Source organism: Manis javanica, chromosome 11 (assembly GCF_040802235.1).
Source record: "Manis javanica isolate MJ-LG chromosome 11, MJ_LKY, whole genome shotgun sequence".
In the NCBI taxonomy this organism is placed as follows: domain Eukaryota; kingdom Metazoa; phylum Chordata; class Mammalia; order Pholidota; family Manidae; genus Manis; species Manis javanica.
Window position 1 is genome coordinate 99,150,857 of NC_133166.1, and position 288,358 is coordinate 99,439,214.

The 288,358-nt window shown below is 43.0% G+C and overlaps 2 long non-coding RNA genes across 9 annotated transcripts; one reads left to right on the forward strand and one right to left on the reverse strand.

Annotated features, from left to right (window-relative positions):
• Positions 1-49,416: 49,416 nt before the first annotated feature.
• LOC108384494 (uncharacterized) lies at positions 49,417-54,570 on the reverse strand. Of its 6 annotated transcripts, XR_005060501.2 has the most exons (4): positions 53,581-53,879; positions 52,450-52,563; positions 51,208-51,321; positions 50,583-50,881 (listed from the first exon to the last, which is right to left on the reverse strand). It is a non-coding gene; the product is annotated as an uncharacterized lncRNA (long non-coding RNA). The 6 variants fall into 6 exon arrangements; XR_012122881.1 differs by having other exon boundaries at positions 49,417-50,881; positions 51,208-53,412; positions 53,581-54,570; XR_012122883.1 differs by having other exon boundaries at positions 49,417-50,881; positions 51,208-52,563; positions 53,581-53,910.
• Positions 54,571-59,358: 4,788 nt separating this feature from the next.
• LOC140844485 (uncharacterized) lies at positions 59,359-240,217 on the forward strand. Of its 3 annotated transcripts, XR_012122886.1 has the most exons (8): positions 59,359-59,436; positions 94,194-94,367; positions 103,641-103,768; positions 223,321-223,465; positions 233,207-233,295; positions 234,441-234,521; positions 235,920-236,042; positions 239,766-240,217. It is a non-coding gene; the product is annotated as an uncharacterized lncRNA (long non-coding RNA). The 3 variants fall into 3 exon arrangements; XR_012122884.1 differs by lacking the exons at positions 223,321-223,465; positions 233,207-233,295; positions 234,441-234,521; positions 235,920-236,042; positions 239,766-240,217 and adding an exon at positions 105,455-127,285; XR_012122885.1 differs by lacking the exons at positions 223,321-223,465; positions 233,207-233,295; positions 234,441-234,521; positions 235,920-236,042; positions 239,766-240,217 and adding an exon at positions 105,455-127,285 and having other exon boundaries at positions 94,194-94,318.
• The last annotated feature ends 48,141 nt before the right edge of the window (positions 240,218-288,358 follow it).

Consider the following 288,358-nt stretch of genomic DNA (forward strand, 5'->3'; position numbering starts at 1 on the left):
GAGCCCTGGGAGGCTGCAGGGCCCTGATGTGTTTCCTTCTCTCTCTTTTTTAACTGCATGTGGGTGGCTTCATGAATGATACAGTCCAAATCCTGAAAATGCCAGGTTATAGATATTTGACTCAAAGTGAAAAATCATGCTGATGAACACTAATTAATTAATTAGCTTACTTGCCAGACATTGCATGAGCAACTCCTTCATGCCAGGCTTTTCCTGGGCATTAGTGTTACAAAGACGAGCAAGGTGTGGGCTCTGCTGTGAAGGAAATTGTTCTCAAGCAGAGGAGGTTGAAAATAAAACCAATGAATGTGTTATTTTCTGAAAAGTGCTACAGTGGGCATACTTGGTGAATAGAGAAATGTAAGGACATCAGTCACGTTGGATTAGGACCCACCCTAGTCCTGGATGACTTTATCTTAAGTAATTACATCTGCAAAGACCCTACTTCTGAATAAGATCATGTGCTGAGGTGCTGGGGTTAGGACTTCAATATATCTTCTGTCAGGGCACAATTCAACCCGTAAGAGCAACAAGTGGGGAAAGGATGGATGAGGACCACTTCCTCTAAAGGGTGGCTGTGTTTGCAGCAGCACTAGGGCTCCATGCAGTCTCCCTTTGGCCACTTAGTTGGCATGCATTTCAGGGGGCTCTTTTTCTGCCCTTGTCTCTCTCTCTTTTTTTTTGACTTCTTTTATCTGTTCCTCTTCTTTTCCCTTTTTCCACTTCCCAACCACCCCAAGCCAGTGCTCCATATACCTACTTCTAGGGAAGCTCCTTGCTTGCATAGTTCCAGGACTTGTTGCAACCTTCATCCCAGCTTCAACCCCCTCCTAGGAGTTACTCCTTTTCACAATTCTGGGGGTCCATGGAAGGGCTGGAGGGGGTTGGTGACACAGACAAGGAGACTCCACATAAAAACGTACCACTGAATAAGGGAGCTGTAATCTGCCCAGACATCTTAGTCCTTTGACTTCTTCTTCATGTTGTGTCTTTCCTATATGATTTTATTTAGGACAGGAGTTTTTAAAAAAATACAAATATTAGGTCTCTAGTGAGAGGTCTCTGGCCATAGGCTGACTGAGCTGGGTGGTGACATGGAGAGTTGTTGCTGAAGAATGATCGGCGCTCGGTGTTATTTCTAGCCTGAAACCTCAGGGGTGGCCCCCTTCAGTAGTCTTCACACTTTTTAATCCCTCAAGCTAAGTAGAAGCGAAGTAGAAGCCTGTGATAGGAAACACATACACCTGGCAGATGTTCTGAGGGCCAACCAGATTCCTGCGTCTTCTCTCTTCCCTCTGGATGCTGCTGAAGTTTGAAGGAACTCTTTACACTCTGAAAACTGCCAAATCATAATCCTACGCACAGGTTTCAGGTGATGATGGGGCCCGGATAGGAGCAGGGTTTGCCCAAGGCCCTGCAGTGATTGTTGGCAGAGCACCAAGTGGGGGAGAACGTTCCCAGGGTGAGAGCAGAGCTTGGGCGTCCAGCCAAGGGCAGAACAGGCTTCCTCTTGCCTTGACATCCATCATCCCTGCTCCTTGGCCGGGAATTTTATCCTCTCATTGCTCCACCCATCCAGCTCTTACTCATCCTTCAGTGTTAAGTCCAAGCATTGCTTCCTCTGTGGCGTCTTTCCCAGCCGCCGGTGCCAGCGTAACTCTCCCCATATTCCCACAGCCCTTTGTCATCCGTATCAGAGCAGTTCTCACATTCTGCCATGTCAGTGTATCTGTGGGTTAGTCACTGCCACTTCTGAGTAGGCTATAACCTGCCTCATTCCAAAAGTGATTTCAAACAGATGTTTCCCTGCTCTTTGGGGTATTCAACAGTGCAACTCCAGCACCTAGCACAGTGCCAGCGCACAGTAGGTGCACAGTCATTATTTTAGAATGAAAGACTTATGCAGCTGCGTAAAAATCAACTTGTGTTCTAAGCCGATGTGCCCTAAACTTGAATGCACATTGTGCATTGTGCTGAAATTGGGTTAAAATTTTGATTGTCATTCAGGGTAGGGCCCGTGATTCTGCCTTTAACAAGCACCCAGTAGACACTGATGCTGCTGGTACTCAGACCATACTTTTGAGTAATGAAGGAAAATAGGTGCAGGACAAGGATTGCCAAGGAGTTGACAGCACACCCGGAAGGGGTGAAGCGGAGACTCAGAATGAGCCTTGGCGAAGTGCCTCTGGCTAGCAATTCTCGTCTGCCTGGGGCTCAGCCACAACGGACTTTTGCACTGTTGGCTTTGCTAAAACTCATCAGGAAGTTCGCTCACCATTCAGCATGATCGGGGCCTTCAGAAGAGAAGATAGACTGGGAATCTCTTAGCAATACTTTCTCACATTTGGGCAAGAATATACATTTTTCAAAATGCTACACATATACTATATCAATAGAGTTTTAAGGGAGAGGGATGATATTCCCTTGTACAGATCACAAAACTGAGACCCACACACATACAGAAGGCTTATCTGAGGTAAGTAAGGCCACAGGGCATTGATGAAAGTGATACTGCAATTCCATCTTTATCACATCGATTCCTAAAGCAACCCCCTATCCTAGCGTCCTTAGTGCTTGACTGCTGTAGGGTATTTTAACATGTATCTTTAGCAAATTGGGACATTATCTGAGTTGTTTGTTATCCATCCCTTAGTACCTAACAGTGGTGACTCCCACCTAGAAGTTACTCCATGAATATGGATTAGATAAGTGAATACAGAGTTTCCCCGAGAGAGGGCTCCATTTGTACATTCCGTCAAGATTACGGGGTTGTGTCATTTGATTACCATATAGCATTAATGGGATCAAGCTGTAGGTTTGGTTGCCCTGAATAAGTGGCACAACTTTGCCTTGTACCCCACCCATGTGTCTCAATGCATAATAATCTTTATTAAAATGGGACCACTCAGTGATTCAGGACCTTGGTGAGAACATGTTGCTGCCAGATAAAACCAAGTCTGTGCTGGGAATGGCCATGGCATCTTCTATGAAGACGATAATGCATATCACAGGCATTTTGCTGTACCACCCCTTGTCAGTGACACTCTAGGTCAATCCCATCCTATACCACCTAGGAAAGAAGAGCCATCACTCAACTGTGCAATGATCTGCTGACACAGAGCCTTGCCCACAGGAAAGGCGAAGGAGGGAAGGAAGGCTACTTAACCAATTCAAAGGAAAGAACTGGATGGATCCTCTATTTGCATTTTCTCAACCCTAAAACCTCCCTTTGATTGCTTTCTTGTGCCTGATATATGTTCCTCAGAAAACATTAAAAAGTACTTCAAAGAAAAATCTTAATTCATCTAAGATCCAAGCTAACTTCAAAGGAAACTGAAAAATATTGTCTTCGTGTGCACCCAGGCAGAAGAGAGGGGATGGATGAGCATCTATCTAGTCTCTGTGAAATCACTTCTTCTCACTCCCAAACCTTTTCTAGACTATTCCATCCAAGCACTGATCTTTAAAATGAATGTTCGTAGTAACAGCTGACATTTATTGCAACTTTGTATGTTCCAGACACGGTGCTAATTGCCCAACATACATTATTTCTGAAATCCTTACAAGCAATTTATACCTTAGGCACTGCTTGTATCTCCATTGCACAGATAAGGCCAATGAGACAAAGGAAGATGAAAATAATTTGCCCAGACAATCCAGCTAGAAATTGGCAGAGCCAGGCTAGAACCCAGGTCTGTCTGATTCCTAAACATATACCTGATACTGTGTTAACTGACACTTGGCTTCCTCCCCATAGGGCCACCTCCTTTGCAGCCCTCCACTTGGAAGTTACTCATTTTCCTCATTTCTCTTTCTATCACTACCCCTCCTGCAGCTCCAGCATGGAAAGTAGGTTGACATCCTCTAGGTGTTTACTTCTGCTGTTAACCATTATTGCTCAAATTTATTCCTTCACCAGGTCCTCCTCCATTGATACCCACAGCTTGCTGTCACCTGCTGAGCTGGTGGCCATGGCCATCTCTTCAGTGAAGCATTCAATACAGGCTTGTGGTCTTCCTCGGCAAGGCATTTCCTATCATTGTCTAGGCAGCTTCAACAGCCACGTGGATGATATGTACAACTCAAAAACCTTTGACTCTCTGCTTCCTACAAACAAATTCATGTTAGCCCCTCTCAGTGGATCCCTCTGTCCCAGGAACGGTGCGGCTTCTCCTTCTCACGTCAATCTCATCATTGACCTTGCCGAGCATTTCCCCACCTGTCTAGGCTACTGCTCTCTCCTGGCCTCATTTCACTCCCTGTGTAGCCTGCAGTCCATGGCAACTATTTCACAAAGACACTGAAGGAGCAAGGTTGCATAGTCATAGGGTAGAAGAGAAAATGGAAGGGGAAGTCAGAAGCAGAGAAAAGGAATTCTCCTTGTCCTGTTCCCGAGGAGCAGCTGCTCTCTGAGAACATAACAGCAAATCATAGGAATTGCCAGGCTCCTACTTGAAATGAGCTTTCTCTGCTCTACCACTTTCTCTAGGTAAGTGTTACTAGGGACCAGTGGGAATCCCAGTCCTGGATCTGGCCTAGGCAGTCAAGGTTTTCTCCACGTGTGATCTGTGGACCACCTTACCAGAATGATCAAATTCCACGCATCCTCCCAGGCCTCCTGCATCCGCTTATGTGGGGACAGGTGAGGAATCTACATTTTAAGATCCAATTGATCCTTATCTACTTTAGCATTTGAAGATCTTTGATTTAGGCTGGTCAGACACATCTCCCCTAGAAGGAGTTAAAAAGCTCTGTCACCTCCTACTTCCAGCCCTGTGACTCAGTCCAACCTGGACAGGATTCAGACTTGCCCGTCAGTCATGTTTTTCTTTGAAGCCCCTTAGAACTAACTCCACTGCTTTCCCTGCAGGGCTTAGAGTGGGACAAGCATATCTGGCTTGGGAACAAACAGAAATTCCACCCCAAATCCCTATCTTACACCTCTTGCCTCCTCCCCACGTGAAGAAACAGCTTCGGCCCCTCTCTTCTGTGTGCTGGTGGAGGGGAGAGCCCTGATCAGGAAACGATCAGGCTGCTGGGGTGGGTGCCAAGAGATAAAAATCTAGTCTTTCATGACTTGTTAAAACCTGCATCAGGGACAGGACAATAGACAAGGACTCCCTGTACTCTGAAGACCTTGGCAGTTCCTTATCTGCATGGAGCTAATCAGATCACTGAAGTTCCCCTCCGAACACAGTGTTGCTTTTTCTACTCCACACAACTACTCTGCCGCTAGGGTCTCTGCAGCCTCCTCCCAGTGCTGCAAAGATGGGGTGTCGCTCCTCAGTTCTGGGACAGGTGATTTTGTAATTTGAAATATTACAGGGTTTGAACTTAGAGTGAGATAGAGCAGGAAATAGGACAAGGCTCATGCAATTGTAAAACGTAGCCTGTGGAAAGAGGCCCAGCTTATTCTTTACCTATTCTTCTTCTTCCAGCCCTTTAATCAATTAAAAAACTTTGTAATCAGGAGGAAAGATAGACCTCAGAAGTGTAAATGAACCTATGTGGATAAAGGATGCTGAGATTCAGGTCAGCACTGTCACCTAAATTATCCTATTCTTAAGACAAAACTTCAAAGGAATTATGAATCACCTGAATACATCATGCCTTATGCTGACCCCTACCCAAAAGGCTCTATGAAGCCCCAAACACTAAACCCTTAGGTGCGCCTCCTCTCTGAGGTTGCCCGTAATCCCCTTTCTTCAAGTGTGTACTTTTGTCTTAAATAAAGACTTGTCACTGATCAACTTACTGCATTTTGTCTCTGAGCTCTTCCAGTGATAAGTGTCTTTGTTACTTTGCTAGTTCGTTCAATTTTCTAGGCTTAAGCACAAACCTTCACTCTCTCTGTCCTCCTTCAGACAAGTAGGGAGGGGCTACTGAGATCTCTGATTTGGGCTTGCAAGTTCCTGTTGCCTGGGTGACCTGCACAGGACTGTAGCTGTAGATAATGCTCTTTAGTAGCCTGCCTGAAAATCTCCTTTCTTTGTCTCTGGGAAGTTCTCAGAACATAATCTCACTCCATCCAGTGCTCTGTGACTCCCCCAAATCCTGGGGTGGTAGGGGCTTAATTCTTATTCAGTGCAGATTCAAGTAGACAACAGACACCAGGTGACCCTGCTTTAGCAGTTGACAAGGGGTTTGCCCTATGCTGACCAGGACTTCCATGAGCTTCCCTTTCTTACCTCTGATCCTTCCTTTCTTCCTTTCTACTCTCTGCACTGCTGTTGCCAGTCACTGACTACTCTCGCTTTCATGAATTCCTTCCTTACCTACACAGCCAAACTAGACAAGAATTCTTTCCCAGTCAGAGTCATGAACCCTCCTCTGTCTGGGTTAAGGTTTCACCTAGTGCGCAAGGAGAGACCTCCCAGATGCAGCTACCAGACAATAAGAGGACCTGATTCAAATCCAACTCTACCCCTTACCTGCTACATGGCCTTGGGCAAGTCGCTAAACCTCTGTCTCTATTTCCTTCTTTCTAGAAAGTAAACAATTCTGTTCTTCCTTATTTCTCATAGGGTTTTGAGGACACATGAGATGATTCTTGTTTTGAGAAAGGTAGAGCTATGAACTCTTATGAGCAGGAATCAACATAAGCAATGTCCTGAAGCACCCTCCACCAGGGTTGCCTCCTGCAGTTGACAGGCAGTGACCTGCTGGGCTTCTGGCAGCCCATAAATATCGGTGAACATCAGAATGCTGTGTGCTTGCATAGTCACATCCCCTGGCTCTGCCGAGAATCAGTGTCGTCCACATTGTTCTAGTGCCGATGAACCAGTGGTCCAGCATCGCCTCCAAGCAGCCCCACGAGGAGGTGAAGAAGGCTAGCTGCCTCATGAGGTAGGAGGACTCGGCCTTCCATCACTTTCCGGGGAATGAGACTTTACAGCTGCCAGCTTGTATCAAGAGATGGGAAGTGACTTATTCAACTTCCCAAGAGTTTTCAAACATGCTGGATTGAGGTTTGTGGGAGTTAGGCAGGCTGGCTGTTCAGCTGGATTTGAGGGACTCCTGGCTAGCCCAAATCTGTGCCCTCTCTCATCAGCACATTGCCATCCTGGGTCCTGCTCTATGAGCTGGGCATGACATCTGGTCAGCTGCTTCTGCGGTACCAGAACCGACACATGTTTAGTGGGATCTGACCCCTCCATGTTTTTATTTTCAAGAGGTTCATTATTTTCTTTGCCTGACAATGAGTCTTTGCTGGCAAGAATTTCAGGAGCCACAGCTATTCCCTCAGATAACACCATAGAGGAGCTGGCTCACTTAGCTTTTTGAGAAATTCTGAAACAAGAAAACAGTTACATCTCATCATTCGTACCCAAACTATAGGGGCCAAGGGTTCTTTTGATATTGTAAAGGTGATGTCAGTCTCCCACTTAAAATCTTCCAGTGGTTTCTCATTATCCTCAGAATAAAATCTAAACTCCTTAGCCTGGCCTTTGTCTGTAGCCCCGGCCTCTCTTCATACATGCTTTCACTCTCTCCCACATGGGCCTTCCTGATTGTCAGACATCAACCAGCCATGATCATTCCCACCTTGCGCCTTTGCAGTGACCATGACCTCTGCCTAGATTCCCCCGTCCTCTCCCTTTGCGCGAGCTGGCTTTTTCTTGCCCTGAGATCCCTCCTTAAGCGTCACCTCCTCAGAGGGGGCTTCTGTGACCATGCAGTCTGCTATTGCTTTTCCTTTTACATGGTCCAATGTCCACTGTCTGCAGAGACTCATCACTCCGAAATTTTCTTAAATTTCTGTCTCTTTCCACCAAAACAGAAGACACAGATCTCGTGTTCATGTCTGTATTCCCTGTGCCTAGTAGACTGCCTGGCACAGAGCAAGCCCCTAGGAAGTATTTAATGGCTCTGAAGGAATTGCCTTTAAAGCTGGAGACTTTAATCCTAGGCCTACTCCTTATCAGCTGGTTAGAGCCTCCATTTTTTCCTTTGTTAAATGGAGATAGGAATACTGACTTTGCAGAGCTGTTAAGTATTTCACAGGAAAGAATATGTGCAAAGTGCCTTGAACATAGGAGATGGTCGCTAAATTAATTAATCAATGATAGTAAATCCCTTCCCTCTCTTCTTTTCTCTGGACCTGGCTCTGCCACATAGGAATCCCATTGCCTAGGCAAGTCATTTTTGTTCTCTGAGCTTGATGAGGGAAAGGGAACGTCACTGAGTCACCAGCACAGACAGTTGAGGTGCACTTTTTATGTGGTAGAAGGCAACTAAGTCTTTTTCCCCCAGACCCACAAGCAAAAGGGCTTCCCTAAGTTATAGCAGAGGTGTTCCTCCCCTAAGTGGGCATGGTGGCGACTTTCATAGAGGAAGCTAGGGTAAAGGACCACTCTTTGAATACTAAGCAGGATATTAATTTCTACTTGAATTGGCAAGCTTTATATTATGGGTTGGCTGTAGACAGATAGGGGGAAGACCTTGATGGTGGCTGAGTTAAATATGGCTGGGATTTACAGTGGAATAAAAAGTGCCAGATTAATAGGGTTTCTTTTCTCCAAACTGTAAATTGGAAGCTTTGGTGCCTGATGGACTACTAAATCTCTAGTCCCGAGGGCTTCTAGATGGAGCGCTCTAGAAGCACTCAGATGGCAGCTGAAGGTTGGAGCAAATAATGATCTCACTTTGCCCTGCAGAGCGAGCTGGGTTGAAGGGCAAAGGGACCTTATTTGCATGGTGACAGTGAGGTCTGATCCAACCCCTGCATACTGGTTAAGAGCACATCGGCCTTTCCCCAGTCATTTCAGGGTGTGGCCTGAGTAGAGGGCAGAAGATGAAGGGACGGAAAGAGCGCCACAGGTGGCTTAGCCACCTGGAATTGTGGTTCAGCCTCCTGGAATTATTTGAACAAGTCTGGTAAGCATTTCCTCTTCCTCCCCATCGTAGATGAATGCTTCACAGAGATGAAAAATATTCCAGGGCCCGTGAGCCCCAAGGGATATTTTCTTTGGGAAAATACCCTCCAGGATTTTAAGAAGCAGGGTGTGGGTATAATGCAACGACTGAGTCCTCACTTGCTTGAAGATGGGTGGGGGAGGGACAGAGGGCAGGCTGGAGGTTGAGCTGACTATCTCTGAAGGCTCTCTGCGGCACACTTTCCTAAGAACTCCAAGGACTAAATTGAAAGGCAGGGAATGCGTTTTATTTCATTGTCACAGTAAACTTCAAAGTGGGTAGGACTGTGGTTGATTTCATTTTAAGAATGAAGGGATCCAGATCCAAGGAGAGGAGGTGGTTTGCTCGTAGTCACACAGTTGGGGCGGCAGCAGCCGAACAGGGAACAAATCCTTTGGATTCCTCCATCCCCATGCATTCTCACTTGAAGGCTGCCTTTAATTCCACATGATCAGGAGTTGTTGAGCCATTCAGTGCCTTTATAGGACTTAGCAGAGATGCCCACTCTGGGTAGAAGTAGCCCTGTCCCCAACCTGGATTTTAGCCTCCATTTGCCCTGTGGGTTGCATCTGCTTTTGCAGGAAATAATGTGCGCATATGTACACAGCTGCCTCGCTGATGGGAATTCAGAAATTCTCAGCTTCAGAAGGTGGCTCTCAATCACAAAGCCCTGCTGTTTACTTCTCTCCTCTTTCCTCTGCTCTTTTAAGCAGCCCCTTCAAGGGAGTATCTGCTAAAAAACTCAGGTAGCTTGCCAGCTGCCTATAGAGGACTTTTGATAGAATCTCACCAGGCCATTCAGTCCTGGCAGAAACAGACACAAATAGTCTGGGGGTAATGTGTTCAGTGGAGTTGACCCCAGGTACCACCTCTGCTGGTGTATTCTACCATCTTCCTGGTGCCACCTGCTGCCTTCCCAGACAACCTGGGAGCATTCCCAGCAGTTTTCTGGGAATAGTAGTTCATTAAGCTACTTTGGCTAGGTGTTCCATGAACATGTAGTAGGATATTTATGACCAACTTGCCTTTTCTTCTTCTTCTTTTTTTTAATGTCAACAACTTAACTTACTTCTTGGCTTTTTCTTTGCTGTATTAGAAGAAGTCAGTTTCTCTTATGGACAGGAAGGTGACCTGCCCTTGAATAGCGTACAAATATTTTTCCTGTTAGCAACTGTACTTCTGAAGACCAAGCCTTCTCTGCCCTAAAACAAAAGGAAAAGCCCCTACTGTGTACGTGTGTCCACGTGTGTGAACTTACATGTACATGTGCTTGCATGCTAATTATTTAGGATGACATTAAAATTGTACTCAGGGGTCTTATGAAAAGAGAAGACTAAAAAAAACTTTTGGGTGAAGGACAAAGCAGGTATATTCTACATGAGAGACTGGGAAAAAAGGGAAAAGGAGGGGCATCTGGCACAAGTAGTATGGTTTGACTGCACCAGCCAGCTGGGATGCAGGCAGTTGGGCACAGAGAACCACAATGGGGGTACCGTTGGATTTTCTAGGAGATAGGCTGCATCAGGATCTGTGCAGAAGACAAAGTACTTGATATTTAATTCACATGAGTGGGTTACCTTATCTGTCCCTAAAGTCCTTGTCAGCCAATGTCCAGTGAGTTTCCCAGGCTACAGGTTTTTCCTCTACCAACCATCTAGATGCCCCATGAGGCCATCTCTGCAGAGGTCCCAGGTCAACTGAAATGGTGGCAAGGGATCTTGAGCAGGCAGTATGGAGATGGTGAGGAACTGTTGTACCTGTGTGAAGGGATTAAGCTGAGCAAGTGAAGATCTAGGGAGCCTAGACATGTGAGCCTGATTTTTGAAAAAGACAACCTCCTCTAAGGTGATAGGATTATTTTTTGGTGAGATCAAATGCAATTGTAAAGTCATGAGGGGAGCGTGCAATTTTGGAAAACCCAACTGCAGATTGTTAGATGAGGACAGAATCCTTCCGTCATGAGCCAGATTTGCTCCATGACTTAACTTTAACAAAATCCTCTAAAATCCAAACCTCTTGGAAATGGATTTTCCTAAACCTGGCTAGAAATGTAACCACTCTTTATTTCCTCCCACAGAGAAGAAACAATAGGCCCTCTTGGACAAGAAGGATAGCAATGTGTCACAAAGAACCCTCATGGGTAATGCTGGCTCATGTTTGTGCTTTTGCTCTGCCACCAGAAATAACTAAAGTAATTGCCCAAGGCTTCAGGACGTGTGTGCTAGAACCAGTCTTCTTCAAGTCTAATCGCGGTTCCACTACCTATTAGCTATGTCCTCTTGACCTCTCTGTACCTCAGTTTCCTCACCTGTAAAATGATAATAATAGTAATACATGTCTTATTGGGTTCTTGGTAAAATTAAGTTAATTAGCATATGCATACATCGTCGAGCCATGCCTGGTGCTTAGGAAGTAACACGTGTTACTATTATTAGGTATTTCTTATCTTCTGGAGCATACCAGAATATGCCACTCCAAAATATGTTTTTTTTTGACATATGGATTATTTTGGACCGAAAGACCATTGACAACCAGCAGATGCAAGAAAAGCACTAAAAAGAAGGTACAAATTTTCCTTTAAAAAGGAAAACTTTCATTTCTAAAGGACATTTCCATTTGCAGAGATGTCTGTCTTGCCCATAGCAGGGTTAGGAGGACTCAACCCTTATCAGTGGAGAATGCACTAATTTAAATCTGCATAATAAACCTTATTAAATAACACTTGCATACCAGACTTTTCCTAGCCACCTTCTTATAGATTGCCTCCCCACCTTCCCCACTTCTGCCCAGGACCCTCAACTCCTTTTCCTTTGTTTAGCCAAAGATGATACAGAAACCCAAATTCAGACCACCCTCTTTGGGTGGCTCACTGATGGATACTCCATGTGTCCATGAGCGTTGCACATGTTAATAAACTTCTGTTGATTTTTCTCTTTTAGTCTGGTCCCTGGCCAGTCATATTTACAGGGCCCTTGCTGGAGAACCTAAGGTGGATTAGGGACAGGACAATTTTCCTTCTAAGTTCTTTGACTGGTCTAACAATTAAATAGAAAAATAGAAAACATACAGATTAACAGGAGGAAAACGAACAAATTTTGTATATATGAAAGCCCCATAAAAATATGAGACCGAAAGGGCAGCCAGGCAATTAACGTTTATATACATTCCTGAGCCGAGCAAAGGGGTTGGGTTCTGAGGATTCCAGAGAAGGAAGACCGTTTATAGGAGGATGGAGGAGATGTTAAGAAAACAAAGGTTGCCCTGTTATGCAGGTAAATTTCTTGGAGGTAAAAAGGTATCTCTGCTAACAGCTCTCTTTCGGCTACAGACTCCCGTTTCTAATGTAAATTTAGGCAACTGAGGAGGAAATGAAGAGCTTTTCCCTGAGTCTGCTGGGTTTTGATTGCCTTTAGTGCCAAACAATTCTTATGCCAAAGAGACGTGTTTGGGGTGGCAAAATCTGCTCCCCGGTGGGTGAAGGAAAAAAAATTCCCCTTCACTTCTCATCAGCGTTCTCCCTACGCTGAAAGGAATTTGGACACAGAAGCAGCATGCCTCCATCACTGATTGTATGACTTGGGCAGTTTAACCTCTACCAGCCCTAGTTTTCCTGTGGGAGATGCTAATGACCATAATTCCCACCTTACAAGGTCCTGTGGGGATCAAATGAAATAATGGATGCAAAAACACTTTATAAATTATAAATTGTCAAATACCAGCCACTAGCTTAATATTCTCTCACGAGTCCTCCCTTAAAAGGGGCAGGGATGGGTCTCCTTATTTAACTGACGAACTGAGGGCCAAAGGGGTTCAATAATTAACCACAGTTCTCCTGCAGGTCTGGGTCAGGTCAGGCCTGGGACGTGCCTCTACTCTCTGCCATTTCCCTGTACTGTCTGGTCAGGTCTGCTCTGCTGGCCACATCCAGACCTGGAATCCATACATACAAAAGAAAATCCTGGGCCAGCCTCCTCCTGCACTTCACTGGGTTCTAATTGCCTCTCACTTCAGAAATAGAAATAATTAAACAGGACCTATTTTAATAGGCTTCAGGTCAGGCTCAGCTTTCTATGTCCTTGGTCAATTTCCCCATGTTTCTTAGCTAATCTGGGGGAGAGGAAACTGTCCTGAAGTGGCTCATTTGCATTGAAACCACTGTAATTTGTAAGTAAATGGCATTGCTTTTAAATGCAAAAGAGCGTCAGTGAGTTGACAGAAAAGACACTCTTTGATTCTTCAAATAACTGCAACCCCTAATGTTCTGGAAATAATCTTTCCTCCTCTCCAATTACACCCATCCCAGGAAGCCACCCTTAACCCTCTTCAAAATACAGCCGTTACATTTTCTCCAATCGAGGGCTGCTCTCCTTGCCCACAGGGGGACTTTTCTGAGGAACAATTCTCAACCAGGCAGACATATTGAGGTGCTATTAAGCACCAAGCCTTGGGAAACAAAGATGAATAAGACACCTTCACAGCCCTTAGGAAGTTTATAATCTCCAAAGGGAGGTAAGATTTCAACAGATGTGACAGAAGGCAGAATATGACATCTTAAGGTTGCAAAGTGCTTCATGAAGTGAGTCTGAACCTGTTTGGCTGATTAGCAAAGATGTGGAGAGAAGGTGGTTACTCAGTTGAACTTTCAAAGGCTGATATGATTTCTCCACCAAGACAATTCTCATTGCCATCCACGCCCTGTGCTGCCCTCACAGCCTCAGTCTAGCTGCTCTGCTCAATGCTCACCTTCCACATTTGACAGGCTGTCTTCAGTGTTCCAGGAGTCCATTGGGAAGTAACGGTGCCATCCAAAATGAATTGGTGTGTCCTAGGAACTAGCTCCCTGCCTCTTCTCTTGACTTTGCTCTGTGCCTGAGTTCTGCCACACTTTGGGGGGACCCCTGAATGCTGAAATAGATGGTGCAACGGAGGTTTGGAACTCGGAGAGGATTGAAATCCAGGGTCTGACCCTAGTCATCTGTGTATCTTGGGAAGGTTATTAAACCCCTGACCGCATACTCCCCATCTGTAAAATGACAGTAATGGCTAACATTTTACTGAGTTGTTGGGGAGGGATGGTTAATGGATATAAAGCAATCAGAAACTGCTCCATAAAGATGTTTGTCTTCTCTTATGGCTGTAAATCATAATTGTGTTGAGCATATTAAGTCATTTCCCAGGTTTGTAGAAAGACCTTTTTCCAGTACTTGGTATTTAGTAAATAATTAAGTGCCGACTGAGTGAACTGATTCTCTGGCTCATCTCTGCACATTTGTACATGTTCCTGCTTCCATGTGGAGCATCAGCCCCTTAATTCCTCTCTCCCCCACAAATAACTTGGCTACATACCATTGATTGTTTGAAAAGCAGCCCTGTACCTGACTCCCAGGCCAGACAGCTCCAGTTATTTGAGCAGGATGAGAAGACTTGTTTTTCTGGAATGGCATGTCATTGACTCTGTTGCTCAAAACTAATTGCTGCCTCTCCCTGGGAGAGGTTGTACAACCCCATCCTACGGATGACAGGCTTGACCGTCCGTCATTCTTTGCCCAGTGAAATGTAAGCAACGGGGCCACATGTCATTTCCAAGGAGTTTCAAGAGCCAGTATGTGAATTCCCATGATGCCCTCCCTCTGCGACCCTCACCAGCTCTACTCTTCCGCTTGCATGGGTTCTGGTTGGAGAACGTAGGGCAGGACCGTAACTGGCACATGGTACACATGCATGGATGAGGAATAAATGTTACTGCAGTTCATCCCAACTGATACAGCAGCTAAGAAACAAAATTCAACAAAGTACATTTGAAGATCTAATTGGCTTTATTAAGTGATTCATGAATCAGGTAGCATTCCTCTAGCAAGTAGGGAGCTTCTCCGAGATGGTGTAGAAATGCAAGGTTTTTATAGGAAGGAGGGTTGGGCAAGAAGTTATCAGCAAGAGGAAGGAAGGATTGTTTCAGGCAAGGCCGAATTCCCTTAGGGCAAAGCACAGGGGTCTGTATCACACAGATTACCTCATCTTCTGTTCTGGGGGATGGAGAAGGCTCATGCAACAGATTACCTTGTTGACGTTGACTGGAAAATTCCTGACTGACTACATCTCTGGGAGAGGTTGAAACTATAATTAAGTCAGGCATGAAGCCCCAGTTTGGTGACTAGCATCAGTGACTCCATTTTGGGTCTGTGGTTTTCTCTTTAACAGCATATTTGCTGTTTCTTCTTCCCCTGAGCTGCTGTACGGATCTGTGCTTGCACTCTTGATTGTATCAACTCCATGCCTTATAATTCATCCAATCTATATAATTCAGGCCACAGTCCTCATCATGCAGAGAGCCTGCTGGCACCTCATACTCAGCATGCATGGAACCCAAATCACCATATCCTTCTTTTTAAATCTGCTGCTTTTCCAGTCATCCCTTTCTATGTCCACAGAACTTGCTAGAGAAGTCTGAGACATCACTGAGGCCGTTTTGAAATCCCTCATCCCACTGGGGTCTGAGGCTGATCACTTCACCTGCTGAAATGTCTCTTGTTTCTGTTTTCTCTTTTGAAACTTCCTGACCAGTAACCTGACTTCCCACTTGTCACTTGAATGCCTGCAGGAGCTCTGCACCTGGTGTCCCTGCCTTTTTCTTCTTCTTCTTTCTTCTTCTTCTTCTTTCTGTCAATCCTAACATTTGCAAGGCCTGGGTTAAGAATATGAAGAGAGACCCAAACACTAAATGTCTATTTCAACTTATAAATCAAGATAAAAATCATACTAACCAGAATATATTCTGGCCTTCAGAGTTAGATGATGGAATATTATACAACAGGGAGAACTGGATCCTGGACCCAGTTGTCATCCACACCCTCTTCCCTTCCCATCCCTGGTTCCACCCCTAACAGAAGAGGCCTTGCACACACATGGGAGAATTCTGAGCTTGCATGTGTAAGATTCATCCACACGCCAGGCAAGCAGCCAGCTTGGCCACCCCTCAGCCTAGGGGAATATGACAAAGGCAGAGTCTGCCCTAAAGATGAAGGAAAAAGGGAGATAAGCATTTGTGTCACAGAATTGGGCCTGTAGCCATGTGGACAGGGAAGTCCAGGATCCTGGACACCCGGATTGCACCCCCTAGAGAGAAGGACACAGGCTTGGATGCTCATGCCTCTTGAGTCCATATGTTTTACCCTAAGGGAAAGGGCATGACTGGATATGGGTCCAAGCAGATCTTGCTAAAATGGGAGGCCCAAGGCAGGGACCCCTTTTCCCAAGGCTGTGAGCAATTCTATAATCCATAATCCTTAGGAACATTTCCTGAGCATGTCTGGTGTGCCAGGCATTGCTCTGAATTCTTTACTGATGAAGAAACCCAGATACTTCTCCTAATTTTCTCAAGTCATACAGCGGATAGCAGGCAGAGCCAGGAACGGAACTGGACAATTTGATCCAGCACCACTGCACATATCATGCTACACGGCTGCTAGAATGACCTTGTAAATCACAGACCTAATGGAGCCTGTCTCCTGTTCACCAAATGTAGTGTGACCCAGTAAAGGTGATATGGTGGAAAGAAAACAAGATTTGGAGCCAGAAGATTTTCATTTCACTGCTAGTTCTACCATCTGCTGGCTCTGTCTCTTAATCAAGGAACTTAACCTTCCTATAAAATTAGGAGAGTAATAATATGTCCCCTACTGGGGATTAAATGAGTAGTGAATATGAAAAGTTGCAAAGCCCTTTTATTATTAAGCCTGTTACTATCAAGATGATTTTTCTGTTACTATGGATACAAAATAAAATACCCTAAAACTTAGCAATATAAAAGAACCATTCGTCATGCCCCTAGAGTCCATGGGTCAGGATTTTCAGCAGGTCACATCCTCTGCTCCACAGTATCTGGGGTCTCAGCAGGAAGGCTGGGAGCTGGAATCCTCTGAAGTATCCATTGTTGATGCTGGCTGTCAGCAAAGATCTCTTCTGGGGCTGAGGGCTAGAAGACACATGTGAGGCCCCTACATGTACCTGGGTCTCCTCAACTCACGGGCATTGGATTGTGTCGGTGAGGGGAGGGGAGGAGAGGAGACGGACAGATAGAGGGCGAGAGAGAGAAACTGTATGGTTTTTATGGCCTACTGTCAGAAGTCATACAGCTTCACTTCTGCTGTTCTCACTGGTTAGATGAAGGGCAGCCTGCCCAGATTGAAGAACGGAAGTAGATTCTCTCTCTTAATAGTGAGTGGTAAGGTTCTGGAAAAACATGTGGGATTGGAAAATACTGTTGAAGTAGGTTTGGAAAATACAATCTGCTACAGCTGAGCGTGAGCTTTATCATCATCAATATGGAGACTAGCTCCAAATGCCTTAAAACAGCAACGAAGGCAACCTGTGATGCAGCCTCCTGTTAACCATTTCCAGTTCTTTGTTCATATCCTGTGGCCCGCTTTGCTGGGCCATCGGGTCTCAGCCAGGAATTTCCATGCCTTCTTTTGGATGCACATATTGTTCTCTCTGCTGAAATGCTCCTTCCCTCTACTTAGGGGGACTGGGCATTCTACGGATCCTTTGGTGAAATCTTTCTCTCTAGACTTAGAGCACTGTAGGCTGTAGAGCAACCTGGGGACAGACCAGATTTCAAATATTTGATTCCACTATCGGTTTAAAAAGTAAAAACATTATCACTGCAGTTTTTACTTACATGCCTGCAGATGGCCAGTTGTGCCAATAATTGTGTCCTTTCAATACACAGTGAGCTTTCTGAGTCTGTTTCTCCTCATTCCACTCCACCCTCACTTATATCCCTTCCCCTTCCCATTTCCAGCTTGAAACAGCATCTCACACTAGCAGGAACTCAATAAATACTTCATTATTCAAACTTCTCTGTACTCATCCATTCACAGGACTTTGCTCTTATTGAACAGATTTTCCAGGATCAGGCAGAGCCAAAATTAAGCCTGGCAGTTCCAAATCCAAATATTTCAAAGGTTTAAGTATTCTAGTTCCTGCTCATGTGAAGGTGTTTTTTGCACATGGCTACTGAATGGACCTGGCTCACCATTTAAAAAGTATATATCTCTCTTCTTCAAGCAGCTGGTTGTTTGAATGAAATGTCTTAAGTTCGCTGGTTCTATTTATCTCATGAGGATGTGGTCTTATAGTTTCTGTAAGTTTTGCATTATGACAGACTCTTATAATATCTAGAGCCCATGAAACTTAAGTACTTGTAGAATCCATTGATTTATTTGCAAAATATTTGTGTTTTGGACTTGTTTTGCATATCATTTATGGAAATTGAGAATCAAATCTACTGTGGTGTTCAGGACATTTTTAAGTAAAATTTGTTTCTTGCCCTTCAGAATACAGTCTTCCATTGAATTTTTCTCACTCCTGCTCTTTCTCAATCCTTTAACTCTTTGTTTTTCTGGTTTCTTTCATTACCATCACTAATCACATCCCTGTGGTGTAGAGAAGAAAGCTGTTGGCGACCAGAGCTCAAAGTGGTAAGTCGTCAAAGTGCTTGATGATTGCTGGATGGGAGTTTCACTGGATTTTATGGTGCTGAGAAGTATGACTAGATTAATTGTGCAAGTAGGTGTGTCTAGGAGGTGTGAATAAGAAATTCTCTCTAGAGAAACATCTCATGAAGAAGACAGTAACTTTTCTCCTGGGTGGGGACAGAGACTGAGCACTCAAGCAAAAGATATCCATCAAATCTATGCACCTCCTGGGTGGCATCTTTCTGGAGTGACATTGCCTCTCCGCCACTCTTCACACTAGCTGGGCGACAGATTGCAGGGTCTCCTTGCCACGGCATAAACAGTCCAGATTGGATTGGATCCCTACCTGCTTGCCTAAAATGATACCTCATCTCACTGGTTCCTATTGGATGTAAATTTGATTAAAAGCAGGTAACTGACTGTGAATCTTTGTTTTTGAATGGAGGCATTTATGGTGTACTGAGCAGCAAACATACCCTCCAACATCATATTATGTTAATTCCTTTCCACCATGTGGAGGTATCTGGCGTAGGATGTGACTATAGAACAGCAAAGGAATACACTGCAGGGGCTGGGAATCACTGCCCGGGGTCCCGCTTCTGGAAGGGCAGGTGGATTCAGGGAAGTCCGATGGATTGCCCTGACAGCCTGAGAGCCCAAGCCCCCTTTGCTGTTGCCTAAGTGCCTTTGTGCCCAACATCTCATTGACTCTTCACGTCATATCCTGTGGGATAAGCATGACTATCACTTACATGTTACTCACAAGACAGTGAGGACTCAAAGAGTCTGTTACTTTCCTAAAATCACATGGCTGTTAGGATGTAGAGCTAGAAGTCTGGAGAAACAAGTGAGGTTGTCCCATAAATGAATCTGTAAGCCTGGCTTGCCTAATACTGAACTAGCTGGGATCAAGGGCTTCCCCTTCCACAGGGAGAGGAGCTCTGTCAGAACTTTGCTTCCCACACGTCCTGAGGGTCCCAGGTTCTCCAGGCAACTGTGTTTGTTAGTATCCCCTTAAGAACTGATGCTTAAGCTTAGACTGCTAGAAGCTTGAGCCCCACATGTGTATCCCCTTGAAACAAAGCTGTTTCCATTCTCATCCCACCAAAACAAAGAACAAATAGAGGTGTGGGTGCACCTGCTGGGGCCCAGCCCCATGGTGCATCCAGCTGCATTTTGGCCACTTATCTACATGAGAAGTCAGGTGTGTGCGCCTACTGAACCCCTGCCCAAGGGTGCTTGACCCTAGTGAGGTTTGTGGCTGTTGCTGGAACCCTTTGTTTAACAAATCCAAATCTTCTGCTTGAAATCCTCAGCTTCTTGTATTATTTGAGGCCATTGAATTTCATGTAGACACATTTATCCAACTTCAATTTATATTTGCTAACGATCTACACAATCTCATTGAATTTGAATGGATCTTGTGATACGGCATAAATATTATTATACATCACAGGTAAATTTGTTCTGACAGATCTACATCCTAAGGAAGTGTCTGGAGATAAATAGAAATGAAATCAACTTTATTTTTTTTAACAAAGCTGTTCTCTATTGGAAACTGTTCTTTATAAATCTAGGTAAATTACGCTCATCATCAGGCTAGATCTTCTTTGAATTTGGAGAATCTGCTTGGAGTGATGTTTGAATCAATATGTCCAAAATATTTAGTCTCTGTAGATAACCCCCAGTTGAAAAGCTCCTCTATGACAGAGCCTGAACAGGGAAGAGTAGCCCACTTGGTTACCTGGGAATGATGTTGCTGTACCTATAAATTTGGGCAAAATGAATCAAATAACAGAGACAAACTGACATAGGATAGATCTAGAGGTTGACATCAGGAGACACGGCACTGCTTGAAAATTGAATGGGCTGCTTCGGAAGGAAGTAAATTCCCTTTCTCAGAGGAATTCAGATGGACAACCATTTGGTAAGATTATATTAGAATGACCAGAAGAATTAAATGGTGCATTACTACTACTGATAGTAATTTTTATGTTTTGAGACTTAGTGTGGATGTACGAAGGTGCTAAATACTTTACACACACTGTAGTAATCTTCATAACAATGTCATGGAGCAGTTACTACTGTGTTGTGAGGATGAAAACAGAGGTACAGAGGTTAAATGGTGTGTTCAAGCTTATACATCACAGCAGTAGATTTAAATCCAGGTCTTTTTGATTCTGAAAGCACTTGTTCTTAAGTTAGTCTCATCTAGTCCTGGGAGCTGATGACATTCTTCTAAAGCCATGCTCTGACCCTTGTTAAACTTGACTTCTTGATTCAGTATGCATGAAATAGGGCACCCTTCTGAGGAGTTCAGAGCCCTCACATGCGGTGTGTGTGGTTAACGTGGAGGTTATTTTCCCACAATATTTTTCTCTGACTCGTCTCCACCTCACTACCAGCAGAGAGAGATAAGAAAAGGCAGGCATCCTCACGGGCAGTGAGCCTGGCTACCTGCTGAGAGTAATGGCCTGCTGTATTGTGAAGGGGAGGATTGAAGGACTGGGTTCCTCCAGGCGACTGGGTGTATAAGACGTTCCTTTGAAGTAGAGAGTGGAGCTCTATTGCAGAAGAATTTCCCTACAGGTGTCCGTGGAACCAGTGGGCTAAAGGGGTGCCAAGATATTGATTCCCTCAGTCAGCAAGGCAGCAAAGTAGGCCCTGGGATGGCCGGAGCCTGGATCCAGAAACCGGAATGGTCTTTGGCCACAAAGTCCCTTCTGATTATCTCAGTGTCATATAAAAACATCATTTTCTACACGTGTTTCAATGTGAAAAAGTAGGGATACCATATTTAGAGCATCTTGCAGGGTGTTACCTTAGTAAGGAAGAAATATTAGGTTTTATGGGTGGGGAAACTGAGGCTCAAAGGACTTATTCTGAAAGCTCTCTCACAAGTTCTTCTCAGGTTCAATCTGAGCAACTGTAAGAAGAAGGATGAAAACAACATAAAAGCAAAAACAGCAAAAGGAAATGAACGTCTCCGCTACCAAAGGGGAGGTAGCCTCGGTGAATATAGCGGGGCCTTCGGACCCCTTACAACCAAGCAGGACCTGAGCATGTGGCTTCACGGCGAGGAGAGATGAATTATTAAAACAGTGGAACCTAATGTGCTAGTCTTATGAATAAGCTTTCTTAGCTACGGCCCCAAATGTCAAGAGAAGATTCATAATGATGCTTAAGTTTGCAAAGCCTCCCATTTTGGAACTGCAGCCATAACACATTATCCATGTCGCGCTGAGCTCATATTTAATTCTGACAAAGAACAAATAAAAGGCGGTGAGAACCTGAAGGTTTTCCCTCCGCCACTGGAGAGAAGTGTTGGGCCATATTGTTTTTGACACGGCGCCTCAATTAGGCCTTAAAGAATAGGTGGTACATGCTTGATGAAATAGGAGATGCTACACTGATCCGGGGAGAATTCAGAGGCTTGGTTTGAGGTTTAAGTTTGATGTTCCCCCACCAGGGATCCACCAGTCACAATAATTACATTGCTGTCTTCTCATAATATGATTTATTTAGATGTTGCTTTATGAATTAATTCCCTCTAATTGCTGCTCCTCTCACTGTAAATCAAGGTTTCTTGCTTTCTGTACTACGATGAGCGTGATCCTACAGTGCAGTAATTAGCCCAATTAGGAAGCAAGGCAGATGTGGAAAACTAATTAGTTTCAGGAATATGTCTGTGGCTATGTATCCCAAGCACTCTTCAATTGAAATTTAATAGCAACTTAATAAAACATTATTTTATTCATAAACCATCTCCTCCTTCCAAGCTCCCATTTGTTTGTTTATCTGTTCATTTCTAAAGGAGCCAGTGCCAGCTTCCTTCGTGCTCCGTGAATCTCTTTCCACATGGAGAAGAAACGATTCTTTTCTTTCTGTGACTGAAGTGAAGGAATCCTCATTTGGGGAGGGAGGCAGCGGCCAGTGGTTTGGGGAGGGGGTGAGGTTTTGTCGTATTCACCTTCTTTACTGTAAATGTAATCATCATTTGATCTAGGACTTAAAGCAGGAGGCATCAATCCTGCATTTTACATACACACAAGCACACATACACACATGCATACATACACACACCAAAACATACACATACTCACAGATGCACACACATACACATATATGCTGATAAACATGTATACATGTATACACATGCAGAAACATACCCATATATACACACATACACATACACATATACACACCATGGCATATGTATACACAAACACATACGAGCACACATACTCCTAGTCACTGCCCCTGTGCCCAGGCTTCTCTCTGAATCTAACAGTCTTGCTGGCGCTTCTGCTCCCTCAATCTGGCTGTAACTCCAGGGATATCTCCACTTCCTGAGGTTTATTCCATTGGGAAATCGGAATAAGATGAATGATTAATCTCATGGGTCCAAGAGATAATCTATCCCTGGAAGTTTCTAAGCATTAACTTGCAAATCACCAAGAAAACAAAATGGTTTAACAATGCAAACAGTTTGTGCTCTAACCCGAGGGAAATTACCTTGGATGACACCACCCAGATACCTGTGTAGACCAACCATACCGCCAAGTGTAAAAGAAGAGGGCTGCACCTCCCTCAGTCCAGTGGAGGGTCTGGGGAGCAAAGAGGTGGACACAAAATGAGGAAAGACTCAAGTTTCTCTAGTTGGTGAAAGGCTGGTTGATTTTTATAAAACTGCTGCTCAATTATCTTTGTAGAGTAGAAGGCGGGAGGAGCCACTTTGCACATCTGAGGGAGTAGCAGAAACGTAGAATCACAGAAAGTGACCCTGAAAAAATGCAAGGACCCTGCTATTTGATAGAGGAATCTGAAACCCAGAGAAGGGAGCCGCCTTCCTTCCCCAAGGAGGCAGAGCCGCATTAGCTCAAGGGTCTTCTGACTTGTTATGCTATGTTCTTGCAGAGCATTCTGCTGCCTCCCTTTCAGAAACAAATCTTTAGTTTCCAGAACATTTATGTACAAGAGTTATTTTAAAAAAGCTATTACGAAACAATCACAGTAACTGGAAATCCCTCTTCACTGCTCAATCTGATAGGTAAATTACAGAACTTTTGATTTATGTAACTCATTATCATTGCACAGTCACTGCAGTGATATGCTCCATTTGTCTCCTGGATTGTTATGTGGTTGGTTTTCCGTGTCCTGAAACCAAGACCTTAATAATAACCAGCAAGGGTAATGCAATTAGCAAGATGTGGCATTGCGGTGTGCAGTTAGTCATGCGTGTGCATGCGTGTGTGTGTGCATGCATGAGGGTGTGTGTGCATAGGGCATGTGTGAGGGTTGAGAATGGCCAGTGCAAGAAGGCATTAAGTTCATCTTTTGGGACCAGCGACCTTCCGTTCCTCCTGACCCAGGAGAGGGATGGGGCTGTGTAAGTTCTGTTTGGATCCTCAGATAGTCCAATCAGGGCCCCAGGGGTACAAGCTTCAGGGTGTGGGGCAAGGGAAGAGGGAATAGCATCGCCGTGGAAAGGAAGAGAAAGGGTTGTGACGAATCTGTGGTGGATCTTGGAAGATGGTTGCCCTAGTGACGGGGAGATGAGGTCATTCATCCCAGCTCACAGAAAGTCATTATTGCTCTTCTGATTGCATCTCTCCCTCCGGGGACATTGTGACAGTGCTCGGGTTACAAATGCCTGACCGCTGTGGAGTGGCTGGTGCACGGAGCTATGCGGATTGAGGGACATTAAAATTGGAGCTGCAGGTGCAGAAATGCTTTCCTTGCCCTTCCCAGCCCTTCATCTGTGGGAGCACTGTTTTGGGGGAGTGGGGTGGGGTAAAAGAGGCAGCGATCAATCAAACCAATGTGACTTTTTATAAATCAGACTCAATATCTGAAAACTGAGTGAAATTTAATTTGACAAATACTTGTTGAAGGATGCTTGACAGTTGTAATTATTATTGATAATATAAGTGAGCATATACTGTACTGGAGTTTGTGGATTAAAGAAGAGTAATAACATGATTCCTGGCCTCCGAGGAGTTTACAAACTAATCAGACTTGATGACATAGTCCAACTGCCTGTAGAGTAAAGCAATGGGTAGTAGGTGAGAGGAAGCATCCAAATGTGGTGAGCGGTCAGAGAGAATAGCCAGGGGGGTCAGAGGAAGCTTCATGAAGTGCGTGATAGGTGAGCTGTGTCTTAAGGAAGGGCAAGATATGGGCAGGCAGACAAGGAGGGCATTGCAAGCAGGAGAAACACCGTTCTGCCGAATGGTAGCGAGGCGGAGCAGTCACTTTCAGGGGGAGGGGGTGTCCGGTTCATCTAGAACCAGGACAGCAGTTGGCTGTGAAGGCAGAATCTGCCCTGAATTTGGTGGGCACTGGGCAGCCACGGAAGCCACATCCAGGGTGTCGATCATATTCTTGGGATGTTTTCTAACAGAAACCAGTTTAATGATCCATCCCATCTGCTCGCCGGCTAAATGGTTGTTTTGGGAAATAAAATGCATCAACCTTTGCAAAAGACATATTAATTCTGTGCCCCTCACAGCTCTTATTAGATAAGTCTTGAAGCACACACTCCTTGCAGGCTTCTCTAGTGACAATACTGTATTACTCATGAGTCCAAAATGTGTAAACTATTGTTGTAAGGCAAGTGTTGTAATAACAGCATAATTTTTCTCTGATACTAAGGTGGGGGTTGGAGGTGGATAATAAAAGTAGCAGTTATTTAAGTTTTTCCAGAGACCCCTAGGGGCCACACTTCCCTACAAGTCTGTTACTGGAGGGAACTGGGAGCCAGGACAAAGGCTCAAAGAGCATCTCAGCCTTCCCTGGGACCCTCATTGAGTGTGCAAAGTACTGCCTTCGGGGCATCTGCTTTCCCAAGCAATCAATGCAACAACAGGAGTGAGAAATGAGTAACAGCAACTGCTTAGCATCCATTCTTCCTTGTAATTAATATCACGTGGCTGCATGAACAGCCTGGAGGCTGTCTGGTGGAGAAATGCTCATTCAGGGAAACCAAGCAACAAACAAACAAACACAGAGAGGCGTGCTGGCACATAATTCTTGCAAAATGCAAAAGGGAAAGGTCTTACTTCAAAGCTGTCTCTAACTGAATTACCACTGGGGGTTTATGTTTGGTCTTTTTTCTTTTCCTTTGAAAAGTCAGCTCATATATTTTCTTGCAACCAAGACAAGCACTCTCTCTTAATTGTTCCATTAAAAAGAGGTGTTGAAATGTTTCTAATTGTCAAATGCAATTAAGTGTAGCAACATGTCACAGGTAAATTAACGAAAAGTCAGGTGCTTGGAAGATGGTGGTGCACAGCTTTCATACTGATGGGAATAATCTTTATCCTTCTTGAAGGTGACTCCTGCTTGCCTACCCACAGAACTGCGTGCATGGCACTCGCCTCTGATTACAGCTTTTAAGGGTTTCTGACTCATCACTGGTCATTTGCTGTGAGCAGTTTTTAGCTGTTCTGTCTCTAAAAGCTTGATAGTGATGTTCTGAGCAGAGACTGTTGGCAACGTAAAAACGAAAAGTCAACTGTTACCCTTGAATGACCCAGAAAAGGGGAACAATATCTGCAAAGAATCCCGATATCCACGACGAAATTCCAGAGAGCAGGACTGACAGGGAGGGTGTCGCCTTGTGGACGTGGCTCTGTTGTCTCAGTAGGCTGGCATTCCTCTGTTTGATTTCACATTTATTCATTTATTCCTTTTATAAGCATTTCCACTCTATTGCGTGCAGTGGTGCATACAGAAGTATAAAGTGGGATCCTGTGACCCCAGCTTTCATCTTCTACTATTTCCTATAGGTAAAGTACACACATTTTCAACTAGAATGTAAGTTCTTTGATGGTTAGGGGCCTGGTGCTATTCTGTTGTACCTCCAACATCTAGCATAGTGCCTGACACATATTAAGAACAGTAAATATTTAAGGAATAAACAAAAATAAGCAAATAAGTGGCTTTGGGGGAAGAGGAACATTTGGTTGGGAATTTGTGTTCGTGGTGGCGGCAGGACTGTTTGGAGGCTCGCCACACACTTTGGAGACCACATTGCGCATGAGGTCAGAGCTAGGGGTTCAAAACTGAACATCATCTATGAAGAAGGGAGAGTTGGATTGTGGACTCCTGTTGCTGATGAAGAAAAATCAGGAGGGACCCTGGTATTAGACCACAGGCCTATTTTAAAGGTGTGCACATGGGGAGGTCACTTCATATGGGACTGGAACCTATGGGCTGGGTATTTCCTCCCCTCCTGGTATCACTCTGTCTCCTACTTTTCACACCTTTGAGGCAAACAGTGTAGAGATGTCACTGCTCACGTGGTCCCTGACATTTTATTAAAGTCACCTTCTAGGACTTTACACTCCAGCTCTGCTTTGTGTGGAGTTAGCCTGAAGTCAGTAGCCACAAAACAACTAAAAGCAGGTAGTGTGCAAAGTTACTTCCAAATGGTGGTACCATGAGTTTTTGTTTGTTTGTTTTCAGTTAAAAACAGTAGTTTTGTTAGAGGTAGATATGAAACTGAGTGGTTACCTTGTCCAGTCATTCAAAAGTAGTGACCTCTCAAGTTCACCTGAAGAACTAGAAAATAAAGATGCTGAGGCTCCACTCCATGATTTACAGAATCAACATTTTTGAAGGGTGGGGGAGGGAGGGCAAGAATCGTATGTAGTAAGACCCTGTGATCTCTACTGCCACTGCACCAGAGCCCTTCTCCTCAGCTCACGACTATGGCTACACATGGGATCCCGTATGACCTGCTGGTATAGGAGAAAAGAAGTCCTGATTTTGGTTCAGGGCTGCACTGGCTTGGTATGTGGGTGTGTTTTATTGTTGAACTACAGTTCTGCTCAGGGGTGGACTTGAAAGACAGTGATGAGGGTAAATCTTTCTGGTGGGAAGAGCTGAATCCACTACTCATCCATTCTGTGTGAAAAGCAAGTGGCCCAAGGTTAGAATAGTTACAGACTCACGGGCTGTGGGAAATGGGTTTGCTGGCTAATGAAGAGCCTGGATAGAGAAAGATTAGAAGACTGGGGACGAGGAGATATGAGTTAGAGGCATGAAGATGGACAAATGGAAGTGAGCCTAAAGTGCAAAGATCTTCATATCATATATTTATGTCTGTCAGAGAGACTTCTACCCTGGAGTCGCTGCTATAGAACCAGGAGCAGAGAAAGAGTAGGCCAGCACCTGTCATCGACCACTCCTGTGTTGGCACAACAGACCAGTGAATATAAAAGCTCTGAAGGCAAGGCTACAGGTTATACATGGGCATGGACAGCATGAAGTTCAAGGCTGATTTATGTATTGTCACTGTTGAATAACCAACCTGCCAGCAACGGAAAATAATGCTGGGCTCACACTCAACCATACCCTCAAGGAGACCAACTGACCATGTTGTGGCAAGTTGACTGCATTTGGGCAGGAAGAGACTTATATTCCAGTGACCTCTTAGGGAATATGTGCTTCTCATTCCCACGGCTGGGTTCTGCGTGTGTAGAGGTGCTATTTTTCAAAGGGGAAATCCCTGCTGAAATCCCATTGAGCTATGAACCCTTATTACCTCGGCACTTCAGGATCCTCATACCAAGAGACCTGCAGGCAAAAAAGAAGCACTATTTTGGCTGGGGTAATGTAGCTCCGTCAGCAGGAGGCAGCAGAGCTGCTGTCGCTCGCTGGAGGCAGAGGGAGATGTTTGACGTGCAGGTGACCCACTGTGGCGTCTCTTGGTACTTTCTTGACCAGTTTTAGAAGGTGTTATGACTTTGTTAAACTAATATTTGTTCAGTGGAGCACAGGGTGTCAGATGGTAAATCATGATTCAGTAACAGCCCACAAGAGAGACTGAGATAGAGAAGTTTATGACTCATAGATCCTGGGAGAAGTACACAGCATGCCTTGTGAGGCCACATGAGGAAGCCAAGTCACGGAGCAGATGGAAGGAGAGGCAGGATATAGGGTTCGTGCTTTTATAATAAAGGTTCATGGGTGGGGTGCTTTGGTGTTGCCAGGCTAGAGCCATGTTGGCCAACTGAAACCAAGGGAGTGGGGTTTTGGTTAGCCTAGTGGAGTCTTATCCAAGGAGTGCATAAGGCACACAGGTGCTGGAAGGCTGGGAATACTGTTAATTTCATGGGCTTTTACGGAAGTAATATTGACATAACAATATCAGAAACTTACATTTCCTTGTGATTCTGCGGGCTACTATCTAGGGCATGCACTTATGCATAAACTAGGTCTAGCTGAAGCACCATTATCATGGAGTAGTTGGAGAGTTGGAAATGGGCAAGTATAGCAATCCTTGAATGAGGAGGGCATGGTGATCAAGAGCTCAGACCCCAAAGAATAAGGGTGAGGCTCATAGCACCACATAGGCCATGAGGGGCAGCAGAGCTGAAGTTGAGGAGATCCCTAGCGGATAGCAGAGGGGGAGAGAGTTAATGGTATCAGTTGTAGTTTCAAAGCCTGCTGCAGTAATGTGAATTGTGCAGTTCATCTCACTAGTCTTCCAGGTTTCCCCCAAGGGAGGGACTCACTGGAATCCTGGAGGAACTTCTCCTAGAACTTATGTGAAGGTGGATCCTAGTGCATAAGAGGTAGACTGGGTAACATGCTATGACATAGTGCCCAGATCCCCTTTCAGGATTAGGGAATTTATTCCCCCAGGTGCTAAAGGCAGCCTTCAGCTCTCAGTTGTTTTGGGGGGTTGTTTCACTTGAGAAAATTGCTTCATCCAAGATCATGCCTTCTTCTGGGGGCAACTTACATGTAGTGACTTATCATCATAAGTGAATAAGGCTCAGTGCATTCACCTGCAGTCAGGATAACTGAAGAGCCATTCCAGCTTCAGAACTTTCTACCAAGTCCCTGAGACTTTCACTGGGCTTACAGACATCTTAACTTCTCCCTCTGTCTGCCCGATCTTGTTTTTGTCCTCTCTCTTCTGCAGGTACTGATTCCATGAGCATCCTTAAGTGACATCTGTATTTCGTAGTCTGCTTGTTGGGAAACCCTACTGAAATACCTATCTTGCAAACACCTGCATGTGTAGAGGTGCTTTTTTACAAAGGGGAAATCCCTGCTGAAATCCCATTGAACTCTGAACCTTTAGTGCATTGGCACTTCAGGATCCTCATACCTAGAGACCTGCAGGCAAGAAGAAGAGTCACTATTTTGGCTCTTACCATGATCTCCACTATTATCATAAATGGAATGCCCCTGTCTCTTCTCCACCACTCCACATTCTTTGCTGCCTGTACAGCTGATGGGCAAATACTTTGCTTCAGTGTTATAATTTCTTGTGTGGCGAACCCTGTGTTTTCAGGTCTTGTTCATCACACCCTCACCCTAGAAGTTTCCCTGATTAATTTTTCTCCATTCTGATCTGTGAGCTTTAAGCCACCTTCTTTTATTTCTCTGTGGCCTCTATTATTACCTTTGTTGTGTTGTAATCCAGCGGTTTGCTTATGAGTCTGAATTTGCCCCTCTGGGGTGATTTTCCAGCCCTGTACCTAACACGATGCCTGGCTCATCACAGGCTCTCAATTCGTGTTTGTTGCAGAATGAAATGCATTTGGTTTTTACTGCTGAGAAAACAAGGACAGGTACAGGCATACCTAGGAGGTATTATAGGTTTGGTTCCAGACCACTACAATGAAGTGAACATCAAAATAAAGGGAATCAAATGAATTTTTTGGTTTCCTGGTACATATAGAATTTATGTTTACACAATACTATCATCTATTACATGGGCAATAGCATTATGTCTAAAAAAACAATGTACATGCTGTAATTTAAAAATACTTAGTTGCTAAAAATGCTAGCCATCATCTGAGCTTTCAGCAAATTGTAATCATTTGACTTGTGGAGGGTCTTGCTTTGATGTTGATGGCTGCTGACCAGGTTGCTGAAGGCTGGAGTGGCTGTGGCAATTTCTTAAAATAAGACAACAATGAAGTTTGCTGCATTGATTAACTGTTCCTTTCGTAACAATTTCTCTGTTGCATATGGTGTTGCTTGATGCCATTTTATCCACAGTAGAACTTCTTTCAAAATTGGAGTCAATCCTCTCAAACTCTACTGTTGATTTATCAACAAAGTTTCTATAATATTCTAAACACTTTTTTTGTCATGCAGCATCTTCCCCAGAAGTAGATTCCTTCTCAAGAAACCAGTTTCTTTGCTCATCCAGCTCCTTATGAGATTTCAGTAATTTAGTAACATACTCAGGCTCCACCTCTTAAAATAGTTCTCTTGCTATTTCCACCATATCTGCAGTTACTTCCTCCACTGAAGTTTCGAACCCCTCAAGTCATCCATGAGGGTTGGAATCAATTCATTCAAAATTCTGTTAATGTTGATTTTTTGACCTCTTCCTATGAATCACAAATGTTCTTAATGGCATCTAGAATGGTGAATCCTTTCCACACGGTTTTCAATTTACTTTGCCCAGATCCAGCAGGGGAATCGCTATCTACAGCAGTTATAGCCTTACAAAGTGTGTTTCTTAAATAATGTGTTCAAAGTCAGAATGGCTCCTTGATCCATGGGCTGCAGAATGGATGCTGTGTTAGCAGGTATGAAAACAATAATCTCATTGTATATCTCCATCAGAGCTCTTGGGTGACCGGGCACATGGCCAATGAGCAGTAATAATTTGAAAGGAATCTTTCTTTCTGAGCAGTAGGACTCAATGTTGGGCTTAAAATATTCAGGAAACCATGTTGTAAAAAGGTGTACTGTCATCCAGGCTTTGATGTTTCATTTCTAGGTCACAGGTAGAGTAGATTTAGCATAATTCTTAAGGGCCCTAGGCTTTGTGGAACGGTAAATGAGCATTGGCTTCAATTTAAATTCACCAGCTGCACCCTAACAAAGTCAGCCTATCTTTTGAAGGTTTGAAACCAGATATTGACTTCTCCTCTCTAGCTATGAAAATCTCAGATGGTATCCTTTTCTAATGGAAAGTTACTCATCTACACTGAAAACATGTTGTTTGGTGCAGCCACATTTATCAGTGATTTTAACTAGATCTTCTGGATAGTTTGCTGCAGCTTCTCCATCAGCACCTGCTGCTTCACCTGCACCTTCACATTTTGGGGATGGTTTATATCCTTAAACCTCATGAACCCACCTCTGCTAGCTTCCAAATTTTCTTCTGCAGCTTTCTTACCTCTCTCAGCCTTTGTAGAATTGAAGAGAGTTAGAGCCTTGCTCTGGGTTAGGCTTTGGCTTAAGGGGATTCTGTGGCTGATTTGATTTACCCAGGCCACTCAAAATTTCTCTCTATCAATAATAAGGCTGTTTCATTTTCTTATTCATGTGTTCACTGGAGTAGCACTTTTAATTTCCTTCAAGAACTTTTCCTTCGCGTTCACAACTAGATTAACTGGTGCAAGAAACAGAGCTTTCAGCCTATTTCAGCTTTTGACATGCCTTCCTCACTAAGCCTAATCATTTGTAGTTTTTGATTTAAAGTGAGAGGTCCAGGACTCTTCCTCCCACTTGATCATGTGGAGGCCATTGTAGGATTATTGATTGGCCTGATTTCAGTATTGTTGTGTCTCAGGGAATAGGGATATCTGAGGAGATGGAGAAACACAGGGGACTGAGCAGGTGGAGTAGTCAGAATACATGCAACATTTATCTAATTAAGTTCACTGTCTTATATGGGTGCAGTTTGTGACACCCCAAAGCAGTTACAATAATAACAACAAAGATCAGTGATCACAGATCATCATAAAAAATATAAAAATAATGAAAAAAATTTGAAAAGCAAGAAATGCCAAAATGGGACACAAAGACATGAAGTGAACAAATGCTTTGGGAGAAATGGCATCAGTAGACAAACTCCAACCAGGGTTGTCACAAAATTTCAATTTGTAAAAAAATGCAACATCTGTGAACACAATGAAGCAAAGTATAATTAAACGAGGTCATCATTGCCTAATTATTCTTATCTGCTTATCCAATTTAAGAAAAAGTTTCCCAGTACCACAGAGAAGGGACTTTATCCACTTAAAAGTTACTTTTATCTCTTTCTGTAGATCCTGGTCTTCTAAAGTTCTCTTTTTTTTCTCAGTAGGAACCTGGTAAATGCTAACAGACTCCCTGAAACACAGTGTCGGAAAACAGCCCAGCTTGGCCTCAGGCAAAATCGCAAAAGTGGCCAACATTTGTCTTTGGTTCTCTAGCATCTCTTTCCTGTGTTCTTTCCCCAGTCCCGGCACGATGTTACCTCTCCTATTTCATTCTCTTCATAAAACTTAGCTCTAGGAAAAGGATTGATTTAATCATTCATAGCTTGGTGTGGCTTTAATGCAGTGTGCTGTCTCTTCCTCAAGTATTTGCATTTATTTTTACCTCATTTTTGCTTGGGGAACAAAAGGCTGTATAGAAAGTCTAAGGAATTCTGTTCTTTCCCTTCAGAGCATCTATGTTTATTTTAAATTTGGTAAAGTATATAACCAAATAAAGTATATTTGATTTATATATTGGGATTCACTCCGTGGAGGCTGTGCTGGTGTCCAGGCCCAGGTCACAAACGTCGACTTGAGTCAGCCTTCACTTAAGGAAACACCTCTCTGTCAAGGAAATCGCACACCAGCACAACCCACTCAGCTTCAGCCAGCTTCTCTTACCCTAGAAAACAGGACCTGCTAGCCTTACTCGGTGATCTCCCACCTCCTCACCAGCCATGCCCTGTGGCCCTGTGGCCTCTTCTAATGCTTTACAGAGCTCATTCTTGTCCCAAATCTCTCCGAGCATCCCACTGCTCACGGGGCACCGCGCTCCTCCAGGCCAGGGATTGTTTCTCTTGAATAGAGGACATCAAACTCCTTCTAAAATTGTTACAATTTTGTCATTTGACAGATGACAATATAAAAGTACAAATTTATATTCAATAAATTATGTAATTATTTGATTAATATTCTTTTTCCCTTCTACCATGTATTCAATAAGAGTAGGGACCTGTTTTCATACTTAGCATTATTTCTTAGCACCCAGCATAATTTCTAGTAGGCTGTAATTTATATGTGATGTTTAATATAAATTCATAAATACTTGTTGAATAGTTGAGAAAGTGTCTTAGGGGTAAAAGAATGGTAGGGTTCAGGGCAGGCTGGCCCAGAAAATACTACTTTGGGAATGCACATTACTTCAAGTTGAAGATAATCAAGGCCCAACAGACTTAAGACCTTAACTGCCTAAAAGAATTTAGAAAGGGTGTCTCTACTGATGAGAGTTACCACCAAAGATAATGCTTTTTTTTTTTACATAAGAAAGATTTCTTCAAAAGACATGACAAACATTTGTTTACCAAACATCTGCTCTTCCCATCTTCCTGTAAACTGTCTTCTTTTTGAAGTCCCAGATCCTCACCCACATTTTCTTAGCTCAGGATGGCATAGAAACCTCAATTGCCTGACTGTTGAGGTGCATCTCATGCCTTTGGGGGGCTCCTGCATGTGCAAAATTAAATGTGTTTTTATCCTGTCAATCTCTCTTATGTCAATTTAATTATTAGACAAGCCAAGGAACTTAAAAGGAAAAATGGGAAAATTTTTCTTACCCTACTGTTTTGAGGCCCAGTATGGGGCTCTTCACTGGCTGGACATTACTTACTCTTGAGCTGCTACAGCTGAGAGATCTTGGGATGTCTGACAGGTGCCAGCAAAGGTGACAATTCTTATCATTACCAGTCTTACGGACCTCTACCTCCAGAGTTTATTGGAAGAAAGCATGGAGAGAGTAATTTTCTTTTTCTAAATTTAGATTAGCAGGAAAAAATGATTTGTGTGAACTAGAAGCTTGGGTATAGTGACTCTGGTACAGATTTGTTATGAGTACTCTCGATTTCTATCGATCTGGTTCCTCCCAGAGATGCTCATTGTTTTCTTTTGTCTTTATCTATTTTGTAGCTTGCTTTGGAAAGCTGTAGGTCTGATGTTTTCCTTTTGTCTTGTTCTGTCCTGAGAACTTGGCTTTGTGTCCAGTGAGATGTTCTCTCTGGTCTCTGTCCACTGGAAGGTGCATGTACTAGCATTCATCTGGTAGCCCGTTAAATAGACCGGGATTCTGGGACACCAACTCACACCCAGCAACTTCTTTCTTCCTTCTAGTCCAACTGTGCCAGCATTTAGGGGAGTTTGTCATTAGGGGTTCCAGCCCATAACGTGCCTTTCTTGTCTCAACCTTTGTTGCTTTGTTAGAGTTAGAGAAGTCCCATTGCAGTACCACCCACCCAGAGTCACAGATGATCAGGAAATGCCTGGAGGCATCTCGTATTTACATTGAGAGACTGGACACACTGTTCTCACTACATGATTATTATTGCATATGACAGGGAAGGTCTTTATTTTCTGAAGCTAACTCTGGGAGTGAACTTTCTGGATTTTTTTTTTTTTGCATTTTATTTTATTTATTTATTTATTTATTTATTTATTTTTTGAGAGGGCATCTCTCTCATATTTATTGATCAAATGGTTGTTAACAACAATAAAATTCTGTATAGGGGACTCAATGCACAATCCTTAATCCACCCCAAGTCTAATTCTCAACAGTCTCCAATCTTCAGAAGCATAACGAACAAGTTCTTACATGGTCAACAAGTTCTTACATAGTGAATAAGTTACATGGTGAATAGTACAAGGGCAGTCATCACAGAAACTTTCGGTTTTGATCATGCATTATGAACTATAAACAGGTCAAATATGAATATTCGTTTGATTTTTAGACTTGATTTATATGTGAATCCCACATTTCTCCCTTATTATTATTATTATTATTTTTAATAAAATGCTGAAGTGGTAGGTAGATGCAAGATAAAGGTAGAAAACATAGTTTAGTGCTGTAAGAGGGCAAATGTAGATGATCAGGTGTCTGCCTGTAGACTATGTGTTAATCCCAGCTAGACAAGGGCAGCAAAACATCCACGGATGCAACTTTCTGGATCTTTTGGGGGCTCCATGTTTTGCACTCTCTTGTGGGACACTTCTTGCTCCCCTTGTTAAGCCATAGGAAGGCTTATTGGTTTGAGCCACTACTGAATAGGTCCTACTTGTCAATGGTCACACAGTGGAACTTTTCAATTGGAAAAATGTCTACATTTGAAAAAAAATTTTAGCTTTCATCCTAAACAATAGTCTTATTGGTACTCATGGAAAGACCAAATTGAAAGGTATATACAAAGAAGTATAATGGCTAGCCTTAGGGACTCCCTTAATAACGTGAAAGAACAGAAATTTGAGAACAAAAATTCCAATCTCCATCCAACATAAATTCTCCTTCTTAAAATCTGGTCCCAGCTCCTCAGCAAAATTTCTCAGGTACTAAAACTCCTCCTCCCCATCCCCCACCACCAAAATCCCCTAAACACACCCAATTGCTTATTTTAGCTTTGCTTTTTCCAGAAGATTTATAGAGCCCTCTGGCTTGACCTCTAAGCACAGGATATACAGGTTACTCAAGTACATTCTAAAATCCAGAATGCACCTGGGTGGACAAGTCTTGGACATGCAGCTCATTTTCCTGGGCTCTATAATCAGGCTCTGAGAGCTTCAAGACTTCCTATGCAGTATCCTCTGCAGATATATTCTAGACCCCACCTGAAGAATTCATGTTAACTGGAGAATAGCAGATCTTTTAGGTCATAAAGCCCTTTTACCTCCCCTTTCAGAAGATCCTACCAGACTTAAAGAAAAATTTTGAAAAATAATGACCATTCACAAGCCTCCTCAGAGAGAAAACAGATGGCCAGAATTTTTCCCAGGGCCTCCTACAAATGACCAGGAAATAGCCAGAGGCTGATAGTCAAGGCTTGATAGGAACAATATTGAAGGCTTTCCCCACAAAAGTGAATTGGTCTTAGGTTAAATCAAACATTCAGAAAGGAGAGCATCCGAAGGCATTTGTTGAGGTTTTTTTTTTTTTTTTGCAGACTTTTCAAAAGTCTTCACTAAACTCAGAAGATTCAAAACATAGCAATCCTTTGATTTCCATCTTAATTGGAAATTTTCTTCCTGTTATAAAAAGGCAAATTCAAAATAGTGTGGTTGAGTGGGCAAATTCAACCTCTGAACATTATAATGAAAATGGCTGCCAAGTTCCTTGGAGATAACTTGCAAGAATGCAGACAAAGAAAACCATCAACTCTTGATTTACAACTTAAACTTCTAGAGAACCAAAAAGTGTAACTCTAAGATCATCTCAAAGTTCCTTCAGAACCTTTCCTATTTGACTCTAGACATTTACAGATGTTGTAAAAAAAATCAGGCTATTCGAGGTAAGTGTCCTGCCCTTAATAAAAAGAAGAAAACATTTAAATAATAATTACTCCAGACTTCTGATAATAGAGAAATATACCCAAATTCCTAGGAGAAATCTTGCATTCTTTCTCTGTCCCTTTTTAAGATTAAAGATGTGACTCTTACCTTGTCTTTGAAATGTGAACTCCCCAGGAGATAACAAAAACAATGGCCTGAGACTATTTTTTAAAAATCAGGGAAAGAGGGGGGGGGCGTGGGGAAAAAAAAAATCAGGGAAAGAGACCTTTTAAACTTACATACAAGCTGCTAAGAAGTCTCTCTTGCCCAAATTCTAGGCCACAGAATCCTTAAGATTACTTGTCAAGGACATATACAAATTTTAAAAGTGTTTTCCAAAAATATTAGCAAGAAGCTTTTAAGCATGTAACCTTTACTGTTCCATCTGCTGGAGACATAAATTATTTGTAAACTAGGGAGTTTTGTATTGTACCTGATTCATGGCCAACATTTTGGGATGGAAACTGTTTATGTAGGTTTGTATGTTTATATATGTCTATACACATACAATTTTCTACCTCCAGATTGTTTTGCCAAAATTAATCCATAAAATTAAAGTTTTATTTAAGTCTTTTAAAAATCACTTATGAATAAAGTATTTCTAAATCTCAGAAATATAATAAAAACTAGCTCAAATGTTTTTCAAGTTCACATGATCTAGGGTAAACATAGCTAGTTCAAGTTTGTCGGTTTAATTAATAGACATCTTTAGAGTTATCAGCATTAAGTATAATACTTTTACATAGGTTTACTGAAAGTCAAATAAGCTTGTATCTGTCACAAAATTTTGTCAGCAAGAAAAATAACTTGATGATAACTAACTACTTTAATGTCTCATGACATTTTCATGATTAGTCTAAGTATGGCTGTTAAAAACAAGTGAGTTAAATAGATGTAAGTGGGATAAAAATTTTTAGGTGAACTTTTCACTAATGATTGTTTTATAATGTGTCTAATTAAAAATCGTTTCCCAAATCTCTTTGAAAAACTCTACCCTTAGAATTTTGCTAAGTTAAATTATGGGAAGGCGTTAAATATCTACACCATTTCCAAATAAGATAAAATATTAAAACATTAATTACTAAACATAGGCTTCGTTTTATAATGGAACTTAAGATATTTGGGTTCATCAGTAAACATATACTGTACCATACTGAAAAATTTGCCATGAGGAAATATATGTATCTGAAATTATAAAAATGTTTATAAATTTGCCAAGCCACAGAATGCTAATATAAAAGACTCCATAATTGCTTACTTCTAAAGATTTTCACTAAAAATTAAGATTTTTCAGGGTTAAAAATTCCAATATATGTAATTAAAGCCACCAAAAGTAATCAGGGAAACATTTGCAAATAAGGAAAATAAGATGCATGTTTTCAGTTACAGAAAGTGTAAGAAATGGAAAGCATTTTTATTGAGGGAAAAGAAAATGTTCTCCTAAAAGACGAGCTAATTATTTCAAAATGGGAAAGAGGAAGATCATAGGATAAAATATGAATGTAAAAAAGAAAGTTAGATAAGGGACATACACAAAAGGAATGGAAAGGAATTTTAATGTGCAGTCAATCTGGCTAAGGGTAAAATAAATTTATAAAAGTTAATGAATTTTAATATAAAAAATAAGCTGGTGTAAAATTTGAATTTGATTTTCTTTCTGTTAAAAGGACATAGTTTTCTTGAACTATTGGTCTGCTCTTGATAAACTGTCAAAGGTTTTTCTTTAACCTTTAATGCAATCTACCCAGAAAAGAGATTTTGTGTCTTGTCAAAATAATTTCCTGTGTCTTTATTAGGTCTTTGATTACCTAAGAAAGCTGAGTCCTCCCTTTTAAAGCTAAGCTTTTTCTTCCTTTTTTAACAATTGTTTACCTTTCCATATTGGCCAGCAAAGCCTTTAATTGTCCCTATGGTTAAATGGACAACTAAGTATTGTTTCACAGTGATTTATGATCCTATTTGACCACATATTTTAAAGCCTCTTTGATATTTTTGACAAACTTCTCTTCTCAAAAATCAAATTCTGAATAAAGGCTTTTTGACCTCTAACTAAAACTGAAATTTCCTAAGGGTCTCTCATCTCAAAATATTTGTTCATCTCAAAAGGAACATCTCAAAATATTTATTCTCTCTTCTTACACAAAGGAAGATGTTAAACTAAGCAGAAATGACATGTGACGCATTGCCAAATAAGAATACTAAGCCTTTTTCATATTTTATGGCATATGTATGTGTTGTGATTGTTCTGTAAGTTGTATGACATTCCTAGAAATCTAATATGTCCTGGCATATTATCAGTCATAATGGCAGTTATCTAATGTTATATGTCACAAAAATAAGCTAATTTCTTTTTTAATTTCATTGCAAACAACTCTCATCAGATCTTTAATGATGATCATTTTTAGGTCTTTTTTGATTTATTGTTATTGTTTCACTCTGATGTTTTTGCAAAAGTGCTTCATCTTCAAGAAGACTCATATAAAGCACTCTAGAATACAGATTTCTGATAAATTTAAGATAAAAAAAGTGAACTGGATGAGAATTTCTAGAGCTAATGAAAAAACTAGATTCAAATAGAACAAATATTAATTACATAGGACTGAATGAACTGAGAAAGATGATTATGATTTTATGACCTTTATTTGGAACACTGATGATTTTAAAAAATATTTTGTTTCTAGATTTAAGGAAATCTTTTTCTCTTTTAAGCTACCTATGACTTAGAACAAATTGGTAATGCATTTGTAAATGAAGATAAGCCACTTATCTTTTTCTACCTAATTGATCCTTCCAGAATTCAGAAGCTCTCAGTGAGTATTTTTATTTTCATGGCAAAGTAGTTATTTGTCTAACTTCACTAAGAATCTGTTCTCCTAACAGGACATAGTTGGAAACATTGATTATATCACCAAGGGTTTGACTGGAATGTCATATTTAAGATATACATACAAAAAGACTCAGATATGACCAGACAGTTTTAAGGAACTAAGGTTGACTTTAAGGAACAATAAGTCCCTTTGGAAAATCAGCCTGTTACCATACTTACAGGGATCCCAGCAGCCCTGTCAGATAACTAACAAAGGTCACTTCTTGGTGGGCGCAGAAACTTAAGGATTTTTTAGGGACCTCAAAAAGAGAGAAATTTACCTAATTGTGTGGGTTGTGTAGATAAAGTCTGATAGCAGATCCTCAGTGTGGCTTCTTGGCCTTGAGAGGCTTTTAAAAGTCCCACCTGAAATTCCTTATAATTAAATTTTCAGTAAAGCAGATTAAAAGATTCTACATGGTCAGTTGCTATTCTTGTTGTACTTAAATACACAATCAAGCTAAGTTTATTGAACTAGACTTAATTTGTAAACAAATTAGTCTTATTATAGTTATCTTTGATAGAAATAGGGGAGATTATAAACAAGCAGTTTTAGGAGAAACAATAATACATACTTGTGGAGATTATGTTCTAGTTCTGTTAATTGTCTTTGAGGTTTTGTTTTCTACCTGTAACCTGGACTGGTTCCTGAATTCTTCTAGCTTCCTCCAACATTTGGCTACAGCTCTCCAAATTAATATTTCTAGTTTTTTCCCCTACCATTCTGATTTATAATCATGGAGAACTAAAACTGCTCTTTTTCCAATGCCATGCAAGCTAAAGTTGGAAAACTTGATATAAACTTCAGAGAAAGCACCACAACAGCTGATATATAAGCAATCTCCATGCTTGTTGCTGTGTGGACCACTCAGAAAGATCACCAGAGATGTTCAAACTGCAAACCAGGAAAATCCATCAGATTGCCACTGCCTGCCCTCACTCTATTTAAAGGTGCTTTGAGCCTGACATCTAGAAATCTTCTTGACTGGCTCCCTCAGACCTCAGAAACTTGTTCATAGTTGGCTCAAATCATTAACCATTGTTTTTCTTTTGTTTCCATAAAAATGCCTTTTTAAATACCTGGTTTCTCAAACAATACAGGCCTAATGTTGGGTACCCAGCTGCATCGCCACTTCCTGAAAATGAAACATGGCTTTTTAACTGGAACTGACCTATTTTTAATACTAGAGATTAATGCAATGGAATAATGGAGTGACCTACCAGCTCAATTCATAATAGGTGAAGCTTCCAGGGAGGCAGGCCACCACAGAAATTGCTACTTCGGAATACAGATTATTTAGAGTTGCAAACAGCCAAAGCCCAACATACTTAGGAAGAACATTTAAATACCCTCTTATAACTACCTGCAAGAATTTAGACAGGGAGTGTGGACCAGGAGGAGAGTGACCACCAAAGATAACTTTGTTTTACATGAAAATTTCTTTTGCGTGGCATGGAAAACATTTGTTTACGAAACATTTGCTCTTCCCATCTTCCTGCGAATTGTCTTCCTCCCCTTTCCAAGTCCTAGGCCCCAGCCCCAGCCCCTCAGTGTCTGGCTGTTTTGGGGAGCCTGTGATGTCATTATGTGGCTCCCATATGGAATTAAACTTATTTCTTTCTTGTTAATCTGTCTTCTGTCAATTTAGTTATTAGATCAGCTAAGGAACCCAGAAGGGAAAAAGGGAAAAGTTTTCCTCCCCTAAAGGACAGGCGCCCTCAAGGGGAAGCCTCCCACTGAGCTTATGTCTCTGGTTTTCACTCCCCCATCTGTTTCAGGGCCACTTCACATTACCTATGATCTGGGATTTTCACTTTGCCAAGTAGCTCAAGGAAAGGAAAAAGAAAGGGCAGGTAGAGTGAGAGAGGCTGAAGAATGGGGAGCATTGTTTGCCCTTGAGGCTGTGGGAAGGAAGCACCTGCTGCAATTGCCCAGTGGGGTGAAGAATGGCAGAGGCTGCGTACCCGCCACACTCTGGAAGTGTAGGAGGTGTCTTCTAACTCAAGAAATGGACACATTTAGAAGTTAGGAATCTAAACAGGACACTATATGAGCTTCCTACGGGTTCCATAGCAAAGCACTACGCACTGAGTGGCTGAAACAACAGAAATTAATTTTTCCACAGTCCTGGAAGCTGCAAGTCCACGATCAAGGTGCTGGCAGGGCTGGTTTCTCCTGAGGCCTCTCTCCTTGGCTGGTGGATGGCTGCGTTCCCTCTGTGTCTTCACATGATTTTCTCTCTGTGCCCGTGCCTCAGTCTCCTCTTATAGTCACGTTGGATTGGGGCCCATCCATAATAACCTCATTTTACATTAATTACCTCCACAGAGGCACTGTCTCCAAATAATAGTCACAGTCTGAGGTACTTCAAAAGATAAATTTTTGGGGTATGCAATTCAGCCCATAACAGTCACCCAGCCAAACAGAGGCAGGGTAACTCACAGGTTAAACGTACTCTATTTAGGAATACTAGGATTGGAATTCTAACTTTACACTTAAAACCTCTTGGACAAGTTGTTCAATCTCTTGAAATCTTAATTTCTTCTTCTGTTAAGTGGAAATAAAAATAATTATGGCACTAGACCTATTACATCAGACGCTATGTGCACAATAGAATGAGAGGACATAGTAAGTACTCAGTTACTACAAGTAGTAGTAGCTCTTGTTTTTGTTGCTATAACTTATTTTTAATGGTTTCCTTTTCTGTAAAATGGGACAAATAAAATGCTCACCTACTGTAACTCTGGGGGTAAAATATATTCCCAGTCTGGGGCAAATAAACCTTTGAAGCCAAAATCAGTCAGAGGGAAAAATTAAATGGGAGAAACCTGTTTATTGCTTACAAGCAGTCATCTACTCCTGCTCGCCCGGGTCTCTCCCAGTCCTGGCTGGGAAGAAGCCAAAAAAAAAATCTCTCCAGTCCCAACAGAGGCTCGCTTCTTTCCCTGCCCCTCGTATTGATATGAAGATGCCTAGTTCTCTCCACCCCTTGTAAACACCCATTGATATGGGGATGGACTAAGGCCAAGTGAGCGATTTTGGAAATATTGCAATTTTACCCATACCTACTTAGAGTTGTTCTGAGGATTGCATAAGATGATGCATAGCCGAAAGCTAATACATTGCCTGCCACAGGACAAGACCTCAAAAGTTAATTGTGGCCATCATCTTTATGGGACAACAGCCCAGTTTTCCCAAGCACTGTATCTTCCTTTTATCCTGTGGAAGAAGATCTGATGTAGCAAAGTTGTGCCTATATTTAATGAAATGCAAATTTTCCTGTCGGGACAGTTTTAACCAGAAAAGCCACCTGTTTTATGCAGGAGTTCATATTTTAGTTATTAAACCTGAAATGAAGCAACATAGGAGAATGGACAACTTTTAAAATTATTCAGCTAAAGGGGGATGGGATCTGTGTTCTGAATTACGTAATAAGGAAATGCTCAGGTTCAATGTGGGGGATTAACCGTTTAATACTTTGTCAGACTTTGACAAGTTCTCCTATTTTCTTTTTACACCTCTCACTGTGTCTTGTATAATTAAGAAATGGTGCTGAGTTCTTGTCATCCACCATTAAGAACTAGTCTCAGATAGTTTCATAACATCTGCTTCTTGCAACCTTCTAATTATCCATAAAAATCTGGCAGAGGGACCTGAAGGTTTATCCAGAACACAGAATTAGAAAACAAACTAGGGCGCTTTGCTTCTAGATACAGAGTGATGGTATAAAGCAGGTACTTTCTAGCTTCTTATTTTGCATGCAACTATGTTTCCTGTTCAAATCAGAGTTCGGTGCATGTCTTCTCAGTAAAGACTCAATTTTGAAAAGCATCTTTTGACAAAATAAATGTGGGTCAGGAATGTTAATGGTGCTGTGTCAGACTCTGATGTCAGTAGCTGCTCTGTTATTCTTTGCACAATCCAGTCAGACACTGTTACTTCCCTGTCCATGTCTGTGAACTTTGAGCTGTCCATACCCTGAGAAGAAAAACTGGGGAACTTTTGACTGGGACCGACCCTTGTCTCTAGCAAGGTCACCTACTAACCTCCTGTTGCTTGTTTCTTGTAGCAGGTGCCTTCCTTGCCCATCTACCAGCCTGGCTTTTCACCTCATTGCTGCACCCTGATTCTGGGAATGCATCTTCCTGGATTCCTACACTGTATGCACCTGCTCTGCCGAACCACTACTTTATTCTTATTACTGGTCATAAAAATGTGTCTTCCCTTTGCCCACGTATACCTCCAACATCTATTTGGACCCATGGCTGATTTGCTCATTCTGCTCTTCGGTTCTGAATCCATAGATGCCTGTCTGTCCGTTTGGTTTCGGAACCTACTTTGTTGAGTCTTCTGATCCTAGTGTGTCTTGAAACCTCACAGTTTTGCCTCACTTCTCCTGGTCCCACTGTCTCTCATTTTCTCTGCATCCTACCACCACTGAGATACATAAAAACACTCATTTTCCTATTTATCATTATCATTCACAAAGTATGTTTTGTACCTACAATCACCTTGAGAGGCAGGGGCTGTGATTTCCTTTGTAACTTTTTGTAAAGTGAAGGGCAAATCGATCTACTGTTTTACCTACGGCTGTAGACTTGACTTGGACTGAAGTCTGACCTGCCTCAGCTTGAGTTTTCTCTACCCGGCCACTGATGTTGTGAGCAGTATCTTACTGCTCAGGATAATTTGTCTGTGGTACTCATTTCTTCAGCAAATCCTGAAAAAGTAACTGAGCATTATGAGTATCCTTTTAGAAATATCTATTTGTGCTCAATATTTAATTTTTGAATTTATCAGCTCTACAGTTCCTTTTACAAAAACTCAAATGGAGGCATTGGGTTTTCGGCACCGCCAAGCGCACATGGTGAGTCAGCAAGACAGCAAACAGTAGCTTGTTGAAAATAACACTAGACGAAGAGGCAGAAGACCTACGTCTGGCCCGGAGACTTGATTTTTGATAAATTACTTGACTTTTCCTTCATCTTGAACGTTGCTCACTAAGGTTAGCTCTGAGTTTCCTAGCAACTCAAACACACTCACGGTTCTTTGTTCCAAATGGGTGTCACTGGCCAAGACACTTAGAGTTGCTACATCTTCTTTCCTGGATTGCAAAGATTTCACTTCTAAATAATCTATCTCATATCTTAGGCATTTGGGGTGCCATTACTATTTGAAACTGCTATGGATTTTCTGAGTCGGGATCACCTGGGCCATCTGCATGTGCAGAAAAGACCCTAACTTCTTCATCACACTCAGAGCCTGGGTGGCCATAACTAGCCCAAACCGCCCTCTTCCCCAAGCTTCTGCCTCCCCGGAGCGGCCGAGATACCAAGGACTTGAAGGAAAAGCCAGGAAGGGAAGCAGAGCCCAGCTGAGAAGGGGGTCCTGCCTTTCGGCTGAACTGCGAGGAGTGGCGTAGGGAAGGTGGGCTTTGAATCTTGAGCGCTCTAGTTCTGTGCTCTTCAGAGCGTGGTCCCAGCATCATGGCGGCATCACGTGGGAGCTTGTTAAAGAGGCACAGACTCGGGTCCCACCCTGCATCTGCTGAATCAATTGTACAAGATTCCCAGGTGACTTGTATGCACAATAAAGTTCAAGAAGCACTGCTGGCTTATGAATCCACAGAAACAGTTAAAATTAACCTCCAAGTGTCAAGGAATGTTAAGTGGAGCCCCCTGGGTGGGGAGGAGAGAAGTTGCTGCCGTTATCGACATGGGCTAGCCTGAGAAAGGGAGTGTGTAGTAGATCAAGTGGCATAGCTAAAAGCCAGGACTTTAGGAGGGCAAAGGAGAGTGATATGGGCTTCTGAGGAGAGGCCATCAACGGTTTGGCTCATAACCAGTGTGCCGTAATGGTGCAGTGATGAAACGTAATTGATAAATTGATGTGGTTATGTCATAAAAAGGGACACTTTGTCTTGTTCCGGGCTCTCTTCCTTCACAGGAGGCAGATGGTCATAGCGTAAGGTAATGAGACAAAAGGAACTCGTTCTGTAAACATTTTGGTTTCCCCCTTTGGCCTGCTGGTTGTCCAACTTCAGGTGTAGAACCTCCTTGGGGCTGGACACTACCAGGTGAGCAGTCTCCAGACACAACCCTTGTACTTAAGTCAGTTGGACACTCTAGGAGGGAACGGAGACCTGGAAGCCAGGTGTCCAAGGGGTCTGAGCGACATAACCACCCCCATTCCTGTCTCTGAAAACCCGTGGGGAGTGAGCTCCAGCCTGGGGATAGCATGTCTGGTGTCAGAACTGCTGCAACTCTGGAAATCTCTTTAATGAGACCTACAAGGCATGGCTTTGGCACAATGCTGCTCTGCAAACCTCAGGCGTAGGCTGCGGAGTGCTGAGCCCAGAACCATCACAGCCTCCTCGCTGTCCATCTGTTTGCTGTTTCTTGATTTATTTCTCTTGATTGTTCCACTTTCTTAGGGGCTCAAAACTTTTCTTTCATTAGCTCTTCACCCATTTCTTTTGCACAGGTACTTTCCACCTGCCCCCAGGAAAATAGTGCAAAAATTTGAAATGGCATGTATCCTAGAAAAATGGTAATTTGTTTCTGATGTGTTGCCACTCTTATTTAAGAAAAAAAGAAAAAATCTTCAAGTTTCTTACAGTATGATACATGCTGAATGTGAAGCTAAAATGAAACTCACCTAACAGGAAGGGGCTGGAAAGAGGAGATAATTATTCTAGAAGCTAAGGTTGATTGCAGTTGTGACTAAATTGCACAACAAATTTAATGCTGGGTTCCCAGCAGCCAAAGACCTGTGTATAGTTACTTATTTCTGGTCAGTGTACACTAGACAAAGCTTCTTAAAGATACTTCTTGATAAGGTTACAATAATAGACAATAGTTTTGAGTCCTTAGATTCTATTAGGAACTTGCTAAACCTTTTGCATGCATCATTTTTATCTAATCCTCAACCAACACTAAGAGATCAGATAGAGGACTAGTCCCATGTGTGAACTCTAGAGCCAGAGAACCCGAGTTTGGGTCTCATCTCTGCTGCTCACAAAATGTGTGACCTTGGGCAAGTCCCTTACCCACTTTGTGGTTCAGTTTTATCATCTGTAAAACTGGAATATCAATCGTATCATATAAGGTGAATGGGAACATTAAATGATTTAATATACACAAAGCACACAGTGTCTGACCTGTAGTAAGTACTTGCCATTATTATCATTTTTTCTACTTGACAGATAAGGAAATTGGATCTTGGAGAGGTTAAATGGCTGGCCCAAAGTCCCCTGGCCAGATCAGATTGGCACCATATCTGATTTGACCCCTCTTAACCACTTCACACACTGATTCAGAAACTGCAGCCGGATGCTAGCCGTGCACTTGAGTGCAAATAAGAAATTCGCATTGGCCTTGAGCAGTCAATGTTTGATTACCTTCGGTGAGAATTTCTCATCTATAGATTATCTTCCGGGAACTTCTCTCAGCTATTCTGTTTGACGCGTCCTCTGGGATGGTATCTACTTTCAACATGACTTTAAGTAAAGTTTAAGTAATGAGGGAGTTGTATTGCAAATCACGGTGTTTTTTTTTTAATCTATGGATTCTATTTATATTTATTTCTAGCCACCAGTTCTTCCCAAATACAGTTGAACATAGCAGAAATGTAGGTCAGTATCTACCCAACTGCTGCTACATGTAAAGCCCACTTCAATACCATGAAACCTGGGGAGCTGCCTGCCTTGTTCTTTCCCATGCCCTCAGAGGGTGCGTGTCTCCCCAGACCTGGGTAGTGACGCTTGAGATCGAATGTGGATGTAATTCCACTATTCCCCACAAGGTGTCCCACCGTGCCTTGCTATCTGACTTGACAGCAAGGGAAAAACAGGCTTCTTCGCCCCTCCAAAGGGGAAACAGGCATTGAAGCGGGTGGAATGGTTGTGGTGAGGAGGAAGGGAGGTAGTGACAAGACTTCCCCATGCTGCTTGCTGCTTCCAGACAAAGATAATTTTTCGCATTTTCTTTGATGCATAGGTGTCTTTCTCCAGAAAGCCTGATCAGCTCCCTACAATTTAGGAAGCTTTATTTCTAACAAACTGGTGTCTGGCCAGGCCCTTTTCTCTCTGAGCCTGGGGATGGGGCTGCCTTCTGCATCCCCTTTCTTTTGCATGAAAGCCCCTGACAGCCTCCATGGGCTCTTCTTTTCCAGGGTCTGATCAGAAAAGAGAGAAGGGGCTGGCGGGTCTGATTCCTCAATACTTCCTTAATCAGGGGAGGTCAAAGACAGGAACCCATGTGCAACTGTGGTCATTTGCTTCTCCTGGTGGGAGGGGTAAGGGAATTTGGATCCACTGACGTTTAAGAACTGGGGACATTTTAAATTCCAGAGTCAATCTCTTATCCTTTGCCAAATGGTTGGCTCCTTGCCTGTCATGGGTCCCCCTCCCTTCTTCCTTTCTTTTGAGAACCACACACAACTGGGGAAACTGGGGACAGGATCAGAAGACTGGGAGTCCTGAGGCCACATGATTTTTCTCTCAGGCACTGCTGTCTGCACTGGGAGTCTCTGCAGTCCCTTGTCCATTACTGGAGGTCACCCTAACGGATCCTAGACATTTGCCAGAGGCCTGAGCCATCCAAACGCTCGCAGAGCTCTGAGTAATCTGGCAAACAGGTGCCCTGACTGTGGGTTATTCTGTGATTGAAGCTTCATGCAGGGATCTGCTGAGAATGTGGATGGGAGGTCTTCATTACGTGCTGGCTGCAGGAGCTTCAGTGTGGGATGCTTTCCCTATAAAGGAGCTTTTAACAAAAACCAGAGTGTATTCCTCCGGGATCGTCCAGCTTCTGTATCCACTGCCTCATTATATGCATGGCTTTTAATATTCAGACAGCCTTTTGCCAATATACATTTTCTCCTGAACTGGGAAACCGGAGCCCAGATGGGATGCATTATTGATAGGATTGTAATTTACTGCTCTCGGGTTGTATCTATAGTGTTTACCATTAGCACAACATATTAAATTACCAGAGGGTGTATATATTTGTCTATTCCAGTTTGGTCAATAATATTTGCCTTTTGCCTCAATAAAAGATCATGAATAAAGAAAGCAGGGCAGTATTACTTTTTGTTGTTGAAAGGGGCTTTTGAGTAAATCATTTTCTGTGTTGTGTTTTGGTGAGCCATGCTTTGCAATGAAGATATTGGACATGAAATAGGGGTTGGCTCGGGAAGATGGATGGGGCAGTTCTCTCCAGCTCACGGCACACACCGGCTTCCCCGGCAATCCGCTCTGGGCCAGGCCCAGGGGTTTCTTCTTCTGTAACAGGGAGTTAGCAGTCTGCCAGGCTGGAGGCGTGCAGTTCAGACCTTGGCACTGGAAACACAAAGCCCAGTGTCTCTGCTGCAAAGACAGTATTTGGGATTTGGGGCGTGGGGACCCAGTAAAGCATCAGGTAGAATCTTTGGTAGTTCCAGCATTATGCCCTGGCTGGTGGTGGCCAGATGGCTCTGTGGTCACCATATTCAGCTCCAGCTCCTACTTGAGGCAGGTGATGGTTGGTCACACATACACACACACACGTGCTCACATACACATGCACGCAAATATTTTAAATCTTCCTTTAAAAAGATTCCAAGTCATAGGACTCAAACCAATCTGTAAATGGAAATACCACATCCCTTCTACTCTGTGGCCTTTTTTTTCTTTCAAAACTGTGAATGGAGAGTATTTGCTGGTTAATGAGCTGAACCCTGGCAACCCTCTCCCCAACCCTATTCACTGTGTAATTTTTATGGGTAAGCATGTCTTTTAAAAAATGCCTGTGGCTTGGTTTCCTCACCCTTCTGCTGTCCCTGGGCCTCAGAATGATGGGGCAAGGGTGAGAGGACAAAGTTTTGAATCTTTATTAACTTGAGGCAGGAAGGTATTTTGGAGAAATGCTTATTCCTCTTGGTTCCGGACTTCAGTCAGGGGGGCCTTTATTCTTCAGAGGCAGAGTCCCAGGGAAGGGCTGGGGTGGGTGGAGAGGCCCCTTCCTGCAGAGGTCACTGGCTGGAGGAGAGGGCTTGGATACCTCTGTGACAGGGACCCGTCCCTCTGAAAAGCTGAAATCTCCATTACAGCAGGCTTCTAAGCAAAGCACGGCTCAGCCAGGCCAGGGGTATCTATTGAGTTTTACTGCCTGGGGCACATTCTGGACGTGAAAACTGGTTTTTCTGAAGACTTATCAGAGCCAAGTTTTGTTGGGAGTTTGCCTTTTTAGCCTGACGGGCTCCCTGAAGGAGACCCCATTTGCCTGAGGGAGTGGCAGATGGCCAGAAGACCTGGGCATCTCCTCCATGACTTGGTGGGACTTCTCGTGGACTTAGGGGCCATCCCTCCTCCCCACAACCTCCTCGTTACCTAAAGAAGAGATGTGAGTTAAAAAAATAAAAGTCACGCAGGCTTGTAAAGCCAATGAAATCAGTGCTAAACCTATCAAAGCAAATCATAGACCCTGACAGCTGAGAAGTATTTGTTTTTTCCCTCCCAGATTTCTACCCAGCCTGGTGCTTTAAACATACGTCTTAGGGAGAAGAGACCCACACAAAGGCAATTATAATCGGTAAATGATTAATGATGGAGCTGACATTTTTATGTGTCAAATATGTTTAAGTGCACTAACCTTTGTAGAATTTACACCCACAGTATGTGAGATATATCTTGTAGAGCATCAGATGTACCTGAAATCTACTTTCACTTACATCTTATTTACATTTATTTTATAACAATATAAATAGGGTTTAAAGAATCTTCTTAGAGTGTTTTTGACCCTATTCTGCAGGCCCTGCAGTAGTTATTACTGCTGTGGCTGCTGTGGGGACACTGAGGACAGCAGGCTTCCTTGCTGACTGCAAATAGAATTCCAGCCACCTGCCTGCAGAACCCAAGGACAGAAGGGGCCTCTGTTGATTGTTCCAGCTCATGTCTCTGTTTTAGCCCAAAGAGAAGGTGACTTAGAGGGCCAGGGGGTCTGCATCCGAGAGCAAGAATCACAGAGGCAGGCTTTCCAGCAGACAGACAACTTTTAATTTTTGTATGTTACAGAACACGCACATTTCTGTAGCACCAGTTTTAGAAAAGGAAGAATACGTGGCTTCCATGTGTGGTGCGTTGTCCAGCCTGCCCATCCCCAGTTCCCCAGCCCCTCTGCAGCAGGCTGCGTGCTCCAGATGTGTCCTTCATCTACCGCGTCCCTCACCGGGCCCTTCTTTTTCTAAGTCAGAGCTACTCTCGCTGCTGCTGTGGCTGCGGCTGTGGCCCCGGCGCCAGCTCCACGCCTCCTGAGCTTCACTCCACTGAAATCTGGATGGGTATGAGACAGACTCCGGTGGAATGAAGGACAAGAGAAACACATGGATTGTCTGGGGGCCTTTCTCAGAGGGTGGGCTGCATGTCAAGCCCGGCCTCTGCACGCAGGGCTATTGCCTGGCCAAAGGCCTTTAGGGTCTTGGAATCACAGACCAGGGGTTAGTGAAGGACCTGAATGCCCACAGCACCCCTAGGATATCAGCCTTCCTTCTGGGAGGTGCAGAGAGCCCACTCCCCAAGACACCAATGTGTGTGTGGCACAGGCTGTCCTAAGTGGAGGGGACGGGGCTGCAGGGCTGGGAACTCTCCCTGTTTCTCACCCTTGAAGCCGCTGCTCCAGACAGGGCCATGTGGAACCTTCTGTGCATTTATCTGTTTGGGATGCTGGTCATCCTCTCCCTTTGCCTGTATCCACCTGTGAGTGTAACTGAGCTCTGTATGGAGAAGGCAGGTAGTCCGAAGTTGCTTTAGAAAACCCACCTCCTATGAACTTGCTTACCAAGGGGATGGAATGCGGGGTGGGGGCACCCTTCTTCAGAATGCTCTACATGGAGGACATGAACAGCACTTTGCAGGCCCACTTGCTGGGGTGAGATCACAAGCAGCTGGGTGAGGAGATCAGAGGGCACCAGAACCCCTGGCCAGAGCCAGGCCCATTCGAGAGGGCAGGGGTGGCGGAAGATGGGGAGACTCCTCAGACTCACTCCGAAAGACTTACAAGGGTGCCCACTTCTGGTGATCTCACATCCTTTCCCAAATCTGCCTGGAAATGGCATGACTACATGTTCTTTGGGAAAGGGGTTGGGAGATGTGGGAGGGGAGGAGATAACCTGGCTTGCAGACATTGCACCAAACAGGAAAGATGGACACTATCTGGGAGCTTTCCGTCCTCCAAAAGGAAATGCCCAGCCCCAGGTGCCCCACGGCTGTTCCTGCTGCGTCTTCCTGGCTGTGTTCGGACACGCCCGTGCGTCAGCCCCATAAAAGGCTGTTCTCAGCACCAACATGCAGTTGGAGTGAGTTAGGGCAAATCTGCCCTGCTGCTTGGAACGCCTTCTTCTGGGGCTTGTTCTGACCCGAAGCAGGAGGCAGCGCCTTATAAAGTGGCCCCTCCCCACCCCTTGCTTCATCCAGCCCCCTGGGTATTGGGCCTCTGCAAAGGGCTCTTAGACAGGGGCTTGCAGTTCCAGCCCCACTTTCCTCGGTCAGGGGGAACACAGTGTGCTGGGGACAGAATCTTGGCACCGGGGGGAAGAAGCCTGGCCCTTCCTCACCACTCAGCCTTTTTTTATGAATACTTAGAACTCAGTTATGAGAGAGAAATGCACCCTGCTTGTGAATCATCTGACTATAAAATCCTCCTGTGCTGCCTCTGACCCATTTCACAGTCAAAGGAAGAAAGAGACCAACTGATTTGGCTCTGATAAATGATGGCAGGAGTTAGTGGGAGGCAGTGGTTCTGGGATGGAAGGATTCTTTGCTTTCTCTTTAGATTTCAGCCCAGCTCAGAGGGCAAAGGGTTCAGTTTATCTCCCTCCAGGCCCTCCTTAGCCCATTCTTACCCTCCCAACATGTGCGGTCCACCAGATTCTTCATGTCCTCAATCGGGTGTGCCGAGTGTCACCCTCACGTGGGGTCCTTAGCCTCCAGGGTGGATACTCCAGAGATGGCAGTGTCTGTAAAAGCACTTTAACCATGAAAGGCCATGCAAATGGGAGGTGGCATTGACAATTGAGAGCCCGGAAAGGGCAGGCACTTCCTTATCACCCACCCCTGGCCTTACTGAGCTACAGTGGCTGTAAGGCATAGATAGGAAAAGATGACCTGGGACCTGGATCAGGATACTTGACACACTCGGGACCCCACACCCAACATGTGCCAACCACGCCTTTGCCAACGTGAGGCCCCAGTGACTCTTGGCCACTTGCAGGGTGGGAGCTGGTCAGAGAAACAAACCATGCAGGTGTTTGGCCTAGAGTTAAGGCCATCCTGTGATTGCCCTTCTTCCCACAACTGCCCTCAGATCTGTGCCCCACACAGTTTCCTAATAACACCAACGTGGACATGAGAACCAGAGAATGGAACCAGGTCCTGAATTTCCTGTTATATCTACACCCTCCAGCCCAGGACTGAAAAACCAGCCAAGCCCCTGGTCCTCTGGTAGGTGAATCTTCAGGAACCCCGATGGAAATGCAGTCGTGGTACTTAACTGCTCGGTATGCACCTTATCACACCAACTTAATTATCAGTGAGATTTCTTGCCTAGGATCACTGGAAGTCCCCTAAGAAAGCACAGAACTGGGGATTTAGTTAAAATGTGGCAGGTTCAGCTGTTTTAGCCTTGGAAGAAGTTGATGATCAACTTCCGGTGAATGTGGCTTTTTCCGCAGCTCATCCCCATCTCTTCCTGCCCAATGAGACATAGCCACTCAGCTATAGTTTTCCAAAGGTCCCCAAATCCAGACATTTCAGACTCACCTTTAAGTATGAGTGTCTGTACCTTCATAGACACGGTGTACTTTGAGCTTGATTCAAAATAACAAATACATTTTTTTTTTCCGTAAGAGAATTCAGAACAAAGAGAGATGGCTAGAGAATCATGTTTAAGAGAGGAGAAGAGGAATTCCAAGTCTTGGAATGTTCTTTCACTCCTCAGGTTTAATGACAGTGTGTAAGAAACAAGAAACACTTACTGTATAAAGTGTCCAGTTCAGCAGACCTGTGCAGAACAGAAATGGTTCCTGCAGAAGGTGGGGCCAGTCCTGAATACCCATTCTCCCTTTAATACAAAAGAGTAAGAAAGCAGAGGAAAGTGGAATTGGAGCAGAGGGGAATAAAAGTAGCCGGGAGAGAAAGAGTTTGGCATATGGTGGGGTTCCATTGAACTTTTAGAAAAGAAGTTGGTAACAGACAATAAAAGAGAGAAACTGGTTTTTCCAAACCAAAGGTGAAGAAGGACTCAGCCCCTTTCAAGGAGGTGGTACTAGTTTCACTCTCTATTTATGCACCTCGCAGCAAAGCTTCAGGTTACCTACTGAGGCCAGCCAATGGAGAGAGGGCCTGCGGCGCCGGCTCCACCTCTCAGAACCCACACCCAGGGGGTCACTAGTGATGAGGCACTTCTGCAAGCTAACCTTGCTTTTGTATTGTTCTGTAAACACCAGGAAAGGGAGAAAAAGGGAGGTGAGGTCTCTATCATTGAGAGACTGCAGGTGATCAGAGTGCTGTCTCTGAAAGCTTTGGTCTCCCAGGGGCTCAGGAAGGAAGAAAGATCTTATCTCAGCTAGAAGAGGCTGCATGTGTGTGTGGAGGCAATGGAGATCCGTGGCCTTTTGAGCTTTTAGCCATGACCCTGGTTCCTAACTCTGTGCAATGCCCTTCAGGAATCCAGCAGACATGCACCAGCCCATCAGGGGACAGCTGTAAAAAGAGGCCCAAGTGCAGGGACAGAGGTCCAGCCAGTGGATACTTCCGGCATTTAGTGCAGAGTGAATTTGCTGTGCTCCCCTGCGAAGCAAGCGACTTTTATAATACAAGAGTCTTTGCAACGTGCTCCCCTTCCGTTTCTGGGAGTTGGGGAGAAGGTGACCCTGTGTGAGGAGATATTAGGAAGTGACAAAAGCACTGGAGAAAAAATCAGCAAACCCATTAGGAAACATTAAAGAGGTTGGTCTATCAACTATTGATTATTCCAAATCCCCTCCCCTGCTCGGCTGTGACCCCCCCCTTCCCACACCTTTCCCCTTTCCCACTCCACTCTCCCCACTTCTCCACTTAGCACACCAGGAGGGCACAGGAAGCTGAATTGTCCTCAAATGAGGTATATTTTTCTAGAATCCTTGCCTGACTTCCATTTGTCCTCAAGGCAAATCTCCTGGTGGGCAGCGCAGGTAGGTTCCTCCTCCAGGTCAAGGAGGGAGATCACAGAGCCTAGTCCCTAGGGTGCATGGTGCTCAAAATCTCCTTAAAAATCAACTAATCCAATCGTCTTCCCAGGCAGAAGGGAAAACTGAGGCTCTGAGAGAGAATTTATATCTCAGGTTTACAAAGCCAGTGTAGGGTCAGGATACTGATTAACCTACCTGGACCGACGGACCTCCACTTAAGGGCTCTTTATAACACACTTCCTGCTGCCTTCCCTGGTTCTGGAGGGTCTCACATTTGTCTAGAGTATTCTCTACTCTTTCTGGAAGAAGAAAGGGCTCCACCGGGGATGAGGGGAGGTGACGGCATTCCTAGTTCAGGGGCTCCTCCCCCAACTGCAGGGCACATGATTCCTGCCAGCAGGACCCAATTTGCCTTAGCATAGAGGCAGATTTTCCATTTTCCAATTAGTACCATGGAGAGGGAAGCACCATCCCTGGGCAGGGTGATGCACACGTACCTGTGGGTTGGAGACCCTGTGCCCTTGTCCCTCCCTTCCTGTATTTCATTCATTCACTCACTCATTCTCTCATCCATGCATTCATTCACTCTCACTTTCATTCATTCTCTCTGTCACTCATTCATCACTCTCTCATTCATTCATTCACTCTCTCCCTTACTGCCTCACTCCACCAGAGCATCAACTCTGTACCAGGTGAGGGAGACACGGTTTGCTCTTTGCGAGCTTCCAACTTCAAAATACATCTTCACGAACAGCCTTACAAAAAACAGGCCAGTGAGAAATACGCTATGCACACCTCTCCAAAGGGGAACGGTCAGCTTTTGTCTAAGCGATTCAGGGGAGGTTCCACAGAGAAGGTGCCGTTTCAGCTGACCGCAAAGATGGAGGAGGGCAGGGCGTTGTTTGGGGCCTGGCTTGAATAAAAGCCCTGAGGAAGAAGCCCTCACACTCTTGTTTGGAAGCTCACTTGGGTCCAGGTGACTGACTGCGGGTGAACATGACTGTCCCAAGATGTGGAGCGAAGGGAGAAACACAAGGCCTGCTGGTCATAGTTTTTCCCCTCCAGCGGTCATCTTTGACCTCTGAATTTGTTCTGAAATATCTAAACACACTGCAGCCCAGCCAACGCAGCCAGGAAAGACTCACCCACCCTAAATGCCCGTCATCATCATCATCATTGTAATTATTATTATTTAGCTTCCCCTCAGCTTGATCCGCCATCGGCCAGAAGGATGCACTATGGACTGACTGGACGCTGGTTTGTACGGTGGGTCTTGAGGGCGTCGGGAAGCACATCTGGATGGCTTTGCTGGAAACCTCCTGTTCCCCGACCCTTCAGTCTGGCTCTCTGTTCCAAAGTCAGTAAAAGCTCTAGATGTCCTTCCTTCCCTCCCATTTCTAGTTCCGAGTCTCTAACAGGCATTCCCACACTCTTTCATAAATTGCTATGCCTGCTCGGCTGTGTTCGAATGTGCTGGGAGGGTAAGGTGGTTGGGTTGGGGGGCACAGCTGACCTCCCATCTCCACTCAGGAGCTTGCCATTATTGTGGTGTTCACTCACTTTCTCTAATTCAGGCTTCATGTTTTTATTTGGTGTATTGCATATCCTTCCATCCTCATCCTTTCCCTTTAACATGCCTGAGTCGGGGCTCATTGCTGTGAGATCTTTGGCTCCCACAGGCATCTCTGGGTCCTGGAAGTGCGTCACCATTCCCTCTAACCTCCAACCCCATACATTATTGTCATATCTTTGGCTTTTGAGGAACAAGGTAAAAGATTGCCAACTCTTTCAAGTATTCCAACAGCTGATTAGCGTTAGAGTTATCTGCTAGTCCCTCCTGACTAACTTCTGGTCATTAACTCATTTAACTGGGCCTCTAGCTCTGCTCTGTTGAAGAGAGGGGAGGACTCCCTGGGAGGTTTCTCAGTCAGGGCCCAAAGTCAGGAGACATGTATGCTAACTCTTCTCCCACTACCTGGGTTCTGCACTTTGGCCCAGAAAATAACTGCACAAATATAGGGTGGGGGGTGGGGTGGGAAAGATGTGGGTTAGTAGCAGCAGAAATAGAAAAAAATAATTAGGGCTGAGCTCATGGTAAGCTTTATGAGACTCAGGTTGTGATGTGGCTGATAAAAGAGCAAATTCCATCTCTGGTTTTGGTATTAGAAATTTGAGACAGAAAACAAAGGAGGTGATATCCCTATTTTTCTCTGTGCTGATCAGATTTTACCTAGTTTATTATGGGCTTCACATTTTAAGAAGGTCAACACAAACCTGAAAGTGAGAAAAAAGTGGTCAGTGGATTTGAAAATGGTTGCTCAGAGGAAGGATTAAGAAACGGGGGATGCCTGGCCTAAAGAAACGGTAACTGGGGAGTGCAGGGGTTTTGATATCTGTTTTCAACTATATGAAGATGTGGCATATAGAAGAGGTTTATAGTTATTCTCAGTGGCTCCATGGGGGTAGAATTAGGGGCAATTGCTTTTCCTATCACCAGTTCCCACAGAGGTACCTTCTTAGAAACAGACCACAGAGGACACAGACAGGCAGCAAAGGAAACCTGGTGATTCTGGAGTCAGAATAGCCCTTGGGAGAGGGCAAAGCACCTCCCCAAGGGGTAAGGACCTGGCCTTCATACACCCACCAGGTGGTACAGAACACCTGTCTGAACAGGCGGAGCCAACGCCTGAAACCCAAGTCAGTAAATCAAACTGAGGCCCCGTCCTCCCATCCTGAGTAGGCCTCCCCTCCCACTTTGTTGCGTGTTTTCAGCTGACCCACCTGGTGCATGTTGTGCAGACAGAAGTTCAGTTTTGGGTTGTTCTTTCCTAGCCAGGCCTCTGTACAGTGACCATTTTCTGAGGTCCCATTTCCACTCGGCAAATAACATCCTGTGATCTGTGCACGCCTCTGTAATACATCATCTTACAGTCATTGATTTTCCTGTCTTTCTCTCTCAGCAGACCATGAACCTTTTCAAAGAAAAGAAAGCCTTAGTCCTGGCGCCAAGAAGTTCCTGGAACATGGTAGATGCTCAATAGACACTTGTTGAGTGGGTGAAGATGAAGAAAGGCCTGGATGGGGAGGTTTGACCCTCTATTACTGAGGAGACTTGGGGCCTGGGTCTAACACCACCCACTCCCTTCACTCTCCCGGGCCCTCTCCACCCCAGTATTGATCAGAACCTACTCCAGAGTTACAGGAGCTGTGACCAGGTGTTTTCCTGCTCCTTAGCTACCGTCTGCTTCTGGGCTGGGGCTGGAGGTCCCTCATTCTTGAGGTGGGCTATTCTCGGGGTGGTAGAGGGCATGAGGTGGGCTGAAGTCTCCTTCCCAGGTTCTTCCCTACCAAGGCCTAACCCAGTCCTTCAGGTTAAGGACAAACCCTAGACCATGCCCTGTCCTCCTCCTGCTGACGACAGAGGAGGGAGCCCACAGGACATTTGAGTACATGAGAATGAGGCTGTTTTATCTTTAGCTCGGCCGCTGTGGACATGTGCTACCATCATCTGCTCCAAACAATCCCTCAAACATGCCTGGTTGAGAATGGTTGTTTGAGATTTTAGTTTTTACATTAACATTTGATATTACCTTAGGAAAGCAGAAGGATAGGGAAGCATTTGAATAGAAGTGGCTTTGATAAACGGAAGCAGTTCATATCATTAAACACCAAGACGGCGAGCCCCAAACTGAGTTAGCTATAGCTTGTGCCTTCAGTGTTTGATTCACAGTTCTCACTATTTGGATAATTTGAGAGTACAGAGAATGCTGAGGAGAGACAGGTGTCATTTGTTAACCTGTATATTCACTCAACCTTTACTGTGTCCTTACTTTGTGCCAGATACTCTACCAGGTACAGGAGATAAATGGATGACTAAGACCCAGCCCTTAAAAGCAAGGATTTTACAGTGCAGTGAGGGGGCCAGAATGGCAACATGTGCTACAAGAGAGGGTAGTATAGTGGCCCCTGTACTAGCACTGCAAGATCCAAGAGAGAGGAACTTTTATCCCTGCCTTATAGATCAGGAAGGCTTCATGGAGGAGGTACCACCCAGCTGAACTTGGAAATGCAAGTGGAAATGTGCCCACTGGGGAAAAGAGAATTCGGTGTGGGGACTCCTGGGGGCAATAGGGCAGGTTGTTTTCTTTAATAAATTAAAGATAAAAAAGTGCAAACCCCACCCTGGGTCGCTGGGTAGATATAGATATACTGCCTGGAGGGTCTGGAGTAAAAGATGGGAGGGGATTGAAAGATCCCATCGAGTCTAGGAGGAGAAATCTAAGCCAAATTCTTCCTCATCAGCATCTTTGCAAGATGGGTCTAGGTCGGTAACTGAGGTGGGTAATCACTGTTGGCTGCCTCCCCGTTTTTTGCTTTGTTTCATGAGATATGAGTTAGAATTTGCTAAATAAAGAGGGAAGGTTGGCAGGAGAGGAGCAAGTTTTAAGGAGAAACTGACCAGTGAGCTAGTAAAGGTAGACAAGCAGGCTCCAGGTTGCGGCGGGCTGCTGATCTCGGCAGCCGGAGGACTGGGCTGCGCATGTGCGAGTGTGCGCGCGCATGCGCACGCGCTGCTGGGCCCCTGCGGGTGATCACACTGGGAGGACTTACGCCTGGTTTGCCTGACAGTCACAGAAAGGAGACGAGGCAGACAAGGACGAGGTAGAGAAAGAGGGGCTGGGGTGCATAGTTACGACACATTTCTGTGAAGGTTTCCACACGTATTGAGCTGTTACATGGGGAAAAAGCCCGGCTGGGATCTGCCTTTCTTTTCATCCCTGCAACTCTTAAAAACAATTCGAAACCAAAACTTCCGCTGGGGAATTGTTTCGGGGTCGAGAGCACACAGGTCTCTGCTCTCAGAACATGCTAGCGGGTGCCAGCTCATCCGTTTTGCCCGAGTCCTGGAGAAGCGAGCGCTGGTGCTGAGTTCAGCAGTTCTGAGCAACAGAGCAATAAAATAGTGGAGGAGCCCTGTCACTGCTGCGGAATGGGGCAATCCTACAATTTAATAAGCAGGAACATGCAGCAGGACTGAAGGAAATTGTTTGTAGGTGATGAGATTGCCGGCCCCTCCTGGGCACGGAGGGAAGCACGTGGGAAGGAGTTTGGGGTTTGCATTACAGGGGTGGGGGATGGGGTGAGGTGGAGCTGGGGAAGAAGAGGCCCCACCTTCAGCCTTAACCTAGGATTCCTCTTCAAAGGCTGGGAGGACCGATGGCCTAAGTCTGTTTAACATCATTTGAAACTCAGGATGGCGAGAAATCAGGGCAGACTCGTTTTTACTGACCTGAAATGAACCACGTGTCAGGCAGTGAGACCCCTCTGGGTCATGGGTGGGGTGAAGAGCAGAATTAGGTTTGAATCCAGACACCATTAATTGCTAACTGTGCAATTTAGTCACATTATGTGGACTCTGATACTGTTTCCTCATCTGTAAAATGGGCATACTAGTCATACCTAGACAATGTATGGGACTATTTCCCCCTGAACTATGAAGAGTTTCACAGTCATTATGAATGATTATCACAACTGAGATTCCAAAATGTAGTGTTTTATGGACTCAGGAGTTGCTAGGCATACCCGGTCTCTGTTCAGTGCTTGGTACTGAGGACCTGGCTGGCATTCCCCCATTTTTCTCAGCCCACTCCAGAGAGGTACTGCAGCTGGCCAACACCTGCTTGTGAGAGCCAATTGTTAAGATTTCAGGAAATAGTTTACCATCTGTTTCTTAAACATGTTGGCAGCTTGAAATCAGCCAGGGTGGGAGTCCTTATGTCACGCTACAAATTGGGGTCCTGATCAGGTCTTCCTGAGAGCTGGTTGTTAAGCATTTACCAGCACCCCCTGTCCCTGCCTTCCTAGTCACTGGCTCTCCATGTTGCTTCCTTGGGCTGCTCCCCTGCTGGCTTTGCTCCTGGGTGATTGCAGGATGGGGCAGGTGTGCTGAGGGCCCTGGAGGGGGCCTGGTTCTGGTCCTGCCAAGTCCAAACTTCTGCTTTCTATTTCCAGAAGGTGCAGTCCACATGCTTTTTTTTGTTTTTAATTCTATGCTTTTGATTACACTCTTCACTCCATCCAGAATATCCTGAATATTCTGAACATACACAATCCTGAAGCACCATCTCCCTCCTGCTTCCCCTGACCTTGGCCCCCACCCCTCCACATGGGCCTCCAGGGTGCTGCTCGCAGCATGGTGGGCAGGTGGGTGCTGGCTGTCTCGCCGCCATGGGGCTGTGTCCCCCTGCAGAGGCAGGGCCTGATTCCGCCAATGTGCCCTCAGTGCCTCTCCTACAGTGATCATCTCAGTGTTTCCTCATATTTTGCTCCTGTAGTCATGGCACAAACATTTTACGGAGATGGAAATGGAGGTTAAGTAACTCATATGAGGTAATGTAACCAGAAATGTTAGAATTTAGATTTGAGGAAAGGTTTTTCTGACTCCTGGGGCCAGGGCTTTTCCCATTCCTGTCCCCATTACACTTTCATATTCTCAGCCATTTCTCTCCTCCCCATAGAAATTAGCACGATGCCCTGCTCAATGGCAGGGTTTAATGCCTGCTTGATCAATTGACTAAAACTTGCCTTCCTGTCAGTCACGTATTGTGTAACAAAAATGAGACAGGGATTAGGGAAGAATTATAGTATGACATTACTTCTGCAAAGTCAACCCTGTCCTCAGGAAAGCCGAGGGGGCACCAGGTAGTAGGCATGAGGCTACGTCAAAGCACCAGACGGTCCCTTTAGAGTGAAGCCTCCAGTTTGTGCAAAGGCAGTTGAAGAGATTTCAACAGAAGAATAGTCCAGGGACTTTCAGCAGAAGAATATTAACAGGTCTCTGCAGAAGTCGAGCATTCCTATGAAACCTTTTGTAAGCCGAAAGGTGGAAGGGAAGAGTATTCCCTGCTTTCCCCAAACTCCCGTGATGCCAGTTTCCTTTTATGAAAGACCAACATTAGTACATGTTTTTACTAACTGAAAGAAACCCAAGAGGATTTTTTTCTTTTATGGAAAAAACCATTATTGTACTAATGGAGATCATTTGCAAAAGCAAACTGGCATAATTTGAACTTTTGGAAAGTGGGGCTATATTTAATAAAATGTGTGGTTGTAATATTGCACACATCAAACCTTGCAGCTTCAGTAAATCTCCTCTGCCTCTTGTTTGTGTTGTAGGCAGAAATAATAATTTAGCATTTCCCTCAAAGTTGAGGAGCAAAGGTCCATGTGAGAATAGGAACAGACAACAGTCTCTTTTGCAGTGAATGAGAGACACTTCTAAAGGCTTTCCTCCTAGTTTCTGGTTTACCTTTTTTGGTGTCGGCTTCTCCCACACCTCAAGAGAAACATGTAATAAAAGTAGGGAATGCTAAGGATTTAACAATAAGAATTCCCTATTTCTCCATAGACCTAATGCTTAATTCTTTTGGGCTTGGAAATATGAGCTTACCCTCCTTTTCCAGCCACTTTGGAAAGAAAGAAAACATCTCCCCACTCCTGTCCTTTGTGAACCATAAGGGGGCCAGTGCTCTGCAGTGGGAAAGAGGCATTCCTGTGTCGTCCTCTGATGGAGAACCAAGGGTTAAGTATACCTTCTTTCCCACTAGGTTTCCGCCAGGATGACAGTAGGTGAAATTACAGGTTTACCTCTGCTCAACGTTTTGATGAATTGCGGTGTTCCCGTTCTTTTCCAACTATTCCCTGTAATTATGATATAATTGTATTTAACTATGGGTGTAGAACTAGTTTTCAATAAAGTCCCCTCAAATAATTTGTTGCTTATTAGCAAAAAGGGTACTCTGACTGGATTCAGTAGCATCTGTGTATGGCTCCCCCCCGGCTTCCCAAGAGAGAAAAGAATTGCTGGTGTGAGGCCCAGCAGTTTAATGGAGTTGGCTAAATCACGGCACCCTCGTATCCTAGTGTTGAACATTCCAGGAAGTTCACTTTCTCTAAAAAGAAAATCCAGAGAAGAGACCTCTCTGGAGTCCCAAAGCGAAATGTGTCAGTCTTCCACTCTTGTGGTGAGGAGGTTGTTCTAAATGTCCAGCATCTGCAAACAGGGGCCCATGGATTGAAACTGGGCATGGACTTACGCTATCCAGCTTGCATGATGTTTTGAGTTTTTGTGTTTTGGGTGCTGCAGATATAAATTAGATGGTTTCACATAAAATTCTGGATTTCAGCTTTCTCTCAAAAGAGAAAACAGAAAAACTGTCAATCCAGGGCTTGAGGTCCTTCATCACCACACCCTGCTGGATCCTTTCATCTCAGGTCCTTTAAAGTAGACAACCAGTTTACCATTTACCTTCCAGCCTTTATCACTCATTTGCGTAAGCTTCTTGACTATTGGCATTTGAATTATTTATATCTTTGGGTGTCTCTCATTCTCAGTCCCACTCCCTGCCACCCATCTCTCTGTAATATGAACTCATCTTTTTATTGAAGGCAGTGTGAGGCAGTGCAAAGCTTAAGGTCTCTTGGGTCAGAGAAACTCATTTAAATCCTGGCTCCCTAGTTCACTCACCGTGTTACTTCGGATGGGCAAGTTGACATTTCTGGTTGCTGTTTCCACATCTGAGACTTACCTGGTACCACATCATAGGCGGGTGTGGGAGCCCCAGCACAGTCCTTGGCCCACAGTGGACGCTCAGTTCTGCCCAATGGAAGCAGAGGAAGGATATCAGTTATCAGTCAATGTCACAGACACCTTACATGGACAGGTACCTGTGGAGTTCCGGTTACTTCCCTGCCTCCCTCTTAACCCTCCCACACCAGTGAGATCCGAGAGGTGAGCCCACTTGCTTGAAGTTACTCCGTGAGTAACGAACAAACCCAGGCGTCCTGGGCTATCACTCCAGTCCTCTTTTCCCTGGGGACAGCCTGCCAGACCCACACAGGTTCATTTCAGCAGAATTGAAGATGGAGCTAGCATGGGATTTCTGTTGCTTGGGGCTTGACAAAACAGTTGCAGACAGTGAGTGGTTTTGAATGTCTGGAAAGAAGCATTAGGGAGTGACCTGAATTACTCACACCACTGTTGCAAGATGTACCCAGGGTTTAGTGAGCTCTGCCTTGCCATTTCACTCTTTAATGAGGCAGTCTGTGCAGATTTCCCTGCACTATGCCTTTCCTTATTTTTTGGGTGACTATGCAGTAAAGGTGAACCATCTAGGCCAGCACCTTCACCGTTTGGCTGACACTTTAAGGTGAAGCAAAATCAAATCAAATAGCTCCTTTCTAGGCTCATCTGCTTCCTAGCACCAGGATCCCTTATATATCACATGGTCATCAGACATGTGTCTTTACTTGCAAGTGGCTCAAGGGTTATGTGGAGGCCAGGAAGAGTCTTGGGCTATAATGCCATCTTCTCATGAGATGATTCAGCTCCCTGTGGTCTGGGAGTTAGACGACCAGGATTTCAGCCCACACCCCCTAGGAAGGATCTGTGTGATGCTGGACAAGTCACTTCACATCTTGTGCATATTAGTTTTCTCGTTTGTCAAGTGATGGGGCTGAAGAAGATGGGCTCTAAGGCGCCTTCCTTCCAGCTCCAAGAGACTTAGATAACTATTAATATAGAATGTTACTCCTCAGGAGGTTATAGAGAAACCCTAGGAAAGAGCCAAATCGGGTTGCTGAAGGACAGTAGGAAAGTTACAGCCCTAGGATGGGTCAGAGAGAGGCTGGGTTCAAGGGACCTGATTCCATGCTTTATTATTTACAGCCCTTGGTAATCCCGACGAGCCTGAGGAATGCCAGGCTGCTGAGTGGTTTGCGTGGTGCAGGGTGAGAAGAGGGTGCCGTGGAGGTGGGGATGAGGTGGTGAGGCAGGTGGTAGGATGCTCTGCAGCCCCAGTCTCAGGTTCATAGACTGAGTGGAGTGGTGCATCCTTGCGAAGTGGGTTTCCTCATACTTAACCCTCCTCAGAAATGTTGATGTGGGGAGATTGTATGAGAGTCAGGAGTGAGATTTTTAACAAAATTTACTCTTGCTCCTTAGACAGTCCGACCAGAGGAGTATAAGGTAGAAGTGGTGATGGATTTGTCTTTATACTTGACTGAGTGTTTTCCAGCAAAACATCTGGTGTTTCTGAATTTCTGGGGTTGATGTCTTTCCTGGGGCAAACCTGATTCTATTCTCTGGGTGTATCCAAGTCCTTGGATAGGGAGACTTATAGCCAGAGCCAGAAACAATGAATGGCTATTGGTTTTTTGACGTGTGACCTTGACTTTGGCTGAGGACCACTGCAAAATGCAACTCAGCTTTTCCACAGCTGTAAAAGTGCTCCTTAGCAGAGTACTTGTAGTTGTCCATAGCTTGCGAAACTAGAAAAGCCCTGTGGAAATGCACAGGGCAGAAAGGAATTGGGCTTGCCTGTATTGGGTCAGTGAAGGTTCTGCTATAAGGCATCTGGTCCAAGCCAGCCACGCCCTCCCTCGCTTTCTTGAAGATGTAATTCATGTGGTACCCTTCAAGATGCTGTTTATAACATCCACCGGTTCCTCTGACCCCAGGATCACCATCTGCGACACACTTCTCTCCCCCTGCCTTGCCCCACCCCTCCTCTGTGCTGCCATGTGACCTTCATGTTTATCCCGGTAGTTCCAGCTCACGGTGATATCCTTTGTGCTGACTTGCTGTGGCTGTTACATTCTGGAGGCTTTAGTCTATCTTTTAATTACATGCTATTTTGTATTGTCTCTAATTATTTCATATATATTTATATATGTTTACCTCTTTACAAACTCTTCAGATTGCAGGGTTCTTGGGGAATGGGACCATGGCTTCTGCCTTTTTCCCATCAGCCCCCGGGGCCCAAGCTTGCTGGCCTCAGCGGGTCTGGTCTTTCATGGTCACACACTTTGTATAGACCATGCTCTTCCCCGGAGACTTTCCCCCTGCCTCCACGCACCTCCCCCTGTTCCTGCTTTGCTCCCCCAGTGATAAACTCTCCTTTTCAGCTGGGCCCCACAGCTGCCCTAGCATGTCAGCTGCAAATCAGCTTGAAGTAAGCTGTCTGTAAGTGCCCTGGTGAGTCAGCAGGGCCCCACCTTGGAGACAAGGAATTCTGAGGTCTTGCAAGCATATGCCTGCCCATCTGTGGACCGATTCCACAGCCACCCCCCCCCCCGTCTTGCCTCTGGGAACATTCCTTGCTTTTACTTGCTCCAGTAAGCTTCCTCCCTCCTGCGAGGGCTGCCCTGACTTGTCAGGTATGGGAGGCTGGGCAGCTCTGAGGAGCCAGCCCTTGGTGGGGGGAGACGCAGGACGTTTGTCCTCAGAGAGTTGGATTCTGGTGGGTTTACCTCGGTAAGGCTGAGAGAAAATGGAGAAACCACTGAATCGCGGCATTTTTGAAGTCTCCCCCCAGAGAGAGCAAAAGTAGGACAGGGAAAATGGGATCAGGGTGCTGGGCTGGCGTGGCCACCGATTAGCTGTGTCATCTCATGTGACTCACTCATCCTCTCTGACTCTCAGACTTCTCTTCTGTAAAGTGAGGTGGCTAGATTAAAGCAGTGGCTTTCACACGTATAAAACAAAGGAATCCTTTCATCAAATGAAATCTTATGAAAAATTTCCCTTTCCCCAGCAGAAAAGTGGAGCCATTCTGGCTGAATCCGAGGTAGTGAGGGGCTCTTGGTTTCACCCTCATTTTTCAAATGATCCCCTGAAATAACTTATTAGAACTGCTGAATAACTTATTGAAAAGCACTGAGAAAGATGATCTCAATGGGCTTTTCTAGCTCTGACAGTCTCCACACTCTTGCTACTCAAAGTGTGGTCCTCGGGCCTGCAGCAAGCACCTGGGAGCTCATTAGGAATGCAGCATTTCAGGCGCCTCTGGAGACCTACTGAATTGGAATCTGCATCCCCAGATTAACAAGATCCCCAGGTGATTATTCAATTTTGAGACGCAATGGTCTATACAGTCCTGTGACCCAGAGAGCTAGGTGACATGTGGAACAACAGGGCATCCTGTTGTAGTAGGTGGGCCTGGTCAGTGCAGGTGGGAGTGTGGGGCCACATCTCTTTCTTGCAACTTCTGAGGCTTCAGTGCATGTGTCCACTGAATGGGGGACCAGTCGTGGGGAACAGCGAGGCTTGTTCTTGGGATTAGCCGAGGGATGAGAGGGGACGCCACTTGGCCCTGCAAAGTACAGGTGAGGAAATTCTGGAGACACAGCATTTCAAGGTGGGATTCTTGTCTCCAGTATAGAAGTGCTCACTTGCAGAGGCCTTATTAGTGTGACTGTGTTAGGCACTGGTCCTTCCTAACACGGTCTCTTCCTCCACCACGTGGCTCCCCTCACATCTCGCATCTGGGGTGCAACAGCTGGGCTTCGACTTAGAAGACCTGTGTTGTAGGCCTAGCTTTGTCCTCTCCCAGGATTGCAGCCTTAGGTTTCTCCCCCTCTCTGGGCTCCTCTGTAATGCAGCGTGGTGAGCCTCAGTTGTGCGGGTGAACTGTAATATATGGAAGCTCTTTTTGTCAGTAGTAAAGTACTAAAAACCAAAAGATATTTTTATATCAATTCTGATCTGTAGAAATACCCAGGGTTTGGTCTCAGCTGGGCTTAGCACCAGTGCTGACACAGAGGCCACGAGCCCCGTGTGTGGCTAGCAGCTGCTTCCTTGTGTCAACCCAAGCTTCTCCTTGGAGTCCAGGCTTTTTCAAAGTCGGGTGGACTTGCTGGGGGTTCTTAAAAAGTCTTCACTGTGACTTTATTAATTAAGTGCTTGATTTTTTTATATAGTATTGTGGGAAATTGAAAAGAAAGGAAAAGTAAAGTTATAATTATTCTAAAATGAAAATAAGAAGTTTGCTAAAAACCCAAAAATAAAAAGAAAAGGAAAGAGAAGAAAATGATTTTGCTTTTATTATGCCCCTTTTATGCTCTTAGAGAAGGCCAAGGGCCTCTCCATGGTGTGAGTTTTTTTTTATTTGGCCAGAAGCTGGGATGAGATGGCTTTGCATCAACCTTGAACTTGAACTTGCTTTTTTCTCTTTCATTAGTTAATGTTTGAATGACTATTTCTGCATATAATTCTTCCTGGTAACCTAAAAGCATGTTGTTGCTGTGGGTGGGGATGTTTTGGGAAAATTTGTGTATTTCTGATGCTTTTAAATGGACAGAAGAATTGAAGTGTCATGTAGTAATAAGACCTGAGGATTTTCTTCTGATTTCTCATTTCTTCTCTCTTTCTGGAAATCTGACATCTTCCTCAGCCAAGAATAAACAAATTTTAGCCCACAGGGGTGGGCTTGGTTTGACGTCTAAGTATCTGGAATTGAAGTAGGTTTGTATCTTGGCGGGCAGCCTCGGCCCCACCGGGCACTCCACCCTTCTCCCTTCCTTATGCTCAGCTCTGGCCCTGCTGGTTCATTCCCCCCCACCTACTAATGGCCTTTCAAAGGGCATCCACAACTACACTTTTAGAAAAAAATTCTCCCTTGAGGAGCTCTGTGCTGGCCTTGGGAACAAACTCAGCTTCTAGCGGTGTTCCCACACAACAGAGGGTGGGTCCGAGGCAGGTTGGAAAGAAACAGAACTCTTGGGATGGGGCCAGGTTCACTTCCCTTAAAAAGATCATTTTTAAAAGTATTGAATCTGCTGCTAAGTCCCCACCCTAGGGCCAAAGCTAGGACTGAAATACAGGTCCTCTAAGTCGAAGCCCAGCTGTCACACCCCAGCTGCGAGATGTTAGGGGACCCACGTGGTGGAGAAAGAGACCGTGTTAGAAGTCATTCTGGGGAAGCTGTTTTGGGCAGTGCTATTCAGCTGAGCCCAGGGGGCTTTGCTTGTAAAGCCTTCTTAGCCACACTGTTCTGACATTCGAAAAGTCATGCCATCATCGGCCGGCCTGGCAGAACGCGAAGGGAGCTTTGTGCAGCCGGATCTGTCCCGGGCTGCTTGCCTGTTCCTGAAAGTTGCTGGCCCTCTCGGTCAACCAAAGCTGCCTTTTGTGACTTCACAGGATTTTCCTCATGAATTCATCGTCTTTCTTTGAGATCGAGGCTAGTGATCCGTTCCCAAAGCACCATGGGATTTTTATTTGTATCTTCTTCTCTCTTTGGGGGTTAGAAAGATACATAAACCTTCTGCAACACTTCCTTTCTTCCCAGTTCACAAATTGCCAGAGTGCTGTGCCTCCCAAAGTCAAACTCAACCTGTCTTAAATTGAATTAATCAAACTTGTCTCCAAACTTCCTCTCTCAAGCAGTCCTGTGTTCCTTTCCCCTGAAAAGGCATTGACCTTCAGCCAGTTGTGCATGCCAGGAATTTAGGACATCTGCTTCTTTTCTTCCCCCCTACTCTCCACATCCTATCAGTCATCAAAACCTGTACGTTCTACCGCCTCCATATGTGTTGAACCCAACCATTTTTTTGTCCATTCCTGTCGCCTCTCCACTGGTGCAAATCACAGATACAAATCACCTAGATTCGAATCAGAAGGAGCTTTCCCTTTTCCCCTGCCAGTTCCAAGCACAATGACACAGTAGACGTTGAAGACATGCTTGCTAAATTAAGAAATGGAGAAAGAAAGGAGAGACGAATGAAGCTATGCCCAATTATTGCCTCCTGGCCAGACTAGACACAGGAGACTAGACACAAGAGAGAGACAAGAAACTTCAGATGTTAAGACCTCTGGATGATACATTTCCTAACATGCCTTTGTTGCAAGACTCATTGTCAGGAACTTCAGAATCTCACCCAGCTCCCAACAGCTGTGGGGTAAACTCATTGTCACTGGCTTTGTCCTAAGGGAGAAGCGTAAGAATAGCTAGTCCCATTTCTTCTTTATGAGGCAGAAGAAGCTACGGAGATTATACAGCCTTTGTCCAAAGCCTGATTCCAATCCAGGCTGGAGACTTGAATCCATTTGCTGGGAGAATAGCTGCCCCAGGGCTGACTCTATGCCAGAAATTTAGCAGAAAAACAAAAGTGAATATGAGGTTTGAGATCAGCCTCCAATGTCTTCAAGGTAACCATGATCATCTCAGCTTCTCATACACTTTGTCCTTCACTCTTTTCTGTGCAGTCCCCAAATCCTTTGCAGTCTTTTCCCCTTCCCCCAAACTAGGACGAAAGGCAGTAGCAATAAGAGATGCCAAGTCTTAAAGCCCCACCTATTGCAAAGTGTTTGAATTCCCTCCTCTCTTTGTCTCCATACCAGAACGTGACATAACATGTTTTGCTGTGCTAGATCCTAGATCTGTTGGTAAGAGAAAGGAAGCCTGACAGAATGCATTGTTAAAAACTACTCCTTCCCCCCCCTTTTTACTTCCCTACCAAGAGAAAAAAAGTGTGTCTTCAGTTTCACAACCCTCTCTGTGTCTGGACTAGCTCAGAAGCCTTGGAGGGGGCCAGGGATTTTTGCAGGAGGGTGGCCTTCTGCTTTGACAGGAAAACCCTTTCTGCACATGCCCGTTACAGAGACCTGCACTGCACTAGGGTCATTATGCCGATTTCTGCTTGGGGGAAGCCACCTGTGCGATGGGGGTGGCAGCAGGAAGGTGCCGTTAAGGGAAAGGATAAAAAAATAAGCCTACTTGAAAGGCGCCGTATTGATGGACTACATTTTCTGCTCTAAGACAAGGCAAATAAACAGTTCTAAGTAGGAAGATAATTCTTCTCGATTTGGGGGAAATTCTTTTGATCTGCAGGAGAATTTCCAGGTACAGTAGAGAATACAAAACTTGCTAGGGTTTCACAGCTTTAAAACAAAGGAAAAAGACATATAGATTCAGCAGCTTTCTTTTCTTTATTGTGATACTATGATAAGAATTTGTCAACCTTTTTTATCCATCTAGGCTTGTCATCTCATTGACGTAAATGATTAATTGTGTACTCATTTTTCTGAGAGTTTAGATTTGTAATTAGTTACTCCTGCCAATTTAACAAAAATGGATAAAAATGTTGCATGTCTGCTGAAATTGAATGGACTACTTCTATTTCATCCAGAAAATGAGCTTTCAATAATGTAATGTTATTGACTAAAACTTAAAGTTATTAATGATTGAAAATTTCAAAGCTTCTATCTGCCAAGAATTACAGACCCAGAAAGTCAGAGCTGAAAGAAGCTTTAAAGATCATCTGTCAACAGGTCTCAACCAGGGACACTTGGAAATATATTTGGCTGTTTTGGAATGTCACAACGACAGTGACTGAGGGACACAACTGAATTTAGGGTTCTGAAATCTCAGATTTAAGTATTCTGCGTGCTTACGTGCTCTCTGGTGTGATATGGTTCCACTTGCTGAGAATCTCCCTGTCCAAAGTGGCAGTAGTAACCCTTTAGAAGATTGAGTCTAGCTCATCATTTGAGTTATGAAGCTACTGAGGCCCGATACTCCCCAGGCCAATAAAATGGTGATGGGTAGGGATGCTTTACCTGTCTATCCCTGATGCCATGCCAATTTTAAGAGTAGCTGCATGGCAGGTGTGAAGAGGCCTCCATTACAGAGCAGGAGAACCAGTCAAAGCCTGATGTAAGTTTTGGTAGCTGGTTATCTGTTTTTCACTCCTTATCTGTTTGCAGGGACCACATACCTTATTTTCTCAACCAACAAAAAGGCTTACGTATGCAAGAAAACAATGAAAATTATCAAGAATGGAGGGGCCAGGTTGCTTGAGGAAGTTGTCGTGTTAATAGATGACTGAAAGAAGATGGAAGCCTAATTGCAGCAAGCTCAAGTTCAGTCTTTGTGAAGAAGAGGGAAGTCAAATTAGAGAGGTTAGAATATAGGAGTTAAGGGTGGCTGCAGAGATATTAATATGTAGACACTTTGAATCAGAACCGTGTTCAAACAGTTATATCCTCATGTATTAAAGACACTTGCAGATGAAATCTCAAAACTCTTTCAGCAATCATGCAAAATGGAAAATTAGAAAATATTCTTCTAATTTTCAAAAAGAGAGAAAAGGTAGATTTGGAAGCCAGCTCCAAGAGAACTTGACATTGGATATGATGAAACTGTTTAGCAGAATACTAAACTTATGCTTTATGTACTCTTAGATAAGAATGAGGTGATCTCTAGCTGTCAGTATAAATGCTGCTATCATAACGTGATCCATTATGGACTAACTGCATTGTTACACCTGTGAAGGTCCATAAACCTCACATATCTTGATTCCCACAACATGTCCAACAAGATCTTCTCTGATACCCTAGTGGATAAGACTGTGGTAGGTGTATTAAGTGATACTGCAGCTAAGCGGATTTCCAGTTGGTTGAATTAATGTATTTAAAAAGTGTTAATAAATGATAATCTGGAAGGAGAGGTCAGTGAAATTTACCTTTGCCTTAACCATGTCGTGTTCAATAAATATATGGATACTTTGAGGGAACGCAGTAACAAATATAATTTCCAATTACTTTGTATGACATAGAGTCACGTGGGATCACATTAAAAGTGACCTCAAAAGTCTGGACCAAATTCAAGAAGATGAGGGTCAACATACAAAATGTTAATGTGCTACACTGAAACTCAAAAAATCAGTTGCACAGCCATGGAATCAGGACACCTGGTTTTGCAAATGTTAACTCTGAAAGAGAGAGGGCTTTCTAGGTGAAGGGCTTTTTATTGGACAATAAACAGAAGGTAAAACAGTAGTCGGATGTGGTTTCCATAAACGTTAATGTAATCTGAGGTGTATCCGGAGGAGCATGTGAGGATGAGCCGAGGCTTGGAAAATGCAACAGGTAAGGAGTGACTGAAATAACAAAAGACCTTGCGATATCTGAGTGATGGAAGAGGAAACTGAAATGTCGAAGTTGACTTCCAATGTTTGAGGTTTCCTTGCGAGGAAAAGGGGAGGGTTTGCCTTACAAGAACTTAAGGTACTAGAATGAAGACCAACAGGCAGAAGTTACAAGGAGACAAATTATCGTTGAGTATAAGGAAAAACTTAATATTTAGTCAAGAGGAAATGGGCTTCCACCTATGTTCATAGCAACATAATTCACAATAGCCAAAAGGTAGAGGCAGGCCAAGTCTGTATCCGTGGACGAATGGGGAGACAAAATCAGGTATCTACGTACCATGGAATATTACTCAGGATTAAAAAGAAAGGCAATGTGGACACATGCTACAGCATGGATGAATCTTCACATTATGCTAGGTGAAATAAACCAGTCCCAAAAGGCAAGTATTTTTATGATTCCACTTATAAGGTATCTCTAGAAGCATGTCAAATTCGGAGACAGACAGTGTTATGGTGGTTTCTGAGGGCCGGGAGAAGGGGGGCATGGGGAGTTGTTTAGTGGGTACAGAGTTTCAGTTTGGAAAGATGGATGGTGGTGATGACTGCGGAACAATGTGACTGTACTCAGTGCCACAGGACTGCACACTTAAGAATGGTTAATATGGTAAATTTTTATGTAGTGAATATCTTACCATGGTTCAAAAAAAAAATCAGGGGATCCATTGCCCATAGAATCAAACCTAAAAAAACAAAGAAGAAATGGGCTGCCCTGAGAGGCGCTGAGTTTCCTGTAACTGTAGCTGTACAGGCAGGGGCTGGGCAGCCTCCTGGTGGCATGGCTCTAGAGGGAATTTCAGGATTAGAAGGAATCAGTGCCAGCGATTTCCGAACTTCTGTAACTCTCCGTGAAAACAGAGGCTTACTCCATGCCACAGATTGGGCCAGACAATGTACTATCTTGATACTGTATTATGTACACAAGTATTTATTCACATATATCATAATAAGACCACGTTTTATAACAAATGTTCATCTGTTCTGAACAGTGTATACTGTTTAATGCATATTTTAAAAATGCCTACCCATTTGGCCCCCATCTGGGTCCAATATTAAAACAGCATCTTAGAAGCCTTCCAGCCCATCCAGATTTTTGTGATGACCTGGTTCTTACCTTTTTGAAAAATAGCTGTACTACCTGTTATGTACCCTTAAAATAACATAGTTTGGTTTTGCCTACTTGGTATGGTATGGATATCATATATATTTTTATTTGTTACTTCTTTTTTTAGCTCATTGTGCTTTCCAGATTCTTCCAGGTTGATACATGCATGCAGCAATAATTAATTCATGTTCAATAGATTGGAGTGTTCCCTTGTGTGTAATGCCACTACTTGTTGTTTCTACTGTTGGGCATTTGGGAAGTTTCCAGCTTTTAGTTCTTGTAGACACTGCTGCTGGGAACATTCGTGTACATGACTTCCAGGCCTCAGGAGCAAGAATTTCTCTTGGGGAAGTACCTGGGAGTGGAAATCCTGGGTTGTACAATGTCCGTACCTCCAAATACCCACGATAAGGCCAGACTGTTTTCCTAATGGTTGTGTTAATTTAAACAGCTTCCAGCAGTGCATGAGGCTTCTCACTGCTCTGCGTACCTGTCAGATTTAGACCGCACTCTTTACCCAAGAATAAGAGAAGCTGGTGAGGTTGGCAGCCTGGCTCATGAAGTGAGAAAACGTACTTGAGTTGCACCAAGAAGAATTTAGTTTTCAAATTAATGTAGGTTCTTCTTTTGAATTAAATGGCTTAGCAGAGATGGGCTTCCAATTACATCCTAAACACATGAAGGGCAGAAAGTGCCACATATCCTTTGGTTAGCTGGTCCCCACGTTGCCCCTCAGCCCTAGGTTTATACAGCCTGTTCATCAAGCACCGATGACCTTGTAATGGAAATGCAGTCTTCAAAGAAACATTAAAAAGCAAGACATAACTCACTGAATTATATCAATATTACAGTTTGTTGAGGCTTGCTGTGTGGAATAGCAATGACCTGGTCTTGAGAGGATGTTGTGGGCCACCCAGTGCTGCAGAGCTGTGGGCTCTGGAACGACAGCCTGAACTTACACTCTAGGAGGCACTTTCCAGCTATGTAGCCTTGAGCAAGTTTGATCTCCTAACCTCAGTTGCCTCACCTGAAAAATGGGTAGAGTCATAGGACCTACTGTGTATGTATGTGTGGGGAGACCGGTTTGTGAAGATAAATTCATGTAAAGTGCTAAAGTGCTAAGCTCGGTTCCTGTCATTTAGTGTTCAGTAAATGTTGCACATATTATTAGAATCTTCATGCCCAAAGACATACTTATAGAGTAGCTTCTTGTGTAACATAAGCATGACTTTGCCTAGGAAGATGGGGTAGGATGTGAGCTCTCAGGGTTTTTCCCAAGCCCCCACCTTGGTAATTTTCAGCAGTGAACATTTAGAATAATCTCTTGTTTTACTCTTCATTCATCAAACCAGAAGTGACAGCAAGAACACATTTTTTTTTTCATAAAAGAAATTAATCTCCTAAACAGGGTGATTTTTACCCTTTTCCTTAAATACTTCTGAACTCATGAGGGAGATGCCCAGCGCACATTATCCGTCAGAATGAAGCATCACCCAGCGTTGCTGAGTTTCATCGACTTTAAGATTGCCCTCCGAGCTAAAGGCATTTTTTTTTTCTTTCCTAGAGCACAGTTAGCAGGGATATTTTTCTTTAAATGGCCCCATTTCATTTGCATTTTTAAGCTTTCACTGCAGAGAGTAGAAGCGGTTGTAAATGGTTCCAAGAAAGTGGCTGTGATTTCTCCAAACTCAGAGATGCCTGCCTGAAGCTTCTGAAATTGAGTGTCAGCTTCCCTCAGAGAAGAAAGATATTGGTGCATATTTGTACACGCGGTTCGCCGCTCTGCTCTCGGCTTGATAGTCTCATTCAGCCGCAGGCATTCTCCAGCAGTGATTCGTTCTCCCCAATAAAATTAAATATCACCTTTCTTCCCCCAGCCCACCCCCCCTTTTTTAATAAGACATTCTCTTGTTTAGACTGAAGCGAGACAAGGTGAAAACCTGTGAGCTCTGCTTTGATTCCTTCTGTTGCCCTTTTTTTGACAAGGAGAGAATGGCAAAAAAGTTAAAAGAGGAAGAAATATCCATGATCAGAAATCTGAGTGGTTAGACCATGGCATGATCCCAGGTCGGTTTGAGTTTAAGATTCGACTGCAAGGTATTGGGAGAGGAAGGCCGTAAAGAGATTGTGGACTGCTTTATAATGTGGAACGAGGGACAAGCTGACCATTATCTCCATGCAGATTCCTGAGTTCACACCATTTGCCCTGGCACACCACAACTAGGGGCTAAAGTCTGCAGTGAATCCCATACGGCCAATGTGTCCACGGGGTCTTGACACGTCCCAGGCCATCTCAGGAGTCTGTATGGAATCCAGAAAGGGATGGACAAGGAGTTCTTTGTAAATGAATAAACATCAGGGAAAGAGGCTCTATAGTTTAAAAAAAAGAAGGGAGTTTCTATGGTTAGAAGGTATAAACCACAATGTCTGTATTAATAGGATTCTTGAACAAAACGAGTTGAAACTTACATGTTTTCACAAATCTGCTTTAATATATAGGCTGTCTTCACCATGCTTATGAGCTTTGTGCCTGAAGTTTACAAGCTGGTTGTTTTGAAACCAGAACACAATTTACTTGAAAATGGTGCTTTAATAGGGTGGTTTGGTTTTCTCGGCCTGCTCACAAAAATCCATTTAAGACATATAGTTCTGGCCGAAATGTATTGCTGAGAGTTTCCTGGGGTGGGGGCAGGAATCCATGCGGAGAGCAGAGGAGGAAGAGTTGCCATTTCCTGTTTCCTGGACCTCGAGCCAAGCTCTGGTGAAGTTTTGAAGTAGACCTGGCGTGTTTTTGGCATCTGCCCTCTCTGCGTCTTTGCCCCCTGTTGTCAGGGCCCTGTGTTTCCCCCAACCTAACTAAATGCAGTGTTGGGAGGGTGTCACAGGGAGGGTTCCTGCTTTGCATAATGGGTGTGGAAGCCAGTGGAGGCTCCTGGCACTAAGATTCTGTGATCTGTGGACACAGTGGAGGAAAGAGAGGATTAGAAATTCAGTCTGATTAGCTTCCCGGCAACTCAGTATCCGTGTTACTCTTAGGTGTTCCTGAACTGTCCCGGTGGGATCTCTGCCAAGGTGACTTGAATGCCAAGGGTCCATGTCAGTGACTCCACCCCGACCACCACGTTCCTCCCAAGAATAATTAGAATTTTTGAGGTTTCACATGAGATGTTTTATATCCCAAATATCTCTTTTCCCAGGTGACTTCAAGTCAGCTGCTCTTACCTGTCCTTTACTATTCCTCAGTGTTTCTTCTCACCTAGCCCGGCTCCTGCCAAACTTTTATGTCTGTCCTCTGGAATTTCCACAATCGGGAAATCCATTCATGACCTCAGATTTCTCACTGACCACTCCCTCCACCTTCTTACCTATACCTACCTGTCCTCTCTCAAGGGGAGCTGTTCCGTCTTCCATGCTGTGGGCTCAGCTGGTGGTCCCATCTATACTCCCCACTGTGACTCTGCGAATTGACTCAAGTAAACATTTCTGCCCCTTGAAGGATCATACTGTTTGGTATTCCCTCCCCTCTCCTAGACATCACCACTGAAATGCCCACCAGGCCAGGCCAGGATCTTAAGTGGGTGCAGCAAGTCAGTGGTGAATAGGAGATGACAGGAGACTCTAAGGGGGCACAATGACTCCTTGGCTGCACACTGCAGAGTGGAGGGAGATGAGCCCCCTATTTGCAGGTCTTTCTAGTTGTTAAGAATGGGCTTACAAATAATCCAGATTTTTATATAAACTCTTCTGGCCTTCAAATGATAGAAAGTAATTCATCATAAAACAAATAAGCAAAAAAACCCTGCACCAGCCAGATAAATATGGGCCTGGCTTGGCCTATAAGCCTCTAATTTGTGATTTCCACTCTATTTCTTGATCATCATAGAGCAAACTCTTAGTCATCTTTCCCCTTTCACTGAGGATGTCTCACCGTGGGGTAGGGCAGTGTCGTGGGGTGTTTCAGCACCACTCTGACTGGCCTATTCCTTGATCCTCTCATGTACAATGACCTCCATTTCCACTGTACTCGAGCCACCAACAGGCATGGCCCTGCCGCAGATCTCGTCATCTCCCAGGTCACATCCTAGTTTCTAACCATAACTTCTTACCTTTCTACTTCTTTTACTCAACAATTCACACTATCTCTGCCTTTCAGACTAGACACTCCCAGACCGTTGATCTCTCTATCTCTTCTTCATATCTACAAGCCCCTGCCCCATTCCCTCCCCAGCGTCATGTTACTTACCTCTATCAAGCTGATAGCATTGCTTACTGGCTTTCTTCCATACTTAGCTGGCAAAACCTCAACCCTGGATTGAATCAACTCTCAGCCTTCTCCACCAGTATTGCTAAGTTCTGTTGAGAAATGCACACAGTTTCACTGCATGGTTCTCAGACTCTACTGGCTACAGCCTTGTAGTTGTTCCTTGGTTCTTTAGACAGTTGTCTTTCTAGTTCTCTAGGCTAATATTTCTCATGCCTTCTTTACTGTCTTCTTCTCCTCAAATGTTTAATGTTCACAAGCAAAGCATATGGCATTGCTTTCTACTTCGCAGGGAAAGTAGAAGCCCCAAACGGGCACACTCCACTAACGCCTGAAGTTACTGCCCCCAAGCCTACAAATTAGCTACAACTATCTCTGTGCCTCCCACCTTCAGTTCTGTTGTGCGCCCCCATCTGGGCTCATCCCTCCACTTGTCCTCTGAGGATCTTCTCTCCAAGTCCTTGGAAGCCTGGCTTGATCAATGTTCCCTCTCTCTTCCCTGTACAGTCACCCTGTCCCTTTCCTTTGGCTTCTTCCTGTAGGCACTTGAACATGGTCAAATCTTCCATCTCTAATATCCAAGTCCTATCAGGTCCCACGAGACCTTTCAGCCCAGCTTTCTCTTTAAAGAGACAAATATATCTGCTCTGCTGCTTCTTTGCTTCCCATTCTTTATTCTACCCACTGCAATCTGGCTTCTGCCCTTATCACTCAACTGACATTACTCTCAGCAAGATCACTGATGATTATTTCACTGCGGAATCCAATGAAAACTTATAAGCCATAATCTTCTTTGACTTCCCTGTAGTAGTTGACACTTTTGGTTCTTTCCTGCACGTGGAAAGCTCATTTCCTGGGCTCCCATGACCCCATGCAGCAGCTGAATTCCCCTAACTTTTTCTGACCTTTTATAGGCTGCCTTTCCTTGGCTTACCCTTAGATATTAGCATGGGTTCCATCCTAGGTCCCCTTCTATTCTTATTGGTCCATGCTCCTGAGGTTATGTCAGCATTGTATGACTTATCTGAGGTGACTGAGATGGAGCAAGAGGTGTAGGGTGTAGATTTTGTGACGGGGAAAAGTGAAAATAAAGTTGACCAGGCATGGTGGTGCCTGAAGATAAAGAGTCTGAGATGTGAGCAAAGAAGTGTTTGACTTGCTGAAGTTGGCAACAGGTGAACAAGCATTGGGTCTAGAGTGTCAATAGTAAGAGTGTTAGAGGTTAAAACCTTTCCTCCTGTTGTATAGTGAAGTAGTTGTCTGGTCTTTGTCCTGGGTTCCTGGGATGGAGCTTCTAAACCCTTGGAATTTCCACAAGGATGGGAGAGTCTGTGTCTTTCATAGTGGCCCTTGGGACCACACTTGAATTTATGCTAATGAAGTGGCTCATAGTGAGTTCCTGAAAAGTTTCAGGATGGAGATGGGTTGGAAAGAACAACCGTATGATTTGAGTACTGGGGCTTTGAAACACCTGATAGTGGTGCAACCTTCAGGAGTGAAGGGGAGCTACAGATGGGGTTTTACCACATGGCCAGGATATAATTAATGATGCCTGCATAATGAAACCCAAACGAAAACCCTGGCTACCAAGGCTTGGCTGAGCTTCCAGGTTGGTGAAGACATCGATGTCCTGGGGGGTGGTGCCTCTTGATTCCACTGAGAGGACACAAAGCTTCACATTCAGGAGCCGCCCACCCCCAGGCCTTGCCTTATGTATCTTTTCATTTCATTTGGCTGGCTTGGGGATTTGTATCCTTTATGATAAAACTTTAATTGTAAGGAAAGCAGTTTCCTGAGTTCTGTGAGTCTTTCTGAATTACTGAACCTCAGGGAGTTGTGGGAACCCCTGAGTTTGTAGTCAGTTGGCCAGAAATGCAGGTTGCCTGGGGACCCCTGAACTTGTGGCTATTGTCTGAAGTGAGGGTAGTCTCATTAGAGACTATGCTCTTACCTCTTGAAGACTCAACTAACTCTGGGTACTTAGTGTCAGAATTGAATTGCAAAATTGCTCCTCCCTAGGAGACAATGTGCAGACCCAATGAGGGAGGTCTGGTAATAGAGTATAGAGGAATATAGAGGATGACATGGTCGCAGGGTTTGGAGGCAGAACTGACTTTATTTAGAAACAGTGTCTCTGGGTTTTGGGTTGGGTAGCAGTAAGGAGATTTTTTAAAAGGCAGAAATATTTTTCACATCAAGTCTGGTCATACTTCCCTTTAACAGCCTTTGTGCTTCTGAGTACTTGAATCTGTACCTCAAAAACTCTAGAATACTATATATTTTAGGTTAAAAATATGACTTTTTCTTTGTCCCCTAGAAAAGGCAGAGAGCAGCCCTTGGGGATAATAATGACACCGTTTATGCTATGTTCTCTTGTAGTTAAAATTTTGTCAGCCATTTGACCCCTTATGGGATTTATGGTGGCTTAGATCTCTGTTACAGAAATGAGTTTTGGGCTGTAGATAGAAGGAAAAAGGTCTCAGGCTTGGAGCATATTATTTTAGTGAAAAGGGAGAAAATTCACTTGAACACCCATTTTTTTAGATGTAAAATCTGATTGCCCATATTCTGCTACCCTTGTCTGCAACCTAATCTGACTGGGCTCCCAAATATCAGACTGGGTGGCTCTATTCTTAATAATAATATGACCTGCCTTGGTGTGCTCATCTCTTACTATGTGCTTGGTCACCAGGCCAGCTTGTTATTGAATCTCACTCTATTTCTCCCTCCAATCTTTGACAATCAGATGAGTCTCTCTTTTACAGATGAGGTATCTTCAATTTAAACAGGTTGGATCACTTTGTCAATGGCACCTACTTAGACAGTGATTGGAGCCCAGCTCTACCCAACCCTGTATATACTAGTGCCTCATAAGGGCAGAGCAGGCACTGAACCTGGAGCTGGAGCAATATAATAATTTCAGCTCTGTTCTTATCCCTCCAAGGCACTTGCTGCCAAATCAGAGAGACTGACCGTTATCTTCTGATCAAGGTGCTGGTTTGGGGCAAGAATTGGTGGAATGAAAACTGTAGTTAAATACATGGCCTGTTGTTAAGGCTAAAAAAGTCACCAAGGAGAGATCCCAGCAGCCGTTTAGTTTGGAAGAGCTTCTTTCAACTTCTGCAGCCGTCAGCAATTAGTGCATATGCTGGACTTTGAGCCTTCTTGTCTTCCTTTTGTAACGAAGACAATGCACACTCATATTACTCCCTGGAGAGCGAAGATAATACTGTTTCAAAAATTGACACATCTGGAGACAGGAAAGTAACATTTGTCAACATTTACTATTTTCAGAGAACTTCATAAACTAAAGAAATTTTTCATCCTTTCAGAGATCAAGATGCAGAAGCTCTGTGTTCAGTCTCCCTAAGATCTTACAGTTCTAAAGAATGAATCCATGGTTCAACCTGACTCTGTGGAAATATTGGTCACCCTAAGTTTCTCCTTTCTCTATTGCATGGATAGTAGTCCTAGGTCAATGGCACTTTTAACTTTTGCAAATGTCTCCTACCCTTATGTTCTCAGTAGATCTGAAGTCCCAGGTTTATGAGGCAGGGACCAGTGTTGTCATTTGATTGAGGGACGTGTATGTACAATGTTTAGTGACTTGCAAGAGGCCACTAACCTCCAAGGGGGAGCGATGCAGTGAGACCACAAGACTTTCTACCCCACCAACTTTTAAGAGGACCCCCTTCTTTCAATAAAAATAAGAAAAAATAAAAACAAAAAGAATATGAAAACCAGGAGCCAATCATTGCTTTAGGCATTTTTGATTTACTTATTACAACAACCATTCAAGTTGAGAGTGAGCATCTGTTCACAGATGAGCCCTGGGGCTCAGAGAGGTTATGTAATGGTCCCAGAGACACCGTCAGTGGCAGGTCTGCTCTTTTCATTCCAGCATTGTCCCATACGGCTAACCTTTTCTATAGGACTTTTCAGTTGAACATGTTAAAGAAAAACATGTTCAAGTCTAACTCATCTCACAAAGAAAAAAAAAAAGAAATCGAACCCTCTCTTAGCCCCATACACCTTTCTCACTGCCACTGTCCTTGCCCTTTCACAGGCAAGCCTCTTGACAGATGAATCCACTTGGGCAGTTCCCTCCTTCCCCATATGAGTTTCCCACCATCCTATTTCTCCCTCAGCTGCCATGGGAAATGGCTCTTGCTAATCGGCTAATGATCACGTCGCTGCTGTCCAACAGCTGGCTTTCTGTATGGGTTCCCTTAGCTTGTTTCCAGCCTTGGACACTAATCTCCTGTTTCTGAAAACTCTGTACTCCCTTGGTTTCCGGCCGCTAGTGTTATTTTCTCCTATCTCTTTGAACCCTCTCATTGCAGGTTCTCTTCTTTAGACTTTTAAGTGTCTGTGTTCCCCCAGAGTTCCGTTCTCAGCCTTCTACTTGTATTTATTCATCCCAACAATAGTTACCAGATGTGTATCACGTGTCAGGTCCTGTGCTAGGCACCCGGGATCACAGACAAGCAAGCAGTGACTAAGTGTTCTGCAGTGTGGGAGCCCATCATGTTCTGGTCTCTTCTTCCTGACCGGCCAGCACCCCCACTGCCCCTCCTCCGCTCTGCACAACCACTGCAGTGCCCAGAACTCAGGGAGCTCTCTCTTGCCTCTAAGTTCTTGCAGATCAGCTCCATCAGCTAGGAATGTCCTCTGCACCTGCCCTGTGTTTGCTTAGCTCTTTCTCATCTGTTAGGACGTGGTCTGGGCGTTATCTCGTCTGAGAGGTGTTTTCTGACTCATGAGAGGGGGCCAGGAGCTGCTTCTGTGCTCGAGTTCACTGTAGAACCTACACATGGAATAATCGCACTTACCTCATTAGCGTGTGTACTCCTTGATGGCAGCGGCCAGGTCTCAGGCTCCCTCGTGTCCTCAGCACCCAACGCAAACCTTCATATGTAACTCTGTAGAACGGGTGAATCAAGCTTGCCATGGCTGGTCCCTGCCCCTTTCCAGCCTGCTCCCATTCCTCTGCCGCCTGCGTTATTCACCGTACGCGTGACTGTCCACCTTCACTGCACATTAGAATGGAAAAAAATGACAATCCTGGACCTACCCCATTTCAACTGAATTAGATTATCTGGTGGTGGGACCCAGCAGCTGCATTATTTAAGAATTCTCCAGGGCATTCTGGTGAACAGAAAATAATTGCCTGTAGGACATACCTTTGTTTCTGACCACCCAGCACAATGCTTGCACATAGTGGGTATTCAATAAAGATTTCTAGCATAATAGCGTAAATGACTAAAAGCCTAGCTTTTGCATATTCAAATTCAAGTCAGCCACTTCCTGTCTCCAAGCACCCACACACAGAAAGCACATTCTTGGTGAAATTTTGCTTTGGAAGGATTTGGCTCTCACAATGCATTACTCAGTGTCCCCTTTTTACAGATAAATAAAGATTTCCAAGCTTAACTTGGCTGTTGACTTGTATAAGTAAGTGACACAGTTTTTGTTTTAACCTCCAGGAAAACAGCAGTCAAATAGGTGAGGCTTGGGGAGGAAGGAGTACATGGAAACTACTGGCTCTCATTATATAAGAATTTATAAGATTTGCCATGGTTTCTAGTAAATGCTAGCTGAAGTTTGTTTGGCCTCAGGCTCTGTAAATGCATGAAGCTGATTCCTCTGATGTTGCGGTGGCCTTTTTTGGGCAAGGGAGGAAGACAGAGTGGGGAGGGCAGGGTGGGTGCAGGGGAGGGGTAAGAGCACCCGGCTCTCTTTGCCCTGTTTCCTTAGGTCCTATCTGCACTTGAAAACTGTTTGAAAGCAGTTTGAAGTTTCAGTGATCTCCACGGCATTGTGACTCAGAACTCTGAGGGCAGACACTTGGGGGCCTTCCCTCTACTTCCCGTTGCCACCTCCACACCCATGTTCATAGGACAGAACTCAGAAATCAGGAATTTAGTCATTGTCATTGATAAACTGCAGCCCCTGCCCCATGTGCCAGACACTCTATAGGGGAACGTCATAACCATAAGCTTATTTCAGCTTCACAGGAGCACGATGACAGAGGTATTGTTATCCCCTTTTTATAGAGAACAAAACTGAGGCTCAGGGAAGTCTGGGGAAAGTGTTCAGCCTCTAGGTGTCTGTGCTGTGCTATCACCTCTTGACATTCCCTCTAGGACTCACTGCTCTCCCACGGAAGTGACCTACTTGGCTGGGGCAAGGCAGCAGGGCACAGGCTGGCCAGGAAGCCATTCTTCATGGAGCGGACCAACGAGGGGAAGCCTTGGGAGTTGAGGTCTCCAGACAGGCCGAAGAGGTGGGAAAAGCCCGGAGCTGACTTGGCCGGGCAGAGAGGGGAGAGCAGGCCAGCTGGGCACTGGGGCCGCCTCATCCTCCTTCCCTTGCAGGGGGGACCTGGCAGAGAAGTCTGGAGGCTTCTTCCCTCCATTTGGAGTTCGGGGGAAACTTAGAGTGAACAGGTACATAAAACCTACCTGAACTTGTTATGATAACCCCCAAAAAGGTTAAGAAAAAGTCAACAGATGGCAGAGAGAAATCAAGCGACCTCTTGGTGTAGTTGGCATGTTTACCACTGGCTTCTTATTTATTGGTACCATGTCTTCCATTCGTCAGGCTATAATGATAGCAGCTTTTATGAGTAAGCAATTTTGTAATGAACTTGTTCCAAATGTGTATTCCATTCTTGGAACTCTGTGCTCTGAAGCAGCTTTATAATTATTGCCTCCGGTGGAATAACCAGGCTCCGTCTGGCATTTAGGTAGGCAATTTCACCTGCTTTGCCTCTTCCCCTTTTAGCTTCATATAAGGAAGATGAAGGGGTGGAAAAAGATAATAACAGCTTTCTGGAAAGAGTGCTTATGATATGCTAGGTATTGTTCTAAATGTGATGCATTCATCTTTTTATTTTATCCTAATATTACTTGGCTCTAAGGTATATTTATAGTCTCCATTTTGCAGATGAAGAAACTAGCTCAGAGATGTTGAACAAAGTGTCCAAAGTCACTCCGGCAGTGAGTGGTAGAGACAAGATCCCATCACAGGTCTGTCTGGCCACACAGCCTGTGCTCAGGACCCCGCTGCTCTCTGGAATGGGCTTCTTGGGCCAGTGTGCGCCCAGGTGGAGCTGGGGTGGGAGAGGAGCTGAGGACACGGCTGATGCTGTGGAGTCATTTGCCATGTTTTCCCATGCAAGAGATGTTGCAGTTCAGCGCCGATGGCTCTCTATTATGGATCATTTTCTGGTCTTTTGTTTTCATAAAGGAAAATAGAAGAGTTTAGAGAGCTCCCAAAACCTGTTGCTGCCCATAATAATTCTACCTTCTGTCTCAGCGTATGGCTGCGCCATTTTATCCCAAAGCTCAAAAAATTTCATATAATAAATTGGACTCTTTTTTCCGACATGGACTGTTACAGCTTATTCAAAAGCCCTGATCCTGCCCAACTGGACTGAGGCTGTTGTGAGTCCCCTTTCTGTCCACCCTGCATGCTGCTCCAAGTGAACAAGGACAAAGTGACTTTCTGTCACCTCCATCTGCTGCTTGAGTAATGGTGGCCTCGTAGGACTTGCTCTGAGGCTGGCTGCGGCTCAGATTGCTGCCCCACCTCTTTCTCACTCCTTAACTTTGGACCAGTCATTTAACCTCTCTCCGCTTCTGTTTTCTTCATCATGGAAACAGGAATAATATTAAGAAGAATGTCTGCTTCATAGGGTCATGAGGGTTAAATGAAATGATGTAAAATGATGGGCTCAAAGAATTTTAGCCCTTTTATTCTCTCAGCTGCTATCTAGCCCCTGCAGGTAAGTATTGGGATCTGCTACCAGGTGTTTATCCTAGTATCCCACCTTATTCCAGCAAATGTCCGTGGAGTTCCAGGAGCAAGCCTGTCTCTAGGACCCTGTTTCTTCATGCTTTGCTATTTCCAACATGAGTGGGTGAGGATAGGATGAGTAAAGTTTGCTTTGGAGAAAGCCCCTCCATCTCCCATTTCTCAAATCTTCCCCTTGTGCATGGGCTCCCCTCTTTTGCATCTGGTATCCTCTCAAGGACCCAGGGCTCCCCAAAGTCCACCCTGGAACACCCAGGCACCTGAAGCCTTCACTCTTGATTAAGATAGAGCCAGGCCCTTTACAGAGAAGGGGAAGTTTGCTTTGCTTGAGCCAGGAGTGGATTTGTTTCCCTCTAATTAGTTGGAAAATCGAACTTGATCTATGAAGAAGGCAGATTTACAGCCTGAGCTGATGCCTGACTGCCCCCGCTTTGTGGTAAGGAAAGATGAGGTCAGCCCGGTGGGGACTAAGGTGGATGCCAGACTGGATTTCTAGTGACTGTTTCCTCTGATTTTCCGAGTCTGAATGAAGCCAGCCAGGACGATCCAATATCCCTTCAGAGTAGATGAAGATAATCTGGGAGCTGGAGAGGAAGAAGGTTGGGATGTTTGTTTTCTCTTTGCTTGACGTTCCACCTCCTTTTTCCTGAGACTTGCGGGTGCTCCTCAAGGTGTGGAAAATGAAACTGTTCTGGCTAATTCTCAACAAAAGTCTGTGCAGACTGTATCCTGGGGACACAGGCTGCAAGCACGGCCTCCGCTCTGCGTGGAGGCTGTTCGCTCTCCACTTTGCTTCTGAGCTTTCCTTTCTCTGCCTCTCTTTAGCTGCTGGTTTTCTTTCCTTCTGTTCTGCTACGCATCCTTTCTGCTCCTGTCTTTTACTCCCTGTCTCCCGCGCTTTATATAACCGCCTTCTTCCCTCCCTCTCTTCCTCTTCTCATCCTCTTTGCCCCTGCATCTCATTCTGTCTCATTTGCCTCCCTTCCTCTCACGGTCTTATTTTTGGCATTCCTCTTTACCTCCTTTTCATGCACTGATTCTGGTTCATAATAACCTGAAAGAGGATTTTTATCAAATGACCCTGCCTGACCTCGGTGAGTGATTCTCCTCAGGCAGCTTTTGATGTGGTCTGTGTGTGATGATGAAAGCTGCTCAATTTGCTCTTCAAAGCTCTGTTTACAGCGTCTTGGGATGTTACTCTTTGTCTCCAGAAACAAGTCCAGATGATAGGACAAAGCCATTCCGCCTTTGTTGCTCATCCTCACGCCCCCTGAATGCTCACAAGAGAAAGACCACATTGTACAAATCCACCTTTTTTTAAAACTGTTGTTATTCCTAGGGTCCTCATGTCAGAGATTTTTACCGACAAAAGAAATGCCTTGGGCAACTTTTCATTTGATTACAACCATTTTCAGCCCCAGAGAGGACACTTTGCTTTGGGTAATAAAATAGAAGAAAATGCTGTTGCTGTTAATACCAGAATCCAAACACATTAAGTACCCTGGCCACTTAGGAGGTGGTCAGCCTTTTGAAATGAGAGGAGCTAAAATCGAAAGACTTGTCTGTGGTCCCTGGTTCCAGAGAGAACAGTGGGTCAAGTTCTTTCCGGTACTAATCATCCTGAATCCCAAAAGCATATGAAAAGTTGAGGCATATTTTTCATCTGGCTCAGATTTCCTGTAGTGATGTTTCTATTTTTCAACCCAATGAGGATTCCTGTACCTGTGTCAAAAGACTTACACATTCGACTGCATGAAGAAGAAAAAAATAAAGAGGGACAAAATAATCTGTGGAAAACCTTTCTAGCTTTTAGGACCCTGGATCCTGTGAATCTAATTCTTCAGTTGTGATAAGTGTAGTACATTGAAAAGATTACTCACTTTTGGACTAGAATAAACTGAGTTTAAAAGCAGATTTGGACAGTTATGAGTTGAATGATCTTTAATAAATTGTTTTCATTTTTTTAAACAGCTTTACTGAGGAATAATTTACATACCATAAAAGTCAGCCATTGCAAGTGTACGGTTCAGTGATTTTTAGTAAATTTATAAGGTTGTACAACCATTACCACAATGCAATTTTACAACATTTCCAATAAATCGTTTAACCTCTCTCCAGTTTCTTTCTTCATCTTAAAATTGCACGTTAGCGGTGGATTGATTGCAAAAATGACCACAATTCTTCAATACATTGCAATGTGACTTTGTTGCTCCTTCCATCCAGAGGTGGAATTGATTTCCCAGACCTTGAATCTGGGGCTGGCCTTGTGACATACTTGGACCAATAGTGTGGCTAAAATGACAATGTACCAGTACTGAGCCTCGTTTCTAAAAGCCTTGTATGCTTCTCTTTGCTTCTGGAACCCTGCTAGCTCCATCGTGAGTGTTCGGTGAGGCTAGCCTGCAGGAAAGTGAAAAATCATGTGGGGAGAGGCCTCAGTCATTCTTGCCGCCCCAGCTTAGGCCAGCTTAGGCCATCGTAGAGCCCCCTCCCCCAGGTGCCATCCAGCTGACCACAGGTGCATGAACATGCTCGCCTAAGACTGGCTGAGTCCAGCCTAGACCAGCAGAATTGATAAACCAATCTGGAGGCCCACAAGAAATAATAGAAGGTTACTGTTTTAAGCTACGAAGCTTTAGGGTGATTTGTTACTATGGCAATAAATAACTAATACAGGGTAGTCATGAGAATCAATTTTTAAGAAGCTCTGAGAACATCTAGACTCTGCCGATCACATAGTGAGCTATCACTAAATTAAAAACAAATTCTAACATTTATAGAGGCCCTCACATGTGAAAAGCACTATGTTTGAGGTTGTGAGGGATGCAGAATTGAACAAGACATGATGCAAATCCTTCAGGAGTCTGTCCCAGTGGGAAAAGCAGCTACTTACATGAACAGTTATGATATAGGGCAGTCTGTCCCTCTATTATGTTTATGTCTAGTGGTTCCTCCATTGCATGCACATAACCGTGTTCTTCTTTTCTTGATATTTTACTTTCTTCAAAAATGTGTATACAGTATATGTTTTATTGAAAACCCCAAACAGCACATTGATCAAAATCAAGTTTTATTGGGATGTCCAAGTACAGTATTTGCCTTGATAGGAAATAGTCTTAATGTAAGCTTGGCCATGTGAAATGCCTCATGCAGGCAAGGAAACAGAAAGGCAGGCAGGAAATCAGAGCCAGGGTAGGAAGGAAAATGAAAAGGGGGGAGAGAGGTGAGTGGGAAAGTCTTAATTTCTAAAATGACCAAGAGCTTTACTTCTAAGGACGCCTGAGGAGTAGAGCACCTCTGTGGCAGATTGTTTTTGCTCAGCTCCAAAATATTCTAGAGGTTTGGGAGGCTGGGATTGGGTTCAGGAGGAGAGGAGGAAGGAGTGGGGTTTTGTAGACGGAAGCTTTGGTACCCAGGATTCCTAAGCTGGTCGAGCTCAGGCTGTGCTCTGAAGTCATGTTCTCCAGGGGCAGGCCGTGGGGCCGTTGGACAGCACAGTGCCGAGAGCTCCGGCGTGGGCGCCAGGGGCCTTAGTTCTAGTCCTGGATCTGCCACTAAATGACTCTTGCTGGGCAACCATAGAAAAGTCGCTTTCCCTTCCTGGGAATTGACCTAGGTGATTTCTAAAGTTCCTTCTGGTTTCAAGAGTCTGCAAGTTCAGGTCTAATTCACCCACTAAGTTGAAGGAGGAAATTGAAATCAGAGCAAACCGAGGCAGATGGAAAGGCTTTCTTGAGAACACATAAGGACCCTTCAGAAGCCAAAACAGAGCTCAGTGAGTGAGCCAGTGGGGAATCTAGGACCCCTCCCCAGCTCCCCACTGACTGTACAGGGTTCTGACATGCCCACCCTCAAGGATTCCAGAGATCCTAGACACCCCCCAACCTGTAACTGATTGTTGGGTGAGCTTGCAGGCTGCTGGCCTGGGCCTGTTGAGAGCCTCTTCCCTTTCCTTCACAGCAATGGTGTCAAAGGGGATCTTAAAAGGCACTTGAGCTCAAGGCTATTTAAAAAGAATAAATATTCCTGGCAGTCTTGGGGGAGGGGCAGGGGTGGTCTTTTATCATAGTGGAAAGAAAAGAGGCTCAAAGCATTAAGGTAGAGCTCTGTACCACAAGCCATTCCCTGTGTTGGGGTGAAATCAGCCCTTTCCGTAGGGGCTCTTCCAGGCTGATGACTGTAACCATTTCAGGGATCACTGGGTGATTTCTGGGGTACCTTTGGGGAGCAGCAGTCCTTGCCATCTCCTGAAGCAGCCCTGGGAGGTGTTAAGGGAAGGAGCTCAGAAGTCCCTGCCTGGTCTGAATCACCAGGAAGTGACCCCCTGTCCTGCTGTGAAGAACACGGAGTCCCTGAGCAAGCTTTCAGTCAGGTCCAGCAGTGCCGCTCTGCTGCTGTGAAGTCTTTTGGCTTCCACTGTGGGAGGCCCTCCTCGGAGGGGAAGGAGGCTCCTGTTGTCCAGGAATAGAGTGTTGGTAAGGGAGGGACCATGCCCCAGGAGGCTGTGGACCCTGGCATGAGTCCCAACAGCCCCTGCAGGGCTGGCCCTATAGAAGCCAGGCCTGGGGAGCCCGAGAGAGATGTGATTACATTCGTTCCTTTCTCACCTCAAAAAGCAAAGCAGGCCATTGTCCTTTCCTATGGACAGGCGTTGTGTGTGTTCCTCTCTTCTTTTTCTAACACTGGTCACTCTTGCCTCTCAGATCATTGGATCACTAAAGTCCTGCCACTCACTAAAGACCACCCAACTTGGTGTGGAGCAACCGTTTGATTCTGTGGGCCAGGGGTTTGAGCAGGGCGCAGCACGGACCACTTATCTCTGCTCCACAGTGTCTGGGGCTTCAGCTGGGAAGACTGAGAGGCAGGGGGCAATACAGGGCCGTGGGGCTGGGGTCATCAGGAGGGCTCAGCCATTCACAAGTCTGGCGGGGGTGCTGGCTGCAGACTGGGACCTTGGTGCGACTGTCAGCCAGAGCACCCACACGTGGCTGCTGCACGCGCTTGAACTTCCTCTGGCATGGTGACCTCAGGGCACTCACACATGGCTCAGGGCTCTGCGTCCGAGTCTCCCAGGGACAGAGATGGGAGCTGCAAGGCCTTTTTCACCTAGTTTTGGAAGTCACAGAATATTACTTTTGGCACATTCAATTGACTACAAGAAAATTAGTAGCCTGCCCAGATTCAAGAGGAGGAGATACAGACCTGCCACTCCCTGGGAAGATTGTATAGTGTTTTCAGATATGTTTTAAATCCTCCACAGGGGCCCGTGTTGCCAAATGCAAACTAGGCCCTGCCATCAATCTCCATCCCTTTCCACGTATGGAGCCCTTTCCTCCCTACTTGGATCCTGGGATACTTTGGAGGTAACCATGGAGAAGTTGCTAATGTGACTCTTTGGCCATGGTTAGGTTTAAAAGCACCAGACCTTCTGTGGGAGACCCTCCTTCCCTTTGTTCTTCTTCCAGTCCATGACCCTCCCCGGCTCTCTTGCCACTGCACCCAGGCTCTGCTTTGACGGCTGTTTTGTGGGTCCCTGGGAATGGTTTGGCAACTCCTTGCACGTCCTTGCAGAATGAATTGAATGTTAATGATCCGTGCCTGGCTCGGCACAGATCTCTTCCTTGGCAGTAACTCCATGCCAAGCCCTTGCCACCTCACCACACCTTCTGACTGGAATGGTTTCTCCTTTGAGAGGTGGCTTGAGGAGAAAGGCTCTCAAGCATGTTCTAGAAGGCATCATCCAGGAGTGCCTAAAACTGAGCCTGGCACTGGGAACTTGATTAATTAATGTCTCCTGAATAAATGAATCCTGGATTGTATGTGTTCTAGATGAGTCACAGGCTATGATTCAGCCTGATTCACCAGAGGATTTGGGACGTTTTGACCAGTGGATCCGAGAGAGGAGGCAGTGTGCATGCACGTGTGTGTACAGGTGTGTTTTGCGGGGACTGTGTGCATGGCTAAGGTCCTGTGGCACGGTGTTTTGGACTGTGGCCAGGGGCACTTGCCATAATGGTGATTGCCTGGCTTCTGCTAAGCTGCCTTTGCTTAGTTATGCCCATTACTTGACTCCTTCTCCGGGAACATTGAGCGAATCCTGCCAGGTGGTAGGCCACTTCTCAAGTTTCCAGGAGGCTCAGACCACTGCTGCTTTCTCTTTTTCTCCCCCAAATATATGGATAATTCACCAGAAGCTCTCTGGGTAAGGCTGACCTCACTTAAGGACATATTTACAAAAGAATTGGGGGGCTGTGCAGGCTTAGAGGGTCCCACAAAACACTTCCAAGCTTCCTTTCAGTGAGGAAACTGCTGGTTGGGACAATACATGCAGGTGTCAGTTCCATGCACGAAAACAAGTTTGCTGCTTTCTCTTTTTTCACTGTGCCCCATGCAGACCCCCAGCTCCTGTGCATTCATTCTCCATGCCTGTAGTGGCCTTTATGTATGTTACCCCTTAGTCTGTACAGCCTCTGGATGAGAGATGGATTGTTATCGCCCATCTACAGATGAGAAAGTTGAGGTCCAAAGAAGTGAATTGCCCAAAACCCACTGCTAATGGGTGGATGAACCAAATCATTTATTCATTCAATGCATTATGATAACTTTGATACATAATAAACACGAGATAAATAAATTCATTCAATAAATTACACTAGATTATGCATTAAGCTATAGAGAGGAAAACTGAGTAAGTTAAGTTAGTTCTGGTTTGGTTGATAAGAAATTCAGTTTAGGAGAGGAAGACAACACTTCTACAATATGGGAAATGCAATGATATGTAAGGCTTTAGGCTCAGCACCAAAAGGGGCATCTAATACAGCTGGGGAGGGTCAGGGAAGACTTTCAGGAGGAGTTGATGTTTGAGCTGAGTGTATAGGATAAGCAGGACTTAGTGAAGAGAGGTTGTGGGGCGGGCCAAGGTGTTACAGAGAGAGTAGAAAGCACAGTCAAGGAATGGAATGAGAGAACAGCAAGATCTGTGGAAGTACCAGCCGTTCTGGGTTGCGGTGGTGTGGGTCCAACGGGGGTCTATCTCATTTCAAAATGCAAATGTTCTTTCCACTGCACTTGGTTTCCTCAACTAGTCAGCTGGCTGGTTTTGGAAGGTATGGTATATTTGATCCTTTATGTGGGTTTTGGAAGCTCAGTTTTTACTCTTTAATAGTCCTTGTGGAATTAGCATGTGGCAAGATTTTACTGGAACTTCTACTTTGTAACTTCTCAGAAAGACTTAAAGAGGATTAGGAGGCAGGTGCGCCAGAGGCCACTGACGCAGAGAGGGAAAGTCAGCCCATCCCCCAGCGCTCATGACTGCCCCACAGCATTTTGGAAGAAGTAGGCCAGAGATCACGGGAGACAATGGTTCCTGGGTTCGCTGCTACAAAGCAAGCTGCGATGAGTCAGGATGAAGCAACAGTTACACACTCCAACAGGTCTGCTTGGCAGCAGAGAAAGATATTACCTCAGCGCCAGACCAGGGCTGAAATGGGTGAGGCCTCACTGTGCTGAAGATGCGCTGCATTCTTGCTTTCCTCAGCGGTCGTGGTGGGGGTCGGGTGGTGGGAGGGGGCGGGCGAGACCTACGGTCCCGGCATTCGGTTTCCAGGCCTGCAGTAAACCAATCCTTTCCCCGAAGGCTGCTCCCAGACCTGCGCTCCCCACTTTGCTTTTCCATCCCCTCCTTTTGATAGGGCTTCTGATGGGGGCATTTGGAGAGGACCTGGGGAGAGAGATTCTTGGGATCATTAGGAAATATCTTACCCCACAACCCAGGCCTGATGCAAATAGATGGAGTTCTGCCCTGCTGTGAGGAGTTCTATAGGGATAATTGTGGCCAGATAAGGGAATCTTTATATAGAAGTCCTTTCTGGATTGGGAACTGAAATCATAGGTCTAGGAGCCCAAAGTAACCTTTGTCATTTTATTGATCAGGAAACAGTTGAAACTAAGAGGGAAGTGATTTGCTAAAGGTAGGACTTGAATTAGACATAGAACCAGGAGAAAGTCTAGTCTCTTGACTCTACACCTAGTGTTCCTTGCACATATTCGCCTGAACCCAGCCCTTGTTACTATTCTGTACATTGTCACAAAGCCTAAAATACTGTTTAGTTATCTTTTAAATGAGCACTGCTGTTTACCTTTTCTTTACTACAAGAAGCCTAAAGTTTTCTTACTAAAACTTATGGGTACTTGTAGGGTCAGAGTCCATCACATTGCCTTACAAGAATTGACACTAAAAATGATCTGTAATATTTCTACTCTTGAATGTGCAGAGACCCCCCTGGAAGCTGAGGTTTGGTGAATCATTTTGATTTAAACGGGACCTTATATTTAACAGGTCTTCCTGTCCATTATCGTGTCTGGCTTCTATTCAAAAACAGCTATCTTTTCTGGGTTATTTTTGCATTCACAGTTCTTGACAGGAAAATCCTCCCATCTAATCTTTGCTTTATTTCTTTGTTTCAGGGGATTATCCAGCGTGTCTAATAGAGCAACAAGTCACGTCCAGTGGCTCCAGGTCTGCTGTTTCATAGCATACCAAAATCAACCGCAAGACTTAGCCTCCAACCTCACCTAAGTCAAGGACAGAGGTGGGGCTGCTCTCTGTCCTGTGGGGAGGTGGAATCTAAGACCAAATGGGTATGCCCTTTCTTGATTTTTCCAGGGTTCCCCAGAGAGGTAGCATTCCTAGATGACAGGGTAAAGAGAGCTCTGAGATTAACTTTCAGTGAAACACCACAAACTCAGATTTAGAGAAGAATTATCCACCTGAGGGTTGCTGGAATATTGGTGAAATTATACTTCTTGCTATTTAATTCATTCATCTGGGACAGATTAGACATCTCTTGGGGATGATTTAGGTCAGTGATGTCCAACCTTTTTAGTGTGGAGAACACATTTTAATCTCAAAAAATTTATAAACCTGCAGATGAAGATACTTACACTTTAGGAATGTAGCACTGGTAGAGCAAATGCTTAATAGAAGAAGCTATCACCTTTAAAGGGATTTGAATGCTATTAATCACAACCTTATCTATGCACTATCCCCATCTGAGTTACTGCTTGCACTCTAATTCTAACTCTCTGTGCCTGTCCACAAGGCCAGAGTTGGGTTGATTTGTTTTTTATCTATTGTGTACCCAGCAGTCAGTATAGTTCCTGGCTCAAAGTAGGCATCTTATGTATATTTCCAGAATGAATGAACAAATCAAATGCATTAGAATTATCAGAATATATGTACATTGAGTCATACTATTTAGTCAATCTATAGGTATTGATACATACAAATACAGTGCACGTGTGCCCATGAGGCCCTAGGGTCCACAGATTGGAAACCGTGGATTTAGATCTTCATCCTGTGTTCAGTATTTCAGTCCATTTACCCTGTGGGCGCTTAATGTTTAGTAGACCGCAAACGCTGGTCTCTGGGTTTAGGCACACACAATAACTAAAGGCAGGAGCCTGCATCCGTTGACCTCCTGAAGTCCTCTCCCAAATGGGAAGTCTGTGAAGAAGACAAAATACACAGCTTAAAGATGGCAGGAACTTCCCAACACCCAGAGGGACAAGGGAGGTTGATGACAGCTTCCCTCAAGAGCCAGTTTGTAACATTTGTAGGAGCAAAAAGCAAGCTAACCTCTGGGAGCCTCTAGGCGGTCTAGCTGTTATTTCAACCCCAAAGAGGCTTGCAAAGGTGCTTCACCAATTTCCTCTGTCAACCAATCTGCGTGGAGTGTTGATAAGTGAAGTGACACAGAGTAAATACTCTGTCTTGTAAGACATAGGCTGGGGGTGGAGAAGGAGAGTGGGGAAATACAGAAATTGGAGGAAAGAATGCTTGCCTTAAAATGTGTGTCTGTGTACACGCCGCATAGTGTGGTAATTATTTAAACGCTGACGTCTCTCTTCCCTTTTTGGACAGCAGCTTCTTCTCTCGATTTTCCCTACTCATTTCTATGCTCTCTAAACAAAGAGCCAGTAATATTCCAGGTGTTAACTACTGGGGAGGTTTCCTGCTTAGGATTCAGAAATTCAGAGCCCTGAGGAAATGAGTAAAAGAGGGGAGGGGAGAAAACAAGAGGGATGAAAAACAGAATCTCTGCCACCTGCTATTTAGCGATTACCTCCCAGATCAGATAAGGAAGGCTAAGATGCATTCCAGGAGCTCTGGACTTGCCCAGACCGAACTTGGAACGAGTGAGGGAGGGCTTGGAGGGAGGTGAAGCCAGAAGTGGGGTGGAGGGGGCTGGGCCACTTAAAGCACCATCTATCAATTTTCTCTCTAAGCCCCTCCAGTTCAGGCAGCTCTATACATTTTTGTCCCTCTGTTTACCCACCTTTCCTGGTTTGGTTTATGTAAAGGACTCTTATAAAGGCAGGCTCCGCCGCTACGTGCGTGATCTTGGGCACGTATGCCCAAGATGGGTGCGTGATGCTTTCTTAGAATCAGGTCTAAAAGTTCTCTTGAATTTTAAATAGCTTAACCCAAAGCATAAGTGAAGACGTTAATAATTACAATCAACCAAAAAAAAGTCCTTTAAGAGGCCCTAGAGCTGGGCAGGAGAAGCCCTGGCGACTGTGTGGGTGAGCAGCCTCTGCCCTAGGTCTTACCTGCATGTTCACCAGAATATTTGACTAAACCCCAGTGAAAAGCAAGTGCTTATTCATTCCCTTCTGGAGGAGCAGGCTGCTTAATTGGGATGCTTCCCCGTCTCACAAGACAGGGGTGAAAATCATTTCTGCATCTGACCCCAGGTTGTGAGTGGAGGGGCCTTGGGGTTCTGTCCTTATTGGGGTGTGTGGCCTCTTCCCTCGTTAGCCTTTCCTACTTTTGTTCTTATAACTGAGCGTATCTTGCCCTTGACAATAGCCATGTGTTCAATTTTTTCAATACAGTGAGGTCAGCACTTTGGCTTTTAGCCTTTAGAGCAGGTAAGAGCCACCGAGGCTTGACAGATACGGGATCAAGTTACTAATTCGCTCTGATTTTCGTTTTGCACTGCTCCCATAAAAAGTAAATGTGGAGCCATGGACAATTATGCTGTGGTAGAAAATAAGTACTCTGGTGGTGATTACACACTGGAAATCACTAGCTTTGAAATTTTTCCAGAAATATAGTCCCAGATGTCATGCAAACTGCAATCAAACATGGGCCATAAAAATCCAACTGTAGATGTTGCCTTGTAAAGTATTCACAGATGTAACAGCAGAAGAAATTCTCGCAGGCTAGAAAAGCAAGCTTTCTGTTCTTTTCCCTTCCTTCCACCCTTTCTTTCTTTTTTTTTTTTATTTTTTATTGAGGGGTGGATGGAGGGCTTGTGCATCAGACTGTTCATTTCAATATGTAATTTGCCTCGAAGAACTTCTGACTTAATATATTTTCTCACCAACCTAAATCCAATTCAAAAAACATTTATTGAAACCCAAGCAATCTACTTTTGGTTGACGAGCGCTAATAGGTGCAATGTTACCCCTGTCAAGTTATAAGATCACCTACTGAGCTTGGAGCTAAATAAGAAAAAGGAAATTGAACTGGAGTTTGAATTTGTTTCCTTCTAAATTCTCTGCCATAGTTGGACAAGTACAGTGCCTAATGAGAAAAAATTGTGTTGTAGGCATCTTGCTGTTAAAAAAACCCCCACAATTTCCTTCCTTCTTTTTTTTAAATTTATTTTAAGTTGGAAGGTGTTCACATCTTAATGATTGACGTTTCTTTAATGCATAGGGAATATATCTGTATGAAAAAAAATAAAGGCTGTCAGAATGTTCCTTTTTTGACACTTCTCTGTTAGTTCTTGGAATAAAAGAAAAATTTCCACTGAAAACTCTTTTAATTTTCCCAACAGACCAGCCTCTCTGCTCTTCTCACTTCCATGGATAGGTAGACTCCCCTGAGAAACTTAGCAGCATCATGTCGTTTTTAGTTTGAGAGCTTTTGTTGGAGTGTCTAATAGGCAGGAGGCAATGGAAAGCTTTGAGTGAGTGTATGTGTGTGTGTACACTCTCTACGTGCATGCGTGGAGTGCCAATGTTGGTGTGTGAATGCTGGACTGAAATGCCACAGCGGGTTTTCAAATAAATCAGACAAGTTTCGTCACAATGGCTCAACATTATCTTCCTTCCCTCCTTCATTTGTAGTTAACTAAGATAATGTGATCATTAGGTGTTAACATTCTAGATTTCACTGGCCAGCAGGTTCCATATCAAAGATCTTCTCTTCCCTCCCTCTGTGTGAAGACTACTTTTGCTCATCTGCAAGGACAACCAGAGTTTAGCTGACTTTCTGTTCATTCGTTCACTCACTTACACAGTAGGAAATAGGCAGGTACCAACTCTGTACACCAGGCCATCTTCCAGGAACTAGAGGTGCTACCGAGAATGACAGGCGAGGTCCCTAACCTCATGGGGCTCACAGTCTGGCATGAAAGGACAGCCAATAAACAAAATAAATAAATACCATAATTTCAGGGCATGAAAATTACCATGGAGATTGAAAAATCAGAGAGAGATGGTAGTCCAGGGATGTGTGCACGTGGGGTGCCATTTGGATCAGGATGGCAGAGGATGCTCTCTGAGAAGGCGGTCCCTGAAGACAGCCATGAGTGGCCTGCAGGGAGAAATGTTGCCTGCAGAAGAGGGAAAGGTATAGACCTCAGCAGGACATGTTCAGCTTGTGCAAGTGAGCCATCCCTATACTACTTTCTTACAGAGGGGTTTTCTGACTCACTCCTAAACCAAGTGGCAAGTTGTTCTTGGACAGGAATGGCTGTGAGGATCTGAGATGCTTCATTAAGGGCTGCTTTCCTTAGAGATGGAGGACTTGCTGGAGAAGTTGAAACACTCGTGCCCTTGTTCCACTTTTGCCTGTTAACAGGTTATGTACCTTTGAGAAAAATCTCTTCCCCCCTCTGACCTCAGTTCCTTCCTGAAATAAGGATGTTGGATTGAATTATTTTAAATTACCTTCCAGCACAGACAATCTCTGAGCCCTCTAAAGAACAGAAACTGGAGTTGCATTTTCCTGCTTTAGAATATCCTGCTCATATAGACTCACTTACTAGGATGTTCAAAGCTAACCCCTGGGGAAAAACAAGCATATGAACTGGAGTTACACCTGACCAACTCCTCCTCAGGTCCAAAGGAAACATTTCCAGACACTTGACCTTTTTTAGTCTTCTTGATTTGATACGTTATGACTTTAGTCAATTGGGAGGAACTCCTATAACAGGCAATGAATAGAAAGAATTCTATGGATAAGCCAGATCGCCAAGTGCACACTGACACGAGGCATCCTTCCATAATGCAACTGTGTCAGAAAGGGCAGGTCTAATGGAAGAAAAAGACCAAAAAGAGGTCCCAGGGACTCAACCTTCAATAACAGATGATCCATTCTAACCAGGGACTTTTGTTAAAGACGGCCTTTTATTGTGATCCTCTGGCTTACTGGCATGGAAGCAGCCTTCTTTAAATCCTGCTATAATGAACAGAGAATCCCATGGATATTTCTTCCTTCGTTGCATCTGTTGCATGGTGTTCTATCAATTCAGGGTGAATAACATCCCAACGCCCAGTAGAGGTAGAAGATGAAGCACCATTATTCATATATGTATTTTGAGTATCTTCATCCTGTCTGGAAAAAGGCATCTAGAGACACACAGTAAACCAGACATACTCCTTGACCTCAGAAAACCTCAGCATATACCCATATGCAGATACCTAGCATTGGCAGAGGTCTTAGAGGACGGACTGATGGATGTAATGGTGGGCGTGGTGGGGTGGATGAATTGACACTTAATCGGTCTTTAGGGAAAATTATGACTTCAAAGGTCAGAGGTGGGCCAAGGAAGGGCATTCCCTGCCAAGGGAACAGAATCAGCAAAAGCTAGTCAGCACAGAACTTCTAGGAAGAACATCAATTTGTCTGGGTTTCAAGAGGAGAGACCCTCACCAGTTTAAATTAAACTCCAAGAGCCTGACATAAAGGAAGCCAGAGTTCAGCCCCTTTGGAATGCCGCTGCTTTTGGTGCCAGTGTTGGCAGTTCCTGTCCCAGAAGCATAGCGCCCTCCATCCTTCCTCCCCTCCCTGCTTCGCCTCCCCCACCATAGACACACAGAAGCTACAAGGAAGGCAGGCTGTGGTTCCCAGTAACTAAACTAGCATCATTGTGAGCAGGGAAATACTCTAAAATTCCATCCGTTCTGCCATTCCGATGATTTACTTCAGAGATGGAAATCAACTTTAGTCTCAGGATTCTTCACTTTTCTTTTGCTGTGATCTGTAAATTTCTGTCTCACTTCCCTCCATCCAGACATGCGTCACCTCAGACACAGTCTTTGGAACTTCCTTTTCCCTCTCTGATTTTAATCCCTCGATCTTCTGCAAAGACAGTCACCTGTCTGCATTCCCACCCACCAATTCTCATCATCCAGATGCCTCCGAGTTACAAAACCACCTACTTCCCAGAAGCCATTCTGGTCTGATCATTCACGTGTCACCATGGCTTTGTCCCACCTGAATTCTACCTTGTCATTCCCATCTATATTCCTTTCCTCATCATGTGACTCATATTTACTCTTGACAAGTATTTGGTGTTCACCAAGAATTTTACCAGCCCTAGTGGTAAAATCCTATTTTCTGCCCTACTTAGTTTGTGATCCCTATATTCCTGCTGCTAATGGAGGCAATCAATGCAGCTAGTTGAACAAAGTGATCTTCTATTAGCACATACTCTTGTCCACAGGTAACAATAATGAGAACAAAAAGTAACTTTTATCATGCAGTGCTTTTATAGAAGATACTCTATAGAATATCTTCTGTATTCAATGTTCAAGGCAAGCTGCAAAACAAATTGTCCCATTTTACAAATGAGGAAACTGAGATGTAGGGAAATTGATTTTTTTCTAAGTCTCTCTGGTAGTAAGAGGCAGGAAGGGCTCAAACTCAGGACTATGAGGACTTGGTGGTTCTTGGGATATGAAGCAGGCTCTGAATTCTGAAATGCTCTGAAATCCATCTGTACTTCCTAGAGACCCTCCAAATCTGGAATTCTCAAGCACCTGTGGGTTTTAAAATGATCTGGGGGCTTGTTTCAAATGCAGAATCTCCCCGTCTTCCTCACACACACTGTGAGTGTGGTATGATGAGCCCTGGAGTTTGCATCATCAGCATAGACCCCTGATGTAGGGACGGGAGTGTGTGTTGAGAAATTGTTGAACAAAGTGGGGAAACTTCCATCTAATAGCCTAAAAATGCCCCCCTTTTCATTTACCCTTCATTGTTGCTAATTTAAGTTCATTCAGGGAAAGACAGTTTGTATTCTGCCTTAGTTCTTATAAAATACTACTTTAATCTTAATTTAAATGCTGCATTTCTGGAAGAGACCATTTTAGCTGAAAGAGAATTTCATTTCTGATCATTTCAGATAGGTTTCTTATTTTAATTCTCCTTTCCCCCCTTTTGATATGACATCAAAATCATCTCTGCATCTAGATTTTGTGTTATATTTCTGTTTTTTCAGGGAATATTGCCAGAGCTGGCATAAATGATGGTGTTGTCAGGATTGTATTCTAAATGAGAATAAAATTCAAATAAGGACCCAAATGGAAAATATGCGTATAAATATTTGAAAAGATACATTTTGGGGGGGGATAGTTTTTCCTTTCAGCAAAAGGAATGTTGATTTATATATGTATCTAAGGGGGTGCATTTACTGTTATATGTACCATCTTAAGAAATACTCAGCTAAATTCCCTTTGTCACAACTCCAATAGAGATCAGAACACTGGATAAAAATGTGAGTCCAGCTTTGATTTCCTTATGTAAATGTTTTCCTATTTATGTCCATTATGCCTAATTTAATGGTTCTAATAACCACTCCAGACCCATTTAATTCAGTTTAATTCTCCCAGATCAAAAAATGCAAAACAACAATTTGAAAGACAGAGATTAGCTCTATTTCTACCACTAAAGGAAATGAGGAAGGTATTATAGATGAGATCTCAGACAGAGCTTCAATATTAATCTCATCTTCCCTAACATAGAGTGAGATTTGGTATGAAAATATGCATTGTAAAACCCAAGGAAACTGGCACACATCATCCATATTCATCTCTACTTTGGTGGGAATATTCTTTTCCTTAGGATCAATGCAAAGTTTTGAGCTCAGTTCTCTCACGATGTCAGATCATCGCCTCATAGCCATATTTTCTCACGAGCTACAGCGTTGGCCTCTTGCACAAGATGTCATATTTCACAAAAACTTTCCATGGAACAAAATGTAAAATTTCTCTTTACTTATTTAACCCTATCTTGAGTAGACTAAAGAAGCTGCGTTATGGACAATGTGTTTCAAGCCTTTGCACGGTCTATTGGAAGGTGCTTCGGTCATTTACTCCTGTTTACATTGATGCTCTCTTTCCTCCCCTACCTGGCTTTAAACCACCTTGAAGATCTGTGGGGGGTACATTCTGCCCACCCCTCCCATTTGTTGGCTGCTTCCAGAGTGAGCTGGCATAGGAACCTGTGTGTTTGCCTCTCCTTTGGGAGCAGAGTTCTTCAAGCAGAGGGAGGAAACTGGGTAGTAGTCAGCGAATGCTCTTATAAGGCATGTAGGTACTTGGCTAAGTTCTGGGAGTACAGGGGAACAGATGTGCTGTCCCTCTCTCGACGATGATTGTACTCTAGATAGAGATAATGGACCTAACAATAAAAATACCTCCTGTTCATTGAACACTTGCTTTGTGCCACCCACTGAGCTGGATTGTAAATGCAGTTAAATTTCATCCTCATACCAGACCTATGTGTTAGGTGCTCTTATTCCTATTTCACAGATGAGGACATTTGGGCTCTCAGTTGCTCTGGCTGCCAGTGAGGACGTGTCAACTTGGTAGGTTAACCCATTACTGTGTATATGCTGCACTCGTTGAAAATATATAAATAGTAGATGACTAAGGACCAAGACAGATCAACAGAAAAAAAATGCATCTCCAGGGTCAAAGGGATCAAACTAGAAGCTGGAAGGCTTTATTCATTCCAGTGTCACAGTGCCTCCCCTTTTCATGACTTCCCCTCGCAGGTGGTATTCTCTGGAAGAATGCTGTTGACAGCCTTCAGTGAATCATAAATAACATCCCAGGTGCTCCAACTAGCAGCTCCCTTCACACTCCTTTAAAGAGCTCTGAAAAAGCCTTCAGAATTAACCCCTTCACTGACATTCCTTTTCATTTGTTGTCCCCTCCTCCATTTTGAATTCAGTGCCTTATTCATATTTGATGATTGCTTTGTAAGTGCTTGTAAATATTTTTTGGTAAGCAATTGTTAAGCACAAATAGCACAGAGCTGGGATCTATTCTATGTAGTTAGTATCTAACGAATCTGCAACAGTTTTTTTGTTTGCTTCTCGGTGGGATAGAAAGGTCACTAAGCTGCAGGTCCCCAAATGTGTGTGTGTGTGTGTGTTTTCTCCTTGATCTTTACCTGAGCAAGGCCCTGGACAGTTGCTCAGAGAGGTTTGATGAGATAAACCAAATATTGAGCCAAGTGTCCTGAGCTCTGTGATGGGGAAATATAGATGACCCTCAACTGAGTTATGTTCTAGTGAAGAAAGGCTTGAGTGTGGAGATCAATTAAGATAAGTCTACATATAACACAATGCAGAGCAAGATTAAGTGTCATAAGATGGATACAAGTGCCAGGGCCCTTCAGAGATTGGACAGATCTTATCCACTCATCTAAATGGCAGTATCAGAGGGCTTTAGTTGAACACCAAATTGATCACAACCCTTAAACCTGGCATCTGGGAGAGGCCAAGTTGTTCTCGGTAGTGGTGGGGACCATCAGTGTGGAGAAACCATTTGCTTTATGCTCCCCTGGTATGAATGAATATTTTTACAATAAATGCATTCTTTTTGCAGTTAAAATGAAAAAGAAAGGACTTCATGGTGAAGACCGCCTGGTACTGAGTTTGGAAAGCTCTGTGGATGGACTGAGGGGTGTAAGAAGAATTCCAGATCAAGAACACAGCACAAGCAAAGGGACAGAGGTAGGTGAACCTTGAAGGGGTTCAGGCAGCCAGAACTGGGAAGGTTTGGCTGGAGTGCTGGGTCTGCGCCAGGGAAGAGCAGCAGATAGAGCCTCAGGAAAAGTGAGGCCATGTTGAGAGGGTCAAAGATAACAGGACTGACATCGTTTGGTTCTGAAGGCCCTGGAGTCTTCTGAGCTTAGTAAGGCATGATCATGGCTGGGCTTTAGAGGAAACATCCTGGACCCTGCTTGGGTCTTAGCTGTTGCACTAAAGGAGTCCTTCATGATCCAAACGGCCCGGGGCACCTAAAGGACAAGGGCTCGTCTCTGCTCCATTGTGCCGGCTCATTCAGTACTGCTGTCCAAAGGAGTGACCCCCGAGTCTTCCAAGAAATATGACCAGAAGAGAAGGGAGATGATAAGGTGTCTTCACAGCATCCCTCAAATCACTTGTAGGTTCTCATCTCTTTTGCTGTTCATAGAAAAAAGATGGGCATTGAGATTTCCTCAGTTTTGTACATTATTTTTTCCTTCAAGAAAATAAATCTTTCTTAAAATATTTATATTCTTGCCTTTCTCCTCCCTATTCTTCCATTTAAGTATGCCTCAAATAAACATAGAAATATTAGCACACTTCAACATATTCATTCACCCACTATACCTCCACCACCTGCTATTATGGTTCCACTGGGAGCAATGAGGGCAATAACTCAATTAATTTCTTTGAACTATCCATCTACTGCTTTGGTCAATAACAGACTTTTCATCTGAAAGGGTTCTTCATCAGCTGTCTCCTGTGGCTTTAATCATTTCCTGTCATTTCAGTAGTTTGTTCCATGCTGCTTAGTCTGAAGGCCCAACTCTCTGCCTTCTGCTTTTGAATTTAATCTTTTGACTCTGAAATGAAAGCACATTACTTATTCTTGGAGCCTAAGTCCTTCATTGATACATTTCTTTTGCATTTAAAATAGTTCCAAGTATTTGTTTGAGGTAATCAATTTGTTTTGTCTATTAAAGTCTTTTTAAGCAAAGAAACCTGTAACAAAAAGAGGTCCCCATCCAAACATGGTTCTATTTCTGGATAAGAAGCTGAAGATCTTGATGGTTAATTTTATGTGTCAACTTGGCTAGACTCTGGTACCTAGATATTTGACCAAACATGTCTGGATGTTGCTTTGAAGGCATTTTTTAGATGAGATTAACATTTAAATCAGTAGTCTTTGAGTAAGCAGATGATGCTCCATAGTGTGGGTGTGCTTCATCCAATCAGTTGAAGGATTTAAGAAAAATGCTGCCCTCTGCCAAGGAAGACAGAATTCTCTAGGCCGTGGCAGACAGTCTTTGGACTCACACTGCAACATGAACTCTAGTTTGCAGGTTTACCCTGCAGATTTTGGACTTGTCAGTATGCACAGTTGTATGAGCCAATTCCTTAAAATAAATGTCTATGTGTGTATGTGTTTGTATCCTATTGGTTATATTTCTCTGGAGAGCCCTGACTACTGTATTCTTCACACCCATATTCCTCCAGCAAGACTGCCGTTTATTCTATGTAGCAATACTTCCTGGATATCCACAAGGTACTAGTAAAAGAGTTCTTCTGTGAAGTGACTGTACCCCCCTCACCTCCTCCATGTCTTTCTCCTGCATAAAAACCTATATACGTGAGATCCCTGAGTATCACCCAACTCTCTCCTTGTTTCAGATCTTTTTCTTTGCCTTTGTGGTCCATGGAGGAAAGCACAGTTTGGGAGCCGTCACTGATAAAACAGAGATGGCACCTTGGAGGAACCCCGCCTGCTAGCTGAAGTCTTCTCAGCTCCCTTAATCCGTCTGTCATGAGTCCTTCAGCAGTGCTTTGTTCGCCGTCTTTCTCTCCTCTGAGCCTCTCCAAGTCCACTATTTGACTTTACTGGGATTTACTCTCTGATATCCGTGATAAATCTGATGGGATTACATGGTATTCCTGGATGAAGTAAGTGTTGGGCATTGCTAAGATATCCTGCAGAAATCTCTTCCTGGGTGGAGGGTGCATCAACCTTTACCATAGCCATCATTGGCCTCTACTGAGTGCTGCCTACATGCTTAGGCTTTGAAGGAGGTGATTTACAACTATCGCCTCATTTTATTCTGTAAATGAGACATGAGAGACTGTCTCTCTGATATTCCTCTCTCCTTTTAATAAGAAATGGAACCTCTGAGTTTCAGCTGGGTACATGGACACTAGGCATAAGAACAAAATCTCCTAGACCCGTTGCAGAGAGATGTGGCCATGTGATGAGGTGCTGGCTAGTGGACTATTAAAAGGAAGGATTAGGTACAACTTCTAAGAAATATTCTTAAAGAGGGGATGGTGTTTTCACCTTGTGGCTGATGATTGGGCTTTGAACAAAGTGCCTGAAGCTTGCAGAGCCATCTTGAACCATGTGGTGAAAGTATGTATTGCAGGAAGACAAAGAAACCCAGTAAAAGGAACCCTGAAGATTTGTGGAGCTAAAACTAATTGCATCCAGATTATTTTTGTTCCCTTTAACATGTTGCTTATGCCATTGAATTTCAGAGTTTCTGTCACTTGTAGCTGAGTCTAATTAATATGAATTGATATAGTAGGTTCAAATATTATCATTTAAAAGAAGAAGAAATTGAGGCTCAAAGAGGTTAGATAACTTGCTTAAAATTACATAGGTAGTGGGTTGAAAGTGCTGGGGCCTGGTTCTCTCCGAGCCAAAAACCCGCTGCAGTCTCTTCCCGCTCTAGCATACTTCCTGCTAGTGAGTCCAGGCCTCTGAAGTCAACTTCTTGTCTTCTCTTCTAATCTGAAGATGCTTCTAAGCAGACATGGTTTTGTTGAGCTACCACTGTCTGGAGAGAGGTTCAGAGGTCACTCCACTGTCTTGAAAGGTTTTAGAACAAACATCTGTCCCCCTGACCCTTCAAGAGCCATGGACAGACTTATCCCCTAGCTGCCCGGTCTGTTTGCCAAGTAGCTCCTTCTTAAAATGCAGGGTTGTGCGGATGTCTTGCACACCCTGCCAGACTACTAAGCCCGCCTGTCCAAACAAGCCTGTCCTGCTGTGACTGTCCTCCCCTGGCATGTTGATACTCATGCTTCTCCCTCTGGGGCCTGGGGCCCAAGCATGTCTGAGAAATTGTATAGCAGCAAGTTCTCCTGGCAAGACCATAGTGAACATCCCTGGAAACAAGGAAAATGAGAGCCTTATTGTTAAGGGCCTGGGCTTCTGTCTGAATCTTTTGCCAGAGGATTCCAAAAACTTCCTTCAGATACAGGGACCTTCAAGGTCCAAATGCTCAACAAGAGTCTATGCCACAGTCAAAAACACAATCCCAATATTAGAGAAAAATCTGTCTGTTTTTTGCTTGTGTGAATTTACAGGGATCCTGCATACTGGTTCTGATCCAGTTTACTGTGTGACCCTGAAGAGACACAGTGTGTTGTATTGAGAAAACACAGGCTTCAGATTCTGAAAGCATGGCTATCGGTAACAACCCCCACACTATATTGTTCAGTCTTGTGCAAGTCACTTAACCTCTCTGAGCCTCTCAACCATGAGACAGGAATTCTCTCTTTCACCTATCTTACTGTGCATGGATGCAACTATCCATCCAGTCAACTCAGTATTTATCAAAAGTTCAGTTTTTTGGGTTCTGGGCACACAAAGATGAACAAGATATAACTGTCCCACTGAAAGAGTTCACTTTCTACTTGACAATGTTACAGTAAATGTCAAAGTGTTGATGGATATGATGGTACTTGAGAAAATAGAAACCTATATATTCAGCTAAACAGTTCTTTTTAAGCCTCAACTTTGGTAACCTCAATTACCCCTCCTCTAAGGTGGGAACCCCAAAGTGTGCCAATGGGAGTCAATAGAGAAACAGGTATAGAATTAGCGAATTGGCTACTGAGGCCACTAGCAATAGATCTATCATAGGGCATCAACTGTTGAATGTGGACCTATCTTAGGAAAAGGATGAGAAGCACCTTGAAACTTTCCATTTTCGGGCACCTGCTTAAGCTCAGCATGTCATGGGAGTCACAGGCCACAGACTCCTATCCTTATGATTGTGAGATGCCTCTATCAGCCAGGAGAGAAATTTCAGTATTTTAGTAAAAGCATTTTGCAGCAGGAAATCTTTTTTTTTTGGTCAGTGCCAGCATAATTTAACTATGATTTAATAGCTTCTTTCATTTACTTGTTAAATTATGCCTCTCCATCACCTTCCCTTTGGGTTTTCCCGCCTTTTGGTCCACAACCTCCCATTATTTATTAATGCCCTGTAATACATGATTGAAGCGGGCAGAAAGCAGCCATTTCACAATGATTTAGGAGGCTCCTGGCTGTGAAACCACGGAATAGGAGCATATGCTCTGAGACTCTCCCCTGTACTTGCCTTTTTGGAACCAAGTTGGATCGTTCCTACCCATCATCTATGTGGGTGCTCCCCTCCTCTCCCTATCCCACCCTCCTGGCTATTTTCCTGCCCTGAGCAAATTCAAAACACTTGGCTCAAAATGACTGATGAATCACAGCTCATGTTTTTTTGAAGTACCAACTGCTAGAATGAGCATGCTCCTCAACATTGTGCTTGACCTAAAGAGACACTAAGGGCTAATTTGGCTTTACCTCCAAGGGAGGAGCCTTATGTGGGATTAGGAAATAGCAGATTATTTAAATCTTTAGGCACTTGGTTCCTGGAAGGAAGGCTGAAACAAACCAGGGAAATGGTACCTGCTCTCTTTTCTGGGAGCAGCTTAGACTGTTACAACTCCTGGGATGACTCTCATAAGGAATGAAGTTACGATGAGTAGTTCTCAAGTATAGGTGGGGATGTTGAGGTGTTTTGTGGCTTCCTCAAGAATATAGGTTGGGTCATGTCTCGACTTCTGCTTCCCCCAGGCATTTGTGAGAGGCACATGCATACACGTCCCTGATCTAGGTTTCCTTTTCCTTATCTCTTTCTCGTGCTTTGGACTAGACTGGCACTCATTCTGTGATTTGGTGGATGACCTAGGGAGGTTCTACTGGTGACAGGGCAGAGTGACATCTGGAGAAGTACAGCTACCAATCCAGTATCATACATGGAGAAATGGCAGAGCTGGAATTAGAGCCAAGCTTTCTTTTTGACTATAAACCTTTGAGGTACATTAGTATTTAATCTTTGGGAGATAATACATATTCAGCCTGTTAGCACAGTGCCTGGCATTTAATGCATGTTTGCCTGTCTTTACTACAGACCATCAGAACTGATAACAGGGTTTAACAGGAGGGGCAGTATTGTGTGTGGACAGATCCCCGGAGTGAGAGACTTGGACTTTCATCCTGGCTACCTGCTTACTTATTGGGTAACCTTGGACAAGCTGCATTGCTTCTTGGAGCCTTAGTCTTCCCATCTGTAAACTCAGAATTTTGGGTCAGATATCTCAAAGATAGTCTTTGAGATACATTCCTTCTATAACTGCTCCTGAGAGACCTCCTTAGTTGAGGCTATGAGTGACTTAGAACATAGACTAGGACTCTTGAATCAGAGAATAAGTTGTCCAAAGTCAAATGGGGGAGTCGTGACAAGCCAAAGTATTTGGGGCTTTATGATTGTTGTATTGGGTGATGGTCAATCAAAGCAGGAGGATTTTTTCTACTTGTTGGCAGACTAACCTCTTATGGCTTCTCTCTAGGTCCTAGATTTCCCTTAACATATACTGCATGTGTCCCCACTGGTTCCCTTTCCAAATTTTTGGAGGAGCATGATTGCACTAATAGCTGGGCATTCCTGCAATTCCTCCTTCATCTTCAAGTACACTCACCTGGTTGACCCCTCCAGATGGCAGCAAGAGCCTCAGAACCTAGACATTGTCCCCTGAGGACGTGTTCTGATGCTCTTCTGGGGTCCAGGCAGCCATTCCCCATCTGATGGTCTAGAATTAAAGCGCAAGGACAGGAGGGGAGATCTAAGATAAAATAACAACTGGCATAGTGACCTTGGTCCCCCTGCTCTTCCACAGTGGTGCCTTCTGCTTCCTACCCTGCCTTGCAGAGAGGGTTGTAAATGGAGTCAGTCAGTCCCGAGAGTGAAGCTTTGGATTGTTCTTGCTCACCCCAAGTTCTGTCCTCTGCAGCAAGCTCGACTTTGGGGTGACCTCTGCAATCCCTCCATTTGCATTTCTGCAGCGCCCCAGGTTTGCAATGACACGCTCCACTCCTCCAGAAGTTTTCATCCCTGTGGCACAAAGGCTGGGAAACTTGAGAGAACCAGACTGTTCTGTAACTAACGTCAGTGCAGAATCTGCCTAAGCCTTGACTAATGTATTCTTTGCATTATTAAACACAGATTAAATATATATGGATATTTAAATGTAATGTGTTATTTTCCTAAATCTAGCTTTACTCGATGTTCCTTTGACTTACGCCTTTTCATTGCTCATAATTGTCTCAGGGATCATGAATTATAGGCAGGAAGGAGTTGGAGCCTCAGCCCCAAAGGCTTTGCCATCCCATTTCATCTGCCCAGGAGATGCAGCCCTGGTTCTACCGCCCAGAAAATTATTGCCGGGTTTCTTCACATGGGAATATACTTTTTTTCTTAGAGCTTATTCCTCACCAATGATTCAAAGGTTAAGGCAGCCAGACAGAGCCTTACAGACCTGTGAGTTTGTTTCTGTTCTGCAAGAAAGTTTGTGTCTGGGGCAAGTTATCGAATAATAAATTCGGACAGAGTCTGTGGCTTCCTGCTGGTGACACTTCCACCCACTTTCTGTCAGCTGTATAGATAGTCGCTTGTCCTCTGTGGGTGCTTGGAGGGCCCCAGAGAATTCTGATTGATTTTCTTTTTTAGCAATCTCATTTATTTCAGGGTTTCTGTTCAACACCCCAGCGTAATGGCAGGGAAACTGAAACTATTAAGGGAAGTTGTGGGTTTGAAGCAGAGGCTCTCTAAGTCATTCCATGCCCATGTGTCCCAGTTCCCTTTTGGTAAGGAGCCAGATGGGGGGATGGATCTGGAGGACCTCCAAGATTTTTACAGGCTCTGGTGGTTCACTGTGCTTCTGAGGGGCCAGCGGGGGAAAGACAGATACTGTTTTCAGTCTCCACTTAGTCATTTTCCTGCTACCCCTAAAACACGGTTCCCTCTGGGTCTTAGTTAAAGATTTTCCACCTGATGGTAGTCGATTGATCAGGAGATTCCACCTATGTATCCTTCGTTTGTCTGTGTCAGTGTATTAGACTATAAGCCATTGGTGTTCTGCAGTCAGTTCATTTTAGCCAGCAGGAGCTGATGGTGCACATTTCCTCCTGACTCTTCATGTTGTTACTTCAAAATCAACGATTGTGGGAGTATTTGCACCATGGAAATTGGCAAATGTTAGAAAACAGGGCTTTTTTTTTCTACCCTAAGAGACCGGGTTAGAATTTGTAAGCACACTGCTGCCCTAAACTCCCTGAGGACACAGATCAAACCCCATAGCTCTCTTGACATATTACTAATCATATATTGGAGTTTACTGAAAGCTTTTTAAGGATGAGCACAGAAGCACATGTTAAGTCACAGGTCTTTCCCAGTTTTAACATAAATAGTTTGTGATCTCTGGGAAGTGCCCTAGTTTCCCACCCTTGCCTCCTTCCTATACTATTAGATTATTGGTGTGACATTTTCTCACTGGGGAGACATGCTTGATCCCAACACCCATGCCTCTCAGGGTGGCTTCTCCCTGTCCTGGGTGAATCAGGAATCAAAGGGGTTGTTTACGGAAGGACACTTCTTTTCCATCTTCCCCTGGACCCAGGGCAATTTTTGATAATCTCCCTCTTCCGATAGGAGAGTTACCAGATGAAAATGACCTGAGGCTTGTCTGGCAGGGATGAAAAGGAGCAGATGTTGGGATTATTGATGGGGAAAAGGGATATTTGGCTGGACTATCTCCAGAAGGCAGGCCACTTGTCAGCTAGACTTGTGAAAACACCAAAGGAGGAAACGAAAGACCATGTTTCACATTCACAGCGTGCCATGTTCACTTCGCCCCACCATGAGCAGCCCACAGACTGATATTTTTGCACCTCCTGACTTGGAGGTTCTTAACAATCACTTGACCTTGATTGTTCCCCCTTAAATGTCTCGTCTGAAGCCTGAAACACCAATAAGACAGCCAACTAGTGAATCATTTTATTTGACATCCATGGTTCTCAAGATTTGGAAAATAAATGCAGCTGGTGGTTGGGGGTGGGGAGGCTGGCAAGCTGGCAAGGGGCTTAGCTTAGCTCCTCCCCAGAACCCTGCTTTAGGCCCTGTGCTTTAGTCAGAGTGGTAGCCAGACCCTCAAAGGAAAAGAGGCGAGTTTTCAAGACGTGAGGGCATAAACATGGCGGAGTTTGGTGCAGGAGGGACGCTAGGCCTCTGTGCATTGCTGGTTCTGGCTCAGGAGCCTTTCAGCAAACAGTGCCTGCAGCCCAGGTAAGCAGGGAGTTAAGGTCTGTGGGGAATGGAATTTTCCTTGTGGTCGCACAGACTTGTTTTAACCACAGGAATGAACGCAAGATTCAACTTGTTCCCTCAGCTATTGTCTGGAGCTCTTTTCCCTCCAGCCACTGGCAGCTGGAGGTTTTAATGTGACATTTTTCTAAGTATCATGATTGCTTTCTGGCCTTCTCTTGATAGCTTTTTGCTTCCCTCCTCCCAGACTCTCACTGCCCCCCCACCAGATGCTTTTCAATAAGCAAGTGCTCTCCTCTCTGCCTGCTGCTAGCCAGGGGATGAAATCTGGGGCCGGCTTATTTACTTTTTAAAGATGTGTGTCTCCTCTTTTTCCTGAGCCCCCACCCTGCAACCCCTCCTAGAAATAGCAAACCACCACCTTCCCACCTCTCAGTACAGAGATGCCTGCAGATGCTCAACTCCATTCCTATGCTGTTTGAGCCACCCTAGCAAGTACAACAGGCTCCTCAACACAGGGAAAGGATAGGCACATTTCCCCCCAATTAATTATTGTGGCCAGACCCCAAGCATTAAATGTCTTCTGAGCCTTAGTTAGCGATCATATTTTATGAATTTTGCTTTAGATTTTCTATTCCGTGTGATGCTCCTTCTAGGACCTCTACTCAGTTCTAACCCATTTTCACCCATTCCTCTTAAGATGAGGGGAAGCTCAGAAAAAGTTACCCCAAAACTGATTGACAAATTGAGGGGCGGTGGAAATGGATTATTTCACAGATCCTCTCCTTTGATTGCCGTTATTCTCACTGTATCCACTTCATCTTTTTGCCTGGTTTCTGAGTTCTTCCTGTGTCCAAGGATGAAAAATGGCATTAGGAAAGTCAGCATGTCTTGGAACTTCCAGCAAACTGAAAGCTCAGGGCTTGCCTTCCCTCTGCCAGTATTGCAGTGGAAAAGCATTCCTACAGATAATTATGTTTTTTAATTTTGTTTTAAAGCAGCATTAGAGAGATTGAAGCAGATTCCTTTCCAAAGCCTTCCCCTTTGATGATGAGGTGCAAAAAGGTTAAACAAAAAGCCAAACTTTGGTTTCAAATATAAGACACCTTTATTCTCATTATAATCATAATGATTCAGTGTCTTTGGGATTTAATTATTTGGAATTAGAATAAAAAGAAGACATCCTGTAATTACCGTTGAACTTATCTTGGGGCATAAATCTAATAATTAAATACTTTCAGATTTCATTCAGTGAGTAATTAAAATTTTAAAAAGATGCTGTGGATTCTTTTCCACCTCTGGAAGAAAAGTTCAAAAATTATCAATCGATTTCAATGTAGAGATCTGGATGTTATTGTGTATAAAATATAATTCTTAACACAATTATAAGTTATTTATAGCCCTCTGCTTCTGTGATCAGGGTATTCGAGCAGGTGAGCAATGACAGAGTTAGGAGTTGGAACCGAATGAAATATATTTTCTTCAAGAAAGATAGCTCCCCGAGCACGAGCTTCATTTCTTATCGTCAGCAAGGAAAGGGAAGCAGGTCTTGTGCAGTTTTTATGAGACCTGAGTTCTGTTCTCTGATCAGTTTTGGCAAAAAAAAAAAGGTCCATATGCCTTCTCCTTCTGGAAGTGGAGCCTGGCCAGGGGTTTGGCAGGAGCCGATGGCTGTAAAATCCCAGGGACAGTCTTGGTAGGGGGTAGGCTTGAGGGAATTGCGCTCCTTTAATGGGATGAGGCCCTGACTGTAAGCAAACCAGATGCATCAGTTCTGGCTGGGGAAGGGTAAGAGTCGGCTGGTGTGGGTCAACAGCTGCTAAGATGGCATGGGCTCTTGGAGCTGAGATGTGAGTATACTGTCCCTCACTCAGCCCCCACTGTGAACAGAAATCAAGGCACTGTTAGCAGAGCAGACTGAGAAGAAGAAAGGAACCATCCCATGGATTGCTACATGGCTTATCTACTCAGGCTGCCTCTCCCGGAGTAGTCAGCCCCCTTTGGCATTCCACCACCAGTAAGTCCCCTGTCGAATGCTGCTTTCCTGGAGATGAGCTGCCCCTTAAATAAAGAGCAACGCAGGTGAGTGATGCCTGAGAACTCGGACTTACAGGGAAAAATTTGGAATAGACTCGGAGATGGGAGAGTACCTACCACTACCAGCAATGATAACTGATGGTAATAGCACATAGGCCTTCGGCCTACACTTTCCTTATTTTACATTGATCCTGTCCCTGCAGGGCAAATGTTATCTTCTGAAGAAGGGGTAACCTAGACTCAAGGGTTAAGCAATTAGACCACATCTTGTCAACACAGAGGCCAGATTTGCTCTAACAACTATAATATATAGCAGGGTTCTCAGTGGGTGCTCCTAGGAGTTGAAAAATAAAAATGTTTGGATGGTACCCCAAATATACTGGAGACTAGTTAAAAGCAGTACAACAATGAAATTGAAGTTTGATATTTGGAGCCAGACAACCTGGGTTTATCATCTGCTAAACCTTGGCAAATCATTAAACCTCACTGAATCGGAATTCCTCATCTGTGTAATGGGTATAGTTTCACCATATGGTTATTGGAAAGAGATAATATATGTAAAGTGCTCAATACAGTGACTGGCACCCAATATATGGTCAGTAAATTCAAGCTATTAATAATTGTTTGCTGAAAGAATTGGGTTAGCCCTTGAAGAATGATGGGGATTTAAAGGAGGGGAACCTCAGAGAATATTGTAGGGAAGGGGAAAAAATATGCCATGCAGAAGTGATATTGCTCTATATTAGTCTTGCTTCTACTCCCTAAATTGTAGATATTATTTAAGATTCTGTCCTTGGTCCCCTTTTTTTCCTATCCTCTATCTTTGGTATCTCATCCATTCACACAATTTTCACTATCTCTTTTATATGCTCCTCCTCGTCCCACCCCCCGCACCCCAAGTTTTGTCTTGGGTGCCAATCATTTTCTTAAAACTCCATTCTCCTGCTTCTAATTCCTCATCAGATCTCCATTCCAGCATGTCAAAAATGGTCATCTAAGGGTTTCTTTTCCCTCACAGTGGCCTCACCATGCGTAATTCATTGAGAAAAGTCATCTTTGATACGTCCATCTTTCTCACATCCCATCAAGGTCCAAAAATGTGGATCAGTTTTATTGGCTCAGAATTAAGGATGTTTTTCTTTTGTTCAATATGGATGATTGCATTGCCTTCTTAACTGGCCACGGAATCTCCTCAAAACTGTACTGTGCACAATCACCAAGCTGATCTTTCTAAAGATAATTCTAATGTCATCAATTCAGTCTGTTGCTCAAAAACTTTTGGTTTCTGAAGCTTAAAAACAAAGTCTATTTTTTTAGGTAGTTCTGCTGAAACTTGCTATTTTCTGTTCTGTGGACATAGTCAGACTGTCGCTCCTTTATCCTTGGCTCACAGGGTTCCCTCAGTGAGACGTGTCCTTCCCACAAGCTTAACCGGGTGGACTCTTACCCTTCCTCCAGAGGCTCGATGTCTTCCCTTCTATTTACTTGTTCTGCTCACCCCAGGTTAACAACAACTCTTTGTGTTGTATCACTGAAGCATTCTGTATCCTTTTTATGATAGTAACACTGTTTTGTGTTATGGCTTATTTCCAAATAAGCACATGGAAGCCAGAGACCTGCACTTATTCACCTCACACACGATCCCATTTAATCTGCAGAACAACACCTTTAAGAAGGTTAGTATATTTTCATCTTCCTGATGAAGAGGCTGAGGGTCAGAACTGATGGCAACATTCCAAAGGTTCCAAATGCACAAGCGACTGAGTGGAAGAACCAGTTCAGATCCAAGTCCCTTTGATTCCAAAACCACTATCCCGTCCTGCTGGGTGGATGGAGTTGAAGGGAGGAAGAGGAAGGAAGGAAAGGAGGCCTGGACAGATGTGGAGGAAGGCTTTAAATCAGAGGCAGGTGTGAGCTGGGGCCTTGGACAGTCACGATTTCACGAGGTGGGTGCAGAGGAAGGCAGGCTAGCGGCAGAGGGAACAGAATAAACAAGGGTGTGGAATCAAGCCCTCAAGCCCTGCTTGTTGAGTAAATGGACTAAAAAGCAGGTGTGGTCCGCTTTCCTGCGTTAATGAGGGATAGCCTTAGCAATGGGGCTTTGTCCACAGTGGATTCTCTACTCCCACATGCTTTTACAGACCTAGGGAGAGGGGAGGCTGTTGACTGTATAATTCCTCTATTCAATGGAAAGTTCTGTTACTTAGATTTTCAGGAAAATAGTACTTTCATCTAAATGTTTAGATGCACAGAGCACAGTGAAACCTGTCTGGTAAGTAGAGTCCCCTCCATGCCAGCTTGGGTTCCCCGCTTCCACCTGGCCCCGGCCCAAGCTCAGCAGGAAACACTTGCTGGATGAGTCCACAGCTACCCCTCCAGGTGAGGTACGAACACAGAACCATCTCCCCCTGAGCAGAGGGCAGTAGTCCAGGGGTCTTCTGCAGTCACTTCTTCAACTTCTACTTTCGGAAACCTTTCATTCCCTGATTTTCCTCGGCTGTAGTCTCAGGGAGCCCATCCAGAGCTAAGAACTCCACAGGCTTGGACCCCTTCTCACGAAATCTCTGCCCACATCTCAGTGCCCCAAAGACCAGGGGAAGGAAGCTATAAGGAAAATGAAATCAGACTGCTCCATGGAAAGCTAGAGCTGAGTCATGCTTATCTGGACTACATAGGAAGAGGTGGTAAGAGCTCTCTCTCTCTCTGAAGGCTCTGCTCTTGGCTTAAAAATTACAGTGAATCAGGACGCCAAGTACAACCCCGCTTGGAGACATTGCTGCCAAGTCTCTGGACACAGCTGCGCAACCTGCCCTTCCTTGGAGCCTGATGTCCGCCCCACAGGGAGCCGCATCTTCTTGCTTTGAGTGGCTGCCTTGACATAATCCTTTTAGCAAATGACACTAACATATATTTTAGGCAAAACAATGCCACCAGAGAATATTCATGTAATATTAGTGTGGGTGAGGCTTGTGATTCTACAACGCTACGATACTAAGCATGAAACCAAAGGCAGATGCTACAAATAACAAGGCAGATTTAATGACAAAAAAGAAAATCGAAAACCTCCGTGCAATAAAAATCAATAAAAAAACACATCAAACTTAGAAAATTATTCATGACAAATATGACACAGGATTGACATACAGATTTATTAATACTAGGAAAACACAGGCACTTTAATATAGAAAAAGTATGTAATGGGGGCAAGTTACAAAACAATATAAATACGTGAAAAATGTCCAACCTTACTGGTGATCAAAGGAATACGAATTAAAACAATTATGGGATTTCGGTCAGTCTTTCAGTTTGGTAAGGGATTAGGTCTGATCCTTGCCAGAGTTCTGGGCATGTGGGGTAATGGTCTGCTCTGTGGGACAGTCAATGAGCTGACGCTCACTTCCTTCCAGGCACTTTGACCATATGTATTTGAGGCTCAAAAGCAGCCACAGCCATTGGCCCAGTAATTACATTTCTGGGAACTTGTTCTCAGAAAATATCAGGCAAATATACAGATATGCATGAACAGGAATATTCTGTCATCCTTATTGGTCTACTGGAAACAACCTACACGTTCAAAAATTCTAGTGTGATATCATCATAGAACATTGTACAGTCATTAAAATGCTGATAGAGTTGCATCTGTTGATGTGGGAAGATGATTGCATTATATTGTAAAGTGAGAAAAGTGTGTTAGAGAATACTTAGTTGGGCTTCTTTTTTTAAAAAAACAAAATGGTGGTATTTTAAAAGTGGTCATATTCTGCATTTTCTAATTTTAAAAACCTTTCCATATTTTTAAAAGTGAGCATGGATTACTCGTGTTAAAAAATAAACAAGTGATACCACACATGTGGTAGGCAAGATAAAGATCCCTTTCTCAAAATGTCCATGTCCTAATTCCCAAAACCTGTGAATCTGTGAGGTTTCATGGCAAAAGGGACTTTGCACATATGGTTAAGGATCTTGCGGTGGAAAAATTACCCTGGATTACCTGGGTGGGCCCACTGTAATCGCTAGGTCCTTATATGAGGAAGGCAGCATGATCAGAGTCTTGAAGGTCTAAGGATGCTATGAGGATGATTTTGAAGATGGAGGAAGAGGCTAAGAGGCCAGGGGCCAAGGGATGCGGGAGACATCTAGACGCTGGAAAAAGCTAGGAAACAAATTCTCCCTAAAAGCTTGTAGAAGGAATGCTGCCCTGCCAACACTTTGTTTTTAAGCCCAGTGAGACTTCTGGTCTCCAGAACTATAAGAGAACAAATTCTTGTTTGAAGCCCCTAGGTTTGTGGTAATTTGTTACAGTAGCCAGGGGAAATTAGTACAGTCCGTAAAATGCTGCTGGCAGTTGGGCCCTGCTGTGTGAAGGGGTAGTAGTTGGGGGTGGGGGGGACCTTTTGGTTTAGGCCACAGTTAAAGTTGGAAAGTGCAGAATTATGGGTAAACTGAGTTTCCCTCCAAAACAAGAATCCCACTCCTTACACTTGGCTTTCAGAATATTTTTTGTTGTGCCATGGAATGGTCGTTTAGAACTTGACATGTGCTGGTGTAAACACGTAGGACTCTGTAGGATCCTGGTTTCAGATGTTTTAAGAAGGCTGTTGATGATATCTACAAAGAAGAGTTCCAGGTTCTCAGAACAACTGTAGCACAAGTGCAAGAAAGAGGCTTGCCGTGGGCTTCTTGGCTCAATTTTCTCTTAAGCCCATAGACAAACTTCTTGTACCAGACTGTGGAATCCTTGGAGGTGTTTGGAGAGGAAGGAGTGGGGCTGGCTCCTTGTGTCATCTCTCTGTAGAATGTTGCCAGTTCACTGTGGAGTCCCCAGTGGCCACCTAGGGCTCCCACTGGGGCCTGTAGCAGAGAAGTGTTAAATGCCTACCCCAGGCTCAGCATCACTGACTCACCTTAGTTTAAATCTTAAATGGATAGTAGAAGGAAAACTCCTTTGCAAGTGTATTTCTTCATGACTTATAGGAAGCAGAGTGCTTCAGAGAATTACAACTTCTCTCCTGAGCAGGTAAGTAAGTCTGAAAGAGCTCCTACTGGATCGGGAGTGTTGCAAAGAAGACCCCAGCTCTGGATGGAGCTAGGTTCTACTCATAAAGGTCCTGCCAACGCTAAATTGTATGATCCCGTAATTCTGTACAGGCTGGGTCAGAGAGGCTTGCAGTAAAATGCAGTCACATGTAGTTAATGGGAGAAATAGGGTCTTGAGCAGTGTGGTTGAAAATAAAATTTAACGGCTGAAAGAATAAGTAATGCAAAGGGGTTAAAAAAAAGATTATTTCACAGAATAAAAATCCACATGTCCTAAATCCATAGAAATCCTAAATCCACAAATGTGCAGCATTGTGAAGTGCAGTCCATACGGTGGCCAAAATGGATTCACTTCAGTTCTGCCAGAGAGCAGGGGGGTAGAGTATGAGCTCAGCAGCCTGGACTCCTTGCCTCTTTTTCTGATCTTCAGTTACACAAAAGCTGGTCATTTCTGCCTCCTCTGGTTTCTCACCTGTGCTCCCATACCGAAGAGTTGGCTGACCCTGTTAACCAGAGGCACGGCCAGGTGGAAGGAGCAGGGGATTCATATCTGCATGTTTGGTCTCTGCTACAGGAGCTCTGCCAGGGCGCTTTACTGCTCATAATTCTGTGTGCTTTAAAGTCACTCGCCACACCTCCAGGGGGATTCATGGGCTCAGGAGCCTCAAGGCCTGTTGCCTGTTTGCCTTTCAGCTCCTAAACCATTGCTGTGGGGCGTAGGGGCCTTCAGTTTTGCTGGGCTGGAAAGCTGACCAGGGTTTTTGTTTTCTTTCATTTTTGTTAATTTAACAGTGAAATCTTGGAGTAGATCCGGGCCATGGTTTGCCTATGACTCTTTTAGATAAATTCAACAGACTGAGGCTGCCACTTTACGTGGACGTAACAACAGGACTAGTGCTTGGTGGGCATAGGCTGTTAGAGAAGATCAAATCCAATATGCCGTGTGTTTTCTCTTGTTCTGGGCTATTCCTCTGTTTTCATGCCTATTCATAGGTACTAAGGGCACTGAGCCCAGGGTCTAGGGGCTTTTCAAATATTTCTGATGTAGGCTAATGTTTAAAAGCTCCCCTGCATCCCCAAAACCCACACATTGGATCCATAATTTAAAAAGAAAATCACAAAATCAAAATAAATGTTTAACTTAACTACAAAACGTAACATGTCAATCTACTCAAAAGCAACTCAAGGCTTAGATAGTTAGTTACATGACAATTTATTTAGTGGGATGTGGGTCCATTTTAGTATCTTTGGTGTGATGTAGGATGTGAGCCCTAAAATAAGGTGGCCTGGGGCCTGTGAAAGCTTGACAGCCTCCTTCTCTGTAGCCTTGGGAGGGCTGCAGCCCCACAAAATCTCGGATGTTTGCCCAGCTTTCAGCAGCTTCTCCTGGGCCTGTGCTCTGAACACTGGGTGGCAGCACAGAACTTCCTAAACTTTCCCAGAGCCTGAATGCAAACCTGAGCAATTCCACCTTAAGAAGGGCCACGCACAGACCCATGCAAAAAGTGCAGTAATTCTTGGACGTGGCTAATCTCTGTAATTCACCCGACTGCAGATACAAGTGACAGCTGCAATAGGGGTGATGTTCTCTCATTCCCTGTGTCACCAGGATGCTATTTCGAATCTTCCTGAGATTAGAAAAGGGATTACAACTGCCCCCAGGGCCTTGCCATGTAATTTTTATCGGTCTTGATCTGAGAGATCCCCCAGGCAGTGCGTGTGCTTCTGTGTGTGTATGTATGTGTGTGTGTGTGTGTGCACAAATGTGATGAGCAGCCCACAATGGCTGTAAGGCATCTGAGGACCCCCTGGTCCATTTTTCTTACCACTGGACTATATTTTCAGATTTACCCCCAATTCCAAGACTCTTTCCTTGTCACCTTTGTTGTGTCCTGGACTTAGCGGGGCCCGCTTCATGGGCATAGGACCTGAACAGTTGAACGGATTCAGAAGTTTCCTGTTTTTGGTTTGATTCTCTTCTGTCCCTGTCTTAAAATTCTTGGTCATTTTTGAACTAGGGCTCCTGCATTTCCACTTTGCAATGGGTCCCATACGTTAAGTAGCCGTCCTCCTCTGGAGAAGTGTGGTGAGAGCCAGCTCTCCCTCTAAGACTTGACTCCATTCTTTCTCAGCTTCATTTCACTGACTGGCTTGACTTAGAACTGAGAAGGTCAAAAAGATGGGCTTTTGGTCAGACATACTTGAGTGCAGGTTGAGAACCTGCCACTTCCTATCCTGGTGGCCTGAAGCACATTCATTAACCCCTGCAAGGCCTCCTCAGCTATTTGAAGAATACAACTGCCCTTACCTTATAGGGTGTGCTGAATATTAAATGCTGGGATACCTGTAAAAGCTTCCTGGAACATTGTATACAGTCAGTGAACATTGCTTGCCTTCTTGTCCCCATCACTCCTGGAATTCTGCATTGATTTCTCCCACATCATATTCTTTGTCCAGAGTTGGAATTAAATTCCTTGCCCAACTCTAGTTGGAATTAAAGCTTGGATTCATTTTCAGTGGAGCAGGAAAGAGGCAGATATTCATTCCACAACCCAACTCTCTGGGGGTTGAAAGCAATGTCTCATTGTGTTCAGGTCTCTGTTCTGAGGTAGAGATGAGTGGCCAAGCTGTGGTTATGGTTTCTGCACTGCAGGAAAAGCTGGCTTTACAGAGCCACCTGCTGCTTGGGGATCCTCTGAAGAGAGTTTCTAATGGAAATGCCGTCTTCAAGGAAATTCCTCTGTACTAATTAGCTTAGTATGTTGCTCTTTTATAATGTGTATAAGACAAGGATCTGTGGACACTTGGCAAATAGACATCAATCACACCTCACTGCCTTGATGCCACAGAACTGTAGTTGGCACATTCATCTCCCTCCCTGGATGAGGAAATGGAAGCGCTTGGGTCTTAGGCCTGCCTCTGCTCTGGACTTTTGGGTGGTCTTGAACAACTTTTCTGGACCTCAGTTACTTCAGGTATAAGTTGAGGTTAATTATTTCTGTTTTATCTCAGAAATCCTATAAAGACAAAATAGTCCCCAAATGGGAATACTGTAAAAAATAGAAATAGCGTCACAATGCAAGGGGATAACAATATTACATGTGAACAGTTAAATTCAAGTTCAAAATCCAGTGCTATACCAAATGATATGCTTTTGTAGGCATTGAAATTCCTGTTGCTAAAACTGGGGCCAGATGTCCAAGATGAGGAGAGGAAATTCCTTGGAACACTGAGATAATTGGCTTTACAATACTGTTCTACAAGTAGTCCATTTTGCCCAAAGCTAACAAAATACCGAACAGATTGCTAGAGGGTCAATGAGTCCTCACTAGACCTTTTCGAAATTTCCTTGCTCACTCCTCTGTCACAGTGATTTTTCCTCTTCTAAATTTGTATAATTTTCACTACCTGTAATACTCATGGGGCCTTGAATCAGGCAAAACTTGGGTTTCTGTTTGTGACTTGAGACATAGTCCTGTCTTCTCATCTTGATGGTAAGCTCCTTGAGGGAAAGTATAGGGCAAAGTAAATACCTGCCACCCACTACTGAACACAGGACTTTGTATGAGGCCTCCAATAATTGCCAGTACTAGAGAAGATGGTTGAGTCAGTCTGCCACACCCAGCTTTCCAGGCTTTGCAAGATGCTAGGAGTTGTGTGAGAAAACCTTTTGGTGGTCCCTTGTGTGGTCTGAGCTGAAGTCTCCCATCCAGGACTGTCTTTCCTCTGCCAGATTAATGCTAATTTACCCTTTAATCTGCAAGGTTATTAATAAACGCAGTCACTTCTGGTGACTTAATTAGTCATGTAAGGGATTTTTGGTGATTTGCATGGGAAAGTTTATCAAAATGATATCGAAATTCTTTCAAAAAAAAGTCAAAAATATTATCCCATAAAAAATCAGAAGGCTCTTTGATGGGACTATTGAGAGATTAGGGGTTTAGTTATGACATACTCAGGGCTTCTCGCCATTAGAACACATGGCAGATAAGATCTCCGATTGCTTTGTCATTATAATTCATCATGTTAAGTTTATCTGTATCAGTTTCTATTTTCTTCTACATCTGCCTAGTTCTTAAATTTTTTTAGCCTATCCCTTCCCACCAGCTTGCACAGTCCATTGGGTAGACATTATACAAGGGACAAAACTGATATTGTATATTACTGATCATTAAAGATTGGTACTATCATTTAATGAAAAGAGATAACTATTTACAATATTGACTAACAGATGAACTTAGTGTGTATCTGGTAAATTTTAGCAAGAGTAGGGAGTAGACTTCAAGCAATCTGTCCCTAACTAATCAATCTGCTATACGAATGAAGGCCACAGATTTTTCTCTTTTCTTTCCTTTTTTATAAAGTTGGCTTCTAAGAGGGGGGCTTGGAATCCCATGGCATTAAGTGGCTCTGAGGCAAAAAGACAATTTCTTGTAGCCCCAAATCATGAATTCCCATCAGTGTTACAACCTTCTAACTCCAATTCCAAATTGTCTTCCTTCCTGGCAGAAGCAAGCTGACCTTGACCTGTTCTGTAGCTCACACACTCTGCAGCAGAGACAGAGCTGAATATGTCATTGAAACCTTTCACTGGGGTGGGGGAGGAATAAGCAACCTCTATTCTAGGCTGAGGTTTTCTGAAAATTATAAACCTAATGATCCCTGGAAGCAGCTTGACTTCACTCCCAAGCTTTGAATAATCTGTTTCTGCTGGTAAAAAGGAGCCACAGTAAGTCATTTAGTCCATCCTTCTGTCTCTGTGCTGTATTATATTTTAATAGTTTCAGAAAGGTGGAGTCGTAACAATCCTTATGCCTGATAGCATTTAGTGTTACCAAGTATTTTATATACATCATTTCACTTACTGCTTTCCCCAAATACTTCAAATTAGTTACTACTATTTCTATTTTACAAAGCAAATTGAAGGTCAGAGAGGTGGTTCCTTGCTGAAAGTCATGCTCCTTTTAAGTGCCAGTGCCTGGGCATGGACCTTGTCAAATGTCCTTTTGACAACATTACTGCACCAAGCTATCTGTAGGTCTGGGTTTCCCATGAGAACGGAATTTCTACCACTTCCTTTTATAACCAACAGCCCCCAGAGATGCCTGTGGCAGATTCCTCCTGTACCTAGCCCTACATCCTTTGTTCTCTTCTGATCTGATGCAAGTGGGTTTCCATTCTTTAAGGAGCAATCTTACACTGACCTACAAGTTTATAAGAGTTGTTTTCTTAGTCCATCTTCTCAAGGCTGAATATGCCACACTTCATCTTTCACTGGCTTGGGGGTCAACCAGTTCTGTGATTGGACAAGTCATTTAATTGACATATGTCTTATCACCTGTAATAAGAGGACCATGTCACATATCTCACATCTTGTTGTGAAGATTAAATCAGAAAATACATAGAAAGTGCTTGTATGAGATGCACAACAAGTTAGTATACTTATTTTTCCCTTCTCCTACCTTTCCTTTACCTTCTCTCTGCCTTTTCTGATGTCCTGGTAGATTCCCTCAGAGAGGGTATACTCCCCAATTATGGGCATAGATTGGTAGCCTGGCACGTTTCTAAGGAAGGGACTCTACTTTAGATAAACTTCTCCAAACAAATCATGGAGAGAATCTTAGAAATACTTGAGGAGCATATCAGAGGTTAGTAGTCTCTCTGCTGACTCAATGCCTTTTATTCTTATATTATCCACGTGCACCAATTATAAGTCTAAAACATAGCGGGGAGGTGCCTCCTAAGAGCATTTGATTTATTAGTTTTATTAAACACAGATGCCTTTAATGTGGAGTTGTTTGTAGCCTGCACTGCATTTCTAGCTACTTTATTGTATCTATGGGCCAATGTTTGAATTATCTTCAAAGGATACGGCTTTTGCTTTTTATCACACTTTCTCTCCAACTACCAAGGAAGAGGTCACTTGGGAAACACATCCTTTCATGGCAAGAAAGTAGCCGCGTAGATCAAACGTGTGTTTGTTCTGGAATGGCAAAGCAGCCGGGCCAGGCCTGGAGGAGGGGCTGGCATCACTCAGAAATCCTCATCAATCACTCACCAGATGAGACCCATGGGCAAAGCCTTTGCTGGGAGATGCATCTAGGGAATGGAGGGAGTAGAAGAGGGAGTACCGGGTAGCAGGCAGCGCATCTGCTTTGGAGCCAAAGAGGGGTTTAAATCCTGCATTTGCAAGTAGTAGGTTGGTATCTTCAGACACATATTCCTGAAGCTCCTGGAGCCTCAGACACCTTATCTCTACAAAAACAATTAATAGTAGCTTCATTCTAGCATCCTTGTAAGCACTGATGAGATTATCAAGGAATAGGGACTCCTTTCCTCTTCCTTTTGCTAATGTCAGCCTCCTGTACGGGTCTTAACCTTGAGGGCTGGTTTGGGGAAGGAGAGCTTGGTGGGATGGCCTGGAGCCTTTGTTTCATTGTGGTTTGATGTTTGCAGCGGCCCGTCCTAAAAAAAAAAAAAAAAAACACAGTCTTTCCTATGACTCTTATTAGTGTCAACACTTCATTCTTCCGTCTCTGTCTATTACATGTTAATTTGCATGAAAGCGATGACTGTGTTTTTATTCATTTCTGACTTTCCCCCCAGCACCTAGCATACAGAGCATGCAGTCAGAAAATGTTTCTGATAAAGTCAAACGGACTCTTTTTTGTACCTGTGTGATTATTTTGTTTAGTTTCTGTCTGCCCCAGAACATTCAGGGGGAAGATGCTGAGGGTGTTGGCTGCTGACATTAGCTTTTGAGTTCAAGGCAACAGCCCAGCTTTTTGGAAAGAACACTGAGCCCTGAATCAAGACAACAAGGATCCTGGCCTCACCTGAGTGAGCTTGAGTTCTGGCTCAGTGAACTGGGGAAAGTAATGTTGGGGAGGAAACTTTTTTCTTCTACTCTCCTTTTTCTTTGACTGATCTAATAATCAAATTAACATAAGATGGCTGAACAGGAGCAAAACAAATGTAATTACGTATTTATGGGGACCTCATAAAAATATGAGACCCACAGTCGTCAAGGTAACTCTGAGGCTTATATGCCAGTCTGAGCGAAGAAGAAGAGGGTAGGGGCCTGGGGCTTCAAAGGGGAGGAAGACAATTCACAGGAAGGTGGGAAGAGCAAACATTCAGTAAATAAATGTTTGACAGGCCACACGAAGACAATGAGACACAGAGAGGAATTTGATCTCCAGGTCCTGCTGAGCTTCCGCCCAGCTTACCACACCTGGCTGATATTCTTTGCAGTTATTTCTGGTAATTGCTCTCTCCCTGGACCAAGCCCTGATCTAAATTCTTCTATGCGCAGGGGGAGGTAAAAGCTCTGAGTCTTTTAGCCCTTATTTGACTTCAACTCAAAGTGATGCATATGTCAAAGTGGCACATTTGGAGGAGACTTGTTCTGAACTCATTCAGTCCAGCTTACAAGCTGAGTTGGTAGATTTCTCCATCTTGGTCAATCAGTCTCTTGGTCCCCGGAATAGGTCAGTTCAGTTAAACAGTTGTGTCCAGTTTCAGGAGATACTCTTGCAGGTGGGCTACCAAAGTACACAAATGTGGTACAAGCAATAGAAGAATATTTAATAGGCATTTCTACAGAATAAAAAGAAAAGTAATGGTTAATGATTGGAGCAGAATATAATTCTAGTTTCTGAGTATTGAAGGCAGTGAGTCAAGATTTCTAGATGTCAGGCTCAAAGCACCTTCAGATAGAGTGAGGGCAGGCAGGGGCAATTTGTCAGATTTTCCTGCTTTGTTGTTCGAATGTCACTGGTGATCTTTCTGAGTGGCCCACAGAGCAACAGGCATGGAGATTGTTTATATAAGATGCTGTGGTGATTTCTCTGATGTTTATAGCGACTGTTCAGCTTTAGCTTGCACAGATCCTGGAAAAGGGAAGTTTTAGTTCTGAATGATTCCGAGTCAGAAGGATGGGAGAAAATCGGATACATTAGTTTGGACAGTTGTAGCCATATATGAGGAAACTAGGAGAATTCAGGATCCAGTCCAGCACCTCAAAGACATGTCTGTATTAATTAAATAAAAAAATAGTTTTTATCTACTGAAAAATTATCCTTGACCACATGAATTTAAAGTAAATTTTCAAAGTTTCTATTTAGAAATATTAGAAATACTTAATTCAAAAGAGCATTTTTTTTGGTGCTATTATTTCTTTTTCTTTAATTTTATTTTGGTATCATTAATGTACAAGTACATTAGCAACATTATGGTTACCAGACTCCCCCTATTATCAAGTCCTCACCACATACCCCACTGCTGTCACTGTCCATCAGCATAGTAAGGTGCTGTAGAGTCACTACTTGTCTTCTCTGTGTTACACTGCCTTCCCCATGTCACCCCACCCCCTACATTGTATGTGCTAATTGCAATGCCCCTTTTCCCCCTTATCCCTCCCTTCCCACCCATCCTCCCCAGTCTCTTTCCCTATGGTAACTGTTAGTCCATTCTTGGGTTCTGTGAGTCTGCTGCTGTTTAGTTCCTTCAGTTTTTTTTTTTGTTCTTATATTCCACAGATGAGTGAAATCATTTGGTACATGTCTTTCTCCGCCTGGCTTATTTTACTGAGCATAATACTCTATAGCTCCAACCATGTTGTTGCAAATGGTAGAATTTGTTTTCTTCTTATGGTTGAATAATATTCCATTGTGTATATGTCCCACATCTTCCTTATCTATTCATCTACTTAGGTTGCTTCCATTTCTTGGCTTTTGTAATTAGTGCTGCGATAAACATAGGGGTGCATCTGTCTATTTCAAACTGGGCTCCTGCATTCTTAGGGTAAATTCCTAGCAGTGGAATTCCTGAGTCAAATGGTATTTCTATTTTGAGCTTTTTGAGGAACCTCCACATTGCTTTCCACAATGGTTGAACTAAAAAGAGCTTATTTTTAAGCCAATTAAATAGAACTATTTTATAAATTGATTATGTCATCTGGAGGTAGAAAAATACCATTTCTATTTAATGTGCAATATAGATGTACATAAATATGTAGACAGACATAAACAGATCACATAGCTTTCATTTAAAAATTTTAGTCATAAACAAGTGTAATAATATAAAACTCACTAGTTTATAAATATGAGTTGGAATAAGTTCAGTTTATCCTTTCAGATGGCTAAAGCTTTCTATTGCTTGTGGAGAAGACTTTTAAGACTTGTATTTGTTCTTGGCAAGTAATCTGAAGGAGTCTGTGGTCTAGAGTTTGGGCAAGCACGACTTTCTATCAGTTTGTATTTATAAAAGTCTCCCCCCACCCATGCCACCAGCTCTTTTTTTTTTTTTTTCTAGTCTTAAGTGAGTTTTTGCTACCTCCTGGGGTTTTTATATTTCAAAGACATGGTAAGATGTACATCTTCAAGGGACAGAGAAAAAATGCAAGATTTCTGTTCTGAGTTTTGGGTATATTTCCCTATTGTCAGAAGTCTAGGGTAATGAGTATATAAAGTTTTCCCTCCTTTTCTTAAGTGCAGGATAGTTGTACTTCCAATGTCCTGACTTCTTACAATATTTGCAAATGTTTGAAGGCAAAAAGGAAAAGTAGAAAAGGGTCTGAGTGGGTTTTGAGCTGCTTTCAGAATTTGCTTCTGTTTTTCTGAACAGTCAGGTTGTCAATTGAGAATTGTTGTATTTTTAACTCTTTTCTTTTTCCTTTGCATTCCTGTAAGCTATCTTTAAAGAATTTGGTAGCTTTTTCCAGTACAATGCTTTAGAGGTTGATTGGCCCACTCCACCACACTATTTTTAATTTATCTTTTTATATCAGGGAGAAAATTTTCAACCAAAGATTTCTATGTTCTGCTGTCTAGAGAACATGAATTCTTTGTGTGGGATCTAGAATGTATCCAAAAAGGACATTGCATAGGAAAGCCTGAAGCTCGCAGGCTCTGATTACAAAGTCTAACAAAACAAGCCAGCTTATTTCCTGGCTTTTGGCATTTATGGGAGTAACCTGTAGACCGTAGGCCTGGAGATTAGGCTGGTGGGCTCTGTGTAAATCTTGTTTGTAAAGGGAAGTTAAAACAAGCAGTTGAGTGTTTAAGGGATTTTTCTGGGGAAGATGGAGGAGTTTTGGGAACTAAGGGAATTTTGCTGAGAAGATGGGGCTGGATTTTAAGAAGGGGAATTTATGTTGGATGGGGACATTAATTCTGTTCTAAATTTAATTTCTGTTTTTTCTCCTTGCTAAGGGAATCCCTAAGGCTAGCAGTGTGTTTTGTTGTATCTACTTTTTAATTTGGTCTTTCTATCAGTAACAAGGCAGTTGTTTAGGATGAGAGTTCTCTAAAATTTTCTCAAATACCTAAATTTTTCTAATTCAACAGATCCATCATCTGGCCATTGATGAGTAGGATCTTAAATTAATCTCAGTAGCAACTCATACCAGTAAGTCTTTTTATGGCTTAAGATGTAATAGGCAACCAACAAGAGATTGTGAAAGATGCAGCCACTGTGGTCCAAAAGTACTCCCAAAGATAATCTAAGAAAGTAAAAGCATTTCCTTGAAGTGGTAAGAATGGTGTCTCCAGATCCACTAACCTGTGACTCCAGCAGGTACTCCTGGAATGGGATTTTGAGCACTAACAAAGCAACAGAGGTTACGATGACAAGCCCCCTTATGGGCCAGGACCCCTTCTGACAAACTCCCCTGAGATCTGATATAGTTGGGTAAAGAGAGTGCTGCCTGTGTCTTTGTCTTGGAATACCAGTCTTTTTGACCAGCTCCCAAGATGCACACTGGAACTTGGACCTTCCAGCTGGTGGAGACCAAAGAGAATATTCACACTGGTCGCAAAGCCAAGCTTTAGGACATAGAACAAAAGGAAAGGAAGATCTATTGGCTTTTTCTTCTAGGCACAGTAACAGCTTTAGCTAAGCCTTGGTTCCCCCAGATCCAAACTAATACGTAAGAGAGATGTGCCTCTGTGCTGGAGATCGTGTAGTGTTCTACAGAGCGCCTCGTTGCACAGAAATCATCTTGAGGCTATGCGTGACCTAGTGTCAACCTAACCAGTTCCATGACCAACCTATCCTAACGTGGGTCATTGAGTACAAGGGCAAGTGCTCTAACCGTTCTGGAATGCTTGACCCACACCCACCAATTTTGTCAGAAGTCCCAGGGTCTCAGAAGCAGCAGCCCCAGAGCAAGCAGTATCCAGCCAGCATAGGGTCCTGCCGACCAAGCAACTGCTGGGAAGGAAAATTTTTGCCTCTCCCCTTCTTGGTTCTTTGGCTGATACAATAATGAAGTTAACGTAGGACAGATGAACAGAAGTAGCAAATCCAGTTAAGTATGTACAGGGACCCCATAAGAATATGAGACCCACAGCAGTCAGGCAACTGAGGCTTATATGTCCTCCTGTGCTGAGGAGAAGGGGGTAGGAGCCTGGCACTTCAAAGGCAAGGAAGACAATTCACAGGAAGACCAGAAGAGCTAATGTTTGGTAAATAAACATTTGACAGGCCACCCAAAGACAGAGATCCAGAGAGGAATTTGATCACCAGGTCCTGCTGAGCTTCCCCCCAGCTTCCCACACATACTGCATATTCTTTGTAGTTATCTCTGGTGATTGTTCTCTCTGGGGACCAGGCCCTCTAACTAAAGTCTTCTAGGCTAAGGGGGAGTAGAATGCTCTAATGGAGTCTTTTGGCCCTTATTCGACTTCAACTCAAAGTGATGCACATGTCAAAGTGGCACATTTTGAGGGGACTTGTTCTAAAACCCTTCAGCTACTTAACCTCTTCTGGCTTTAGTTTCCTCATCCATGAAATAGGGAGAAAAATAGTATGTATCTTCCTTGGTTGTGGTGCAGATTAAATGAGTTATTGTACTTAAAACCTTAGACTAGTGCTTGGCCCATATCGAATGCTGTGTCTGTTGCTATTACCCCTCTTATCGCTACTGTTCCTAACTAGCTGTGTGATGTTGGGCAGGGATCAATTTTTTTCCATCTACTACATTGTGAATTTGATACATCCAGAGAGAATAAATGAACAAGAAATGGGGAAAAAGAAAGGCAAGACAAGGCAGAGCTTGTGTACAAGTGGACCGAAGCTGACTCTCAGGTGCTGGGTGCTGAGCCACGGTGCATGTGACTTCATGGTGGGGCCATCACCTAAGGCTTCACTCTTTGATGGCAACATTTGTCCAGGGAGTTGCTTCTCTTCTAGCTTGGATGCTGAAGCTAATAGATGGAGTCCTGTGACACTCTTAGCAAATAAGCTCCTCTGGCTTAGAGAAATAAAAACTCAGAAATAGTGAAGAAAATCCAGCCCCTTGAAACTGGTAGTAAACCTCAAAGATGAGAGTTAAGGTGGGAGCTTCCCTCCCAAGAATGTTCTAGAGTGTCACAGATCACAAGTCACAGTTTTTTAAACAAGGGGTTAGAATTATTCAGGTTTTATTATTCCCAAAGATCCCCTACCTGGAGGGGGAAATGGAAAAGCAATAGAAATGCAGGCTTAGCTGTCATTTTTGGCCTTTAGCACATTCTGTCATCAAGTATTTAGTACTTCAGTAAATATGATGTGTGGAATTGGGCGATGGGGCTGGGTGGGGTTGACAAAGCTTCTTACTTCAAGCAACAGCTGTCTTCAGGATGGATGGACCCTTGGAACAAGATACCTACTGTGGAGTTGTGGAATGCAGCCCCAGGAGAAACACCTACCAAGAAAAGAAGCATTTAAAACTTGCGTGGGGTGAGGTAGGGATAGAATAATTTATTGCTGACAAAAGAATGTTTTTCTTCCATCAAAAATAGAATTTATTGTCTATATAACATGTGGCATATTCAGACTGGAAGAGCAACATTTTGTTAGAGATGCTTTGCCTGATACATTGGTCCTAGATACTAGAATTATTTTAACAAATAAAAATAAGCATTTTTATTTAAAATAAATACATGCTGTTGTAGAAATTCCATGCACGGAAACAAAGAAAAATTGACATCTTTCATAATCTGATGACAAGATAACCAATTAGCCTTCTGTGGTAATGCTACATATTTTCTGTAATTTTTAAACCTGGTTAAAATGGCACATAAACACTTAAGTTCTAACTTTTTAAATTTAACAATTAAGCATAAGCATTTCCGTGTTATTAGAAAAGCTCATAAAATGTTTGTGATGAGTTTATACCATTCTGTTTGTTTCTATGTGGGAATTTACTAAACCGTAACAATGCTGGCAAATGCTCCACGTCACTTCCTATATGCCTGATACTGTGTCAAGTGTTTTACATACACGAACTCATTTAAATCCCAGTGACACTCTAAGGCTGACACTGTTTCACAGTGTCCTTATCCCTTATTTCACAGATGAAGAATATGAACGGTTAACTCACTTGCCACAGGTCTCTCGGTTGTAGAGTGATGGGGCCAAGATTTGAACAGAGGCATTTAGGGCTCTAGGAGTCATTCATAGCTCACAGTATACTCAGCTGCTCGACTGCTGTGGGCCCTCAGAGCATAGCTGTTAATATTTTGTTTTTTAAATAAAACTGCTAATAAGGAGTGTGGCTACTGAATCAACCAAGGCCAGCTCTTGGGGGTCAGGCTGGGTGTAGAGATACAGATGCTGCCAAGCTAGTGGGCCAGTGGGTGTGTGACAGACAGACTTGTGAGGATAAACCCCAGTAGGAGAGCCAGACTATTGGTGGCAGGCTCAGAATTTAAACTGTTTTCAGACTCTTTGCTACGCTATTTCTCTGTCTACTGCTCTGTGTGAAATGACACACAAAATCTTTTTAATAAGTAAAGACAGTGAAAGATTTTGAAAGTTTAATGTCTAGAATGAAACTTTTGGACCAGAACTATGGTTTATTAAGTGTAGCAGATTCTTTTCTTCCTGTTTCTATATGTACGCCTTGGCTTAACAAGTAATGGGCCTTTTCTGAGCTTTTTAATTATTGGGATGGGATTCTGTACCTTTCTTTTGCTTTAAGTGATGGGGTAGGATGACGTGTCTGTTTGGAGAGACTGGATGAAAGGTAAGGGGGGGCGGTCTGCCTCTTCTCACAGTCCAGGCACACCCCTGCCAATCCCAGCTAGTGGCTCCTGGGCCTTGGTCCCTCAGAGCTCAGCAAGGTGTGTGGCAGACCAGCCTCCTCCAAGTGGTTGGCAGGGTAGGGTCTGCTCTTCAGACCCCATCTCCCTAACCTGAGCCCTAGGAAGTCAGTGTGGCAGAAGGCAGTAAGAAGCCTAAACTAAGGTTCTGTGCCAGTTCTCCAGTCCAGGCTCACCAGCAGATACATTTCTATTTGCATCTCCCTAAGCCTATGTGTCTATTTCTCAACTGGTTTAGAATCTCTAGGTATAGGTGTATCATTAAAACTCCTTTTGAACTTCCACTTTGATCTTTTGTGTATTGGAGCCAAAAAGTAAAGACAAAATGTGAGAGTCACAGCCCTACCCCCACCCAGCCCCAAACACAGGGAATACCGTTTGGCAGGCTCAGCTTCTCTCCGTCTCCCTTTCTCTACAAATTCTATCTTGAGAGGCAAATTACTGAATCCCGCTGAGGCCCAGTGCTTGGACTCCAGTGATGCAGGGTTCCAGCAATTTGTGTTGAGGGGCATAAAGGAGAAGCAGGGGTGGGTGCTGCATATAAAAGGACTGAGATTTACTTATGGGGGGAATGAAAGAATAGAGATGGAAGAACAGGGCCAGAGAGAGGAAAGACAGGAACTCACACAGACAGCCACAGGACTCTTGGAGGGGAGCATTCAGGTCAGCTGGGGATTCTGAGCAATACTGAAAATCAGAGGAATGGGGAAAGATAATTTTAAGTCTTATATTGAAAGCTATGAATTGACACTTTTGTTGAGAGACACTCTGGTAAATATTAAGATTCTCTTAAAAGTCCTGGGAAGGTTGGGGTTCTTTGAATGTGACTCTGTAGAGTGGGCCATGACTCAGCCCCGGCTGTAGTCAGTTTACATTTGTCTTCCTAAATGTCGAGTCTGGCACAACTGATGTTGTCCAATGGAAATGGGAGAAATGCTCCTCAGTATCCTAAGCCCTGAGATGTGTAGATGTGGGTGTCTATTTTTGTACATATTCGGGGGCTTGGGGAGCTCTCAGATGGAGCCCATGCTGTTTTATATTAAAACTGGGAACTGCGGAGCCCTTTTCACTGTCCCCCTGGTGTCTACTTGTTTTGAGATACCAAGGATTTTCTGAGAAAGGGCATGTTCTAGAGAAAGAAGGTTGAGCTGGGTCAAGGACAATGCAGCAAAGAGGAGGGAAGGGGAAATCCTGACATCCTCCGGAATCCAGGCTCTGTGACATGTCCAGATTCTTGGATGCGGGGCTGCGACAGAAGTTAACATCACAACAAAAGCAGCTGCTTCACTGACTGTCACCAGCACCACGTGACACCAGGGCACTGCGTCTGCCCTGAGCACTGCAGCCAGCTTTAGCAGCAAGGGTGGCGGGAGGCCTGAGGCCTCGTCCTGGGTATCAGCACCTTTGTCTCAGGCATCTGTGGCCTCAGCAGCTGCTGTCACTGGGGGGCTTGAGTCAGCAGACACCATCTGGGTCCCAGAGACGTCTGTGTTCCCATGGGAACAGAGACCCAGAGCTGCTCTTCTGTGAGTGCCCTGTGACAGCCTAGCGGAGTCTGGGAGATGCAGCTTAATTTTATTTTTATTCTCCCTCTCCACATGGGCAGAAAACCTGAAATTATCTTAATGGGTAGAAGGAGGGAGAAACTTCTGAGTAGGTGTCAGCTGCACTGAGAAAAGTTCTGAAGAAGTTTGGCAGGAACCCCAGTCAGCAGTTACATCTGCGTTCCTGACATCAGGCCTGTAAGTTTGGATTCTAGGCCTAGGCAGATGGACCATTTGCCATGTGTCTGCTTTTTCCTGGCTCCTGTTTTCCAACAGCCCTCGCCGTTGGATCCAACTCTTAACAGATCTGACTCTTATGCACCTGGCACTCCCTGCACACACGCGTCCTCACACACATGGCTCCCTGGTTATCAGTATAAGGACATGAGAGAGTAGAGGAATGAGGTCCTTACTCTCTAGCCTGGACTAGCATCCTTCCGCCCACCAAAAGCAGGCTTGGCTTTGTGTTGGAGCTGCTGGTGCAGATTCTTCACAAGGTTCTTGTGCTGGGTGGGCACTTAGCAGTGCCCCTGCGGCAGCTGGGGGAGCGAGAAGAGAAATCAGAGATCCATACCCTGAACCTTTAGGAGCTGGATGTCACCGTGGGAACGGGGGGGAGGGGAGGATAGTCGCTGCAGAGCCTTGAGCTCATCTCCAAAGCAACAAATACAATACAGGTGGTGAATTACTGGCTCTTAGGGTGACCTAACTGCTGGGAAGGTCCTTTTGTTCCAAAGAGTTAGTGGCATGGTTCAAAGGAGGAACAAAGACACGTGTTTCGGTGAAATCCTCACAGACCTGACAGCAGGCTCCAGGAGTCCCTTTGGCTAGCTCACGGTGCTATTAGGTCCTGGACTGTCGTCACCAAGGCTGGCTTCAAGAGGCCATCCTCTTGTCTGAACATGGCATGACCTATGCCCCCATGAGGCTGGGTAATTATGGACACTGTATGCATATAGCCCTAGGCAAGAACCCAGGTGTCCCATGCTATCATTTCCATGCAAAGGACCAACACAAAGTTGAAGAGAAATGTAAACCCGTCTGGTTTCATGGGCGCTTCCTGTTGCTATCTGCCGTGGTGGCCCAGCGTCAACGGAACTCCAAACAGAGCTCAGCTCTCTCCAGCGTCTGCTGAAGGAAATCAGGTGCTCTGTGCTTTGGTCTTGGGGTTCCACTTCTGCCCCAGAGGCTCTGATCAGAAGCGAGACATGAAACTTCATCCTCGGCTCTCTGCTCCACAGAATAGTTACATGATGGATATGCTTTTAAACCAGGGAAATCAGAACGGGGTAAAGAGGGACCGTGAGAAATTCGGAGCTTAGTTAAGAGCACCTGAAACGTCTGGTGGAGAGTTTCAGACTCTAAAATAGGGGCAGTTCTTGCTCTGCTTAGGTTAGGGGAATTGTAGCCTCCTGGGTTTCTAAAAAAAGAATCTCAGAATTTTACAGGCAGACTTTATATCAACACTTGGGGCTGTGAGAATGAATCAGACAAACACGAACCAAACGTTCCTAGAAAAACAGAGGGGCTGAAAATGGAACTGCAAAGTGTTTTTGGCAGTTTGGGGTTTTGGAATATTATTAGCACCCTCCCACCCCAAACTCCACAGACAATTGACTGTATTTGGCTGGTGTTTATTTGCTTCTGAGACAAGTGATTCTGAAGCCTATTATGAGACGCATATTCCATGAAACACTGCCTTTCCTTATTATTAAGTATAAAACGGTTTACTCCATCTGGAGAGTGTTTTGATTTTAAATCTTTTAAAATCAGGCCTCCTTCTCCCCTTACCCCCAAGATCAATGCTCCCAAGAAAGTGGGCATGGCTGTAATAGGGGGCCTCAATCCCGGTACCAGCACCGGGAGAAGCACCAGTCAGGAAATCCAAGAGGCTGCCTTCTTAATTTAGATTCCCATTCCAAGCTTTGACGCTCCCATCAGCAAGCGATTGATTTTTTTTTCTCCCCCCCTCAGAAGATGACTTGCAATCTGGGAACCTGTGGAAACTGTATTTACTTTAACATCTCCACTTAATGCAATTTTCAGTCGCTGAGCCTGACAGACTTACTCTCTCCTTTATTCTAAGCAGCCCAGAGTCAGGTTAATCTAAGGTCAATCTAAGGCCGGGTGAGTGATCAATGCCGTTCCATTAGCTGGAGCGATCGTCCAAAGGCAGCCTTATACTAAGTACACTAGAGCAGGCGGGAAACGCCGCAAAGGTCGGGGAGGGAAGGTTTCAGGTTGTACTGGGAACAGAATCAGAGTGGAATCTGAGCATCGGTAGCCCAGCGTCAGGGGCAAAGCGATGGGAGTTCTCTACCACCGAGCACCCCCGCTCTTCCTGCGCAGCAACCGGCCGCTGTTGACTCAGTTCTGCCATCTAGTGGTCGGACACGGCCATCACCGCTAGCGTTCCTGAGCCGTGGGGCTGGGTGGGAGCCAGGCAGGGGGGGGCCTGTAACAATTTTTCTGAGTTTCCTGTCTCATTTTCTCTCTTCTCCCACTCTATTTTTTATCTTCTCCATTTTTCCTTTAGGAAACGGAGATCCCCGGCTCCGCTTATGAGCTCCTTTCCTCTCTCCACCTGCCTTTTTGGACCTTACAGATTTCTCTTTTCCGTTTGGAAATTGCCCATTATTGCTATCTACACATTGTCACCAAAACCAATTTGTGCAAACTAACAGGCTTATCAGTGCTGCTGAAATGAGCTTAAGACTGCTTCCAATGAAACAGATTAAAAACCAGATGAATGAAGCCCTCTAATAAGACATTAAAGATAATGACAAGAATGATTAACGAGCATGATGCATTGAGCAGATGTGAGGACTCGGATACCCAGGATCAGTAAACTAATAAAAAAAAATCTACCTTTAATTCCTTTTAGTCAGTGAGATATAATCACATCAACATTATGATTTTTTGGTTATTATTTATCTATGAGAGCAATATCACACCTTTCCTCCAAATTTTTTCAAAGCTTATTAGCCAGAAAAAAGAGAGAGATTGCTTTGGGAGGAGGGCTCTTCTCATTTCAGCTCTTAAAGAATATAAAGGAATGCATGCTTGCGTTTACCCCCCAATTATACAGACACTTTCTCATTTTTGTTTCCTCTCTGAGAGTGACCTATACCTAGACAGACTCTCTTATGTTATACAATCAGTTCATCAATTACTTCATTGTTAAGTCACATCAAGACAATCTGAAAATTATATTTCTACTGGGTAATATTGCAGAGCTTGGCTGTGGCTGCCACCTTGCAGCTCTGAGCTGCAGGGCCGTGCATCTAGGCCATGCAGCTAGGTTTATCTTCCTGCCTTGCTGTGTTTGAATTCGTGAAGGAAGGAGCATGGAGTGGGAAGTCATTAACTGCTCATTTAGAATTTTTGAACCCTACTCTGTGCCAGCCCCAGTCCTCTGCTCCAGGGATGCAGGTGAACAGGCACTTGGCTCTGCCCTTGATGACCCCAGAGTATAGTAGGGGGCAAAGGGGAGGGAAGACAGGGAAATTAAGGTGATCACAAGTAAACAAACCCATGTGACAAGTGGCTAAGATTAATACACAGCACCATGGATGCCTGAAGGAAGACATAACCTTCTGGAGAAGCTAGGGAAGGTGTCCCAAAGGAGGAGCCCTTTGAGGTAGGTATGAAAGGAAGAGCAGGGTTTTGCTAGAGAGAGAAAAAGAATAGGATGGAGAGAAAATATGTGCACAAACAGCCATGAAAAAGCCTGCTGTGCTGCGGGTCAGTGCTTGGTAGGGAACAGCAGCCTGGGAAAGCCTGGCTAAGGAGCCTGGGGACAGTCAAGAAGGACCCTGTCTTCCACACTGGGGCTGCACATTTTATCCTAAATTTAGCTGAAGCCATCCATGAATACTTTGAAAGAGTAGCTATATGATCAACCCTGTGTTTAAAACCGTAACTTTATTGAGCTCTGGAGAATGGGTTAAAGGTAGATGAGAAATGAGTCAGGGAAACTCTGCTAAAGTCATGATATGGTGAGAAAAACACACACAAGAACCAAGACAGGTATGTGTTTGTACCTGACTGTAGTTACTGACATGCCCTGTGATCTCAGGTACAATCATCTCTTGAATCGCAATGGTCTCATCTGTAAATTGAGGATAGCAATATCTACTTCCTGAGGTTTTGGAAAGATCAGAAATAATATAAAACAAGGCCACATGGCAGGCACATAATCCCCACCACAATGACAATTCTTCATTAAGTGTGGCTGAGGGGTGTGGAAGGGGATCGGGTATGATGGCAGGGTGTACGTGTGGGTGTGTGTGTGTTTCACTGTTAGGAAAATTGATGAATAAAATAACACTAAGTCATCACATTATGCTAAGAACAGAAGGGAATTTGGAATTAAAAATACATGTTCAGATGGATATATTATTTATGTCATCGATGTACTTTGCTGAATGAAATTTCACAGATTAGGCATTTTTGCAATATTTTAGAGATCCAGCATATTACAAATAACCGCACTTCACCCATTTCATAGTGCGGCTGTGAGGGCTCAAACTGCCTGTGCAATTCCTAGGTTACTGAAATGTCAGCTCTATGAGGACAGGAAGTCAGTCGCCACTACATCCCTAATGCCTCAAACTCAACAAAGTCAATACTTATTGAATAAATGGATGGATTAGATATAAATGATTGAAAAAAGCAGTGAAAACATCAGTTTAATTATCAATGGGTAGGGTCAAAATATCCAGTTTCAGTCTCTCCATTCCCTTCTTCAATTAAAATTTTACTCATGAATTTAACATTTAACAAAAAGTATTGAGTCCCTCTAAATATCCTTAGCCTCTATGTGCCACAGAGAATGAGGAGCTTAGTATACAATGGTGAATAATACAGACTGGCCTCACCCTGAGCTTATAGTCTAGTTACGTGGGCAGTTGGATCTCCTGAAGGCTGTGAAATGTATAGGCTCCTTTCTCCACTTCCCCCACTTTCCCCTGCACCCCACCATCATGCCAGTTGAGATCTGAATAATGAGTAGATATGAAAGGCACTGGGTAGAACGCAGCATAGTGAAGTAAAGGAGGCTGTGTGCTGGGACCACAAGCATTTGATTTGGCCTCTTGACTTCAGCACTTGTTACATGAGGGTTTGATCCAGTGGCTCAGCCTTGCTAAGCTGAAATTTCCTCATGTTTAAAATAAGTATTCTAATAGGAATTAATAAAATCAGGTATGCAAATCACTTGGTGTATAGTGGGCTCTTACTATTGTGTTTTCCTTACCAAGGGATTTCCTTATAGGTAAGATTGATAGCTATGGAAAGACAATTGTTTTCCAAAGGACTTAGAACTTTGATACCCACAGGTTGCTTATATTGTTTCCAAATGTGTCACAAAAGACAGTCAATTAACAACTTCATTCAGAAAGTGAGGAATCAACTCTTAAGACCTTCTACTAACTCTTGAAAATGTTCTTTTACTTTTCTGGTGGTTTATTAACATGCAATCAAGTCCAGATTCAGAAAGCTACACGTCTGCAGATACGGCACTTAAGACTCTTAAAACTTGACAGAATATGCAGCAATGAAGAGAAAAATCTAAAAATAATATGTTTTAAAAAAACACTCTCAGTGTTTAAGATACCAAATAAAAGGAGTTGAAGATGTTAAGTGCATTATTTTTACACACAGTTAAATTTATATAAATATGTGTAGAAAGCCATTTCTGAACTTAATGGGTATTTTAAATGTATCTTTTTAGTTTTTTAAGATTTTCTCCTCAGTTGAGCCAATCCCACACCTGCCATTTAACTTATTTCCTTGCTCATCTACAGAAAAGGAAGATGTCCATAAAAGTGTAACTTGCTGATAGATTCCAATTTTTCTAACCAACGTATCTGACTAAAAGATCATATTTAGAGATACTTAAAAACATTTCTGTAGTCTCCAAATGACTATTTAAAAATACTCATTTTATAAAAATCTGCATGGTTATGAATGCATATTTTACGAAGTGGACATTTACCCCTGGAGTGAGGCCTTGGGTCTCCATGTCACATTTGCTACTGTGACTCCTTGATTAAGAACATCCTCTCCCCTAGTTTCTAAGCTCTTTTTGGAAAAAGAATTGAGGATTATTTTTCAGGCACACTGTCGATATCCAAGAATGGGAGTTGCAGAGAGATGATGGGTCTGAACTGCATTCTCCCTTTAGTCTCTTTCTAGCTGGGGGGAATTCGCGTTCTAAAATCTGGGAGGAGGCTTCAGCTAACGTCTGTCTCATTTTCTGGGCAGTCCCTAAATCAAGTGTGTTTCAGGATAACAGGGCCACTGGGGGCAGGAACTCTTAAATTAAAGCTTTCTTTGTGACGATGAGAAAGAAATTGTCTACCACTTTGGTCCCTGGGAAACAACACCTGTCCCTGAGGTAAAGCAAATATTGCCATAAAGTGAGTCAGATTTTTTGTTCCCCAGTGCATATGAAGGTTATGTTTATACTCTACTGTAATTTATTAAGTGTACAATAGCATTAAGTCTAAAACAAAATGTCCTTGTTTTAAAAACACTTCTTGCTAAGAAATGCTAACAGTCGTCTGAGCTTTCAGGGAGTCATAACTTTTTGTTGGTGGGGGGTCTTGCCTTGATGTTGCTGGCTGCTGACTGATCAGGGACTTGGTTGCTGATGGCTGGGGTGGGGGGCTGTAGCAATTTCTTAAAATAAGACAGCCATGACGTTTGCTGCATCAGCTGACGCTTCCTTTCACAGATGATTTCTCTGTAGCTTGCGATGCTGTTTGGTAGCATTCTAGCCAGTGTAGAACTTTTTTCAAAATCAGAGTCAATCCTCTCAAACCCTGCTGCAGGTTTTTCAACTATGCTTGTATAATACTAACTCCTTTCTTATCATTTCAGCAATGTTCACAGCCTCTTCACCAGGAGTAGTATCCATCTCAAGAAACCACTTTTCTTTGCTCATCCAGCCCCTCATCCATTAAAGGTTTATCATGAGATGCAGCAATTTGGTCCCATCTTCAGGCTCCACATCTAATTCAAGTCCTCTTGCTGTTTCCACAACATCTGCAGCTACTTCCTGTATGGAAAGCTTGGACCCTTCGAAGTCATCCATGAGGGTTAGGATCAACTTCTTCTAAACACTTATTGAGGTTGACATTTTGACCTGTTCCCATGGGCCACAAATGTTAATGGTATCCAGATTGGATTCTGGAAATGTTAATCCTTTCCAGAAGTTTTCAATTTACTTCGCCCAGATCCGTCAGAGGAATCACTAACCTATGGCAGCCGTAGCCTTACAAAATGTGTTTCTTAAATAATAAGACTTGCAAGTCAAAATGACTCCTTGGTCCATGAATAGATGTTGTGTTAGCAGACATGAAACAACACTTGCCTTGTCGTCCATCTCCAGCAGAGCTCTTGGGTGACCAGGTGCATTGTCACTGAGCAGTTATATTTAGAAAAGAATCCTGTTTTCTGAGGCCTCAACAGTGTGCTTCAAATATTCAGTAAATCATGTTATAAACAGATGTGCTGTCATCCAGGCTTTGTTGTTCCATTTCTCAAGCACAGGTGAGTAGATGGAGGATAATTCTTAAGGGCTCTAGGATTTTGGGAATGGTAAATGAGCATTGGCTTCACTTAAAGTCACCAGCTGCATTAGCCCTGAATGAGGGAGTTGGCTTGTCCTTTGAAGTTCTGCAGCCAGGCATTTTCTCATTTCTAACTATCAAAGCCTTAGGTGGCATCTTTCAATAGAAAGCTGTTTCATCTACACTGAAAATCTGCTGTGTGGTGTAGCCATCTTCATTAATGATCTCAGCTAGATCTTCTGGATAATTTATTGTGGCTTCTTCATCAGCACTTGCTGCTCCATCTTTGCACTTTTCTGTTAAGGAAACAGTTTCTTTCCGTAAGTCTCATGAACCAACTCTGCTAGCTTCCAACTTTTCTTCTGCAGCTTTTTCACCTCTCTCAGCCTTCATAGAATTGAAGAGAGTCAGGGCCTTGCCGTGGATGAGGCTTTGGCTAAAGGGAATGTTGTAGCTGGTTTGAACTTCTATCCAGACCACTAAACCTTTCTCCATATCAGAATAAGGCTGTTTCACTTTCTTATCATGTATGTGTTTACTGTAGTAGCATTTTTAATTTCCTTCAAAAGCTTTTCCTTTGCATTCACAACTTGGTTAACTGTTTAGCACAAAAGGCCTAGCTTTTAGCCTATCTTGGATTTTGACTTTCCTTCCTCACCAAGTTCAATGATTTCTTGCTTTTGATTTCAAAGTAAGAGACATGTGACTTTGTTTTGCTTGAATACTGGAGGCCATTGTAGGGTTATTAATTGGCCCAAGTTCAATACTGTTGTATTTCAGGGAACAGGAGGCCCAAGGAGAGGGAGAGAGACAGGGGGATCACCAAGAGGTGGGGCGGTCAGAATATATACAACATTTGGTGATTAAATTTGCTGTCTTATATGGGTCAGGTTCCTGGCATCCCAAAATAATTACAATCGTAACAACAAAGATGACTGTTCACAGATCACCATAATAAATGTAATAATAGTGAAAAAGTTTGAAATAATCGGAGAATTACCAAAATGTGACACAAACATGGAAAACTGGTGCAGACAGACATGTGTGATGCAGGTTTGCCACAAATCTTCAATTTGTAAAAAATGCAGTATCTGCAAGGCACAGTAAGATGAGGTGTGCCTTTACTAAAATAATTAAGATAATATAACTTTTGAGATCTGTTTTTATTTTTCTATAAATGGGTTTATTATATCATTGCATATATAAATTAATTTAACTCCACAATTACTTGCAAAAATAGAAGTATTTCTAAAAAATAAGAGTAAAGTATATCATATACATAAAAGGAAAATAACATCTCCTTATACTGACTATATAAGCATTGGCAATAGCATAAGTTATTTATTATAACATAAGATGATTATTCCTCTTATATCTCTACATAGTTCATTTATTGATTATATCAGTCACAATACTATGACATGGATATTTTCCTAAAGGATAAAATTTTAAATATGATTTATTATTAATTTTTTTCATAAAATTGATTGCAGTCTCCTTAAAACTATATTTCATGGCTGGCAAAACTTAGAATTGATAACTTCAGTTGATTTCTGTTTGTAGATAGTACTACTCTTAATTGAGAAAATACTTTAGGTATTGAGGTATTGGCAAGCTCCAATTATAATTTTGCTAGGAGAGATATTAACTCCATTTTTAATATGTAAATGTATAAATACTTTATGCCAAATATTTTTGCATGTACTCTTTTTACCTCCATTTCTTCAAAAAATCATTTTATAAAACAAAACCTATCAATAAATTATCTACACTTGAAGGTATTTCAAAATAGTTCCATTTCAGTAGAAAACGTAAGTTTATAAAAAACAAAACAAAATACCAAGTACCCTCCATTAGAAGACTTTCCCCAGAGGTAAAGATATTCCAAAATATAATTATAGAATTTCAAAATTAAATGTTTTATGTTTTAATCTCTTATCATTGAGTTCGTTTTTTCCTTTGCTTTTGTGGCATTACATTTCACCACCTTTCTGGTTTCAAGATTTTCTTTCAATAATTATAATTTGCTATACATTTAAAAAGATGAAATTGTTTGGTCTTTTATCAGTTGAATATTTTGATGAAAGATTTGCAACTTCTTTCAAACAAAATGCAGCCTCAATTTAGAGAGCTGCTTTACAATAAGGTTAAATACCATTGTTAGATGCTTGGATTGATCTACAAAGGAGTTCTTTAAAAACTGAAACATTTCTAACATCAGATGGTGACAGACAGCAAAGAGAAAAGCATGCATTGCCATATGGAAACATTTTTAAAATAAATTCAAGATGAATTTTGTCACAAAAGTTTCTCATTTAGCTGGCTTCAAATACAGCTTCTGTTTTGACAGGTAGACTCTCCAAGCTTGTTTGGACACACTCATGAATAATATGTGCACTACAACCAATTCCAATTAGAGTTTTGCTCCATGATTTAATTAGAATGTTGTTTTTACCACAATATTAGGTTCTACCAAAATTTGTATCATACTTTCATTGTAAATACAAGGCACTTTACCTTCAGCTTTGAGTTTTTCATTCAGATTATAATTGCATTTACAATGATGTTAAATATTTTACCAAGATGGAATGACTTTCTGAAATTTTTACTTAGATTTCATGAATTGGATTTAAGATATATTATTAGAATTAACTGATTTTCTATTTGAAGAATCTCATAACACTAATGTAAAACTGACATCATCTCTTAGTGAAGTTCTCTAGCTAATGGAGCCAGTACTTTTAATGGCCATCAATTCACTTTCATACGTACACAGGAAAAGCTTGGTATTGGGAGTGAAATTAGAAAATCAGAAAAATATTCATTTGATCCAAATGAAAAGTCATGCTTTCCAGTGTTGTAAGTGAAGTTTTTGCAGTGTTGTTAAATTGACATCTTTGAAAATAGTCTTCTGAAATAATTGCTTACTTTTGAAATGGATGCTGATACTTCTCCAGAATATTTGTATCTTCTGTTGATATCAGGTAGATGATAAAAGTTTAGGAAATTTACATCTTCATCACCAAGTTTCTTAAGAAATGGAAATTTACTATTTAATATTTTATTAACATGTACCTTTTTTTTCAGATCATTGCTTTGAAAATGACAAAATAAAACAAAGGCTTACTAAACAATAAATAATACAAAACACTGAACAGATGCATTTAGATTATGCTTTCTGGGGTCTGTGGTAGGACAGTCAGCTCTATATTCCTGCACATATTTCACATATTCCAAGCCTATAATTCCTGTTGATTCCCACTGACGCACTGGTAGCCTGATAGCTTCCTGCAGCTCTCAGGCTGTGGCATTCATTGGCCATCATCCTGCTCAGAGTACAGTGGGCTACTGGTAAACCAAGGGGCCCGCAACACCGACAAGTAGGTTGAATCATCACCTGCCATCTTTCAGATATAACCACATGTTAATCACAACTCGATATACTAACTACATACAGTTAGCCAAGACTCTGGCAGAAGCTAAAGGTACAAAGTGGAAATTGTCCCAATCATCTTTATCTTAATGCTTTATTTAAAAAAAAGAATCTAGGATACATATTAAACTGCAGGACCGGGGACAATAGATTTAAACTGGAAGGGTTCCAAGCGAACTAGGATGTATAGTCACCATAATAATAGAGAGTATTTTTAATTGTGGAGGCTTAATAATTATTCGGTGTTGGCGATTAAATAAAGGGTTGGAAGCTTAAAGATGCACTTTATCTAACCAAATTAAAAATCAGCAGAACAGCACACATACTGGACTGGTTATAATAGAATCCAGTGATTCTCAACTTTTATGTTGAGATACAGGTTTAAATTCTGAACAAGTGAGCAATAATCAGGAAGCAGGAATTGCTGCAGGACAGCAGTGTCTCCTAGACCTTCACAGGGTCTCAAGTCATTCACAGTTCCAGCCCTGTTCACTTGATTGCCTTTCAGTTCTGTGGTACTTTTTGAGCTCAATTGTTTACTGCCTTAGCTGTGCTCTTGAATGTCCAGGAGGCAATGTTCTCACACTTCCTGTAGATGTGCAGTCTTTCTTGGGTGCCTGTGTGAGATGTGTAGAGCTCTTACCCACTATTCCCCAGCAGCTGATCTTACATCTTATTTCACTTATGCCAAGGTTCCATCTGACATATATCATTATAACATTGAATGTCCATTGTAGCAACAGCAATTTGTAAGAACAAAATGAAATTTTATGAACTCATTGATACACAGTGTGAAGAACCTGTGCTTGAGTCTCCGTTGAATGGAGCAACCCCAGTTCTCATTCCCCTGCCTTCCTGGTCCCATATAAAGCAAATTTACTTCATTGGCACAGGACTTCTACACATCCAGATGGAATTTACCCTTCCTCCAATGCCCACTTAACCTGCAGGAGTAAGGTAAACAGGTGAGGTGAAGCTGGCCTTATGGTCGTTGCTGCAGTGAAGACTTGCCTGATTTCTGCTAATAATCTGAGAGTCTGTTATGCTTGTGTTATTTTAGGTAGCAGCCATTTGGGGGAGGTTCTCCATACCCTTATCTTTTATAAGTGCTTGTATTTATTACAAATAAATATTTAAGTTTTTTATTCACCTCTCAACCTTTGTCGCATCAAGTCAACCTAAGTTGCATCAAGCTTTTTTACCACCAAGGACAACTGATAATATTGTCACAATTCTGCCTCATGCATTCATGATTGCATATTTAGCACCTATTAACTGCACACCTGACATGTGCTACCATGTAGTATGGGTAGTACAAATGTGAATAAAACACAACCCCTGACATCAGGGAGTTTGAGTTTGTAGACTGGTGGTGGATATGGGAAGGGAAGCAAACATTTTATAGCAGGTGCCCATTGTTATAATCACAGAACATATAAGCTCCACTGCACAAGTGGAGGAAAATGCCTAGAAACTAGAGCGAGTTTCCATTAGCTCTTCAGAGAGTAGATGAATGCCTGAGTTGAGGATCTTGCCACACTCCCGGTTGAGGAGTGATGGGTAGTAGGGCATTCCAAGCACAGTAAGTAGTCACGTAGATAAAGCCATCGTATAAGTAGGTGGGAGCCACTTCTGAATTCTGCATGCTCTTTTCTTTATTTGGAACACTCATCCTATCCACCCCATCCCACCCCTTGGCTTGGCTAGTTTAATCTCATCTCACAGATGACTTTATCCAGTAGTCCTTCCATGACATGCAAAGTCTGGTTTCAGTGCCCTTTTTATATGCTTCCATAGTGTCCTGAACTTCTAACTGAAACACACATTTAAATTTCAAGTTTTGAATGCTAGTTCTATACATAAATTCTAAGTTCTTTGCAGACAGGAAGTAGAAGGCCACATTGCTCACGGTATCGCTCTGCTTCCTGGCACAGCCTGTGATATGTAATAAGGTCTCAGTATATTGAACAAAAATGAATGAATAAGTAAGTGTATCAAGTCAGACCATGTAAATTGAGAGATAATTTTCTTCAAAAGCTGACTGAAGTTCTTTTAGACTCCTGTCAGCCACTCCTTTTAATTTTTTTATAGCCCTCCTGTCTCATAAAACTTGGTGCCTGTTCTCCAAAGGACATTTATGAGCGTGTTTCTAATCTGGCCTAAGATGGCAAACTGAGATATTTCCCCTTGTAGGTTCTCATCCAAATTATAGCTTGAAAGTGTACCAAACAATGAATGCCTAATAGCGAGAGTAAGGGTGGACAGGTTCATGAGCTGAAGGATCTCAGCCTTTCAGACAGGATGGATGGGCATATTTGGCAGATGAAACAGAGGAGAAAGCTGTTCAGACTTGATTATTTGCTGGATTAGGCTGCAACGTAGGTGAGATTATCCTGCCGATTAGAACCCAGACATGCTTGCAGCTTGGTGGTGGTAAATACAGAGGATGCAAGGGGGGATAGTAATTGCAAAAATGAAGATTAATCCAAGATTTACCTGCAGAAAGCTATGCTAGGTATATTCACTCTCCTGTTCCCTTTCCCGTTCAGAGTGACAGGCCAACTGGTATTACTCTCAAGGAAAACATCTAGATGTTCTTCTCCAAAGATGAACTTCGTGGGGCAACCAAGGCTTCTTGAATGACACTGGTGGCCCAGAGTAGAGTTTTTCTTATTCTGGCACCTGAGAAGCTGGCAGTCCAAGGGCCACTGACTTTCCCATTCTAATACAACACAGCCTAGAGTGAAACTGCTAATGGAAATAGCATGTATACCCATGTACAAAGACATCAGCTTTCCCATTAAGAAAGAAGCCTGTTGGGAAAACCATGCCTACAAACATGCAGTAAATGAAATGTACTCTGTCTACACGGAATAATCAGCCTAGTCCTCAATTCCTCAATAAAAGAAACAAACAGGACTCACCAGAACATGAAGGAAACAAGAGCATGAAGGAGTCTGGCCAAGAAAATAATGAACAGCTGATCCCAGAGGAACAAGTGATTACTTATGAACAAAACAGAAAAAATGTGCTTCGTGGAAGGAACAAGGTAGGGATGTGATTGATTTCATGGAAATAAAAATATGATTGATACAATGAAGACTGCTAATGGTCATCAGCTAAGCACCAAATTTGTGTGCTTCCTTCCAAAATATATACAGTTATTTTGGGAAGCAATTATTTAATCAGGAAGCAGATGTCAGAGCCCTCCTCTGCCAAACTGCATGTAGGTGAGACCAAATGAGCATTTTCACCAGTGGAATGGGTGCAGAAATGCCATGGGGCATGTGCATGGCAAAGCTGTTGATAGTCAGCTTTGTTTCCTCTTTCCCCTTCTCCTGGCTGTGTACAGGGGGCCATGAGGCCTTAGGGGGTGGTTAAGCCTGAGGAAGTCACGATCCTCAAAATTTCTTTTGAGGAGGAGCTGCCTGATGAACAGAGACAAATATATTTTCAGAGTTACACAGGCATGACATAAACTTTACTGTGGTAAGCCACTGAAATTTGGGGGCTTATTTGTTACAGCAGCAGATGGTGTTGCCCTTACTAATACAACTGACAACATTTAATTTTTAAACATCAGCAGGAAGGTAGGAGGAAAAGTTGAAGAAATCTCCTAGAATCTAGAACAATTAGGGGGAGAAAAATAAAATTTGAGAACATATAGGTGACATAAGGAGTTGATCCGGAAGCAATAAGCACTAAAAAGCATTGAGGAGACAAAATGATCAAAGATACACTAAAAAGTAGTTCACAGAGCTAAAGACTGAATTTTCAGATTGAAGGGGATCAGTAAGGCCTGAATAAACCTAAACGAAGATAGGTACTTGCAGAATTTCAGAAGATTAAATTAAAAGGAAGACCTTAAAAGTTATTGCATGAAAAAACATATCATATATAAGGGGGAAGATTAGACTGGCTTTCGGTTTCTCAGCAGCATCACAGTATGCCAACAGGAAATGGAGAAATGACTTCAATATTTTGAGGAAAAACATTGCTCAGCCTAGATTTCTAATTTAGACCTAGTTAGCTATCAATCACTTGTGAAACAAGGATGTATCCAGACATTCAAGGACTTAGAAAATTTACCTCTTATGTGTCCTTCCTAAATTATTTTACTCCAACAAATGGAGAAAAAAATTGGAAAGATGTGATGTGGGATCCTGGAAACAGTGGATGTGCTGTGGGCTAGGAGAGTCTCAAGTATTTTCAGGGTCTGAGCTTGGGCCTCTGTAGGAGAGATGACTAATATGCCCATTGTTTAAACATTCAGTGAGGATTTCCTGGCATTTGTATCTCAACATCTCCCAATTTACAGAGGCATTCTCTCAAAATTTCATTGCATTAAAATAGGTCTTCAGCTCTTCCCTGTTTCAGGCTGATTAGTTTTTGGCCCACCTGGGCCACTCTTCTTGGAATTTGAGACCAGATATTTTTCACAGTGTTTTTTCTCGTATCCTTAATTTCCTGTTCCTGGGCTCAAATATAGTCCCCAAATCTTCAACATTTCTCCCATGAAGCATAGAAGTCTTTATGGAAAAAGTCCCAGTGGACTCTACCATATTCCAGACTTCCTCAGGTATATATGCAGATTAGGCTCCTAGGTTGACCCCTAGTCTATATTGTCCAGAGCTTGCAGAACACTAGTCCCTCACTGTCGGAGGATAAAAGTGGTTCTGTGGATAATGTTTCCTCCCATTCTCCTCTCTTGAAGAGTCATACATTAGCATATTAAGAGCTCTGAAAATATTTGCAGTGAAGAAACCTGATTAGCTTTGTTTAACCCAGCATCTCCTAGATGTAATTGATCACAGATCTCTGCCCCCACCCGCTTTTCTATTAACATATTTTAACAACCCAGGGACTAAGTTTTCTTAAAATTTTTACAAATGCTGCTCTAGCAGCCAAGCCAATCTATAGAGTGATATGTATGCCCATTGTGTGTTTTATCTATGATATGACTTCAGATCATAAATATATCAGAATGTATTTAGAAGAGGCAGGTATTCAGTCAGTCCTTGAATGAAGATCCAGTATTATTGCTCTGGTCAAGCAAAGAGAAGGTCCACTCTGGAGACCCACTAAATTCTGGGTGTCTTGAATACTGTCTCTTAAGATGCATAAGGATAAAATAAAATCATGTCAAGGAACTGCAAATGGATAAAATGAAAAATACATATATGCCAAGACAGCAGAATAAATGGGGTGACCAGAACAATGTGTATGCAGAAGCTTAATACATATTTTTGATGGTGACGTGATGATGATTCAGAATAAAGAAGCTGAGATGCACAGATCCCAAGGGGGTGGGGTCCCTGTCGGGGCACTGAGCCTCTGATAGTGAGATAAGCTTGCTCCTGTGTTAGGATCAGGTCCTTGCCTGTTAGCAGCTCTCACTGCCTCTGCCGGTGGTCTGCAGGAGTGGGAGGGTGGTGGGTAGAACATCTAGTTAATGGAGGAGATGGGATGCTCTGGTTTTGTCCATTCCTTAGAGCTGAATTTTAAAAGAGAAGTTAAATTAGTGAAATGCAATAGCCTTTTGTTGCTTTCCTTGCAAATCAGGTATTTACTGTTGTAACACACATGGGCATAAACATTTACCACTTGGCTATTTATGTGTACATGAAAGGTGGTGAGCATGGTGGTTCTAAGCGATTATGGAGTCAGACTCATGTCTGAACCCAGTTCCACCAATTACTTGCTGTAATTAACCTGGTAATTGACTAGCCTTAGTACACTTGGCTATAAAATGGGGCTATCGTCTGCCTCATTATGCCAGTATGGAGATTAAATGCAGTAATGCACATGGGCACTTAGTACACTACCAGGAGCATAGTTGGTGCTCAGTAATAGTAGCTGTCATTAGAAGTTCATGTGCTATCTTGCAATAAACTGTTCCTTGAGGGTAAGATCTCTTGTCTTTAATCTTCATCTCCTAAGGCATGGAGCCTTGAACATAGTACACAGCAATTAATTGTAAATTGATAGTCTAAGATTATGTTGACATACTTTAAGGAAAACGAAGGGCAATTATCCATTTAATCTGAAAAAATCAGTCTTCCAGTGGATATTTTTGTTACGGCCCAGTTTGGTTATCTGCCCTAATTAACCCTTCCACAGCTGCCCAATCTGTCATTCTTGAAGACTCGTACTGGAGCTTTTCCCCCACCACCATCCCATACAAACAGGTCCACGTGCTTTCATGCATTAATGGAGAATCTGCTCTCCTCTCCTTCGCTTCCGGAGGCATGGGGAGTGTGGGCAAGGACCACGTTCCCCTTACGGGAGCAGAATTCTCCAGGTTGACTGCCCTGTTTACTGAATCGCATGGATACACATCTAGTTCCTCCCTTCACCCTGTCAACGTGCACCCACCTGGGCTGGCTGGAATGTATTAATGAAGAGCTTGAAAGTCAGTCTATCACCTTGACAGTCACACACATCTTACAAAAGAGGCAAACACATCTGGGTGGTGGACTGCATCTTTCACTTTCCAGCTGGACTTTTGCATGTCACACAGAGAGGGGCTTGCGGGACTTGCAAAGCAGCAATTGATGCTGCTGCTGCTATGCCCAGTGCTCAGGGGAGTGGCAGGGGAGTTGAGTGGCAGGAAGGGAACCTTCTTGGGAGTCCCTTGGCCTCTTCTGTCTGCCAATCCAAGCAGTGATAAGGCACCAGCCACCTCCACCCAACAAGGCTTCATGGCCCCACGCTGACGTAAAACCACAGTCCCAGGGAAAGCATTAACATTCGGAGCTCAGCTGTGTCATCCCCGTTGCCATAGCAATGCCGGGAACTATATTTTGTGTCCGATGGTTATTTCTCCACACTAATGAAATGGACATTTTTCTTCAGTGAATTGAATCAAAACTAATTGAGTAGTAATCAGCACAGACCCTGAAGTTCAGGGAAATGTAGTCTTGACTAGTGCTTTGTAGAAACGCAGAAACCATTAACTATCTTCAAATGAGATCTTTTTAATTAGTGGAATCTTAGCAACCTATTACAGGCGGGTGTGAGTGTTATCACAAAAACCTCCTCATTTGTTTAGTGCTGGGAGGGGAAATTTGTTTTCAATTAATTCAAGTGCTGCTAGGGTTCTATGGTTTGTTGTGCCCCCTTCCGCAGTAAATATCCCCAACTGATGTGTGCTCCTAGATGGACTCTAACACAATTTTACATATATGTAAAATTAATGATTTGGGTTCTTACATATTTTCAGAAAGGAGTCTTTTTGCTGAGACCAACTGTTCCTGAAGTCTATAGAGCAGTGGAGGTGAAAGTGTGTTTTTTTTTGTTTGGTTTTGTTTTTGTTATCTTAGAGCTAAATATTTCCAACTTCAGATCTCACTGTAATGGAAGGTGCTACACAGAGAAATGGCTGGGAGACACAGGGTCATGATCTTTGTCCTCAGGTATATCTACAAATTCTTCTTTGATTGATCTAATGGTTCTTGTCGCTGTGTTCTGATTGGGAGAAGCAACAAAGGTACAGGCACATTAATAATGTCTGTGCATTAATATTCCCCTTCTATGAACGTAATACTGTGCATTATTATATGCTGATCTCTATCGCCTTTGAATATGGGCCTAACTCACAGCAAAGAGACACTTGGTTATGTGCAAGTGAGAGCTCTTTACTTCACTGAGATAGACTAGAACATTCTCCCTACCTTTTTAAGACAGCTCACTTCTCAGGTGTGAATCAGTGGTGGGCTAGGGATGGTTAAATGCATCCCTAATTTCAGACATCCTGATTCTCTTTATTTGTAGAGTCCACTGAGATGTATCTAAGGTCCCTTAGCTTTCTGAGCCTTCCCAGTGTCACCTGGCCTTGGGGAACAGGAGCATCAACACTTCTTTCCTGCTGTTGAGGTGATCAGACGGGCAGCAGGCTCATGAAGTTGGTATGAGAAGCGCCCCCCACCCCACCCCAAGGCTGTCTTCTTGAAGTTAGCATCAGAGCCAGGTGGGATGTGAGGACATGCACGCCAACATTTGGCAAGTAGATGAACAGATGAGTCACTTCCCTGGGACTCAGAGTCTAATGCTTCCAACCAGCACTAAATTCACATTAAAAATTGATTGTGTCATAATTTTTGAGAACAGCCAGACCTGATGGCGCATGGTAGCATTTCCTGGAGGTGAGATAAAGCTGTCTCTCAGCTGGCTGGTAAGAGGAAGTGGCGAGGAAGGGGCAGCCAAGGAGAGAGAACGGGGGCTCGCCTCCTCCACGCGCACCTTCCTCTTTTACAGCCTGTAGGTCTAAAGTGGGAGAAGACGCTCTTCTGTCACCATAGCAACTTCAGTGCATCACCATGAGATTAGGGGGTTGAAAGGCAAGAAATGCCAAGTTTGGAGGAGTTAGAGGGCGGTAGCAGGAGGCTGGGCTTTTGCTAGAAATAAACACAATAAGGTAGCAAGGCAATAGAGGAGAGTGGATTTATGGTTTATGACATTCCTAAAATATCTTTATTTAATAATGAAAACTTCATTATCCGGGCCTGGGTTGAAGTGTCGCTCTGGGCCCTTGGAGGATCCCAGCAAAGATCTTTCATCTTGACAGAAGTTCTAAATTACAACATTAGTGTTCTAACGGAGAGGCTGTTATTGCCTATTTGGTCTGTCCAGGGAAATGAGGCACACGTTGCTAGAGAGTGGGTTATTGAAATCTAATAGCTTGGAATATTAAAAATGGGGGGCTGGGTCTAGGGGAGGTCTCTCTCTCTCTCTCTCTCTCTCTCCCTCCCCATGAGCTGGAGATAAATGAAGTGATAAACCTGGAATGTTTACCAAAGTTTCATTATTTTTCAGGGAAAAAAAGTAATTTATCTTTATCGTGGTCAAAGCCATTATTATGTTTCACATCATTAATAAACCAACATAAGGAGACCCTGAAAGCTAATTTTCAGACCAACTCTCTGAACCTATTATGCCTTTATTTTCATCTCAGGTACTTCTGTCTCCTTTTCAGCCATGCCGCCTGACCTCCAAAAAAGTGTCTGGTCTTTGGACGTTTCAAAGGCAATTAGGTCTAACTGGCGCCCGGTGTTTGACTAATGGTCAGAACTGATAGCTCTCCAGATCACAGTCCAATTTCCACTCCTTCTGGCAGGGCTGGAAAACGGCCTAGCTGGGCCAGTGGAATCAGAAGGGGTCCACGTGGGCGGAGGGGGGCACTTCACTCTTATTCACTTTGCTCCCTGGCTTCTGCCTCTTTCTTTTCCCACCCTCACAGACGCAAACATACCTTCATTTTCTGCTGGCTGTTTGCCAGGCCAGTCTCCTACAAGGGAGGGCAGATGCCTGTGTAATATAACAATAACAATTTAAAAATTGGCTTATTATGTGTGAGGCGCTTTATGAAGTGCTGTCAATATATTATCTCATTTAAGCTTTACACCTACCTTGTGAGGTGTGACTTGTGACTTGACTTTCTGTTGAGGAAGCAGAGAGAGAAAGTAATTGGGCCAAGACCACACAGTTAATACTTTGCAGTTTTGGGTCTTGGACTTAAGTTCTTACTCAAAAGAGTGAGTCACTGCTCTGAACCACTGTACTGCACTGCCTCCCACACGTAGCTGTGTTACAAGTTTTCTCCTACCAGGTTAGCCCCATATTCCCACCCCTACCCTGTTAAGGCTTTCCTTAAAATGAGTCCAGTATCAGTCACTATGTTGCTTTAAGAAAGAAGTTGGAGAGCCCTTTGTAAAATAGAAATGTATCCCCTGGGAACAGAGTGGCAAGTTTGCTGGACAGCTTTGGTCTGTGATGTGTCATTTACGTAGTGTGGACACTATTGCACAACAGTTTCCTTCTGCTGGAAATACTAAATGAGATACAATGTTGAAAGTGTCTTTTTTTAAGCAATGGTGCCAGACAGGGCCATATCCCTACATGGGGGTTATTATAATTATCCGGAAGCGTGTCCACCCATCTGTTGTAACCACAGAAAACGATTAATTAGCAGCTAGCAGGGTCCTGAGGGATTACACAGTGGGTCAGCTCAGTGTTGCTGGAGAAAAAGATCAAGAAAGGTCTTCAGCATGGGGTACAGCTTGGGAGAGGGGCTAGAGAGAAGCACTGTAGGGGGCATTCAGGGCAAGCAAAGAAATGGACTCTAGGGAAGGGTGTGTGTGTGTGTGTGTGCGCACGCGTGTGTGCATGCGTGTGCGTGTGCATGAGCATGCAGTCCCACAGGATGGGATTGACTGTGGAAAGGAAGGGAGATTTGGAGGGTGAGCAGAAGAAAGGCAGTGGCCTCTGACAGCAGCAAAAGGACACAGTGAGAACAGAACTTTTCCTTCTTTATTCTTTATTCAAGGCAGGCCCTCCATGTCTACTTCAGTGGTTTCCAGACTTGGTCAAGGTTCAGACAGAAGAAATAAGAATCTTCCCATGCTCTACTCAAGACTTTGATCTCATAAGCCCGTCACAGGGCCCCAGCATCTATCTTAGCTTTTCAGCAGCTTTCTGGGCGACGCCTGTTTCCTCGTACACTGCTGCTGTGGCCATTCCACACACTTCCATTCCACACACTTTGTTCTCCTTTCGTTCTTACAAAACAGCACCTGCTTAACTTCTACGCCCCACAGCTCTCAGGGTGAGCATTCCTTCCCCAGAGCTGCCTTCCCTGTCCTTGTCTACATCAAGATCCTTTGTTCTTGCATCTAGAGATGAGCCCCTTTCCTTCAGGGCACTCATCTCCATCTGTAATTACATACTTAGAAGAAGAAACTGCATGAACAAGAGGCAGGGACTGTGTTTGTTTCATGCAACACCAATTCCTCCCAGTACCCCAAACAGACCAGAACATGGTCGTGATGAGCAATATATGTAATTTTTATCAGTTGTGTTAGCCTGGATTCCCTAGACATCCTTCCCGGGATGATGAGGGAACTTAGTAGCTCCTTATTGAGGACCGTGTTCCAAGAGAAACAACAGTGCAGACAAAAAGGCACTGCGGCAGCACAGGAGGAAGAGCGAGTATGAGGGGAAGCGTTGCTGAACTGGGCACAGCTTTGTAACAAGTGCAACCGGTGGCTTGGTCTCTTGGGGGCCTTCTGAAAGGCCTTCCATGCTACTGTGTCTCTAGGGGAAAGAGAAGAGGGAGAACTAACCTGCCACCCACTGGTCAAAATTCAACCCATGAGGCATGACCTTCCTGCCCTGAATGCTGGTGTCCCTGACAGTGGGCCCCCGGCCACAGTGCAGGCAGCCACTGCGGCACAAAGGGCTCCTCAATGTGGTGCAGGGATGGTGGCATGACTGTGGTTGCAGCACATGCTGCTGCTGTGGCCCCACTGGCTGCAGAACGAGGCAAGCGTGTGGACCTGGGCTGCCGCATTAACTGAATCCGGTTCAGTGTTGGATGAATAAACGAATGCAACCCATTTCCTCGCTGCAGGCAGGATGGTCTGCGAGCAAACTGCCTGGGGTCGAGATTATTAAGAAGACGGAGATGATGACCATGATGGTGGTGACGGCGATAGTGATATGATAATAAATGCTGCATTAGCTGCCGTGATGCCACAGAGAGCTTGATAGAGCATTTGCAGGCACAGGAAGAATGCCTAAATACCCATCTGACTGGGATTTAGGGCCAGAATTGCCCATTCCCAACATCACCGTCCTAATCTGCCCTATTACTTCCCTAATTACTCTAAGAGCTTCCTAACCTGGTCTCACTTCATCTCTTCTCTCCATTTTGCCCTTCTTACCCCTTGATCTTCCTAACACACTACTTCCACCATGTCAGTCCTTTGCTCCCTTTTTCATTTTATATCAACTTGCAAAGTATCTACTTGTCAGCCAAGACCCTCTGTCATCAGGCCCGCACTCCCTATTCAGCTTGATTTTCAGGCATGCCATCTTTAATGGCCTGGCTTCCTTGTCCCACTAACATGGCTTTTGTTCCCTCCAAAACTCAGGTCCTTTTTGATGCCATTTCCTCTTCAGAATGTAATAAGCTCTCTCCTCATCTCCACCTATACAAATCCTTTCTGTCCTTCAAGATCCATCTCAAGTCTCATATCTATCATGAATTTTTCTGTTACGTGTTGATTTGTGTCCCTCCAGAAGAAGTTGAAGTCCCTAGCATCTATGAGTGTGATCTTATTTGGAAATAGGATCTAATGTAGATGATTAAATTAAGAGGAGGTCATTAGGGTAGACATTAACCTAATATGACATGGGTCCTCATAAAATGGGGAAATTGACAGACAAGCACACAAGGAGAATACCCTGTGAATATGGTGCATCTATAAGCCAAGGAAGTCAAAGATTGCCAGTAAATCACCAGAATCCAGGAGAGAGACATGGAATAGATTCCCTCTCACAGTTCTCAGGAGGAACAACCCTGCTAACACCTTGATCTCAGACTTCTAGTGTCCAGAACTGTGAGACAATAAATTTCTGTTATTTAAGCCACCCAGTTTGTAGTACTTTGTTAGAAGTTTCACAGCCCTTGAAAACTGATCCATTTCTAAGTGTTCAATAGATCATATTGTTCTATTCTTCTCAGGAAGAGAGAGCCAAGAATTGCTTTATGAATGGGGCAGATGGGCTGGGCTGGTCCAACGTTCCTGGTCCCAGACTAGCACTCATCACTGTTAGCATGATGGGTTTCAGCCAGCTGAGAGGTATACCTGCATGGTAACCCTGAAATTCTCTTACCTCAGGGTCCTGGAAAGGTCTTAGAGGTATTAATAATCTACCGGTAGATCTTTTGAGACCTGATTTCTTAGAACTGAAGAAATATAATACAGAACTGAAGGTGTATAATACAGTGATTCAACATTTATATACATGATAATTCTAGCTACCAGCTATCATCATACAAAGTTGTTACAATATTTTGACTATATTCCTTATGCTATACATTACATTCCGGTTACTTATTTATTTTACAATTGGAAGTCTGTACTTTTTTTGAGAGGGCATCTCTTATATTTATTGATCAAATGGTTGTTAACAACAATAAAATTCTGTATAGGGGAATCAATGCTCAATGCACAATCATTAATCCACCCCAAGCCTAATTTTCGTCAGTCTCTAATCTTCTAAAGCATTAACGAACAAGTTCTTACATGGAGAACAAATTCTTACATAGTGAATAAGTTACATGGTGAACAGTACAAGGGCAGTCATCACAGAAACTTTCGGTTTTGCTCATGCATTATGAACTATAAACAATCAGGTCAAATATGAATATTCGTTTGATTTTTTTTTATTTTTTGAGAGGGCATCTCTCATATTTATTGATCAAATGGTTGTTAACAACAATAAAATTCTGTATAGGGGAGTCAATGCTCAATGCACAATTATTAATCCACCTCAAGCCTAATTCTCATCAGTCTCCAATCTTCTGAAGCATAATCAACAAGTACTTACATGGTGAACAAATTCTTACATAGTGAATAAATTCTTACATGATGAACAGAACAAGGGCAGTCATCACAGAAACTTTTGGTTTTGATCACGCATTATGAACTATAAACAATCAGGTCAAATATGAATATTTGTTTGATTTTTATACGTGATTTATATGTGGATCCCACATTTCTCCCTTTATTATTATTATTATTTTTATTTTTAATAAAATGCTGAAGCGGTAGGTAGATGCAAGATAAAGGTAGAAAACATAGTGTTGTAAGAGAGCAAATGTAGATGATCAGGTGTGTGCCTGTAGAGTATGTGTTAATCCAAGCTAGACAAGGGCATTAAAACATCCATGGATGCAGAAGATTTCTCTCAGAACAGGTTGGGTGAGGTTCTAAGCCTCACAACTGTTGATCCCCGATTTCTCACCTGATGGCCCCCCTGTGACTGTACCTGTCTTAGGTTGTTCCTCCCTTGAGGAATCTTACCCGTCTCTGGCTAACCAGTCATCTTCCGGGGCCATACAGGGAGATGTAAAGTTGGTAAGTGAGAGAGAAGCCATATTGTTTGAAAAGGTTAGCTTTTCACTTCTTTGCAGATTTATGCCCTGTGGCTTCTATGCCCAGCATTTGTCTTGAGGTATCTTTACCACTTGGAGGGATTATGATACTCGGTAAATTCGATATGAGGCACAAATTCTATTTAAGGGTTGTAATTAAGAAGGAAGAAGAAAAGCTATAGAGGTAGCAGATGGAAGAAAACATGGGAGGATTGATTATTTCTTTGACATATCTTCTTGTAGAGTAACTTAAGCATGTATAGGTTTTAACTACTAATTAAATTGCACACACACATTAACATAATAGGAATACAGTTACATAACCAAAGCAGATCTATAATTACCAGCCATCTCCAGTGAAGCCAAGAAAACCATTTAGGCATCCTAGGCATTTGTGAAAATTTGTCTATGATATGATGGATATTGTCCAATTGTACTTGAACAGTCTGAGAGAAATCACACAAATTAAAGCAACCCATTTCTGGGATCTGTTCACATCCCATATGTTCTTTTAAGTGTAGATAGTCTATAGTCATAAGATTTTGGAGCGCTACAACTTGCACCCCTCCCAACTCCTGGTTGAGTTCCAACAGTACAGATCCACTCAAATTTGTTGTCTCACTGTATGCACATGCCAGCCTAGACATCTCCCTCCTCATTCCAGTGGCAAGTCCAGGAAACAGTGGGATGGACGCAGCTACAACTGCAGCATCGCCTGGATCTTTGTTGAGGTTTTTTGATTATCATCTTCTGGTATGACTCTTCCAGAAAGTGCTGATGTTGGAAGTTCTTCTTCATATCGTATCTTATTTCATTTTCTGGGTAGCCAAATTAGGCTTTAATCCTCTGTAAAACACAAACAGACTCTTTGCCCGCACTTTGATGTGCCCTTTATACCATTGTGTAGAACTCATTGGAGGTCACCACACAGGAACTGCTTTCTTCTTCTTTTTTTGTTATCATTAATCTACACTTACATGATGAATATTATGTTTACTAGGCTCTCCCCTATACCAGGTCCCCCCTATAAACCCCTTTACAGTCACTGTCAATCAGCATAGCAAAATGTTGTAGAATCACTACTTGTCTTCTCTGTGTTGTACAGCCCACCCCTTTCTCCCACCCCCCCATGCATGCTAATCTTATACCCCTCCTTCTTCTTCCCCCCCTTATCCCTCCCTACCCACCCATCCTCCCCAGTCCCTTTCCCTTTGCTACCTGTTAGTTCATTCTTGAGTTCTGTGATTCTGCAGCTGTTTTGTTCCTTCAGTTTTTCCTTTGTTCTTATACTCCACAGATGAGTGAAATCATTTGGTAGTTCTCTTTCTCTGCTTGGCTTATTTCACTGAGCATAACACCCTCCAGCTCCATCCATGTTGCTGCAAATGGTAGGATTTGCCCTTTTCTTATGGCTGAGTAGTATTCCATTGTGTATATGTACCACATCTTCTTTATCCATTCATCTACCGATGGACATTTAGGTCGCTTCCAATTCTTGGCTATTGTAAATAGTGCTGCGATAAACAAAGGGGTGCATCTGTCTTTCTCAAACTTGGTTGCTGTGTTCTTAGGGTAAATTCCTAGGAGTGGAATTTCTGGGTCAAATGGTAAGTCTGTTTTGAGCATTTTGATATACCTCCATACTGCTTTCCACAATGGTTGAACTAATTTACATTCTCACCAGCAGTGTAGGAGGGTTCCCCTTTCTCCACAGCCTCGCCAACATTTGTTGTTGTTTGTCTTTTGGATGGCAGCCATCCTTACTGGTGTGAGGTGATACCTCATTGTAGTTTTAATTTGCATTTCTCTGATAATTAGCGATGTGAAGCATCTTTTCATGTGTCTGTTGGCCATCTGTATTTCTTTTTTAGAGAACTGTCTGTTCAGTTCCTCTGCCCATTTTTTAATTGGGTTATTTGTTTTTTGTTTGTTGAGGCATGTGAGCTCTTTATATATTCTGGATGTCAAGCCTTTATCAGATCTGTCATTTTCAAATATATTCTCCCATACTGTAGGGTTCCTTTTTGTTCTATTGATGGTATCTTTTGCTGTACAGAAGCTTTTCAGCTTAATATGGTCCCACTTGTTCATTTTTGCTGTTGTTTTCCTTGCCCGGGGAGATATGTTGAAGAAGAGGTCACTCATGTTTATGTCTAAAAGGTTTTTGCCTATGTTTTTTCTAAGAGTTATATGGTTTCATGACTTACATTCAGTTCTTTGATCCATTTTGAATTTACTTTTGTGTATGGGGTTAGACAATGGTCCAGTTTCATTCTCCTACATGTAGCTGTCCAGTTTTGCCAGGACCATCTGTTGAAGAGACTGTCATTTCACCATTGTATGTCCATGGCTACTTTATCAAATATTAATTGACCATATATGTTTGGGTTCATGTCTGGAGTCTCTAATCTGTTCCACTGGTGTGTGGCTCTGTTCTTGTGCCAGTACCAAATTGTCCTGATTACTATGGCTTTGTAGTAGAGCTTGAAGTTGGGGAGTGAGATCCCCCCTACTTTATTCTTCTTTCTCAGGATTGCTTTGGCTATTCGGGGTCTTTGGTGTTTCCATATGAATTTTTGAATTATTTGTTCCAATTCATTGAAGAATGTTGCTGGTAATTTGATAGGGATTGCATCAAATCTGTATATTGCTTTGGGCAGGAGGGCCATTTTGATGATATTAATTCTTCCTAGCCATGAGCATGGGATGAGTTTCCATTTGTTAGTGTCCCCTTTAATTTCTCGTAAGAGTGACTTGTATTTTTCAGGATATAGGTCTTTCACTTCTTTGGTTAGGTTTATTCCTAGGTATTTTATTCTTTTTGATGCAATTGTGAATGGAATTGTTTTCCTGATTCTCTTTCTATTGGTTCATTGTTAGTGTATAGGAAAGCTACAGATTTCTGTGTGTTATTTTTATATGCTGCAACTTTGCTGTATTCCGATATCAGTTCTAGTAGTTTTGGAGTGGAGTCTTTAGGGTTTTTTATGTACAATATCATATCATCTGCAAATAGTGACAGTTTAACTTCTTCTTTACCAATCTGGATTCCTTGTATTTCTTTGTTTTGTCTGATTGCCATGGCTAGGACCTCCAGTACTATGTTAAATAACAGTAGGGAGAGAGGGCATCCCTGTCTAGTTTCCGATCTCAGAGGAAATGCTTTCAGCTTCTCGCTGTTCAGTATAATGTTGGCTGTGGGTTTATCATATATGGCCTTTATTATGTTGAGGTACTTGCCCTCTATTCCCATTTTGCTGAGAGTTTTTATCATGAATGGATGTTGAATTTTGTCAAATGCTTTTTAAGCATCTATGGAGATGATCATGTCGTTTTTGTCTTTCTTTTTGTTGATGTGGTGGATGATGTTGATGGATTTTCAAATGTTGTACCATCCTTGCATCCCTGGGATGAATCCCACTTGGTCATGGTATATGATCCTTTTGATATGCTGTTGAATTATGTTTGCTAATATTTTATTGAATATTTTTGCATCTACATTGGTCAGGGATATTGGTCTGTAATTTTCTTTTTTGGTGGTGTCTTTGCCTGGTTTTGGTATTAGGGTGATGTTGGCTTCATAGAATGAGTTTGGGCGTATTCCCTCCTCTTCTATTTTTTGGAACACTTTAAGGAGAATGGGTATTATGTCTTCTCTGTGTGTCTGATAAAATTCTGAGGTAAATCCGTTCGGCCCCGGGGTTTTGTTTTTGGGTAGTTTTTTGATTACCGTTTCAATTTCTTTGCTCATAATTGGTTTGTTTAACTTTTGTGTTTCTTCCTTGGTCAGTCTTGGGAGGTTGTATTTTTCTAGGAAGTTGTCCATTTCTTCTAGGTTTTCCAGCTTGTTGGCATATAGGTTTTCATAGTAGTCTTTAATAATTCTTTGTATTTCTGTGGAGTCTGTCATGATTTTTCCATTCTCATTTCTGATTCTGTTAATTTGTGTTGATTCTCTTTTTCTCTTAATAAGTTTGGCTAGAGGCTTATCTATTTTGTTTATTTTCTCAAAGAACCAGCTCTTGGTTTTGTTGATTTTTGCTATTGTTTTATTCTTCTCAATTTTGTTTATTTCTTCTCTGATCTTTATTATGTCCCTCTTTCTGCTGACTTTAGGCCTCGTTTGTTCTTCTTTTTCCAGTTTCGATAATTGTGATGTTAGATTATTCATTTGGGATTGTTCTTCCTTCTTTAAGTGTGCCTGGATCACTATATACTTTCCTCTTAAGACTGCTTTCGTTGCGTCCCACAGAAGTTGGGGCTTTGTGTTGTTGTTGTCATTTGATTCTATATATTCCTTGATCTCTGTTTTGATTTGTTCATTGATCCATTGATTATTTAGAAGCATGTTGTTAAGCTCCATGTGTTTGTGAGCCTTTTTTTTTTCTTTGTAGAATTTATTTCTAGTTTTATACCTTTGTGGTCTGAAAAGTTGGTTGGTAGAATTTCAATATTTTGGAATTTACTGAGACTCTTTTTGTGGGCTAGTATGTGGTCTATTCTGGAGAATGTTCCATGTGCACTTGAGAAGAATGTATATCCTGTTGCTTTTGGATGTAGAGTTCTATAGATGTCTATTAGGTCCATCTGTTCTAGTGTGTTGTTCAGTGCCTGTGTATCCTTACTTATTTTCTGCCCAGTGAATCTATCCTTTGGGGTGAGTGATGTGTTGAAGTCTCCTAAAATGAATGCATTGCAGTCTATTCCCCTCTTTAGTTCTGTTAGTATTTGTTTCACATATGCTGGTGCTCCTGTGTTGAGTGCATATATATTTAGAATGGTTATATCCTCTTGTTGGACTGAGCCCTTTATCATTATGTAGTGTCCTTCATTATCTCTTGTTACTTTCTTTGCTTTGAAGTCTATTTTGTCTGATATTAGTACTGCAACCCCTGCTTTCTTTTCACTGTTGTTTGCCTGAAATATGTTTTTCCATCCTTTGACTTTTAGTCCGTGCATGTCTTTGGGTTTGAGGTGAGTTTCTTGTAAGCAGCATATAGATGGGTCTTGCTTTTTTATCCATTCTATTACTCTGTGTCTTTTAATTGGTGCATTAAAACCATTTACATTTAGGGTGAGTATTGAGAGATATGTACTTACTGCCATTGCAGGCTTTAAATTCATGGTTACCAAAGGTTCAGGGTTAGCCTCTTTAGTATCTTACTGCCTAACTTAGCTCGCTTATTGAGCTGTTATATACACTGTCTGGAGATTCTTTTCTTCTCTTCCTTCTTATTCCTCCTCCATTCTTCATATGTTGTGTGTTTTGTTCTGTGCTCTTTTTAGGAGTGCTCCCATCTAGAGCAGTCCCTGTAAGATGCCCTTTAGAGGTGGTTTGTGGGAAGCAAATTCCCTCAGCTTTTGTTTGTCTGGGAATTGTTTAATCTCGCCATCATATTTAAATGGTAGTCGTGCTGAATACAGTATCCTTGGTTCAAGGCCCTTCTGTTTCATTGTATTAAATATATCATGCCATTCTCTTCTGGCCTGTAGGGTTTCTGTTGAGAAGTCTGATGTTAGCCTGATGGGTTTTCCTTTATAGGTGACCTTTTTCTTTCTAGCTGCCTTTAAAACTCTTTCCTTGTCCTTGATCCTTGCCATTTTAATTATTATGTGTCTTGGTGTTGTCCTCCTTGGATCCTTTCTGTTGGGGGTTCTGTGTATTTCCATGGTCTGTTCAATTATTTCCTCCCCCAGTTTGGTGAAGTTTTCAGCAATTATTTCTTCAAAGACACTTCTATCCCTTTTCCTCTCTCTTCTTCTTCTGGTACCCCTATAATATGGATATTGTTCCTTTTGGATTGGTCACATAGTTCTCTTAGTATTGTTTCGTTCCTGGAGATCCTTTTAGCTCTCTCTATGTCAGCTTCTATACGTTCCTGTTCTCTGGTTTCTATTCCTTCAATGGCCTCTTGCATCTTATCCATTCTGCTTATAAATCCTTCCAGGGTTTGTTTCACTTCTGTAATCTCCTTCCTGGCATCTGTGATCTCCCTCCGGACTTCATCCCATTGCTCTTGCATATTTCTCTGCATCTCTGTCAGCATGTTCATGATTTTTATTTTGAATTCTTTTTCAGGAGGACTGGTTAGGTCTGTCTCCTTCTCAGGTGTTGACTCTGTGATCTTTGTCTTCCTGTAGTTTTGCCTTTTCATGGTGATAGAGATAGTTTGCAGAGCTGGTATGAGTGACAGCTGGAAGAGCTTTTCTTCTTGTTGGTTTGTGGCCTTCCTCTCCTGGGAGAATAGCGACCTCTAGTGGCTTGTGCTGGGCAGCTGTGTGCAGACAGGGCTTCTGCTTCCTGCCCTGCTGCTATGGAGTTTATCTCTGCTGTTGCTGTGGGCGTGGCCTGGCTCGGGCTGCTGCTCCAAATGGTGGAGCCCCGTTGAAGGGGGAGCGGCCGGGAGGCTATTTATCTCTGTAAGGTGCCTCTGTGCTCCCTGCTGCCCAAGGGTTTAGAATGCCCAGAGAACCCGAGATTCCCTGCCTCTGAACTAAGTGTCCTGCCCTTCCCCTTTAAGACTTCCAAAAAGCACTCTACAAACCAAAACAACAACAAAAAAATTAAATAAATAATTAAAAAAAAAGAAAAAAGCATGATATCGCTCCCGCTTCTCGTGGGTCGAGTCAACGCGATCACAGGAGACCTGGTTCGGTTTCAATCAGCTTTAATTTCTTCTCACAGGCGGTGTTACAGAAAGATTGCAGCTTGCATGCAGGCAAGTATGAGTTAGAGCTCTTTTAGTTTCTCTCTAGCTTCTTCCTCTCGTCTCTGCAGGCTGGCTCGCTAGCTTCTGGTTCTGCTGGCTTCTCCTTCTGCTGGCTTCTCTTCCTGCTGGCTTCTCCTCCTGCTGCTGGCTTCTCCTTCTCCCTACTACTAACTACCACTATATATATGTTTCCTAGACCAATCAAAGGGGAGAGCATGCGTGACCTTTAACTCTATTGGCGACAGGGTGGAAATCATGCAGTGTGCACGAGCACGGAACTACTTATAAGTTCTGGGAGGGGGATTCTCCCACTCGGCAGAGCAGATGCGTGGGATGTGCCATTACCGGATGTGAGCGCCATCTTAGAAGGGCTGGGGTCCGACCTCGGCCGCGGCTTGGACCTCTACATCTCCCCCTTTTCTCTTAAACAAAAATGAAAAGATTTGGGGTTTAAAGGGACTCTGCGTGTCTTAGGTTGTCAAAGGTCCTTTTGCATTCTTACCCGTCATTGGGTGACAGACATCTAATGGTCTGCTCCCTGCCTTAGGTTGATATGCATGGCCTTTGATCTTACCCATCACTGGCTACAAGTCCAGCATCTCCAACCATTTTCTGGGGGAGGCGCCCTCTTCTATGGCGGCCATGGCCTGAAGCAACACTCTCTTGTCTCGCTGCTGCCTGAGCTGCATCGAGCATATCGTTCTGCCATGCAGAAGCCCCTAAACCATCAGTGTTCCTAGGGTTGCTGTTCCCGACCAGGCCTTTACTAAATTAAATGCTGTATTAGCTAACTCTGCTATAGTTATAGTCTGTACTACATTGGAGCTAACATTCATTATTTCTAGCCTTAGTTGTGCGGTAAGTTCTTCAAGCTCACTAGACCAATTTGTAGCTAATAGTTGTCCTAAGTGTCTAGACAGGTTGGCTGCTCGGGAAAGTTTATTAAAGGGGATGCTAGAAACGCAGAGTCCGGTATAGGAATGGATGCACCCGAGGTGCCAAGTTAGTGCTAATAAGTCTGTTTGTTCTTGCAACAAGTCCACTTGTTGGTTCACTAGGACAATGCCATTCTTCAAGTGTGTGTTCTGCGTCAGGGCTGTCGCAGTGTCCTTTGACAGACTATTCAATATCTCGGCTGTAGGGATGGAGATAGTCAGGGCTGCAGTGGCTGCGGCTGCAGCGGCTACTGAAGCTGCTACCGCAATAGCGATGGCTTGCTGAGACTCCAAAGTCTCTCTGATACCTAAGTAGTACCGGGATGTTTGCTTCTTGCTCCCTCACTGGCATAGGGATGTATGTTGGAACACGCATTACCAGCATTATTGGGTACTTGTCCATGTCCCAGCATTCTGTCAGGAAGCATTTACTCTGGTTGCAGTGGAGTTTTCCGTCTGAGACGCTCTCGTTGATAATGAGAGGGAATGGTACTGGCCATGCTTTCACCATTCCCCATAATTCCGTCTCCACCATGGTTTGTGATGTGATTCCCGCCAGGATCAGGATCAGCGTGGCTCCGTTCTCTGACTTCATGGCTCTCGAGCTTGCGTGTCAGCCGTTCAGGTACCCAGACAGGGTTTTTCTGGTCCCTCCTCTCCGGCGGCTTCTCTGGCGATCTTTCCGAATGGAGTCCACTGGGACCGTTGTGGGGCAAGAAGCTCTACGTCGTCCGCACTCGCCAGTTCTGCTGGGTGGTTGTGTCTCGCGAAGAAAGCTCTGAGTTACGCGCGGAGCTCGGAGAGGTAACCGGGTTTCGGCACCAGCTATTGCTCCCGCTTCTCGTGGGTCGAGTCAACGCGATCACAGGAGACCTGGTTCGGTTTCAATCAGCTTTAATTTCTTCTCACAGGCGGTGTTACAGAAAGATTGCAGCTTGCATGCAGGCAAGTATGAGTTAGAGCTCTTTTAGTTTCTCTCTAGCTTCTTCCTCTCGTCTCTGCAGGCTGGCTCGCTAGCTTCTGGTTCTGCTGGCTTCTCCTTCTGCTGGCTTCTCCTTCTGCTGGCTTCTCCTCCTGCTGCTGGCTTCTCCTTCTCCCTACTACTAACTACCACTATATATATCTTCCCTAGACCAATCAAAGGGGAGAGCATGCATGACCTTTAACTCTATTGGCGACAGGGTGGAAATCATGCAGTGTGCACGAGCACAGAACTACTTATAAGGTCTGGGAGGGGGATTCTCCTACTCGGCAGAGCAGATGCGTGGGCTGTGCCATTACTGGATGTGAGCGCCATCTTAGAAGGGCTGGGGTCTGACCTCGGCTGCGGCTCAGACCTCTACACCCTGCCCCTTTAAGACTTCCAAAAAGCACTCTACAAACCAAAACAACAACAAAAAAATTAAATAAATAATTTTAAAAAAAGGAAAAAAGCACGATTTTCTTTGTCCTCAGGCGCTGGTCTCAGGCACCCGCTCACCGGTCTTGCTTCCCTGTTTCCCTAGTATTGGTGTCCCTGTCCCTTTAAGACTTCCAAAAAGCACTTGCCAAAAAAGAGGAAAAAAAACAATGGCTGCTCCCGTTTCTTTGTTCTCTGGCGTCGGCCTCAGGCACCCGCTCACTGGTCCTGCCACCCTGTTTCCCTAGTATCTAGGACCTCACGCATGCACTGTGTCTGCACTCTGGTCCGGATGGCTGGGGCTGGGTGTTCAGCAGTCCTGGGCTCCCTCTCCCTCCCTGCTGACTGCTCTCCTCCCGCCAGGAGCTGGAGGGAGGGGTGCTCGGGTCCTGCCGGGCCGGAGCTTGTATCTTACCCCCTTTGCGAGGTGCTGGGTTCTCTCAGGTGTGGATGTGGTCTGGATGTTGTCCTGTGTCCTCTGGTCTCTATTTTAGGAAGAGTTGTCTTTGTTATATTTTCATAGATATATGTGGTTTTGGGAGGAGATTTCTGCTGCTCTACTCATGCCGCCATCTTGGCTCCCTCCCTGTTTTTTAAGAGATTTTACATCAGGAGACCTGGCCAAGGAATATGTGTCTATACTGGGATCTGACCTCTGTTCTGGCTGGCCTTACCAGTGGGGTTGAAAGCAAAGGAAAAGCAGTAATACAGGTGAAGAGTCTGTGTTCTGAGATAGATCACTACCGACTACTCATGTGCCAGGTACTAGGCTTGTCCTGAGAATGCACACGTTACTAAGGAGGACATTGCAGCTAATGTCACTTTGCTAACCTCTTCCAGGCTGACTCAAACAACTGCCCAGTTCTGATGTCAGTGTCTCTGGCTCAGAGGCTGACCCTGAGAACTAGGCCAAGTGGACTCTTGTCCCTATTCAAGGGTCTGAGTGAAATGTGCCCTGATCACACCCCCAGAACTGCAGCCTCTGCAAGGTGGGGGCTCCGTACTCTCCTCTCAGCTCAGTGCCCTCTGTGCCCTTCACATGCTTCTCTCCAACCCATAAAAGCAAAATGTTTCCTTATCTTTTTTCATTTATGTCTCCTGAGCTCTGGTTCTGCCTTTCGGCCTCCTAAAGACCATGTAATGTGAGCTGCAGGCTGGCTTTAGAGCAGGGCTTTTGACCGTGGCCAGCTCAGGGCATTGGGCATGATGAGTGACCAGTCCTGGGTAGTCTTCTGGGAGAAGCATTAACCAGGCTCTTGTGAATGACAGAGGACAATCCTCACAAGAACTGGGAGCACTGCCTAAAACACATGGCTCGTCGCTGAAAATGACACCTGACTGTAGCTGATACCAAGGTGAGCCGTGAGATACTTCAGAAGAAAGGAAGTACCAGCCACATAAGAGGCATGATCCCAACTACTGGGGTCTTCAGGAATGTGTGGGTGAGTCCTTCTTTCCCAAAGCCATTTGGATAAAATAAAACAAACCAGATTCTTTGCCGGGAACTTTTTTTTTTAAAGGAGTCATCAAAAGGAGGAGAGAAGTGGTAGGAAGGATTTTGCAAGATTTGGAGAACGGCTTAAGCTTGAACTAGGCTTTTCCAACTGCATGTTCAAATCCTGCCTTCGCCACTGGTCTTTTTCAAGGGAAACCTGAGGATAGAGGTGAGGGATGTAGGGCTATCAGGCCTGAGAGGAGGTCTTCCCTTTGGGGTCCAAATTAGAAGAATAGTTTTTTGATACCATTATCCCCTACAAGTCTCAGATTTCCCATAGGTAATTTATTTGTTCAGGTGGGCGACTAAATTTCCTTGAAGACCAGGAAGTTGAAAGTTGACTGAAGACTCACTTGCTACCCTTTCTTGAAGACAGGGACCCTCAGTCACAAAGTTACATCTCCAAGCATGTATAGTGTTGTGCAAGCTGGTAAATCTTTGCAACCCCTGGGCCCATCATATGCTGGAACCTGCTCTTATTTTGCTATTTTGAAAATAATAGTCATGCCCATTGAAGTGGAGAGTTGGCTGATAAGAGAGGTTGGCTTTGGAGTGGTATTCTTACCTCTCTTTTCAGATGGGATGGAAATATGTGGAAATATGAACACCTGCCCCATCAAGGTTTCCATGATAGTTAAGTGATATGAGATTTTCACAACCCTGGAAGTGAGAGCTTCCTTATATTTTTCACCCAAGCACCTCTTTATCTCAGTCCTGTTAAAAATACACACCATTAAGTTTAGCTCACAGCAGATAATCAATAATCAGACTCCCACCCTTTCCTTCAATCTCAGTTGAAAAAATTGATTGAACTCATTGACACTCTTTCCTCTATGATCTACCCCAGACCCCCTCAGTGTTGCCCATTCTCCTTCTCTGGATCTCAAGGTCTGATGAACAAACCAGGGTCCCAAGGAATTGCACAGTTTTAGCATGAGTTCCAGAATGCCACTCATCTTGCACTCCTGGCAGGATGAGGGTCAGGTGGCAGATTTCAGCCATGGCTCCAGAGACAATTGAAGTTTTGAAGGAAATGTTGAGAGCACAATTTAAGTCCTTAAGAAGTCTTGAATTAGGGAAGACAGGTGTTTTCAAGCACCCCTTTTTGGTTCCTCAGAGAGTGAGCCCCTCTCCTGTGTTTAAATCTGGGCTTCCCACTTACTATGTAACCTTGAATATGTTGTATGACCTGTCTATGTCTCAAGTTCCTCATCTGTAAGAGGGCAATAACATGGATCTGTTTCACAGAGGATATGTGTAAAGTACTAGCACAGTTTACATAGCTAGCTCCCAGTAAATGTTATTCAGTGACATTATTATTTCAGTGACCACAGAGAAGAGGGCTATATCTCAGCTCTAGAATTCTCCTATAGGGTGATCTATTGCCTTATGCACACTTCTTATGGGTAACGGAGTGATTTTGCTTCACTAAAGACTGCAGCATAGGAGAATTTTAAACAGCATGCCCTTCACTGCATTTAAAATATGACTCATTTCTCCAACCTAATTTACACCCTTTATTTAGAAATGCACCTTTTGTTTGAGCTGCACACACCTGCAATATACATTATCAGCACCCACTGCAGAAACTCAAGTTGAGAAACAGGAAGAAATTGGAGGTGCTAATATTAATGGAGTACCAACCGTGTGTTTCACATAGTATTTTATTAATTATTCTAAAGACTTAGGCAAGGAGGTTACTCTTGAACTCCTTTTATAGATGAAAACATCAACTAAAAGGAGTAAAATTTTCAAAGGTCAAAATTCTGGTAGGTGGCAGAGCTGTGATTTGAATTTCTGTCAATACTCATTTTATTAGCCCCTGGAACACTTGACAAGAGAAATCTTTATTCTTTTTCATAGTACTTTCCTGTTTCTCCCTTGTAACCGCCTCAGCACTCAACAATACTGCCCTCTTTGAACTCTCACCCAAGGACCCTCCCCTCTTTTCAGAGAAGGAAAATGAGCTGTATTGGCTCAGAAATACATTCTTTTGGGGATGTGAGACAACAGCATGATGGACAATAGGAAGGAATACAATGCTGTAGTGTCGCTTAATTAAATTAGCTCCAGATAATGGCATATCCTGAAATGGGACCACATTCATTAATGCTGTTATTATTATCAAGGACATGAATGGCCCATTGAGATTGATGAGAGAATAAACTGTCCATATGCTGTGAACCATAAGGAAACAATTGATAGGAAAAACCTCAACGAGGAACTTCAGATGGAATTGATAATGCACCCTCCATGATAAAACACACACACACACACACACACACACACACACCAGCAAAAGGGATGTATGCTTGGCATCTGGTTAATCAATGAACTGTGAAGGGACTGAGACAATAAAATGAGCAGGTTCCACATTAATATTATAATACAGTATGTTTATAGGATGGGAACATTCAAAAGTGATTCCAGCAGCAATGTATAGGAACTATTTTAATTGAGTTCGTGTTCTGCAGTAGAGGCGTGGACTTCATCCATCACTTGAAGAAGGGGGCCATAGGAAGGGAAGATTTCAGCCTTTTTTGCCCCTCTAAGTTGCCTTTGGTTTTTATCAGATATAACCTACACAATGCATCATTTAGCCATTGACTCTTTAGCCAGGGATGCTGTTTAGGAAGACACAAGCCTTGGCAGCCCTATACCCAAAGGATGTTAGAATAAAATATGCATATCTTAATGCCTTTCTGAAGCCATAAGCCTGTTCGGGTTCACCGGGGATCCATCTTTGCCTGTATGATCTATGGTGTTATGGACAGAGGGGAGCTGAATGCAGCCAATTACACCCATGGAGCAAATCCTGGGAAGAAGAGATGTATTACAGGCTCAAGGAGTGATTTGCTGCTGAAAAGGGCTCCATGAGCCCAGGAAAGAGGTTAGAGAGAAAAGGTTCACAGCATAAGGATGCAGATACGGGCCAGAGAATGTAGTGAAGGACTGCCGAGGGTGAAACAAAGGGGAGCTTCCCACCTGGAAAATGTTCCTCCCAACAGCAATCTGGTCCAAGTGAAATCAAATGGTTTGCAAAAATGTGCTGGGAATTACAAACATTTTGTGTGTTTGGGATGTGAAATTACTCAATGATCAGGCCTTGTGCACAGCTGTGGGTGGCTTACGAGTATTGATCTTTGGATTTTGATAGAGCCCACTGGATTTGCTGTCAGCCCACACATCCACGATGGAGATACTCTCTCCAAGCCGGGCCAAGTGAATGGAGCAGACTTGCCTTCAACAGCCACTTTAACAGCAACTACCCTCTGCTGTCAAGCTCTGGGATGTCTTGGAAAGAAACCCAGCACCAGGCTTCTCTGTTAGTCAACTTCAGTGGCCTTAACCAGGTTGAGGGCCAGTGGAACTGTCCAGAGGGTACTTACTGCATTTTCTCAGCAATCGGATGGGATTTCTTTTGCACAGCCCAGAAATATATCCAGTCCTCTTGTCACCCCTTTACTTGCACCTCCTTGTGTGAGAAGGATTTATATGATTGACCAAAGTGAGGTTCACCCGCTTCCCTCTCTGCTGTCCTCCTCTCCCTTCCTCCTTTCATTCCTCTTCTCTGTTTCTATCCATCCTGACTTCCTTCCAGCATAGCACATGCTATCTGTCTTTACCCCTGAAAGGTCAGCACCCAAAGCCTTGATTGTCGCTTGTACTGATGCTTACAGTCTCCAGCTGCAAGTGTCCTAGATTTTCCAGTTCTTCGGAGATCTTCCTGCACCAAATGCTGTTTACTACCTCCCTCCCTGATGATTTCTCACCCCCAATTTATTTACAGTCAGTTATTTTTTATCACAAGACAGAAATGTCAACAAAAACCCTCCCTGGATTACACATTCCTTTCCTTGTCACCAAATCACTTCCTTCCCTTGCACTGAAGCTTCTAGAAAATTAATTTCCTCAAGTGTTATCTCATATATCCTGGGCCTCAGTCTCCATCACATGCAAACTGCTCTCTTAGGGGCACAAATGACCCCTTATTTCTACTCCTATGGAAATCTTACCTTAACTCCTGCTTGAAATTGATTCTGCTAGTCCCATTCTTCTCCCCCTTCAAATTCTGCTCTTTAGTGTCTCTGATACCATGCTTTCATGTTTGTTTTTCTCTGGAAATTTCTCCTTTTGGCCTCCTTTGCTGACTCCTGTTCCCCACCATCTCCTAAATGCTGGTGTTCCTAGATTTCTGCCTTGGCCCTCCTCTTAGGCACATCTATCATGAATTCAAATATATTACTTAAATGCTAATGATACTTAATTGTTGCCACCTTTGTGCCATAGGACTTCATGTCTGGACCACAGAGGCAGCCTACTGTCTTCCTGCCTTTATTCTGTTAATCCGTTCTTGACCCTGCAGCCAGAGAGAGCTCTCTAAAGTACAGTGCTGGTTATGCCGGTGCAGTCCTTAAATTTCTTGAGTGGTTCCCTTTTTGTATAATACCCACATTTGCTGGCTGACCCTGTCTACCTCTAATTGAGTTGTGTATTCATATGCCAGTCTGTTTGGGGGTACTGCATCTTAGTATTGGGAATACAATGATTACCCAAATAGACTCAATTTCCTGTTTATAGAACTTATTTATAGTTAGTGGTAGAGATTGTTGAATTAGTAATTACAATAAAGTTTGATAAGATTCAAGGTAGAAGTACAGGTTACCATGGGAGCAGACAGCAGAGACTCTTCGTCTGGACTGTAAGGAGGTGGAGGCTTCCTAGGGCAACAGTGTTTGAGTTGGAAAGCAGAAAAGGAACTATTTCAAAAAACTGTCTAACGTCCTTGCAAAGGGCAATGCTATCTCCTCAGTATCATCTCATTCCCAACCTTCCCCTTCATCTCCTGCTCTCCAGCCTTGGGGAAATCCTTAGAGATTCCTGAAAGGGCCATGCTCTCTCATACCTTTGAGCCTCTTTATTCTGGTGCTATCTTCTTACAAGTCAATTCCTACCCATCCTTTAAAATTATTTACAACAGGAAGTTTATAAAGGGCAGTATGTCTGGTGGTTAGTGCTGTTGCCTAACAGACCAGCATTCCGTTCAGTTCTGCCCCTGAGCAGCAAATCCTTAGGCAAGTTTTTAACTTTGCTGAGCCTCATTTTTTAACTTGCACATTGGGGATAATAACAGTACTTATTGATGGGATTTGAAGGGATACAATAACAGCAGCCCGCCAGCCCACCTAAGTTTTGAACCAATTGGAATACACAATGAAATAAAAAAGCAGGTGGGAAACTGAATATCCTTTGTATTAGTGATTAAGATGGTACTGAAGACCATGGCTACTGTATTTTATTGATTTATGATACTTTCTGTTCGCAAGTAACATCTTTAATCTGAGGGTGCATTTCACAATCAATGGCGTCCTGCAGCTTCTGCTGGCCAGGTGGCAGTCATGACATAGTTGTTAGGGCTGCACACACATGAAGTTGGGGTATTCTTGGTGGCATGACCAGGCCACTGTGTCTCTTGATGTGTCTGTCAATAAACTATTAAGGGCCATTTAAGGAAGGTACATAAGTCCTGGTTGTTGTCTAAAACCTTCCACTGACACCTTCTAAAATGTAAAGTGCCAGCATCAAAATCTACAGAATGGATGTCTGCAGCTTGGAAGAAAACCCCAGAGCAATGTGAGGCCAATGCTTTATCTTGATGGCAAAGAGGAAAATGTTATATTGTAAATCATGGATGTAGATAACTCTGAGTCAAAATGTGATTCAAAATGGACTCTGAGTGTAATTTTTCTTTTTCTTTTATTTAATATTTTATTAAGGTATCATTGATACACAATCTTATGAAGATTCTACATAAGCAATATTGTGGTCACTCCATTCACCCATATTATCGAATTCCCCTCCCCCACATCCCTGCAGTCAATGTCCATCAGTGTAGCAAGATGCCACAGAGTCACTACCTGTTTTCTCTCTGTTACACTATCTTTCCCATGACCTCCCCCACACCATGTGTGCCAATCATAATGCCCTTCAATCCCCTTCTCCCCTCCTCTTCACCCACCATCCCCAATGCCTTCCCAACTCTTCCCCTTTGGTAACCCGTAGTCCCTTCTTAGAGTCTGTGAGTCTGCTGCTATTTTGTTCCTTCAGTTTTGCTTTGTTGTCATGTTCTACAAATGAGCAAAATCATTTGGTATTTTTGTTTCTCCTCCTGGCTTATTTCACTGAGCATAATATCTTCCAGCTCCATCCATGTTGTTGCAAATGGTAGGATTTGTTTTCTTCTTATGGCTGAATAATATTCCATTGTGTATATGTACCACTTCTTTATCCATTCATCTACTGATGGACACTTAGGTTGCTTCCAAAGCTTGGCTATTGTAAATAGTGCTGCAATAAACATAGGGGTGCATATGTCCTTTTGAATCTGGGATTTTGTTTTCTTTGGGTAAATTTCTAGGAGTGGAATTTCTGGGTCAAATGGTATTTCTATTTTGAGTTTTTTGAGGAACCTCCATATTGCTTTCCACAAAAGTTGAACGAATATACATTCCCACCAGCAGTGTAGGAGGGTTCCCCTTTTTCCACATCCTTACCAGCATTTGTTGTTCCTTGTCTTTTGGATGTTGGCCAACCTAACTGGTGTGTGGTGATATCTCTCTGTGGCTTTAATTTGCATTTCCCTGATAATTAGTGATGTGGAACATTTTTCCATGTGATTGTTGGCCATCTGAATTTCTTCTTTGTAGAAGTGTCTGTTCATATCCTCTGCCCATTTTTTAATCAGGTTGTTTGCTTTTTGGGTATTGAGGGGTATGAGTTCTTTATATATTTTGGATGTTAACTCCTTGCCAGATATGTCATTTATGACATATATATTCTCCCATACTGTAGGACATCTTTTGTTCTACTGGTGGTGTCCTTTGCTGTACAGAAGCTTTTTAGTTTGATGTAGTCCCATTTGTTCATTTTTGCTTTTGCTTCCCTTGCTTGAGAAGATGTGTTTAGAAAAAAAGTTGATCACGTTTATATTCAAGAGATTTTTGCTTATGTTTTCCTCTAAGAGTTTTACAGTTTCATGACTTACATTCAGGTCTTTGATCCATTTTGAATTTACTTTTGTGTATATAGTTAGAAAATGATCTAGTTTCATTCTCTTACATGTAGTTGTCCAGTTTTGCCAACACTAGTTGCTGAAGAGGCTGTCGTTTCCCCATTGTATACCAACAGCTCCTTTATTGTATATTAATTGACCATATATGCTTGAGTTTGTATCTAGGCTATCTACTCTATTCCATTGATCCATGGGTTGGTTCTTGTGCCAGTACCAAATTGTCTTCATTACTGTGGCTTTGTAGTAGAGCTTGAAGTCAGAGAGCGTGATGTCCCTAGCTTTACTCTTCCTTCTCAGAATTGCTTTGCCTATTTGGGGTCTTTTGTGGTTCCTTATGAATTTTAGAAGTATTTGTTCTAGTTTGTTGCAGAATACTGTTGGAATTTTGATAGGGATTGCATTAAATCTGTCAATTGCTTTAGACAGGATGGCCATTCTGACAATATTAATTCTTCTTATCCATGAATATGGGATGTGTTTCCATTTATTGGTATCTTCTTTAATTCCTCTCATGAGTGTCTTGTAGTTTTCAGGGTATAGGTCTTTCACTTCCTTGATTAGGTTTGTGCCTAGGTATTTTATTCTTTTTGACACAATTGTGAATGGAATTGTTTTCCTGATTTCTCTTTCTGTTAGTTCATCACTAGTGTACAGGAATGCAGCAGATTTCTGTGTATTAATTTTGTATCCTGTAACTTTGCTGAATTCAGATATTAGATCTGGTAGTTTTAGAGTGAATTCTTTAGAATTTTTTATGTGCAATATCATGTTATCTGCAAACAGTGACAATTTAACTTCCTCTTTACCAATCTGGATGCCTTTTATTTCTTTGTGTTGTCAGATTGCCATAGCTAGGACCTCCAGAACTATGTTGACTAAAAGTGGGGAGAGTGGCTATCCTTGTCTTGTTCCTGATCTTAAAGGAAATGCTTTCAGCTTCTTGCTGTAAAGTATGATGTTGGCTGCGGGTTTGTCATATATGGCCTTTATTATGTTGAGGTACTTACACTCTATAACCATTTTATTGAAAGCTTTTATCATGAATGGATGTTGAATTTTGTTGAATGCTTTTTCAGCATCTATGGAGATGATCATGTGATTTTTTCCCTTCTTTTTGTTGATGTGGTATGTGATGTTGATGGATTTTTGCATATTGTACCATCCTTGCATCCCTAGAATAAATCCCATTTGATCATGATGGATGATCTTTTTGATGTATTTTTGAATTCTGTTTGCTAATATTTTGTTGAGTATTTTTGCATCTATGTTCTTCAGGAATATTGGTCTGTAATTTTCTTTTTTTGTGTGGTGTCTTTGCCTGGTTTTGGTATTAGAGTGATGCTGGCCTCATAGAATGAGTTTGGAAGTATTCCCTCCTCTTCTGCTTTTTGGAAACTTTGTGGATCGGTATTAGGTCTTCACTAAATGTTTGATGAAATTCAGTGGTGAAGCCATCTGGTGCAGGGTTTTGTTCTTAGGTAGTTTTTTGATTACCAATTCAATTTCAGTGCTGGAAATTGGACTGTTCAGATTTTCTGTTTCTTCCTGGGGTCAGTCTTGGAAGATTGTATTTTTCTAGAAAGTTGTCCATTTCTGAGTATAATTTTTAAAGAAATATAATAGCCAACTGGTTTTCATTTTTATCTATTCAAAGGAGTGGTATGTCATAAACACATATGTGTAAAAGAAACAATCTTATTTAATGAGTATCTAAAAAATTTGAAGTGATAAGAAGGATTGTATTGTTTAATTGTTTTTTTTACTTTCTTTGTGGCAAATAAAATAATGGTGGTGCTTGCCTGTTGATGGTGATGTCCACAAAATGAAATATAGTGCATCTGCAAACAGGCTTCCAAATGCTTCCAGATGTTGAGCCATGTAACTAAGCCAACTTACCCATGAGGATGAGAGCTGGGTGCTTTACATTCTATAGAGGAAGAGTGGAATTTAATTTCCTGTGAGAAGTTTATTCCCTAAAAAAGGGAAATGGATGAAGAAACAAGGTTACACATGCCCAATTCCTTCTTCCACAGTCACTCAGATTGAGTCTCTCTTTCTCTCCAGGATGTAAGGAGAGAGTTCAGGAGTGTTATCCAGGTGGAGGTGCCTCTACATAGAAGGAAACAATAGAAATGGGGAGATGTATCTCCCAGGGTCTCATTTATATCATAGGTTTTTGGTTGAAAGTATAGTAAAATTGGAAATTTAAATACTGTGCGATTATATTCTAGCATTCAGTATTGTAGATGAGAAGTTTAGTGCCAATCTAATCTATGTTTTTTGATCATTGACATATTTTATTTGCTCCCCCATTCTTCGGGAATTTTTTATTTTCTCTTTACCATACTATGATGAAATGTCAAAAAAATCTATCTAGGTGTGGGTCTTTATTTTTCATGTAGGCTGCTTAAATGAATGATTTCATTCCCACTTAAAATTTGGAACTAATGAGTTAATTCATTTCTGGGAAAACATCTGTTATTTATTTGATAATCTCTGCTCCTCTATTCTCAGCTGTAAATTTCTGAAATCCCTCTTAGTCAATGTTGGTTGTTTTAGTTTGCATGCCTATGTCTCTTATCTTTTCCATCTTTTCTTAGTTTTTAATTTCACATTTTTTTGTTTCTAATAGTTTTTTTTATTGTTTCTTTTTCATTACTTCTTGTCCTTGTTTTTTAGATGTAATATTTTCCTGAATATTTCTGGAGACTTTTGGCCAGGCTTGAGGCTGCTGGAGATGTGAAACATTAAGTTTGGCACTGATATGGTAGACAATTAATTCTTCTGATACGGTTCTGAATGCCTCCCTGGTGATGTAATGGTTCCTGGTATCACTCCTACTTGTGATGGCAATTTAAGCCTTCCAAATGCTTCCAAATCTACTGCTTTCTTATGCTTCTTCATCTCTTCCCGGAAATCTGGGTTAGGAAGTCCCATATGCTTTCTTGGCACCCTGTGCTTGTCAGTTTTAGAGCATGGAGATAGTTACTGAGTAGCTACTGTATGCTAGATTCTCTACTTTCTCCCTTGCTTTGATCCAGAACCTGGATCATTCAGTAAATGCTGGTGGAATGAATGATTTCATTTAAGTGAATTTCAATAATTGTTTATCAGATACCTCCTATCTACATGTCTAGCAGAACATAAAGTGCTGTGTGTTATTAAAAACAAGCACATGAGCAAATCAACAACAAAAAATGTTACATCCAGTGCGACTGTGGAGTTTAGACTTTAGTAGATGAATTAGACCACCACAAGGGACAAAACTCAAGAACAATATGAGGCAGCATTCAGAGAAATGTCAGAGTGCAGACTTCAGATTCTAAGGGCTGCAACTGCTTGGAAGTGAGACGTTGCTGGATATGAAAGTGTTGAGGGGGCTTCAAGGAAGGAAAGCTTTGAAAGGACATTCCTATTAGGGGGCTGCCAGCACTAAAGCTGCATGGGCATGAGAATATGTGGGTCTGACATCCCTCCCTTGTCATTGTCATTCACACAGTGCCATTTAGATTACATGTCTTCCTTTCAGCCCGTAAAGAGGAAAGACAAGAGTTCCAGGGCATGAAGTATGCTTTGCTACTTCCTGCTTGGATCCAGTACTAAAATGCATGGTTATCATCTACCCAGCAGTCTTCTAACTGATGGGAGGAGTTGCTTAGTGGGAATGTGGCCATTCTTTTTCTCTCCTGCTCTCTGTTCATTTCCCAGGCTGCATGCAAGCCTGTTGACGGACATCTCTTTGATTTGTATTCCTATGATGCCTTGTTATTTTTTCTTCCTTGTTTTCCTTTTCTGAATAATGGCAGGTGGCAGTCACTTGGATAGGACTCAAACCACTGCTGTTTGTCCTTCTGCATAGATGTCTTATATTATTCCTACCAAAAGCTATTAAATGTTGCTGTTGACATTTTCTTGCTGGCCATATGACAATAACAACATTCAGATCTCTAGCCAAACATCCGCTCAGGAAATGTGTTGCTGAAGAGCTTGGAGCCTCCCCTCTGTCTGTCATTTTCATCTCACACCCTGGGTGACATGGTCTTACACAGCATTGTTTTAAAGTTCGTACTCCTTAGCCCGGTGCTCACTGCCTTAGTGGCTGGATCCATGTCATCTTGGCCAAGGAACTTCTTCTCAAGGATGTCCAAGGTTGCAGGGCGAGGTAGCGAAGTGGGTCAGGACCAACCCAGGTCCCTAAGTTCTAGTCTAGTGTGAGTTTATTTTCACTATATAGTCTGCCTTCAGTTTTCCTCTGCAGCCATGGGAATAGCTCTTCCCGATGAGATCCTATAACACGTATTGACTATTCCTCTCAAGTGGGCATTCTATTGGGGTTAATTTAATTTTCTTAATTATCATACAGTGAAATTGACCTTTTTATTCTTTTAGTGTACAGTTCCATGAATTTTAACATATGCATCAATTTGTGTAACTACCACTATAAGCGGGATACCAAGAGTTCTATGACCTCCTGAAATATCCTTCATGCTATGCCTTTTAAAAAAATTTGAGTTATAATTGACATATAACATTTTATAAGTTTAAAGTGTATGGCACTGATTTGGTAATTGCAGTATATTACCAGTGTAGCACCACCATTAAGTCACATAATTATTGTTTCCTTTTTTGTGGTGAGAAACATTTAAGATCTTGTCGCTTAGCACCTTTTTCAGGAGAAAATGCAGTACTGTTAACTATAATCACAATGCTGTCATTAGATCTCCAGAACTTACCTTTTCACTGCAAGTGTATACCCTTTGACCAACATTTCCCCAATTCCACCAGCTCCTGGTAACTACCATTCTACTCTGTTTCTACAAGTTCAGCTCTTCTAGATTCTTGAGTGAAATTTAATCAAGCAGTATTCTGTATTCTTGGTTTAACTTTGTCTAGAGTTGATATTCGGCTGGTATGTTCTGGTGTGGATATACAGATCTTTAAAGTACCAAAGACTTCTATGGTGGTGAGTAAGTAACTGTTACACTCAAGCCCCCACCATCATCCTGGCTGTACTGGCTCCCACTCTGGGACCTCCCCAGACCATCTTGTGATCTAACTCTCAAGGGCTTACACCCGATTCAGTAAGGGCGCCTCCAAACCCAGCTCTAGTCCTATGGCTGGTGTTTGTTCTTCCTGGTTGATGCTCACATCATTAGGCTCATTAGATGTTCTGAACATTAGTCACGATGTAGCATGTGTGTCTCTAAACACCCAGCTTGAGAGCCTCTTACCTGCAGAGCTGATGGATTTCAGCCATATCCGTTTAGGTTTCTCTTGCCCAGGTGAGCGTGTGACCCAGTCTTCTTGCATCACTGCCTCTGATGTTATGACCTAGCTCTTCTCTTAGCCACAGCTTCATGAATCTCTGTCATCACTGCCATTGTTGGCACATTCCCCAGTTTCCGCCCTCGTCCCTTAACCAGTCAGGAGCTAATCACAATGCCATACATTAGATCTGACTCAGCTGCTCTTAAGCAACTTCAGCTGCAATCTCATCATTCTTCTTGGGACGCTGTGCACAAAACTAATGCATCCCATTCCTTAACTGTTGCTCTTTCCTCTTGTGGCTGCACACAGTGGTTCTACCTTGGGCTCTGCCCACTGCTGCGTCCCCTGAGTGGCTAACTGACAGTCCTTCCTGTTCCAGGTCCCCAGTTGTCACCTTTCACTTCCTGGAAGGTAAATCCCTCCTCCTTCTTCAGAGGTTACCCACACAGCAGGTAGCTTGGGCCCCTAGACTTAGAGATTTGTTAATGTTCACCCACGAGCTTTTGTTTTTTGGAATATGCCTGTGCATCCAGGACGCTGAAGTGAACGGGTAAGTGGTAGTAAAACCAAGTCTCCTATTCAGCCTTGTGCCTCATCATGCCAGGTGGTTTTTTTCTTCCCACAGAGTAGATTGCCTCCTGGGGTGGATCCCACACTCCTCCTGTATGGTTTGGCCTTCGTCTGGGTCCTTCTAAACACCATCCCAATATTTCAAGAAGGTCTATTTATCTCTGAATTCCCAGCACTGCGAATGAAGTCTTTTTCTGCAGACAAGGTCCCTGCTCCCGCATGAATCACTCGGTGAAAACGAGCTCTGCGAAGGGAAGTCACCAGCCTCCCACAAGCAATTTCTGTTTAGATTCAGCCAGGACCTCCTCTTGGCACTTTCACACCTAACTACAGCTTTATTGAGGGCACAGAGGACACCCTTTCTCTGCCTTTACAGTCTCTCATATCATCCAAAATAAGACTAGGCACCTTGTAGACATTTTGTATCATTTCATTGAGTGAATCCTTGAATGGACACATTTCTGTGACAGACACCTGAGCTCTGGCTTACACAGGAGTTTCTTACCTTGCTGCATATTGTGAGGCTTCAGGGATTTCATGAGCCTCTTGAAATTATGAGCAAAGTTGCTGTGTATGTGAGGATTTTTGAAAGGGAAGTCTATAGCTATTTTTCCCTCAAGATTTTCAAACAAGTCTAAGCCCTTCTACTCCTAAAAGGTAGATCTCTGGGATCTTGAAGGGGTCCTCTTGCTCACATGAGACTGTGATACTTAGTATCTCAGTGTGTGACTGTGTCTGGAAGAATGTGGAAGTGGGTGTCTAGGTGGGAATAGACAGCTCTCCAGTGTCATTCTTAGAAGAAAGGATCCAGTATTTTGCCTACTTACTGGTCAGATCCAGCACCCTTCTGTCTTGGCCTGGTCTTTACTGATGTGAATGTTCTTTGTGCTGCTGTCCTTCGTCAGCCTGGCAGTCAACCAACTTACACTCATTTCCTGGTCTATCTGCATCCTTGTGATCAGCGTCACCAGGCATTTTTCAAATAAGCTGTCTTTGCTCACTGTTTAGACCTATTTTTGGCAATTGATGGAAGGCTCCCTAAACACATGCTGGAGTTTTTGCTTCACAATTATACTCAGAGGGGGCACTGAACAAAAAAAGGGGAGCCATGTTAATGACATCTTGAGTGGAAAACATTCTTGAGATATTATCCTTTGATGACTTAGAAGCCTAAAATCAGGCTACGCTGAGCCCATGATGCTTTATTAAAGCTAGAATATTGTAGAAGGAAAGTATCCAGGGTGGAAATGGGGATAGAGTTTTCAACTGTCAAGGTTTTCACCAAACTGGTGTAATTATAGTACTTTTTATATGGGAACCAGCTTCTCCAGCATATGAAGTATCATAACCTGGCATAACCCTACCTGTTCAAAGCAGCAGGCAGCCATTTACTTTTAGGGCCACGAAAAACCATCTAAGCACCCCAAGCACTTCAGGAGCTGAAATAATCACAACTTTCTTCTGTGACAATACCTGTAACTGGCTAGACGTTCACAAGACTTGCCATCATTTTTGTATGTCACTTTGTATTTTGTGGGACGGGTAAAGACGAAAAAAAGAGAGAGAGAAAGAGAGGCAGGAACTTGTAGTCAAAGCTCTTAGCAGGAGGCAGCCTTCAGATGGAATCTCCCTCCTTTTCTTCCAAAAGGATGCTACAGGGATCATAAATTACCAACCCCAGGGAATCAGCTTGTCCCTTTAAGGCTATGAGGGACCGAGATGAGCTGGATTCCCAAATGAGTTCTGAGGATTACTGAACCAGGTGGAAGGTGGCTGCCCAAGGGGAGGGAGAGAAATTGGTTCCTACTATATCATTTTGGAGCTGTCCAGCATTAATCCCCAGACTGACTGATTTAAGCAGGAGGAATTTGAGATAGTAACGGCCAATTGGCTGTTTGTTCCTGATAACAGCTGGTGCTTTCAACAATAGACACTTATCGCAGGTATGGGGAAAGGGAAAGTTGGGAGCCTTAGACAGGGGCGTGATGATAAAAGAGGGAAGTGGGTGGGTACCTGGAGGGGGTGAAATGGGTTTGGGGAAAGCACGTATCATCTCAGTGCCCAAATGGAGTTGCCCCTCGGCAACTAAATCCTAGAAAAATGATGAGGCCTGCTCTTGTTCAGCAGAGGGACTGTAGCTTTGGGGCAGACAGATGCTACCCTTCAAAGGCAGGAGCTAATTTTCTCGCTGTAAGGAGAAGATTCATGAACTCAATGGTGTGGGCTGTGCAGCCCACTCAGAGGCTGTCCTGCAAGCATCAGTCAGGCTCAGGACCAGCAGTCCAGCCTTGACCATTGGCAAATGTCTATTTTAGGTTGACCCCTTCCTCACTTGCTGGAGGCAAGATGTGTTATTCAGGGTGCTCGAGAACTTATTAAGCTACTAGATGGCCATTTTTTAAAGTTAAACTTTTTAAAACACATCCTTGGCCTATGAGCTCTGAAAGGAACCTGGAATGGTGTTCTGACAGGCGGAAGCCCTAGCACAGGCCTTCGGCTGGATGGACAACTTAAGGGTCTTGCCCAGCTCTCACCGGGACAGTCGCAGTACTCCCCTCCCCCACCTACTGGCCCCATCCTCTGAGTTTTCCCACATCAGTACCCCTTTAACAAAGCTGTCAGCTTATACTTTCTAAAACAGCATAGTATTGAAATGTTTAGAAACTTCCAGAGAGTTGCAGTTTCTGTCACTGATACAGCCCTAATTCTTTATCAGTCAGTTGTTGCTATGCATGCTCAACTCCAGTCTGGAGAGCCACTCTTTTTCCTGTTTACGCTGTGATCTTCTCTTTCATGCCACCACTCATTCTGGTCCCTCTAAACCAGAATCCTATCTCTGGTTCCTTTTCTCTGACAGCTGTATTCCCAAGCATGGGTTCCAATGTTACCCCATTTGAAAAATTTTCTCTGGTTCCCCACCCTTACTCCAGCCCTCCCCATCTAAGCAGATTTCATTGATTCCTCTGTCCTTCTCCCAAAGCATTTTGCATGTACTCTGCTAGAACATTTTCCCTTCACAAATACAGATTCTACTGTAATTTTTTGTTGACACGTCTATTTTCTCCACTGACCTATTCTCATTCCTGTTTTTATTTTTTCCAGGCTCAGCACCTAACACAGTACCTAGCAGAGAGCTGCTCAGTAAATACTTATGGGAAGAGAAAATGCATGGAGGCTTGAGTGAAGGTAGAATGTGGGACAAAGACACAGAGGTTTAAAATGTACAGATAGAAAAGACCTGTAGAAGGTCACACAGTCCTGCGCCGCACCATCTTTCTCCTCCAACCCTCTGCAGGCAATTTGCACCTAAACCGTCCTTTACTTTTCTGTCCCATCGCGTCTTGTTGCCCTCAATTGCTTTCGTCTGACGTTGACCCTGCATGACAAGCAGATCAACTCCTAATCTGCCAGAGCCCCAGTTTTTCTGGGATGTTGGAAAGCTCCTGACAGAACTGGAGGAGAAGAAAACTGTCAAGTCTCACTTGTCAGTTCTCTGAGCAGCCTGTCCGAGGCTTAATTTGCACCTTGAAATCCCCTGAGGCCATCAGGGTGCAGACTGCTGGTTTAGGTCCCTTAAATAGTTTCTCTTAGGGGATAAATAGGATAGGAAGGTGGAGGGTAGGCAATATTACCACTTTCTTCCTACATCTCCAAAAATCAGTGATGGGGTAGGGGTGTTGAGGCAGGATCATAGGCAGGGAAATGTAAAGTGAGGGATACATCAGATGGGAGTATTGACGGGGAAATCGAGTGGGGAAACCCTTGGAAAACAGAGACGAGTCAGTGTGAACAGGACCATCCAGAAGGCGACATAACATCCACACGTGGAGAGGCGGCGCGTGCTAAGCTTGACTCCAGTGGTAATGAAGGAGGCTGCTAAAGCAAAGCGATCTCCCCCGTCTGCTGGGTTTCTACCGCTTAATCAAAACCGACTTCAACTATTGCAGCTGCAAAGAAATGTTCCCAACCTCCCATTAATTTCCATACAATAACCCTCTAATGGGGGAGCTGTTCAGGGGAGGAGGGCAATCAATCTGGCCTAATGACACACCCGGGACCCAGGGAAAATGCAAACTTGGAGCAATTTCATGGCAGGTGCAACCTTGGAGAGCATTACCATTTTTCTAAGTTAATTTGTTCCCTTGATATGTTTGAAATCCATATTTGTACTTTAAAGGTCTAAAATGCAAGATGATTAAAAAATATAACCAGATTTTGTAAACCTTTCAGTAGTAGCAGGCGATGCATTAGCCATCTCCATCCTTCCTTCTCTCCCTGTGAGCAGGGGACGCTTTACCTGCTTTCATCCTTTGCTGTCATCTGAGAAGACTCTTTGAATCTGTTTTGTTCACTATTTTTAGATTTTCCTCTGGCTGGAGCACTTTGATGCTCTGGGCAGAACCAGTGCAGGAAGTTGCAGCCGGACTTGGGTTGTCAAGAGGGTATTCCCTGCCCAGCTTGCCCTCCCAGTCAGCGAAGAAAGGTTTAGGGAAATGGAATCAAAACTGGCACTTGGTCTCCATGCAGTCTCTTAATTTCTCAGTTTCACTATGTCTCCCCTGGCATTGAAACTGGTCAGGCTTTGCAGCTTGAAACTGGCCTCCGGAGGTTCACTGATGTCTTTCCTAGATGAACGTGGCAATTCCCTTTCCTCTTAGAACTTGTCCCAGGAAATAAAAGGAAAAGCTTTTATTGCACTGCTTTTGTATTAATCCATAAAATCTTAATTTTAAAAGTAACATGTAAAAGACTCTGATGCACTGAAATACGTGCACTCCCTCACTTCTGCAAACACCCACTTGGGATAACATGATATATGCAGATGTCTGATTCCTAGTTTTGTCGTTTTTCCAGAAGCAAAGCAGACTGGCTCTGTGGATGGAACATGAAGGTCATTCCCTTCTTACCCCTCTGCCTTAGTCTGGAAAACTCTGCTCTGGAAGAACCCTTTCTAGATTTCTGGGGATTCCTTTTCCCACTCTTCCAGTCACTTCTCCCATTCCAAGAGCAGAAGGATATCAGGGTCCCTGATTATCGCTCATTGTCAGTTAGGCAGAAAGACAGACATGTAGGAGGGCTGGAGGGAGAATAAAGTCAGTAAAACCCACTTCGAGGGCCTCAAAGAGTTAACCAGAGAAAACCAGAGACCTAGAAAGGACTCACAGAGTTAACGACTTAATTCCTTGAAGTTTCAAAGGCCAGGAGTGACTTAGAATGTCAGGATATTCCCCAGGTAAAGAAAAGTATCAGAGCGCAGCCCATGTCTTCATTGTACGAATTAGATCAGGCCATTGTAAAATCTACTTAGCCAACAAAAACGCCCAGTTTAGGCTTTAACTTAGTCTGTATGCTGTTCTTACTCTTCTTCCAACCCCTTAATCAAGTAACTATGATACCAGGACAGAAGACAGACCACTGAAGTGTAAATAAACCTACGTGGACAAAGAATGCTGAGATCCAGACAAACACAGTCACCTAAAAAAAACCTATTCTTAAGATAAAATGTCAAAGGAATGATAAATCACCTGTATACACTATGCCTTATGCTGACCCTTACCCCCAAATGCCCTATAAAACCCTAGAACCCCAAACCCTTAAGTGCACCTCCTCTCTGAGGTTGCCTGTGCTCCCCTTTCTTCAAGTGTGTCACTCTCTATGTTCTACTTCAGATAAGTAGGGAGGGGCTGCTGAGAGCGCTGATTAGGGCCTGCAAGTTCCCATCACCTGGGTGACCCAGACAGGACTGCAGCTGTACCATCATGTAGCCTGCCTAAAAATCTCCTTTCTTTGCCTTTGGGAAGTTCTCAGAACATAATCTCACTCCATCCAGTACTCTGTGGCCCCCCAAATCCTGAGGTAGAAGGGGCTTAGTTCCCACACCATGCAGATTCAAGCAGACACTGGATGCCAGGTGAACTTGGCTTTAGGAGTTGGCAAGGGATTTGCCCTGTGCTGAGCAGGAGTTCAGTGAGCTTCCTTTTCTTGCCTTTGTCTACCTTGACTCTGGCCGGCTCCTCCCTTGGAGTGGATTCAAATGAAACTTTCATTCTGCTTTGCTACTGTGTCTCTGCCTTTCAATTCTTTGCTGCAGCGAGGTCAAGAACAGAGCAGAATGAACTCAACGCATAACATTAGGGTAACTCAAATAGCCAGAGCCTCATGTTCTTCCAGCCTTTAGGAATAAGGTGATATTATGTTTTTTTTAAAATTAAGATTTTATGGCTTAATACAAAAACTCATCTGGAAATGCATTTGCCATCACGCTGGAGGATTCAGAGATACTGAATGCAAGAATTCAGCTCCAAGACTCATGCTGATACTTAGAAGTTTAAAGATTTCATGGTGTTTAACCCTGTGCTACCTGTGTTTCTGGGACGAGCTGCTCCTGGAGAGGAGCACAGATCTGTTAGTGCTGGAAGTGGGAAGATAGTTTCTTCTGAACATTCATTAATCAGCTCTTTGGGGTTGTAATGTCTTGGTCAGAAAGAGAGAATTAACATTTGTCATGTACTTTTGAAATACCCTTTTTACTATCTTGCATTGGTACTGTCTCTGCACAATGAAAATTCTCATGTAGCAACTATAAGAATGTCCCAAGCAAACCTCTGACTCCAAGGAATGTAGGTAAACAAAGTCCCAGCTGCTGGACCCCAAGCTCCTTTGCTGCATTCAAGCTGAGGCCATACATCCCACAGGTGGCTCTCAGTCAGAGGTTGACAGGGATACTGAAGCAGGCCGAGCCCTGTTTGTTATTGGGCTCTTCTGAGTTTGGTCTGATGACTCCCCAATAGCCCTAAACCCAACAGATTACCTTACAAGGGCTGGGAAGAGGCTACAATCTTCTGCTTTGGTGAATGGGGTGAACAGTAGCTTCATACAAACCTTCTTTCCTGAGACTGCATAGTGTCTAGGACACTTCTTTCCCCTCTGCTTCCTTTGCAAGGCTCAGACTTGCTGTATGGTCTGATGGCTCCCCCAGTTTCCCCAGATCTCTTCCCATTTACTCACTAACAGAACTTCTTCACCATGTATAATTTTACTTTGGTGTCTGCTTCTCAGAGGACCCGGATGAACACATATAATAACAGGCATTTGAGAGATGAGAATTCAACTGGTTAAAGTTCTATTGGCCTCCAAGAGTTCAAATAATACTATTCATTTTACATTTAAAGGTAAGACCTGAAATATAAAACAGAGTCTAAAGAACCTGTTGAACTCTTAGATTTTTTTCTTGGTTTTGGAACCTTCTATCCGTGTACAGAATTCACTTTATCCCAGAAATGTGTTGCCTTTCAATTCCTTACCATGTGATCTGTGCACAGCACTCTAGGTAACAGGAGTTGACATTTATTGTTAAACCTGCCTCTTGAATCACTCTGCAGGAGACTGTAAATGTCTCAGATGTGATTCCATATAGGCACTTAAAATGGCAATGTTATCTTTATGTGCAATTATGATTCTCTTATTCCTTCCAAAAGATTGCCTTAGAAGTGCTGGGAAGAAGTTACAATCTTCTGCTTTGGTGAGGTGGGGTGAACAGTAAATTCATACCAACACTGTGGGGTCATGAAAACATTATCCTGGTCTAGCTTCTGGGACCAACTCTATTTATCGAAACACTCCCCTAAATAAAAAGTTGAAATAGCTTGGACACGTTCCAGGCATTGGAGCAGGTCTTCCATCTGGTACTCTTGGGTATGCGTAAGTTTCAATACTATCATTTAATCTTTTGCATACCTCACACAATCCCATTTGGGTTCAAATCCCATAAGAGAGGCTCTTAGATTACTACTCGCTCCTCTGTGTATTAAAAAAAAAAACATTCTCTAAGATTCCTCAAGGGAGGAACAACCTAAGGCAGGCACAGTCGCAGGGGGGCCATCAGGTGAGAAATTGGGGATCAACAGAGGTGAGGCTTAGAACCTCACCTCCCCGTTTTGAGAGAAATCATCTGCATCTGTGGAGGTTTTGTTGCCCTTGTCTAGCTTGGATTAACACTTAGTCTACAGGCACACACCTGATCATCTACATTTGCCCTCTTACAGCACTAAACTATGTTTTCTATCTTTATCTTGCATCTACCTACCACTTCAGCATTTTATTAAAAAAATAATAATAATAATAATAAGGGAGAAATGTGGGATTCACATATAAATCAAGTATAAAAATCAAACGAATATTCATATTTGACCTGATTGTTTATAGGTCATAATGCATAATCAAAACCGAAAGTCTCTGTGATGACTGCCCTTGCACTATTCACCATGTAAGAACTTATTCACTATGTAAGAATTTGTTCACCGTGTAGGAACTTGTTCGTTGTGCTTCAGAAGATCCGAGACTGATGAGAATTAGGCTTGGGATGGATTAATGATTGTGCATCGAGTCCCCTGTACAGAATTTTATTGTTGTTAACTGTTAACAACCATTTGATCAATAAATATGAGAGATGCCCTCTCAAAAAAAAACGAAAAACCATTCTGCCTTTTGTTATCACATGCATGAAACAAGAGACATGTAGATGGAGTTGTGGGACCCAATCTCTTTTTCTCATATTCCTTTACTTGAAAAACAAATTCAGATTTTGGTGGGGTAGGGAGGATTTTATTTTGTAGCCGAAGCCAATATTTGACCAGAATATTCAACTGGAGAAATTTTATCCACTTATGACCTCTTCCATTCTTCTGGCAAACTACTTCTTACATGGTTTACTTCTATCTAAGATGAAAGGATTTAAAACACGGCTTTCTTCTTATGAAAGAAGTATTGCATGTTTGATTTCTGAAATATTAGCAGAAAAAGACTTTGTTAGCTCACTCTGAATGAAAGCATAGTAACTGCTGTTCTCTAAATTTATTTATTTAGAGGGCAGGTTTGAGATACAGTGCACTGATTCGTTCCGTCTTTCACCAATATTTGTTTAAATGTGATTCAACAAGCGTTTAATCAGAACCTATCATATTCCAAGTGCTGGGGATACCAGAATAAACAAAATGAACAAACTTTCTACCTTCATTCAGCTTATTCCTAGTAGGGGACATAATGAACAAACAAATAAATATGTAATTAAGAAAAGCCAACAATATTTCTGATGGATTATCTGTGGGGATATTAGAAAAAGAGAGTTAAGAATCAGTGCAGGGAATTTAGCTTACAGAAAAGGAAAACATAGAGGAAAAGGCAGGTTTGGTGGCAGGCCGACGAGAGGTGTGTCAAGAACTCTGTTTTGGACATGTTAAGTTGAGACACCTGTGAGATATTCTGGTAGAAGTTTCATGGAGGATGTTGGACGTGTAAATCTGGGGCTCAGTGCATGGCTTGAGACTGATAATACGTATCTAGGATGACACTTAAGGCTTTGGAGTAGGTGAGAATCTCAGAAATGTGTTGATAGATATGATAAGCATTCCAAAAGCTAAATTCTGGGGCCCTTCAACATTTAAGAATCAGACAGAGGAAATCCTTTCATCAGAAGAGGCACTTAGCATATGCCAGGCACTAAAATAAACTATGTGGAGGGGATACAGCGAAGAAAAGACATTAGTTTTAAGTTATTTGGGGACGGTTGGGAAATTTTCTTAGAAATAAAGAGAAAGGTAAGCATATTCCATTCTATCTCTACTGGAAAGGATTTTTATAAATCGAAATCCTAATTTTTAAAGTCCCATTAAATCTTGCTTTTAATCCATTTGTTTGGGGATGTTAGGCTGACATGTTTAGTCATGTGACTAAACTCTCAGAGATATCCCTTTATCCAAGCAGAAAAGTAAACTCTTAGCCTGTTTTTAGGATTTCTGAGTAAATGTGGTGGACTGATGACACATCTCTTCTCCTTACCTGAGCTTCCTGAAAAAACGAACAAAGTAATGGAAGCAAGTGGGCAGAACGCGAGTTCCATTTGTGTTCACTTATGCTTCCCTAGAATCTGGCACACAGTAGACAAATGATCGTTGAATTAATGGAGAGGTGAAAAAAAAAGGAGATAATTCTTTTGCAAGATGAAGAGCTGGTGAAGGTGTGATAACTGGATGTGGCAGAGAGGAGGTGTTTACAAGCTATGAACCTGCAGTGGGTAAGTACTGATACTAGGAAAGATCGCGCACTGCCTTTAGGTCTTGCAGACTCTTTGGGGCTGGAGTGTGTAATCCTGTTGGAGTCGTTAATCTTGTTGCAATTCACTCATCCTGCATGCTCCCTAGATCCAGAAACAGGCGTGCTGTGTCCTCGTGGATCTATCTGCTCTGTAAAGGCTGATGAAATGAATCAATTTCTTCCTGAAAGGACCATAGCATAAGGTTTAAGAGCATGATCTGGGGTATTCAGAATTGGATTCAAATCCCTTCCAGCCTCGAGTGACACTGTGTAACCACTTATCCTCATTTCTTCATCATTGGAATCAATCATTTCTTCATCAAGTAAATGAAGTAAGCAATATGTCTGGGGTTATGTGCTGGTTAATGAAGTGATGCCTGTAAAGTGTTTTTCACAGTGTGTGGTGCATCTAACATGTGGGTCTGCCTGAAACTGAGAAAAGGGGGCCACCGAAGGACCAAAATTTGTCATCATTCATCTAACACATCTGGAGGACAAAGACACTGACTATGAAGGAAATGAACATTCAAGTCCCTGGAGACTTGAACTCATGTGGGACAGATACAGTTTCTCCAGATTTTCTGTGGCCTTTAGGAGCTACCCTTCAAGACTCCCCATTTCCCACTCTATAGACTCATCATAACAACACTGGTTAAGTAATTTAGCTTCCAGGTTGTCTGGTGCCTGGAAGAAGGGGCTCTATATATTAGATTCCAGTATTCTGGTTACTTAGCAGAGTTTTTCCGTTCTAAATGCATGAATTACAAATTGATTTATACATTAGTCTCTTGTGAGTTTAGTTTACATGGGTCACCACCTAATCTTGATCCTGTCTGGTGGTGAATTCAACAAGTGAGACCTCCTGCATAGCATCATAATTTATTCTGCAATGTTGCCATTTCATCCCTCTCCTTTCCATTTCCAGGGTTGATCTCCTGTGTCCACATGACACTGGTTTCTTTCTATAGATTCTCGCACCATTTACCCTGCCCCATTCTGTGGCCAGTCAGACCCTCTCTCATTTCTGCAGCCCTTGTTCTGTACCATGTCCTCTGTTAATACAAGAGCAGTAGATATTTTCAGGGCTTCTTTGGTTATGAGGGCATCAGTGATCCAAAAAGATACATCGAGCCCAAATATGTCTCATTTCTGTTTTTTTTTTCAGAATACAAATATATTTGGCTGGGGCTTCCAGATCTATTGCTGTAATGTGCAAATTTCTTCTGGAATTGAGGTGGCTTTCCTCATGCTGGGGCGGGAGTACAGCTTCTGCCTCTGGTCAGCTGAGGGGTCTCTCTCTGAGACTCAGAGCCTGATTGTTAGTGCTGGCAAGATTTTCCAAAAGTTTGATTTATTTGCCTATCAGAATGAATGTGATTCTGTCAGAGGGTGTGAGGTCAACTGTTAAGGAATAAGAAACTCCCCAGGTTCTCTGAGATGTTGGCAATTGCTCCTTGTCTCTAGCCAGTTATTTTAGGCCCTATGAGAACTAATTGCAGACACTGGCATTTTGAAAAAAAATGTATTTTTCAGGGTGAGGCAACTTCTTCTATGATCACTTTCTCCCCTACCACATCCAGCCCTCCACTAATTTGAATCTCAGTGTTCTTTTTGGGTTATTTTCTGGCGAGTCATCAGGTAGGTGACAATATTTTATCTCCTTCCAGTTTTTTCCATTGTCCTGCAGCTTTTATGATATTATTGACTTGCAATAAAATTTAGCCATTTAGGTGCACAGTTTGGTGAATTTTTGTAATCATGTACAATTGTGAAACCCATCACCACCATCTAAGCAGATCGGTTTCTTTACCCTTTACTATTTCTGCTGCTTTTTAAAGGTGACTGAATGTCCTTGGAAATGCTATTTACCTTTTATCTTTATAGGTATGCATTTTAGGGGGAATTTTGTTTAAAAGCTTTAATTCAGTAAAATGTTCAAAGTTCTGACTTTGGGAGACTTCCAGGTCTGAAATTCCAGTTGTATCTCTCAGGTTTTTCTTAGTTAAAGGCTACACTTTCACCTACATCTGCTGCTGATGTCAAATATTTGCACAGATGGCAGTTGTCTTGGGCAATGACTAACTCACTGGCCTCATCCTTTCTTCATTCCTGCCAGCTACTGTTTTAACAGTTTTGGTCAGCTTCAGGATTCGTCTGTTAATGTGCAGTCTCTCCCTACCCAGTGAATTGGAAGAAGTGTCACAGTCCTTAGCAGGTTTAGAAAACTGTGCTCTCCAAAGGTCCTACACTCTTTCTGTTTCTCACTGGGTCTCTCATTCCACTCAGCATTCCAGTGCTTCCTCATTGAGGAAATGGAAATATTTGTTTTTTCCATGCTTCTTTCATTGCATACCAACATCTGTCAATTATGATCACGTGACCTTAGTAATTATGCCTCATTCGATCTCTATTTCCATTCATGTATTCAGTCATTCATTCATCAGTATATATTCAACATGTGAAATATGTGGCTTACATATTGTGGACATCAGACTGTATCACACGGCACCATCTAGTCTGATCCTTAAGACGCACTGACTTACATTTGGGGAAACCAGTTTGCCCAAGGAAACTGACGATCTGTAAATGACGGCGCCATAGCGCAAAGTCTGATCCTCTCTGACTATACGGTTATACTCCTTCCCAAATTCTAAGTTCGTTATGTTGTGTGTGTTCATGATCCTCAATGGAGATACTTACAGTAGAAAGTTGACTCTGAGTCTTGAGTTCGATTGAAAGGTCAGGGACAAAAACAGAGATTTAGAAGTCGTGCACATATGGATGGTCTTGGAAGCCTATACACATAGATGGGATTGCCAGTACAATGCGGGGAACTGAGATCAGAGAGGTGATCCAAGTAGAATCACAGCCCAGATATTCTCTAATTCTAACATTCCCTTGTTCCTCCGGACTTCACATGTTTGGAGAATTGTATGTCTCTGTCAGCTGTTCTTCATCCTGTTACAGAAAAACCTAATCCTAGCATCATTCCCTGGTGTCTTTTTGTCGGTCTGTGGGACACTTGTCTTCAAAGATCAGGGCTCTGCTTCCATTTACTCAAGGAAAAGGGGAGGATGCCCTCTTGGGTGCCCGTGCCCTGTATTCCCTGACTGTGCCTAGGTCTTGAGTCTGACTTACTAACCTTACAGCCCTCCACTCACCCACTGGGGGTCTGTTGTATGCATTATTCCTCACCCCAACATCCTTCTCCATTGCTCAAGGACCTCTGACCCAGGGAAGCATTCCTCTTCTCCCTCTTAACCTGCAGTTATCATGAGGTCTGATTATTCTGGGAAACCAAAGTGTGGGAAACCCTAAAACATAGATGTGAAAGATCCGCAGGTTTTAGATCCTAGCTTATTTGCAATCTAGCCAGAGTCTTGCTTCTCTGCTCCTCCTTAGGCAGCACTTCCCCAGAACTTGCTCTTCCCTTCTCAACACTGTTTGCCAAGCCCCACCTCGATTCCATTTTTAGAATTTTGGGGACTCTCCCTTCATCTTTCTCCTGTGGATTTATTCTTTGGTGGTTTTGAGTTAATGAGAAGTTTCTAGTTGAGGACTGTTTTCACTTCTGTGGCCCACTAATTTGGCCATTTATCCCACCTCTATGCGTCACGTATATTCAGAGATGGTTGAATGTTTTTCCTACCCCAAGGACAGCCAGGGTCAGATAGATCCCCAATTCTGGGACTGTGCCACGTGCATAATTAATGTTCATCCAGGGAGGGAACTCAGTAAAATAGAGAATAGGAGATCGGTATGTGTTTCCTTAGAAAGATTTGAGTTAGATATTTCAGGGAACTTTTTGACCCTGAGGAGGAGAAAAACCCTTTAATACAAGGGGATGTGGCAGTCCTTGTTGATATTTATATTTTTTAAAGAAAACAAATTACCTTCCAAAGATAGTTTAAATGCCGTCCTGCCTGGAGAAAGGACAATGGGTAAAATGACTTCACAAGGTCTTTCTTAACCCAAGGATATTTTTATTTATAACCACTCATCCACAAAATATGCTCCCTGAGTAAAAATCAGCTAGTTGCGCTTTTCCAAGTAAGAACTTGAAGACCCTGTCTCTGTGTCAGTGTCCAGGTCTCACTGATGTATTGTCGCTCTTCATTATGAACCACAGCGCCTTCTATCAGATGTGAGAATCTATCACCAATACAAGCAAATGTCCATTTCTGTCAGACATCTGAGGGATTCCCAGGCAACTTGAGTTAGGAGGTTCGGTACTAGTCATCTGCCTGGGTGTTGCTCTGTCATGGGCGTGTGGGAGGAAGAGCTGAGACTTCGTTCATTCTGGCTCAGAAAGAGGAAGTCTGTACTGGTGGTTTACAGGACTCTACATTAGGGACTGGGGGAACTGAGTGTGGCCGCTCAGCCCCAGACTAGCTTCGACTCAAGTTGCTGGGCGTCCTTAGACCTCACGGCATGGAGACTAGGAACCAGATGGTGGAGTTCACCTGGGTCTACCACTTACTAGCTGAATGACCTTGCCGGAGTTACTGAGACCCTTTAAGCTCAGTTAACAGTTCTGCCTGCTATAAAAATCTGCTACCTGTGCCTGCTTCATAGAAGCATGGTGAGGATTAAAGGCGAAAATCGATGTATATTTTGTAGCAGTCACTTGGTACCATAGAAGGTGTTCATTACCTGTTAGGTATTGTCATTAGTTCTCTTATTTGTAGAATGAGGAAATTGGGCAAAGATAGAGAAGTTTGCCAGCTTTGAGAGTCTGTGAGTCAAATGTTATTCTTTCTATTGTGACATCTGTTTCATTTCCTTCCCCATCTTCTTCTGAGAATCCCACAATTTCCCTCAACCACAAGCCCAGGTGTTAGGGGGCCTGCTGTGTGGGCTTCTCTCTTCCACAGAGCATGGGGCTCCCCCCACGCCATTCAGTTCTCTGCGTGGTGGCCCCGTGTTTGATGAAGGATCCTGTCAGCTCGACAAGCGTACATCCTCCCCCTCCCTGGCCATTAATGCCGTCAAGCGCCGAGCAGTGGTGTTGCCCAGCCTTTCCAGTGAGCAATCTCTGAGGCTGCCTGACATTCATAAGTTCCAGAGCTATTTTTCCCTCTGAAACAAAGTCAGCTCTGAACTTTTACATTATAGATCATCCTGGAGCTTTATTTTCACCATCACTGAGCTGGAAAGGGAACTAAGATATCCCATATTTCCCTCCTCCTCAAAATCAAGCATCTCAAATAAAACCCGTTTGGATTCTCATCTTTTCCATTTGCTCTCCTAATGCTCAAATGAAAACGAGACTTTGCCTTTTGATGTTCACTCCTTTGTCAATTTTCCAGTGGCTGCCGACCCAAGAGTGGTGGGGACAAGCTTCAGCAACTCCTCATGGGTGAGACTGTGATGGTGGCAGCTCTGTCATCAGGCAGACGGGCAGCCTGGGTGTTATCTCAGTGTCAGCTTTTCCGATGCCCCAGGACTGCTTTGACTAAACAGCTTTTACAGTAGTGAAATCTGTGCGGCAGTCTGGGAGCTAACCTAATTCTGAACAGCATGTGTGGGCATAGCGCGTACGTGTACGGGGTGGGCGAGGACTTCAGAAGCAGGTTGGAATTTTCAGCTCCTCCTGGGCTTCTCTGTGGTTTCAGGATAATTTAACCATCCAATCACTGAAGAACGTAATCAGATGCCCTGATTTATGGAAAGGTGCTAATAATTGATCATGTTAACCCTATCAAGGGCATTTGCCATTTGAATGAGGACCACATGAACAGTGGGTTTAATCGCCAATATGCTTCTCTGATCGTGTAATTTCGGGCAGTCTACTTGCTGATGGAGGGAAATGTATTTGCCCTGGCGAGTGTCCCTGGTGTTCCTCAAATCTCAAATCACACATGTAATAGAGCCACGTGAAATTCTAGTTGTATTTCAACCTGACGTTATACACACAAACACACACACACACCTGCCTAGGGTGGGGCTCTCTCCCCAGGCTGCCTGGAATGACACCACAGTCGCCCAGACTGGCAGGAGCTTGTTTTATTACTGAATGATTATTGAGCTTTGTTCCTCCTTCTCTTTGAACTTTTGAAATATTGGTTTTTATCCTACCTGGCTCTTCACTGAAGGAATGGAGAAATTTATTCGGCAAATGCAGCTTATTGTTTTGAAATTAAAGTGACTGTCCTGCGGTCTTCCCTCTGAACCAGCTATTTGCATACGTTTACACTGTATTTCTATTTCTTGCTCTACTTTCTTGTCTCTTTCATTGTACTTTTTCCTCACACACACATGCACACACAGCCACTTTCCTGTTTGGATCTCTTTGGTTTCCATATAAATAATTCCTTCCACCATGTTCTAGAAGCTCTGATGCTTAAGTGGTTTCACTGATGAGATATGTGGTGACTATGGCTCCGTCAGAGGCAATAGTTATACCTGGTTATGAAACAGTATTTCTGGATCCTGAGGCCCTTCCTGTCTTCTTTCTTTTGCTCAGACATGTGAATTCCTTTGCGCTTGGCACAAGGTTGGCAGTTTATTAACTCCTACCTTGGGAAATATTCAGATGGAGAGTAACTCCTCGTCTGCTTTAGACAACAAACGTTGGCTAACCTTATTAAATTAATTAGCTTGGCAACACTAAAAAGTTTGCAGTGGTTCAGATTTTGTGGGGCCTAAAGCTAATACAAGAAAAAGAATTTAAAATTACAAATAAAAAATCATACACAGGACCTTAAAAGGGACCCATGCTTAGGAAGGACCTGGGAACTTAAGCTCCACTAATTTCATGATATATTTATGTCTCTAAAATGGGGTCCCGTGGCAAGACCCTGAAATATTTTGCTCCTCTAAAGTCACGTTTGCTTTGCTGTAATACGTTCAGCCGTCCTTGTTCATCCACCTGTCAGGTACCCACAAAAAGATAAGAGAATTGCAATTGGGCTTTGAGCCTATTGTTTAGGCCACCCCATGGCTGCCATTCTGTCACATTTGCCCCTGACTCATAATTTTGGTTCTAGCTTATGGCCCCACAGGTCATGGCCTTCTCTTCTGTTTTCCTTGGATCTTATCACCTCCAACCCTTCATCTTCTAGACTGGATTAAATTGTCCTACATTTCTGACTCAGGTAGAGATTCTCTTCTGTACTCTCAGCTCCAAGTAACACGAATTCCATTGCCTGGAGGCAGTCCCTAGATAGTTAGATCTCATTGGCTGGTTAGAAATGGGGGAGAGGCTTCAGTTACGTAGTTTCAGTTCCATCCATGATGAATCCAGGTCAAGCCCTTGACCTGGCTGCGTCAGTTGCTGTCATCATACATCAGTTTCTTCCACCATAAGAGAGAAGAATATCATCTTTTCTCCTTTAACAAATATTGCAGTCTTATCGTATACAAAGGCAAAACATCTCTGTTGTATCATGCAATATCTTAAGTCCACCTGGTAAGGCTCTGGGAGCACAGGTAAGGGAACTGAACCCACCCTAAGGATTCTGGAAGGTTTCCATTAGGAGGTCACAGGTGAGCATGAATGCCAAGTCAACCAGCATGAGCTTTATCTTAAGGAAAATGGAATCCACTGACCAGTGTGGTACCTTCACCAACTTTTCCTTTCATGACTCTCCTGCTAGCAGCTCATGGACTGTGGGTGGAAGAAACCACACAAGGGGCAGGAAAAGTAGCTTGCCAACCATCGCAATCCAAGAGCGAGACTAGGACAGGATTAGCAGGAGGGAGAAGAGGCAAGGAGGTAAGAGGGGAAGGATTCAACAGTCAGGGAACCGAGTAAGTAGAACTGAGTTATTTAGAGCTTAAGATTCTAAGTCACAGTCCATCACTGGCCAGACTGCGCAGGAGCCACTTGCCCATCTTGCTCCATGTCTTCCCTTTTCTACCTGAGGCAGAGTGAAGATGGGGGAGCGATGGCATGTTTTACTTTTGTTCAGACAAACTGTGTCCGCTTGGTAAGTAGTGTACCCAACATAGCACCTGGCAGGGCAGAGGTGAGCGAAGTAAACTCCATCCTGCCGCGGGACCCAAATCCTCATCAGTTACAGACCCAGTTCAGCTGCCGCGCCTAGGAGTGCTCCCCAACTCTCTCCCTTGCCCACCTGTTCTTTCCGGGCTTGCTAGCTCTCCCAGGCTGCTGATTTAAGAGGGAGGTCTTGCCTTTTGCAGGTGTTTATGACGGGTGAGAGGGACATGGACCCTGGAGGCTGAGACGCCCTGTAATTCACAAAGCTCACGGCTTCCGCTGGTGAGGCTCAGACACATAAAGCTTGGCCTGGAACTCAGGGCCTCCTGGATTCTGATCAGACAGGCCTGATTCCTCTCCTTCCAGGGGCTTTTATGACCCATCCTTGCCTGAGATGACAAAGTTCCTCATTGCCCACCAAAAAGTAAAAATCTGAAAGAGGCAATTCAATTTCACAGGTCATAAAGTTATATGTCCACTTCTTGCATGTCTTCTTCTTGTTTATTATGGCAGAAAACTTCGGAGTTCACCATCTATATTTTGTCAGTGGATAGAAATTGTCTCTCCCTACATGTTTCTCCCGCCTCCTGCCACCCTGTCTCCTTCCCCTGGCCTTGCATATATCTCCTTCTACTCCTTTCCTAAGAGATCCCTTAAATCAAGCCTCACCACCTCCTGGCCGTCTGCCTGTTGCTGAGACAGGAGATGCATTTCCTCTGGGTGATGGGATTTGTGGTAGAAAGAAGGGCAGAGGAAGCGAGCAAAAAGAAGGGGACATAGAGTAACTAACTATATAGTTTCTCTTTTCCCATTGGCCTCCAAAGTTTTACATACACAGATTCCGTGTTCTCCTCCTAAGCAAGGTAAAAATCCAGTTCCACATGTTTTTTGTTCCAGTATTCCCATTAAACTTGGTAGGGAGGCATGTTTAATGGCAGGAGCCTTGCATAATACGGCCCCTTGAGGGGACAGCCTTTTGTCTCATGCGGCTTCTTGCTCCCATGGCTATGGCTGATTGGACCAGGAACAAACTTTTTGACTAGAAAGCAGCCAGCCAACAAATTACCTGGCCTAGAACTCACTAAACCTGGGCCAATAAGATTCTCTCCTTTTAAGAATTTGTTTTTTTCCCATCATACTATGAAAATTTTCAAACATGTAGAAAAATGGAAGGAATTATACATTAAATATAAACCTACCACTAGATGATATAATAAACATTTTACTTTGTTTTCTCCCATACCTATCCATCTAGCCATTCTTCTGTCAATCCATGAACCCACTAATACATCTTCTTTTGTATTGTATGTCAAAGTAAATTGCACACATCACTGTAGTCAGAGATATGGGTGTATAGAGACTTGCCAATTGCTGGAGAGTATTGGCGTTGGAAGGGGTAGACTAGGGGATGGAGGTGACTGGGTCTGAGTCATGGGCAGCTGATAAGTGGTAGCTCCAGATTACAGAGGGATGGAAACGGAGCAGAAATGGAGAGAAATTCAAAGCCTTGTCACCTCTGTGTGGCACAGAGGGGCAGACAGAAATTGCTTCAGTTTAGAAGCTCTTCCAGTACCCAGTTGTAATTCCCATGGGTCCCAGATGTACTTATTTTTTAAATTGTTATCTTTTGGATACAATGGGATTTCTGAGTCCTTCTAAACCTCATTTTGCTTGAGTTTTGTACATCCTGTTTATTTCAGCACATAGACATTGGGCTTTAACCACAGTCCAGTGACCGCTGGGCCCTCTGAGGGCACATGTCCGGAACGCCCCAACCCCATGACCCTGTGCCAGTCAGTCACCACCTATTCTTCCTGTAATGGCCCATCTCTGTGAAGCCTTCCTGACTGGCCAAGGCAGAAGGAATCAATCTCTTACTTGTGCTCCTGGAGACCTTGCTACATACTTCTACTGTATTGATCTCAGCTTTGTGCCATAGTTCACATTTTATGTGTCTGCATTCTCTGTAGACTGTGAGTGGCAATGTAGACGAGGTAGTCATTTTTGTATCAGCATTTTGTATTTTGTATCACTAACAGATCACTTCGTGCACAGTAAGCCTGTAATACACTTAGCAGGGTTGACATATGTTTTCTTCCATTGCTATGAACTGGAAAACCTCCTGAACCTTTTTTGCTAGAGGATTACAGCAGCCTTGGAAGTACACTGCTCAGATTTTCCTTCAAGAGAGAAGCGCCCACATGGAACACAGTGACAGTCACTAGCTGCAGTGTTTAGGATCTGTTGTAGTATTTAAGCAGAGGACATGTCCTCCTCCAGAGGTTCCAGCCTATGGTTGAGCGCAGGGGTATGTATGTGGGTGGAATAACAGGATCTAGCTGTTTACACGCAACATCGAATTGGCCAGAACTTTCTCAGACCTGCACTGAAGTCTGAGGCTCCTCCTACCTAATTCTCCTTCCTTCCCCACTCTCCTTTCAGGAGTGATGGACCTGCTTACTCCCGCCTCCCCTTCATTATCTTCCATAGGCATAAATCTCTTGCATTTCTAACTCTGTCTTGGTGTCTGCTTCTCTGAGAACCCAAGCAGACACAGTGATTACTGGACATGGGCAAAAAAACTCAGGTGGTTGGATGGGGTTTGGGAACTGGATCCCTGACACTGAGTGTCCAGAAGAATTCCAGCCAGTGCTATGTGGTTCATGGAGTTCTTGCAACAAAATGGCAGTCCAGTTGGTAAAACTATCCCTAGTTGTGGCTTTGGAAAATGTCCCAGTATGAGGAATGTCCTTCCTGGTGGGATGACTCAGGCATTGGAAAGGTAGAGGGGAACTCTGTGCACAAGACAATGAAGTTGGCCTGCTATTACTAGTTACCTTGAGCCCCCGACAGAGGGACAATGAGAAACTGAGGGTAGTTAACAAACAGCTAACATTTAAGCGTGTTGGCTGGAGAGCTTTTCTGATAGCTTGAAAATGTCGTTATCTCTTGCAGTGGATGATTAGACTGAGCTGAGGGGCAAATGCAGGCTCTGGCTCCGTGCTGAGCAGAACAGAAATGCCTAAGTTGCTGTAAAAAACGGTGCAGGAATGATTTAGAAAGCACAGATTCAGCTCAGGCTGCTGGAATGGATGCATCATCAGAGTCTGGAACACCCACCAGAAGATTATGTTCCATGGGAGGGCCAAGAGGGTACTCTGTTCACGAAGGCCATCAGGACTGTGCTTATTAGGGGGCATCGCATCACTAACAAGTTCAGTGGTGGCTCTCCCTGTAGGTCAGGGCTGACAATAGGAGAGGCTGTCACAAAACTTGGCTTATTGATGAATTGTAGCAGTTGTTAACCTTCAGAAACTGATAAGATTGATGGGCAGCCCAGGGGGATTGACCTACAGGGAGTTAAGGGGATGTTTACTATGTCCAGAATCTTTGCTTTTATAAGAAAGAGTTTTATTTTGCAACCCTCCAAGTTATATACTTTTTTCTTTTTTTACTTTTTGTATATCCTCTTAATTCTCTCTGCACCCAGCCAGCTCTTGCCTGAATTCATACCTCTCTTGTAGAGTCTTATTAAATACAGTCAGCAGATGCTAGCTCATATTTCCATATTTTGCCTCACAATTTCTCAACTCAACCAGTTCATTAGGTACATTTGCTATCTTCCAGATGATCACAGGAGACAGTTTGACCGAATGTTTCACCACCACTTAGCAGAGGTGCCTATTTCTTCAGCTTCATTTAATAGTGTCTTTGATCCAGGTCCATATATTTTAGGTTTTCGCTAACGTAAGCAAGGATTTCTAGATACAAATTTCTCTATCAATCAGCTTTTGCTGCATAATAAACCACTTCCAAATTTAGTGGCCTATAATAATAACCCTTTATTGTTTTGTTCATAAATCTGTAGGTCAGCCTGACTGCTCTCCTTCCAACTATATACCTGCAGATGGGCTGTGACGGCTGTGCTTCAAGATGTAAGCCTATGAGTCAGCCTCTGTTCCCCTCGGCGACTTTATGTTGGAATAAGTGAGCCACCCAAGGCATATTCTTGTGGCAGTGGCAAAACCTAAGGGAAGAAGCCTCACGGTGCAGACACAGCTTAAGCCTTTTCTCATGTCACACTTGCTGGCCTTTCACTGAACAGATCAAATCACATGGCCAAGCCCAACAGACAATGAAGTGGGGAATTTTTTTCTTCCCGGGGTGAAAAGGAGTGGAGTGGTTATTTTCAGAAAACTCACATGACCTATCATTGGTGTGCTGATTTGGTTAAGTTTTATCAAACATCTAAGCAGAGTAATTGGTCATATATGTGAGTTTGGATTTCAAGACAGGGATCTAGGTTAGAGGTAAACATTTTTGAGTTAATAGCATATAGATGTATATAAAGCCACAACCCAGGATTAGAGTGCTACGGAATTGGGTGATGATAAAGAATAGAAGAGGCTAATGGCTGAGCCCTGAGACACTGTTTTTCAGAGTGAGACAAAAGGAGGTACCGGCAAAGGACATAGGGAGAAAGTCATCTTTGAGGTAATGGGAAAACAGGAGAGTGTGGGGTCTGGGAATATATATGGAATTTGTTTCAAAAAGTAATTAGGAGAAAATGTTAATTAAACCTTAAATATCTACATTAGGAAAGAAAAACTGACTGGAAATTAATATGATGAACATCTAATTTAAGAAATTAGGAAAAAGGGCAACACTATTATCAAAAAGACAAGAAATAACAAGTATTGGTGAGAATGTGGAGAAAAGTAAACTCTTATGCACTATTGGTGGGGCCGTAAATTGGTACAGAAACTATGGAAAACAGTACGGAGCTTCTTCAAAAAATTAGAAATAGAACTACCATGTGATCCAGCAGTTCTGCTTCTGGGTATCCATCCAAAGAAAATGAAAACACCAATTTGAAAAGATATATATACACCTATATTTATTGCAGCATTATTTACATTGGCCAAGTTATGGAAGCAATCCCAGTGCCCATCAGTAGATGAATGATTAGAAAAGATGAGATTCATGTATATAATGGAATATTATTCAGCCATAACAAGAAAGAAATCTTGCCATTAGTGACAATATGGATAGACCTGGAGGGTATTATGCTAAATGAAATAAGTCAGACAGAGAAATACCATATGATTTCACTTACTTGTGGAATATAAAAAACAAAACAAATAAACAAACAAAACAAAACAGAAACAGACTCATAGATACAGTCAACAAACTGTTGATTACCAGACTGGAGAAGGGTTGGGGGGTGAAATAGGTGAAGGAGTTAAAGAGGCACAAACTTCCTGTTATAAAATAAATAATAAATGGATGTACTGCATGGAATGTGCAGCGTAGGGAACATAATCAATAATATTGTAGAAACTTTGTATGGTGACAGATAGTAACCAGACTCATTGGGGATCATTTGGTATCATCATGTATGAAAATATCATATCACGATGATGTACACTTAGAATGAACAGGATATTGTATGCCAATTATATTACAATTTTTAAAAAAGAAAAAGGGGCAACAAAATACACCTAAAGAAAAGAACAGAAAGAAAATGATAATGATAGGGCAGACATGAGTGTAACAAAAAACAACAAAGATACTATAATGAAGATTAATAACACCAAATGACTGTTCTTTGAAAAGACTAATTCAGTTGACTCAACTATGGTGAGATTAACCGGTTTAAAAGTGAGAAGGCCCAAGTAGGTAATATGACAAATGGAAAAGGAGACAAAACTGCAAATGCTACAGAAATAAAAAGGATAATAAAAGGATATTATGATCAATTCAATGTCAATAAAGTGGAGATGGATGAAATGGACAAAATACCCCCAAATAAGTTATCAAACCCAAATCAAGAAGAAATAGAAAGCTGAGTAGTCTGTTACAGTTAGAAATATTGAATATGTCATAAAATCTTCCCATAAAAATATCAACAAACCCCAGAAGCCTTTTCTTTTATGGAAAATTATAACATTTGAAGAAGAAATATTTCTGTTTACCTGAACTATTGCAGAATAGAGTGAAAAGGAAATGCTGTTCAACTCATGAGTATTCGCAAAATGAGGTTTATGAGGTTAGCGAAATTTGGTACCAGTAACTGAACAACACAAGAGGAAATTACAATTATACGTCAATTATCTCTTATGAACATACATACTAAATTCCTAAACAAAATATTAGTAAATAATCACTCAATGACACATTACAAAAGATACTATGTGATGACCAATTTGGGTTAGATTCTGCAATGTAAGATTAGTTTAACATTAGACTTGTGTAACTACTATAATTCAGTGAATTAAGTTAAAGGAAAAAAATGAAAAAATCTTAAGGTTATTTCAATAGATGCAGAAAGTGTTGTATAGGAGTCTGTACATAGTTATTATTTTTTAAAAACTCTTAGAAAACTAATGAAAGAAAGATAACAGTTCAATGCAATTGACATGAAACACAACTGTGTATTTTGGTGGTGAAATGTTGAAAGCATTCTTAATAAAATAGTCAAGACAAGGATATTTATTCTCACTATTTTTATTCAACATTTCACTGGAATCCCTGGCCAGAGCAGATAGGTAAGACAACATAATAAAAGGTAGAAGAATTAAAAAGTAAGAAACAACAGTGTGATTTTTCACAATTACATTGTTGTATATGTAGAACTACTACAAGGATCTAATTTATTAGAATAAAGAAGAGAGTTAAGCAAAGATGTTGGATATAAAATCAATATATAAAAATTAATTGCATTCCTATACCCAGCAACAAACATTTAGAAAATGTAATTTAGAAAAGGCATCATTTGTCCTGGCTCCTAGTAACAGTAGCGTAGCCTAGCTGAACTAACCTTTCCTCAGATAATACTTACAAAATGTGGGAAAAAAATTCTTAGAAATATCCAACTTTTTGGAGAAACAGGAGAATCACAAAAATCAGAAAGAGACTAGTAGGGAGTCAGCCCTCGAAAAGATGAAGAGTGATTAGTTATTTTTGTGGTGCTCTCAGTGCAGTGAGGCTCACTGCGCAGAAAGTCACAGGCTGAGTGGTTTCATATGTCAGCAGAATTCGAGACAGGAGAAAACAAAAAAAAGGTAGAAAATTAGGTGGGAAATCCTACATGGTAGGGATGCTCAAAAGGATGAACACCAAAATCTGCCTTGATAATCCACCAACATCCTTGGATGGCTGGACACCCCGGAGGAGCTGTGACAGAATGACACAGAAACACAGTGGGAGGTGAGAGAATTGAGCAGAGATTTAAACATCCGTCCATGGCAGGAGAGATGAGATTTGGAGTTTCAGTCCAGCTTCAGTTTTTTAAAAAAGATCATTCTTCAGGGGAAAGTAACAGAATCTATACTTTACAACTTTCCTAATGTCCTCTGTCAAGTATCAATAGACATGTGAAAGGAATAAAAAAATGTGACCCATACACACAAAAAAGGGTAAGTCAATCAGGTAGCCCCCAGCTTCAAGATGACACAGATGCTGCAATGAGGAGATAGGGACTTTAAAACAACTCTTTTGATGGTGCCTAAGGATTTAGAGGAAGACATATTCACCATGAATAGATGGGAAATATAATCATAGAACTAAACCTATAAAAAAACAACAAAATAGAAATTCTAGAGCTGAAAACTACCATAAGTAAAATGAAAAATTCACTGAGTAGCTTAACAACAGATTGGAAACAGCAGAAATGTCAGTTAACATTAAGCTAGAACAATAGAAATTATACCGTCTGAGAAGTGGAGAGAGAAATATTGAATAAATGAAACAAAGCATCGCAGGCCTGTATGATGATATTAAGCCATCTATAGCAACATGGACAAATCTCAAGAATATGAAATTAAACACAAAAAAAGTAAGGTCCAGAAACGGATGATGGGGTTCCATTTTTCTGAAACTTAAAAGCATGTAAAACTAAATGATATTTTTGTTTAGAAATAAAGATATATTCCACAAAATAATAAACAAATACAAGGGATTGATAAACAGAAGAAACAGGGAAATAGTCCCTCAAAGGATAGGGAAATGGATGAGATTGGTGAAGGGGACAAAGAGGGGTCGTGAAAATGTTCTTGAATTGGGCTGTGGGTAGGTAGATCTATTCAAGTACATGTAAGAATGAATATATGAATTTATATTCATTCAGTAATGAGTACAAAATGAAACTCATTCATCTCTTTTGTACTGTTTTTGAACTCCTGGTGTTCACCACCATTCTGGGAAGTGGGAAATCAGGATGTTTGAATTCCAGTGCATAGAAGAGTTTAGCAGGTGTATATGTTACATCCTCATTTCCATCTCTTAGGCCTCTTTCCTTTTCTACCTCATTGCCTCCACTCTTATCAACATAAAAACACATCCCATGACAAAGTACTAGGACAGTACCAGGAGATATGATAGGAATGAACTTTAAAGTGTCTGTTTTGAGGTATGTTTATTTTCTAGGTTCTCACTAGTGGTTATGTTTATACCTGATACGACCAGACAGTTAGCAATTGAAAACTCACATTGGAGTTGGGGCTTTTGATCTTTTAGATATATCCATTTTAGGGCCCCAAGATATACCTCTTACAACCATAAAGATCTTCTTTAATGTACAGTCCCTGTAGATAAGAGCTATGTGGTAAATAGGAGGGTGATAAAGAAATGTTATATTATTATGCATGTTGTGAAGTCAAAGGAAATACAGGTTATCACTAAATACACATAATAGAGGGTATTAGAGGCTCAAAAAGGTATTGTCCTGGATAATAAATGGGAGGGAACATAGGTCAAGCTATGCAGCAGATATCTCACTCATTTAAATAGGGGCAATAAAGTTCATCCAAATTATGTCTCCCTTATGCCTTCTTTCTTTTCTCTCTCCCTCCCCCTTCTCTCTCTCCTTCTCTGCTTTCAAAGTAAACAGAAGGACAAAGGCAGGGTGCACCCCTGCTCGGGCACTAGAATGGTATACTGGCTTAGAGGGTGGGGAAAGGAATCAGATGGTAGAAAAGGAATCAATAGCGGAAAAGGAATGGTAGAAGTGATAGGAAACTTTTACCAAGAGTGAGAAAAAGGATTGATTTTTCACCTCTAGTCTTGTCTTTTCTGTTTAGGAATATGACCTTCAAGCTGAAAGGAATAGAACAGAGCTCAGGAAGAATTGAATCCCAAGAAATATTTGAGTGTATCAGAAAACCTTTATCTCTTAAAAGAGTCAAAGTCCCCAGGTTTAATAAACCACTGGTGGTCTGCAGAAACTTGCATTGGTGCTTATCAAGTTGTTTTCCAACATCCAGGACCCAAAACATCAACTGCCCACGGTCTAGAAGTGGGAGAATTGCTTTATTAGTAGTTCAGGACAGATGATTAGGTGCTATTAATTGACTGCAAGCTGAATATGAACTGGACATAGTAAGAGACACCAAAACGACTAACACAACCTTAAAGTGTGCTGTTGGGATGCCCAAGATGGGCAAAGGAGAGCTTGGTCTTATTGTTTATTTTTGGCATTTCGGGAGCAACATTGATAAGCTGGGGTGTGCTCATCCAGGGAAGGTTAAGTAGATCGCTGCTGGGACTGGAGACAGTGCCAAAAGAGGAGCAGAAGCTGCCTCTGTTTATAATCATGAGAAAACACCAGCCTTCACCGCAAGGAAGGAGTCCAATAGCTGGCTTCCAATACCGCAGGGATTGTAAAGTACAGGCGTGATGAGGCTTATTCTGCACAGCTTCAGAGGGCAGAACAAAGAACAACATTTGCAAGTTACGGGAAGGAAATTCCTTCAACATAAGAACTTCTAACAATCTGTTAAGTTTATATAATGTTGTAGAATGTACATATATTCCCATGTGCACCATTTCTTTTTAGGAAGAACTCCTAGACAATTGATGATGGAATGAGCTGCCAGGCATGTGTAAGCAAGATCAATGAATCACATTAGCTAGATGGACTTGAATATTACTTCCAATTCAGACTGTGAATCAAACTATGGGAACTTCCAAGCCAGCTTCTGAACTGAGAAGAAACAGAAGAAAAGCAGTATTATCTGCAGCCAATACATCCTTGTGTGTCTCAGCTTGTAGTTTTCAAAGTAGAAAAAGTGAAAAGATGAAAATCTATGTTCACTGTCTGGAGAATGAGTGGAGGGAGGTGAGCATCTTGGTTCTTTAGAGTATTCAAGAGGGTATTGGCTTCTCTCTCTTCTGCTTTGGTTTAACACCAAGATTCTAGGACAGCTACATTCCACACTTGGCTCTCTTATTTCCTAAACTGGCTTTGTGGAAGTCTTCACTCACTGGGACTCAATTGTCTTTCCTATTAAAAATGAGACTATTTTGATTTTCTTACGAGAACTCATATCCTACAGTTTTAAGACTTTATAAAGTATTTGTGGGAGTGTTATACTTTCACATTCTTTCAAAATATAGTGAATTGATCCTGAGTTTCTAAAACTTGCCTGAAAACCAAAGATTAAATGGTTAGTGTAAGAAATATATAGGAATTATATACTTAAAAACACCAAGTGGTAGGAAGCACCCCTTCCCCCACAAACCCTAGAGTACTGGTGGGTGTGATCCAACCCCATGTAGCCAGGGTACCTACAAGCAACCAGCTGTGGCATGGTGGGGGCAACTGGGCAGGCCCAGAACACTGCATGGTTCAGGAGGTGGGAGGTGGAGGAGATAGGGATAGAACCCCAGATCACCCAGAAACATGCATTCTTCAATGAGAAGGCCTTTATCCTTAATGAAAATATGTCTGGACAAGCCTGTGAGTAACTGTGAGCCTAGAAGTTCCTATACTCTGTGATTTGCATGTGAGAGAAAAATTGCACATTGTCTCACCAAGTCAAATGCACATTGACTCATATCCTCGGGTCAAGCAAACCCTTGGTGAGCTCCAAAATATCTAGCCAAAATCCTTTCCCAGAAGCACTAAGGGGAAAACTTTCCTTTCACTCTAAGGGGAAAACTGCTAGAAACAGGTGAACTGAGCAGGGCAGTAACACCAGTAGGTTGAGGTAGCATGAGTTGGGGTTGGGGACCATGACCCTAAAGGAATCAGATCCCTGGAAGTAACGTAACAACAAAACCACACATCTAAAAGTGACACCACTGCCTTGGCAAGACGGGAGCTCTGGGAAGCACAGGGCTAGAGGCAGAAAACCTTGAGCAACTTAGGACTGCGTTTCGTGTTTTTTGTATTAATAAGGGAAGGAATGGCCTGGGTGGTAAAACTGAGAGAGCTTCTCTGGTTCCTCTTCTGGCTTCACCTGCCCCAGAAACTTCCCCCACTAGTCTAGGAAATGCGATTGCATTTAAAAATGAGATACACAGGAAGGAATAGTCTCATCTAATGCAAAGTTATTATAAGAAAAAAGATAATAAAGAAATAATTATCTGAGAGTCCAGGAACAACAGCAGGGAATTTTGGACACAAAGCCAATGGAAACTGTAACATGCAGTATTAAAATAAAAGGAAAGAAATTATGGAAACAATAGACACCTTGGAAAAACACTGTAAGTCAGAAATAAAAGTAGTAAAATGGTGGCTGTAAACTGAGAACTCACAGAACTCAGGGAAGAGTTATTTAAAAAAGAAATTCAGAAATAAAGAGTAATAAAAAGGAATACATGAAAGAAAAAACATTGTGGAAAGTACAGTAAAAAATTAGAAGATAGAGAAGAAAAAAGGAAGGAAACATGTAAAAAGGATTTGGGAGAAAGTGAGAAATAAAAAGACAAAGATAATAATGAATGAAACAAAGGAGAGACACAAATAATGAAAAAAAAAGGATCTAACAAAGACGACTTGATAAAGGAAAACTAGGCTTAAAACTATAATTCAAGAAAACTTTGCTGGAATAGAAGAAGCTTTAGTCTATATATTCATTTTTAATGGAGAAGTAAACCCATGAACACCAACATGAACATCAACATCAAGAGAATCCGAGTAAAAAACCTGGACTTTAAAAATAAGAAAAATATCCTTATGGCATCTGAATAAAAAGATTAAGTCATTTTAAGGGGAAAAAGGCAGATTGGAATCAGATTTCTCAACAGCAAGTTTTCTTCTTGAAAACAGAAATACTTTAGAGACAGAAGGAAAAGAATAGGGAGCTGTAAGCCATCTAAGAGTAAAACGCCTGCAGCTGCAGACATGCAGGGTCTCATGGAGTGGTTTTCTCATGAACTTGTCCTGAGAAATTGACTACAGAGTAACCTTCAGACAATCAATACATGATTCTAGAAAATACACTATAAGTTCTCAGGGGTGATCATGAATATATTTACCTATAGAATAACAAATAAACATTGGAGATGAGTTTAAAAAGTAGTGTACTATTGACATATGCCTGGACTATGTCAAATAATAAAACTAACAAAAATCAGAGGAGAAGAAAAGAGTAAATGGAAATGATAGATTTACATACTGTCTTGTATGTATTAGGTGGGAGTAAGAGGATAGCAGTTGAGGCTGGCAATTCAAGTAGTTGAAGCTTGAGCTTTCTTATTGCTTAAAAATTATTGTTAAGTTAATACTAGTGATAGAAGTTTGATGGTGGGGGAAAGAGAAGGAAGAAGAGAAGAAATTGTTATCTGACACTATTAGATAAATAATAAGAGTAGTAAATAATGATAACAGCTAGAATATAAATAAGAACCTTTCTAAATGCCAAAGGAGACAAAAATAAAATAAGTAACAAAGAACTTTGTGCATTGCGTATGTTTATGGATGTAAAAAGTCATAGATATATGTATACATTACATAATTGATTGAAACATGTAATTGGCATCTTCGCAGGTCATAGCAATAGATTATCAGCAATTCCACATGATTCAAGCAAGAACAAACATATAAACCAATGTGACAGACCTGAGGAAAGGTATTGATTATATCAGTAAATGTCAATGGGCTTTATTCACCTATTTACAGAAGAAAATTTCTGATGTTGGCAAAGCAAAAGCCTTGCTGTTATATAAAACATACGGAGAAAAGAGTGAATCAGAAAGGTTAAGAATAAAAACTATTAACGGTATACCAGTCAATCGATAAAAAAGAAAGCAGAGGACATGATCTGAATATCAGAAAATATAGATTTCAGGCCAACAACAAGAGGGTCATTTGATAAATTTAAGGAGTACAGGTAATCATAAAGATATAGTAATTACTAATATCTATGCAGAAAATGAAAGTACAACTTTTATAAACAGAAATTATAGGAGACACAAGAAGGAATGGATAGACTCTTCTAATTTGAGATTTTTTATATCTCTTGCAAGACAACGGGATTAAGAATTAATAAGAATATACAAGACCTAAGCAACATCAAAAAGGGAGTCCACATATATGTATATTTAACTGAATCTCAATAATAAAGGATACAATTTTAAAAAAATTTAATGACCCAAAATGCATTTTTGGTCATTTGCAAACACTTACCAATTATTAAAATATAGATAAAAGCTTCATTTCATTCTAGGAAATAGAAATAATAAACCAGCTTTTTTGGCCACAAAAATACAACTCAGACAGAAATACTTAATGAAATTATTAAAACTTTCTCTTAAAGACTCTTGGGCCAAAAAGAAAAACATGAAACAAAATTGCAGAATTACTAGAAGAAATCATAATGGAGATATATATTTGGAAAACTCATGAGAACCAATGAAAAAGACAACTATAAACAATAACACAATTTAGTAGAATAGCAGGACATAAAGTCAACTGATAGGGATCATAACCATGCCATATGCAAACAATAACTAATTAGAAGTTTTGATGGAAAAGACAACTCCACTATAATCAACAAAAAAGAAAAAATACCTAGGCACAAACTTAAAAAAATGTGCAAAACTTATATCTAGAAAGCTTATGTATACATATACATATATATATTTGCATGTATATATATAGCTAAAATATAAAAATAGATATAAACAAATGGAAAGCTATACCATCAAAAATGATGAGGAAAAAGGATGGTAGAGGTCAGCAAGTATGGCAAAATCTTGGCAATTGTTGAATATGGATGAAAAGCATATCAAGATTCATTATACTACCCTCTCTACTTTTTTGTATGTTTGAAAATTTTGTAATAAACTAAATTAAAATAGTTAATTGCAATGTTAAAAAAATAAAGGTATCTAAGTTTTAGCTCCATGCTATCAAAGCACACCTGGATAATTATATAAGTTAATTAAAATGATTTGATTAAATTTTTACAGTCAGATTTAGTTAAGCTAAATCTCTTTGGAATCTCTACTTAATAGAAAATTAATTGTACGTGCATGTTTTGGATACTTTAAAGTGATAGCTCTTTTTCTCCACTCTCTCTGACTCTGGTCAAATGAGGAATCACATTTCTCCTTGCCTCTGTTTCCTAAGACTATACAAGGTAAGCTGACAGGCAGAAAGAAAATCACACAGATTGCCAGAGCTACTGGGTCCTTAACAGAACATCTTACCTGTACTCTGGCTTCAAGATGGGGCCATGTGGAGTCCAGATTACTGTCTTTAGGCTATTGCCTGTCTTCCCCTGGAAAGGTACACCTGCTCAAATAATGTTCAAAGAAAAATCTTGATGACCATTTCATGCTTATCCTCACTGAAAATCCCAGGTGAAGGATTTGACTTTTCTTGGAGTTAATGTTTGCTATTCTTGAAATAATAGGCATTAATGCTATTATAATTGCCTTCAACCAACCAAACCAAAACAAAGCAAGACCTGGGTTGGCGTCTGAGTTCCTATTAGACAAAGCCTGGCCTCCTCACCCTGGCATCTTGGCTCAGCATCCACACCTTTCGGGAAATGACTCTAATGCGTCTTTTTCATTGATGTTGTCTATCATATATCATAGTACTGTTGATTGCCTACAATCCAGAAAAAAAGGGGGAAAAAATGCAAACCTTATATTTGTTTAATGTTGCTAAGTTTGCAGAATATATTTTCAATATATTTTTTATTTAACCCCAACAAAAGCCTTAAAAGTTGGGCATTATTTACCTTCAATTTTTTTATTTAATAGGCCAAGTGGTGCTGGAGGAGCCCAAGCTTTGCCCAGCATCAAAAAGCTAATTTGTGATGCAGCCACAATTTTGATTTTTAATTTTGTGCTTATCCAACAGTAATATGTTATCACCGAACTATGTATTCATTAACCCCTGAAAACTTTCTGAATTGGACCTACTGGTTTTACTACCAGGATCCTTTCTCTAGGAAACTCTATCTTACTCTCCATCCACATCCCTCAAAATTCATCTGTCATTCCAGGTTTGGATATGAAATACTTCTTGTTTTCTTGAGATGGATGAGCTATCTTCCTTTTCTCTGACCCAGCACAGGCCATCCTGTGTCTCTTGGGGCACTTGACATATTCTCCCATATATTGTGTTATTGTGCCAACTTATCTTACTGGCAGAGCCTACATCCAACTCATCTTTATGTCCCTTCCAAGTTGCAAGTACAGTAGCATATTATAGCAGGTATTATACTTAACAAATGTTTGGGGAACTATGTGGAATTTTTCTGAATATAATTTAAAGACATGCCTTCTCTCTGAAAGGGTTTTTTTCTTATAATAGAAACTCATATGGTAAGTAAAAACCATTTTTGTAATAAGTTGATTCATGGGAAGTACAAAAATAATACTGCTGGTAGTAAAAATCAGTGACATAATAATAATGGTAATCTTATAACCTTGAATTATAAGGTTCTTCCTTTCAAATTATAATAATTCATATCCATCTCAATTGTTTTCCCAATATGCCTATATGTCAAGGGAAGGGTTGTCAGTATAGTGTTAAGAACAGAAACATAAAAATAGGAACCTTGGACTCTAACTTGCGTTTGAAAACCAGCTCCTCGAATTATCTGAACAAGTTATTTAATCTCTTGGGATCCCCTTTATGAAATAGAGATAATGAAGTGTTAAGATCTGCAAGTTTCTTATGAAGAATAAATGAGATTAAGTAGGCAAAGCTCTTGGCACAGTATCTGGTCTGTAGTAAGCACTCATTAAATGGTGTCAGTAATTGTTATGAGTGAAGGGAATGAGATGTAAGACACACAATGATTGAGGGACTTGCTCAAGATGATGCAATGAAATCTAGCTAGAACTCAGGTGTTTGGTCCCTGGACCACCTCATCATCTCCCACTGGCTTCCTCCACCTCTTAACTGCCTTTTCCCTCCCTTTGCCCTGTTTGTAATAAAGAATTTGGTTGGCCTTTGTCCCCAGTTCCTGGGAGGTAGATTCTAAATACATGAAATTTCCCAAGTAACAGGAGTGTCTTTGTTATTCGTGGTGGACCCTGATAGGTTATGCTTATGAGGTAGTTTTTGCTCAGGAAAAGATTCAGGATGGAGGTCATGCTGGAAAGACCAACTGTATGATAAGCAGTTTAGGACTTTGAGACGTCTTGACTGAGACCCATCTCCAGGCGGGGGAAGGGGGGGCTAGAGATTGAGGCACGTGACTGATGACTTCATAAATCATGCCTGCATATTAAGTCCCAATAAAAACTACAGGCACAGAAACTCAAGTGAGCTTCCGTGGCGAGCATTAATCTGCGCAGTGCTGCATGTCAGTGTGTCAGAAGGAGGTGCACCCAGGCTCCACAGGGAGGGGACAAAGCAAGCTGGGCATTTAGGAACCTCCCAGATGCTGCTGTGTCGTATCCCTTCTAGCTTGTTCTGATTTGTATTCTTTTGCTAGAATACAACTGTAATTCTAAGAATAGAGCTTTCCTGAGTTCTGTATGTTATTATAGCATATTATGGAATCTAAGGGATGGTGGGGATCCCTGAATTTGCAGTCATTTGTTCAGAAGTAAGAGAGGTCTAAGGACCTTGGAAATTTTGCTGGTGTCTGAAATGAGGGCAGTTTTGGGGGGGGAACTTCGCCCTTAACTTGTGAAATTTGTCCTGGTCTGTTCTGGGTAGTCGGTGTCAGAAGTCTTGGTGTCCCTTTCACCGAGAATCTCAACAGGGAGATCAGTGTTTCATAAGGTACACACTCTGCAATCTCGGATTCAAAAGTGAGATTTGTTTAAAATCTATCATCTTTTTTACTTCTTGTTGTTCATTTTGGAGGCATAGTCCTGAAACGTGATGACATTGGCTCTGTACCGCTGAGCATTTAGGTACGGAAGTTAAAAAAGAAAACAAACCTGAACAGTTATGTATATGTGGTACTAACCTATCATGCACTCTTTTCTCTCCCAAAGAAAATCCCTGATCTCCAAACAAATTAATTCATTTGCACAGTGAGAGGAGGAAACCGCGCCGAGGATTCCACCGTGAGGGGCACCGGGGGGGCATTGAGCAGGGCAGATGGAGTGCGCATGTGTTGTGGCTCGTGATGCTCTGCTGGGCAAATCTCTCTCTCACCGGCCGTATGGAAATCATGATCAGGAAACCCTGGAGCAACCCAGGGCCTCACACCCACCCGAATCTATTTGCAGCATCTCACAGCTTACTGAGAATAGCATCTCCCGTACTGAGGTAGCCGCCTCCCTCCTGTCTGCTTTGTGGGCTCTAATGTGTTGAGATAGATCCTTCCTCCGTGAGGCAGAGCCCAAGTTCATTAGAATCACGCTTGCTGCTTCAAAACCTCCCTTAATCTCCCTAGGCACCCCCTGGGCTTTTCCAGCTGTATTCACTAACCTTGAATGTGGGTATTTAGGAACAATGCTAATGTTCTTAAATTGCTTTGCAGTCTCCTCTCCTGGATTATACCGGCAGGCAGAAGAAAGAAATAGCAAGGAAGCCCCAAGAGCCATTTTGCAAATGCTCTTTCTCGGAAACCAGGGGATGTCTGACTGTGAACCCAAAGGGAAAGATGCAGGATGGTGCTGGGGTGTGCTGTGCATGTTGACTCTGCTTTCAAAGGGATCTAAGCTTTTGGAGTGGGCATTGGGTCATGCTTTTAATGTCATATTAAGGGCCAGAAAAAGAAGACACTTCATACATTTTAGATAATAGCTTGTTGGTGCTTTAATAATACTCATCTTAAAAGGGTGTTTGTTATTCATTATGTACAGAGCATTTCAGAGTTCTGCTTTCCATTAACCCTTTCTCTGAGCAGACTGAAGATAGTTTTAAAACCATTCTGTTAGGAAAGCCAGTTTCAGCCTGGATCTTGAATTTGCTTGGATATTAGGGTGACTTGCCAGCATTACAGTAGAGTTGTGGTAAGTAGTAACATTGGCTGCTTCCGGACAGGAAACTAAATGTCTTGGAAATGGGAGCAAAAGCAGATAGTTCACTACTAATCTTGTGTTTCATACCATATGAATATATCACCAATTTGAAGTACAAATACATAATAATTTTTTAAATGATAAGAAAATGGTGCAGTCACCCTGGAAAATGGTATGGCGGTCCTCAAAAAAATCAAACATAGAATTACTATATGATCCAGCAGTTCCTCTTTTGGCCATATACCCAATTAAAAGCAGGGATTCCAGCAGATATTTGCACACATATGTTCATAAGAGCATTATTCACAATATAGCTTAAAGTCCATGAATGGATGGAAGAGATGAAAGCAACCCAAGTGTCTGTGGATGGATGAATGGGAAAACAACATGTGGTATATCCACATAGGGGAATACTATTCAGCCCTAAAAAGGAAGGAGATTCTGAAACATGCTACAATATGGATGTACCTTGAAGTCATTATACTAAGTGAAACAAGCCAGTCACAAAAGGACAGCTACTGTATGATTCCACTTCCATGAGGTACTTGGAGGAATCAAACTCATGGAGATAGAAAGAAAGGTGGCTGCAGGGGCCGAGGGAACAGGGGAAATGGGGAGTTATTGTTTAATGGGTAGAGAATTTCAGTTTGGGAAGGTGAAAAAATTCTAGAGGGGTGGTGGTTATGGCTGTAGAACAGTGTGAATGTGCTGAAAGCCACAGCGCTGTACATTCAGAAATGGCTGAAATGGAACATTTTATGTGATCTGTATTTTGCCACAATAAAAAAAAAAGGTAAGGAAGATCTGTGGACATGCCATTGATCACTATACGCACATTTCCATCATATCTGAGAAGCAACCTCCATGGGCTGTCATTCAAACCCCCAGTGCAGCGTGGATGTTCTTGGAGTGAGGGAGACGAATTTGACAGAAGGCAATGTTCTACTTCTGTCCAAACAGGAAAGTGAACGCAAGCATCTGCAAGTATTTATTGAGGGCCTAATCAGGGACCTCATACTGTGCTAGAAAAAGTGAGAGCTTGGAAGTGTAAAAGATGCATTTTCTTCCTTCAGGTCATTCAATTAATAAAAATAGAAATTAGATTCCTACTGTGTTTCAGGCATGGTGCCAGGTCTGGAGGTACAGCATAAAGGCACCATGTTAAGTTATTGAGAATGTGATGGTCAGTGGAGGCAGACAGACTTGTATACTGGTAATTATATAGATTTTTATACAAGATCCTGTGGGAGCACAGAGGGACACCATGGAATTCCTCAGGCCTGACTTTATTGGACTTATAAGGTTCAAAGTTTTGCAATAATTCTAACCAACAAATATTTTTGAATGCCTACTATGTGCCAGGTCCTGACCTAAATTCTATGAGTGATCCAGATAATCTATATGTAAGACTGTGTTCTGTTTCTCAGGGAGCTTGCATCCAGTTATAGGCAGAATAGGCAGAAAAGAAAATATGGCAGCATATAATTGTGTGGGACACATTCTTAATTTTGCCAGAGATTAGAGAGAAGAGAGACCAGTCAGGACTGGGACTGTCATGAAAATTCTGAAAGGTGAGAGCAGAACTGAGCCCTAAGAGATAAGTAGCAGAATTTCAACTGGTAGAAAGTAGGTGCTGGGAGACAAGTATATATATATATATATATAACATAAAATATATCGATAATTACCAGCTAACAGAGACAGAGTAGGTACTAGGTTTATCGTTTATCTTTCCTGGGCTAAGAGGTAAAAAGCATCCCATTAAAACATGATCCTGTGTAAGCAGAGACCCTTGCTCACTTAATAAGCATGAATAGAGCACCTATTATGTGCTAGCCATTGTTCTAGGCACTGCAGGCATAGCCATGAACACGCAAAGTCATGCTTTCACAGAGTTTACGTTTTACTGAGACAGGCAAATAAACAAAATACATCTCATGCTCTGTGATAATAAGAATTCTGGCTAAAAAAGTAGGGGGTGGGGTGAATGTTGGATAGGTGTGTGCATACTGTAAAGAGATAGTTGCAATGAAACTGTGCTTCTGAGAGGATCCCAGAGTCACCTTGCTGCAGGTGGCAGCATGGCCTGCATCTCCCAGTGTTTCTATGAACTTGGCCTCTGAGCGCAAGTGAAGATTTCACCAATTTTCTTATTACTATGAAAATGTACTGTGATTACAGTCTCAGATACCACATGTCTTCTTCCTGCATGGAACCTTTTGTGACTTCTTTACATGGAAATCCTTAGGAGGCAGTACATTCTGACACCACTTTAGTGATACCACGTGAGTGTCCTGAAATTTAATTCAATTATGATACTAACATGGAGTTAGGGGTAGATCCCACAAGTTGAAGGCCAGGGTACCCCCCCCAAAATGCCCTTCAGATGCCAGCCTTAGGTGGGGTTCCCAGACTACACAAGCTTCTGCCTAGTGGGCTACATGTTTAGGGTTTCCTACAACCTGCTCAGTTTCAGTAATTCTCTAGAATGAGTGACAGACCTCAGAAGAGCTCTATGCTTACAATTACCAGGTTATTAGAAAGGATGAAAATGAACAGCCAGATGAGGACAGACACAGAGCAAGGTCTAGGAGGGTCCTGAATGCAGGAACCTCTGTTCTCATGGAGTCAGGGTGCCCACCTTCCTGGTACATGGGTATATTCACCAACCAGACAGCTCCCCTGAGCTCCAGTGTCCAGAGATTTTATATGGGATTTCATTAAGTAGGAATGATTGATCACATTAATTGATCATGTGATTGAATTCAGTCTCTCGGCCCTCTTCTCACCCTGGAGTTTGGGGGAGGGTCTCTAAGTTCCAACTCTTTAATCAAGTGTTTGGTCTTCCTGGAGTGGCCAACCCTTCCTTTGAAACTAAGGGCTCATGGTGATGTTGTCTCCTTCACATAACCTCAGATATATCAAAGGGGCTTTTATAAGTCACAAGACACTGTTATCACTGCAAATTCTGAGGGTTTTGAAGTTCTGTACCAGGCAATGGGGACAAAGACCAAATGTAGTCTTTATTTCATTGGGGAAAGTCAACAATAACTCTCTATTTCTCCACCTAATGCTTAGATAATGGTCATTTAGTTAGCTATGTTCTATCCAGGATAGAAGAGAAATCAGTTTTTCCACTTTTCAGGAAAGAGAGATGTAGAAAGCATAGCCTCAGCAAAGCCAGGCTTTGCTGTTGGTTTAAAAATCTATAAGCTAAAATGTACTGTAACTATATCCTTTGTCTCCTGGCTAAGGACCAGCCCTGGAATACAGAGAAGTTCCTAATTTCAGCACCTTCAGTCTGTCCTCCTGCTGGTGGGCTCTCAGATCACCTTCCTTTTGATACCACTTTAAGCATCAAGCAGCTGTTTAATGCAAGATTCTCTTCTGTTCTTTTCCCTTTTTCTTGGTCAGTGGATTAGCCAAGATTGATTTTTCTGCATGGCTGGGGAAGGCCTAAGGTTAAGAGATGAAAAGGTAGATTCCTTTTAAATGTAATTTAGATTTTTTTTTTCCTGGTGTTAGTTCTGATATTAACTACAGAATCACTTCAGTGTTCCAGAAACACCTGGGCCCCAGTTGCATCTGCGGGGGCAGGGCCAACCTGGCTTCCCCTTGGGCACAGCTGGGCTGCCGCAGGTGGGGCTGCCGATAGGAGCCAGCCTCTCTCTCTCTCTCTCTCTCTCTCTCTCTCTTCGCTCCCTCTTCCCATCCCTGACTTCCTCTCTCTCTCATTCTGACTCCTCTTTTCTCTTCGTTCTGCTTGCAAAATACAACTAGACATCATATGTGTTTATTCTACACTTTTGTTCTTTCAGCGTGTTTTATCTTTTGCAAACTGAAGAGCTCAAGGGAGAACACTTTCTGAGTCAAGCAGATGACAAAAGAACCAATCGATTCATCCAGAAAGCCCATCAATTCAGCGGAACAGCATTGACATGAGGAGTGTTGTGGACAAAGCAGGTACCTGATGGACTCAATTTTCCACTTTGTGCCAGGCTTCTCATTGGCAGCCAATAGATCCTGTCCAAATGCCATGCCAGCTGTGATGAATGACCCTCTCCATCCCTGCCTGGACATGTTGCCACTTACCCCCTGTAGTGTATACAAGTGATTCTCTCTACATTAAATGTCAATGGGTGATTCACCAACACCATCTTATTAAGGCTGGAGACTACCTCAAGCCTGAGGCACCGTGGCAGGGGCAATGGTGGAAAAGGAGGTGAGGTGATGCTGACATAGCAGGAGAATTAGAGAAGTCTGGGGTTGAGGGCTGGAAACTGACATTCAATAAATGGACCTAAGCAAGGAGAGAATATCTGAGAAGACTGAGAACTTGAGAGCACAGCCAGTTCAAGCTGAACAGTGCTTAAGATGGTAGCTTAGGCCAGATGCTCACACTGTTAGTAGACCAGCCGAAAGGGTCTGAAGCATTGGTTCCAGGGGCGGGGGTGCGGGGCATGACATCGTGCCGTATTTACATGGGCTGTAGGTGCAAGAGCCAAAGACCTATGCCCTGCTCCACCATTTCTCTCCTTCCTTCCCCCTCTCTCATTTTCTCTCTCTTTATCTCTTTATTTCTTCACTTAATTATTGCTAAGATTGGAAAGGGATACTTGAATAATGTTTATGTGTGACTTAGCCAGACTCAAGAGTTAGATTCAAAGAGGTGCCTTCAAGCAAGCCAGCCGGTGGGAAGCTTCTAAGTACCTTGGTGGGATTGCAAAGGGCCAGCTGCACGTCAGTGCCCCGCCCTGAAGCCCCCTCTATCATGGGGTCCCTAGGTAGGGGTGGCAAGAGAGTTTGGACCATTTACTGCATGAAAATGAAGCTACAACACAGGCACACAATGGAAACCCTCTTATGGGTAATCGGGAGGTAGAGACAGATGCTCACAGACAAACCGGATGAAAACACAAACAGGAAGAGCTAGAGTACTGAGGAAAGAAGAATCTGGATTAGTCAGGATTCTCCTGGTGGCAGGTAACAGAAACCAATCCTGAGCACGCTTAGGTGAAAAGGAATTTTCTTGGCCAATCCAATTAAAAATCCAGGGGTTCACTAGCTTCTGGCAAATGGGACTCCATGCTCGGCACTCTCTCTGCCCTTCTCTGTACTGCCTTCGGCCGCAGGCACGCTTTTCGGATCCAGACCCAAACTCCAAGTCATCAGCACCAGGAGAAGCTCAGGATGCGCTGTCACTAGGTAAATTTGACTGATCTTTTCTCTGGACTAATTCCTGCGGCCAGGATCACAGGAGGCTCTCATTGGTCCTGCCTTGGCCCCTGCATTCTCGCCCCTACAGCTAGGTGTGGGGTAAGCCCCACCTAAAATATGCATTCTGGGAGTGGGCAAGGAATGGTCCTGCCAAGAAAAATAGGGGTCTTTTTTTTACATAAGAGGAAAATGCTGGTAGACAAAAACAACAGATGTTCACCCCAGATGCTAAAAAGAAGCCAGAAGCATAAAACTTCGACCCAAGAGCAGTTATGCACAAAGTCCGGGGATCCACTAGGAATCGATGAGACCCAAATGAGGACTCAAGGCTTAAGGGACAGTTGCCCACAACACGTTGGGTGTAAGCATCTCTTTTTTGATAAGTGGTTCGGGCCTTCCTGGCCTGTTTCCTGTTGCTCTTCAAAGAAATTTGCCCTTTCCAGGCCAGACCCCAGAGACCCTATCGCGGAAGTGAATCTACAGAATTCGAGAATGTCCTTCTGTCTTTCATTTTTTCACCTCATAGACTCTGGTCTTATATCTTCACCTACCCTAATCCCTTCCCCACATACTTACACCTGTTTTTCTATTGATGTTACACAGTAATCAGAAAGGATCACTGGTATGGCCATTCTGGTGAATGCAGCCACTGAGACGGCCCCCTCCTCTCACAGCCACATCATCCATGCCTGGGGACATGAGTGGGGGTGTACCAAAGGGGTCTGGCATAAAGGGAAGAAAGCGGTGGAAGAGAGAAAAGGATAGCATAGTTGCATCATTTTAAAGCTACAAATCCATCATTTTGGTTGCATTTACCAAAAATGTTACAAAGAAAGGGGAAAAAAATCATGCTTATTGGAAGAGCAATCTTTATTTAAACAACTCACAGAACTAGTGGCCTCACCCATATGTCAAGCCCTAACAAAGGGAACATACCAGTGAGAGTGCAAAAAGGGAGAGCAGAGCTGCAGGCCCCAGAGCCGAGACAGCTAATTATCAAAGCTCCATCTCCATCCCGTTGATGTCAAGCCTGGCAGGGCACTGTGGCTGCTGCCAGAGGAGAGGAAAAAATTATCCAGGCTGACGCCTCCAAATAATTGATAATTTACCTAAATGAACAAATCAAGTAAGATTTAATCGTTGGCAGAAATTGCTACCCAGGAACAGCAAAGTATATAATTGCTTAAGCATTGCACATAGCTGCCCTTCATCCCCCTGCCCTCCCCCTTTCTTTTTCTAAACCAAGTGTAATTGTTTAATGACATTGATGGGGAAGAGACTTGTGACATTATAAATGATACTTATGACAGAACTGTCAGTTGGTGACAGCTCACCAACAGCCCCAGTGAGAAATTAATAATTTCAGATGTCACAAATAAGATCTTGCTGTAAAACCACACATAATCTTGTCCTCTTGGGACAATTTGGTTGTTTTCCTGCCTCCAGGATGGAGGCTGGGGTAAATGGTTGGGGATATTTAGTGGTTGTTTACCTGTGCCTCTAATTCTAGGGAGAGGCTAGAATTTCCCTGGGGAAATTTGCACCTAAGCAGAGTCCGAATTTAGTTTTCTCACTGCCACTTGTTTAAGGAAGCTTTCAAGGGGAAAGAGCTAACCTGTTGGGACTGATATTAATAAAGACAGAAAGCTGAGAAAGCAGAGAGGTTATTTTTAGCTGGGTAATGGGGAGGAAATGGGGCCACCCTGTGATATGCTAAGATATGCCTGCACTCATTTCTGCCTGGAACTCCCACACTCTCTGCTGGGCAGACATCTGTTAATTGCTTTCTGTTGGACTTCACTTTGACATTTGGGGAAATGGAAGGAGATTGCCTAACCTTTTTTTTTTTTTCTTAAACGATGTCTCTGTGGAGTTTTGGAGCCAGTGAGGAAAGGAAGTGAAGGGAGTTTGAAGCTCCCTCTCTGCCTGGGTTTGCTAAAACCTTCAACACATGGTGCCTAGGGCACTTGGCCTGAATTTTATTGAAAACCCAGTGTGGGGCTCCAGACAGTCAGACTCACTCAAGTTTCTCCTTCCAGGCTGCACCGACCTGTGCTCCACTTAATCAGGACACATGCTTATCTCTCCACCCACTTTCCCTTATGTTTTACTCATCTTGTAAATAGATTCTTACGAAATAATAAAATGAGATTTTCATTTTATAACAAGAAACGTTCATCTTAACACATGCATCAGTGCCTTCTTGACCAGGCAGTTCCTGTAACTAGGCATCAGGAGGCTAAAAAGCAAACTTCAGGGGATGAAGGTAGTAGTTTCACTGGTACATAATCTGTTCTCCGCCTTTTATTGGGCACCCGAGTAGTCCTGCCTCCTACGCAATAGCATTTGGGAAGGCTGACCTATATGGTGTAGTGTGACTAGTGGCCACTAGGTGGCGGCAAACGCCCTCCTGGCCTGATGGTTGGAGGTAGGCAAGGACTGATACAGGTGAAACGGGTCTGCTGTCTGTTACACAGTATCACTCACAATTTACTGGATGCTGGCCACGTGGCGGGCAACCACGCAAGTGCTGTTTATACATTAACATATTTATCTTTTTAACAATTCTGCGAGTCTTACAGAGGATTAGGAACTAATGTGCTCACGGTCACATACCTGGTGGCTGGCAGAGGTGAAATTTGCCCCCAGTAATGGCTGGTGGCCCAGGTTGTGATCTTAGACATGCCCTCTGCTGTGCCCTTAAGGAAATACCCTTAGATCTGGGGAAGAAGTTGAATGGTCAAAACTAAGTCTCGCCCTCACTGTGAGGAAAAAGGGCCCAGAAAGAACGAGCTTATCAGCTACACAGAATCTGCAAGATGGAAAATTCTTGACCTTCTAGTCCAGCCCTTCGTCAATGCAGGATTCTCCCTGGCACAGCCTGGAAGGATTACAGCGTCTCTGCTCGGCCACTTCTGGCCCTCTCGGGAGAGGCTTGGCCAGTGGAAACAGCAGCTATTTTTTTTGGCACAGTTCCTGATTTGTTCAAACAGGAAAGCAGAGTGGAATGCAGATTGCCTGGGAAAGACGTTCTGAGGACAGGCCATGTATAGCTTTGCTATCTTCACTGACAGGCTGGCCTTTAGGGCCTCCCTTAGTTTTAAAAATTACTTCTGAAGAAAGATAGATGTCTTTTGGTGTGGCTACAATATTCTTTAAAAGACACCTGAACCTGGTAAATGTCATCTGACAGAGACCCCGGTGTGAACACTGAATTTCGGAGTACCAGAGTTCCAGCCTCCCATTACCTCCCTCCCCTCCCTCCCCAGTTATTGACTCCGTGCTTTTCCATGTCGACACTGCCTTCAACACATCACTGGGGAATTTGTACAGTCCCATGGCTTTGCTGACACCTCTCAGAAAAAAACTAGAATATCATATTCACCAACATGGCATTTCCACTTAGACGGCCAATCATCACCTAGATTCCTACATTTGAGAATTGAGCCCTTCTCTTTTAATCATTAAAGTTGCTGTCTGCCCCAAACCACATTTCTGTCTGAGGTACCACTCCCTGGACCTCTGGGCTCAACAGTTTGAAATCATCTTTAACTCAGCCTTCCCCTTCATTAATTCCTGCTGGGGTTTGCTTCCAAATGCCTCTCAGATTTGCCCTTTTCTCTTCACTTCTACTGTTCTGGTGTTTAATACTGCAAACCTGGATGCCTTCAACAGCCTCTGGGGGCTCCTGATTTCTTATTAACCTTTGTCAAATAATTCTGTTAAAGTGCCCCTTGGGTCTCAGCCTCCCTCTGCTCTAGTCCCCATAGATGTTTCTGCATGTCTCCTTTGCAGGTCCAGACCCTCTCCCCGTTTGCCTATTACTCCCCCTTGCAGTCCATTCAAGTATCTCCCCTTCTTTCCGAGGCCACTCCCTGTCCTCCCTGCCATGTGTGTGGCATGTGGGTGGAGCCCAGGCACAGGACTCTACGGACGTTCCCACGTTGCCTGCCCCTGGCTGCGTTCTCCGCCCACCCCCCGCCCCCCGTTTACAGCCCACCAAACCACTCTCATGCCTCATCTGTATTCTGATCCCATGTTATTGTATGACTCAATTTTTAATTACACAAGTGATCTAATCTACATTGCTTTAAAAATTAAAATTTTGTAGACAAAGCTAAGGTCCCCTCTGATGACTTACCCCAATCCTGGTCCTTTCCCCCTTGTCCCAAGGTAGCATAGTTAAATGTTTAAAGTGTATATGCCCAGATATTTTTGTTTTTATATGTGTGCATAGAGACTATGTTGTATTTATATTGCACATGGCCATTTTTAATATAACTGACATTGTTCATTTATATTTTGTAAACATACTGGAAATCTATCCAAGTCAGCTCACCCGGATGAGCCTTACTGTGGTTAGCTGGTGAGCGCTACTCTACAGCATGAATCTGTCACCGTTTGTTTGACTGCTGCCTCTTTGATGGGCATTAGATTCGGTGTTTAGGTTCACAAATACTGCTTCACTGAAGATCCGGTGAACACAGCCTTTTGCATGCGTGTGAATTGCTTCCACAGATTGCATTTTCTTCTCAGAATGACACAGTAAGGTTATAACAAAGCTGATATTTATTGAAAGGTTCCTAAGTACCAGGCACTGAGATAGGCATTTGCACAATGAATTTTGAGCTAGGTATGATCATTCGTATTTAATAGATGAGAAGGCTGAGGTGGTGAGTCAAGATTTGAAATCCCATTAACGTTCTTGTTCCTATCAGTCCTTTGAGCTGAGTTCTTTCCCTTCAACTCTACTGTGAATCGCTTGATAGTGGGAACTACATGCCATACTTCCCTTCATTCTCTAACATGTCCTGAGTACACAACAAATCTCAATAAAACTTGATTGATTATTTGGGAGACAAATTAGCACTATTGTCTTAACTGGCAAGATATTTTATTCAGGTATTTTAGCAGCAATAAGATAACACTAGCATCATAGAGTAGCTGGTTAAAATATTATTAGAAGTTAATTCATATTTTAGCAGATAATCCCTAATTAATCTGCTGCAGTTATCTTGTTAAACATCAATTAAATCGCCCCACATCCCTTACAGGTTTCTGCAATTCATGAAATGTAATTATGCAGCTATTGCTCATGTATTCTTTATAGCTTATATAATCTGCCAGTTAAATACAAGTCAAAAAGATTTATCTTCAAAGTTTTTAATAGCATCACTAAGTGTTCTAATTAATAATCAATATCACGTTTACATAATTAATTGGGAAATAATTCTAATGAGATGGTGCCTTGCAGCTAGCCAGGCTGAGGCTAAAACTTTTCTCTCCTGTAGTGATCATCTCTCAGAGGGGAAGAGTTTGTTTGAGCAACCCAGATTCCTCTAGGACTGTAGGAAGTGCTGGGCTTAGCACCAGGGAAAAATCATGGGATTCTACTGGCACATCCTTATTTACATCATTTCTTAACAGTGTGTAATACAAGTGTCTCCATGGAACATAACCCATTTCTTGGAAATGAATTTTCAAGGACACAGGCTCCAGTGGACTAAAATAAATTTCTTCATTTTCCTAAAAACCGATGTGATTTTCTGAATCTGAGCCCTCATTCCACCGGATGCAGAGACCAGCTCTTCACTTTAAAGTAAACTTAGTTCTCTGTAGTATCTTCTTAGGCAAATAGTGTGATAATTCAGTTACATTCTAATACTGAAAAAAAACCACAAAAACCTTTCAGCTTTTTCCCTCCCCCTCTTCCTTGGCGCTGACTTTTAACTGGGGTGATTTTACAACAGTTCCCCACGGCAGCGCCAAGAGGGGCAGCAAGAACGGTGCATGTCCGAGGCTGCACGTCTTCTCAGCTTAGCTGTCATCCTTTGAGAAATACCATGAATGCTGAGCCCTCGAGGAAGCTCCTTTCACGCTGACCCACTGCAAGTGTTCAGTTGCCCTCATCCTACATGAGCCTCTTTCACTGAAGTATTTCTGGCTTTGCTGTACCCGTGCCATCCGACCCAGGTTTGTAGGAGCTCCTCTTCAGCGTCCTTGAGATCTCCAGGTCCCTGTGCTCCTCTGACCCTTTCTCTGCCCTTCCCAGCCCTTTTCCTGGGCTTTAGGGTCACTTAACTCTGAGTCATTTTTTGACAACTAAGGTACTGTCAGGGGTCCTCGCCCTGCCCCTTACCACCTTACAGTCTCCCTGCTTTATGGGTCACATGCCCAAAGCAACAAGAGAAAGGAATGCTGAAGGCTATGACTCTGGGTAGGACCAGCAAGACACAGAGCTTATCTCCTTGACCCCTAGAAAACCAGAGGATCTTGTTTTAGTCCCCTCTTCCAGATTGTCTGGGGGTGGTGGGGGAATGACCCAAAAATGGACCCACCCTCTGTTTCTTAGATCCTCTCCAGTTCTTTCCTCTCCCTCTGCTACCTGTGGGGGAGGCGGCTGAGGCAGAGACGGTCCTACTCAAGAGCATACCTTTGCTTCCATTTTTTGTGTGCGTGTTGCGCTAGAAATCTCAGCACTTTATCAGGGAAGCAGGCAATGTGGAGTCTTTGTCCTTTGGCTCTGGAGTTTTAAAGGTGGTCCCTTGTCAACTGTGGGAATAGGGACGGTCTCCAAAGAGTGGAGAAAATAATATGCCAAGTAAAAGCTCAAGGATTTTTCTGCCATGCCTTTATCATGTCAGAGCCGAGGCTGGGAACGCTGGAATATATGCAGTCGCCAGTGTTCACAGCACAGAGGACCAACCCAAACCGACCACACCGAGACAGGGAAGCAGCGTGATGTTCCTGAGGCTTCTGTGATGTGGGTGGGAGCCAGTCAACCATGCAGCTCCTTCCTCTTGCCCAAAGTCGGGGGGATGGATGCGATGGATGCACGGGCCCCTCAAAGGGAACTTCTGTCTCAGGCAAGTTTTCTGTAAAATAGGAAAAAACTGCTTCTCTGATTTGTTTTTTTTATCCCAAATCTCTGGCTTCACTTCAGGAATAAGTCTATATTGCTTGGGCTCTTGGGGCTGGGGACTGCACATGCTGAGAGTCTTCAAGGAAGAAGGAGGAGAAATGGATATAAAATAAAATTCTTCATTGTTCCTGGAACTACAAGTTGCAGTTGGTGAAACAAAATAATATTTGGATCTGGAAGAAGAAAACTCCTTCACCCAAGCACACGTGAGCCTCTTAATGCAGTTGCGTCTGCTCAGACGACACGGCCAGAACAGCCGCGCACCAGGTCAACCAGAAGTGCAGTCACCCTGTTGGAAAGGCCATTGCTCATCACGTTCTAAGAACTGTCTGCCCCTTTTGGTTCTCAGCAACAAAGAGTTTTACTCCTTCTTTCTTGCTTATTCATCCTTATGGCTCTTAATCACGAGGGAATGGAGTTTTCACACCGACCCTTCTCACAAAGAAGAGCTGCTGTTTCTTCCACAATAACAGCAATACAACTAAAGTAGGAAGGGTCTGTCTCCCCTCAGAGCTCCAAGTTCAGCACCAGTACACTGGATACCAGTGTGGGTAGCCCCCTCTGAAGATCACCTCGCTCATCTTCTGTCTCCTGGAAAGATACTCTTCAGCTCACCCAGGAGAGGTCTCTCAGCTTGGAAATCTCTGAGGAAGGACCCTCCTTAGCTTCTTGCTATTGACCATGCCAATGTCTTTAGATTTAGAAATGCTTTATGTTTAATCATAATCTTTCCTACCACTTTTTATTTTCCTCCTTTGTTATGAGCCTTGCCCATGCAAAAAGGGTCAAGTAGGGAAAGGTTGTTTGGGGTGGCTTCTCTTTTCTTCTCTCTCTTTTTCTGCATTCTCTGCTCTCTCCATTGCCCAGGTTTCTCTGGGACTTAATTGTCATAGAGGTAAGTAGATAGATGCACTGTTTTTTTTTTTAAGACATTGGTCCCTTACGAAATGAGCCCTGTAAGAAAAGAGCAATGCTCAATGCAAAATGTTGAATGATTAATGATGGCATTTCAGATACCTCTGGAAGGGCAACTGGGTTAGGGTGAATGTTGCTCACATCCCTCAAATAAAGTCATGCTTGTAAGATCAATTATGACTAGGGAGTCAAGGCAGCCAGCTATGAGTTTCAGGAAATGTGCATCCATCTCTCCTTAATAACGATGCTACTTTGGCCAACTTAGTAGATGTCTCTTGGTCTCATTTTCCCGATCTGTAAAATGGGGGCAATCAGCCTACCCCATAAGTATTGTGAGGATACTAAATGTCTCTTAGTTTTGTTTTCTCTACCTACAAAATAGGGGCAATCAGCCTACTTCACTGGTTATTGTGAGGGTCAAATGAGATGATATAGATAACGCATTTTTCCCTATGCTCTCCAGGCATATTGCATTTCATACCAACTGGCTATTATTATAATCCACGGTGACCCTTTCCAGAGACAATCAAAAGATTTTCAGATAGGCTGGTGGAGTACCAAGAAGTGCCAAAGGGGAGTAGTTGCTCTTTCTCCTGGTACATTTGATAAATATTACCATATAACCAACAAACATCTTTCTCTCTCCCCAGGATAATTCAGTCTGGCAAGTAGTAAAGGCATAGAGGCACAGGGAGGCATGCAGCTCCCCAGAGCACAGTAGGCCGGCGTGGATAGCCAGGTGAGCGGAACAACAGCTCTTCTGTCCTTTGCCTCCCCTAAACATTTTGCAGTTCTCATTAACTAGAATGAATGTCAGCACGTGCTGGGAGTTAGGCTGACCCTGTGTACCACATTTTATATTTCCCAGGACTGGCCCATATACAGCTTCTTTCTTTCTAAGATAGAGGTCTGCTTAGCATACAGTCAAGCAGAGAGTCAAGTTGTGATGTGGTTAAACCTGAAAGAATTATGAACTGTAGCAAAAACAGCCAACTAAGGGATAGCTCAGGCATTTTTTTCTTTCCCCTTGATATCTATGGAAATGTTCATTTTTAAGCATCACAGAAATAATCACCTACTGTATATATTTTCCCCCTTTTTATGGTTTTTATTGGTATACAACATTATTCAGCTTAGGCTCTTCCATCTCCCAAGCCAATTTCTTTTGCATCTGTGCTTATATTGATGCTATTCAAACAATGATCCTCCACCTCCCATCAGTTTCCATCATGCATTTCACATATTATGAACTTATTTAAACAAAAATCATCCTCTCCGGGTACATTTCTTTCCCATCTGTTTCCCCTATGCCTCATACAACCAATTCTCATTTCAAAGCAACATTGTAATATCATTTATTGTTATTCTCTCTTGTTTTCCTAAGCATCTTCTGTGACATTCAGAGGGGGAGAGGTGAGGAGAAGGAAGATATGCAGTATTATTGATTTATAGTCAAGAAGGTGTTTCTTACTCATAATGTTTCTGAAAGGATTCATATCAATTTTTCAGAGCAATGGGATCTCTATAATGACTACACTTTATGGGTGGTTTACAGTTAGTTTTTAATGTACTTCCTCTAAATATCATTTTAGAGAGTTTGGAGAAAGAAAAAAAGGAAAAATACAGCCAGTTATCCAGATCATCCTAAATATCTAGGTTTTCAGATTTTTAGATTGTAGCCTGGCATTCAGATGTTTGGCTGAATTATTCACCCTTCCTTCAGATGCTTGGCACTGCGGAGACCCATCTCCCTGCCTCCTAGAGTCGATATGAGGTGGTGGAGTTGGGGGTTGGCAGGTGTTTTTCTATTATGAAACAATTTAAACCTGGGCAGGCACATCCGTCTCTGAACACGTTTTTAACTTAATAATTTTTTTTTTTTAGTTTCCATTTGTTCAGAGGTAGTGTTCCATTTCCCGGGGTCAGGAAGACCTGCTGTAAATACCCTGATCCTTCATAAATCAGGTATTTGTGGACCTATTTCCATAGAGCTTTGGCCAGGCCATGAGAGACAATTGAGTCTCATAGTCCGCCTAGCAAGGGTGTGCGTTTCTTCTGCCTCTGCTTGCCTTGCCCAGATCGAAGGCCTGGGGCCTGGCACATGCTCCCAAGGCCATCTGCGGAAGACCGCCTCAGATTCTTTAAGAGAAATAAGCCATTTCCATCTTTGAAGAAATATCTGTGGAGCCCACATTCTGATAGACGACTTTGAGAGGTCCCCAAATCCTGCGTGGAGTATTTAGCTCATTTATAAATGGGCTACGTTTCTTTCTCTGAAAGAACGGGTCAAGTAAATATTATCTCATAGAACACTTATCTTTGGAATGAGGCTGCTTTAATGAGTTGGAGGCCTTTTTCAAGACTTCCTGCGTCAGAGTCTCTCCCACAGGAAGGATGCCGGTGGGGCGTCCGCACTGTCTGGTTCAGTCCTTCCTGTGGCTTTGAAGTCGGGCACTCCTGAGCTGAGTCCCTGCTTTACTTTCTCTGGGCCAAAGAAAGCAAGATGCTTCTGTGCTTTGTCTGTAATGGTTTTGCAAGTGGCGAAGAACCCATTCATCTCTTTTACAGCTCATTACACCTGAGGAGCCTTATTTAGTCAAAGGCAATTGCCCTCTGGGGAGTGGTTAGAATTAGCAAGGAGCAAAATCTTTTGGGGTGGAAAACACTCTCTTCTCTGTATGTTACAGAAAACAAAGTCAGAACTTGCATACGTGCTCCATGACACCATCTCCCGTTAGTACAGCGAAGGTCTTTTCCTTTTCTTCATTCGCCCCCTGTGAATGTTATTTCTGTTTGGTTTTGTGCTCTCTGTCCAAATGAGCAGGTGGATCGGACCAATTTTCCTTAGGTAGATGAGGTCTGGTTTTAGTTCTATAATAGGATAAACTTTCCAAAAGCTGGAAGACCCAATCATAAGCTGTATCATCTTGAGGTGTAGTCACAGGAAGCTCCTATGCGGTCTTTTGCAAGTGTTGAGTCAGGGGAGGGAGTTAAGTGTCAGAAGGCTGGTTGGACCGAGTGTCCTCAGACCGTGCTTTAGGAACATTACTGCCATGGGAGGTATAATTTCCCAGTCACAGAGAACCCTTCCTCCCCATCTCCTCATTACTGCTTGGAAGATCCTCCTTGGCACACCAAGGAAAGAGTTCTTGGGCTTAAAGCCCAAATGTCTTAAAGAAAACTTCGATCTTACTAAAATGTAAGTGGCAAGTATGTCCTTTCTAGAAGCAGGATTTGACATGAGAGAAGAGGAAGCTTGAGGGTACAAAGGACTTTAGGGGACACCAAGAGTGGGGAAATGTTGGCGGGACAGGTAAAATGACTTGAGGATGAACTTCACTGACTTTCACATTTTGCAACCAGCTGTTTTCAGAGGTCTACACAAGGAATCGGTGAGAGGTGGGAAGATGTAGAAAGGAGCTGGGGAGAGTGGCTGAAACAATGCCTCCAGAAATGAAATGCCTGGGATATTTTCTGAGACACCAGGTGAGAAATAGGTGACTAAAAGATGACTTACTTTAGCAGGTAACCTACGGTGCCTGGCTGTGGCCAGACGACACAGGCGGAGAGAGTCATTTCATAATAAGACATCTATGGGGTGATGATAGCCATGAGCTTGAAGTAGACAGAGCATGCATGCTGGACCAGCTTATGTGTGGAGGAGAGGTGAGGAGCGAGAGAGGAGTCCTGTCTAATATTCTGCAGGACACAGAGTGGAGCTAAGCACTTCAATAACTGTCCTAGTTTCGGCTCCAGTGGTGCAAGGGCAAAGCACGGAAATTAGCTTCGATCCAGTTTATTTGTTGCTATCTAAATTCCAAATTGCTTTTTATTGTGAGGTTGGCCCATTTGCATGCAAGGAACCTCACTCTAATCTACTCTGATAATGATTTGGGTGAGCAGGTTGAAAATTCCTTACTCCTCCCTGAAGGCTCACACTCCGGAGAGGAAGGAGAGCAAAAGCCAACCTTTTCATCATTAAACAAGGAAGAAAATTACATCTTGTTTTTATTCTTTCCATTTCTTTTTCCATCTCTCACCATGTTGGATGCTGAACCAGGCTTGGCAGAGACATTGACTTGAGAAGATGGGTGATTTGTTTCTTGGAATTCAAACTTCTTTTTGTCATGAAGCCTCAGTTATACTGCCCAGCCAATTTCAGCATGAAACAAAACAAATTGAATGAGAGGACTATATTATTTAATCTATACATGGCCAACATCCTTTAATAACCTAGGTTTTCTTGAACCTAAACCTTATAGAAACTTATTCATCGTCTTTCTTTAAGTGTCTAAGATTTATTCTCAGAGATACTTAATTCTCACATGGTTGAAATTACAGATTCGCCATGTGAAAATTCAACCATACTCCTTTCTATCCCAATCCATTTCATTTGGTTTTGGTCCATTCTGTCCCATTTTCCCTCTGTCTCATTCTAGAAATCACTGAAATTAACTCTGGAACTTAATTCCATTTTTGAGGACCTGGATCCGCTACCACGACTCAGTGGTGAGTCGCCACCATGTCAGTGGTGAGTTGGACCTCTACAGGGGTCTAGTTCCTCTGACCATTCCAGTATCTACCCCTCCCTGGCCAGACACTGGACATGAAGTAAATGGGGAAACACTCATTTAAGAGGCCAGCAGCTGGGTTATTGGCCAGATAGTGCTGGGACCCCACTGAAAAACAATCAATAGAAAGGTGAGCCAGTCCAAGGGAAAATTTGAAATAAGTGACATTTAGTTAAATGTATTTAGTGTCCTTTTCCTCCCCATTTTTCTTCCCTCACGTGGCTCCTTATTGGGGAACTCCCCCTTTCTTTTTCCTAGCCCTGGGGTTCTCACAGCGCTCTCCTGCTCTCCTGGGTGCCCCTCTCTGGCACCATAGTGGACGCCTGGCCCCTCTTTCCCATCCAAATACGGGTATTGACCCCTGCTCTCTGCTTTCCTAGTGAATACTAGGGAACTGTAAGCTAAATTCTACTGAAGAATAAGGAGTTCATATGTTATCCTTTCCTGTGGATTCTGAACTTTAAAGGGAGACTTCAGAAATGATTTAACCCAATGCTGAGGATGTGGAGAAAAGGGGAATCCTCATGCACTGTTGGTGGGGATGTAAATTGGTGTGGCCACTATGGAAAACAGTATGGTGGTTCCTCAAAAAAATTAGGAATAGAACTACCATGTGACCCGATAACTCCACTTCTGGGTGTTTGTCTGAAGAAAATGAAAACACTAATTTAGAAAGATATATGCACACTCATGTTCATTGCATCATTATTTATAATAGGCAATGAATGGAAACAATGTAGGTGTCAATTACTGAATAGATAAAAGATGTGGTGTGTGTGTATATATATATATGTGTGTGTGTGTGTATATATAACATATATATGTACACTTTCACACACAAAGTAGAATATTATTCAGACATTAAGAAGAAAGAGATCCTGCTTTTTGTGACATCATGAGTGAAACTTGAGGGCATTATGCTTAGTGAAATAAGTGAGACAGAGAAAGAACAATGTTGTATAATCTCACATATATGGGAAATCTAAAAAAAGCCTGAATGTGTAGAAAAAGAGTAGAATGCTGGTTGCCAGGGGCTAGGAACTGGGGGGAAAAGGGGAGATGTGTCAAAGGGTACAAACTTCCAAATTTAGAAGACAAGTAAGTTCCAGGGATCTAATATACAGCATGGTGACTATGTTCAAAAATACTGTATTATATTTAAAAGTTGCTAAGGGAGTATATCTTAAATGTTCTCACCATAAGAAAAAATGATAATTATGTGATGTGATGGAGGTGTTAGCTGATGCTATGGTAGTAATCATTTTGCAATATTTAAGTGTATCAAATAAACACATTGTATATCTTGAACTGCACATCTTATATGTCAGTTGTATCTCAAAGAAGCTGGATAAAATAAAAATGCTATTTGTTTGCTTAAAAAAAGATTTAATCTAAAGGAATGAATCTCTTTGGCGGAATTCTAGGCACCTTGTGGAAAATCTTTGAGCCGAGTGTCTGGTCCTGTTGGTGAAACTCTACCGTGCATATCATTTTCTATTTCCTCCCTAGTTAAAGTCGGTTCTGCCAGCTGGACCTAAGAGAGAACTTTTAGTTAGAAATGCTCCCTGAGGAAATCCCTCACTTCACTCATGTATACAGGCCCACAACAATGTATTCATTCATTTAACAGATGTTTACTGAGCACCTACTCTATTTCATTGTGTACAAACAAAGAATAAGACAATGTGGTCAAACGTGAATGACTGGAATTCACTTCCTGACTCCGTCCAGGCTAAGAATATTTGCCAAACCCATCCTATTCATCAGAAAGGGGAAAAATAGATAAATCAATAAATAAAATGGAAGGATGGAGAAGATACAATACACTTGAACTTAATCCTTGCTGCTCTCTCCCTGTGGTTCAAGAAGAGTTTGGGAAGGCAAGATCAATACTTGAGTCAGAGCAAGCTGGCTGCTGAGGCATATTTAAAAATCAAATTACCATTTTAATAGTATGCATCGTTTCCGTGTCAAATGATGACATTATTGGCACAGACTAGAAGGTGACACAATTCTGAGTGCTTAAACTGTACCAACAATAGATGGAACTATCTTCAACGGACTGCAAAGCCATTCTGCCATCTGGCACCCTCTCTCCCCATCCTGGTGGGAATGGGAAAAAAGAACTCTTACAGGTGGTAAAAGGAAATTGGCTGCTGCCTTGAGAATGCAGTGAGGAGGGCCTGTTCACAAACCTGACATTCTTCTTAACTGGGGCTGCATAAAGCGATGACTTTCTAAGCAGCAGTCTTCTATCATTTTTTATTATTGTAAATACATGACATGCAGCAGTCTTATCATCATATCATTTTTTTATTCTTGCAAATATATGACATGTTTACTGTAGAAAACAGCAGAACACAAAGCAAAAATAGATATCATTGATAAAACCTGGAGATAGCCCATGCTGATATTTCAGTATATAGCTTTCCAATCCTTTTTTTTAAAAGGCTCTGTGTGTATTCATGTGCATGGGAGTGTGTGTTTTCAAGAAGAAATTAAGATCAAACTGTTAAATTATTTCCACTGAAGGCAGGTCTGACTTCATGAGCGCGTGTGGCCTGTGCTTGGTTTTAATGCTTGGCTTTTGCCATTGTGAAATTCCTCATTTTATCTTTGAACTTGTGTTTTTTGTAAGTCAAGTCCCATGGGATGTGCTCGTGAGCAGAGAGCTGTGCCATACTGCTGAGTCCTGCTCCGGCTGCTGCATTGACATATAGCGTTCAATGTGCTCCATGAGCACCGAATCGTACACGGGAGCACAATGCATGGGACTCCATGAGACTGAAAACAGCACCAGGACAGAATGTTCCATCTTCGACTGAGCAAGTGGGGACGCTGATTGTCTCAAGAGGCCCTACTCTCTCTCTGAACCAGCACTTGCTCCTGACACAGAAAGCAGACAAGGGTGTTCTGAGAAACACAAATGACAAGCAACCTTGCCGTATCCTTTCTGACCCCTGCTGTTTCCTCTATTAGCCAATCACTTACCCTGAAAACGATGACATTGAGGGAAAGGGGAAAATAGGGCAATCTGTAGTTCTTTTTCTTTCAGTCCTTCCTCACCCATCAGGAAGCTAACACTTGAGAACTTTGCTCAATATTTCATGTGTCAAGAAGTGGAATAAAAAAGGTTCATTTTGTGCAGCATTTCCGTAGTTTTGCCAGGCAAGTGATACACGCATGTATGAACTTTGAAATATAAAATGCAAAATTTTGGTAATTCTGCAAGTGAGTTAAATGGTTTTATTATTTGCATTTTCAGCTTGCATGGTACAATAGAAAGATGAGTGGTAAAATTCATGCTAATAAGTTACATTTGTAATGTTTCTTTAAAAAAATTTTTTTATTAAGGTATTATTGATATACACTCTTATGAAGGTTTCACATGATAAAACAATGTGGTTACTACATTTACCCATATTATTAAGTCCCCACCCACACCCCAATGCAGTCACTGTCCATCAGTGCAGCAAGATGCCACAGATCCACTATGTGCCTTCTCTGTGCTACCCCTTGATCCCCCACACCATGTGTACTAAACATAATACCCCTCAGTCCCCTTCTCCCTCCCTCCCCACATGCCGTCCCACACTCCTCCCCTTTGGTAACCACTAGTTCATTCTTGGAGTCTCTGAGTCTGCTGCCATTTTGTTCCTTCAGTTTTACTTCATTGTTATACTCCACAAATGAGGGAAATCATTTGGCACTTGTCTTTCTTCACCTGGCTGTAATGTTTATTTGCTTAGAACATTTAATAGCAAAAAATGCCAGGTTATGGTAAATGAGGGACCACAGAAGAAAGGAAAGATACTTTGATCCTGTTTTTCAACCCCACTTCTTCATTGTTCCCTGGGCTGTGTGAATGAAAGGCAGCAGGGGAAGACCTGGGCCCTAGAATGGGCCGGAGGGAGCCACGGGGGTGCAGAGAGGGCAGTGCCGGCTCTCCTGGCGTCCCAGGTGGGAGCTGATAACTGCTTGGAACACAGTGGTGGCGTTAGAGATGGAGATTAAGAGATATTTGGGAAGGAAAGACAAAAGAAGCCACATGATGGGTGAGGGACAGAGGCATCAAAAAGTTCCCCTGGGTTTCTGTCTGGTAGAATTTCTTGGCCCATATTACCCTTTAAAGATATAAGGACAATTGGAAAAGGACCAGTTTGGATTGCGATGGTAAATATTAATGTGAGGTACCCTTGAGATAACCAACAGGATTTTGAGCAGGAAGTTGGATAAAGATTTCTATAGCTCAAAAAAATGATAAATATTTCCCATTATAATTTGACCAAAGCATGCTTAATGTCTTATTATGTATTTTCTACTGAGTTTTTATTTGCCACCGACTTCAATGCAAAGAACCTTTATTTGGTGTCTAGGATGTGCCAACCACTTGTGAGTTTCTGTGAGGATACAAATCCCACAAAGGAGGTGGGATTGGAGCATTGAAGGATTAATGGGGTGTCAAGGAAATGGATATGGAGGAGAGGGGAAGAATATGGGGAGAGGAGTGGAGCTGAGAAATGGCATCAGCTCTTTGTAGGCAGTGCTTTCATTTTCTGTTCTTATTATGCCCACCCCCACCCCCTCCAGTTTAGAACAATCCTTGGTCCCTAATTCTGCTTTGGTTAACTCTAATCTCTATTTCCTGTGAGCATATAGTGTTTCATCACCCATATTGTAGATAGGAGATCTTATCCACCTGATTCCCTATTTCCACTGCAGATGTAATTAATTGCTTTCACCTACACTCCTGTATTGCTTATCTTTTATGCTAAAATTGCTCTTGTCATGCACTGTTTGGGTTAAATACATGTAAGTCCCTCTATTTCCTGGGGCACAGATTTCCTAAGAGTTTCTGCTTCGTCTTCCACATCTTTGCCCCCCTGCCCCAGTGTGTAGAACAGAGCATTGTACCCACAAACGGCTGCTGAATCCACCTGAATGGAAGCCAGTAACTTTTGACTCCAGGGCTGGCAGTGTGAGTGATCTGATGAAAAGTCCCAGACTACGTGCTGGTGAGGACTGGGAGCAAGAGAAGAAATTGAATTTGAATAATTGAATTTTAAGGAGGAGGCATATGCTTCTGCTGTAACCTCCCCACTCCAGACAGCCTAGCTCAGATGCAAGTCAAAATGTATTATGTATTTAATGTGTCTCATGGGGTTGGCGTCTGAGATAATAGGAAGAGAAGGCAAGGATTATAATCAAAGTGGCAACATCTGAAGACATTTAGCCAGCGGTGAAAGGTCAGGGCGTATCTTCGGCTATTTAGTCAACCTGTGCCAGAGAGTAGTGGCTATGATTGATGGTGTGTGTGTGTGCGTGCGTGTGTGTGTGTGTGTGTAGTATAGAGAGAGAAGAAACTAAGGGGCAGGCTCAGGCTCTCTAGGGCTGATGTTTCCTGGAGTTGCAGCAGCTAGATGTCCATCTGATTGTTGATGTTGATGCCTGGGACTTGAACCTGGTAAGAATAAAAGCATTTTGTCTGGGTTGCCTGAAGTTAGAGCAAAAGGAAACAGGGTTTGGTGGGGGCAAGAAGAAATTATGTTACCAGGAAGAGGGAAGCTATCTTACAGCTGCCTTGTATAAAATGCTTTATCTTTTTAAATATACCCCCAACAGAGTTATGTGTGAGGTATATCAATATCTGTATTTTCAGTAAGAGAAAATGGAGGATCAGAGAGGTTGAATAACATCACTAATATCCCATGGCTCAGAGGAGGCAGGGTTGGGGTTCAAACCCAGAGTCTGCTTTCCACACCCTGAGTCCTAAGTTGGGAGATATCCTCCTGTGAAGATATTTGAATAGCGGACGGGAGAAAAATGTGGGTATTGCCCTGGAATGGGCTGAAACGGACTAATTATCAGGGAGGGGCAGGCAAATAGCCGACAGAGTTCTGGACTCTTCATCTAGATCCGTAGTATTATTGTGAGTCAGCCCCAAGTCCCCTGATGGTTCTGGAAGACCTGTGATTGGGATCTACAGAACTTGGCACTGTCTCCAAACTGAAAGGAGACAAGAAGAGAGGGGATTGAGGGGAGGTGGGAACTCCCAGGACAAAAGGCTGGTGGGAGGTATTTATGGTGCATCACGAACTGAAAAGGGTTTTCACAATCATTAAATGTGATGTTTGCATTCTGCAGATAAACTAAAGCCCAGGGACTGACTCCAAAATATTTATTTTAAAAGGAAAAGGTTATGCTTATGGCCCTCCTAGAATCCTTTTCAGTACCTTCTGGGGCTTCCTGTACATTTCCACTCTCCCAAGAACACCCTTATCGTTTTAGTTCTCAAACACAAGACACTTGATATTAGATATTCTGTATTAAAAAAAAATCTAAGTAGCCTTCATTGAAAAATAATATATTCTCATAAAAATTTTTATAACAAATAGGAAAAATCATTTTATATTCTTCTCTCCAGAGACAACAATTTTTAATATTTTAATGAGGCTTCCTTCAGGTCTCTTTCTATATATCCTTGTTTTCATGTTGTTTCATGTTCTTTGATAAAGATATTTGAATAAGAGAGTTTGGAAATGAATTTCAGGCATGTTGGATAGGTTTGGCCCTGTGATGCATATATTGCATCTGAGTGTTTGGTGTGTGCATGTATGTGCACAAGGGTGGGAGAAGCAGATGGAAGGTGAGATTTGGGGAACGTAGTATGCCCAACCCAACACCCTTGAAGCCCCATGGCATGGGGGGCTGTCACAGCTCTCTGAGAGACCTGGGGCTCAGCACTCTCTGCGAGCGAGTGTCCGATGTCACACTCGTAAACACACACATAAACTTGTCCCTTTGCTGTCACTCAGATGTGAATGGCACTATCAAATGGTGGTGGGATAACCACAATGTCTACTTCCGTTATCTCCACTCATGAAGAACTACTCAGGAAAGAGGAAGCAGTGAACCAGGAAAACAAAACAATCACCCTGGAGAAGCCAGACTCCTCTGGGAACTCATCAATGCCATGCTGTCCCTGGTCTAAGATGGAAGGATTGAGAGATCAGGAGCTGAGTGGCTAGAAGATGAAATCGGGCTCAGACATCAAACTGGAATCTCTTAGGTGTCAGGGCCGCCCAAGAAGCACGCTTCCCCAGATCACACAGAGCGATACGGCGTTTCTTGTCTCCATCCTGCTTTGCCACCGATGATTCTGAAGCGTCTCTGTCTACCCCAGCATCTTTCTGGCTCTCGTGCTTTCGCTTGCTTTCCATCACACACACGAGTTCTGTTAACTAGAAGCCTTTGCAGTGAGGCAGTGAGGTCGTGAGGGTGACGGTACCCATTGGCCCAAGCGGCTGGTGGCTGTCTGGGGCTCCAGATATTTTTAAGATCAAAATCGGGGGAAAAGTATCAAACCACTTTTTGAAGCTGCTGCTCCAGTTTTCTGTGGAGTGTCGGGTCTCCTCCCCACCCCCAGCCCCAGGCACTGTCTTAACCCAGCCTTTTATATACTTACACTCGAGAACATTTCCAAAAACATATGTGCACTTTAACAAAAGTTGTCTTAGCCAGTATTCCCGTGGAGGGAAGAGTCTGTATATGAGCTCTACAGCCCTGCTTGGGGGAGTAGAGTGCAGGAGGGGAATGGAGAAGCCAGGGCTGGCAGCAGCTTCATGCCTTTTCATCATCTCTGGAAGGGTATCCCTTGCCTAAGGACCCTTCTGGCCAGAGAGCGCCAGGAGGACCCTGGGATTTACAGGCAACAGACACTTAACAATAGTGGTGCCCCTGCTTGCTCCTGAAATGACCTTGGAAAAGCTGCTTACCCTTCCTAAGCCTCAACTTCCCCATCTATAAATTGAGATGAGTGGTATCTTTCTACAGGATGTATAGGAACTAAGCAACATATGCTTCAAGTCTAATACAGTGAGGTCACAGTCGATCTGCAAATGCGATAGCATTAGTACTACCATCCTTATATCCCTGTTATGTCTTTCCATATGGAAATTGGAATTCTTGGGAATTCTTTATGACTTGCCCAGTTTTGCATGTGGTAATCTGTGAATTTACACACATGAGGAACAAAAACACCCAGCAGGATGCAGATCTGAGCTCTAGGCCTTGGTCTGCTCCACCTGCCGCAAACATCCTGTTGCCGGACAGGGAAGAAGGTGATCCGAGGCTCAGAGTCCTGAGTCTGACTGGTCAGCTCCAAGGATTCCTTGTCTGTCTGCCAGGCTGATGCCTGAACTCCAACCCATGTGGATTCTTTACTTTGACGTGAAATAGGACCTCTGTTAAAGAAAAAATTCCCCAGAGGGGAGATGTCTTATTAGACATTTGCCCCTGTGTGTGCCTGGGAAGGATGATGAGAGAATAAAAACTGTGGTTGTTTGAAGGTCACGGACTCAGAGATTCATAGTCAGACCCGAGACGAATTCTTTGGGTTCATCCTCCATTTTCTTTCCACACAGAGGTATCAGCAGCTCAGAAACTGGAAAAGTCAGTGCAGAGGTGCTGCCAAGTGGGAAGAGAGACACATGAAACAGAGAGCTGGGCGGAGCGCCAGCCTCACCACATTTTATAAATGTGCCCTTAGGCCATTCAATGGCCACATTGTCTCTCCCAAGTTTGCAAGCAATTCTTATATTAAGTTTAACTCTCTGGGACTGTGAACAAAGTCCCAATACCGACAGTATAAGCAGAACTTAAGCCTCATGTCAGGAGAGTTCTTAGGTTTTCACACAGGGAAGTGTCGTCTCCCCAGTTTGATAATGGGGTCCCAGGGTGGAGTCCGTTTCTTTCACATGCAGCCCCCTTGTTCCCACCGCTGGCTGGCCTGGGGTGCCGGGCGCGGGCCAGGGCCTGAGGTGTCCCTGACGGCAAGCTTTTTTCCAAAGTGACAGCATTTTCTGCTAAATACTTCTTCACATGCACCTTGGTGTTACAATGGCAGGAAATGGGCCTATGTGCCTCAGTGGGAAGGTCAGAGCTCCTCAGCACATCTCCCTCCCTGCCCTCATCCTTCCTTGTGTCTTTCCAGCCAGAAATGGAAGGGTGATTTGGTGGAGGGGAGTTTTCTAAATGGTGTAGTGAACTTATCTGTCTACCTGTCCGCATTCCCTAAATGCCCTGAGTCTGGCCCAGAGATAATTGAAGCACTTGGTAAATTCACTTGGAACTGGCCACAGGAGTCAGTGAGAGAGACGTCACCAAAGCAGAGTATTTATGGAGCACTTGCTGTGCGTCTGGAGCCATGCTGGTCATTAGGGGTGGGTGTGAGTGTGGCTGTCCTGTGACGTGTGATGAGAGACAGTGCGATCAGGGACTTAAAAATAGGACTAAAAAGAGGCTGAAATAGTCCCTGGCTTCAGGAAGCCTCCCAGCAGTGGGGGGTGGGAGGGTAATGTGATTTGACCCGCATGTGAATCGGCGGGAGAACGCGAACAAACAGAGGCAGCAGCGAGTGTTGCACGCAAACAGGAACCGGCCCCTTAGTGGCCAAATCAAGGGCTTCTTACAGGGCCTGGGACTGCACTGCAGTGTGGCCATTCACTAAGTGCCTTTTCAGGTCAGTGAAAGTGTGGAGAGAATTAAGATGGATGAAGAGCGGTGGAATGGGGGCAAACGTGGGAGAATGCCTGGATGACAGCTCCCAGCGGTGCAGAATCACGCTGGCCTCTGGGGGGCAGCAGTGAGGTACGGGCCCTGGGGTGGAGGGATGGGCTCTGACGCAGTGTGAGAGGATGCTGGGTCCAGGGATGCTTGAATTCCAAGTGGGGTCATTTAGACCTGACATGTTAGATAAAGAGTAAGATGAGCCTAATTATTCAACAACTATTTATTACGTGCTTGCTCAATGTGGGCGCCTGTTCTCTCCCCTGGGATCAAAGTGACCATAGGAACATGTTGGTGAACTGCAAGGGAGAACCTGTTGGGGCAGGCAGTGTACCTAAGCAGGAAGCTGGGGACCCTGAGGGACGCTTCCGAGGGTGAAGACCTGGAACTGCTTGGTGACCACAGGGTGAAGAGGAAGAAGAAAAGCTAAGAGATTCTTTTCCCCTCAATCAACAGGTCTTGAGAGCAGGGAGGAATCATCTGAAGTGTATCTTTTTCTTCATCATTTCCCTGAGCTGAGAAGCAGCCAAAAGAAATTCCCAACTGAAAGTTAGAGGTTCCAGGCCACTGATCCTGTGGTTTCATGCTAGGGCTGCGCCCTGCGCAGCAGCAGCTGGTGTGACCCTGGGTAGCCGCAGGAAGTGGTCGCAGGTGTTCACTTGGTGGTGCCCCCTGGAACCTGAGGAGCGGCTTAGCAACTTAGGGGCCCCTGCCTAGCTGGAGGTGTGCTGCTGAAACCCTACACATTGTGCCTGGGAGAGCAGACAGGGTACGAGGACACACAAGTCCAGGAGCAAGCTCTTCATTCATTCGACTGGTGTTTATTAAGGATCAGCTTTTCAACTTTGTGCAAAGCTTCAGTAACCGTATATATCTAAGCATGAACTATCTAAGTACATAGATGTTTGGGGGACATTTCTTCTTTGCAAATGCCATGTATCTTCACCGTATTTTTATCCCTAAGTGCCTGATGTGTAGGAGCATTTGCTCTGGGCCTCACAAATGGACATACTGGTGAAGGAAGGAATACTTGAAGCGGTCATGTCTGAGGGCTAGAGGACTCTGAGGCACCTCCTGGAGACAATAACTGTGTTTAGGGCCCTGCAGACTGGCAAGATTTAGAGGGACAGGATGCGGATGGCTTTCCAGGGGCAGATGATCCGTAAAAACTGAGAGGTGGGGATAAACACAGCTTCTGCAGGGGAAAGGCTGAGTTGCTGATGAATAGAGATTCCTTATGTGTGACTCATACGCTCCACCAATGTGGCCTGTGTCTCATCTGCTCTTCTTTACAAGCTCCTGCTCTCTGAGTGTGACAAAGAGATTACTGTCTAGTCTATCATGGTTTAAAAGAACTTAATTTTGTTAATTTAAAGATTCCCTGACGGTAATGCTCATAATTTGGGGACAATTTCTCAATCCACCCATTCTCTCCTGCTCTTTGCTTTCTTTTTTTTATTTATTAAGGTATCATTGATATACACTCTTACGAAGGTTTCACATGAGCAACATTGTGGTTACTATGTTCACCCATATTATAAAGTCCCCCACGACACCCCATTGCAGTCACTGTCCATCAGCGTAGTAAGATGCCACAGAGTCACTTCTTGTCTTTCCTGTGCTGCACTGTCTTCCCTGTGACCCTCCCAACACCATGTGCGCCAATCATAATGCCCCTCAATCCCCTTCCTCCTCTCTTCCCATCCTCCCTCCCCCACCCCTCCCATTTGGTAACCACTAGTCCCTTCTTGGAGTCTGTGAATCTGTTGCTGTTTTGTTCTTTCAGTTTTGCTTTGTTGTTATACTCCACAAATGAGTGAAACCATCTGGTACTTGTCTTTCTCCGCCTGGCTTTTTTCACTGAGCATAATACCCTCTAGCTCCATCCATGCTGTTGCAAATGGTAGGATTTGTTTTCTTCTTATGGCTGAATAGTATTCCATTGTGTATATGTACCACCTCTTCTTTATCCATTCATCTACTGATGGACACTTAGGTTGCTGCCATATCTTGGCTATTGTAAATAGTGCTGCGATAAACATAGGGGTGCATCTGTCTTTTTGAATCTGATCTTCTTCTCTTGGGTAAATTCCTAGTTGTGGAATTCCTGGGTCAAATGGTATTTCTATTTTGAGTTTTTTGAGGAACCTCCATATTGCTTTCCACAATGGTTGGACTAATTTACATTCCCACCAACAATGTAGGAGGGTTCCCTTTTCTCCGCATCCTCGCCAGCATTTGTTGTTCCTTGTCTTTTTGATGTTGGCCATCCTAACTGTTCTGAGGTGATCTCATTGTGGTTTTAATTTGCATTTCCCTGATAATTAACCATGTGGAGTATCTTTTCATGTGCGTAATGGCCATCTGAATTTCTTCTTTGTAGAAGTGTCTGCTCATATCCTCCAGTCATTTTTTAATAGGGTTATTTGCTTTTTGGGTGTTGAGGCATGTGAGTTCTTTACATATTTTGGATGGTAACCCTTGTGGGATATGTCATTCATAAATATATTCTCCCATACTGTAGGGTGACTTTTTTTTCTGCTGATGGTGTCCTTTGCCATACTGAAGCTTTTTAGTTTGATGTAGTCCCATTTGTTCATTTTGCTTTTGTTTCCCTTGCCCGAGGAGATGTGTTCAGAAAAAAGTTGATCATGTTTGTATTCAAGGGATTTTTTCCTATGTTTTCATCTAAGATTTTATGGTTTCGTGACTTACATTCAGGTCTTTGATCCATTTTGAGTTTACTTTTGTGTATGGGGTTAGACAATAATCCAGTTTCATTCTTTTGCAGGTAGCTGTCCAGTTTTGCAAACACCAGTTGTTGAAGATGCTCTCATTTCCCCATTGTATATCCATGGCTCCTTTATCATATATTAATTGACCATATATGCTTGGGTTTATATCTGGGCTCTCTATTCTGTTCCATTGATCTATGGATCTGTTCTTGTGCCAGTACCAAATTGTCTTGATTTCTGTGGCTTTGTAGTAGATCTTGAAGTCAGGGAGCATAATCCCCCCAGCTTTACTCTTCCTTCTCAGGATTGCTTTGGCTATTCAGGGTCTTTTGTGGTCCCATATGAATTTTAGAATTATTTGTTCTAGTTTGTTGAAGAAGGCTGTTGGAATTTTTATAGGGATTGCACTGAATCTGTCATTGCTTTAGGCAGGATGGCCATTCTGACAACATTAATTCTTCTTATCCATGAGCATGGGATATGTTTCCATTTATTGGTATCTTCTTTGATTTCTCTCATCAGTGTCTTACAGTTTTCAGGGTATACGTCATTCACCTCCTTGGTTAGGATTATGCCTAGGTATTTTATTCTTTTTGATACAATTGTGACTGGAATTGTTTTCCTGATTTTTCTCTTTCTGATAGTTCATCACTACTGTACAGGAATGCAACAGATTTCTGTCTATTAATTTCATATCCTGCAACTTTGCCTAATTCAGATATTAGATCTAGTAGTTTTGGAGTGCATTCTTTAGGGTTTTTTATGTACAATATCATGTCACCTGCAAACAGTGACAGTTTAACTTCTTCTTTACCAATCTGGATGCCTTTTATTTCTTTGTGTTGTCTGATTGCTGTGGCAAGGACCTCTGGAACTATGTTGAATAGAGGTGGGGAGAGTGGACATCCTTGTCTTGTTCCCAATCGCAGAGGGAAAGCTTTCAGCTTCTCATGTTTAAGTACGATGTTGGCTGTGGGCTTGTCATGTATGGCCTTTATTATTTATTATTGAGGTACTCACCCTCTATACACATTTTGTTGAGAGTTTTTATCATGAATGGATGTTGAATTTTGTCGAATGCTTATTCAGCATCTATGGAGATGATCATGTGATTTTTGTCCTTCTTTTTGTTGATGTAGTATATGATATTGATGGATTTTTGCATATTGTACCATCCTTGCATCCCTAGAATAAATCCCACTTGATCATGATGGATGATCTTTTTGATGTATTTTCAAATTCTGTTTGCTAATATTTTGTTTAGTATTGTTGCATCTATGTTCATCAGGGATATTGGTCTGTAATTTTCTTTTTATGTGATGTCTTTGCCTGGTTTTGGTATTAGAGTGATGCTGGCCTCATAGAATGAGTTTGGAAGTATTCCCTCCTCTTCTACTTTTTGGAAAACTTCAAGGAGGATGGGTATTAGGTCTTCATTAAATGTTTGATAAAATTCAGCAGTGAAGCCATCTGGACCAGGAGTTTTATTCTTAGGTAGTTTTTTGATTACCAGTTCAATTTTTTTGCTGGTAATTGGTCTGTTCTAATGTATTGTTCAGTGCCTCTGTCTCCTTATTTATTTTGTCTTGTTGATCTCTGTCCTTTGGAATGAGTGGTGTGTTCAAGTCTCCTAAAATGAATGCATTGCACTCTATTTTCCCTTAAATTCTGTTAGTATTTGTTTCACATATGTAGGTGCCCCTATGTTGCATGCATAGATACTTATAAAAAGGTTATATCCTCTTGTTGGACTAACCCCTTTATCATTATGTAATGTTCTTCTTTGTCTCCTGTTACTTTATTTGTTTTGAAGTGTATTTTGTCTGATACAAATACTGAAACTCTTGCTTTCTTCTCCCTATTAGTTGCATGAAATATCTTTTTCCATACCTTCACTTCTAGTCTGTGTATGTCTTTGGGCTTGAAGTGAGTCTATTGTAGGTGACACATAGATGGGTCTTGTTTTTTTATCCATTCAGTAACTCTATGTCTTTTGATTGGTGCATTCAGTCCATTTACATTTATGGTGATTATTGATAGATATGTCCTTATTGCCATTGCAGGCTTTAGATTCGTGGTTACCAAAAGTTCAAGGGTAGCTTCCTCACTATCTGACAGTATAAGTTAACTCACTTACTACATTATTTCAAACACAATCTAAAAGTTCTTTTTTTTCCTCCCTTCTTTTTCTTCCTCCTCCACTTTTGATATAATAGGTGTTATATTCTGTGCTCTTTGTGTATTCCTTAACTCCCTTTGTGGGTAGCTGATTCAATTTTGCATTTGCTTAGTAATTAATTGGTCTATGTTTTTATTTTCTCTGTGACAGCTGTTTAACCTTAGGAGCAGCTCAATGTAATGCAGTCCCTCCAAAATACACTGTAGAGAGGTTTGTGGGAGGTAAATTCCCTCAACTTTTGCTTCTCTGGAAATTGTATAATCTCTCCTTCAAATTTGAATGATAATCTTGCTGTGTAGAATATTCTTGGTTTGATACCCCCTGTTTCATTGCTTTAAATATATCATGCCATTCTCTTCTGGCCTATAAGGTTTCTGCTGAGAGGTCTTATGATAGCTGATGGATTTTCATTTGTATGTGGTCTTTTTTCTCTCTCTGGCTTCTTTTAATACTCTGTCTTTGTTCTTGATCTTTGCCATTTTAATTATTATGTCTTGGTGTTGTCTTCCTTGGTTCCCTTGTGTTGGGAGATCTGTGTATTTCCATGGCCTGAGAGACTATTTCCTTCCCCAGATTGGGGAATTTTTCAGCAATTATTTCCTCTAAGACACTTTCTATCCATTTTTCTCTCTCTTCTTCTTTTGGTGCCCCTATAATACAAATATTGTTCTGTTTGGATTGGTCACACTGTTCTCTTACTGTTTTTTCATTCTTAGAGATCCTTTTTTCCCTCTGTGCCTCACCTACTTTGTATTCCTGTTCTCTAATTTATATTTCATTTACCATCTCCTCTACCTCATCTAATCTGCTTTTAAATCCCTCCTTTGTATATTTCATTTTAGATACTTTATTTTTCAAAATTTGTATCTCTTTCTTGAAGCCCTCCCTGAGGTCTTGAATATTTTTCTGTAGCTCTGTGAGCATGTTTATGATTTTTATTTTGAAATCAGTAAGATTGGTGATTTCAGTTTCACCTGGCCCTCTTTCTGGTGTTTGTGGGATTTTGGTTTGTACCAGGTTCTTTTGAAATTTCATGTTTGTAATGACTAATATGGAATAATAACTTTGTGTAGGCAGCACCCTCTAGTGCCCAGAAGCTCTACTTTCTGGAGCTGCTCAGTACCTGGAGCGATGGCGGGGGTTACAGGTGAGTGGTGCTGGTGCCTGTGGGGAGGAAAGAGCTCTTTCCTGCTTCCCAGTTGCAGTGCCTGCCTCCACTGCCAGCGCCAGTGGGCCACGCATGCAGAGAAGAGCCTCTATGCTATGCCCCTGTAGCTGCCGTAGGTGGGGCTGCCCTCTGGCTGGCCTGGCGCAATGACAGGGGCAGCACGTTTACAAGCCGGTGCCGGCTGGGAGGAAGGAGCAGCAGGCTGCATATTGTGTTGGGGGGGCCTCATGATTGTGTTGTCAGCCAAGGGGATGGAGCACCTGAAACTCCCAAAAGTTCCCAAACTGCTGGGTTTTGTGTACTGTGACAATTTTGTCCACCTATCCTTTCTCCTGAGCAGCAAGCTCTGTGCAATCCTTGCCCTTTAGCAGCCCTCTCACTGTTGGGAAGTCTCTCAGAGTGCCTGCCTTTCTTTTGTCCCAGAGCAGCCGGTTGTGGTACCATTTTCCACAAGTGGCTGGAATCTCAGTCTCTCCGAGTGTTCCACCTGTCTTAGCTTTCCAACCCCACTAATTCCAGAGCATCATGTAATGTAGGCTCGTGCTCCCAGAGCAGGTCTCCGGGGCTGGGTGTTCAGCAGTTCTGGGCCTCTACCCCCACCCTGCTCCATTTCTCTTCCTCCCATTGGTGAGCTGGGGTGGGGGAAGAGCTTGGGTGCTGCCTGATCATGGCTTTGCTACTTTACTCTTTTCCATGAGGTCTTCTCTTTTCTCCAGATGTAAGAAGTCTTTTACAGTCTTCTTTCCTGTCGCTCTTTCTGGATTAGTTGTCATTGCTATATTTTCATAGCATATGTGGTTTTGGGAGGAGGTTTCTGTCTCACTTCTCACGCCACCATCGTTAAGACCCTCTCTGCACTACAATTCCTGCTCTTTTCTTAGATGGTGCCTGGGTGTATGGCTTGTGGAATGAGGGACTCACTTGGATGTTTAGGGGCATAGTGAAGAAGCATTTATACTGTGCTTGGCTTCTTTGGTTGCTGGGTGCTCTGAGGGCCTCCAGTGATGAAGCCAGGGGCTGGTGTCACTCTCTGGGTCTGGTCCAATCAATGCCAGTAGGCCTTCCCAGCTGACTTGCCCATCTCAGCTCTGCCTAGCATGAGAGAACTTTATCTTTGTTTCTCTGTCATATCCTCCTTCCATCTGCTAATCTCTGCTCTCAACCCCTACAATTCTAGTCACCAATTTCAATGTGTGCAGTTTTTCCCATCATGTCCAGCTAGGCATCCCACAGTTCAATTCAATTCTGATACTGTCAACCTGGAAATAGGGTCAGATCCCATTGGTTAAGGATTCAGTCATACAAGCCTGCCCCATCCCCACCTGAGACACTAATTACAAGTTCAGGTTGTCACCCATGCTTCTGACCAACTGACTGTAGATAGGGGTTTCCATGATCTCCTCCTCAAGTTCAATTAATTTGCTAGAGTGGCTTACAGAAGAAGCATTTTATTTACTGAGTCACTGGTTTATTATAAAAGGATGTAGCTCAGGAATAGCAGATGGAAGAGAGACAGAGGGCATGGTATGGGGGCGGGGGGCATGGAGTGAACATGCTCTCTCCAGGCCACCACTTTTCCACTTCTCTGCACTTGCACCAAAGCAGAAGCTCTCCATACCCTGTCCTTTGGGGTTTTTTTGGAGGCTTCATTACCTTGATTCATTGGCTGTGGTGACTGATTCAACCTCCAGCCCCTCCCAGCTCTCTGAAGGTCCAGGGTGGGGAGATACAGAAAGTTTAACCTTCTTACCCTCTAAGGATGTATAACCAACGCCCATCCTTACTAGACCATCCCAAAAGTCACCTCATTAACATAACAAAAAACACTTTGGTTGTTCTCATCACTTAGGAAATTCCAGTGGTTTTAGGAGCTCTGTACCAGAAACTAGGAGGAAGACCAAATATGTATCTCTTACTGCAAATTACAATGGCACAGTGAGCCTGATGGTGGGCCCGCTGGATGGCACAGCTGACTTCCCTGCCTCACTGATGAGGCTCTGTTGAACTCAAGGCAGCCCAGGAAAGCTAAACTGGGCTGGTGGTGTTTGTGCCTCACCACACTGTACCACCACCTCTGCCTTGATGTGACTGTAACCCACAGGGCAGCCTAGAAAGCAACTCCCAGGGCCAGACCCCCACAGGTAAGCGAGCAAAAAAAAAGAGGGTAAATGCACATAACCTTTTCCTGCGCCGACCTCTGCCCCAGCTCTCTTCTTTTTCTCATGATTTCCTGGGTCCTCTGGGAGTCTCATGGCTTAGCTGTCTTGTACCAGTGATTTGCTTTCTCCAGACAGTAGGAGAATTCCATGAGCTGAGGCTCCTGGGCTGATTTCTTGCTAGACTAAAAAGAACACCATGGAAGCTTTTAAAAACCGCATCTCAGGACAATACTTCCATTTATTTGGATGAAAATTCTTGTTTGTGATGACAAAAGCTGACTCGCCACACTTTTTCTTTGCATTCCTCTTAGTAAAAAAAACTTCCTGGGGCAGATAGATTCCTTGGGCTCCTGGAAAAATAAAAAAGAACATTGAGACACATTACAGGTGTTTCAGATTTCCATCTTCCAAGGAGCCCTGAACCGTTCTGCTGAAGGTGGAACTCGGGTGTGGGAAAGTTAAGAGAGGCCCTCCCTGTTCTGAGTTCCTGGGAACAGACCTGCTCTTGCATGCCAGGCTCTGCCTTCGGGGTCTCCCAGTCTGGCCACCCCTCCCAGCACCCTGGAAGTGAAGACTGCAGTCAGGAGTCCAGGGAACTAAGGCTGAACGAGAGGAGCGGGGCCGGACACAGGTGGGGAAACAGAATGGATGAGGGTAAAGGGCTCCATGGAAGGTTTCTGGATAAGGGAGGTGTGGGATAGAAACAATGTTTAAGGGGACCCACCAGACAGTGGCTATAGGAAGCTTCTTCCCATTCCGTCACCATCCTGGGGAGAACCCCTTCTTCCCGGCAGGACAGTGCATGAGCCGCCCTCTCCTAGGCTCCATCTGCGAGTCCCCAGCTAAGAGCAGAGCAGGGCATCTCTGGAGCCTGTGGTCTCCTCCTCACTCAGGCATGGTGGGGTGGGACTGAGACCCTCCTGTTCTCCGGGGTCCTGCTCCTTGTGTCCTCACTGCTCCTCTGGTCCCCCGTCATGACCCCACCTCCCAAGGTCCTCCCTGGCACCTGCACACTGCAGAGGGGACAAGCACTATACAAATGCTAAGCAGACTGCGCTTGTCCCTGGGATAAATAGACAGTCAGCTCCCGCTGTCAATCCTGGTCAATCCTGCGCCTTTCAGGAACACAGACACAGCTCCCAAGAAGGGGGAACATGTTGCTGTCGCTTCTCCCATTTATTTCTGCTGTTTGCTCTCAATCTTGGTAGCAGAATGCTGTGCTCTGTTTTTTCGGTTTTCTTGCTTTTTGGTATTATTGATTACTTTTTTTTCCCCCAGAAGGACCTTATGGTTTGTTATTTTAATTTCATATTCAGAAATTGGATGCCTGTCTTCTGAGCGCTCTTCCAAAACAACAATAGCTGTCATTGGTGTAGTACTCTCACATCTTATAAAAATCCATCAGATCTGGAGTCAGAGGAAACTGATTCCCATCTTGATTCCATTTCTTACTTGCTGTGTGACTTTGGGCACCGACTGGATCTCTCTGAGTTTCATTTGTACAATGGGCTCACTGACAGCCCTGTTTTACGTGTGGAATGGGCAGACTGACAGACCTGTTTCTCTGAGCCCGAAGGCTTGTGTGAGGAGTAAATAGGATAATTCATATGAAAACTTGAGGTAGGTATTGATTTTCAGATGAGAAATGTGAGGCACAGAGAGCCTAAGCGGCTTGTTCCACTTGCTATAGTGTATGAGCAGCAGAGGCCATATATAAACACAGGTCTTCTGGAAACAAGTGATCTATCTACGGACCACAGCTCCGAGTGATGGCTGACACTAGGGCGCAGAAGCCACTATTACAAAATATAATAACATTTATGAACACTTCTATGCCAGCCACTTTTCTAAGAACTTCACTGTATTAACACACTCAAGCCCTATCATAACCCTCTAAGACTGTTAGTACCATGTTCATTTTTTAAAAATTAATTTCCCTAAGGTTTCAAAGCTGAATTTGAGCACAGACTGCCTGCAGGACCTGTCATTAACCACTGTCCTATCTTACCTAAGATCGCATGTGCCGTGGGGTCACTGCAGACCTCTCTCTAAATCACTCTGGGGTAGGGTGGGACCCAGCTGGACCCCATGAGCCATAAAAGAAGGGAGGGGAGGGCCTGGAGTACAGGAGGATTGGGCCACTTAGCTCTGTAAACATGCTTCAAGGTTTGTCTTGGTGGCTAATGTCCAGAGCAGTGGTTCTCAACTTTAAGCAGGCATCAGAACACTTGGAGGGCTTGTTAGACCACAGAAAGCACTTCCCTATCCCACAGTCTCCATTCTACAGGTCAGGGGTGCGACCTGAGAATCTGCATTTCTAACGAGTTTCCAGGCATTGTGGATGCTGCTGCCCTGGGTACCACGTTTTGAGAAACACGATTTGAGAAACACGACCCTAGAAAGTAGGAAATGATAAAGCACGAGACATATGGGCTCTAGGTCTAGCCAGCTAAGAACTCACATTCATCTGAATGAAGACGACGTTGGTCTGGACCGGTCTCTGAAAATGTTTCCTGTGGAAGAGGGCTGGGCTGCCCTTCCTGGGCCAGAGCTCCTTCACCGGGGCTCGTCGGAGCTGGCTGTGGGCTGAGGGGCTGAGGCCGGTGTGTTCTGCATTATGGATGAGGGGGCTCGAAAGCCCCCACTGCACATTAAGTAAGCAAACGGCTTCTGCAGCCACAGCAAAGGCTGAGACGGAGCCCCCGGCCCTCCCAGACAAAACCTTTCCTTCAGCTGTTGTTGTTTTGTTCTGCGGCTGCCTTCTCATATCCTTGTACTGACAATAGTCGTAAATAACCACAGTGCTGTAGAGAAATCATTTTAACAGCAGAGAGTCAAATAAATACATTAGACCTGACAGCTTAAGTACGCGGGGTCCATTTGTATGTGGTGGCCAGCTGCTTTCTGAGACGTGCAGTGAACGTAGCAGCCACAAGGGGGCACGCTGAGCTCACTGTGAGCAAGGCCACGTCCGGCTTCCCCCAAACCCTGCCCCACCCTGGGCGCGGAGGCCTAGGCGTCCGCTGAAACGAAGCTTTCAGATTCCATTTAGCGTAGAAAAATAATGCCAACTCCAGCCTCCATTCCTCACCCCTCCTTAGAGTACAGATTTTGCTTTCAAATCACCTGAGAGTTGAGGGGAAGAGTTGAGCTTGGGTGGGCAAGCTCTGGCCCTTGTCACCCCCAGGGCCACCAGAATCCAGTGATCACATGAGTGCTGCCCAGGTACTCGAGTCCCATCCAGAGGCTCAAAGCTTTTCTTTCTTGTCCTGGGTGTTCAGCAGTGGTAGCTTCTGCAGAGCCCGGCTGGTTTGGCCTATCATGGCCGGTCTAACCCTGGTTCCCTAATTCCCACTAGTTTTTTTTATTTAATCTGCTTCTTTCCCACCTGTGCCCACGGTGTCCTGGTTTTTAGGCTACCTATCCTTTGAGAAAGTGCTGAGGTCAGTCAAGGCCAAAGCAGACTCAGGTACCATCCTCCTGTGGGCAAAGGGGCATCCATGGGTTCTGGTAGACCCTGCTTCGCCCGCAGCTCTCTGCTTCCCTCTCTTCAGGGCCCAGCAGGCTTTGAGCTAAGGAGAGCTTCCCTGGTGATGGGTACTGAACAACGGTGAGCGGACAGGGGCCGCCAGTTCAGACTGAGCGCATGGGTTCAAACCCTCCATGAGCTGCTGGAAGGGGGGTGGAGATGGGGGTGGGAAGGTCCGTGAATTCTTCCCGCAGAGCTGAGTCTTCAGAAGGGGGCAGGTAGACATGCCCAGATGCTGTCATGCTGGTTGGTGGGGGGTTGATTTTTCTTTGCTGACTTTCTAGATACGAGGCTGACACTCCTTATCAGCATAGACGGGATCTTACTCTGTGTTGAGTGAAAACCCTTTAGCCTAGCAGGGTGCTTGCATTTGGGAGTCACTTGATTATAGAGGATGATTTATAGAAATGCTTATTAGCTGCCTTGAGTCTGTGGTCATGAGGTGAATATTTCATGTTATCTAAAGGGAGTTTGGACTGCAGATGGTTAGATATACAGAAGTACTTCCTGACAGCAAAGTTGTTCAATGCTCTAATAAATTCCAAACAGTGTTATTGTCTATCTCCTGGGAGCAGACTGGGTCAGATCATGTCATGCCTCCTTGAAACGGGCAGTATCTCTTTGTTGTTTGAGAATGGAGTCCACAGAGGAGTGGGGACCCCTGCAACTGCTTGGCGCCACTTTTCCCCCCCAAGGGCTTACTCTTCTCTGCACCTGCACTAAAGGCAACCCTTTCCTCCTACCCAGTTCATTATATTGGTTGAGGGATTGAAATTTGACCTAAGCTGGTTCTAATTTGCAGTATCCATGGTCTTAGCAGTTTGTTCCACAGTGGACAACTGATGCGACCTGGGTCCATCCAGATTCTTCCCTGGGAATTTCAACACCGGAAGTGGGAAAAAGAGGTCAATCTTTCTTGGGATTCCCGGTTAGTAAAATGGGAACCGCAGGTGTTCTTGGTGCTCATCTATGGACAAAGCATAAGAGAAGACTTTTAAGCAGCATATATACAGACCACACAGAGAATGAGAGAAAAAGACAGACAGACACTCCAGTCAGATTCCAGCCAGCTTTGCAACACCAGCTCCCAATGTCCTTTATCAAAATTCATCATCCCCAGAAACACACAGCAATTTTCTGCTCTTGTACTATACCTATGTCCTTCTCTGTGCCCAGAATCCTGCTGAATTCCTTTAGCTCTTTCAGCCTCTTATAAGATGTCCCCTCTCCTCAGAAGCTGTCCCAGACAGTCAGGGAAGATTTATTTATTCCCATAGCACTTCGCTTAATCCTCTCAGAACGTGTTCCTCTGTGCTGAGATCTTCCTCAAGGGCGGGAGCATGACCAGCCAGCTCTGTTTCCATGATGGTTGAGACCTTGTACACAGAGGAGTGTTTACACAGTGACGGTGAGGCTTGCAGTCCTGCCCACAAGCAGGGAGGTAGGTCCCTAAAAAAGTCCTTGAAGAGCTAGGACTGCTGTGTAACACATTCCCAAAGGATGGGGTGGGAGAGAGGAAGAATATATAATATCAATAGAGTGAACATAGAAGCATAGCAGATTTCTCTATCCCTTTTCCTTTTCTCTTATCCCCATTTAATTGTCACTTTTTTCTTCAACACACACACACACACACACGCATCTCGCCACTTTCCCTTGCTGCCTTAGCCCCCACCCACTGTTCAAAACTGGCTCCAAATAGCTTCCAAGCTATTACATTCAGAGCGTTCTCCAAGCTCTAATCACCAGAGGGAACCCTTCAACTCAAAGGCAGAACAGAAAAAGAAAAGAAAAAAGGAGAGAAGGAAAGAGGAGGTAAGAGAGAAAGTAATATCCAATTTCAACATTTTGTTCTTTGCCATTTAAACTTCCGGAGGCAGCAACCGTACAATTTGTATGTTTTGTAACATGTCTGCTTCCCTGTGGGAGTTTCATAAATTGATGATGATAACAGCACATTTCTTTTCAGTCCTTAGACATTCAGTCTTTATTGCTTTATCAAGTCTGCTCGGGGCACAGATGAAATGAAACTGGTGAGGTTTTGCTCTGTCCATTCTTCAAATTCCATCATGGAATTTGCACCTGCTCTGCAACTTGCATTCAGAAATAGTGAGTCACTCTCAGAAGGCATCAGAGGCTCTGGGAGGTTCAGGACGGTGGGTGACCCAGGAAGATTGAACAGGGCCATCTCAGTGGCTGGACCGAGAAGAAGGGGCTTCATTAAAGTCAGTCTAGGGAAACAGACATGGCTTTCTACCATCTCCACCTGCAACTAGGATTGTTTTAAGTTATGCAAAATCCATTTCCTCTAGCCCTATAATAAAATACATGCAAAATGTAAATAACAGGATTTCTAATGTGGAAGCTGTAACAGTCACCTGCTCTCTTTAATTATTGGAATTCAATATCTTTTTTCCCCTCAGAGCTGACTAGCTGCACTAATAGGAATATTACACTGATGGGCAAACTCACTCCCCAAGTCAATAATACGGTTTTGCCTGGTTGCTGATTTCATGAAATAAATGTGTGCCATGTGTAGTTCACACCAGAAAACAATGAGTTCTGCAGCGTATCATTACCTATCTATGTAGAGTCAGTGTGACTCCACTTCAGATTGGGAGAAAAACCTTCAAATGTTAAGAAGAGGAATCAGACTTTTTAGACCAAGTCATAGAACTGAGAGGAAAATAATCCCAGACGAGTGGATTTCAATTCTCTTACCCACCCATGATCCCTCAAAATAACACCCTCCCCCCAACACACACACATACATACATGGTTTGTTCTCTCTTGAATGAACTAATTTATTCCTGAAGTGCAAGGGTAACTTAACTCATGCTGGCTATATGCAAATGACAAGCTGTGGCTGGTTCCTTTCTGTGAGGAGAGAACAGACAAAAACCCCGTGATGGGGGATCACCAGGTCAAACTGGGAAACTCTGTGCCCAGGATGCCCAGCCTGATAAATGTGGTCTTCCGGCTGCCAGCCTTCACGTGCCAGCTTTAGTCCAAGAGAGACTGAGCTAAAATGATGCTTATCACTTGTTGAGTATCTTAAAATATTGTCATTTGTTCCAAGAACGTGTGTAGCAAGTGTTTTCTTACTAAGCGGAAGCAAACGGCTCAGCAGGAATCTACGTGTTGCATTGTTGATGGATGTAATGAAGTTGCATTACGTCTGGGCTTGGTAATATGTACATTCACTTGTCAAATAAGACCCTGCATGCCTTGCAAATCCTACCGAGCTTTGTAATTTATAAAAACTATATAAAAGCTACAGACGTGGTTTTGCTATTATCAGGGTTGTGATTGTGAATCCCTGAAGGGCAGAGCATTCCAGCAGGGAGACCCAGGGTGCTCTCAGACATGAGCAAGATGGGCTTGAAATCAGAAACGAGCTAGAGATTTACTGATTTTATTATAGGGACTAAATGCTTGGAGACAGAGGGGGATTGTTTTATGACTGCTGTTAATCTCTTAGTTGGAAAATGCACATCGCGTTGCCTGCCATCTAGTGGTAGGAGACTACATTTGCGATTCCCTCAAGTCCCTGGGAAATGACTTACAGATTGTCTCTGAGAAGGGCTGGCAGATGGACGAGGAGCTGTCAGTGGAGGGGACAGAGCCCTGAGTGAAAGAGAGCGACTGTCATCGCCGTCTCCACCAGCCCAGGAGCCCAGCTGCAGGCACTGCTCCGGCTTTCTCTGGCACCGCTGCTGTGAACCTTTCGAGCCCTGCGGGCCTTTTAGACATTAAGTAAGAATAACAACAGAAATGATCTGGATGATGATGATAATATTAAGAAGCATAAACAATTATAATCATGATACCAGATTGTTTCCACTGTTCCTTTCTGGGCTCTGATTAGTAAACATACGAAGGACTGACGCGGGGATGGGAGATGCCAGGAGGCAGCAGACAGAATATAAAATCCTGCCCTCCCTTAGCATCTGACTCCAGGGGGAGTTTGCTGAAATACATTTCTGTCTTCAGAGCACCTGGAGCTTTTGCAGACAAAAGGACCACTTTCAGTAATCTCTGCATTTACCCGGGCAGTTGCTTGACTTCTGGATCCCCTGGTCAGCCGGCCACTGCCAGCCAGGCTGGCCTTCCCTTGCTGTGCCCTCCACAAGCTCAGCTTATATAAGCTTCTAAGGAGGAGTCTATGCCACCAATGGAAGAAAACAACAATAATGACTAGACATAGCACTTGCTTAAAAAACAAAACAAATGGAAAAGATTTTAAATTAAGAATTTAAGTGATTTACTGATGAACTCGATGTCACTGCTAAGGACTGACATGCAATGAAGTGTTTACTATGTAGTGGGTCATCTATAGGTGCAGCATCAGGTATACATCACGATGATCGTATAAGGTCAGTATTGTCGCTACCCCATTTTGCAGATGAGAAACAGAGGACTAGAGAGAGTAAGAAGTTTGTGGAAGGTCACATAGTATGGGATGGAACCAAGATCCAAACCCTGTGCATTGATCTGCACCACCCCTCTACCCTGCACTGAAGAGCAGAACCTTCGTGCAGAAAAGAATGGTAAAGGTCACCTAATTTGGTTGCTGATCTCAAGACAGAAGTTCTTCTACAGCAGTAGTGCCCAGACTCTGGCCCTTTTTGATCAGTTGTGTTAAAATCATTGAAAAACCAAACCAAACCGATAAGGCAAATGAGTTCCGGAGACCAGCTCCTTCTCTGCCTCTGCTCCCTGCCCTCTTCCCTTGCCCCCCACTTTCTGATTCAGTGGCTTTGCACCAAGTTCTGGAGATTCATGTTAAAAGGCTTCCCGCGTGTTTCTCCGGTCCAGTGAGGTTGGAAACCTGTGCCCCACAGCATCTCTATGGTGCTATGGAGGAGGAATTAAAAAGGGCTTGGGACCAGCAGGGGAGGGAGTTAGCCTGAATTATCTAGAGACACAGAGGAGGAAAGGCAGGGGGGCACAAGGTCGTATAAGAGACCAGCTTTCAGAGACTGTCAGGTCCATTTTTACAAAGGGAGTACAGAACATTAGCATTATTATTATATTTTCAATGAAAAACTAAGCAGAGATGCTTGCTTCTCTCTCACATACTGCCTAAGAGAACAGGCTTGTTGTTCAGGCCAAAGTTAAGTAAAACCATACCTTTCTGTGTCTCCACTTTTCATCAATGGCAGGAGCAGCTGCAGCCACAGTGACTCTCCATGGTGCCCTTTTCCTTGCGTGCTGATCTTCCAGATGCTGTGAATTGTGCTGCCTCTTGGAGGCTCTAGAGTTTTAGAAAAATAGAGACCACTGCAGGAAATGCCCATGCCCGAATGGCTCTCTGAGATGCAGATGGGAGCATCTGCTTGCTCTCCCAGAAATGGCTAGCAGGGAATGAGATGCCATATGGCTGAGGGTCACTAACTCCCAAGGAATGTGAGCAGTGGTGGAAGCCCAATGACACCTGGATCACACTTCCTTGCGGCTGGGAAGTGGCTCCAGCTCCCTACTTGGTTTCAGGAAGTCAGTTGTGTGATATTTGAAGACCTGGGTGTCTGTATGTAGCTGGAGTCTTTGCTTCCCGTTACAGTGAAAACATTTATCTGGCCAAATGAAGCTACCCTCGACTATTCCAAAAGCAAATGTCCTTTAGCTATTTTGTATCTGATGTTTGTCTTCCTGTGTATTCTCTCTTATCTGGGGACTTTGTGGATTTCCTAAAAATCAATGTAAGAGGCTGAAAGGAAGTTAGCCTGAGTTACCCATAAAAACTACATTGCGTGTGTGTGTGTGTGTGTGTGTGTGTGTGTGTGTGTGTGTGTGTGTGTGTGAGAGAGAGAGAGAGAGAGAGAGAGAAGTAAAGGAAAAGAGTCCCTCCATCAGTGAACAGCCATGTGCCCAGCCCTTAGGTAGGTACTCCTGGAACCCAGGCAACAGGCAAGTCCCACTCCAGCGGATCTCACAGGTATTTGAGGAGGTGACACAGCAGGAAAGCTGAAGGAATGGATTCTAATCACAGGATGTGGGTTTATACCTTAGCTCAGCCACTTACTCACTGTCTGACTAGTTACCTATTCACTCTGAACCTCCTTTTTCTCATCTGTACACTGGGGATAAGAAATATCTTCTTCATGAGAGTCAGATGAAGTTACATGAGATCTATTAGTACATCTACTGCAATCAGCTCAAATAAGGACTGTACCAAAATGGTTAAGAGTGTGACCTCTTAATTTGACTTCATGAAAATGAAAATTTGTGCTTGTTACAAAACATTCTAATGGGAGGGGGTGGGTGGATGATACCTAACAAGTAAATAGGACATCAGTGTATGCCAGAAAGAAATTGCAGGGAGGTGGGGTAAAATGCGCCAGAGGACCGAAGAAAGGACCTGTGGTTAAGACACCTGCTTGATCAGGTAGTGCTACCCTGAGTTCTTTGACTATAGAATAATTGAATTGAATTGAATTCAATAGTTTAATTTTTTTTTTACCTTATGCTATCGCTTGGGGTGCTAGAGTTCTGACAAATTGATTTAAGGCAACTCTGATCTGAATGAATCCCCTTAATCTAGAGATAAGGAAACAGGCCCAGAGGGACCTGGTTGGTGTCCCATGTGGCTGGTTGGTGCCGAGACCGTACCCTTGTCCCTTAGTCTTTATCCACTGCTCTCTCGTAGGTGCCATGAGTAACTGAGGCATTCTCACTTATTCTATGTCCACTCACGTGGTTCAGCACGACCTCACAACGAACCAGGTGTGTTTGGTTCTGTTTTATAGAGGGTATGGGTTTTAATTCTTACTGTCCAATCATAACAGAAAATTCCTTTCATCGTCTGGTAAGACTTTTCTTCTTAAAGCCTTCTTCTTCTCCTCTTTTTCTTGTTTTCAATTCAGTTCCACATGTGTACCAGTGTTTTCGGAAATGTAAGTCAGTTTTACTTGATACCACCTTAAGAACTAAAGGATTTATTTGCCTCCGAACTAATGGGTTCCATTAAATGATGAATGTATCTGTTAAGAAAAGAGTACAATCTTTGCATCTAATGCTAGTGGCTTTGTCTACTTTTGTATGTATGTGTATTGAGGTGAAGAGGAGAAATACAGGCAAGTGTTTACAGAATGCTAAATTCATTCGCTGTTAAAATGTGGAAGTTGGACCATAGGCTCTTCAAGTTGTTGAGATAGTGACATTTTAAAAGCATTTGTCTTATCTTAAATTTTGCCTTAGATAAGATGCCTTCTGAGGAAATTTTCATCATAGCTGTTTGTTTCTCATTACAGGGCTGGATTTTAGGCTCTTATTACATTTAGATCAGCTTTTTGCCTGAAACAGTGATTTTCTTGACTTCACGAATTTGCTTGTTTACACTGGCCAACTCAACTAGCTGTTTGGGGGTTCACGTGAACTCAGGGTCAAAGTGCTGGTGCAGCGGAAGAGCTGTAGAAATTAATTCCAAAGATGACGGCGAAAGGCGTAAGACCCTGGAGCCTGAATCCGTGCTTGGTAGGCTAAAATGGATCAATTTCCCAGTCTCTAATTAAAACAAGCCACCAAACACGACAGCAAAATAAAATCCAGGGCTTTTCCTGGTGAGGAATGCAACCAGCCTGCAAATTTCCCCTTGCTGGGAACAGAGATTTTGTGCACAACAGCAGCTAAACAGAACGCTTGCTGTCTATGTATGTTTGGTAATACGTGTGTACTTACTCGCTGCTCAGACCCTGCCCCTACCCAACCTCCATCCCTAACACAGGTGCCCACTGAAATTAAACCAATTAAATGAAAGAGAAAGCTTCCCTCTTTCCCATGTGTGTCTCTGAAGGGTGTCTATTCCTGGATGTTGAAGGGGTAAACAAATAAGGCTTGGTATCTAATCTTTTATATTACTTGAGTTGTGAAAATTTGCATGTGAACCATCTGCTTTTAAATTGAGTCCTAGCTTTCCATCAATTAGCACTATAATTTCATTTGCAATGTAGGTTAACTCGGATTGATCTTATTCATTAACATGAATTCTTAAACGTTTACTTTATTTCAAATTTATTTTCCCCTCCCAGATATATAGGGGAGTTGCAAAATGACCTTCTTGCTTTTGAAATGCTGATAGCTCTTTAGGATGAAAGAAACCACATTTTTCCTATTCTCCCTTTATCCCTGAGTTAGTAAGAGTTCAAGTTAATGCAAAGTCAGTACAGTTTTATTTTCCAGAAGAGCCATCACGGAAACAGCTAGAAAGACCTCATTATATGCAAATATGTGGGGGTTTTGTTTTTGTTTTTATTTTGCTCCACTTATTTACAATTGGGAATTTTCACAAAAATAAGTGGCAAAATCATTTCAAGAAGCCCAAAAAGAGCATTGTAAAACTTAAGGAATTTGGAGATGTGAGAAATCAGTTGGCTCCTTTCCTAGGACACAAATTCTCAGCATTTAAAAGGGCCTTAAATATCCTCCACCCCATACCCAGCCAGGGCAGGCATGCCCACCACAGCACCTGCCAGATGGCCAGCCAGCTTTTCCTTGTTGCCACCACTGGACAAAGGGCAGAACCTTCCTGATGAGGTTGTTACAGAGAGATTCTGGCAGGTGAATAATGTTTATCGACTGATGTAATTCAGATACTTCTTCTGCAATCTAGAATGATGCCCAGTGTTACTAGTAATTTCTATGTAGCTTATAATAGTGTATCATTGTGATATGTTACTCAGCTTCCCTTTAATAAACTTGATGCATAAAAGATTTGTTAGATCCTTAAGCATGTACTTTTATCACATAAGGGACTGATTTTCTTCAGAAAAATACATAGATCTTTCTCGACTTATGATCAGGTTACTTCCCAATAAACCTATCATAAGTTGAAAATATTTGAAGTTGGAAGTGAATTTAATAGACCTAATCTACTGAACCATCAGGACTTAGCCTAGCCTACCTTAAATGTGCTCAGAACACTTACATTAGCTTACAGTTGGGTAAAATCTCTAACACAAAGCCTTTTTTATAATAAAATGTTGAATGTCTCATGTAGTTGATTGACTCCTGTACTCAGAGTGTGTCACAGAATGGCTGTGTGGGTACAGAATGGTTGTAAGTGTATGGGTTGCTTACCTCATGATTGCATGGCTGACTGGGAGCTGCAGTTCCCTGCCCTATCCAGCATCACGAGAGAGTATTGGCTTGTATATTGCTAGCCCAGGAAAAGACCAGAATTTAAAATTTAAAATGCAGTTTCTACTGAATGTGTATTGCTTTTGCACTGTCACAAAGTCAAAAAATAGCTGAACCTTCATAAATTGGTGACCATCTGTAACTGCTTTTACAATCATTATCATTATAGAAATACCATTTGTTTAAGAATCATTTCTGCTATGGTGAGCTTACTGGAAGCATTTGTTAGTATTAAGCAAGGCTTATTTTTTTAAGTAGAAAAGATATGTGACTTTGTCCTCCTCATTATCTTCTTTTCCTATTATACACATTACTGTTCCTCTTATTAGCAAGCGATATTGAAAATAAAATGACAAGTATTACTGTACTAGTTAGACCAAGTAATACTTGATGTTGTAATAACCAAATCCCAAACCTCAGTGGCTTAACACAATAAAAATTTACTTCTCATTCATATCACAGTTTGATGTGCATGTTCTTGCTTGAGTGGTGTTCCTTGTTATAGCACTATACTGTTCCTCTCCATTCAGCTAGCATATGAGGGGGAAAAATAAAAAAATGCAGGATCAAGAGTTAACCTAAAATGCATGTTTAGGCCCATAAAACTGCATTCATCATTTCTTCATCCATTCCAGGAGCTAGGAACCTAACTGAAGGCTGGCAGGGAAATACGGTCCAGCTACAGGCTTAGGAGGGAAGGACAGGCTTGAAGAACAGCCCAGGAAGGGCCAGGGCCGGTTCCTGCCACAGTGGCTGTTAGCATTTAGTGCACCTCTCTCTCCTGGAGACCTGTTTGTCCAGAACAGTTTCTAGAACTTCTATTGCACATGTATTTTTGAACTTCCCCAGGAAAAGGAATATGAAACTCTTATTAAATGCCTCCAACTCCTGGATATGGGGCCCCAAGTGCTCCACTCTGCAGTAATCTTGGAAGGCACTCTCTCTGAACCGAGGAGGAATCAATAAAGGAAATCCCTAGAGGCTAGACTGTCAGTAGTGTTAGAGGCTATTTCCCTTTCCCTCAAAGATCCGCACCAGGACACAGCTGCCACTAGAGGGCACAGCGGGCACCTTCCAGAGGAGCACCCTTGTGAGAGCCGGTGACATAGCGGCAGTGAGTGGCCTTAGGAGAGGTGGTAAAGACGTGAGGCCTCTGGCAGCCTTTCCTTTCTGGGCGAGATTGGTTTCCTGAAAAGAGGAATCAACAGGCTTTTTAAAACAAAACTTGAAAGCCCATAAACTTGGACTGGTGGCCCACTCAACCTCAGCCATGCATTGGAGAATGTGGCCCAGGAAACTGGGCACCACCGTGAAGACTTGTCTTAATTGGGTAGCTAACTAACATATTATAGGCAGAAATCTACTTCATCTCCTTGGCTACCTTTCTAAACTGTGGAGACATCTTCTTTCCTGATTGTTCGTTTTTCATTCCGTGTCCGGAGATACGATCTGAATAGCAACTGATACTCTTTGAAGTTACAGAAGACTTGACAGGCCAGCTTCCTTTCCTTCAAACTGACTTCCTCACCCATGGGTTTGTTCTACCATTTGGGGGTTTGGCTGGTATGATGCTGTGTCTTCAGGGCCGAAAATGGGTGATCATTATTTTTATTTATTTCTAAATGGTTTTATTGTTGTAAAATATATAAAGCCTAATATAGATCATTTTGACCATCTGGAAGTGTACAATTCAATGGCATGAAATATATTCACGATGTTGTGCAACTATCACCACTATCTATAAAGACAGGCAATCCTTGCACTGTAATTCTTAAAACAAGAAGCTAGAGAGCTAATTACGGTTCAATCATAGATTTCCACGTCTACTAGAGAACTGTGAACCTGGAGTCTAAGTATGCAGAACTGGGAGAGGAGCTCAGAAAAGACCCCTATATTATCATAGCCAAAATAGATGCCACAGCCACATGAAGTCAGAGGTCTTCCTACCGTCTACTTCTCTCCAGCCAACAAGAAGCTAAATCCAAACAAACATGAAGGTGGCTGTGAATTAAATAATGTTATTAGCTAACTAGACTGAGTGGCTACAAACCTCCTATACTTCAAGGAAAAAAACTTAAGAGGAAGGCAGAGAAAGACCTATAATGCCCAGACACACATGCCACTTTGTGAAAGGATTCTCCCACCAGAGATGGGGAATCCGCTGGGCAGTGCTGGGCCCTATGGGGTTCTTACTCTCAGAGCCGAGAGGACAGAATGGCTCTAATCTGAATCCTGTTAAATTTTCTCTCAACTGTTTCTTAGCTGAATTGTTTATGGAATACCAGGACCAGTCTATGTGTGTGGTTTTGGGAAAAATGATTTGTGTTGGGGGGAATATTGTGTGGGTAGGGGAAATTGAGAAGGGAGTTATTTCCTCTTTTTTTGGTACATTTGGAACAGTGACAGTAAATGAAACCCCTTAAAAAACAGTACACCAGTTGGGTGGCCAGTTTAGGTAAATGTCATCATCACTTACCCTCTGCCTGCCACTGTCTATAGAAAGCACCCTGTCCCAGGACCAGAGAATCTCAGCCTGTAGTCTCTGCTACTCCATTGCCCTGCTAAATAATTTTAACTACAATTAATCTGAATGAGAGTAATATGTTAACTTTTGATTGCTAATATATACTTTGTGGATAATCTTTTATTTTCTTGGATAACTCTTACTTATTGTCAGTGTTCTTCTTGGCTGTGGGACCTTTACCAGACTTTCTCTGCTACCCACTCAGCAGGATCTCATCGGGACTGTAAATTAAATATAAATTTTAAGCCAAAGTGAAATGGATTCTGAAGGAGAACATTCTGCTAAAGGAGGATATAATATTGTATCGTTTTACTTCTTTTGGATGTGTGTTGATAAGAATGCCCCAGAAAACTCCTTTTTTTTGTGGGGCTGGAGCCTTGAAATGACTCCCCAATTAGAAACCAGCTTCTACCTTAAATAAACTAAAGTTTGTAGTTTTTAACTTACACCAACAGTGACGACAGTAACAGTGGGCAACATTTAGTGAGTCCTTACGACACGCCAAGCACTGTTCTAAGTGTTTAACTGGGTAATTTTCATTTAATCATTAAAATAACTTTAAGGAGCAGGTGTTATTCTTATCAATATTTTAAACAAAGAAAACAAGGCACAAAGAGATTCAGCTTTACTGTGAGTGTTGTTATTTGAATTTAGGAGCAAATGCTGTATTTGATCTGGGAAGATGTGGCTGCATTTAGAAATAGATTTTGAAAGCATTAGTGTAGTCCTTGGCATGGAACCCCACACGTAAACACCTAACTGTACCTCCAGGTAGCTGCTTCCCCCGGGGCCTCCTGGCTTACCTGATCATGCTGAAACCTGCCAACAGAACTGATGACCCTCCCTCCCCAAAAGAGGACTCACCATTTTCTAGAACCCCTAGGGTACGAGGACAGTGTCTATCCATCAGCATCATCCTCAGCCTGTTTGGAGGTGAGAGCGATAGCTCTTGCCCAGAGATGCTCCCCTTTCCTCCCCACTGGGGCTAGAAGATTAGTGGGTGGCGTTAAGGCTTTTTCCTATTTTACTAAAATCTAGGGAGTCTGTAGGAACCTCTGTGTGAGTCTACGTGAACCTCCTGTGAAATGTCCCATTTGGTTCTTCCCATAGCATTTGGATATTAATCTTTAACTGGACTAAAGCCAAGTGTCACTTACTCAGTGGCCCCAGTTCATTGAAACATAGCCAAGAGTACGGAAGCAGGTAAAGGAAACCCTCGGTCTGCAAAGAGACGCCACTAAGCTGAAGTCAACAGTTACAAAGGAGATAATGCAGACAAAGCACCGATTGCTACAGAGGAGGCGGCCTTGGGGTCTCAAGAAGACGTAGGACCCCCTTCCCAAGGCATGGGCAGTTGACAGATGGCTCTGCTTACTTCTCACGTGACAGGCAGAGGGATGCAACTCCCTGTGAAAACCATGGTGGCTTTCCATGTTCATTTGCCAAAATCAATGCCTTTAACTCTGTTTAAACCTGTCTAACAGTCCCTCAGGTTCTCTGCTTCACAGGCCTGCACTAGAGAAACCAGCCATATTTGCTCTTCTTCCAGCAAGTGGCTCAGCTATAATTCTAAATTTCTCTTCACTGTTTTTCTCACTATGAATGGAGCCCTCTCCCTTCCCCTTTTTCTGGTCAATACATTTCCCCCCTTACCTGTGAGTATCTATACATTCAGTTTTCAGTGACTTGAAATAATTTACTTTATTTGTCTTTTTCCAAGAGGCAGCCAAAGATTGAGTAAGAAACTAATGCACTGGAGTTTAGTCTTAAAATTCAGGTGGAGTTGCATTAGGAAATCTAGATTTAAATATTCCCCGGTGAGTAGCCTTAGCTAAGTTATTACTCTGACAAGTGGCGTGTCCTTTACGTGGACACAGGCAAATCAGGTGCGTGACAGATTCACAGGCCTTGTGAAGGGTTTGGTCTTTTATAATGAAAGTGCCTGTCCTCGATCTCTGGGCTGTAGGAATGTGAGCCAGAGAAGGTTGGGAGGTAAGTTATCCCCCACTGCGCCTACCCCAGTGCTTTAACCCCAATGGACATTTCAGAGGTTTTGAGTGTGTGGATGGAAGCTAGCCTGCAGGTGTGGGAATGAAAGACCAGGGGAATCACACGGGATGGGCAGAGGGCAGAAAGAATGATATCTTGACTTTTAAGACACTGTAAAATGCTTGACGGGCAGAAGCCAGTGCATTTTGATCTCTGGGGAGATGAAGCACCCTGAGTTGGACAAGAAAGGAAGAACCCCAGAATAAAGCACAGTTTGCCTTAGCATCTGTGAAGGACTTGGCCAGAATGGGTGGGGGTAAGGTGTGCAGAAGATGCGTCTCCTTCAAATCCCATTAGGGGGAAAAGTAAGCATTTTCACAGCCACATTTTAAAAAAGGGAATGGCAAGAAATAGGATTTTTCTCTCCCTCTGCCCTCCCTCCCCTATAGGGACTGAGTAAGGGGGCCTGAACCAGCCCATTCAGAATAATGGCACCAGAACAATAATGAGACCTTTCTCCAAGGGCTGATTTGTCTTTAGAAAGGAGAACTCATCAGGTATCCATTGTGAGAAGACTCGCCTTCTCCTAACAATGGCTCTGATGAAGCTGCTAGAAGGTTCTTATTAGGAAGAAAAGACTCCCAGCAGCAGGAGAAGGGAAGAGGGGGTGGAAATGAAAGGCTACAAACCCCCAAATCACCTTCCAGACTCAGGGCAGTGGAGAGGATGAGGGGTGGCACGCTTCCTGAATGCCAAGTGACGTCGGCTGGTCAGTCAAAATGAGCCTCTCAAGGGAGAGATTAAGAAAGATGAGATACCAGCTTTCCTGCAGGCAGGCTTTTAGCAGGGTGGGTGAGGCTGGCTGTATTGAGCTGTGGAGTTCTAAGTTTCTCAGGCCGAAGTAGATAGCTAGAGGTCATAAAGGCTTATCCTCTGGTCTCCATCCAGGGATTTTCTAGACCCGGGTCACAAGGTGACCCCTTCTTTAGCAGCATTCTGGGAAGGAAGAAGAAATGCACATTTATGACAGGGTCTTGATAGTACTGTGGGTCCATTCTCAACAGCTTATGGACACTTGGATTCAGAAACAATGGTTTTCTGGGTACTGTAGAAGGGAGAAGACAATGAGAATAATTTTGCACTTATTAGCTTTTGGTTAGATGCTTTACTGATTGGGGCTCATTTGGTCCTTATCACCTCCAGAGAGGTGAGCACTATTATTTACCTGGTGAATAGTGGACTCAGATCAAAACTCCAATCCTATCATACGCTGTTCAGAATGCTTCATTGGCTCCTTATATTTGAACTAAGTTAGCTTCTGGCCTTCCTGCACCTCCAGAATTTAAAACCTCTGTGGTATGGTCACTACCCACCTCCCTTGCTTTTTCTCCCACATACATACTTACACACACACACACACACACACACACACACACACATACACACACACACACACATCTGTGGCTTTAATTCTAGGTGAAGCTGGCTCCTTGATGGTCTCTGATCACAACCTCACTTCTCCACCTCTCCAACTTGGTTGATGCTATTCCCTCCACCTAGAATGTTTTCTTAACATCTCCTCCTGCTCCACTCACTTGTGGAAATTCTACCCATCTTTCAGTCCTGTGAATTCTCCTTCATGAGGTCTTAATCAAAATTCAGGCAACTTTTTCCTTCCTTGGAACTTTCAGACTACTTTACTTCTCACTTATGGGACTCCTCCCCTGTACGTTATGTTATGATCCTTAAGGGTTTATCTAACCCCCTCTAATGAGCCATGAGTTCTTCAAGGATGGGGAACTGTATGTAACCTGCTTCTCTCTCTCTTATCTCCCAGTGACAAACACACAGTATGTGAGCATTCCATAATGATAAAATCAGATTTTCATTAACACCTGGATTTCTGATTTTGAAGTAACATGAACTTTTTCTTGCTATTTCTAGGTTGATTTGGAAAACAAAGTCACAGCAAACATTCAAGGGCTGGATGGAAGGTCACATGGGAAGAGCAGTCACTGTATCAGGTAAGGGACAGACTTTAAGTGGATTTGGAATTTGGTTCCTTTCTCCCCCTTTCCATCTCCTCTAGAAAGGTGGGGTAGAGCAATACAGAGTAGAGCTCAGTGCACATTAGCCCTGTACTGAGCACTCGTTAACCATTTGACATTAGCTGAGTTAATTTTTGTAACAGTCCTTTGAAGGAGACATTATTTCCATCCTATCGGTGAGTAAACAGAAGCATAACAAAGTTAAATCAGTTGCTTAAGGTCATGTAGCTACCAAAGGTCCCAGCTCACATGCTGGCTCCACACTCATGAACTTGCACACTCTCCTTTGTTTCCTCTTGGACTTGATCTAGAGAATTCTTTAAGAAAGGAATAGCCAGAGAAAGCATGCATCCTTCAATTTATGTGAGGTTTTAGTACACAACTCTCCATTTTTAAAGAGATGACAATGAATTTTGGGTTCTACTGTCACGTGAGAACACTGCGGATGCCAGGTCTACAGGCTTGCTATCTTTAGTGTTAATAATGAAATTTTTAGTGTTAAAAGTGAAATTTTTAAAAGCCTCTTAAGCATAGCATAGAGGATAGCAGGAGGCAGCAGTGAGTTCCATACTTGCTGATCCTCATAACACCTGAGGCATTTTTGATTGTCGCCAAATCGAGGAGCTACTGGTCTGGTAGACGGACTATGGGTGTTACCATCAGAAAACTGTGAGTCAAAGCTCATCTCTGTTACTGACCAGTCAAGTGAAGTTTAAGTAAGGCGTGTAAACTCTGCAGACACAGTATTTTCAAGTGTAGAATGGAAAGTATAAACACCTTGGGGATGTTTGTTATAAAGATAGAAAGTAGTAAATGACCATGAAGAGGTAAAATTGCCACCACAATGGTTGGGACATAATTAGAACACCCTTTCAAAGGCTTTTTAAATGTATCCTCTCATAATCCCTAAAAGTGATATACTCCATTGATACATGTTTTATTGTAATCCATCTCTATCCCTGTGCAAGAAGCTTCCCCAGCCTGACCTAAGTTTAATGACTACTCTTTTTACGGGCCTCCCGGAGTGCCCATGTACACATCTCTCTTTGCCCTGCCTCACTGTGTGGAAATTATCTAAAGAAGAGTCTTTTCAAAATGGCACTTGGGCAGAGAGCAGAGCGGGAAAGGTCTAATATCTCCATTTTTTAAGAATACTGAAAATGTTTAATAACTTGCCTAAGACCATGGGATTCCTTAGTAGCGGAGCTAAGGATCATATCAGGGTCCTCTTACTACCCCAGGAAACAGTAACTCAGAAGGAAAACTTATCCTGGTCCAGAAGACGTGATAGTCCAGAGCTAGATGAGATTGTTTTTTCTCCTCATCTCTAATTTCCTTAGATTTCTGTACTCTGGTTACATGTTAATGGCTTGGCAGAAACTTTAAAATTAAACTTGTGAGAGCCATCACTGTTGTTGAACCTCTAGGCAATTGCAGTAGCTATCAAAGGTTTTAGAGCTAACATCCAACCTGACCCTTTCTAAATGACCACAAAATGGCATTTTAATAAGAAACGAAAGCAGAAAAGGTATGTGCCTGTTTTTAACAAGAGGCTTTTTTTTTTTTTTTGAGAAACTGACACTGAATTTTACTGCCTATCTAAAGGCTACCCATGAGATGGATGGGTAGAGCCCAGGGCTGCAGAGTTTTGTTAGCAACTGCTGTCTCCTTGGCCTCTTCCACTGGAGCCTTTCATGAGAAGTCACGCAGAGGGGAGCTGAAGAATTACCCCCGGGGAGGCTTTATGCCGATGAGTGCATTTGGGATGGCCGGATTATAATTTCCAGTCCATCTTCATTTTCTTCTTTGTCTGGGCCCAGTCAAGGGTAGCTTCCTGGGTGTCAAGACTGAGTCACATTTTTTTTTAAGACAAAATTCATGCACTATAGAATTTACCCTTTTAAAGTGTACAATTAAGTAGGTTTTTGTATGTGAACAAAATTGTGCAGTCATCACCACTAATTCCAGAACATTTCCGTTATTCCCAAAGGAAATCTGTACCCGTTAGCAGCCATTCCCAATTCTGCTCTTCCCTAGCCCTTGATAACCGCTGTTGTGTGGCTTTGCCTAATCCGGACATTCCATATGTGGCCTTGAAAAGTTTGCAGTCAGGAATTGTGATGCCTCCAGATTTGTTTATTTTTCTCAGGATTACTTTTGCTATACGGTGTCTTCTGTGAGCCACAAAAATCTTATGATTGTTTTATATTTCTGTGAAAAATGTCATTGAAATTGTTTTATATTTCTGTGAAAAATGTCATTGAAATTTTGATGGGGATTACATTGAATATGAAATTGGCTTTGAGCAACGTGACCATTTTAACAATATGAATTCTTCTAGTCCCTGAACATGGGATATCTTCTCCTTTATTAGCATCTTCTTCAAATTCCTTCATCAATGTGATAATTTTCAATGTACATGTCCTTAATTTCCTTGGTTAAATTTATTCTTAATTTTCATGCTATTGTAAATGGGATTGTTTATTTCTGTTTCGGAAAGTTTGTTGTTAGTATAGAGAACACAGCTAAATTTTGTATGTTGACTTTGTAAGATGAAACTGCTGAATTTATTGGTTGTAATAGTGTTCTAGCAGAGAGTATAGGGTTTTATATAACATATCATCTGCAGTTTTCCTTCTGCTTTTCCTATTTGGATGCATTTTATTATATTATTATTATTATTGTTTTCCCCTCTGATCGCTCTGCTAGGGTTTTCAGTACTGTGCAGATTACAGTCATGAGATCAGGCACCCAGGAAGATTGGTTTTTTTCCTTATCTGAGTGGAAAGCTTTTATCTTGAAGATGAGGGTTTTCTGTGGGTTTGTCATATATGGTCTTTATTATATTGAGGTACATTGCTTTTATATCCAATTTTTTGAGGATTTTTATCATTAAGAGACGTTGAATTTTGTCAAGTACTTGTTATGCACCTATTAAGATGATCACATGAATTTTATCTTTCATTCTATTTATCATACTTACTGATTTTGTATGTTGCAGTTGTTTCAGCGCCATTTGTTGAAAGGATTTTTCCCCCCATTCAATTATCTTGGCATCCTTGTCAAAAATCAGTTTACCATAAATTTAAGGTTTTATTTCTGAATTCTGAGTTTTATTTCATTGATTTATATTTGGTATTGATGCCAGTTCCATATTGTCTTGATTACTGTAATATTTTGTTCAGTAGTTTTATTTGTAGTTATGAAATCAGAAAGTGTGAGTCCTCCAACTTTGATTTTCTTTTTCAAGACTGTTTTTCCTATTCTGAATCTCTTGAAAATTTTAAGATCTGTCTGACCAGTTCTTAAAAAAAAGCCAGGTGGGATTTTGATAGAGATTGTATTGAATTTGTATAACAATTATGGGAGTATTGCCATATTAATAGCATTAAGTCTTCAACCATGAATATGGGCTGTCTTTTCATATATTTAGGTCTTCTTTCATTTCTTTCAGTGATATTTTGTAGTTTTCACTGTATGAAACCTGCACTTCTTTGGTTAAATTTATTCGTTAGTATTTTATTCTATTTTGATGCTATTGTAAATATAGTTATTTTCTGATTTTCATTTTTGGATTGTTCATTGTGAGTGTAAAGAATGCATAGTTGACTTTTGTGTATTGATCTTGTATCCTATAAGCTTGCTGATGTTGTTTATAAATACTAATAGTTTGTGTGTATCTGTATTCCTTAATATTTTCCATATCCAATTTAAGTAACCTTTATTCCCTTTCTGCCTAATTTCTCTGGCTGGAACTTCCAGTACAGTGTTGAATAGAACTAGTAAGAGCAGGCATCCTTGTCTTGTTCCTGATCTTACAGGGAAATCATTCAGTCTTTCACCATTAAGTAGGATAATACTTGAGAGTTTTTCTCAGATGCCCATTATCAGGTTGAGAAAAATTCCCTTCTAAGTTTGCTAAATATTTTTATCATGAAAGGGGATTGGATTTTAGCAAATGTTTTCTTGCATGCATTGCTAAGATAATGTATTTTCCCCTGATTTCTAGTATTATAGCACAGTACTTTGATTTTCATATTTTCAACTAACTTTGCATTTCTGGGATATATCCTATTTGGTTACGGTATATAATCCCTGAGTTACTCTTGAGGTCTCCCCAAACCATGGGCTCCAAGCTCTGCAGAAACAGAAATGCTCCTTACGGTCACTAAACTGTCAGTTTTACACTGGTGTTAAGTACAAAAATGGATTGACTTTACTGACAGTTTGTGATCAAATTTAAATGCCTCCATCTGAGTTCTTTGAGCCTGGTGACTATGGACTGTCATCTCTGGGCCTGGATGCTGAGCACAGCCTGGTGCATAGTAGGCATGCAACTAATGATTTGGAATGAACTAATTCACACATCCATGGATGAGCTTTAAAATTAACTGCCTCTTTGGAGGAACTCTTCTATAGCCGAGCTGTGGGAGGTAGTGAGGCAAGACTCTGAAGAAGCAAATGTACGAGGTCTTCTTTAAGCTCTGATGAGGAAATTCCACCTCATGACCATGCAGGCTGATCTGAGAGGTTTAAAAAGGAAAGCAGCTGAATTTAAAAAAAAGCAGGAGTTTTTCTTTGAGGATACTTCCTCTGATAGCTATTTTGTATGTACCTGCTGGTTGGTTGGAGTGAAATCATTATTCCTCCCCCACATAGTTTCGTGTGTATTCTTTCAGCACAGTCACTGTGGGAATGGTGCCAACCTTGGCCACTGTTTCTTCCTTAACGACACGCACTGGCTGTGCAGTACAGGAGGAGAGTGGTGAATATTTGCTGAATAAATAAATGAACTAGAAATACAGGTTGAATGAAGGATAAATACATTTAACAAGAAATCATTGAAACAGGCTTTTCCACAGAGAATCTGAATGGTCTGCCACATTTTATATTTAAGTCAATGTCATCTCCTACGTCTACATTTACCCTGGAAATTATCCAGAAATGATCCCATCTTCCCTTTCTCTAATTCCAAGTTCCACTCTCATTCTATAAAATGTTGCTATGCTGGGTATAGGTCAAGTATAATGGCACAGGTCTCCCCTCAGAACAGAATCTTAGGCCCCTCCCCAGACCTAATCAATAAAACTGCATTTTAGCAAGATTACCAAGGGATTCCTTTGCAGTGCAGTTTGAGAAGCAGTGATCGAAAGTGCTGCCAGATGTTTGCTCAAGTTGTTTTGTTGGGGGAGCGTTGTGTATTTTCCTCGGTTCTTGTTCCTGCCACAACAAAGAACTAAAGGGCAGAGACACAGTAGTGAAGCAGAGTCAAAGTTTTATTTAGAATTACCAAAAGAGAGAAAAAAATACAGGCCACCCCAGCAAGGAGAGGCACCCTGAAAGGTTGGAGAGAGAAAGTTTAAAATTAAAAGGTTACGCACTTAGAAAGTGTGGGTGACCTCAGAGAGAGAAGCATCCTGAAAGGTTGGGGGTTCCCTCTTTTAAGGATTCTTCAGGAATGTGACTAAGGGCTGGGGATGCAGACTTGTTAAGTGGTCTTTGAATATTTAGAATTAACTTAACACAAGGAACTTCCTGCTCTGATATTTCCCTGGGATACTGGCCTCTCCGTCTGGGAGCATATCAAACAAGACTGCCTGCCCAGCCCCCAGGGTGGCCTGAGTTAATTGTCTGTGTGCTAGAGAGTAAGTTAAGACTCTTCTTAACTTCCTGCCTTTTATATGGTGTTTATGGCTGGGCCTGCATGCTAAATTAGTTGTCTAGGTTGCAAACTACTTGATTAGCACTGAAGGAGAAAAAAAACAACATTTAGGTAAAGTTAAAAAATAAGCTGGGCCTGCATGATTAACACAATAAAGACATGGGCTATGCTGAGGTACCCTTCTTTTTCTGGGGAATATTCAAACATTCCAGGCCAAGTTGCTCCTGTCTTTTTGAGCTTTAACTCATTAGCTCTGGGTCTTTTTAGTGGTCTTTCCTGGCCTTATTCTCTTTCCACCCCGCTCATATCTATTTTCCTGCCTAACAGTTTCATTTTCAAAAGAATATTCGGTACAGTTCAACTCAAGATGATGGAAATATGAATGGAAGGGTTCACCTGTTAATAAAATGAAATAATTTAATAGTCGTTGAATCCCTATGGACAGGGGAGTAAATGTCCATGTGCTATGAAAAGCTGAGTCAATATAGTCACTCCCTTAAAAAAATACCTCACTAGTGGTCCACAGGGCCCTCAAAAGCTGTGCCAGTCATTCCTTTTGATTTGAATTCCTTTGTCACATCAGTTGGGACAATGAGATAAAGTGTTAAGTGAATTACTTAAGCATAATTAAGAAAAATGGACATAGAATAGACAAAAGTCCAATTCTGATGGGGAGGAAGCGAAGTCCTAGAAGACAGAGATGATGAAAGCTGTAGGGGTTATTACTTGTGGGGATCTCTGGGGACACAGCCAGGAAATGGGGCTGCAGAGCAAGGAAGGATGCTTGCAAGGGGCAGTGAGAAAGAACTCAAGATACACTTCACACACGTCACAGTCTCGTATCCATCAAAGTTTGGCCACCCGAGCTGTGCACCGCGACTTGTCTAACTCAGGCTCGACTGTCCTCTAATGGGGACCACTCCAGCGATTCTTGTTGTGGGATAGCAGCAACAATGGAGTAACACATACTTCCTTATCCAGTTTCTTTGGAGAGTGAGACTGATGGACAACCATACAAACATCTTCCTGGGACAGACAGACAAAGAATTTTGCTTGCGGAAGCTCATTCTCAGCTCACTGGAGACAGTTCCAGAATGCACATCAGAAGTGCTTCAGGGAGTGAAGTGGTTGGTGGGGAAAGGAATGGCAACTGGGGCTGAAGATGGACTGGCTGGCTCATCACCTGAAAAGGGAAAACCAAGCAGTATGGCAATGACCTTGAGGGCAAAATGCAATGGGGGTCTTGCCTGGGCTATAAGGCAGAAAATGAAGCAAACGTAAGGTGAAGGACCATCCAGAAAGAATACCTCGCACCGATGAATGCACAGGGGGCTCTCTCACTTTTTTTTCTTCCCCTGACATCGTACATGCCTCACCTGTGTTGTGTGCGGATTTCCAGCATAAGAAATCTGAAACGACAACTTGAAAATTGCCAGAAGAAAGCCCACATGGCATGTGCTAACCTAAGCAGACTATGTGACTCACGCCACCTAGGCCTTCTCCCAGGTTTATTCACCTTGACAGGTGGACACTGAAGAAAGTCTTTTTCATAAAATGCTGGGGTGTGTAGAGAAGGGGCATATCTTTTTACTCATTTCTCTTTTGCCTGCTGTAGGGGAAGAACACATATTTTTCTTCTACCCTTTGAGGTTCTCCGCTGACACCCTGTTGCCAGGAACAGACTAATAAAAGAGATGGATACAGATTTATTTAATATAAGTGTTACATGGTAGTGGAGCCTTCCTAAGGAAATGAAGACTGGAAGGAATGGTTAAGTTTTAGTGTTTTTATAGTAGGTTTGATGAGGTGTGGACAGCAGTGGAAATATGTGACAGGATAAAGGAGTTTGAGCTAAGAGTAGTGAACAGGGGAAAGGTAGCGAGTCCTGGTTGCTTGGGGTCCTCTCAGAGTTGCTCAGTCTTGGAGATAGGATGCTCCTTTCCTCCAGGTGTGAGGTGAACATTTCCACATGAGGGTCTTATTATCTGCTTCCAGGGAAGGTCAGAAATGCCCTTTCCCACCTACCATTTCTTAAATGCCTTCAGCTTGAAATATTCAATACCCTAAGGCGCCATATTTTAGGGTGGTGTGTTGTGAACACCATCATTGCTGAGAAAAGAAGAATGAAATAGTTAGGGTTTAACTTTATTTTTAATCCAAGGGACAGTTTGGTGGGTGAAGAGAGATGTTGGGGAGGAGAAGTTTCCTTCGCCCCTTCTAGATTCTTCAGCTGGTCTAATAATCAAGTGAACATAAGACAGATGAACAGGAGAAAAACCATTTTGTATATATGGTAATCTCATTTACACGAGAGATTCAAAGACAGGAAGGTAAAATGAGGTGTCTATGCCGTCCTGAGCTAAGGAATGGGAGAGGGGCCTGGGGCTTCAAAGGGGAGGAGGGTGATTCACAGACCAAGAAAAAGAACAGGTGTTTGGTAATGAGATGTCTGCCCTGCTGCACAGGTGGGTCACTCAGATAAAATTCATCTCTGGTCATGACCCTTATTCTGGGAAAGATCACAGTTCAGATTATTACAGTTAAGGGAAGGGCAAAAGCTTATCCCATGCGCACAGGGTCTCAATTCAAAATAATCCACGTGCTGGCACATTTTGAAAAGGCTTGTTCTGAACTGCTTCAGAGACTTCAATGGCTCTTCTTTTTTTTGATAAGGAGGCATTATCATGATGATAGTTTTAAGTTAATTGTTTTCCTTATTTTTTTAACAGATGCAAGTTGACACTGGATAATGTCCTTTATAAAAAAAAATCTCTGTGATCCCACTTAAAGATTCATGAGACATTTTGGGGACCGCTCTAAAATGCTATTATGGCCAGTGGGTGAAGGAGATTATGGGATCTCTTGCATATCCAGGAATTAACTTTTGCTTTAGCCTTTTTTTTTTTGTTAAGTTTCAGGTAACTGGTTCTGAATAATGCAGCTCTCTGTTTATTTGGGTTTTACAAAGCAATATGGTGTCAGTCAGGCATGCAACCTAGACTTTACTGGTTGAGGGGACAACTGGCTTAGAACTTTAGCTTTTGGGTAAAAGAGGGAATGGAAATCGAATGCAAGATGAAGGGGAGAAAACTAGAGAGCGAGGTGCTGAACTGAGCTGTGAACCTTCGCGGCCATGGCCCTGATGCCTGAGGTCTGCTTGACTTTCAAAAGAGGAGTGGACGCTTGCGTGCTGTAATTTATGGGGAGCACCCCTGGAGCCTGGTCTTGAAGAAAAAGCTTCGTCCTGTTGCTCAGTAGAAATGGCTGTAAACATTTATGAATCCTGAGCACTTCTAGCACACGGCTGGCAGGGTTTTCAAAAGCGGATTGTTCACTTGCCTAGCACACTGCAGGCCGCTTATAAACACTGTCTCCTTGGAAAACGTGCTGACTTCTATTTCATTTCCTTCCTACCTCCCTTTGACCCGACAGAGTTCCAGTGAAGCCACCGCCTCCCTCCAGAGTTGGTAGGACAGCGTGAGGTTGGGGGGCTGCCCCTGTGTGATACGTTTTTCCATTTTATGAAAAAGGGTCTCCATCTTGTGTGCAGGGAAGCATTTGTGGCTCTGTGGAAGTAAGCTGGTGAATCATGAGGTAACCAGACTCCTCTGGAGTAGAAAATGTGACGCTGAATGACACGCATCCAGCCCCAGACATACTAATTTAATTTCATGCCCCAACATCAGCTGCCCCTCTCCACTTAAAAGGAACATTTGCATCCATCTGTCATCATCTCTCCCTTTCATTTAAAAATCTCTTCGCTCTCTTTTCTTTCCACTTGCTCCTCCCCCACCACAACTTGATGAAATAATGGGGCACATTTAAAATCCAGACTCGAGCAATTCAAATTCTGAACTGATGTGATTTTGTTCCATTCTGCAGTCAACCCAGAAGGGTGTCTGGGGAGTAGAAATCAAGGGCCAAACGGAAAAGCAAGTGCAGGCGTAAGATTTCGAATGCAAATCAACTTCCTCAACCCATTTGAAATAACCTGCTGTGAACTGGGCTAGAACGTATGGCCCATTAGCACCTTGTTAGGCTGTCAGAGCCAGAGCAGCTTTAACAGGGTGATAATAGGGAGGAAATGCCCGAGACCTTTTCCATCCCAACCCCAGCTTCTCGCTGTTCTACCCTAACCCACCCTGGGACCCCAGGGGGAAGAGCTCGTAAGAGTAGCTCAAGAGAAAGGAAAGGTGGGAGAGAACAACTTCATTAAACACACATTTAAAAATTATAAATGCACCTTTCTAAGCAGGAAAAAATATAGAGGTTAATTTTAGTTTTTCGGAGGAGGGGTCAATTTTAGTGGGGTCTCTGTACTTGCTGTTTCCTGCTTCAGCAAATATTGAGATTTAGTAAAAAAAATTAAAAAATAAAGAAAACCACTCATTATAGGATGTTAAGGACTGAATAGTAAAATCTCAGGGATTAAGTTTGAATCCTCATAAAGCAAATCCTGAGATTGAAAAAAAAAATGGGGTTGGCACCCGTATCAGTAAGCATTTCTTTGCAAATGTTTTTAAGCACTTGCTTTAGGGTCTGGTGAGGGAAATGCTCACTAGACCATCCTCCATCCTCCTCTCTCCCCGATGCTTTGGAGGTGAGCCCCTGAAAGGGCAGCATGTCTAACTCCCTGACGTGTAGGTTGTAGAGAGGCCACTCCTCTCGCTGATAATATTTACTTGTCGATATAAAAGACATTAGATATTCCATTGCTAGGCAATGGGAGTATTTTCTTTCTTTTTATTCTAAAGATGCACAGTTTATCTAGTTTAGTATGAAATCGACTAGAAGAAACGTACTGACTTTCATGAACCATGAGAGATGGCAGTGGGAAAATAAGATCTGTTATAGGGTTTTTCCCAAAAGGCGTAAATGAAACAATAGCGCCTTTAAGGTCAGGCTTAATGAGCTTGGACTAGCATAGGGTCAATGACCTTACAAATTTAGGGTTTGTGCCCAGAGAAAACAGAAGTCACCACATGAACCAGTTTGGAGAAGGTTGAGACAGGACAGTTACTTAGAGAATCCATGGTTGTCCCCTACAAACTCTACCATTTTCAGGCCAAACTTCTTTGAAAGTATTTTTTATTTATTCTGTTGTCATTACCAGGATGACTTTTTTATGTGGTTTTATTTGGAGTAAGGGAATAGATTTCATAAGCTTTTAAGGTCACCAGAATATTTCTGCGTTTTCAGGCTATGTTTCAATACTAATAAGAGATAAATAACCCAGAGGTGTTTGTTTTTGTGTGTATTTCAGACTGGAGGTGGAGATTAGGATTTACAATACCAGGACGATTCTTTTGTGTCTCTGTCAAGATGAAAAATGAGTAATAAATAACCATATTATATTTAATTTTCTAAAAATGCAAAGTAAGTGCAAAATTTTGCAGATTTTGAAATAGTGCAAGGTACGTGCTAAACGCTAATAGTCCCCTTGCTTTGATTCCTAAGGAAGCTCTCTCCCATTTTCTCCATAGGCAGGATCCCTCGGCTAACTCTACCAACATCACGCTATTCTTAAGGGATATGGAAATGTCCCGGAGGCAGCTGTACCCTGCTGGCAGAGGAGCCCATGAGGTTAATGAACACCCACAAAGACTGAGGAGGAGAGAGAGTTCTTGGCATAATTAGCATGCCGGCATTCTTTCCTTTGTGGGAATGATGGTCAAGAAGGTGCCGGGCGATAGAGAGGAGAATGGAGGGTTTCTGCTTCTTCTGCCTCTAACACTTATTAAAATTCATTTCCATTCAAATAGCCATAGTCTGATTTTCATCATCAAATAAGCACACACTGTACATATTTAACAGGCAGGAGACCTGTGCCAAGTTCATGTCTTTTTGAAGTGAAGGCCTGTTCTCTTAATGACTGTCCAAGCTTATCTCTGTATGTAAATTTCTACCCTTCCTCTTAGTCACCTGCTCCACTTCATTGCTACCCTGGTTGTGGGATCTCTGATGGGCGGCCAAGATGCCTATTATAATGAGAACTCATTTGATGCGGCATGGAATCTCCCTGTCTAGTCTGGCTCATTATAAAGGTGAAGCCCTCGGGAGGGCAGGCTGGGAAGGAACAGGTTTGCAGAGTTATTTTCTTCTCTGCAAGAGTCAGAGGCAGGATGGGGGCTGGTTTGCTTACTTCATTTGGGTTTATTTTCCTTTGGAGCTGGCCTCCATTCCCAGGCGTGGTGATTGTCCTCTTGTGCTCCTGGGGACCACCATCAGCCGGAAGGCATTTGAGCTCAGGCAGTTCTACACTGAACAGCTGCTGGGAACAGCTGCGCCTGCCCTGCTCTTGTCAGTGAGAAACCGAATGGCAAATGTGAGCCTATTGGGCTTCCTTAGAGGGTCCACGTGATCTGATAATTCAGTCAAACAAAAAGATGTTGGCTTCTCTTGTGGTGTACCAGGGAGGCTCTGGCAGGACTTATTTTAATTTTTTTAGAACATACTGGACAGAAAAGAAAATTTCCTTGAAAGTTTTGGGGAATCTCAGAGAAATGATCAAGAAAGGTATCAATAAAGTAGTCATATTAGTGGTGAGAATTCTATTAAACTAAAAATGTGATAGCATTTTCTAGCCTGATTCAATTTGTGAATTATCTCATGGTAATTATAGTCCAATCAGGGCAGGATAACAGATAAGTTCTTTTCATTTTCTTTTTGTTTTTCTCTCACTTGCCTTTAAAACAAACAAAAAACATGCAAGTGAAAAAATGAAACCTTAGGTCTAAAATAATCTAACTCATACTCATGGGCCAAAAATCATCTCTGCTTCTGAATAGAGTCCTGGTGGGGAGACTGGAGGAAGAAATTAGTTTTGCAAAGCGTATGCTTTAACAAAATATAAGACAAATGAGATCTGGGGTAAAGCAAAGAAAAATATTTCTTGCTCAAAGTTTGGTTTTTGTGATTTCTTTCTTCTGTTGAAGCATGTCCTAATTTTAGAAAATTGATTATTTATAGGAAGTTCATTCTGAATGAAACAGTTTTCCTGTTTTTCAACAAAGGAATTGGAAGTTCAGGAAGTTTGTCTAATCTCCTCATCTGACTGTCTGGGAAGAATTGCTTTTGCCAACATTCAGTAGCAGCACTTGCTAAGGCTCATTTCTAATCTTCAGGGGCCCTCAGAATTTGCCTGGCCCACCCTAACTATGGAGAAAATGGAAGTTCCATGTCCAGGATCCTCACCCGATCCTAATCTAATCTACCCATTGTATACATGCAATTATGTAATACTTAGCCCACTGCACAGGTGCATACTTGTATTCCCGCTGGCAATAAGCCATTCTATAAAAAGAGCTCTGCCTGGTGCTGGGGGGAACAAAGACTGAGGCAGCAGAGGGGTGCAGAGGCTGGAGCAGAGGCAGAGAGACAGGCTTGCTACTTGCAGACTGCCTCAGAGGCAGATGGGATTCTAGAGCTTAACCTGCCACTGTGAGAATAAAGCTTGGTATAAGCCCCTTGACCCCCAATGTTCTGTTGTCAGTTTTTGGTCTCACTGAATCCAGATAGACTTGCCTGGGGCTGAAACCCTCAAGTGAAACACAAATTTCGTCACCAAGTGACCTAACAATATGTGATTCTCTATTGCTTTGGTCACACTGTTTTTCACTTAGGCAATGCCACTTATTACTGGTTGAACATTAAGAATGAAGTTGTGCAGACGCAGAATGATTAGAGGAGCTGTTTCAGTCTCATCAATATCAAGGTTAGCAAACATTCCCCTTTCTTATCTGTAACAAAAACCAGCCAAGGCAATGTGAAGGATTCCAAAGGAGGCGATATGGGTGAAGCCATTTATTAGATTTATAAGAGCTGAACCAAAGTGCTAAAGCCATTCGTCTTCTACACTTTATTGAGAACAGGGCCAGTGACTCAGCCAATCACGACAGTATCTCAAAGGCAGAACTGAAATCCTAAAGTAAGCTGAGAATAAGTGCATGCATTTTAGAAGAAGGATCAAAGGCTGGAGTAAAAAGTGCATGTAAGCCTTCAAACACACTGAATACAAATCTGTCTGCAACAGTTATGCAGCAACATAATGTTGTAAATGAAGATCTCATTTCAGAAGCTTTAAAGACTTTTTTCCCCCCTTAGTCCTTTCCTGCATTGGAAATCTCAGTTCCAAACATCAGGAGACAGTAGGCAAAATTATTATTTGGGTCATGTGAAATGCATGTGTGTGTGTGTACATAAATAAAGCTAGGAATGATGTAAAGCTCAAATATCATTTAATTGAGAAGTACACAAGTTAGCTCTTCTCTTTTAGTATGATGCCATTTATCAGAATAAGTCAAGTTGGCTAAAAGAAGAAAAGAAAGAAAAAAACTTTTCTGTGTTTAAAAGTATCCTGAGTACATATGAGTTTGGAAGTTGAGCAAATCTAGACATTTTCTTTAGAACCTTGACAATTTAAAATTTTAACATGTTCATCTAAGAGCATGGATTTCATATTTCAAATTAGACATTGATTTAAAAAATCCTTTTATTTATTTTTTGGCCTGAATTCCATCAGAAATAGCTTTTG